At 38.9% G+C, this 203014-nt stretch overlaps 2 protein-coding genes and 2 long non-coding RNA genes across 51 annotated transcripts; 2 read left to right on the top strand and 2 right to left on the bottom strand.

The window, feature by feature from the left end:
- Nucleotides 1–31079: 31079 nt before the first annotated feature.
- On the bottom strand, nt 31080–55180 carry LOC147653801 (uncharacterized). The gene is made up of 2 exons (XR_015285785.1): nt 54770–55180; nt 31080–34692 (listed from the first exon to the last, which is right to left on the bottom strand). It is a non-coding gene; the product is annotated as an uncharacterized LOC147653801 (long non-coding RNA).
- LOC111923313 (uncharacterized) lies at nt 54283–71280 on the top strand. Its single transcript, XR_002861007.2, has 3 exons — nt 54283–55038; nt 55326–55680; nt 68233–71280. It is a non-coding gene; the product is annotated as an uncharacterized LOC111923313 (long non-coding RNA).
- A 4328-nt stretch (nt 71281–75608) lies between these two features.
- Nucleotides 75609–104846, bottom strand: ETNK1 (ethanolamine kinase 1). 2 transcript variants are annotated; one of them, XM_086885447.1, is made up of 9 exons: nt 104437–104846; nt 104020–104258; nt 95461–95720; nt 94601–94741; nt 93765–93907; nt 87343–87426; nt 85512–85672; nt 83484–83557; nt 75609–82398 (listed from the first exon to the last, which is right to left on the bottom strand). In XM_086885447.1, the coding sequence occupies exons 1-9, from the start codon at nt 104453–104455 to the stop codon at nt 82326–82328; spliced, it is 1194 nt and encodes a 397-aa protein (XP_086741573.1). In that variant the 5' UTR covers nt 104456–104846; the 3' UTR covers nt 75609–82325. The 2 variants fall into 2 exon arrangements, with proteins under 2 accessions (XP_086741573.1, XP_086741571.1); XM_086885445.1 differs by having other exon boundaries at nt 104020–104312; nt 104437–104785.
- Nucleotides 104847–122760: 17914 nt separating this feature from the next.
- On the top strand, nt 122761–184506 carry C2CD5 (C2 calcium dependent domain containing 5). Of its 47 annotated transcripts, none has more exons than XM_086885423.1 (30): nt 127345–127472; nt 130782–130868; nt 132200–132371; nt 134362–134457; nt 134962–135117; nt 137314–137512; nt 139011–139135; nt 140107–140258; nt 142995–143189; nt 145501–145586; nt 146509–146541; nt 151013–151121; nt 152869–152934; nt 163199–163313; nt 165031–165219; nt 166868–167059; nt 167757–167943; nt 168922–169086; nt 169403–169543; nt 171204–171267; nt 173103–173164; nt 173622–173720; nt 174141–174230; nt 174461–174548; nt 175589–175675; nt 177264–177314; nt 178326–178427; nt 179247–179437; nt 182240–182386; nt 183070–184506. In XM_086885423.1, exons 7-30 carry the CDS (start codon nt 139041–139043, stop codon nt 183199–183201), a joined length of 2838 nt encoding a protein of 945 aa, XP_086741549.1. In that variant the 5' UTR covers nt 127345–127472; nt 130782–130868; nt 132200–132371; nt 134362–134457; nt 134962–135117; nt 137314–137512; nt 139011–139040; the 3' UTR covers nt 183202–184506. The 47 variants fall into 47 exon arrangements, with proteins under 47 accessions (XP_086741554.1, XP_023774816.2, XP_023774814.2 ...); XM_086885424.1 differs by lacking the exon at nt 127345–127472 and adding an exon at nt 127521–127792; XM_086885428.1 differs by lacking the exons at nt 139011–139135; nt 146509–146541 and adding an exon at nt 178080–178133 and having other exon boundaries at nt 122761–127472.
- The last annotated feature ends 18508 nt before the right edge of the window (nt 184507–203014 follow it).

The following is a 203014-nucleotide window of genomic DNA, read 5'->3' as shown; positions in this document are numbered from 1 at the left end:
CTGTTTAAACACCTAATACTGCATACCCTGAAGTTATCCAGATCATCTTTGTTTCTGCATTCTAAAAATCAAAAAGGAACACAAAATTTTACCTTTGTTTTCTCAAAACAGTTCTGCAGAATCCAGGGCTGAATTCAAAGCTGCAAGTATTTCACGGTTGCCAGCAACCAAACCAATTTGGGAGGCATTGTGCCTTCAAGATGTCCATTGTGCTGAAGTTTATTTACAACATCTCTTTCCCAGCCACCCAGAATAGAAAAAGGTGACAAGCATAGGCTTTTATCAATGAGCATGTTACAAGACAAAACCATGGCTGAATCAAAACCCACACCGGGATTTCATCTGTTTTCTGTCTCCTTAGGTCTGTTAGACTTTGATGTTGTCCAAAATGTTTCTTTTTTATAATATTATCATCTTACTGTTGGTTTAGGAAAAAGGCAACAATTTTTTTAACCTTTTTGAGTCATCTGTAGAAGACCTTTCCCCACTAGGAGCAAGAACACAAGGAGAACAGACAGGTTCTAATCATACCATCACTTTGTTCTAGAATGCAACTTTCCTAGATTTATCTTTTGATAGATTTTTGTTTGTGAAATATGAAATGGTCTACTGCCCTCCAGACAAAGACTATTCCTTTTCATTGGAGCATACCTCCTTTTCAAAGATAATCAAATACTACTGCACCATAGTATAATATGTATATTTTATATATTATATATTTTATATCTCTTATAGATATATAAGATATATTTTATATAATACTTAATAACTTATGCCAATTAAAAATATGTGTTAAGTATGTGGATTGATTTGTGTAATGCCTGAAGTAGTTTTATGCAATTAGAAACATATAAGCATTGTTATGGGTGAAATAGGGGTTGGATTCTAGAAGGAATTCAAGGATTCAGATTGAAAGATTATATGAGAGGTTTAGCAATATGAAAAACAGTGTTTACATGACCTTAAAAAGACTTAGAGAAGATTTCAATTTTGTCATTCCAGTAAAAATTTCTTCCATTATTCTTTGTTACAATCTGCTGAAATGTTATTAGCCTTGGTGAATCAACATCCACACTGAACTGGAATCATTTGCATATAAATCTGCCACCATTACTTCATTTATGTGAGTGCAGTTGGAGCCCTTTTCAAAGTAAGCAACAATTACATTGTCCAATTCCACTGTCAGCTTCTCCTGGACACTTATAGACAGCAGTAAGTTACTGTTCTGTTCCTAAAATATTGACCCTGGTAAGGAAATTGTAGGGACCAAAAGCATCAAGTTGCAATGAAGTGGTCAGTTATGGCTCAATCTTTTCTTTCTAAGTCCAAAACTTGACGTAACTAGCACCTTCACTGTCGCTGGTACTTGTGATGGTGATGATTTCATTTGTGGGCTTGTTGTTTGGCCAGTTTTGGGTTCTGCCATAAAATATCCCTCCTGTCAGTAAATGGATGGAACCAACACCTGCCTGCCACTTGTACTGGCAGTGAAAAACAGAGATATTTACTGGAAAGTGCTGAGTGGGGAAAAAAAAATAATGAAGAAAAAAAAAAGACAAGAAAGAAGTTGTTTAATAGGGAATGTCATGTGTGGGCAAGACAGAAAAAAATGGGGCAAATTGATCAGAGACAAGGAAGAGGACATTTAATCTCTTACACCAGAGAAAGTCCACTGACTTTACTGTGACTTTTGTCCAGATTTCTGTTTTGAAAGAAAACAACAATTGATGGGAGGGGGAGGGGGGAATAAGTGGAAGAAAATACACAGATTTTAGAAAAGAAAGGGAAATCCTGATAGAGTACAAAAAAAGAATCCTAACAACTTGTACAAAACACTGTTTCCCTTTCTCCTGCCCTTCTCCAGCTGTTTCTTCAAACTAACTACATCCAAGCAATTATTTTTAATTCCCCAGCATTCTATAGGCAACAGAATATATATATATATATATAAATAGGCAAATATATTCTATATTTGTATGTCAAAATATTGCAGACATAAAAACAATAACTTTCCATCTTAGGAAGTGAGGAAAACAAAGTCATAGTGCTGCTGTGAGCACATCCTGCTCTGCCCAGGAACAGAAGGAGTGAGCTGACCCTCTGAGAACTTTTGCTGGCAGTTGCATATTTTAAAGGTGTTTGCATCCATAGTATTTTGGTTGCTAGGATTCCTGGTCCAGTTCCCCTCACCTCACCCTGTACTCCATATGAAATGATACTGAAAAGAAGGGAGGAGAAATGGCTTTACAGCTTTGATCTTATTTTCCATTCTCTTCTTTCCTTGTCTAGTTCTCCTAGAATGGCAACAGCCAGGCATACTTCTTTTTCTTCCTGAAATGGTCCCTTTCTGTGCTTTTCCAGTGATATCCATATTTTTTCTTTTATTAGTTTTTCTTTAATTCCTCAATTTCATCTTCCTCCGATTTTTTTCTTTTTGACAATGTATACAACTGTCAAAAATAGTGCTTTTTTTAAAGGACTAAAATATTCATGGACAAATAAAAACATCTTTGAATGAAAAGATAATTACACTTATATAATGTTACATTTCCTGCATTGAATTTGCATACTGTAACAATAGTTTTCAGAATACTTCCAAGAAATAGCAAAGAGAAGAACAGAAATGGTCTATGCCAAGAGCATCCCTAAAGAAAAAAAATCCATTCTTTTTAAATACTAAGAAAACAGTGTTTTACTGCTCAGAGCTCATGATATTCTCCCTCATTAGAGAAATATCTGCAAGTTGTAAACTCTCTGCCCTGGCAGAGGATTCATAAATCACAACAGTTACCTGCTTCTTTTGGATATTGAATCAGCTAATTACACACCGAAGTTTGGGTTGGACATCTGCTACCTGACTTATCTTAGTAACCACCACAGAGAGCTTCTTGGCAAAGGTTTTCATCTTCTCCCCTCACCCATCTCTCAATTGGAAAATTGGAAATTATTTGGATACTATCACTAGGTCTTAAGTAAAAATAGAATACTCTGGCCTAGGGTGCTTGGTCCCTGGTTGACTGATGGGATTTCTGCATGCTTCAGGCCAAAATGAATATTAATGTAGGTAGAAGAAAAGTAAATGAGAGGAAGAAAGAGCAGAGGGGGAAAGGAAAATAAGTGGAGAAATAGTCAATTAAACTTCAAGTGGGCTGAAAAATAAATAACCAGTAGTCCCCAATGGAACATGAATTACCAGGGATGAATCACAACATCTGGCATCCTAGGTGTTACTGTTTATCTAAACTACCAATAACACCCGTGTGAGCAAGTCCTGCCAGTACCACTGCCTGGTATCATCTTGTATGTTAGAGAATGAGTGTAAAAATGTTATACAAGGCTCTGTTAAATACCCTGAAACTCTGGGCCAGAACTCCTTTGCGTGGAGTAAATACACCCACATGTAAGCAATGGGCAGTCACACAGAGATCATAGGAATTTCCACCCACAAAGACAAAGGATGGATTTGCCCCAGTAATAAAGATTTCTGCTGTTTAAACTAATTATACGTACAGACCCAGCAACTTGTGGTACACAGGGTAGGAGCCCAGGCATCCTGACTGTTATCCATGGACCCTGATATAAATCCCAAATAATATTCCCTTCCTGGTTTCTGTTTGAGTGTACCAAGCTTAACTCTCTATTTGTATTCATTGCCTAAATTTAAATCTAATTATAAAAGATACATTTTAAATGTCATTATAGAAAAAGAAGCTAATTCCTCTACATGAGGACCATGCCCAACATATTCTTTACATTAAGAAGGACAAACAAGAGGATCTGACCTGACCAAATCTTTACATTTCTATGATACTGAAAAACATAGAACAATAAAACCTAAATGGATAATTTGTCCTGGCACAAGAATTAGAAGCAAAATAACATTGGTCTCATGTTATAAAAAAGCAAGGCAGAAAACCATATTGGTGGATTGACATAGTCTGCATTTGTGTTTCATTGAAGCTCATGTTCACATTAAAGGGGGACTTAAAATTGTGCTTTTAGCTCCAGAGCTGAAAAATTCCAGCTGAATTTTTCTGTAAGCCCAGTCATTTTCTTATTAAACAGAAAGAAAATCATAAGAGCACATTACAAAGTCCTGGAAAGATTTCATTAATTACCTGGCCACCCACTAGTTCTCAGTAGATACAAAGTATCTGTACCACTAGGAAGTAGACAGGTACACTTTGATAACTTTTAAGCATATTCCTACATATTTTGCAATTTACACTGCAAAACATATTCTAGAACTATTCCTAAGCAAGTAATTGTGAAATACAACACCTATTCTTAAAAACAAAGGGGGGAACAAATCCAAGAGAGTTTGTGTCACTCTGCCACACACTGAAAGTGTCTGAAACCACCAGCTCTGCGCAGCCAGATCTGCTGCTGCAGCTGTGAACAAATCACTGTGTTTCCCACTGCTTCTCTTTTCTACAGAACCTTTCTCTTGGAAATGAGTTTATGCTGGGCATCACTTCTGAGATCAAAGTCTACCCCAACTTTGGGTCTGTATGGCATCACCTAGAGTGTTACACAGCATTGACAGCCTCTGAAACAATTGCGATATACAAGGCAAAGTTCAGTCTAAAAGTCAAATACTGCTCTTTAAATGTCAGCATTTAAAAAGAATTGGGATTGTTCAACCCAGAGAAGACAAAGGTACAGGGTAACCTGATTGGAGCCTTCCAGTGCCTGAAGGGAACCTACAAGAAATATGGAGACACTATTTCAAAGAGTCTGGAGTGACCGGAAAAGAGGGAATGACTTCAAACTGGCAGACAGTATGTTTGGATTAGATACTGGGAAGTAATTCTTCCTTGTGAGGATGGTGAGCACTGGCAGAGATTGTCAAGTGAAGCTGTGGCTGCCTCATCCCTGGAAGTGTTGAAGGCCAGGCTGGATGGGACTCTGAGCATCCTGGTCTGGTGGAAGGTAGCCCTCCCATGACAAGGAGCTAGAACAAGATGATCTTGGAGGTTCCCACCAACCCAAGTCATTCTATGATTGATTTTATAACATGTGCCAGGTGTCCAGAAGACAAATTATTTCACATACTGGATATAATGAAACTAAAGTCCATCTTGTTATTTTTTTCTGTTGAAAGCTTTTACAGTGCAGACATACATTATTGAAACAAAGTTTTGCGGCATGTTGAAAATGTAGGGAACACATTTTAAGAATTTTATGTGATAATGTAAACCACAAGGTTTACTGTACCAATTGTATTATTCATGTATATATTTAATTCAGTACAAAGGAACTGAACCTGAACTCATTTGTAGCTGCCACAGAATTCCCATTTCATCACCAGATTCCCCAGGGTGCTGCAGGAACAAGAGGGTCTTGATGCAGAATTTAGATCCATCCTCCACACAGCACATGGAGTACGTGAAGGACGAGCCAAGAGCAGGCAGTGAAGCAGATTCTTTCTCCATTTACACTATGTTATTGAAGGTAACAGCACTGCACACAGTCACACCTGCCTGAATCTAAAACCAGGCCAATGAACTTAATTTAAGACTCTTTAATTTTGAAACACAGCAACTAAAACCAAGCAAATATAGAGGGGCCAGAGATGGCTTTCAGCTTAGGACACAGACTAGAAGTGGAGCTATTTATCCAAAACCCATTCACTTGATTTGAGCTTCCTCCAGTTCTTGATGAATTTTGCGTTTCCCTAAAGTTGCTATTGTTGAGACTCATGGAACAAACTTCCTAAATTAACCATAGGCATGAACAAAGCACTGTATTTGTCATAAGAGTTTCTTAAATTCTATGAGAAGGTACCTGCATTTAGGTTGAGATTTAAGTTAAAGAACAATCATTTGCTCTCCTTTCACAGTCAGAGTGCATTTGCAGTCTCTCATATGCATATTTTTGCCTTTTTGTTCTCTAACAAAGCCATGGAAATGGTCTGGAAAAGTGCATTTATAGCAAGAAGTGACAACTAGAATTGGATATTTAGAGCTTACTTTATGAAAGGAAGCAAATTTGTTTGTTCCATGACTTGCAACAATAGCAACTTTGGCTAAATGCAAAGAAAGAAAACATGACAAAACAGCATTCCTTCCCAGGAGAAAAGCTGGAAAAAACAATTTCTCTTTTTGCCCTGGATTTTTTTTAAGTACTAATCTTCCCAGATATCTGAGGAATTAAGAAATATGTTTCACATTTATCCTTCATTAACAAAAACATAAAACAGAATATTCATAAGAATTAGTCCTAACCTGGTGTTCATCTTTAACTGTCACCTCAGGAGATGACCACAGTCTTTTTTAATTACAGAGATGAGTGGTTCAGGATTCCAGTCCTGAATCTGGAGGTTGGTTGCATTTTAAACAATTCATAGTAAAGAATTCAAGGCTGCATTAGCAGCTGGGGATGAGAGGGACCAGGAGAGCTCAATAAAGCCTTGGGCAGTGCAAGGGCTGGTTCCTGAACAACACAGTGATCTGAAGAAAGCAATAGCCTCTTTGCAAACACTGGCAGAGATCTCTCCACAATTATTTTTCATCTACAAATGACTATCAAACACTTCAGTCTTCCATAAGATCATGTGAAATCTTCCACAGTGGCTGCTTTAAAATGGCTTGAAGTTTTTTTCAGTGGAAGGAGGTGTGGAGGTGTCTATTTTGTTTCTCACCTAGCTGTACATTTTGAGTCACTCAACCCTAATTCCTGGAATAGAATAAAATGCCTATTCTTCCTCACATATTTCCAGCTATGATGCACCAAGGTCCTTAAGCATTTGACCACCATTGAGCGGGACTGAACAGTGATAAGAGAACAAGAAATGCCAGTGTCAGTCAAAATGGCATCTTACCACAAACCATGGGAGTTTGTATCTATGATTGTGCTGGTTTCGCATTAATTGACATTTGGTGAGGAGGGAAGAAGCCACCAACAGAAATTATTTATCTGAGAGAAGCTGCTAAGAGCTTCCTCTGTGCTTAGCAAAAACCAATAGCTGGCTAGCTCTGAGAACTGACAACCTATCAAACTGTTAAAAAAACAGATCTGCCTCTGTGAGACTCATATTTTAAGGATGGGCAAGCCCAGGAAATCTCTCTCTTTCTTCTGGCTTTGAAGAGGTAACTGTGTGCCAATCAGGCTGGCCTCACTCTGCTGCAGCCCAGGCAGCCTGGCAAGGCCAGGCTGGGCCCCAGCAGTGGCTGGGAGGTGGACAGGAGGCTGCAGAGCCCTGGCTAAGGCTAGAGGCATCCATAATGGAGCAAAGCAGATGTTGAAGTAGCTGTGGTCCCATGAGGAGCATGAACAGAGAGACAGAAAGGAGAGTGATGAAGACCCTTTGCCTCCAGGGAAAGAAGACCTCTGTTTCCAGAGATGAAGATGATCTCAGAGATAGATGAAGAGAACCTTTGCTTTTGAACACCTCATCATTAAAATAATACCCCATGAGTTCATGGCCCATGAACTCAGCTGTGGGAAGGCTGTGAAAGATGGGAGGGACTTCAGGATTGCAGATTTTCTGGGCAGCTGCTATTCATGGAAATTAAAAAGCCACAAGAGAACTGTTTCTTGTGGAGAAGTCTCCATGGCATGGCCAGAGAAACTCCTCTCCCTACAAGAACTGATGAAAGACTATTGTAGAGGTGGTAACTGATTGAAAATCCCAGGTTTTATCTCTATGTTGTCAGTGGGAAAGAAAAGAGGTTGTGGGGAGGGGAGGAAAACTATTCGGAAGGTTTTATTCTGATTATTTTTATTCTTTTAGTTCTGTTAATAAAGTTTTCTTTATAACTTTTAAGTTCTTAGCCTGCTTTGTTCCTCCTCCTAATTCATATCTCGCAGCAGGAAATGAGTAAATAATTCTAGTAGGTGCACTGGTGATTTCTAGCCAGCACTAAACCCATTACATTATTTGGTGCGTTGACCAAGAAACTCAAATTGGCAAACTTAAACCTCTGCACAAAATTGGTGTTTCTAGCTGGCTACAAACTGAAACCTCCACAATGAAGGACACTGTTCCTACAATAGCCATTTCAGTTCGGGGGCCCTGACATCAGAAAGAGGTCCTGGAAGAGGAGAGCCTGGATTATGAGATGATACAAAAAGAAATGTAGTGGGGATACTGGCATTTAATAAACCAGGAGGGGAATATTAAATTATGGACTGATGTCTGAAAAGAGTAAATATGTGAGAGAAATAGCAATAGTTTAGCAACACTAAGCAGTGAAGTAGAAATCATTTTATAAGAATAAACAACAAAAATGTTTAGTCTGAATAGGAGCAAATATTTCTGAATGGCAAGGTACATTAGGCTGTGGAATAGCCTCCCCAGAGACAGCTCAACTGCAAGTAATTTAAAACTAGATGAGACAAAACACTTCAGAATTCTTTGGGGGAACAATCATGACCTGTCATTATCTAATAGGTGTTTTCCATCTCTAACTTTTGTGATTCAACTGACATTAATTTGCATTATGGTATATATCAAACTAAAACACAAGCCCTAGATGTTACCAGACGTCCTAGTGATCAGTTTTCCTGGTACACTTTTTCAGCAAAATGGAAAAAAAATAATAACTTTAGAGACTCGAGTGTCACAATCAGTTTCAGAAATTTTATGTCATGCTAAGAAATATTTTTACAGTAATGCCATTCCGATATGTTATGCTGACAGATAAAATCTGTAGCACCTCCAAAAGTGCCTCTTGTCAGGGTGCAACACTGGGGGCTTGGTTCTTTTCCCCAGAACCAAGACTGACAAGGGAGAGACTTGTTTTCTTGTATTCGGGCTCAGTTGTTTATTCTTTCTTACCTACATTACATATTTACAGAGTACATGGAGCTACATACACCAGGGAAACAAGGTACAAAATGGAGAGAGGAAGAATCTCTCCAAAGCCTTTTATGTGTCCATTTACCCAATAATCAAATGCCACATAACTTATTTTCTTTTGTGACCCAATGGCCTGACACCTGTGTGCTGCAATGCAGATTCTTTCACCCAATCACTCATTATTACCCAAAAACCCTTAGAATAAGAAGATGAAGAAGGAAGAAGAACAAGAAAGAAAAAGAGACAACGCCCCATCCTCCATCTTGTATCTGTCTTGGTTTGGAATACAGGTGTTGGCTAGGGAAGGCAGGAGCCTCCCTTGGAATGAAAATGTAGACCTCCTCCCTCTGAATTATTATAATTTTGAAATCAAGGGGCTCTCAGGCAGAGATCTGGGGATAGGAATAACAGTTCTTTACTAGTGTGTATAACAAGGCACACAAACAACAATAACTACAGCGTTAACAACAAAACAGAACCAGGGACCCCGTGGCAGCTTTCTCAGCTGAGACGGGAAGGGATGGAGGAGAGGCTTTGTTTCACAAACCCCTCGGGCAGCCAGTCCTGTGCTCCTGCAGGGCTCTGAGGAACACTCAGCTGGAACAGCAGGGATGAGCAGAGATCCTGGGCTGGTGGCTGAGGTGGATCAGCAGCTCCATGGCGGTGCCTGGCACTGGCACATCCTGGCAGGACAGGGGGTGAAAGGCCACCAGCAAAGGAAGAAGGAGAAGAAGCAGCAGCAGCATCTCTGGTGAATGTCTGGGTGATGGAGAATTCCCTTCTCCAAGCCACAACAGCTCTGAGAGAGTTTCTCACTCTCCAGCCCAAGCAACCAGTCAGCCCCCAGCTGCCTCCACCCTTCTCCTCCCCTGCCCCCTTCTTCCCTAGGCCCAGCCAAACTCCCTGTGTTTGCCAAGCACCCAATAAGTAACAGCAATCAGGTTTCCCCACAACTAATGGGAAAAAAAATTCCATAGATGAGATAGAACAAAAGGCAGGACACTCAACCCCCAGCAATCTCACATATTGGTATAACTAAAACTCCAAACTCTACCTTTTTCACCCAGTGATTTAATACAATTCTAACTCACACACATTCTCAGTTTCTCTACATAGTTCTAAAAGCTTTCTCCATGGCTTTAAGTTCAACTCAGTGTTCTCTCGGGTGTCAGAGCCTGTCAGCACAGATACGGGAATATTTCCTGTGCCTCTGACTCCAACAGCCTCTCAGCCGAGATGCCGTGTGTGCTCCACAGTGAGTAACTGAATCAAACTGAAAATCTGAGGTAGGAGTGAAAAACTATTTTCCTGAAAGAACTACATCTTGAAGACAGGGAAGAAATATTAAGGTTTTCAAGTGAAACAAGAAAAAAAAAAACAGCTCTGGAAAAGGGCAGTTACATTAAGGATATTTCTTCCATATTCTCACTACTGGTATTTAAATCTCCCTCTCTCCAGCAGACATCTAAAGTTTCATGCTGCACTGAACTCCTATCATGGTTTTAGTAATTTTGCTTGCATTTTTTGCTGTATCTTCTACTACAGCTATAATCCAAGGACTCTTTTTCCTAAGTGTAATCACTTCTTTATATTAATTTATCTCTGCTTTCACAAAAGTCAGAAAAATAATACATTTACAAATAAACCAGCACTAAATACATTCAAAATCCTTATCCTTCACATGAGATTGTTAATGGATGTTTTGAAATATTTAGTATTTAATAGTTCAAAAGCAGTCTGTTCAGGCTAGTTGGTAAAGTTTATTGTAATAATATTAAGTAATAATAGTTCTATAATTTCTAAAATTGGGGATGGCAAATACATCTTGAAAATTCTAGTAAAATGTTGTGACATCCTGTGCAGAGAAAACCATTCCCCATTTTAGAATTGCAGAAACAGAAGAGAATACAAGTAACATGCCAAAGATCACTCTACAAGGAAAAGGAACAAAAAAAGTCATCCATTCAGATTCTCATCCTAGCAAAGTTTGGTGTCCTTATGTCGCTAGAATCCAACCCTAAAGCCATTACTGCGAGTAGGTGGGAGAAGTAGCCAAGCCACAGAGCAACCACAAAGCTCAGGAAGGAGCTCCAGAGCAAAGGTTCCCAAAACTAGAAATGCCCTGTGCTGTCAGCTCACGCAGTGATGGAGGAATATTGAAAAGGAGCAGAGAAGTATTTCTGTTAACAGGTGGGTTGATTTAGCACAGGCTGATTCTTGGTGGTGGGGGAAGCCAGAGGTGGTTTCTGTGACAAGCTGCCAGAAACTTCCACTGTGTCCAGCAGAGGCAGTCACAGTCAGCTTGCTGTGATCCTGAGTCCAGTCCAGCCAGGTGAGCATGGCAAAATAGAAGGACTGAAATGATGGAGTTGCCTGAAATACTTTAATGATGCTAAAATAACAAACTGCAGAGACCACACCTTCTGGGGGCAAGCTCCAACAACCAAGGGGTGTGGTGAACTTAACAATATATAGAGACACCTGAGGGCAGGGGTCCAACTGTGAACGCAGACCAGGGACGTGACCTTATATGTGACAGGTCCCAAACCAACTGAGAGCCAGAACCAGAAACATGGCCTATTATGGAATGATCCCAGTAGCATCCTAATTTCTATCCTTTCAGTATCCTGCCTCCCATGGTCTCAGGTTTATGCCTTCTGTACAAGTCACCTGAGCTAAGCCATTATCCAGCCCAGCTGGTTAAATTCTCATAAGAGCCAATCTCTGATGGCTCCAAAGATAGCCATGCTGCTGGCCCAATTAAAGAAGTTGGTAATGCCTCTGTGATGACATATTTAAGAAGGACATCAAACCTGTGTGTAGTTCTTCCTAGGGGTGGTAAGGCACCAGGGCTGGGACCATGCTAGCACCAGGGGCAGCCATGTGGCCACTGCAGCTGTGTGGCTGCAGCCAGCAGAGTCCACATCTCAGCACAGTCCACAGCAAACTGTGCCTGCTTGGCCATTTTTAACCAGCCATGCTGCGGGCAGAAGGGCAGGGGCGGTGGCAGCAGCTTCTCCTTTTCAGCACCCCACAAGAAGAGAAGTGTTTGAACTGTGGTGGTCAGCAACTGCCCATGCAGTGCAGGTGGGAGTCACTTGGCCAGCAAAAGAAACATAGCAAGCTATTCCCCGATGCAGAACCTGGACAAAATCAACCTTTCAGTGCTGTGAGATCTTGCAGAAATCTTTGAACTGGTGGAATTTGTTGGCAATGGTACTTACAAGCAGCAGCTTTTTCCCTCTTAGTCAGAGAAAGAGGAGAAAGTGAGGACGTGGAGAAAGACAACATGATGACACTGAGATCAGTGAAAGGAAGGCAGGGGTAGGAGGTGCTCCAAACATCAGAGCTGAGATTTTTCTGCAAGGTGTGGTGAGGACTGTGATAGAATGAACTGTCTCCCTGTAATTAATTAAGTCCATGGGGGAATGGAAAAATCCACTCACAGCCCGTGAGAAAAGCTGCACACACCGGAACAGGTGGATGTTAAAAAGAAGCTGCAATACAATGGGAGACCCAAACAGAGAGAGATGGCCTTTGCTTCCAGAGATATAGTGAAAGGGCCCTTGCTTTCAAACAAGAGCAGCTTATCCTTGAAAGACTACACCACATGGACTAATGACCCATGCCACACAGTTTTGGGAAGACTGTCTTGCCCATGGGAGGGACTCATATACAGCAGGTTGGGCAGGACTGCTACTTGTGGAATTAGAACCACATGGAGTAGTTCACAGAGAGCTGTGTCCCATGAGAAGGACCCATGGCATAGCAGAAGAAAGAGATTCCCCTCTCTAAGTGAACTGAAGAAAGGTTTTTCAAGTGAAGAACTGACCAAAACTCCCACACCCTGTCTCCCTGTGCTGTTGGTGAGAAGGAGAGAGGGGGAGAAGGGATGGGGGAGAAAAGGTGTTTTAAAGACATATTTTATTCCTCATTATCCTCTTCTGACTTTGTTAATAATAAATTTACTTTATACCTGTAAGTCTAAGCCTGTTTTGCCCTTAGAGTATTTTTTCCTAATCCTTATTATTCATGAGCCCTTCATTTTTGGTTTTTTCCCCTCCTCTGCTCAGCTATTGTGGAAAAAAAACCTGAATTAATAGTTTTTCGTGGATGCTTGGCATTTGACCAGTGTCAAACCACAACAACAGGGGACTTGTGCCATGAAGTGAAGAAAGTTCACTGTAAAAGTCGAAGGAGCTTTAGGTCAAATAATTTTGTGTGAATGTGCCTGGGGAGTGGTCACCTAAATGGATGGCAATAGCTCCCAGCACTGGGCTACAAAGGTTTTAGAGAGTTCTCTTTCCTTCCTTCCAAATAATAGCATTTCTTAAGCAATAATTTCTGTTTGTGATTTGGGAATATTAACACATTGAGCACTAGAAGTTTGATTTTCGTTGGCTTCAGGGTAGGGTGTGAGATAACATATTAGAAGAAATTTCCTGAAATTCAACCTTGAATTTTGCTAATGTCAGTGCATTCCTGTGAAAAGGTTTATATATATTCTATCTATAAATACATACATATATATATATATACATATATTAGTCTTAATTTTTCAGGAGATGCTTATCATACAGAGATTAAGGAAGCTGCCCAAAACTGATCAGTTGCATCAGATTTAGCCCAATTTTATAAAAGATTTCACAGCAGGTCATTTGGTATCTGTTCTTTCAGACTTTCTGTGTCAACCAGAAGCTGAATGATCTAAGCCCAGTGCCATGGCTGGGAGTGATGGGCAAAACCCACCCAAAAAAAAGATCTCTAGCATGAAGACCAATGTTCTGAGCCACCACCACAAAGGCCAAGATTACAGGAGGATGCAGAGGACACACACTGATTTATGTCATTAGAGAGCAACTTGGATTCAAATAAAAAACAGTGTGCATTCCTCTGTACTGTCACCCAGACTACTCCTCTCAAATGTCCCATCTTCTCCAGGAGACAGGAGTGGTACACTTCTGTGGGCCACTCCACTCTGGATTTTTAAATTTTCATTGCCTAAGTCTATCTCCAATGAAAGTGTGTGATTTGGTCAGGAGTCTCCTACCAAAAACACACTCTCATTTAGCCAAGTAAATTAATTTCATACCTGCTACTGAACCCTACTCAGACACTTTTAATGTTCTATGTCTTTTTCTGACTTGGAGCAGATCTGAACAAACAAAAGAGAAAGACTCATGCCGTTAATAATGAACCACCTGAGCTGCTAAGTTCCCCATCTTGTTGCAAATTTACATCTTTTGGAGACACTGGAGTTATTTAAATAACCTTTGTTGTATGAAGGGCTCTCTCTGAGCCATCCATGCCATACAAGGCACCCCACACTGAAAGTCAACTCCTTGACCTTTTATTCTCAGGCTGGGGAATGAGACATGCCATGCACTCATATGATCTGCCCCTGGGCACCATTCTGGGTAAGTTACTTGGACAGCACCTCTTGCCAGCTGATTCACAAAGTGGAATCTGCATAAGCTCTTGAAAAGAAATGCTCATTAATATTCCTAGCCAGAGGCAAGTGTGTTACAGCTCAGCGAGAGAAAGGGTCAGGGAAAGGGGGAAAAAAAAAAGTTTAAAAAATGGGAAAAGATTTGAAGGCCTCATAGAACAAGTTAATACCCCAAGACAAATGGTGCCTTTGTCAGTGGAAGAACAGACCATTCTGCTCTAGGAAGAACTATGCAAATAGACTGGAAACAAGGAGATATTCTCTATTCTATTTTTATCAATAACCCAAGAGTATCAGAGAGACAAAGACAGCCCTTCCCCAAGGATTCTTGGGCAATTTAATGGAACCAAATAAAAGGACTGGGGCCTTCCACAGAGCATCCTCCTTTAGTCAACAAAGCAAAAGCTCTACATTCAGCTCAAAACTTTCTAGGGGTACATTCCCTTTCCCCAGCGTGCTCTCTTCCGTAATTTGCCATCTCCTATTCCCCTCCCTATGCTCCATCCCTGGAATTATGCTTCTCCTCAGCTATGGAAATTTCCATCTCACTATAGTAAAATGCAGGGATTTTGCTAGTACAGGGAATCAATAAGAAGGTTGCGACAGAACATATGTTTTTATCTGAAAACAGGAATCGCCTGCCATTCTCCTCCCCCACTTCAAGAAGAAGGAAAAAAATAGAAGAGATGTGGTTATGTTATAGTTACTCATTTTCTTTTGATCTAAGTGATATATCACTTTTCCTATTAGGATTTCATTTGCTTTAGCATGAAGAGATCAGCAAGTAAGTTCTGTTTTAATTAGACAGGTACTAAAGAGTTTGATAGTAATTTGAATACTGACAAGCTGGAGTGCTCGCTGGTCCATGAACAGTAAAGACATTATAGTGTTCAACCTGCTTGAAGAGAAAAAACTCCCTTAAATATTTTACAGGCAAGAGAAAAACAGAAAAGAAAGTTATGCCAAATGGAGGGATAAAACACTGGCAATAGGATGCCAATGAGCCACCTATGAGCCACCTGCAAAACTTCTTATCTCCCTATCTGTAGGTTCTGCTCCTAAGCAGGAGGCCTGGTTTAGCCACTTCTACTGCAGGTACAGTATAAATTTGGAACACAGAGCCTAGAAGGCCATTTCTCATAAACAAGATTTTGGAGCATCACTGTAGATGCCAGTGCCCAAGAAGGGTGAGTCATAAATGTGTCATAAAAAGCAGATACATGCACAGAAAATGAGAAGCACACAAATGTGGAACTTTTGCAGGTCGGCCTGCTGCTCCTTCCCACAGAGCAGCCTTTGTGTGCTTCTTTTGGACTGTCCATAGTTATCAGTTCCTCTCGTTCCACACAATTTTCCCAATGCAGCTTTCGTCCAGGAACACATTTATGACAGCAGGTTCCCTCACCAACTCTTTTGTCTCACCCAGCATGTTTGCCAGCTTGCCAATGATTAATTTCTTAAAATGAAAGCTACCTATGAGCCTTTTCTGGATTGCAGGAAATTCATCCCTTCACTCATTTCTCTTCTGTTGCTACTACAGGAGCAACTTCATTTCTCTTCTGCCTTTCTTCAGGTAAATCATCCTTCCAGGAGCAGTGCTGCTGGCCCAGAAAGCAAAGGCTCTGGCTTTTTTGAGTTTTCTCTGTTACTGCTGCTCAATAACTAAAACAAAAAGGAGCACTCTGGTATCCTTACTGAGCCAAAAAACATAAATATATGTATAAATACATATATATACTGACCTGACTTTCATCTACAAGGCAGCTGGTATCTCCAGCTTCTGAACACGTGAACATGAGCCACTGTGTATAGCATTAGCTATGCCAGTCTGCATTGCACCCACTAAAACCTGACCTGGAAGAGACTCTGAATCATTATATATGTTCCTTGCAGTACAAGCTATTATCTTTCCTGTCATTATTTGCAACAGCAGAGATATTCCCATGTGACTCAAGCAATGAGATAGGTAATACTAAAGATGCAATACCAATAAAAAATGAAAGCAAAGCTGCAGTGAAAGTACTAAAGCAATATAAAACATAGTGAGTTAATGAAAGGTCTCCTCAAAAAATGCCTAATAGCCCTGATCCTCCTTTAGTGGGCAGAAATAGAGACGTGATTCTAAGAGCCTGGTGTGATGCCCAGATTCACAAACTCCCCCCTAGCATTTTAAAAGAATGACACAACTGCTATCTTTAGAAGTGAGAGCTGGAATTTCAAAGTTGCCAGAGTCTTTTAATTTCTTTGGGTTATGAATGTTTAACTTGTGCAAATTTCTTTGAAAGTTCCATTAAAATATTCAAAACTGGGACTTGTTTAAAGATATTACATAGCATTTGTGAGAGGCAGAAATGCCTAGTGACTGGAAGAGGATAGCAGAGCAATCACCATTATTCATTTCCATTCAGGACTCTTGCCCAAACTGCTGTGCAACCATAGGTGATACACCATTTCCTCAATTCATACATATATAAAATAAATAACATTATTTCCTCTTCCCTAAGAATTACATTGCAAAGCTTATTTAGCTACTATAGCCATGGTTGTGTGTTTACCATACAATCACTTGGACTTAAGACAATGACTCAGATGGAGACCTGCATCATGTAATACTGCTCTAAACTGCACAGCCAGCGTAATAATGATTTCTGAATAATTAAGAGCATAGTTTACAAAACCTTAATTTTCCTACACTTTGGATTTAGGTAGAAACTAAAAATAAATTATTGTTGCCACAGCTACTTTTCTCTCTCTCTCTCTCTTAGTTCATGACCTTAGTAAAGTCTTCATGTCCCTTTCTTCATTTTTTTTTATTGAAATGCACTTTGCTTTGAAGTTCTTTTTTCTTTGCTATTTAGAACTGATGGCCGGCCAACTAAAACTCCTCTAGCTAACCCCAGCTTTTTGTCCAAAGCACAAATAGGCTGTACTCAATAAAATCAGGAAAAAGAAGTAAAGTTATGAAGAAAAGCAAATGCTGTGCTCAGACTCCACTCAAACACAAGTTATAGAAGGATGTGCTGTTGCTTCTGCTATCATGTCTGCAGATCCATACTGCAAACACATCTCCTAAAAAGCAGCAGGGTTTTGTACTGGTTGCTCAGAGTCTGACAAGCTGGCATGTTTGTAAAGTGAGACAGAAATTTATATCCTGGTTCAGTAATTTGGTGTTGGTCAAATTTAGAAAACTCACAGCAGTTCAGTTCATCAAATGAAGAGACAACAGGGATAGTATGCAGGAAGGCATTACTTACAAACACATGCAAAGACATATTTCAATCCCAGTGAAGGTAGATAAGAATTGACTGTTTCACTGAATTATATGTCAGTCATTTTGACTTACATGTTTCTAATACTAATTTTTCAGCCCCAAGTTCCTATCCTCCTGACTTCCCAAAAAAACCCTTCTTTTTCCAAGTTCCCTGTTCCTGCTTTTTAATTTGCTGGAATTTTTGTTCCATCTCAGTACAATCTACTCTAGGTAAAATCTCATCTTCCCACTTTCTTCCTGTCAGTCACTGTATTTCTGATGTTGCCTTCTGTGTTGATTCTCACTTAGAACTACTTCCCCTTCTCCTGCCCTTTTCATTGTGGAGAAGATGTTGTGATGGAGATCCACAGTTAAAAAATCCTGATCCTTCAGTTCTTAGCATTTTCATGTCCTGCCTACCTCAATTTTTTTTTAGAGTTTACCACTTTGCTACTTTTTCCTTAGCTTTCTCTCCAGGCTCACCTACCCTTGAGGAGCTGAAAGTCTCTTCCAGTCTCTCCCATTTCATTTCTCTGCTAGGACCACTTGTCTTACAGTGACTGGTGTGAAACTGTCAAAGAGCAAAACACAGGTAGATGGACAGTATTGATTACTCATACTTTTTGTTTTACATCACTGATTTCGGGGATATAGAGCCCTCAGTTAGGCTCATCTGCTGTCCAGCACTCTCTCTGGTTTTATTCTCCTGCAAATGTGAGTTTGGAATTGGATGGCAAATATAAACATTCAGACAACACTTGCAATGAAAGCAACTGCAGGAGCTATTCCCACTATTTGCAATCCATCCAAAGATGATAACCCATCTCCATCAGGCTTTCAAAAGTGAGTTGAAATTCAGTGGAGTGTAGATTCTTAAGTGCCTGGATCACTTTTGAAAACAAAATTTTGAACGATTTTTTTTAAATATTACCCTCTTTAGATTTTGGGATCCTCATTTTTCTGTCTTTGCTCATAGTTAAAGCATAAGTCAGACCTGTGATCAGTATTGCAGAGCAAATAATATCAACACTCCTCAACATTATTTTCCACTCTACAATATTTAGATATATAAAAGTCAAACTTCCACACTGAACTTTTAGCTACAGATGTGTCAGACCCAAAGGTTTCTTTATAGAAAAGAAAACATTGCCAGTCCTTGCATATGCATATCTTAAATCAACACTCCCTTGGTTTATCAGCATTACACAATGATGACTGTTGCTTTACCTGGATGAACTAGGACATTCAGCCTCAAGTGAATCAACCTAAATGTTTTCTAAAAATTAACATTCAAAAAAATTAGGCATGACAGAGATCCTTATCCCTGGGAAGATTCCACCTAATGTGGTGGTCCCCAGCCTTTGCCAGGGAACATGCTGGCTTCTCATACTCTTACTGTTATCATTCCTGATGTTTATATTTTCTGTCAGAGACCCAATGATGGAGTTCCCACAACCTCTCCTGCATTGTCCCTCTGCTTTAGTGTAGTTGCATATCATTGTCACATACCCCCCAGTCCTTGCTTTTTTATCGTAGAAGGAAATTAATTTACTTTCCCTTCAGAGGGGTCACATTTCCTGGACCTCTGATCACTATCACCTTTACCCTCTGTATTTTCTCCAGCCAGTCCACATCTTTCTTGAACTCCTCTACACAAAAGCAGATAAAGCCTTAAAGCTGAGGTCTAACAGATGCTAAAGAAAAGCAGAAAAATTTCATGGGTCATGCAGGTTGTACTGCTGTTGATCCTTTCCAAAATGGTATTTGCCTTTTTCACAAGAGCATGACTTTGTTGACTTACATTTGTCTTATGCTCTACCATCTCTCTCAGGTCCTGCTCCACAGATTTCCTATCAAAGTATTTTTCCCCCCAACTTGAACTTCTGGTCATATGAATCTGAGTGTGACACTTATAAGTCTTCCTATCAAATTGCATTTAATTTCTTCTAATCTCTGAATCTATGTTAATGAGGGGTAATTTTTACTCTAATCTAGGTCTTGTATGTGCTCTCACTCTCTCCTAGCACCATGTCACATAGGAATTCAATAAGTGTACTCTCTTTCGTCACCCAAATTGCAACCAAAATACTGAATAGCTCTGAATCCAGGACAGACTCCTGCAGAACACCTTAAATCTACACTTTATTTTGACAGCAAACCCCTGAAAATTCTCTACATTCAGTTTCCTGACTGATTTTGGGCCCCATCTACAATAATTTCAACAATATTAGGTTACTTATCAAAATGTCACAAGACACTGCCAAAAGCCTAAAGTGAAAATATGTCATCTGCTGCTTTTCCTTTATCCACAGGATATGATAGCCTCTCACAAAGGGAAGTTAGATTGGTTTGACAGGATTTTTCTCTTGACAAATCCATTTGGTGGCTACTCATCTTGTTAACTTCTCTGTGCTCTTGTTGGTTACTTCTCCTAGAACTCTTAAAGGGAAGACAACAGGGTCAAAATACCCCAGTTCCTTTTCCTGAGACTTTTGTGTCTCAAAAACAGGCCAGTGACAGTTCTGAGAGTACTTCATGCATCCCAAGAAGCAATTCATCAAGACCACTGACTTTAAAACATTTAGGTATTTTCAGTCATGTTTTAGAAATGAGAGAGACGGTGGGAGTGTTCTTCACTTTGAATTATTGATCATCAAATTACATTTTTTGCATGGAGGAATTTCTGAGTATTTCTAAGTACTTCTGACCCAATGTGTGATCCTGACCCAATGTGATCAGGCTGTAAGCCTTAACCCAAAGGGTGGCAAGTACTCACAGCAGCCATCGTAACTAAGCCTGTTTAATTGACCCTGTTACAGCCCACTTTCTCAGCTCTCTTGTGACTTGAGAGATGATATTTTCCTATTCAATGTCTCTGAAAAACATGTGAGTGGTATTTGTGGTGGTAGGTCATCTCTCTCTTGACTGTGTGAAGACAACAGCCTAGTGTACTTGCACTGAGTTAATATTTTACTGCTTCCAAAGAAAAAAATTAGAAACAAATAAACAAACAACTCCTTTTGTTTGCTGTCCTTCTTTTCAAGTATCAGATAAATCACAAGATGCTTGAAGATAATAATAACAGGGACAATAAATACAGGCTAATGCCAGCAAACCAGTCATATGTCTCTTGCTTTTGCATGGCCTGATCATGTGTTGTCTCCTGCAGCTAGACAAGATGCAGTTTTATAGGTGTTTCAGATCTTCCTTTGACTGGTTATCAAAGCTTTTTTGCCCTAAGATTTGTGACCTTTACCAGGACATACATGCTGGCAGCAGTTACTAACTCTGCTCACATGGGAAAAGCCCAGAGGCATTTTTCTACAGTTGTTTTATTTTCCAGCTCTACTTTAATTTGAAAGATGGTCAATTACTGGATTAATTTTTGTTCTCTTAAATTCAACGACTTCAGCCAAGCAACAAAAGGCTAATCTCTCCCTGGAGTTGTCTCTTCACCCACTACCATTAAGCAAATTTTTGCCAAGTTCTTCAAAACTTGCCTCATTAAAACACGAAGTCATTGTACTGTGATGTTGTCCAGAAATCCTGGTTTGCCACCTGCAAGTGAGATGGGCACTCTCCTTGACTGAGACAGTTCTACTCCTTTCCAGAGACAAGTACATGATCCTGCGTGGGGTGGTCACTGTCCCCCTGCCCCTTCAATCTAATTAATAAAATCATGTAAGATCCTAATAATCCACCAAACCAAAAGTAACAGCTAACCCTGGAAAATCTCAAAAGAAATGCCTACAGATATCAAATGTGATCCTCCACTACTTAATGGCCTGGGCTGTTTTTCTTCCCATACAAAATACTGTTAAGACCGGCTGTACACTGGTTGTGCCTTGAACTGACTTAGTGAAAGTCTCCCTATCAGATTCCTAATTACATCTCCCTGTATCTTCCCAGCTGAGGACACTGACAATAAATATGTCTGCTTTTCTTTCTCTCTTTCAGACATAGGACAAAATTGAAAGGGGTTGCTGCTTGGTAAAATATGCTCAGATGTTGAGAAAAGCAAGTCATTCTGGAATACCAGCACCAGGAAAGCTGGAAGTCAAGCTCCTCAATACTCTAATCCCTAAAGCTTTCTTGGAAATATGATTCTCAATTTTCCATCTTCCCCTGATTTAGATTCTTTCAAATATTTGGATGAAACGCTTATTTTACAGTCAGAAATTACACCCCATTTGCTTTCTGTCTTCTCCTGGATCAGCATAATTTTCCTTTTACTTTAAAAAAGCCAAAGCATTCTCAAGTTGCAGCTCTTGACAGGCAGCAATGCTGCATCTCTCTATCCCTGCATGTGCACACAGCAAGAGCAGCAGCAGCTGCCACTGGTGCCCAGACCTCCTCCCCTCAGACTGACAACCTGTCTTAATGTTGAAAAACAGTTCAAGGTAGCACTTGAGACCAAACATGCCATTTTTCTTGTCAAAATGAAAGCTGTAAATTTTAAGCCTAATGCTTAATGTATCCAGATATTGAACAGAGGGACTTTTATCCTCAGCTTAATGGTCTGTCTAAAATCATCAAAAAAGATTACTTAAAAATTCAAGGTCCTCAGAGGTCCCATAAAAATTGCGTGAAACATTTTTTTCAGAGCTTTTGGGGAGGGTAGGGGATCCTTTCATATTTTTTTCCTTTCCCTTTTCTTTTTTTTTTTCCAGTTGCAAGGGGAAAACATGTACAGAAAGATTTCTATCTCTTTTTTTCCTGAGCTTGAAAGACTAACAGACAAATCTGACTGCATTCGGGGGAAGCAGAGCTTCGGCTGGAGTAAATTATCCCAGCTCCAGTAGTTTGCAAGAAACAAGAACGATTTACACCAGCAGCCAATTACGCCCTGGCTGTTTCTTTCAAAAGCTGCACACTAAAATGAGATCTAATACTTCCAAGTACTCCTCAGAGACTCGGATTCTAGAAATCATGTCTCACTCAACCTGTCTGCTTTGTGGGGTTTGTTTATTTTGCTAATGTCGGTGAGATGTCTAAGGATTTGAAGGTTCTGTTTGTTTATTTTCAGATGTTAAATGGGGAGAATCAGCTGTATTTTCTTACAGGGATTTTAAGAGGGTTTGCACAGTCCTACCCTCAGTTGCAAACCTGAGTGGAGAGGAATTACTGTCAAAGCACTCAGTGCTAGTGCAAACTTCCCCCCTTTCCCCAAAACAGCAAAGTATCTCCTCTTCCCTGGCATTGCAGCACCTTCCAGTGCACAGATGTATCTGCTGTGGGCTAGAAGCAGGATTTTCACGAGGAAAAGCCAAACAACATTTTAACAAAACACTCATCAACTTTCAATTTTAATACACACGAAAACCTCCCGTACACTACAAATGTACATAAATGTATACAGACAAATCTTTTCCCCTCACTGCTGTACCTTTGCAGAACTAAAATCTAAATATCCATGCAACTAAAAGCTTTTTAAGTGTGTCGACATCTGTCCATATCTATAAGTCACACTGTATTCAAACATTTGTGCTTGTCTGTAACTTTCAATAAAAAGCATTAATAAAATTACAAGTGTACACAGATTATAGGCTGCATTTTGAAATGTTAGTAAACACAGTGTTTATATGTCAGATCATAATGTTTCCAGACAAGCTGTTGGTAGGAGCCAGCTTTACAAAAACTTTCTAATTGTTTCTTTATTTTGTTCCCAACTTTTCAGTACACTTTCTTTAAAAAAGGAGTTACATTACTCACATTATGCAGCCCCTTGGACAAAATACATTCAAATTAAAGGTTTATGTACCATATCTGGAAATGAGTAAAGAATAAGTAAAAGCCAGAAAATTCCTTGTTCAGTTATGCTTTTGCAAAAAGCAAAAGTATCAGGCAAAAACTTTGCTTCGTATGATTTTACACATATGAACTGAAATCTTGCCAAGATTTTAGAAAACAGGGATATGTAAATACCAAAGTTTAAGGGTATAATTTCTTTAATCAAGCATAGCAGTTGTGCATACATCCAGCTTCAGTGAACTGACAAAATGCAGTTAGCTCCCTGTGTTCAGCTCCTGTAAAACCACTTTTTTCCCCCCAAAGTTTAAGCTAAATCGATTTATATAATCTGTGGATCTGTCCCTGCCTCTACAAAACGGTGCTGCAAACTTTACCAAGCTTACTTGTAAGATTTCTAGCACCTCCACTTTCTATTTTTGGTTAACAGTATCATATAAGCAACCTGATTTTTGTTTTTAAACCAGTCTTCCAGTCCTTCCATGTCCAAACTCCTTCAACACTTTGCTACCTCTTTAAATTGCTAAAGGGATTTGATCTCACTTCAGATCTAGAAAAAGGGCAAAGGTTTAGAAATGTACTTGTTTGCAGTTTGTTGGTTTGGGTTATTTTCCCTCCCAAAGATAATTACATGTGGTTGTCAGCTTTAGCAAAGGACACTACATGAGAAAAGGTAAATTTTCCACAGCTTTGGCTTTACAGATAGTGCTATCAAAAATATATAAATTTGAGCTTAAAATTAATTACAATGATTATAACCATTTTGTAAGTTTTTCAAAGGAACACAAGAGTTAGTAATTAATTTTTAGAAAGGAAAATTAGCTTGTCTTTACAATAACTGTCTATTTCCAGAGGGTATGAAATATATGTTCATAGTGCCAGATCTCCTATGCTGGGAAATCAAATCGTTTCAGGGGGAGAAAAATGTGCTTCTCAGAATTCCTGTGGCAGACCCAGCCATGTGTTATTCTAGAGGAAGCATCAGGCAAAGTGTCAAATTGCTCCTGTATTACCTGTGCCCACTCCTCTCTGTTCAGTGGAGTATTTAAAAAAAAACAAAAACCTCTAATAAATGCATTCAATAATTGTTTGAATTGCTGCTGTGTGTTCTGTCATAAATGGTTTATGGACAACCATCAATTCATTCTGCTCATCACTCTAACAAGTTCAATGTACTATTCGGAGCAAAGGATGACTATTTATTTAACAGCTTTTGGCAGGAAAATTTGTTGCGTGCCACAACTTTACAAAGAACATTAAAATCAATGACAATTTATAAACCAAAGACTTGGAATTGTGCTTTGGATTCCCATAATTCATCAGAATAAAGCTGTCAGATACCTTTTATTATAAATTAATAGCATGTTGTCTAGCAGCTTGGCAGCAGGAGCCGTTTTGCCAGGTTAGCAGTGACATCTTGTGGTATTTTTACCCATTGCTACTGGTTTCAGCTTTCCTATAAACATTGTGTTATCTCTTCATAGCACAGAAAGTGTGTAAAGGAATGTATCATATTGTCTAGATATCAACATCAATAATATTTTTAATAACAAAAAAAAAGTGATCTTGGCAAGTATGCTATTACTATGTAACCTTGAAATTCTAGAAGAGAAGAAGATAATTTTAAATACTCCTTTTGCTGGTCATGTTAGATATTTATTAGTCTACTGTAACAGTTACTAACAAATTTACTAATTTTCTAATGCATGCTTTTGGTATTTTTATAATTGGCATTTATTTAGTGTAAAGATGGGCTTTCATGTTATATTGGTTTGGGAAATAAATGCTTTAAAGGTCTGAGATCTAGTCTTACTAAACTCGTCCATTTTAAAATATTCTTTTACCTTTTTAGATGCCTCCACAAAAAACACACCTCTTAAATTTCTCCTTTCAGGATCCACTAAAATTATGTGCAGAAGAGTAAAAAGACATTATTGGATACTGCAGGATGGAAGGTCTCTGTTGTTTCCGTATTCTGCAAGGCAGTCGCTCTTGCTTTCACATTAATAAAAATGAAGGAGCAGTCTTTTATAAACTCCTGTTTTTCAATTATTTTTCTCACTATGTCCTGTGACTACACAATGATATATGGAAGTTTTAAAGAAACTGTATCTGTTTCTAGGAGCTTCATTGGTTTAGAGAGGTCCTGAGGATAAAAACAATACGTGAAAAGATAATGTGTATAAGTGTTCTTTCCACTGTATAATGTTGTGGGATATAAAGATGATAATTTCCCAGCCATAAAAGTGAATGGTAACAGATGCATATAGAGAAATAGTCTTTAAATACCCACACATTTATTTTCCTATGTATTCTGATCTTATTATATTCTTAAGAATAAATTCTTAAGAAGAAAATAAATTCTCCACTGAGAAGGAGAATGGTTCGTGCAGCAATTCCTAGACTAACTCAGGCTTCTCCCTAGCAGGCATAGCAAAGCTGGGCACCAGGTCAGGGACACACTGAGGAGTGAGAGCCAGGAGTGGATGTGCCCAAGTGCCCAAGCAGATCTGATGCAAAGTGCCACTTACAACCTGCTGTCAACAGCACCTGTCTCCCATCACGAGTCTCTTCAAAGTTTTCTTTCCTTCTTTTCCCTGGAAGCAACCTCTAGCTGCCAGAGGGGTGTGCTATAAATGGGTTGGGGAGGTTCTCATTCCTATGTGATCCCTGTAATTAAAAAGCATTGGAAAGTCTGGGTGACAGGCAGCTCCTGCCCACTCACAGTACTCCTACTTCTGCCTCTCCAGTTATTTGTGCTGTTCCCAGTTTAGTGGGTATTTAACTACTTAGTCTTAACTCCTCAAAAACGCCTTCCAGAGAGGCAAAAGTTTGATTGCCAGACAATGATGTGTCATTTGATAAGGGAGATGAGCCCCAGGTCAGCCTGGAATTGCATGGTGGAACAGAACAGACATTTCCCTCAACCAGTACCACAGTCATGGGAACATCTTCCCATTCCTCCTGTGAGCTGCTGTTCTTAACCTTCCAGCCCAGTTTTAGAAACACCTGAAGCTTCACTGGTGTGATCAGGTATTGTGCTAGAGGAACTTCTTCCCTTGTTATCAGTCCATAACTAGAAAGTCTGATTCAAAACCACCTAGAGTAAGTAGTAAACATCCTACCTAACTTCAGCCACCTAAAGATAAGCATCTAGTCTGAACCACCTTTCCAACATTCCTCTGTTGTCAATAGGAATGGATAAAGATCTCTAAAAGTAGATTTATCTCACCTTTCTGAGATAAGCCACTGTCTGGAGGAGCTTATCTCTTTCCATTAACTACAGAGAGAATCCAGATGACTCCTTCAACTGGATGTTAGAATGCTGAAATTAAGTAAATCTTACCCATATATAGGGAGTTGTATGAAAAATAAAAGGTAAAAAGAGTGGGGTTTCCACAGGGTCTGAAATCAGTCACTTGACTGCCAATCCCCACATTTACATTTAAATTCCAGCACAACATTTTTACAGCAGGCTTACAGTGACCTCTAAAATTACCAGCATTTTAATAACCAAAAATACACCATCAAAGATTAAAACATAGTACATATTCCAGTACAGAGGCATGTCCCAGTACTCTTAGCAGGAATCTTCACAAGATAAGAGCTTTTAATATTTAAATTTTAAAGAGCTTTGAAATATTGCCTGTTCCTGCAATTTTATCACAGATCTTACACAGGGACGTTCATTGTAAACCCCAGGTCTTTTAGCATTCAACAATACAGAGCTTTTTGGGAGGGAATAGGGGGGCTACTGGAAGAAAGAATAAAAACAATCCCCCTTTCCAATCCACTACAGGATTTTTACAACAGGAAGACCCTAAATCCAGTATGAATACCAATGTTTCAGGTTCAAAGGGCAAGAAAGGAAAACTCCATGCTCTGTATTTATGATTTTTTTTATACAGTATTCAAAAAACAGTCATAGAGGTCCCAGAGATTCCTTATCTGGCAAAGGTATGGATTATAATTTCTGACATGTATTAAAATTTCTAGTGCATCACTCATGCTTATATCAGTCTCAGAGATCATCTGTCTGCTCTAACTTCCAAGATTTGTTTACAGCTGCTTGCAGAGTGCATAAAAGTTCCTATTTATGACAATCCCTCTTTGCAACATTTTCCTGAATTATTTTTGCAATTGGCTCAAAACTTTAGCCTATAGCAGTGATAAGAACTTTTGCTCTCCCTGTTCACCTCGTTGATTCTTCATAATTCATCATGTTTGTCACTTAAGCACCAACATCTAAAATCTGTATTTAGCCTGGTGCCCAAGTCACCAGGTCACTCCCTGGATGTCCGTCAGAACCTCTGCCACTGGTCTGGCAGGGTTGAGGGGGAATCATTTGTGTTCAGGAAGCTTGTGACATTTGCCTGCCTTTGCTGGGTTTTCTGAGTGAAAGTACAGCCTGATATGGGTGTTTTCAGTTTTATGAGAGTCCCAGCCCTAATAATATACAACTAAAATCATAAACAAGGAAAATACAGATTAAAAAGGGATCAAAGAACAATGGCAGCCTGCCACAAAGAGGCCACAACACTGTGTCTTCAGTGTGCACAAAACAAAAAGTCTGACAAGGGCTGTCACATCATATTTTAGCAATTGATTTAGCAGATGTGGTGAAAGACATTCCCTACATGTCCCTGTTTTAGCCACCACAAGGCACAGAGCTCTGTCACACAGCACGTGCCATGCAGGAAACCATCACTGTTGGAGGAGAGAGGACCTCTGCAGTAGTCATCCCTACAAATCAAAGCTCTTCAACAGATTCAAGCGGCCAAATTCAGCAGCAATGAAGGTAAAGTGGAATATGCCAGGCCCCTTTTGAGCTGTTTATAACCTATGACTGATATGCAAATCAAGACCAGGGCCTCTGCAGTGGCAGAACTGAGGACACAGGAGGGAGCTAGAAGAGACAACACTGCAACAGCACCTTCACCATCAGCCTTCCTCTATCCACCTACACACACTCATCTCTTCTGGCCCACCACAATACTGTGGAGGCTTCTCTTCTTTTAAACCACTTTCAGGATCCATGCATCAATACTAACTGGTCACTTGGGCTTGATAGGTCAGCTGTGTTATAAATTTAGGTAACAGTGCAAAGGGAATAACTTGTGATCAGCTGGACCACAGCTGCAGAACCTGTTTTGTATTCATTGCTGTAGCTCATGCTACCTTTGTCTTCATTTTCAGCATAGAATGATCTGGCTGTTTCCAAATCGTAATTTCAGCCTGGGAGTCACACTTATCCTAGAATGTTTTTAATAGCTTATTTTCTCTGGCCTTGTGAATGATGTGTTCAGGCTCACAACACGTCTCTGGCTCACCACAGCTGGCATCTCAGTGAATCACATCAACAAGTCTTACATGGGGTGGACCACATGCTTGGGTTGGTGTGACAAAGCACCCAGACATGACAAGCACACCAGTTTTTGAAAAAACAAGAAAAAGAAAATACCTTGTTATTCTGCAGAGTGCATTGCCATGAGTGTTACAGAGACACAGATGTGAAAACCAGAATGAGCAAGCAAATCTTGTGGTTTCTGCATTATTGCCCACAAGCAAACAAGAAGAAATGTAGTCTGTAATGGGCAGGACTGTCCAGCAATTGTCTCTTTGGGAGTTTCTGCAAATTCCACTGAAATTCCTAAATTCCTGCCCTGACAAGGTACTATCCAGTGATGAATGGACTGCTGCACAGGACCAAGCATGAAGGTTTCTTCATTTCTAAATATACATCTAAAAGCTTAATAAAGTATGTTCCCAACATCTGCTCTCTTCAAAAAATCAACACAGAAATACTGCAGATCTTGGTTCCTTATGAGACTGAGATTTTCTGTATTTCTTGTTCAAGCAGGAGCAGAATTACTATATCACAAAAATAGCTTTATTTTGATAGAGAACAAACTAAAGAGCTTATGAGATATCACATACATACACATTGCAAAGCAATAATTCCCTTAGTGCCTTATTTTTAAAAAGTCTTGTAAGTGGATGTCTCTAATTTTCTGAAAGCAGACTTAAGATACCTGAAAAGAACTGCTTGAAAACAAATGGAGAGTTTGCTACCACCAACAGTAGCTAATGCAAGACTTAGGTGGTGACAAACTCTGGAAAGCAAATCAATTGTTGAAATTCAGGCAAGCTAAGCAGAAAAAAAAAAAAAAAATATGTAAAGCCTGTTCCCTAAAACCTGGTTTACATCCACTTTTGCTTCCAAGTCCCTGTGTACTAAGCAGGTCATAAAAGCATGCTGGGAAGCTGTTTGAATTCCTCTGATGAGGAGTGCCAAAAGCTTTCTCCAAGCTCAGAACTAGAGCTAGTTAGAAAACAGGAAATGTTTTGCATAACATTTGTGCAAGCCAGAGAGCTGAACATTATCCATTATTAAGACAAACATGAAACAAGGGAGTTTTACCTATAAGACAAGCAAATGTTATGTCTGGACACATCTATATCTATCTTTAGAGTCAGCCAAGAAAAAAAAAGCTCACTACTGACTACGCCTATCTTCAGGTAAAATAATTTTTTTAATCTACTCTAGTTCTATCCCTTGATAATGGATATTTTTCCCTGGGTCTCCAAGTAGTCAGAATGCAAAGATTTCTTCTCTATTTTCACCTGAAGAAAGCTGAAATGGCAAAAAGCCAGGGCTTGCAAACCTTCCCCATGGGGCTTTCTTTGCTCATTGCTTCTGAGCAGCAGCTCTGCCATCTTTATGGACTCTCCAGTTCTCCCAACTTCCTAATTTTACATTACAAACATGTTACAAAAGGAATAATGACATAGATAATGCACCAAAAACTTTATTAAACTAAATACAGCATATGGTGCTCATTTTCTGGCAACCAGTCACACTAAGAATAAAGATAAATTCTAGCCCCAAAACTGTCTTGTCAGCAAGCACAATGACAAGGGAATACCGCAAATACCTCGCTGGAAACAACAGCCTCACTTAGTTCACAGCAGCCTTAAAACTATCTTAGAGTTATTCTGCCAAAAACGTGGAAGAAAAGCAGAGCTTAATGCGAAAGCAAAAATGGACCAACTTCAGCAAATAAAGCTAGAAAGTGCCAATCAGAGGGATCCAGACAGATTTTTAGCCTTGTAGTTTAGAATCCTTTTTGCACAACTGACACAAAAGTGTTCTGAGATGCATCCTAAGTCTTTTGAAAATACAGAAAAATAGGTCCAAAATGCCTGCTCCCAAGACTCTCTGTGCAGAGAAATATTAGCTATCCAGTCTTAAAAATGGCTTTTTTTGTTTTGTATTGGAATCCTTTAGCTGAAGTCTGAAAGTGCAGCATGCAAAATAAAAAGTGAGTAGGAAAAAACACTAACAGCTAAAATTAACCACCCAATGGGCTGGGCTTAACTGTACAGGAAAATGTCTAAGTACTGATTATGTAAATAAGTGCTGAGTAAATAAAAAAAACAGGTCTCAAATTCAAATAATCTAGGTTTAAAATTATTTAAAGTGGCACAGAAAGAAAATGCTTTCATCCTCTAACAATGAAGTTCTGTAATAATAGGCATTGGTTTTAAATTTAAGGAAAGTACGTAAGAAGGTAAAACTTTATGAGTGGTGCATGCTGTCTCCACACACTGAAATATTCTTATAAATAAGTAAGTTAATCAGTATTCATTGGACTCTGAGCAGTTCATAAGTCTAAAGCCTTTTGCCAATAGTGAAGTCATGATAAAAACCCTAAAACTGTCTAAGATGCAATAGTCCATCAGCAAGGAAACGGGAAAAAAGACACTAATTCACACATTCAGAACCTGTGTTTGTCCTCTATATATTGTATTGTTTTTCATAAATGTAATTTATTTTTTTTTAATAATCACATTTGAGCACAGAGTGTGCTTTGTGCATAGTTTGTAAAAAGAAGACAGGGATGGCCTTATCTTGTAAAGCAAAATCGGGAAAAAAGGAAGAGCTAGCACATATTTATTACCATATGGGCTGGGGAAATATTAGTTACAAGACATGAATTCAACCCTGTAAACAGAAAAAATAACTGTGACAAGAGGAGCTGAACTGCTTCAGTCATGAACAAAAAAGAAATATTGATTCTGCAAATTAGAATCATAAATTCACGGTGACATTTTACCAAAAGGTAAAATCTTTTATTTAAATAAATATTATGCAAATACTAAAATTCAAAGCGATGGAACAGTTTCAGGTACAAAAATACGTATTTTTTCATTGCCCCTGGATGCCTGACCTGGGACAAGTTCACAGGGTAGGTAGGAGATGACTTAACTGGTAAATGACTTTGGTGTTTTTCTCCTGTTATATTCAAATGTCTACTGCTGCTCTTGGTCACAACAGTAAAGCACAGAAAAATGCAGCTCATCCAAGGTAGAATAAATGAGGAAGAATACCTTCAGCAAAGAAGTTCAAATTTCCAATATTTAGACTTCAATGACTACAAATTGAAAAAAATTGAAGTATTTAGCATTGTATGAGCTATATATTCAGACTGAACTGTGGATATATTTCTGATACATAAGAAAATACTGATAGCAAAAAAATATCGTCTGACAAACACACAGAAAGGAGATAAAAACTAGTCCTAAAAAAAGGTAAAATTCCCATTGACTTCACCAGTCAAGGTTAGGATTATAGTACATTTTGCAGCTCTCTGTTTTAGGAAGATTGAAAAAAAAATACTTGGTCAACCCTACTGTTCTTCCCTGGTCACAATCACCCAACCACTCTCTTCCTCCTCCAATCACACCCTTTTTCTGAGCCAGAATTCCCCTGTCCTTCCCAAACTGCTGCAGGTGACATGCAGGAAACCAGGACACACGATAATCATGGAATGTCTATCTGGGTTTTTCCTTGCAGTAAAACTGCTATAGTGAGAAAGTCAGACTAAGCCAAACAGAGATTCCATATAAAATATTCCTGCATATCATCAGAAAAAACATTTTATTATAACTAAAGAGCAACACAGCACACATAAAATGTGTATACACTAACTAAGGTTAGCTCTCCTAAGCTCTCCTGAGATGTATCTAAAAATACAACTATAGCTTTTCAAGTTATAAAGTGTTTAGATGTAACTGAAGGAGGCAAATGACATTCTGCACTCTTAAAGTGTGGAGAAGATGCTTGATTATCTGCACAACTCTGGCATACTTTTCTTCAGCAATGAAAGGATGAAACTTTCCCTCTTCCTTTTAAGTCTTTTTTTTTTAAATAGCATCTTAAAGATTCTGCATGTCCCTTCCTTCCCCTGCTTTTTAAAAGAACATAAGTATCCTAGGACTGCTGAGTTTAGAACATGTGAATTATAGAGATCTTTACATCTTCACAGCAGCTTTTTTTCAAGCACTGTTCTTAAATCATGAATGATAGAATAACATGAAAAAAAAAACCCTGAGCTCTGGGAAGAAAGTATATTTGATCCTGTAATACATTTCAAGAAAGCACTTAAGAATCCTCTTAATTAATAGGGATTATTCATTTCTGCAAAAGGAATGCCTAAACACTTAGCTGGACTAGTCTGGAATGCTAGAACCCTGTTATCATGACATCTTCCATTCCTGAATGTCCACATCTTGGAGGATATGCTGCTGCAACATTGCATCAGAACACAGAATGGACAGATTTGTTTGATTATTATTATTATAAAAACTGAAATAAAACAGTTTTCCATTTCTCACACACAGAAACACCAGTGTGGGTAGTACCAAGAAATCTATCCAGCCACTGGGCCAAGCAGTGCTTGTGTCCAGATATTAAGTCCATTCCATCGTGATGCCAGGGAAGACAAGGGACACTAAGACCTCCTCATGCCTCCAGGTTTCTTCTTTGGTGGGCAACAAATTGTTACCAGGGCTTGTGCCTTTTTGTAGCATTCTGGAGCTGAAAGCAGTTAGCATCTCCATCCTGCTCCACCTCTGCAGGTCATTAGGATTTCTTCCCAGGTCTTCACCTGCCCAGCCTGTGAGACTGCAGATAGATGTGTGGCTGCTGCTCTGCAAGCCACAACACATGGGCCTGTGGAGCCTTTCCTGGTGTTTGCCTTCTGTAAACATTGCCATCCCAACCTGAGCCTTTCCATTTCCCTGTACTACCTCAAACTTGGGTTTCTGATGCAATGACGAACAAATGCCATCCTCACAACTATTAGATTTTTAGCCAGTTTATTGCACAGCACTGCGAAAAAGGGGAAGGGTAAAGGACAGAGGGGAAAGGGAGGGAGGGAGAATATCCAGACTAACCTCAATATCCAGCTGCAAAACTGAGACAGACCTGAATGGCAATACCTGAAGCATGAAGGGTGGAAGATGCTGTAGCTGGCAGCAAACACCTGCTATTTTGCCACTAGGGTGCTGGAGATATTTTTCCACCCTACTACAGCTACAGCAACAGGGAGCCCACTCTAACCTACATAAACCTCATTTATCTCAATCATATTTTTCTACCTGACAGTTCTGCCTGAGGAATAAGACACTGTTTTTCTTATCAAATCGAAGGAAGGAGCTTATCTCCCATAAGAACACATTGATAAGCTTAAATGTCCTGAATTTGCACAAGAGAAAAATATTCAAAGCATACAAACACAACCAAAAGCAATAGCAAGGGTAGTCTTGTAGCATCAAAGATTTATATCTCACTGTGTTGGACCTCAGCCTCTCTCCTTCCTGTTTTCTTAAGTGCCAAGATTTTAGCTTTAGCACTTCATTTCTAGCTTGTGAGGGAGGATATGTGGAATGGGCTTCTCTCCCCATACAACAAATACAGAAGAAAATAAGGGGTTTTTTTACTGCTTGCTTTTCCTTTGTCCCATAAATGCAGCATGACATATGTTGGCCTGTTATCATCAATAGCCCAAATCCCAGGGGTCTTGGGAGTAACTTGAGGAACATTAGCACTGAGAACAGGTCAGAGGGGCTTCCTGGAGCACAGGTTCGTAGAGAGCCGGCTGTTCTGTGTGAATCTACATTTAGCCTTTTTGCTCGACTTGTGATCTCAAATTCTGGGAGCCAATACATAATAAACCAAAGCAGCTGGAGAAAGCTCTTCCTGGATCATGCCCAAGTGGAGCAGTTGCATGAAGGATTTCAGCAGCTTCCAAGGAAGAAATTCAAAGACATCAAGGCATGTGACAACTCTGGCAAACTGTTACCGTCTCCTTGGTGGAAAATTATGTTGAATATGAACTGTTGGAAAAAGTCTGTCTTTCTCTTACCTACAAAGGAAGTTTGTAGCATCATTGAATAAAGGAAGCCAGATCTTCTGCAGATGCAAATTAAAAGTACTTTCTCTGGAAAACATTTATCTTAATGTTAATTTATAGCAGTTGAAGGCCTGAATAGCCATCTCAGCAATGTTCTTGGGGAGGAAACAGAGATAGGATTTAAAAAGGAACTTTCATCTTCATGGTGTTTTAATAACTAATTTCTTCTGTTGCCTTTTCCAGCCTAGAAACAAAATTCAAAATAATTTTAGTATGCGAAGTAATATAAAAGTGGACCTTTATTGAAGGCTTTCAGGGGCATTGGTAGAAAGATGTCGACAAAAGCTCAGCCATGTGGGGTGAATACAGTTTTTATACGCTTAGCAAATTTGTATAGTAGACGGAAATGCATCAGTTAGGAGGACAAGTAGTGATGGAATTCCCCCCCAATCAAGCCCCTTCTCTGGAGTCTCCCCTTTGATATTAGTTGTACTTTGTCTATGAGAATGTATCTTGAAGAGTTGTTCTCAACCTCAGTAGCCAGGAAGAACAAAGATATCATCGGGGCCTTATATCCCAGGGCTTGGAGTTCTAGAATTTGTTTTATCTTTCTGCTTAGGGAAAGGGCATGGAAAATTACTGGGAAAATCAGCCACTAATTCAATAGGCTACAGAGCTACAAATAAATGTGTGAAGAATACAGAGAACATATTAAAGATAAAAAGGCAAAAACCAAAACAGCATCACTTCTCCCAATATCCCCAAGGCAACCAAACCCCTGGTTGCATTTCCAGTGGTATCTCAGCTTGAAATATAACAAGAAGTTGCTACCAGCCCTGAAAAAATTAAAACATATACATTTTAATTTATACATAAATGTATGTATGAATGTACATGAATTTCATGAATCTCTGTCCTGACTTTATGATGCTTGTATCCCCAGTTGTCTGTTCTGTTTATGTTACATATTAAGTTCTGCACCTTTCAGACTGGCTCTGAGCAAAGATGGGGAAGAAGCAGTGCACAGTTTGTGTTCAGAAAGAGCCCTCACTGTCCCCCATCCTGCTCCTGGACTGTGCTGTCTGCAGCATGGACAGACAGAGGGACAGAGCTCTCCTTTGCTTTTAGTTAGTTTTTAGCTTGCTGAGGCAGAGAAGTTCCCCAGACTGGTTTTTACCCTTTTCCTGGATCTGTTCAAACCTGCTCTGGACTGAAAACCCAGCCAAACCCCGGGAGCTCACGCCTGTGGCCCACCAGGGCCTGGGCCTCAGCACTTTCCAGCACCAGAGGGACTGATAAGAGACTGAGCAAGCTGAGCTACACCCATGGAAAGGACTTTCCTGGATTTGCCATCTCATCAAACAGCAAGAGGTTTTATTGCTTAATATTATTAAAATTTTATGCTTGTAGATATTTTGTTTGTTAAATAAAACAGTTTTTTCCACTTTTCTCCAAGGAAATCTTTTCCTGAACCAGTTGGGGGAGGGGCCACTTGAATTTGCCTTCTGGAGAGACCCCATTCTGAGGTTTTCTCCCAAATTTGCCCTAAACCAGGACACTCCCTATTCATCAGGAAGTGTATTTCCTGGAATACACATCCATCATTTGTCCTCCACTGAAACTACCTGCTCTTTCCTAGAATTCCATCTTCTTTGGCAAAAATCATAAAATCTCAGAATGGCTTGGGTTGGAAGACTTAAAGATCATCCAGTTCCAACCCCCTGCCATGGCCAGGTACACCTTCCACTAGACCAGGTTGCTGAGAGCCCCATCCAGCCTGGCCTTGAACACTTCCAGGGATGGGGCATCCACAACTTCTCTGGGAAACCTGTGCCAGTGCCTCACCAATCTTACAGTAAAGAATTGCATATCTAACCTAAATTTTTCCTTTTTCAGTTTAAAGCCATGACTCCTTGTCCTGTGACTACAGTTTCTGATGAAGGATCCCTCTCTGGCTTCCTTGTTGTCCCTCTTCAGATACTGGAAGGAAGGAGTGACATTTGTTGGGAGAGGACTCTTGACTCCCTCAGTGCAAATAATTTTTCTGTACTGACAGTAAGAAGAAATTTTACCTCTTAATGCAGATTTTATTTCTAGGATATGGATCCAAAAATTGCAGAGAGAGAAAAAAAAGGGATTATTTTCCTCTGCCTGTACTTCAATGACTGCTAATGGTCCATAGCAGCATTCCTTCACAGAGGAGGCTCCTCCTCAGTGCCAGCTCTGCTATGGCCCATGGCCCTGTTTTCCTCTCTCTCCACCCACCAGCACTTCTACCACATGCAAAAAGCACAAATGTGCCTGTTCTGCTCCACCCTCTACAAGTCACTCCCTCTGTTTTGGTTCAAGGTCAAAAGCATTTTCATTTTTTCAGCTTGGTGGGCTTTTCCCTTTGCACCTATTTCTAAGCTAAACCACAACCACTAGAATTGAAATCAGTTTTCTTTGAACCAAGTGCCATGTACCTACAAGACAAAATGTGCTTACAGAAAGCTGTGTGTGGAACAGAAACACCACCAGACTCAGAAATTATGAACAAGCTCTTAAAATGCAAATCCAAAATCCACTTTTGTATTACCTGCAGAGCAAACAAAATATAATTCAAACTTCAATTGGTCATAACCAAAAGAGACAAATGTAGGTTACTATTTTACAATGCTGGTTCAGTTATGCAATAATATTCTACATGTGTCTCAACTCCCAGTGATGCAACTATATAAACCCATTAAAAGGTTATTTATATTAAATAAGCAATCCCATAATTAGGCTTACTTTTCCAATTTCTGTTCATTTAAGAGGATGTTTTAATAACTTGGGGCTAAGATTGTACTTATCTAGCCTACCTGGTCATGTCATCATCCTCAGAAAATAACTATAACCAGCAGTACTAAGTTCTTTTCCTAAAGGTGTTAGCACACTATTTTATGTGTCTTAGGTAGTTCCTGAATAAACTCAAAGTGGCAGTAAGTTATTTGCTATATCTATGCACAATCAGTTTGCTTCACCACCAAGCTTCAGCTTGAGTTTTAAAGAAAACCCAAGGTCACAGACAGAACCTGGCTACTTTGTTGTGGGTTTTTTGGTTTAGTTTTTTTCTTTCCCACATCCAGAGATAATCCTTTTAATAGGAAGTTTTGCAACAGTGTTGCTTGCTTTGACGCCCTAAAGAATTTAAGGGGCTAAAGAGCTCAAATACCTTTACTTTGTGCTTGAAAGTTGTGAAAGGTCCTTTCAGAAAGTGCCACTAATGCAATGAGAACTATATACCAGGTCTTTGCATTTGTGATTTGGGATGGCAGAAGGCCTTCTACTCCCTTTTAAGTAGATTCTACTTTCAAAACATACCAGTCAGGTGGAACGTTGCAATATTTCACCCCAGATTCTACAATGTCAATTCAGAACTTACAAGTGTGAGTAATCAGCAGTGAACTTGCTATTTTTAAGAGGGAGAAAGTAGAAGTGAAGTGTTTCTCCTCTCACAGAAATAATGTGCAGAAGTTCCTAAGAGCTTGGAATATCTTGGAAAAGACTCAGAAGATATTTTTTCCTCCTCTGCTACTGGGAAAAAATAATTTGCAGCTCTATCAGAAGTTGTGAGTCCCAGCAAGTACCTTGAGCACTACAATCTAGGCCTTTGCAGCTGCCTGAATGCATTTAGATCTTCACTCTACAGTCCTAACATTATCAGCGAGACTGCTACAAGAGAGGTTCTTTTACTCTCACAAAAAAGAGGTGACCACGAGGAAGAACAACTCTGTTTTTATTCATTCCCAAGAATTATTCTAAAATCTGACTTTCAGTTTACTCTTATGTGAAACTGGCCTAAAACAAGAGCCAGATCTTTAGCTCAAAATATGTTCATAGACATCTGTACTTACCTTTGATGACTTTATAAAAAGTACCATTTTCATAGAAAAAGAAGGAATACAAGATCACAGACAGTAACCACGTAATTTTAAGTCTCTTCTTCTGGATTACAATTTATGTAATGTATGTCCATGATCTGACAGCACAATTTTTTGTGGCTGTGAAGAACAGTTTATTTGGAAGACAAATTCAATAGAATATGTCTTTTCTTGGAAAATCGTGTGCCATAAGCATTATTTTGTAGTACTTTATCCACGAAAGTAAGAATTTATGGCAATTTAATTCCCTGAGTTAAAGGGGAGAAAAATGTAAATGATGCTGCAAAGGTAACTAGGCTACCAAGAAGCAGATGGCTTTAAATACCTATTTACACTATTGTTTATACTGGGAATTTGAAAGAGACACACAGTTTAGAAACAATACTCATTGTGGGAATACTCTGAACATTTTAATTAAGCTAGGTTTTAAACGGGAATAAAATGAGATTATTGAAAGCTATCCAAACTCAAAGAGAAACTTCAAAATCATGTGTGATTGTACACAAACATTTTGGAATATCAGATGTGTACCAGGATGCACAAATAAGTACATGCCAAGACTCATCCTCATTTTTGTTCCTCTTGTTTCCTGCTGCACCAGTCCTGCCAAGAGGCCAGGCTATGTGAGGCAGCATCACTGCATAGAAGAGACAGGCTCACATTTGTTTCTGGAACTCAGTAGAGTTGTCTGAGGTTAATTTAAACTCTCATGCTGGACTTCAGTATTATGAGCCTGATCCTCTGTAATAAAGAATTAGATGAATAAAAATTCGAAAGAAAAGGTTTAAATAAAGTATATGTGATTGTAAATGATGAAAATATGGAATGAGAAATCCTCCTCCAAGTCGAGGCAGGATTTCTCTTCCAAAGCAACAGATTGCAGCCAAGCACCCAGATAACAATCGCAAGCAGGCACATCAGCCCAGAAAGAATGGGCAGGACACGGGCCATCAAACGAACAAAAGAACGGGCCCGGACGAGATATCGCCGAACCGAGCATCTCCGCCCTGACCACCTGTGCTAGAGAAATGGAGAAACTAGACAAAGGAAGAGGAGCCAGCCGAGATAGCCATCGGCTCCAGGATGGGTGCCACCACTCCACCCTAAAGGCCCGGACCAAAATGATATCAAAAAGACATCCTGGACCTCTTTACATATGAGGAGCCTCTGCCCAACGTCTATTGACTCTATTCTCCAGTGCCAGGAAATCTATTCTTCGAACAATCAAGAACCTCTTAGCAAAGGGTGCCTGCTTGGAATTTGGCCTCGGGACACAAACTTCCTATAAAAACCCAGGCCAAAGGACTCTCAGGCGTGGATTTGGGAGCATCTATACCTTGCGTATAGACCCTGTCCACCCAGCGCTGCGCTGCTTATTTTATTGTGGTTTTTTCTCTTTGTTCGAATTTATTATTGTTTGATAATAAATTTTCTCTTTTATATAACCCGAAATTGCCTTTGCATTTATAACAGATTGGTGCCGTGACTCGGATAGGAGAAATTGCAGGAGAATCTCGCTACCCAGGACGGGTACCCCCGCTGATTTTAGCGGCCTGGTGAGCCGAGAACCTCCGCAGCACATTCCTATATCCGAACCAAATTTAGGCTAAGGAAAAACCACAATAAAAAGGGAGAAAGGATCCAGAGAGCTCGGGAAGGCAAGGAGCCTTCGAGAAAGCCGCGGCTTGGTAGCTCGTAAAAAGTCATCTGTGCACGAAGACACCCTCGCAGGAAAATAGCTGTAAGTATTGTGAGGTTGAGCTGGTGATTGGGCGATTGTGTGAGACGTGATCTGATCACGAAGCGAGTGCGGACTTCAAGGTCGCGGTTCCATCCTCCCGCGAGGGAATTGGCCGGCCAAGAAGGAAGCGATTCGGTGTGAGAAAGGTCTCTCTTTACACGATTGTAAAAACCTGGGACGAAGGAGGTCCTGGGGGACCGATCACAGGAGGCTGAAAGGGGAAGAGGACGTCCTGTCGAGCTCGGGAATTAGTAAACCCTTTCAGTCAGCGGGCCTAGGCAAAGGTCCAAGAGAGAATCGAAGTGCTGAATACAAGAGACTCCAGTACAGCTAACTGCGAGGTGAGTATTAGCAAAGACTTTGATTCATCTGGTAAAGGCGGAACGAACACAACGCAAGAAAGGTGAGATATTTTTCAATATGAGACAAAGAAAAAGTAAGATGCAGAAAAAGGGTAATGAAAAGGGTCCCTCTGAGAGAGAGAAGGGATCACTAGACATCCCACCGGAAAGTCCCTTGGGATGAATGTTAAAATATTGGGAAAATTGCCCTGAGAGAAAAAAAAGAAATCTAAGGCAAAAATGATCTGGTATTGTGCCGAGGTCTGGGGAGGGCAAGAACTGAGAAACCACCTCACTTAGCCTGTGGTGGGCACATTTGAAAGGTGGACGTGTAACGAGTATATTTGCGAAGTATAGAGCAGAGAAAAAGTAAGCTACAAAGGAAGAGCACAGGGAAAAATCCCTCCAATCCGGAGGAGAGATCACCAGACATCCCGCTGGAAAGTCCCTTGAAGTAAATGTTAAAACACTGGGAAGATTGTCCCCTGAAGAAAGAGAAATCGAAAGAAAAATTAATACATTATTGTATAGAAGTTTGGGGAAGACAGGAGTTGAGAAGTCACCTTACTTAGCCAGTGTTAGGCACATCTGAAAAAATAGACCTGTAATAAGTTGTTCTCCTATGTGGAGAACAAGGACCCCTCGGACCTCGAGGAGAAAGAATATGCTAAGCTCTGGTTAAACGCCAGGGTAGAGCTGTTCCCAATGAAACAAAAAGAAAAACGTGAGTCGAAAACTGAATCTTGGGAACCCCTTGACCACTTACCTCCCCCGTACCATGGACTGGCTGGGCCGTCGTCCCCAGATCAAGTGGTGCCTTCAGCACCTTCGGGCCCCCGAGACCAACCCACTGAGATGCATGTGTCTCAAGCGGGAGACTCGGTGCCGGCAGCGATGCCGGCAGCCCTTCCCCTTTCCCCGCCTGCAAACACCGTAACCACAGGAGTCTCTTCAGAGGTTTCTCCGGCACAAGGCTGGGGACAGCTCTATCCGTCCTTGCCGGTCCGGCCGCCACAGCCGAGACCCTCACACTTAACTGAAGGGGTCCCTACCGGTAACCGGGTGGCAGGGGAGTTCCCACAATCAACAAAAGGGAAAACCCCCACAAACCTCAGTTCCCCTCCTGCAAGTAGAACTCGTTTGAAAGCAAAAATGATGGGCGAGGAGGGGGGGGAGAGAGTAGTGAGAATGAGCACCGGTTGTTCCCTCTCAGGGAAGTACCGACAGCCCCGGGAGTGATTGGATTTGTGAATGTTCCCCTTAACTCCGGGGATGTGCGAGCGTTTAAAAAGGAGATGGGGCGATTGTTAGACGATCCTTTGGTGTGGCTGAAAAGCTGGATAACTTTTTAGGAAGTAGTATTTACACATACGATGATCTTATGGCCATCCTGAGATCGCCTGTTTAATCAAGAAGAAAGAGAAATGATTAAACAAGCCGGTATCAGAGACTGGGACCGACGCAGTCCACAGGGGACACCAGGTGACCAGAAATGGCCTAGCGTGAGCCCGAGCTGGAATGCCCAGGGAGGAGGGCAGGCAGAGCATGGTGGATTTAAGAAACATGATTGTTCAGGGAATAAGAGAGGCAGTTCCCCGAGGTCAAAACATTAGTAAAGTGTTCGGGGAATGCCAAGGGAGGGAGAAATCGCCCACGGAATGAGCAGAGAGGTTACGGCGAAGTTTTCAGATCTACTCTGGAACTGACCCGAACTCTCCCGTGGGGGAGGTCTTACTAAAAACACAATTTGTTGCCAAATCCTGAGAAGACATTAGGAGGAAATTAGAAAATATTGACAGGTAACAAGATAAAAGCCTCCAAGAGCTTCTGAGGGAAGCTCAAAAAGTATATATGAGAAGGGAGGATGAAAAACAGAGATTGTAAGCTAAGGTTTTGGTAGCTGCGGTCAAAGAAGTCCAAAAGCAAGAACAAACACAAGGTAAGTTTAAAACACTACCTAGAAAACAGAAAAGCACTCACAAGGCAGCCCCTACCCCACAGAGAGAGCTCCCCAAATGTTACTACTGTAAGAAAGTAAGACACATTCAGCAGGATTGCAGGCAAAGAAAAAAAAAAAAAAAAAAAAATGAAAAGATTTTTCAAGAAGATTAGGGCTGTCAGGGGCTCTTTAATTTGGGGACAAGAACATCCAAGGAGCCCTTGATAAAATTAAAAGTGAGTCCCCAATGGCAGGAAGTAAGCTTTTTAGTGGACACTGGAACAGAGAGGTACTCTGCAGAAATTGCCAGAGGGGTGTGTGACAAGCAAAGAAAAAGTTTTTGTAATTAGAATCAAGGGGGATCCTTTCAAAGTATCTGTAATAGAGATGTAGGAATAGAATCGGAAAATAAAATTTGTTTAAGAAATTTATTGCTTGTAGAAAAAGCAGATTATAATTTATTAAGAAGAGACATGATTGTTGCATTAAGAATTAATATCGTTGTTAAAAACTCTGAATTAGTAGTAAAAATATTCAAACTGACTCCCAAAGACGAAGAAGAAATTAACCCTAGAGTGTGGCACTCAAAAGGAGAAATAGGGAAATTAGATATCAAGCCTATTAAAATAGAAAACGAGGACCCTGAAGACCCTATAAGGATCAAACAATATCCCATCCCGATGGGAGGGAGAAGGAGATTAAAACAAGTAATTGACGACCTCCTTAAAGGGGTACCCTGAAACCCTGTATGTCTCAGCATAACACCCCCATCCTGGCTGTAAGAAAAACAGATAGCAGTTTACGATTAGTTCAAGACCTCAGAGCTGTAAATGTTAGAACCCGAACCAGATTCCTGGTGGTGGCCAGTCCTTACACTTTACTGAACAGGCTCTCACCTAAAGATGTATGGTATAGTGTAATCGATTTAAAAGATGCTTTTGAACTTGCCCTGTAGATGAAAAGAGTAGAAATTTCTTCGCCTTTCAGTGGGAGGACCCGGACACAAACCGAAAGCAACAGCTGAGATGGACGGTCCTCCCACAGGGGTTTGTAGAATCCCCAAATCTGTTCGGACAGGCTCTGGAACAACTACTCACCCAATTCATTCCAGAGGAGGGGACAAAATTGTTACAATATGTAGATGACTTGTTAATTGCCAGAACGACGGAAGAAAAGGTGAAGAAAAGCACGATTTCTTTACTGAATTTCTTGAGACAGAAGGGGTTAAAAGTATCTAAATCCAAATTGCAATTCACAGAGCCCGAAGTAAAATACCTTGGTCATTGGATATCTCAAGGGAAAAAGAAATTAGACCCTGAGAGAGTAGCAGGGATTCTTGCACTCCCTGCCCCAAAAACAAAAAAGACAGATAAGACAATTTTTGAGGCTCCTGGGATATTGCAAACAATGAATTGAAGGATTTAGTGAAAAAGTAAAATTTCTGTATGAAAGGTTAAACACTGATAAGTTGAAATAGACTGAGCAAAATGAATTTAATTTTCAGAAATTAAAGGATGCACTCATAACTGCCCCCGTACTAACTTTACCGGATACCAATAAGAATTTCAATTATTCGTAGATGTGAATAGACAAGCAGCACAAAGAGTTCTGACCCAAGAGTGGGCAGAAAAAAGAAGCCCATAAGGTTTCTCTCAAAATTTTTAGACCCGGTTAGTTGGGGTTGGCCTACTTGTTTGCAAGCAATTGTGACAGTGGATTTATTAGTAAGAAAAAAAAAAAAAAAAAAAAAAAAAAAAAAAAAAAAGGGTAACTTTCGGAGCTCCCTTGATAGTCTACATGATGTAAGAAATATCTTACAACAAAAAGCAGAAAAGTGGTTGACTGATTTGAGGCTTCTGAAATATAAAGCCATCTTAATCAGCTCGCCTGGTTTAGAATTAAGAACCACTACTGTGCAGAATCCTGCGCAGTTCCTGTTTGGAGAACCAACAGAGAAACTATTACACAATTGCATTGAAACTGTGTAATTGCAAACTAAAGTTAGACCAGATTTAGAAAATCAGGAGTTAGAAAGAAGAGAAAAGTAGTTTATAGATGGATCCTCAAAAGTTGTTGAGAGAAAAAGAAAGTCAGGATATGCTATAGTGAATGGCATATCAGGAAGCATTGTGAAATCAGGCCCCCTGAAAGCAAGCTGGTCTGCACAAGCTTGCGAGCTTTATGCTCTCCTGAGAGCCCTCCAGGGGTTAAAAGGAAAGAGGGGGATCATCTATACAAATTCGCGGTATGCTTTTAAAGTAGTACATACTTTTAAGAAAATTTGAGAAAAAGAAGTCTGATAAATACGAAAAGAAAAGAGTTAATCCATAGGGAAATCATTCGACAAATTCTACAGGCTGTCAGAGAACCAAAAGAAATATCAGTTGTCCATGTAAAAGGACACCAAACGGGATGGCAGTTCCACACCCGAGGTAACAACCTGGCAGACAAAAAGGCAAAACGAGCGGCTTTGTTAACCAATCTGCAGAAAAAAGGACTGATTCCCCAAAGCACAACACTGGGATTTGCCATACACCAAATGCAGCCTGGGGATAAAGTCCTGATCAAAGCTTAGAAAGAGCTCCCCCTCAACCCTCACTGGGAAGGACCGTTTCTCGTCCTCCTGACCACAGACACAGCTGTCCGGACTGCAGAAAGGGGCTGGACACACTCACCTCGAGTGAAAAAAAGTAACAGATTACAACTCCTCCGAGTGGAAAGTCACCACACCTCCGAGAGAGCTGAAAATCAAACGCCGGCGTCATCACAAATGACAAGTGACGACCAGATAAGTTGTATTAATCCTGATTGTAATTGTTTTCCATTTATCCACTTCGAGTGTGCTTATTGTAAACAGATTTGGGTAGCCCACTGTTTAAGAGGGTACAAACCTAAAGGATTGTGCACAAAGTGTCTAGAGAAAGAACAGGAGGAGACTAGCCGTTTCTTAACACTTGCCACCCGGGCGGGGTCCTTGGAACTAAACTCTCCTGAGTGGTTCCTATTGTTCCAAAAGGGGTTAAGAGGCCAGTTAGATTCCAAAGCCAAGGCTTTAGAAATCGAGGGCCGAAAAACAATTAAAGTTTAAAGTACTGTGTAGGACAGACCCAACTAAATCGTCTCGGTGAGCTACTTTCAAAAAAAAAAAAAAAAAAGGGCACGCCTTAAGGACTACCAGGGCCCCTGAAGACAGTCCCTGCTGCCGAGAAGATGATAATCCCCGCCGTATGTTCCTATACGGGCGAAGGGCAAGGCAGAGGGATGCAATGGTGGGGAATCCTGATAGTCCTGAACCTAGCCGTGTGCTTGGCCGAGGGAATGAGTCCCGAGGTACCTCCAGGGAGAGAGTCCCTGGAGAAGTGTGAGCAGTGTCAGACTGCCACAGAAACCGGACGAAAGATTGACTGTCCTCCAGAACTGCAAAAGGGGATGTGTTTTTCCAACAGCACTCAGTATAAGATCTGTAAATTAAAGGGGGAGGTCTGATGTTACCACTCAGAGGCAAGTTTTAAAGACGGGCAGTTTCAAACTCCTGAAAGACAAAAGATCAAAACTACCCACTTCAGGTACAAGAGAGAAGTGGGAGGGATTCCTCCGATTTCAATTTATAGTCAATGTAATAAGACCATCTAGATCAGAAGAAAAAGACAATCCACCTTTGTAGCATATTTCAAAATCAATCCTATGTTACAATAAAGCGAACTTGAAAACGTGTACTATAAGTGGAAAAATGTATTAAGAAGATAGAAATTTAAAACATAAAACAAAAGCTTCCTTCAATAATGAACCAATAATTTTAGATTTGTTAAAAAGTGAAGTTAACCGGGTATGTTTACAATTTGACCAAGTATTCTGTTTCTCCAGAGATGAAGACGAGTTAAATCCTAAAAGCAAAATATCAGACTGAGAGAAAAGTGAATGTGGTTAATCTCACACTCATCCCTCTGTAAGATTGAATAAAATAATACGAATTTTTAATGTAGTCAAATTATTAGGTGGGGGACTGTAATAAAGAATTAGATGAATAAAAATTCGAAAGAAAAGGTTTAAATAAAGTATATGTGATTGTAAATGATGAAAATATGGAATGAGAAATCCTCCTCCAAGTCGAGGCAGGATTTCTCTTCCAAAGCAACAGATTGCAGCCAAGCACCCAGATAACAATCGCAAGCAGGCACATCAGCCCAGAAAGAATGGGCAGGACACGGGCCATCAAACGAACAAAAGAACGGGCCCGGACGAGATATCGCCGAACCGAGCATCTCCGCCCTGACCACCTGTGCTAGAGAAATGGAGAAACTAGACAAAGGAAGAGGAGCCAGCCGAGATAGCCATCGGCTCCAGGATGGGTGCCACCACTCCACCCTAAAGGCCCGGACCAAAATGATATCAAAAAGACATCCTGGACCTCTTTACATATGAGGAGCCTCTGCCCAACGTCTATTGACTCTATTCTCCAGTGCCAGGAAATCTATTCTTCGAACAATCAAGAACCTCTTAGCAAAGGGTGCCTGCTTGGAATTTGGCCTCGGGACACAAACTTCCTATAAAAACCCAGGCCAAAGGACTCTCAGGCGTGGATTTGGGAGCATCTATACCTTGCGTATAGACCCTGTCCACCCAGCGCTGCGCTGCTTATTTTATTGTGGTTTTTTCTCTTTGTTCGAATTTATTATTGTTTGATAATAAATTTTCTCTTTTATATAACCCGAAATTGCCTTTGCATTTATAACATCCTCCTTTCCTTGAACATACTTCAGCAGTGCCAGAATCTGAAGCAGCAAAGCACCACCAGCCTTTACCAGGTGAGCACATGCTGGCCTGGCCCAGCCCTAGCATATCTGACCCCTTCAAGGTGTGTGAATCACTAATCAGACACAAAACTAACTCAGCCAGAAGAAAAAGGGGGGTTTTTTTGAGTGTAGCAAGCTCTCATGAGCCTCGGAGACAGCTGGGGGGAGAGGGCAGGACCACACAGCCCTGTGCACCCTGGCCTCCCTGCAGCAAAAGAAAGCAAAGCTGTTGCACATGAAACCAAAGAGTCACACCAAAATTTGCAAAACTGCTCGAACAACAAGGCCCTTTAGGGCTGCCCAGTGGCTTGATTAAAATATGTTTTCCTTCAGATCTTCTGTCCCACTTGCTCTTCACCAAGTGCTTTTAAAGATGCAAACATGAGCACACAGACAACAGCAACCAAGTTGGCAACAGCTAAACCAAACAGCTTGAGACTGCCCAACTTTTGCACATCCTTTAGCATGCTAAACCCCAGGAAAAAGGTGTTCATTTCAAGTACTTTAACTTCTTAAGGTGATTAATTGATGCCAGGCATTATCTACAACTCAAGGCCACAATGAGCATTTTTTTATAATCAAGATCAAACATAAGTAGCATAAACACACTAATAATTTAAGTGAGCAAATTATGTCTGCAAAGAAAATACGCTTAAGGAAGGGCCATTCAACTTCAGTGACTCAGTACAAACAAATCCCTGGGGCAAAGAATAATTACAGTACATTGTCTACAAATGAACAGAATAACCAAGTCAAGACAAAATTCAAATGTCTGGCAGAAGCTCTGAGGCGCTCCTAGGTCAGAACAAGACCATTTTTGCAAGACAGTTTTGCATATGAGATAGAACAAGAGCGGCAGAAGCCCTACCTCTTTGCATTTCCTGGAAAAACTGAAAATATTAATGACTCCACAGAGAAAAAGCCTGAGCCAAGACATATTATTAGAAAGAGAAGTCACCAGGAATTTCCCTGACAGTTTGTGGTATAACAACATGCCTTCCACATATTCTATCCAATATGAAAAAAATCCATCAGTCCTCAGAACATCAGCACCACCAGAAGGGGATGGTAATAGTACTTTGGGACTTCACAAATGTGAATTGAAGAATTTGTCTCTTCAAGCTGCTATATATTCTGGAAGCCATTACGTTAAAATTCAGTCACTCCTGGCTGTTATCTCAGCAGGATAAATCTAAACTCAGTATCCATGAGTTTTTCCCCCCTTACAAATTCTTCAGACACATCTGCATCTCTTCTCTGGGATGGGGTAAAGACCATGGCAATGAGACCACAGCTATTTCCTAAATGTGTACACTGTGAGGGTCTTCTCACAGACACGGCTGTTAAAACAACATGGATTGGACATCATCTGAAAATTCGTCACAAATTAGGAGATTTTAATCTCATATGTAAGCAATTAAGCAAAATTAAAAGGGAAAAATAAGACTAATACATATTTGAAGCTTAGCCTGGTATGTTTTTTCCCTTGCCAATAAAGGGGATTATAGTAACAAGGGGATTGAATTTTTTCCTTTGTCTTGTAAACTTTGAATGATCCAGCTTCCTCATATTGATATGAAGGACTGCACAAGGTGCAAAGCCTCAAATTGAGTCCATTCTACATTGTTAAAAACACGTTATAATTACATGGAAAACTATGGAACTGCAACAGCCTGTGCCAGCTGGAGGCCCATTCCATACGAAAAAATTCTGGCCAAAAGATGAAAGTGCAGAATTTCCACTGCGTACAACAGGACTGGATGCTGTCATTGACAGTCTCTTCTATTTTTTCATCAGTGACCAGTTTCCAAGGCTTATCTTTATCACACTTCCAGATTTCAGGTACAGGTTTACTGTCCCATTTTATTTATAAACATTGGCTTCCTATAGTTTTTTTTAATATTTTATTCCCCCTGCCAAAACCTTTTTTTGGCATACTGACTGCAGCCTTCTGGACTATCCTAATCCCTGAGAAGACTGAGACACAGAACTAACTAAAATTGTCTAGTACAGCCAACACTGGGCTTAAAATAGTTTCCCATGCTTTTAATCTATTTTTACTGGCTAGGGCATGATTTAATCCTTCAGTTATAAGGTTATGTCTTAGATTTTACTTTTAAATGTGTTAGAAACTTTTAAATATCTGTTTTACTACATGTATTTTGTGATGTGTGTTAGATAACTTCACACTAATATAAGATTAGGAGACATGAGTTAGTCTTCAACAAGGAGAAATAGCACATAACTTGTCTTTTCCAGAAGGGTGCCTTATACTGAAAGTCTGATAATCTTCATGTCAGTGAATGGTTATCCCTGGAGGACATCCATGTTTGTAATGCATGGTCACCATGCCTCTCCATTGTGGTTTATTCTTTTATTTTTCCTCACAAACCAGTTGCCCACAGAACCATTTGTATCCACCTTATGCTACTAGAAAAACCAAAATAATTATAGCTATTGAAGTATATATATATATATATATATATATAATTGCTCAAAAGTTTGCTCTGCTTTCTGTTGGCTTTCTGTTGCCCACAGCTATGGCAATGGGTGAGAGTAAAGACTTGCAGGAATATTTCAGTGGCAATGTAATCAATTTTAGGATTATCTGGAGAATAGAGCCATCAAAAGGTATAGACAGTGATAGAAGTTATGCCACTCAAGTCCCATACTCATATTTAAAAGTGCAGGCTCATTCTTTCTTTCTCAATGCCCAGAAACTGTGTTTATTTTTTGTCTTTTGGTTACCAAGCAGTAGCAATTTTGAATAATTTTTTAGAGATTGTAATTGAATTTTAGTGTTTAAAACTTTTCCCCTGGACATTCTTAAAAGCCTTTCAAGGCAAACACAGGATGCAACCCTGGCAATACCTGAGACCAGGATCACATGTTTTAAATGCAGTAACAGGACTGGATATACACAAAGTTATAATGTCTGATACAACATACCCAAAAACAGCACTTGAATCCTGTGACTGGAATATTTCTGGGATGGTGGGAGTGTTTCGTACAGCAGGCCTCACAGAAGAGAATCTGGACATAAATTACAATTATGTAATTACAAAATTACAGAATTTGGAGACCTGCTCAAGGACTTCTTACAATTCTGCAGCAGCAGGCAGGGGAAAATAGGACGTGTCAAATCCGACAGAGAAGCAGCCTGGTCTATCCCACTCCTCCAGTGGCTGTTTGGCCCCTTCCCACAGTCCCCACAAATGCACAGAAATGCAACTTTGCATGCTCCAGACAACAAAAGGGCATTTTCTCTGTGCCACAGACCACCCGAGACCCAAGGGCTGGGGAGCCAAACATCTGCCCATTGCTCCCCACTTCTCTACAGAATTCACCACTGAAATGGTACAAAGGAGGCTCAGTTCCCTTTATTGTGGATTTCAGGATAAGAAATTGTGTTCCAATTGGATATTACATCAGCCCTTTGACTAAGGGGTCTTTGATTAAATTTCTGCTGCAAAGAGGACAAGAGTAAAGTTTGAGTCTGTATCTCATGGCTGGAAAAACAACAAAAATAACAACAACTTTGGTCTTCTGCTCTTGGCTCTGCACATGGCTCACAAAGTCACTAAGCTCAAGTATAAGGTATACTGACATTTTGACCTGTAGCAAGAGACAAGGCCGGTTATTCTGAGCCCTACACACATTTAAATCCTTTTTTTGAGAGAGTTGTCCTTAACCAAATTAGTTTTCAGTTCCTCCTCAAAACTGGTCAGGTAATGCCAGCCTCTATCAGAAGTGCAGGAGTGGCTTAATTAATTTTTTTATAAATTCATTTGAGATGTCAGAAGTACTACTTAAATATCAAAAGCTTAGTATGAGCTTCTTTTAGCCTATTGGAAGTGGGAAAGTAATTTTCTCTAGATTTGAAGAATCCTCTAGAAGTGATCTATGACTGAAATTATGAGATATCAATGATATCTACACAAGTAATTTGCAGGCAAACAATCCTACAGTTTTCATTAAATATTTATTAAATTTTTATTAATTTATAAGTACATACTCATTAAGAAAACTCCTACATTTCTAACATTTGACAAGCACTGCCTCCAGCATAACACTGTAATGGGACCTATGATCAAAGGTATCTGCCTTAAACATATTGGATCCTAATAATAAAGTTAACGATTAGAAACAATACCAGTTATTGAAAAAGACTTTTAAATTAATCACTTGAATATCAAAAAGTCACTTACATGTAGCATATGCATGAGTCAAATATGCCCTTTTTCTGCAGCTACTTCCCATCTACAAAAAAAGCAGGGCTGTTTCTGCCAGAGAAGTTAAGAAACTTTTTGCTTTATCACTGTGTGGACTCTTTTTGACATATTTTTGGAATGAAAATTGCCTCTTACATCAAATTCTTTCCTGTGAAAAAATGTCTTTTTCAAGGTCAAGAGACGGAGGGAGAGGTGTTTGTTCAGTTTTAGGGACACTTGATTTTCTCTTCATGTGTTTTCCATTTTTTTTTTTTGTAATTGAAAGAGAGGGAAGAGGACTTCAAGAAAACTTTTTAAAAACACAATTACATAAAAATGCAGAGTACTTTCTTTAATTATTAAAATGAGAATAATTTAATAATTTTTCAAAAACTGACAAGAGTACTTGCTGTCTTATTTGCAAGTTCCAAAAGTGTCCCAATGGCTACTGGGTTACAGTTTAATCTGTGGGGCAGTTACAGCTAAATATTATTGCAGGAAATACTCAGAAATAGCTACGAGTTTCCATTTGTAGTAATGTTAATTTAACAGATTATGGAAGAGGAAAGCTACTCATAGGCCAACTTCTAAAATACAGCTTATTTCTCTATTTGCTAAAAGCAAATAAAAGCTGATGCTAACATTTTTGTGCTTTGGAAATGTAAAACATTGCATACAACTAATTCCAAGTATAATCTTGACAATATTTGTTATTTGAAAATGGAAGAATAACTTTTATTTTTTCCTGTGTTTCTTTGTGAATCTTCTCTCTTGCTTCAGGTTAGCATCCTGCTTGTTTAAAAAGATAGATTTTAGGTAAGGAAAAAACACCCTACATTTCAACCTTAAAAAAAATATGTATAAAACATGGCCTCATGCAGGAGAACTTCCTTCACAGTAGTCCAGTAATAGGGACACATTTGACATATGTTTTATAAACATACATACAAAGATCCATTTATTTTACTACCTCTAAAAAATCTGATGTTCCCAGACTAATGAATCCATGATCATCCTCCCTAGAAAATTAGGCTCTAATAGTTTTATTAGTGAACTGAATCTGGAACTTTAGTTCCCATACTCTCTCACTTTCCTTGTTCTTAAAGTTCAGAAAAAAAATTATGATTTGTAAAATTAAGAAGTGGTTTAAAGCAACTTTTCAAAAAAACACCACCTCTACACACACACACACACACAAAAAAAAAAAAAAAAAAAGTACTTGCTTCTTCATGGGTTTTAATAAATGCAAAACCAAGTTTCTAGCAACACACATTTTTAAACCATGTAATAATCAATACTGCAATGCTGTCAGAAGTGACTGGCAACTCAGGTGCACTGACTTCAAGGTGCCTACATGGAAGCATCCCCAGGAACTTGTCTTTAATAATGAGGATGTATTTAATCATTTTTCCCCATTGAAAATCTTGGTCCAGACTTCTCTTAAGTGTCAGTGCAATAGAAGTTGTGCCCTGATTTCTGCCTGAGAAAAGATCCCTTTATTCTCCTGTGCAAGCAGGGACTCCATTTCCCTGCTGCTGGAACACACCTTCATCTCCTTCCATCCATAATTAAAGCTGACTTATCTTATGTGGGCCATTCATCTCTTATTTAACAAGAGCAACCTACAAAAATAGCTTAGAGGTTTACAGGAAGGAAGCAGTTAAATGATAAAAATGTGAAATGTTATGCAGCAAGCTGTGTACAATTAACTAGAATTCAAATATACACCTTGTTCCAATCCAAGCCATTTATGAGATAAAAATAGTCTGCTAGAAGAATGTCATGATTAATGAGGTGAGACTCCAGCTAATTACTGTTTCCTCCAGAAGTAATTAGGTTGGCATTGCTAATCAAGATGAATGAACACTCTGACCCGCTTTTTTAAATGTAAAACTATGAGCTGCAGCAGCAATAACATCATTTAGTTCAGGCAATGCAGTCTTCATTAGGCTTGTAGTTTGATTAAATTCTTTTGTTATACCAGGCTTTCCACACATGAACAGATGAATGCTGTGATGTTCAAAGAGTTTGTCACCCTTAATTAAAGACTGAAAAGGCTTGTTCAATTCACGGGGCAGTACACAGGACAGCTCTAAATTGATAGCTTTTAAGTGGGGGATAACTGAGGGAGTCATAGGGTTTCCCATCTGCAAGAGGATCCCTCCTCCTTCCACAGTTTTCTGTCATAGTAGCTGGAAAATTAGTATTAGATATTTTTGTATTGATTCTATTAGGCAACGCTCATTTCATCAGAGCACCTTTTCATACACAACTATACAGCTTTACTTTTACAGAGTGAATCCATTATAAGTTAAGAGAAAGAAAGCTGTAAGAAGTAAATGCAAAATATCAGATAATTTACTGCACTGTGTCTGACTGTGATCCTTTTGCACAACTACCAAGCCCCAGAACAGCCCCATGTCCCACCATCCCAGCAGTTCCTATCATGACTACATAATTTCACTCTGGGAAGGAGGTTGAGAAAGTGACAGCTGAATGATGTAGAGATACAACATGTTATAATGGAGTTAACACATAGCAGTTTCCTTTTTTACCTCTTACCAGCAGATAAAAGACTCAGTTGTAACCAGGATTTATTTCAGCTAAACATTAGGTCTAAATTTTCGCCTAAGAATTTTAATTTAAGGCATAAATGAGGCTGGGTAAGAAAGGGAGCCTCACCCTGCACTAACTTATCGGATGTATTTGCTGTTTGCAAGAAGCACAGCAGGAGAGCAGAGGAGCCTCAGGAGCAAGCAGTGGGGCAGAAGGAGGGAGAGGGGATGGTGGCACAGGAGACCTGGCCTGTTCCATGGCACCACAAGCAGGTTTCCTCCCTTGCCACAGAACAAGTCACTATAAATGTGGCAACACAAAGACCTCTCTGTCACACACATTCCATCGGACACAGGCCCACCCAGCAGTGGGATGAGACCCTGTGCCAAAGCTCCCCAGTCAATCCTTTCTCCATGACATTCCAGCACACAAGAGGGGACACCTGACCTGAGCAACCTCAGAGCTATCGGCACTTTGCTGAGAAGCTCATGTGCCTCAGGTGAAAGGCAAAGCTTCACACCTGAAAACAGCACACACAGGCACAAAGGATTCCATTTTCCTCCCTCAGTGAAGCTTTGCCCAGCCATTGCACACAGCAGACACAGCACCTACCCCAGCATGTAGAAGTTGCTTGCAGCTTCTCACACCTTCACCACAACACTTGGTAGGACCAGGGTAGCCTGCCATTAGCCACACCATAATGGACAGGCAGAAAGCAGCTCCCTGAGAGAGGCCAGGCTTGTGGCTGTCCCCCACACCCTGTTAGTACAGGGCTGCAAAGCCCCTTCTTCCTTTCCAGCTCTGTGATCCAGAACAATTTAACGAAAATCCTTACCTAGACAGTAGGAATAATGCCTCTCTCCCTCCTCTGCCATCTGGTTGATGCTTCTGCTCACTAGATTGCAAAATCCTATTTTTAACCTCTTCTGCCTAATGACACTGCAATGCCAGCCACTGATGGAGGCATGTCTGCCTCTCACTGCTGCTCCTTCCCTTCTCCTGGACTAGGCCGGGCCGGCCTCACACATGGCTACTCCTGAGGCCTCCACGTGTTCCAACAACCACGCCAAGCAGCCATGCACAGGGGCTTTCTGGAGTGTCCAGGTAAAAACCCTGAGAGATAACTTGAGGGATGATGTCTGGGAGACCAGGTTATAACTTAGTTAAAACCTCTCCTTCCTCACTGCTCCCTGCTGAGGCCTCTACCTGCCCTCACCTGCTTCAACTTACACCTCCAGCCCCTCTTACGTGGGTACCTAAAGCTCCCTCAGGAGACGCAGAGCCCTTTTGAGGCTCAGGGACACATAGGCAGAAGGACCAGCTGTCTGGTGTGGGGGAATTTAATTTCTCATCTGTGTTACTTCTTTTTTTCTGTTCTCACTTTGTGGCAGGTTGTCTACCCCTCCACTCCCCGCTTCACCCCACTGCACATAGTTGGAGCATAAAGAGATAACCCAGGCTGAAAGGGTGCCAAAAAGGTGCCAGAAAGGCTCAGGCCTCAGCTAAGAATCAACATCTCAGTCTGGAGAGCAGATGTGGGAGGAGATAAAAGAAATATTCTTGACTGAGAGACACTATTTTACAGACTATAAAAGACACACAAGTTATCACAGAGGCAGAAGCCTCTTACACACACACCCTGAAGTGTTGGAGACTTCTCCCTGGAGCCTGGATGCAGATTCTGCGATTACTTCCCTGGGGATCGAGGGAAAGGATCTCGATGTGTGTCCCACCAACAACTGGATGGTAAGATACATTGAATCCTAAATTATGTTATTTCTTCACTGGCTGTAACATTAATAGCTACCTTTAACCTTGTGCTATATATATCTTCTTGTAGTCTCTTTTTTGTCCTTACTCCTGTGTAGTATTTGTTTGTTTTAAGTCTTATGTCTGTTAGTTTTATGTCTATTAACTAAGTAATTCATTCTATAATAGACCAAGTCAATTATTATTAAAGAACTTGTGAATGAGAGTAGGTTTTGAGGTGCTTGCCACCTCAATAAAGCTACTGCCTGCTGCCAGAGGCCTGGACAAAGGGCAGGGACTTATCTAAAAACCCCCACTTCCATTTGTAACTCTCTTCTGGAAAGCTGTGGAGGTTTTTTAGAGTCAAAGGTTCCTTGAGTTGGAGCCAAGATGGTGTCACTGCCATTAAACATCTTTGGCTCATTTTTGTTTCACTTACTGAATCAACTTGCTGGTTACAGATTCCTGCAATGACAAACTCGCTAGGAAACCAGGAAAGGAGAAACATCCACTGCTCCTAAGAGCTCCATTTCCCACCCCTGCAGTGCCCCATCATGGTTGTAGACAGGATGTTGCATGGGCACACTCCGTCTTATATCTGCCTCCTTTCAAGTGCCTGAACAAGTACACAGTGTAAAAATTACTTAAAAATGCAAAACCAGTAAAAGACACTCCCTGTGGCTGCACACCTTGTTTCTCAGACAGGAATGCTCACAAATCACAGAATCACTTAGGTTGGAAAGACCTCTTAGGTCATTGACCAGCATTTAATCCAGCACCACCCTTATTCACAACTGCACCACAATCCTATATGCCACATCCAAATGTCTTTTGAAAACTTCTCTGGGCAGCTGGTTTCAATGATTTACCAAAATTTCAGTGTAGAAATTCTTCCTAATGTCCAGTCTAAAACTCCCCTGGTGCAATTTGAGGCCATTACCTCTCATCCTATCGCTTTTTACTTGGCAGAAGAGACTGATTTCCCACCTTCCCCCCCTGCCCCCCCTTCTTTTTATAGCCTCCTTTCAAGGAGTTGTAGAGAGCCATAAGGGCCCCCTCTGAGGCTCCTTTTCTCCAGAGTAAGCACCCCCAGCTACCTCAAATTCTCCTCATTAAACTTGTGCTCCAGATCTGTCCCCAGCTCTGTTGCCCTTCTCTGGATACACTCCAACACTTCAATGTCTTCCTTGCAGTGAGGGACCCAAAACTAAAGACAGGACTTGAGGTGCAGATGCTTTAGTTTCCTCACAACCCAGGGAGAGGTGTGAAAGGACAGACTTTAGGTACTGTGCTCTGACCTGTGCTGACCTCACTAAGCAAGGCTAAGTATTTCTTTCTTAATGCAGTGTGTTCCTGGGTTATCAATTAACTGTGTAGGCCCTAAAAGTGAAGCATGTCACTTCACAATTTCATGGAACTGCAACATGCTACTGAAGGAACTCTCATGATTTATTCATGAAATTTTATCAACCTGCCCAAGCTGTAGGTGTTCATTCACTTTTATTGACACATCCTCTCAATTGCTGTTTTGAGAGCATTGGTTAAGTGACTCAAATTAAAACAGGTGACCCCACAGAAACAAGCAATTTCTGAATTCCCTTTCCCTGGTCACAGCTGTGCCACAAAGCTGTTTCCCTATCTCTACATTATTTCCATGCATTCTTGCTGGATGTATTCCAGTGTTCTCCAAAAGACCCTATTGCACAGAGCATGGTTGTTATTGAGCACAATCATTTCCACCTCCCAACCTGCTGCTTCCACAGTGCAGGCATTGTATCAGTGTTTTTGCTTAGACTCCTTCAGATGCATCACTCTGGGCTTCTTCTTTCCCCGAGAAACAGTCTAGTATACAGGGACTGTTGGATATATTTTGGCTCTTCTCTTCCCTATATGCCAACTAAATATTGTCACAGTGAGGTATGATTTTTCCCTCAAAGGTCTGCCAGGAAACAAACCTGGATAGACAGAGGATGTTGAGAATGAACTCTCATTTTATATGAGAGCTGATTGGTTGCATCTTTTTTTGGTTTTAAGTAAATTTTTATTAGTAGAACTACAAACATCTTTTCTACCGAAGACTGATCTTTACCCTAGCAGCATAAGCAAAATTATTCTTAGCTCCCCTTTTTTTTCTGATAAGACCCAAGGGTAACTTAAGAAATACTGAGAGAATTAAAATCTTGGATGGCTAAATGAAAAGCTAAAGTGAAAAACCGCAAATGAAGTAAGAAGAATTAATGAGCCCATGAGGTCACTGCTGGTGTTCAGCTCATGTCAGGAGGCAGGGGACTTGCAGTCATGCACATGGCAGCTATCACCCGCCATGGAGAAAGGAGGGTGGAGTCCACATCCCATCAATGAGCTCATCTGCACTTTCCATATTTTTGGAGCACAACTGCTGCTGTTTTAGCAGGAATTGAGCTCAGCCCTGCCAGCCAAGGGGTGTAGGGGGTCAGGAATTTCCAGACTGCTCCTCAGTCTAGTCCACCACCCCAGCTGATGTTGTTTACAAGTCCCTGTACCCTCTCTGCTTAAAGAGAAATCTAGATCCACCTACTCTCTGCACTTTCTGACATGATGTATCACAGAGCTGATCTTGGCCAGCCTGGGAATCTGTCCCACAAACACAGTTGCATGCACCGGTGAAAACTGGTTGTCATATTAGGTGTCTGTGGGTGCCAAAACCACAGGGCAAATTAAAAAAGTTAGTCATGTTTCTCAGGGCCAAAGTATATTAACCTGAAATGGAGAAATACTTACACAGTATTCAGGGAGGCTCCCAGTTCTCTTCCCTACTACCAGCCAAAGCATCAGATACAGTGTTTAATATGCATTGTGCATTGCACTCAGTCTGGTTTGGACAGCAGAGATCTCAGGGACCTCTTTTTCCCACCTGCATAAGCAGCTGGAAGAGCTTGTCCCCATGCAGAGATGAGGAAGACCAGCTTTTTAACATACAGCAGAGCTGGGTATACAAAAGTGGGTACATGGAACAACACCTCTTCCCATGTAGGTTTTTGGGGGGTGGGTTGGGTTTTTCGTTGGTTTTTTTTTTTTGCTCCCTCCAGCAGTTTTCCAGCCATGCTTCAGAACTTTTCAGGTCTGTAAAAAGAACAGCAAGGATCTGAACAAAATTGTTCTTGTGCTTTTTTAGAGCCCCTTGCTTATTGTGCTGCTACAGCGATGGGTGAAAGAACGTGGGCACAAAACTGGGTTTGTCTGCTGCAGGTTTCCTTCAGCTAATTCAGGTTTTGCAAGTCATGATGTGAGTTTTTCACCCTGAAAGAGTAAAATTGAAAAAGTCACTGATGATTTGTTCTTTGGCTCTATATTGGTGCCAATGCATCATTTAGCGCTACAGCAACCATCAATACCCATTCAGCCACTATCACACAGCTTTTCCCTTACATTCACTGTGTCATTTAGAAAGTGATAAAAATCCCAGCTTAGAGCAGTATATTCTTTTGTGGTCCCCTAGTTCCAGCAACCTTTTAAGGTATTGGACAAAATTAGCAACAAATTACTTTATGAATACCAAGTCCTTTTGTTGCAGTGTTCTTAAGGTTTATACTGTCAGATTTGAATTAAATATAACAAAAATTAAGCTGCTCTGCGCGGCTGCTTGCTTAGACAGTGAGGTAATTATATATAATAAGGAGATCTGTTTAGCAATCACTCCTAGTCATGGCAACCTCATACCATTCTTGTGCTTAACTTGAAGACAGATTGTTACATTGTTTTGGAATGTGGGAAACCAGCAATAGAAGTGGCACACCATAAACTTAATACATAGAGTAGGATTTTTGACATTGCCAGCTGCAGTAAATTAATTGTTACCAATTAATTTTTTTCAGGGAGTATGGTTTTGCACATGGGCTAAAAAGCTAAGATGCTCAGTAACTTGTACACTGTTCCTTCAGAAAAAATACCATTATGTCTAATTTTTTGTTCATCAAAAAAAAAAAACAACAACTCTATGGGCACTGTTTTTTGTTTGTTTTGAAAGGAGATCACAGCATGAAATAGTCATTGTCCTATCTGTATTCCCAATGAGATGTGATGGCAGTAGTAACAAACATCCTGGAAGAGACATCTTCACCAGTGAGTCCTGCCCCAGCATTTCCCCAGTGCCTTCCTTTGAACCGTTGTGCCATGAGCTAAGATAACAGCAGTGTATGCTACTGTGAATTTACAGTGCCAGTGATTTTTTTATTTGGGCATACTAACAGAAATTGAGAGTTCAGACAGTATTTCACACATGACACAAGGACTTTTGCTCCCTCTTGCCCAAGCAGCCCTGAGGGCACACACCCTGTTTACTCTGAGGGATGGAAAGGGGAATTTTATAAATAATGCATTTTTTTCCTGTGTTGGTTAAGTGTCTTGTCCAGGGTTAGATAAACAGCTCTATTTTGGGACTCTCCTTCACAAGTGCGTGGCATTTTAAACTCAGAAAAGCAGCTGGAAAAGAAAATGTCACATTTAGTTCTGTTCAAGACTGAGTTTTGAATCTTGGCTAAGCTTAACCAGCCAATCAAGGAATGTAAGTCAGCTTGCTGATTTGCGCCTTCGAAAAGGAAACAGCTCCAGCCTAGCCACATACAAAATAAACAGCCATGCTTTTCTAAGGGGACAATACACAAAGCTGTGAAAGTCTTCTCAGCAGAGCAGGAGGAGAGCTGGGAGGGAGGCAGCACCGGGAAGAACTCATTTGGCACTGAGGGGTTTTATGAAATATTTGAGACACATTTCAAAATTGAGAGTGAAAACAGAGCAGAAACCTCTCATAGAGCAGCAGCAGCCAAGTCGAGCTCCCAAACATCTCAAGTGCAGCTTCCACGCTGGGACTGTGACACAAGCCAGCAGCACAACTATTTGGCATAGGCAGCATCTCGGAAATCCAAAGGTCCATCTGTGGGAGAAAGTTATTGGGTGAGGAGGTGATGAGGTAGCCAGGAAAAGCACATGAACACCAAGAAAAGCAAAGAACTGCACTATGGAATCACTAATTCAGGAAAGAGTTCAGTGTCACTGTGCATAGTGCCATTGGAACATCGAGCCCATGCTTCAAGAAGGCTGAAAAGACAAATAAGAGAACCATGGGGGAAGGAAAGCAGAGAGAACAGAGAGGAGAATCACTGTGCTTGTGTCTACTTGGCCCTGTTGCTACCCTCGAAAATGATGCAGCTTTGTGGGGGACAGTGAGCCAGCCCATGGTACACCCAAAGAGAGCTTCTAGGAGCCACCTGTCCCCAGCAGGTTTCCTGTTTCATGTTAATTTTATGTTTTTCCTTGGTTATCTCCTTGGAACCCCCCTGACCTACAGGGCATGGAAAGTCCGCTTCTCTGTAAGCCCCTTGGCATTCACTCGTAGATTTCTTGGGACAAAGAGATGGATTAAAAGCCTCCAGGAGAGCAGATACAAAGCTCCATCTCTCTTTCTCCTGCATTGCTCCAAAGAGCTGATTTTCACCCAAACAGCCTTGTTAAAGGCTAAAGCTAAAATCACAATGGCAGCTCGGGAGAGGTGAGGGACCTCTGCATCCCACTGACCCCCCAGCCGTGATACAGCATATATCGAAATAATACAGCAAGAGTTGTATCACAGTTCATAGCAACATCTGTGTGGGCAGCCTGGGACTCTCCAGCCTGAGAAGAGGGAACTTGATCTTCCATGTGCTGGTGTCTGCAGCAAAGTGCACAAGGGGGAGATTTGTGGCTCCTTCTCAGTATCTAAGACCTAAGGACATGAAATGAATTATCTTGCAACAGAACTGGAATAAACTTTTCCATGTGGCACATAAATAAGCTGAAATACAGATAATTCTGGAAGCCAAAAGTATAGTATGGTTGAAAATGTAATTTGACAAATTCATGGAGGAAAATCTATCGTGGCTTGTGGAACACAAAGCCACAAGTCTCCAGCTCAGAAGATCCCTGAGTAACAGGGAGGAAAAAGCTTTATTACACATTAGATCCCTTCCTGCACTCCTTTTTTAATTTTCATAGGAAGCAGAAAATATTGTCTGGTCTGACACACTAATGCTATCCCAGTGTTCCCAAATTAGCTGCCCAGCCTGCTGTCACTGGAGTGTCCTAAGACCCAGCTGTATGGCTGGCTGTACCCTGCAGGATCTACTGGGAAAACTTCCTGTCTCCTATCTTCAACTACTCTCCCCCTGTGTAGGGTATGCCCTGTGCCTTTTGGATCTCAGATATACAAAGATATACTCCATGAGGAAGTATGCATTATATAGGTTATATTATAGAGTGGAATAAAATATTCGTTTGAAAAGCTTGATCAGGGTCACATCCTAAATTAAGTAGAAAGGAAGATTCCTGTCCAAATCTTGCAGACGGCTGGGGGTGGCAGCCAGTCTGCCTCAGGCTTTAGTCCTATTTTCTCCTAGAGCACACTGAACTCATCATCTCATTGAACAAGCTTTAGCAGTGAGCAACTGTGAATAAGCTAAATCCAGAGAAGTCTGCATGGAGAGGAGACAAAAATGCAGTGTTCTTTTCCAGAGAGCAGAGCTATCCATGAAAAAAGTAGAAGTAATCCAGTCATTCTCAAAAACAAACAAGGAAAAATAAAACCCTCCTCTTCTCTTTTATCATAATGATCTTTATATAATCACCTTTGGACACAAAGCTGGCATGGAAAATTCCAGTCCAAATGGTGAAGGTTTGAGAAACTTAGAGACATGAAACAAGGAAGCTATAGATGAAACCAGATTTTCAACTACCTCAGGCAGATGCAATCAGTCTTCTCATTGAAGGGTGTGAAATCCATTTACTGATAAGATACAGTGCACCCAAGATGAAAATCCCCTGTTCTTGTGCACAGGACCCAGAGTATGCAAGTGCAGCCTGTCTGATAAAAACTGCTGTGCCCACCCTGCTCTCCATCACATTTCACAATTGCAGCATCTTACATATAGGTGTAACCAACATTTCAGAGGGATTGAGCTGAAAATGTCCTCTGAGCAACTTTTCACAAGGGCAGGTAGTGATAGGACATGGGGAATAGTTTTAAACAAAAAAGAGGAGAGATTTGGGTTAGATATTAGGAAGAAATTCTTTACTCAGAGTGTAAGGAGGCACTGAAAGACTTTACCCAGAGAACTCGTGGATGCCTCATCCCTGAAAGTGTTCAAGGACAGGCTGGATCAGGCTCTGAGCAACCTGGCCTAATGGAAGGTGTCCCTGCCCATGGCAGGGGGTTGGAATGAGAGGACCTTAAAGGTCATTTCCAACCCAAACCATTATGTTATTATGTCATTCTGTGATTTGTAACTCCTCTCTTCTGTGTCCATCTGAAAATATCAGTTCTGCTCTTATACTGCCCAAAGACCTTAGGGAGCACCTGGCAGACTTTCTATTTAGAATTAATTCTAGATTACTGCTTCACACAAATTTTGCTCTTCTTGGACAGATTCAACAGGCTTAAAGGAAGCAGGAGCACTGTTTCTAAAAATAGAACTGATAGATAACTGTGGTCTCCACAGGCTGCCTGTTGGGTCTGCTCTGATGTAGTAATGAATAGAGTGGTGTTGTAAAAGCCTTGCTGTAGAACAGCATTCTCCTGATAAGCTTCTCCTGAACAAAAGAAGAAAATTACATCTACCTGGCCATGTTACATTGAGGATAAAGCACAAGCTGATGTTCATATGTTCATATTCATAAAAGATGTTCATATGTTTAATGAACATTAAACATACGATGTTCCTGGTGTTGATGTGGTCTTCCTACTTGCACTTCTCTTACATTTCTTCAGTATCTCTTGTTACATGACTGGCTTGTTTTGTTTAGGTTGAATGTTTTCCTAACTCTCTTTCACTCTTTGCTTTCTTTAAATTTGTTAGGTATTGCTCCGGGACACAAAGTAAGCAGGAAATCTTGTGAGACATCTTTTTTTCAACTTCAGTAAAATGTAGTTTGAAAAGCAGAGCTTGTGTCCTCTTTAGGCAGAGAAGCCAGAGAAATGGAACTGTGCATTTATAACCTGCACAGCTTGTCACTAAGCTCATGTATTCTGCTACCAGCACTGAATATGCTATCTTAAACACAAAAATTCAGGCCTCTGTGTCAAAATCTGTAGGCACCTGAATCAAAATCGAATCACTTTTCCTGTTCTATCAGTGTTCTTTACTGACTGAGTGCCATAAGCAAAGCATCTTCCTTATTGCACCACTGGTATTAAAGATCCTTCAAGAAAAACCTAGGTTCTCCATTAAAGATGCATTTATTGAATTTGCATACATTTATTTGGGGGATATAAATAAAGTTTAGTAAAACTCTCTTCCTGAAGCAAAAGAGCATCTAGGTCAGTCATTGCTACTGTTGCTCTGCAGTGTTAATGAGAGAAAATGTAATAATTTTTTGTCATTTGGAATATGACTCAGAATAAGAGACAGACAATCTACTGATTAGGAAAGGGGGGGGGTTGTTAATTTAATTAAGGAGTCACTTAATGAATTAAAATGGTAGATCTAAGTATCTAAGCCTGCAAAAATTTCAGGAACACTGTAAGCTTTTGTATTTCAAAAGCAGATTGGGTTAAGATTATTTATCCTTAAGAGGTGACATCTCAGCTTTGCAGATGGGGAGAGGACTTTGAGTTCTAGAGAGATTAGTCACTGCCAGTAACATCACCATGATACAATAAAGAAAGTATATTTTTGGGTATAATGTTAACTGCTACATGGGAGAGCAGTTTCATAGCTGAGGTAAAGGTTTGTTACTTTTAATGAAAAATGTTAACAGGGTAGGCAATCAATTTTTTTTCTTAAATATTCTTTTGTCCAGTATTTCAGACCATAAAGGTTTGGATATGTACAAGCTGAAACACGGAAGCTGAAACTGCATGTGCTATTTTTTAGCCAAATATTTCATCAGGCTGGATACCTAGTGGCTATTATTAAAGAGTTTTAAAGTTTAACTGTACTTTGGAAATAAAATTTCTCTTTTTAAAGAAAAAAACAAACCAAACACTTGCTAAAGAAAATATTTTTTTGTTGAGAAAACCAAAACAGTAACATATTTAAGTCTCGGTGCATGACCCAGAATTAAAAAACAGATATTTTCCCTAGGAATATCCATTTCATCAAATTTTCCACTTTTATAAGCTGTTGTTTTTCTACACACAAGGTAGCACAGAAGTTTCATGACCAGTTTTCTGTTACCTTTACTATAATTTCTTACTTTATATATTATGCTCACCTTTGAGCTGGGTTACACAGCTGCTGGCTGCCCCTACCCCGTCAGGTTTATGCACCTGTTGTTGCTGGGAATCAGAATAGTTTGTGCTGGAAAGGGCCTTAAAGATCATCTTGTTCCAACCCTCTGCCATGGGCAGGGACACCTTCCACTAGCCCAGGTTGCTCAGAGCTCCATCCAACCTGGCCTTGGACATTTCCAGGGATGGGGCAGCCAGAGCTTCCTGGGCACCCTGTGCCAGCGCCTCACCAGTATCACAGGGAAGAATTTCTTCCTAATATCCTATCCAAACCTACCCTCTCTCAGTTAGAGTCCATTCCCTCCTACCCTGTCACTCCAGGCTCTTGTAAATAGTTTATCTCCATCTTTCTTGTCTGCTCCTCTCAGGTACTGGAAGGCCACAATGAGGTCACTCCAAAGCCTTCCTTTCTCCAGGCTGAACAATCCCAATTCTCCCAGCCTTTCATCACAGTAAAGCTTCTCCATCCCTCTGATCTCCTTGGTGTCCCTCTGTTGGGCTGTAAAAAACGAGGGATGGGACTACCAATGCTATTCAAATGATTTATTGCTCAAATACATCAGATAAAGCCTAAGTCTGAAGGCATGAGAATTAGAGGAGTAACAAGTGGGCCATAGCTCAAAGGTGGTCATGAGTTTCTTTGTTACACAGCAATATATAACATTTTGGTCCAATAGACAATTGACACGGGGTTTATTTTTACTTTCTCACCTATCATCATTGCTAAGTTGCGCCGCATTGCGTTTTTCAGCCAATAGACTGCTAGCTCACGTACACACATATGCTTCTAGTGTAACCTCTAGATTCCTAGCTCACTCTATGAAATCACACTATTACCCTTTAAAACCCTCCACCATCTTACTCAATACAGTTTCTTACTTACTTAAGGCATATTCTTACTTGAAATTATAGGGACAAAAGTTTATTATTTCTCTACTTAATACCTGTGTACCTTTATCATTACATTAATCCAAGCTCCTTCCAAGGCTGTAAGTCAAACCCTTCATTATCTGTGGAAGTTTCTATTTTTCCATTTCATCCCTTCTCTGGACTCACCCCAGCAGTTTCACATCCCTCCTGTGCTGGGATCCCTGGGCTGGAGGTAGCTCTGTAGTGGTCTCAGCAGAGTGGGGCAGAATCCTCCCCTCCCCTGCTGCCCACATTGGGGGCTCAGCCCAGCACAGGGGGGTTCTGGGTCCCACTGCACGTGGCCTAGGCATTGACATCTCTCATCCTACTTCTCCCAGGGCTGCTCCATCTGCTCATTCTCCAGCCTGATTAATAACAAAAAGGCTTCACTTGGAGCTTATTTATATCTTACTAGTTTTAAAGCAGGCTGTCTTCCACCAGAGCTTGATATAAGCAAGCATTTCCTTCACACATTTATTAGCAAGCAGATGCCTTCAGCTCCTCTGCAAGAGTAAAATCTTCAGTCAACTCCTAACTCCATTTGGTCATTTAAAATGCCACTTGCTCCAGAGAGGCAGGTTCTAGATTGCCTCTCATCCCCTCACTGTGCTTTTCCAAAGCAACAGGGTCTTATGCGGAAGGAAAGCTATTCCATGAGGGGCTTAATCTGATTTTTTCCAGCCATCCCTTGCAGTGTTGTGTAGCTGTAGAAGGGGTGACTGGTGATTCTCGGGCACCAGCTACGGCTGTTTCATATTGGGATGTCTCAGTCATATGAAGACTCAACAATGGGATTATTTCTTTGTCATGGGCAGAAGCTCAGCCAGGCTGCAGCAGGGACAGGAGGAGGGGAGTGGAAGAAAAAAGACAGGGGAACAGAGAAGCTGAAATTAAGAACCTATATGATAGCCAGAAACTGCAGTAAAAGACAGGATTGTGCCTAGCAATATGGTTTTTAATTGGCTGATAAGAATCCAATGTGTTGTTTGGGTAAGGATACTGTGCCTTATAAGCAGAGCCAGTCGTGAGAGGGGAGAACAGAGCAAATCTCCAGTTTTTGCTTCTGCTCATCTCTTCTGCTCAGACTCCCAAGCGGCAATGCTGGTCTCCACCTTCTGCACTGGGCTTGAATTGTCAGGTTTTGGAGCTTCAGCTGGTCTGAACCTGTCACTCTTCAGGGATTTTTGGTGACTGAAGACAAGATGAAGACCAGGCCCTTCATTATAAAAATAACTATACTCTGTTAGCAATAAGAGGAGGGAAGACATCCAAAGAGGAGGGAGGGCTTAGAGTGGATGTCAAGTGAGCCAGGCTCCCTAACATCATCTAGAGCCTTGACACAGATCCCCATTGTGTCAGAATGTCTTTTAATTTTTAATCCTTCTTGGAGTGGGCTTTGGAAAATCACCATCTTTTTGTGCCTCTCTTTACCCACATATGAACTGCAAAATGATAAACACTATTTAACTTCCAGGTCAAGGGAAGCCTGCAGTGTCTGTCTTAATTTGAGTCTTTCACTTGTTCCTTTGTCACACACACAGAGATTAAGAGAGCAGAGTTACTTTGAGGTGTCAGTGGCACCCCAGTATTTCTATGTCCTGCATGTGATGGGTGTGCAGTGGAGCAGCCACAGCTATACCTGGGAATATGGACTCAGAATCAACTTGGTCCTGGCTATTGCTGTTTACTGTGCCAACAGAGGCTTTTACAAAATAATCCTATTTTACAAAAAATAGTAGTTACCAGGAATGTTGTCACCTTCACAATTTGTGAATTGTCACAATTAGTATCTCCTTTCCCTCCCATGAGACTTCCATTAAAAATGAGATCACTCTTCCTGACCTGAGCAACTGAGGTGAATCTCAGCAGGAATTTTTACCAGGGATGCCTTTTGCTCACAATGTCACTACCCATGTCCTACTCAGAAATCACAGTCTACTGTTGAAGCCTGTAAAAATGAAATATGTTTAAACTCCTTGGAACATTTCTACCAGTTTTATTCAGATCAGGTCTATTTTTTAATGCCTAAAGTGGAGATACGCCATGGATGATCTGACAGAGGGACAGAAGGGGAACGTGACACACAATTTTATCATGGTCCTTGTCACACCAGAACCTTCCCAGGAGCCAAAGGCTGTACCTGTGCTCACATAAACTTACCTGATGATCAGGTACATTGCAGATTTCTTCTTTAGAGATAAGTCTCAAATTAATTATTCACAAAGGGAAATACTGGAGCTTTATCTTTGGATTCATGTATGACTTCTTTTCCATCTATTTTTCTTGGGTCCTCCATCTTTCATCTCTTTACTGTTATTCCCTACATCTTCAAGCCTATTTTGAACTCCATTCCTCAGCTATCCAATTTATTATCTCTTTTGTCTTTTCCTCTTCCACTCCAGCCATGGACAACTTGAAAAAATCATTCTTGGACAAGTGATTCTCTTTTTGCCCAGCTACCCATCAGAGGATACATGACTTTGGCACACTGCAGTGTTTCATATTTTGATGGCCAGGGAGCAGCACAGCAGCCATCACCAACACTTACAGCCCAACCCAGCCAGAGTCTGCTGCCCAAAAGCCCAGCCTTGGTCTCATTTTGGATCCTAGCCTCCTGCCACAGCCTTCCAGATTAGTGGGTCCCATGACCATGCCATAAGCTGGGTCAAGAGATGCTCTGGCTGAAAATGAAGGGCTCTCAAAATTTGACTTTTGGGGGTCAGCCTGCTCCTGCCCAGGACTGCACCAAGACTGGGAGTCTCTAAATAACCTCTGGCTGGCAGGCTCCCGTTGATGGCAAGTGGAAAGTAGCACAGCTAGAGACTTTGCCGTGCATTGTTCATGTGTTTGCCAGGAAATTTGGGAGAGAACTCCAGAGTTTTACTGCTGTGTTTCATTGGAATGGCCCCAGTTTTGCAACACCTGGTGTGTAGAAGGCTGTGCAGTGTCTGTAATGTGCTTACATTACATTAATTAATACATACATTATAATTAATGTGCTTACATTACTTTAATACATACACTGTATTAAGGAATACAGCTTCAACCTCTTAAACCATGACCCTTCAAGATGAAGAACTGTAAGAACATAACTTGAATTGTTAAAACTTAAAAAATAAAAACAACCAAAACTTAAAAATATATATTACTCCAATCATAAAGTGACAAAATGAGCTCACTTTAGTAGCTGGAGCACTGCTATTTTTGTAACTAAACCGCTGTTACTGCTTATCATTTACAGAGTGGGTATTGAATAGATCAAGAATGCAAACTTACCTTGTGGAAAAGTCAGGGTTGTGGAGAGGAGCTGAAAAGGTTTCCAATTCAGAGAAAAATCTTGTGACTTCAAAAATCAGTAATGGATTAAAATTTGCTTTCAATTTAATTTAGAACAGTGAACATATTTCCAACAATTCATTTGGATAATGTTTATCCATCTCATTTGAGCTTCTCTTATGTTAAATATGATGTGTTAGCTGGTGTATTTAATATGAAACATGTTAAAGATACTTTAATATAGAAAGGAAATTAAATGAAAACATGATAAAGTCAAAACAGTTTTATTTTATATAAAAAAAAAAGTTTTGATCTTATTAAAATAAATCAAGAAAGTAAAAATGAAATGTTTTGACTTTTCCTTGTTAAAAATACATGTCAATATTGACACGTTCCTGCAAAACATTTGGATTTCAACAAACAGAATTCTTTTTTATAGAAGAATTGTTTCACTGAGCTCTAATTAAAAACTGGCTAACTCACAAATCCCAAAAAATATTGTCAGTGGTTAACTATTACTGAGTCAACTATTTGATGGAAGGGATTAGCTAATGGGACAGTGATATTTAATATTCTGATCTGTGATCCTGAAATAAATATAAAAACATTTCTGAAAAATTTCTAGACACTAAGGGGTTTAGCAGAGTGACCAGGGACATCACAGTGTGGTGGAGATCACTTTGGGAGATCTGTGACTCAAATAGCAGCTGTTTCAAGTCAGGAAAATCCAGACATTGACCCCACAAACAACTCTGCCTTGTCAAGATAGCACCAAGGGGTTTTAATGGGTAAATAACTGAGCAGTGAATGAAAGCAGAGGGGAAACAAGCAAGGTACTGAGAGGAGACCAATGGAGGAATGTGATGTCCTGCTCCGATATCAATAACAAAAACTGTGAAAGTGGAAAAATACACCGAGGAAAGGACAAGTCAAGTTAGTGCCCTTTGTTATGATGATAAAAAGTTACTGGGTTTTTTTTTTAAGGACAGAGTTTGAAAAAAGAGTTCAAAGCAGACAAGTTCAGAGGAAAAATGAAGCAACTTCTTTTACTGATGAGTCTGACCGATCACAAAACATGGTAATTATCAACAGGGTGAGCTTATAATTTCAGGATGTCTTTAAATCAAAACTTAACTGAAGGCACAAGTTATTTTGGTTCAGCCCAAGAGAAGAAGGGGGAAAACTGTCTAACCTGAATTACAGAAAATAACAGAGTAAGTGTTTTTAAAATATCCATTATATTTATAATCTATGGGAGTCTACACATCAATTGTTTGCACATTGTGAGAAATCTGAAGATAGCCAAGATTTTTCAACTGAATCAAATTATGCCAAAAATCAGGAATTTATTATCAACACTGTCAACAGCTGTTGAAAGTCAATGTTTGAATTAAAAACACTGTCCTGGTCGTGGTTTCACAAAACTATTTCTAATTCAAAACTTTGGTCCTAAATCTAATGAGACTGAGCTTTTAACCTTTGTTCTAGGAATAGAAAAAGAGAGCAGATCTGGAATCTCTGCCCTGGTGGCAGGGGAACACACAGATGCAAGACAGATACCCGCTTTCCTTCCCAATTCAAAGCTTCCCTGGGGCCTCCTCCATTGCCCAAAACCTCAGGATATTTTCAGCAAGAAGAACATTTCTGTAGAAACATTTTGCTCTCAGCAAGCACCATTTCATCAGGAAAGAAATTAAGAGCTTGATCAATATAATATCAGTGTTTAATTCCTGCTCATGCTACAAAACTAATTATGCGGAACTAGGTTTGCAATTTATATTTCTATTACGTTCTTCTCTACATGTAAAATGGGAATCTGATCTTCTTCTACCTTTATATCCATTGTAAGGTCCTTGGGCAGAAGACACCTGTGTGTGTATAATTACACACAAAGTAAGAAACATATAAGTTCATTTGTAACAAAGATGGTGCTTGTCCTTCTACTGCTCTATTTTAAAAAAAATACAGCCAACAGTTAGGAAGTGCAAGTCAGAGGTTTTATCTGTTATCCATGACTAGAATATTATATATTTAGAAGAAGTATTGAATTATTTGAAGAAATTAATTTATTGTATGCCATGTGTTTCTTTGCAGGACAATAAGACAGTGGAATAAAATTTTGTTTTAAACATGGAAGGGTTTGCTTTGTTACAATAAATGATCTTTGGAAGAAGCACAGAGATCTGTGTGTCTTTTTTCCCCATTGCTAGGGGTTAGGACTGATATTTTCACTAGAACATTGTCAACAACTAAGTCAAATAACATAGTGGTAGAAAATTTTTTATCATCTTTTGGTATTTTCAGCCTATATATATACATAGGTTTACATTGTATTTATTTTTTTGTGTTATAGTTGTTGTACCAAATTGTATCTCCCATGATTTTCTGGAAGACAAATTGATTATTTGCAGCAAACCTCTTGCCTTAATCTTGCCCTCTATTCAGTATCTCCTCCCCCCCATCTTGGGTGCTTCCTTTTATTTCATGTCCATGTTTTTAAACCCTCAACTGCCTTCCATGTCAGTGCACCTTTTCATTAATTTCTTTTTTCCATTACCTGTCCCATAATTCTTTCCTTGTCTTTCTCCTCCACTGTACTAGCTCTTATTCCCATCAGGGAAGCACATCATTCTTTCTGATCCTTGCAAATGAAGATCCCATATTTCAATATATGAATATCCTTTAGATACTATTATTATTGTTATTATCTGTGATACATTAAGAAATTACTTGGCACCCAGTGCTCTAGTTTAGTTGACAAGGTGGTGTTTGGTCAAAGTTTGAACTCAGTGACCTTGGAGGTCTTTTCCAACCTCAGATTCTGTCCATGATTTTACTCCTCCCCCTATACAACACTACCTCAGACAACTCCTCTGTTTTAACCATAAACATTAGTATTCACACAGGTCAAGATCAGGGTAAAACATTTTCTTGGTATAGTGCATAAGATACAAAAAAAGAGCTTTTCCTTGTTTCCTTGTGCAGAATTATTAGACAAAATTTCATTAGTTTTCTTTGGCTTAATCTGTTTCTGAAATCTTGCTTCTAGTCAGCAGCTGCAGTGGGAGACTGCACCTTTTGGGTCAGACTTAGAATCACATAACAATTAAGGTGGGAAAAGACATCCAAGATCATGGAGTCCAGCTTTCGACTGAGCATCACCTTCTCAACTAAACCGTGCCATGTAGAGTCATTTCTTGAGCACTTCCATGGATGATGACTCCACCACTTCCCTTGGCAGCCCATTCTGCTGCTTGACAGCCCTTTTGGTGAAGAATTTCCTCTTGATTTCCGGCCTGAATCTGTCCTGGTGCAGCTTGAGGCCATTTGCTCTGGTCCTGCCGCTGGCTGACTGGGAGGAGTAGGGAATCATTGTGTGTCTGTAGGACACACCAAGAAAAAGCTTTTGTTTCTGTATAGCTCTACCAGTCTGGCACCCTCATGACAGCTTAACTTGCAGAGGTGGGTGAATTAAGTTAGCTCTGTTTTATGCAGAAGAAGCATGAAGGAGCTGCAAGACAGTTTGGTGCAGACAAAACACTGCCCCTTGCTTGTTACTGGAATTGTTAAATCTAGGTAAGTATGCTGGGACAGCCAGGAACCCACTGCTTCTTCTGTAGCTTTTAAATACAACCTGTTGCACAATCCAGAAGAGTAAAGACCAGCCAGTAGACCTCTAGGAATCATTTTTCCAAACTTATTTTCAAGTTTTACCTTCAAAGATTCACTGAATTTTGTAACAAAACAAGGGAGCCCAATTAATCCATGTGCAGAGCCACTGGGGCTTAGAGCAAATTCAGAGTTCTCACATTGTCACCACAGCCCAGAGAAAAGTGGAGCAGCAGCTGCTCACAAGCTGAAGCTTCAGCCCAACTTTCAGAGAGTATCTTAAGTACTTAAAAGGTCAAATAATTATTATTTTTTTGTGTCTCACTCTCTCCACAGTCTTATCTTGTTACTTCACTGATAAAACCTGGGGAGGACATGCTGCTGTTTTTATAGTGTAACAGGACTGGCAAAGCCCCAGTTTAGAAAAGTGTAGGTTGTAGCATGCATGACTAATGATTAATGATGCTCATTAAAAAATGAAGTTCTGAGGAAATTCATTAATGCTTGGCTTGAGTCTTGCTAACAGTTATGCAACATTAAGAGCAAGGCAATTACAGATCTTGGCTGCAACTCATTGAGAGATAAAAGAATACCCTTTTTCCTGTTTAACTCAATGTATGACATGCTGCACTACAGAAAAGATCTGTCTTCAAAAAAGCTTCTCCAACAATGAGGCACAGCCTGCAGCTCCATTGCCACCTGCGGGTAGGTGCTGGAGTCTGTCATCCTGCTTTATTTCCCAGAGCACAGGGAAAAAGAAGGTATCCACAGAAAAGGAGGATGAAAAGTAAAAGCCATGCTTCTAACTTGCCCTGGGGATGTGCTGAGGCCTGAGCAGCAGGCCTCAGCCAGACTTGGTTTACAAGATGAATCCTGGGTAGTGTGTGACTAACACTACCAGTATTATTTAGCTAAAAATAGATTAAAAGACGCTTATGCTAGCTCTGTATAACCTTGTGTAATTATCTGCAAGTCATGTATCATTTTAAAAAACTTTCTCACCGGGCATGAATAGGCCTATTTGTAGGTTATTTTAGGGGGAAACCCTCCCAGCCAAGGCATGGGTTCTGGCCAAACCCTGGTCCTGGCTGGTCGGGAAGTGTGCCATCAGACTGTGCTAAAAATATACTCAAGCCACTTTGACTTGCTGATTTGGGCCTATAAAAGCTGGACCCACTTTTGAGGTGAATTTGGAGACCTCACCTGTGGATGGAAGCACTGTGTAGGATTTTCCCAGTTGCTGGGAAGTGTTCTCTAAGTCCTCACTGTGAAATGGGGCTCCCCAGTGACTGCGGACTCTGGGTGATGGTGACGTATTTAGGCAATTGGTGATGCATCTTTCTCAGTCACTATCCTCTCTCTTGTACAGTAATGCTTAGGTGTCTTTCCTCTCCTACTTTTGCTTGTTGCTAAAGCCAAGTGTGTAGATTTATTGGATGTACCATTTTACTTTTGTGCTGACTTAATATTCCCAGTAAAATAAGACCATTCTTTCCACTGGTATCTGTATCCTTTAAATTGACCCAGCAATTGGCAGAATACCTGGTCAGACAGAAAATAGTTTTACCTTTGGCCTCTCAGGCAAGTACTATCTCTTCAATAATTTTATATACTGATCCTTCCACACTCCTAAAGATCCAGATGAGTAACTTCATTCTAAACAGCACAGCAAGAGACCAGGATGATGGTAACCAGCTAATTGGTTGCAGGGAATATTAACAAGGAATGGGAAGGAAACATATAGATATAATTATTGTTACCTATAACAATATGTATACATGTTAAATATATAACCCTAGAATCCTATATATATATATACACTAAATAACACCAATCAGCTTTGTATTGCTGCTAAGGTTAAATCACTCAGGAAGACTCCTGGGAGCACACACTTTATATATATGCTAAACATTGGAGTCCAGTACACATGCCATTGTTTTCCCTTCTACTTTGTGTCTGTGTTTTGTTCTTTATCTAAAGAGGAATTAATGATTTATTCAGGACCCTATTTTCTGGGGCGGCCTCAAAAAACCTCTTCATTACTTCCCATGGACAACTTCCATCTCGGTCTGAAATTTCTGGCCAAGCTGTGAAGGATTTTTACATAGAGAAGAGATTTCAGGTTACCTTGGATTAATTAATCAGCACAGATCTCCTTTCCACTGCAACTACAAGAGTGAACAATGATTAGTGGATCTTCGAGGATTTGAGCAGTGGACGGCAGAGAAACACCATCTCTCGGCTCTAAGCAGCAATTCAGTAGGGATAGAAACCCAGTCATAGTCTGAGAGTTCTCTATTAAATTGAAATCATAGAATAGTTTGAAGGAATTCTAAAAGTTCATCCAATTCCAGCTCCCTGCCATAGGCAGGGGCACCTTCTACTATCCCAGGTTGCTCAGAGCTCAATCCAATCTGGCCTTGAACACATTCTAGCTGATCCACAAGCAAGTGCCACTGGCACTGGATGCAGGGCTTATTTTCAGCATCATGGATCAGCCTATAAAATGGTCCCCCAGAGTTAAAATAGCACTTATGAGGCTGTTTTAAACTAAACTAAACTTCAGTGCAGCCCTATCTTTGCATGCTTTCCAATGGCAGCAATCGCTCCTGACAGCCGTGTGCCATCTAATTCTTGTCTCCTACATTAAATTTCAGCAGATAATGACCAAGCCTATCTAATATGCAAAATGGTTAAACTCTAATATGCAAAAAGTTAACTCTGTGCAAGCCAAATTCTGGCTGAAAATATTTATTTTTAGCTGCATTGTCAATTCCATAGAGAGGTATGCATTTGGACATAAGCCAAAACCTTTGAGGAGCTCTTGACTATTCTGTATCATAAGTTTTCAAACCTGGGGAAAGCAAAATCATCACAATATATACTAACAGCACCATTAGAAACCAACTTTATTGTTGCAGTTTGAAATTATTTACACAATATAAATCTCTTTGAAAGGTACATTACTTCATTTAATCAGTGGTAGAAGGCCTTAGAATAGTTCCAATCACATTTAGCTCAAAAGAAATACAATTCACTCCAATGAATAAATGATGCACCTAAATACCACAACATACAAGAGGCATAGGGACTCTTTTGGGGAATGATGGTGCTAGAAGATGACAAAGGCTCTTTTATAAATTGAACTTAGTTTACTCACAGGTGGACTTGTGTTTGAAAAAACACTGAAAAAATCCGCAGTAACAAAGAAAATTACACAAAATGGAATATATTCCTAATATGCTGTGGCCCTGTGTCTGCAAGTGTTCAAAAGGTTTTAGTGAAGAGGCTTAGAACCAAAACTTGAAGTCACACCTTAGAAAGATTGGATACATTCTCCGTGCTGAGACTATTCAAAGCACTTGAGTACGAAACAGCAGCAGCAACTACTACAATGTGATACAAAATGGCAAATGGAAACTTGCTACAAAAAAAAAATAACTTTCACACACTGAAGACTGGACACTTATTTTCTGGTAACACTTAAGAATTACTACTACCAAAAATTTAGAAACATATACTTCTTCTCCAGATCATGCTATATTTTATCAGTTTTATACGGTATTTTTCATGTTTCTCTTCCAAGGTCTCCTTCATCTCACATTTTGCACAGGTGTCTACATGGGAAAAAAACCCAAATCCACTTAATAGAGGAAAAACACAGTTGCAATGCCACAGAAATAGGCTGATGCAGGACCTGAAATTATTTCAGCATTTAGTGACAAAGTCTGCTTGCTAGACTTCAAGTAACTTATTTTCCTTTCTCTTGTATTTCCATGAAGTTTCCCTCTGTGTCCTCTCTCTATAAACATCAAATCAAAGATATTTGGGAAGTCCATGAACTAAATTCTACACCACAGGGAAACTGATAACAGCTTGACAACTTTAGAAGGCTGCAGAACCAGTATGAAACATTGAACCAAAAATTTAGTCATCTGGTGAAGCCTGGCCACCAGTTTTCTGACATTTCCCAATAGTAATAAAACCCTTTATGAAAGAATTTGGTCCAGAGCACTATCCACACTATTAAATACACAGAAAGACCCAAAACACAATGTATTGCAAAGTAATCAGCTACAAAAAAATCCTTTAATAAATGATTTTTTGAACAGTCTCTTCCCTCTCTCTGCAGGTTGACTGGTTTCCTAATTACACAATCTCTACAGGTCAAACCAACTGTAAAAGTCACTTTAAAAGAAAAAACTTTAAAAAAAATAAAAAAAATAAAACTTTTCCAGTGTCTCAGCACTTCACTTGGATGGAGCAGCTCCTTACTACCAGCCTGTGCAAACCTTTTACACATTTTCCTTCCCACTGAAGGTCTCTAAGCCTCAAAGTCTGGTTTAATCCAACACATTCCATCTGGAAAGATGTGATATCTCACTGTTGAGAGTCCCTTTCCTAAAGATCCTGTGTTTGGCTAACAAAACATCTACCTTGCACAAGCTCAGAGGTCTTTCTATCTTTCACAGCTATTGAAAATAATCAGTTTGCCACTCACAGTCATAAAGAGGAAGGGAAAACTGTCAGCAAGACTGCTTCACATCAGCCTTGCATTTCCCTTAGGGTCTGAAAAAATGCTTTCTGCTCCACTACGAGTACAACCTGCTTGGTGTGGAAGATGACAGTAGAGAGTTGCCAAGTGCAGCAGTTTAGCTATCTTAGAACAGAGCAAATAACAACAAACATGAAAACAAGGAACACACAACCACCTAGAACAGACACATGAAACATGGTCAACCTGCTCTGCTAACTACAAGGACTGCCCCAGCCGAGAGATTATAGTGTCACTGCGGTTTAGACCAATGTTTTATTTAATCAAAAAGTTAACCAGTTTTAAGATTTCTTTTGGTATGAGCAACAAAAGAATATTTGTAAGCTTCTGTTACCTACCAAAGGCTTTAAAAAAAAATCTGAACTTCATTCTGAAACAAACTTTACCCTTTATAATTTGCTTTTGTCCTTAAACCATGAAAGTAAACAAGCATATTCAATACCTTGCTATAGCAAAAAACTTGAGCTCCCAAGTGAGTGATTTCCTTTCACTTACATTTACCAAGCCCATCCCTCCTCTTGACTAGTACTTCTTGGATAAACTTACTTCCCAGGACCTTTGTAATCTCAAGTGTCACCACAGGTAAGGCTGAGAGGTTGTACAAACTGCATCAAGATCAACTTGTCAGATGGAGAAAGAAGATTTGCAAACCAGAATTTTCCAGCCGAGGTATTAAACACACCAGTGAGAAGAATAAACCAACAGCTTGAAAGACACAATGGAGTTCATGACAGACAATGAAAGGCAACAGTGATGAAATACAGCCAGGGGAAAAAACTAACCTTCGTCTGTGTTTGAAGGGTTAAAAGCCTCTTCAGAAAGGGACTTCTTACACAAAAAAAAAAATCTGTTGAGAAGACATGTACTGACAAAGCAGAACGTGATTTTAGTCCAGAAGGAAATAGTGATAAGCCAAGCATGGAAAGGAAGATTTTAGATTCATGTTTACGCTAAAAGAAGTAGGGTTGTGGGCACAAGGAGGAGGGAGAGGGAATCACACACAGGGAAAAAATGTCCACTATAAGTTTTAAATACTCTGAGTACCAATAGTTCTAATGTTGAAGTAAATTAACTGGCAGAACTGTATGAGTGATTTGGGCACTCAATATAAGCACTTAAAAGTTAGCAACTAATCCTATTAGAAGGCTATATCCACCAAAAACATTTGAGGGACTCCTATCACAGCTACCTCAATCAGTGCCCCTATGGCAACACACTCTTCAGGAGTGCTTCAACCCAACACCCTTAGTTTAGAAGTCAACAGCATTCAAGAATGTATAGGAAATGTTTTTGGAAGTTTAAATAAAGTTTTAACTTTTTTTCCCTATCCCACTGGTAACTGCATATACCTCTGACACATGGTTTGCCCTATTATTAGAACAGATTTTCTCTTAATGTAAGTACTGTATAAATCTCTTTATTCCCAGAATCATTCCCAAGAGCAAGATTTCAAAAAAGCTAATGGGGAAAAAAGACACTGGGTGTCCAAGGCTATAAACAGATAACATGAAAGTATTATGCTCCGTTATAAATCAATTTAACAAAAGAAGTCCTCACACAGAGTTAGATTTCTTCTTTACATCGAGATTTCTACAAAATAGGAGAGAATACAATGCAATAACACATAAACGCAAGATAGAGTACAATTCACATTAATTTACAAATGGTTATTTACACTGTTGTATATACATGTACAGTCAGACCTGGTTAATGCAAATTTTATATGTCCTTTTAAAAAGTAAATCAGCAAATGTCAATGAAGGCATTTAAAATTATGTGAAAGGAGACTAGTGACCATTCAAAAATCTTTAGTGCTTGGATGACCTAAGAAATTAGGCCTGGATTAGCCAGATCTGACTGCAGAAATGAGAAGGAAAAAAAATCACACTATTCTGCTTTACAAAAGCAACCAGGCCACTACAGTCTATTGACTTGATGCTATTTCTGCAAGAAAGCCCAGATTAATAATCCTCTTTATATTTACAATATAGCTTTAACTACAGCAAGAATTATTAATTTTGGCATTCATGCCCTTAACTTAACAAAGGCAACAGAGTATCTTCTTGGCAAGTCACAGTCAAAACTACTACAGGATGTTTCTAGAGCCCAGTCATTTTTTTTGTCCTACTTCAAATATCTTCATGTTGCTATTACAGAGACCGAGATAAATTAAATGAAACAAGTACATGTTCTCTAGTACCTAACTTACATTCAGAATGTCCTGTATTCACAGTTTCAAGCTACCTTATCATCTGCAATGCAAATTACTACTTCCAACTTAATGCATCTGTAGATATTCCTCAGGAAATGAGGATATCCGAGTGCTACTGGCTCAAACAGATGTGGAACAAGGCTCAAGGTAACTGGCATTTCATTTTGCTGTTTTACAGTATTTCCTCAGAGCTGATCACAAATGGATTTAACCTGCACTTCTCCTGAGAGAAAGCTGATGCAGAGCAGTGTTGAAGTGTCTGAAGCGAATTCCAACGTGCAAACTTAAAGCCTTGACCAGTACTGCAAAGTCAACCACTGTAACCTGTGACAGTCCTTGTGCTCCTTCAAAGTGGCTCAGGAAAAGCTTGGACTATTTGCTACCTGCTTCAAAGTGCTTTTACAGGATTCACTCCACAAGGATGAGATTGAGCTGCACTCAGGAAAAACTTTGGTTCTGCGGAAGCAAACTTCCATTCCTGCAGTTATTGCTACTTGAGCTATACAAACAAAAATACTACTGACAAAAATTACAGTAACTCCAAACCTAAGTAGTACTGGTACCTGAAAGGGGAATGTGTTTTGCCAGCCATTGGGAAACTTAGGATCTGTCAAGTGTTGGATTTCCCAAGACCAAATGAACTTCACAGCCTTCTTTCAAAATATTCCATAAATACAAAGCAACACTATCAGAAATAAAGCCACTGCTTGGAAGAAAATAGTAACAGAGTTCAAAAACCTTTAGCAATCTTAGTTCCAAGGACATCTTGCTGAACTTAAAGGAAATACAAGACAGCATTCATCAAATGTCAATAAAGTCCATAGGGAGAAAGTACAGAAGATTAAGGTCTTCAGTGCCTTCATGAGCTCTAGCAACATCCTTGATAACTGCTACAAAGTAAATTATAAATGTCTATTTTACCTATTTGTTTCCAATCAAAGAGTTTGTCCAGTATTGTAGCCTCCAGATAATGAAAATGGTTACCTCATTTCAAGTTAGAAAAAAATTCCCAGTTCTCCCATTTGTATAAAGATTTTTAAGGTTTTGACTGAATAAAAAAAAAAAAAATGGAAACATTCAGAGATTAATACAAACAAGAGGAAAAACAAACCCTTAACTGTGCTTTTGTAAAACAACAGAATACCATTGGAAATGGTCTTTATTGGTGAAGATTTTTCATTCACATGAATTTTCTTTGTCTTGAATCACTCCAAGCTTTTGAAAAGCACATATGTATGTACGTGTATATGTACTATACACACATACCCACACTGCCATGTGCCATAAAGCAATTTTGAATAAATATCTTTGCTGGAGTCTGTACAACAGACTCCCCACCCAAGTTTGTGTTTGCATGTGTTCATGCACATGCACAGACTTTGTACATGTGGGCACTTATGTGACCAAAGTGCAAAGTTTTTCAGAGTATCATGAGAGTCAAGTCCATGCCTGCCTAGCCCCAAACTGCAATTGCTGGGCTTGAGTTTTCTGCTATGGGTTCCTTCCCACCTCCTGTCCCCCAATCCCACCCTCCCTTTCAGAGTTAAAGCCTCTTTTCCACACAAACTTATGAATTGTTCCATTAGGTAAACATTTTCTTTTCAGTTAATATTTTGTAATCCAGACCATTCTTGGTATAATACCCTTAAGAAACAAAGCGTGTGTGATGATCAAAACCTCACTGCTCAAGTCATACACTTTTCCTTACTGTCCTTCAAATTGGAGGCTTTGGAAAACAATTTGCTGACATGAAAAAAAAAAAAAAGGACCACCAGACATACCAGAATCTGCACAACTACAGGACCAGGCATTTAAGACTTAAGAGTCCAAGGTTAGAAGATGACAAAGCAGAAAGTTGTCATCCATACAGGAACTGTAAACCTGTGTCTTGCTCCCCAGTGCAACAGGATCTCTGCTCTCCTATCTCCAGTCCAACAGTCCATTCTGCCACTGGAGCACAACAGATACAGACACCAGAATAGTGTTCAAATCTAGAATCAAGTTTCAAAAAGGAAGAGAGGTTTGGAATAGTGGTCTTTTGATTTTAAGAGTGCACTTAATAAACAAGCAGCTTTCCAATGGAAGTTAAAGATGGAAGGTTGTCCATCTAACACCAGTGAATGGTACAATATCCTCAGAGAATCTTGTGGTCACAGAGCTTGAACATTTCTACAGCTCAATAAGCAAAAAAAAAAAAAAAACCAAAACCAAAATGTTGTTTATAATTTCAACAAGATGCTTAATTCTTGTGGAAAAGAAAAGTACCACCATATGGAAAGCTACCTTTAAAAAAAAAAAAAGGGAGGGGGGAAATAAAGATCATCCTAACCCTTCTCCCTAGCTATACCACACTAGAGATCTTACAAGTCTATTGTCACTCCTTTTGCTCGTAGGCCTCTAAAAGAAGAATTCTCTGACATGTCTTCTTTAGCATAAGCTAAGCAACTTCAATAAAATAAGTTGTTAAATGAATCCTTTGGAACAACTTCACTGTCTGCACCCAACTTTAACAAAAACTGATGAAAGCAGCAACAGAATCATGTTAAACATATAATAAATAATTCATATACAACATATGTTAAATTACAAAGAAGGATTAAATTGCCATTTCTACAACTTTTTATAGATTTAGCAAGTTTCTAATCTGTTTTATATCAACAGCAGTACGTATGTTCTTCATAATAAATTTAACATTGAAGGACTGTCTAGAGGCATTATTTATAAAGCAAGAACCACCAAGTGAGCATTACAGCACTTCAACAAATGTTTAGCTTTTTTCCAGTATCTGTTCTCAGAAAAGATTCAGGGGTTGTCTATCCACTTGGTAAGAGTCCTCCTCTTCATTACTCAGGAAGAGTTAACGACATGACCTCCAGTTTCATTTTGAAATACTGGTTAAACCGAACAATTGCATACCTGGTCAAAGGGAGAGAGACATTCCAGGTTAGGAACAGCTAACTCTTCACATGACAACAGCCATGCTAAAGTAGGACTAGTCAAAATTACACTGACCCCAGCACCCTGTTCCCAAAATTGACTCTTAGCAGCTGCCAAGGGAAGAAATTAAGAACAGAGCAATGATATTACAGTATTTCTTCTCCACCATCTCCCAGTCCCAGTTTGCAAAAGAGATGCTGCTCCAGGATTTTCAGAGATAGTGGTTTAGTGTTTAGTTGTTCTTTATGGACTACAGTGCCACAGAAATTTGATCTTGATAATAAAAGCAAATGTGCCAAAGCTGACAAGTTTTTGGGGCTTATCTCTGGTGTTTTCACTCCATCTTGTGGTGACTGCCAGGTACTGCGGCCTGAGATAATTAGGAATCCACATCGGTCTTATTCACAAAACTGACATAATTAAGCTCAGTAAACTGGATTAGTCAGTACAAAAAATTCTGAACTGGGATCTTTTGCCAGGTAAAATGATGAATTCTATCACCTTGCTCAATATTCTCCAGTGGAAAAATTAATTCCTCTGCTTGTTGCCATGAAAGACCATTTTAAAAAGCCAAAGACACAGGTAAATACCCAAAACAGAACTTAACATTCATTGGTGGTACAAAGATTGTTTAAAACAAGAATAGCAACTTCCAGGATCAACACTCCATGCAATAAGTGATCCAGCTCTTTTGTACTATATCTTTGATTCTTACTGTTAGGAACACAGGTCTTGCATCTGACAGCACACCTCACCTTGGCTTTTACACCTTTGTCACCCCAGCAAGAAACACTTAATACGCAGAAACATTATGTTCTTTGCCTTGTAAACCATGCATTTTAACCCAGGGACACATAATTTATAGAACTTTCAGCAACAAAAACACAGACAGCTTTTACTGCCTTGTTTTTCCTTAAAAATGTTGAATTTTATTTTATGATCACAGAGGTCAGGTGTGTTGCTCAGATCTCAGTTTCTGATAGCTGGGGCGTTGGACTAAATGGCCCCACAAACCCCTTTCCACCCTCTAGTATTGCATGAGTGTACATAGCAAGCAGACTTACCCTAGAAAATCAAAATCAATGGTGGAATATTTGGCTTGAATTAAAGCCCACAGTCCCCAAAAGAAGTGTGAAGCCTGAAAGAAAAAAATTCAGCAGCAAAAAATTAACCTTATCTTAAACCTAACACAAACCTATTCTCACAAACACAAAACTTGAGCTCTAAGAGAACACCCAAAACCCAGTCTTCTTGTACTTACTTGATCTCTCTTTACCAAAGAGATTTATAAGCAGTATTATAGAATAAATTACAAGCAGATGAAAAAATCCATTGGAGTCTAACTCCCCATCTGTCATTTTCAAGAGAAACAATATTGCATTTATAAACTTTGTCACTTACTAAGTAGATTGTTGTATGACTATGTACACCATGCTAAAAAAATGCACAGAAATGTAACTACCACCTCTAGTGCTGCTAATTAAATTTGCATTACTCCATATATATTGAACTCAAGTGCAAACAGGAAATGCCTTCTGAATTTTTGATTTCACCCTTAGACCTCTATAATTACACTCACTTTCACTCCTGAGTTGGACAAAGAGATATGTAATGCTTTAGGAAAACCTCTAATTCATCAGCATTTACACAAATTTCTCATCTGTTCCAGACTTATTTCCATTAGGAGTCCAGAGAAGTAGTCTGGAGGCCTCTGTTCACTTTCAGATTGAAAGTATGAATTATATTAATGATAGGACTGTTAATATATTTCAAATTGAACATATAATGGACATAAGCTTGACACTGTCTTTGTGGAAGACATTTCTGGACACCCAGGTTATGAATGACAGACTTTGAACTTCAGCAAATGATTGCTCATATAAATCAATTAAATGGCTTCCTGAAGCTTGCATGTAACACTTGACCAGGAATTTAGTAGACATCCATGGACATACCTGAAAACACCTCAAAACAGCAACTAATCTGTGTCCATGTGATTCTTGTGCCTCTAGTTCAGATAACTCTGCCAGAGAGTTGCAGTTCATCATTTTACATCAACGTCCATTAACTTCACGTCGTTTTCCCTTGAGGTTCCCACATGAACTGACACAAGAGTCCCACGGTGTTTGTGCACCATGGGGAGTGTATGGGCAAGTCCTGACCTGCTCCCTAAACACAACTCTATCTTCTCAGACATTACTATGACCATTGTTTAAAACTGACAAAACAGTGCTTTATATTTTCAAACAGACCAGCAGCCTGCCTAATTGCAGCTCTACCTTCCCTAAATGAATGGGACAGCTGATTTTAACAGTAACAACTAACATTTTAAAAGCACAGCAGCACACAGGCCGTTGTTTTTAAAGCTTGTTTAGTAATCATCTTCCTATTAACTATACCCCCTCACTGCAAATAGTAGCTTTTGCCAGAAAACTGAGGGTATTACAGTAACAGAGGCGTGCTTGAATTAGTAGGAAAGAGGACTAAAAAAGTCAAAGTGGCTACCTTATTCCTCCTACAAATAGGTGGGAATGTTATTCTTGAGAAGAAAAAAAATACAAGCACTTGAGCTGTAACATTTCCTGTCACATTATCTGGGCAAAACTAGATCAGAAAGAGACTCGAGTGACCTATTTATCTGCTATAGAAAAAAAAAATCAAAATATTCTAGTTTAACAAAATGCTATAGGTCTTATTTTTAAAAAGGCTTTTAAAGTTTGTAAGCCTTCATGAAGCACTATCTTGTTCTTCTGTCTCCTTACCATTACAAGCAAAAGTTCAGCTAAGATCCACCATAAGTTGTGGCCAAATTAAACTTGCCAGACCAACAAACAGCCAACAGAAATCCTCACTCAAAGCTCATCTCCTCGTTTTCTGAATGTGCAGTGCCTCCTTCACTAGGAATATTCTACAGGCAATATTTAATATGCAACAGGGAAGCAAGTTTCCATGGAACATCCAAGTTTTATTTCTTATGGAAGTTTTCTTTACATGCCACGACAAAATCAAGAAAATAGCAACTACATTTGTTCGAAGAGTACCAGGTTTCTCTGCATCATTTAAAATATTTTAATCAAGTGTTCGTTACTCACCAGTGCAAACTGATTGACTTGGACATACAGAACTTCAACTTCTTTTTCACTGACTTCTGTGCCAAATCCTTTATATTCTTTGTAGGCCTCAAGGTAAGATCTCAGCCATTGCTCCTGCAATTTTCTGTTGGGATAAAGGCTGTAGTCTACCTCATTTACTCCTAGGAAAAAGAAAAGAATACTGTTAGAACCTTAAGTTGCACAAAAAGGCCATTAGAAACCCTTTAGTACTACCATTAGTAGTCCATTACTGTACCCCTTCTCAACCCAATACACAGATTGATGTGGACAAATAACTACATTGTTACTTTGACCTGACCTTATAAATTACATGTCGCCAAGAATTTCCCACATGCAAACCAGTGTGTTCCACATTACAAATTTATGTTTTCAGCCAGGTAGAACCTGCCTGTATGTTGGGATTCAACACCTTGGGCTTCAAGAAAAAGCTTTTAAAAAAAGTATTTGCTTTATGAAACAAAAAACCTCACAAATAGATCAAATATTACATATTTTGTAGGAAAAAAGCCTTGTATGCCACAATATCCCAAACCAATTCCAGATGTATATCCAGTTATCACTAAGTTTTTTGAAGAAAAACTTAAGATGAGTCTGCCTCTCTCCTGCATAGGGCATTGGCAGAATTAGGAGCCCATAATCCATTTTTATCCTATTTTTCTTCCTATATTGGAGGTGCTTAGTCACAGGCTACAGGGAGTCTGCTAGGATCCCCAAACCCAGATCACAGTTCACTTCCATTATCACTCCCAGTGAATTTGGGAATTCTCATTAATTCTTATATTATGAACATTGCAATCTCCTAGCACCTAAATGTGTTTGTGTGTTAGATCCACATAATTTTAGATTTAAAAATAATTCTCATTTTTACTGGATAGACAGAGAATAAAACTGAAACACAACTGTTGTTCATAAGCGAAAAAATGTATTTCTGCATGTATTCCTCTTACTGACGTAGATTTCAGAAGTATAAGATGAAAAATCAAGGTTTCAAATACAATTTTGTAAAATAATTTAGCTTGCTTTCCAAATGTTTAAATTACCAATTATAGAACTCAAATTACCAAATACACACCTGATTTTTTAATTTTTTTTTTAAGTTATCTAAACCTAACATTGTTTGTGAAACAACTGGTAGATTAAGGCTCTTCATTCCACCAGTGTGCTTTCCATCTGCTCTAATCATTATGTAGGTTTTCCCTGCTGGCCCATGCTCTGAAATATTACAGCATACACTTGAGGTTATTTCTCCCTTATGGAGTAAGTGAAATGGGCATTCACTGTAAAAAAATTGAACTAGTTAATAAATTCTTATAAAAACACCTTATACCTAAAATCCCACATTTTTCTTATGACATAGTCTTAGCCTTTACTTCTCATTTCAGGAAGGCCAAGTACTTAGTGCACACATTCAAAACCACCAGAAACCACATAATCCTGCCATTTGGCACTGTGGAATCACACAGAATACTGTCACTACATACACCTCTAGTGTGATACCCACAGTATTTCACTACAGCGGGCTGTCTCTGCTTCTGTGACACTTCACAGAAGGACAGGGTGAAAGCTGTGTGTTCTGAACTTGTCTAATTCTATCAGAACTTAGGACATGATGTTTCCATTTCTGGGTTAGAAGACCTGTAAAGGAAGGGCATAACTGGCCTGTAAAATATCAACACATTCTGGTAGCATGAGCTGACAGCTCTAAGTATGTAACTAGATATACAAACAAAAAAAGAGAACACACAAGAATGAGTTTGTTGGAGTTTCTAGTAAAACCAGACAACTTTTACCTCAGAAACCCAAATCTTACCTGCAAATTCATTGAAGTGATTTCCAATGTCATAAGCCAAGTAGTTGTACCCAGAGTACTCATAGTCTATGAACTGCACATCACCTGTGTGAGAGACAACAGCAGCAACATTAGAGTCCAGATCAAATCAAGTCACAGCCCTAATACTTTGGTGTCCTTTGAAGATTTCTGGGGAAAACAAACCACAAACCCACCTTGTACCCAGCTGTGTGCACTCAGACATTTCAGGGGAAGGCTGTGACTTCTAGGATATGTCATATTTAAGGGTAAATATTAATTCAGGAAATCTCTTAAATTTAGAGCTTCCAATTCTCTCTGCTTCAAGTCCGAGTAGGAGAATATCAATTTTAATTTCTACCACATGAGGGCCTCCCTTGCTCTCAAAATGAGAAGTACACTAGCATATTCTTGATTTAAATCTTATGTAGAAATAGCAGATCAATTTCTCCCTGATTTAAAAACTAACAGTCCTGTTTATTCTCACACAAATGTGCAGCCACAGTGGACTAACACATTGCAACATGCTGATACTTCCTTTAAGTATCTTACAAAGTAAGATTATTCATAATTGTTGCTTTTTGAAGCTGGATTCAACTAGTCTCAAGAAACCATCAGACAATCATAGTGCCCACAAAGCTATCAAACTACGTAGCATTGTGTCAACAATGGCTGATAAAGCAGCAAAACACAGCCCAAAATGTTTCCAAATTACATTTACCTGCAGTGAAGCTGGGGAAAATGCATTGAAGCTGCTCAAGAATGTCTACAGCACATAAGAGTCAAAATCTAAACTAGATATATTAGGTAAAATCAAAGCTCTTGTATTTTAAGGGAAACCAGCAAAATTACTAAAAAATCAGAAAATGAAGCAATGGGTTAACATATGTTTTTCACCATTGCACTCTTCTCCCTCACAGAATGACTGTGTTGGAAGAGACCTCCCAAGATCATCGAGACCAACCCAGCCCTAACACCTCAGCTACTCCATGGCACCAAGTGCCACACTCAATCTTTTTTTAAACACATCCAGGGATGGTTTATATCCTAACACTCTTTTTTTATTACTATCTGCATTATTTAATTAACAAAAAACGTTCATTCTGTTATAATGAGAAAAAAATTTTAATTTGACTCAAAACCCTAAGCTAAAAAGAAAATCAAGAACAATATTAAAATTAAGTACATTATGTATGCATTTCCTAGACTAAGGATTTTAAGTGCCTGCTGCACTGCCTCCTTAAGATTTAGGGATATTGCACATCTCAAATAAAATAGTTTCACCAATGTCCTGACCAAGTTCGCACAGAAACTTTTTAGAATTGTTCTTTTCTATGCAATTCATCTTTGCCATTCTTGAACTACTAACACAATTATGCTTTCCAGATGGACAAATCTTTGTCTAAGCACTTAAAACAGGAACTCTACAACACAAATATAATTCACATAGTCACAAATCCTCCACGTTTGAGTTCACCCTTACTTTCACTGAAAGAGAGGCTTGTTTATCAAGGTTATGATGTTAAATCTTCTAACAAAGCAACAGCCCTACAAAGTGGCAAGCTCCTTCCAGGAAATTCTGCTGGCAGTGGAAAAATTGAAGTTCCCTAGAGCAGCAAATCTTACAGCAGCTGCAGGCAAGATACTATTGTCACAATTGAACTTCTGCTGCTGTGTGACTGGCATATTCACAGGCTAGCTCTTCCCCCTAGTTCTCCTGCGCTGCTTTTCAAAACAGACACCTCTAAAGTTACAAGCCAGCTAAAATCCCAAGCCTGTCCAACATTCTGCTGAACAACTGACCTCCTGAACCCCTTCTGCCCCCCAGAATATGTAATATTGCTTGTACTAAGAGAAGTTTTTCTTTCTTCCTCACATAAAATCCAAACACACCAAGTCTGCTCATAAAATATGTACATAAATACTTTAAATTTTTCATGTGCAGATTTCACCTAGAACATCCCTATGTGACACCACAAATTTTTAATTACAGCTAACATTTAAAAAACTTACTTCCAGATATAAAGAATATTACATACAAGCCAATTGAAGCTAACAAAAAGATATGCTGGGGCTGTTACTAGGAGCTCCTCACAAAGCAGGAACAAGGGCATACCCAGCCATTGGCTAGCAGATGGAGAAAATTTGGCAAACTCCCATTTGATAAGACAAAAGTTCAAAGCAAAAAAGCTTTGCATTTATGCTGATCCTTTTCAGACTCATACTACTGTGAAACTCAACCTATAAAGTTAATTTTTGCACAAAGGCCCAAAATAAAGATGCACAGTTCTTCCTGTGGAACAGAAAGAAAGCAACAACTTTGAAGTTTTCCGCTTCAAAAATGTGCAACATACCTGTACTTAAATGCACACATGCACACATCTACCCTGCTTTAGAAAAAGCAGAAGTTTGTAGTTATTGTTTGAATAATCATTTTACTAGAAGTTACTTTTAAGACTTACTGCAGTTCATATGAGAAAGCCACTTCTAAAAGCTATGGCTTACATTACTGGTTTAGCAGGTAACTGTTGATTCAAGGTTTCTAAAAGCTATCCACAAATTGTACAATCCATCAATATCCCTGAGAGCAGGCAGCCCAACAAGAGACACTGGTCTAAGTACATCTGTGCTTTATTGAAATGAAAAAATTTAAAAACAAGCTCTGCCATCTCTCTGGAGAAGCTACTGCTATTGACAGGAATAGACACGTCCAGAGTGTGGAATATTTCAAGTTGAAACATTTCTTTTTACCGGGCATTTCCTAGGACAGACAATACGCAACATACCCCACAAAACCACAGAAAGATACAGGATGGAATTCATTGTGTTCCATACCCCAGAAATCCACTTTTAAATAGATCAAGTGGTAATCAACAAAGCATCTGTGAGATCTCCTCAGGGTTCTGACAGGTAGGAGGGTGAAGACACCTCTCTATCTAGCTGCTTTTTCTTTTTAATGGTTTAATAGGGAAAACACTTCCCGTGTCCAAGTCTTGGCTGTAGTTACCACACCTGAATTATGCATCCTGAGTTCTGTCCCATCCTGCTCATCAGGTGAGCCACTGAGCCCCTAGAAAACAGCTTCAAAGATAGGGATCTGTGCTAGGAAGATACTTGAAAATTCACAAACAGGTCACCCACCCAAAGGATAATTTTAGCTGTAAATACACAAAAGAGCTCTGCAAAACAAAACAGGCTTTCAGATCAAAACCACAAGCCTTAAAAATACCTCAGTCTTCAGAAGCACTGAGCACCCACAGACTCCTACCAAAGATCACAGAAAACACTGAGCAGTCCGAGGGAGTAAACAGAACCAAAGTATCCATCTACCTACACACAACTCCCTGCCAACTGATTTTCATATATGCAAAAAGTGCACACATAGAAGCAGAAAAAAAATGCTGATATTTGATCATGTTGAATAGCAAGTTTTTGAATTTGAAAACTCTTAAAATACCAGTTATTTTTTGAAATTCCCAGGTCACACTAAAACACAAAGCAAAACAAAAAAAACACCAAACCAACAAACCCAAACAAATTTAGGAGCATCAGAACACAAGGTTTATAAATAAGCAGTACCAAGCTTCAAGCATATTTTGAGTATTCTTGATGTCAAAGCTGCAATAAAAAGCAATGTGAAGTGCTGAACTATATCCTTCAAAGGGTAGATGACAGCGATAATTGTAAGTTATGTAAAGTAACACTTGCAGATTTTCATATCCTGAGTGACTGAGAATGGACATTAACAAAACAGCAAGAGGCAGAGTTCTCTCAGCCACAGCAGGAACAAATTCAAATCAGATGAGTGAAACTCCATTAAATGAAGTTAACACTCAACACACTCTTCCAGGCTCATAAATAAGGACCGGAGACTGATTTTTCTTAAAAGCAGTATGTGGCATGACTGTGATTTTTCTTTCAAGTCTGAAAACTTAATGTGAATTTAATGCAGAGGACAAGTCTAAGGCAAAGCTCAGGAACAAGCCATAATTATTCATACTGCATTGGACACAAGTCCTAATACATCCTGAGAGTCTGTAGCTCAAACACACAGCCACACATACCCCCTTGACTAGTAAATGTGCAAATTAAGCATCCAGAAACAAAATTATAAATACAGTATCACTAAAACAAATAAATTAGGTTGTCTTTGTACCAACTTCTGAAAAGCCACACAACACTACCAGTTCTGCACAAATTTCACTGAGGAATAAAGAAAAAATAAGGTAGTTAATCTAGAAAATCAATTCTCTCTTGTTTTCACTTTAGGGCCACCAAGGTCTTTTGGATACACAGAAGCTTTTCTAGATGGAAGAGTGAATTCAGTCAAGAGTATTGCATTCACCAAAGCTGTTAACTACCTTCAGACAATTTGATGCCATTCCTAGTGATTCTCATCTTTAAAAATATTATATTTTGTGCTCTTACAAAATCATTTTTTTATACCAAGAAAAGCTTTTGCTCTGCTAAACACAGTTCCAGTTATACATGCTTCTTTACAGTTAAAGCTGAGCATCCTATTTATGCTCTGTAAAAAGTGTGCTATAAAAAACAGCTTTCAAATGACAATCATCCCTTCTACAGATGGCATGGAGGTTTGGTTACTATGAAAATGATCCCTGCTGTATCCAGATTGCACAAATTTTACAACACACTACATGTACAGTACTCAAACTCAAGTTTAATAATATGTTTACTTCATATTTCCAAGTGTTTCCCCCAGCTGCTTACAGCTTTAGTAAGCCTAAGTACTTTACACACCTCCCTCCTCCCCACCCAGTCTCCACTCACACACTTGTAGGATTGCTCACAAGTGATGCACTACTGGCATTGCTTTTTCCTCCACTCTGTTTACAAAAAGAAAAGCACACAGCATTTGTTTTTCAATTAGGAGCTTCAAGCCTATTGATCATAACAGTGAAACTTTTAAAGGAATTCCTCAGATTTTTTTTTTTCTTTTTGTTGCATTGTTCTACTTTGAAAAGTGACTACAAAAATTACTTTTACCTCAGTGGGTCTGCTCTAGAATGCTAAAACTCAAGGTAATTTCAGCACTAATAAAAACACATGGTAATGAGATTTATTTTTGGTACTACAGAATCACAACTCCAAGTGTATAAGACTACAAATCCAGTCTTACGTATACTTTTCATGCTTTCTCCTCTTCCTCTTTTTGAGCAGAACTACAGTCCATCATTGAAAATAAGTAAAACCACTCAAGCTTGGTGGTTTTCACAGAATTTAAAATTTATGTTAACAGCATTGTTAGGGTGCATATACACATATAGGCATATATAACTAAAAGTACCAGCAATTCTCAATACTACTTCGAAGCAGTATTACTCAGAGGGAAACTTGCACACAAATCACCAAGAGAGTTTATTTCCTCAGTTCACATGGTGATGCAGAAATGATGCAGAATTCACATATGATGCAGAAACGTGTTAGCACATACAGCCAATTTTCATATTAGAACCAGCACCAGCTTGGTTTTGTTTTTCTTTAGCAGTTAAGTCACATAACTTACATACCAACAATCTTTCTCAACTGACACAAAAATATGCAGTAGAAGGAATGAGTCATCCTTATTTCAAAATAAAACCTTGTAATCTGTTTAGTCACACTTAGCTGAGCTCAGGTATTTGAAATGGAAAATTGTGTATTTTTACTGCACAATGGCCATTTTAGTGTCAAAAGTTTGCCTTGTTTGTTTTAATACCTGATTGATTCACTCAGTAACCAAACCCTGAACCACTAAAATCAATAAGCTGTGGGTTCATATGGAAGCTTTCACAGATCTTAATAACACGAACTATGAGTTAAATGTATGGTAATAGAAACAAAAAACTGATTAATTTTTACCAAGATGTGTGCTGCCTACAACTGTTTAAACAAAGCATGCATTAACAAAAGAAATCTTTTAAGATGTCTGTGTGGCTCATGCAGAAAACAAATTGAGCTACTGAATGTAGCAGTTAATATCATTAAGATACTTCACTATGAAAGGGTATTCCCCACAACTACAAACCAGAACAAAACATTACAGGAGACAATTTTCATGTTATTTTCTACACTTGCATGATTTTCTTTTCTTCCTAAAAGCTTTATAAACCAGAATAGAATTTATATTCAGTTATATACTTTGAAGCCTAGGCATACAGGCAAGCTGGGGATTAACAAATTCATGAGTTCATTAAAGGAAAGCAAGGAACACCGATTTTCTTCCTCTATACTGTAGCATTCAGATGAGAATTAGCTAATTAAGCAACTTAGTATTTGCACAGGTATAACTACCATTAAATGTTTAAAGGGTCTTAAAAGCTCAAACTGAGTTCACCTCCACAAGTGAGTAGAACACCACCACTGATGCAGCACATGCAATTACAGCACAGATAAAGCCACTCACTGCTTAGTTCAACACCTACCTCTTTTCTTGTTGTAAATAATATTCTTACACAACAGGTCATTGTGACAGAGCACCACTGGCGATCCTAAATTTGACAGTCTTTCCTTCATCCAGGCCATCTCCTCCTGAAGAACTTGAGGACTTGGAATGTCACTTAAGAATCTTTTCAGGTACAAGGAAACAGAGTTAACATTTAGTACTCTGTGTTCCATATCAAGCATTTGTAATGAAGTATTTTTCTCTACATTCTTCCTAAAAATAGCTAAACAGACCCTCTCCCAAATCAGGGCATTCTTTCCCAAGGCACAACAGCAGTCAAATTATGACATTTTTCTCTGTCCTCCCTGGAGGACAACTTTCTGAAGATTATCTGTGCTGTAAACACAACAGTAGTCCAAAAATCAGGAGCAGAACATGAATACACTCCCACACATTTTAAAGGTGCAAAGATTAAAAGAATTATCGCATGAATTTCATTCACTTTTTGTTCACATTACTTCCTCCAAGATTACACAACACTATTATGTACTATATGTATCTATAACTGAGCAAATTAACACTAATTTTTAGTCTAGCCACAGTATGCACTTAAATAGCCATTTTTCCCTCTGCATTTTCAGTTATCATGTTTTCTCAGTTTTCTGAAGAATTTGATGTTGTAGAAGAAAAACAACTTTGCTAGAGCATTCTTTAATTACAATGCAGCAAGAGGGGCATCCACTATTTCAAAGTCACATGAGTATTTTTAAGCTGGAATCTGCTTTCTGAGCCATACAAAGTCTGATGATATTGTAAAAACACCAACTCCAGCAGAAGGAATGTGAAGTCTGGAAAAGAACATGATGAAATACCCACCTTTTATTTACTTCCTCATCTGCAAATTCTGTGGGTATGAGAGAGAAGTATTTCCCCATTTTCAGCCACAAATTAGATTTAGGGATCCATCCATTGTGTGCATGAATAGTATGGATTTTAGCAAGCTGTCTAGCAATGAGCCTAAAAAAATAAAATTAAATTCATGTTATATTTAACTGAAAAATTCAAAAAACACAGCTCAGGAATTCAAAGAGGGTTTAAACAAGAGAAGCACAGCCACAGGTAGCACATTTCAAGACTCAAAAGTTCAATAGGATCATTACCTGTGGGAAGGGAAGGGGGAAGGATTGAAGCTCAGTTACAGCACACAAACTTCACCTGCATTTACAATCTACTCTTACTTGTTTTTTGAAGTACTGATTTAAATTAGCTGCTATTTTTAGGCAAATACATTTCAGCACACACATGAAAAACTGAAATCTTAAGCCTGCAGTGAACAGAAAGTGCTGATAACAGTTTAAAAAATCATTTCTCAATGGAGAAATGGTATCTATTCACAAAAGCAAGATCTTGGAAACAGCTGGAAGTACTTTAACCAAGTCCAGCCCCTACAACTCCACCATATTTGATGGCCTCTGTAATTGTGATGTGCAAGTGCTAAATACAATAAATAGAAATGAACAGACTTTTAATGAGCACAGTCTTCTGTGGAAGCACCAAGGATCATTTGTGCAGTACTGAAATACTGTAACTAAGACAGTGTGAACATCAGCTAAGTGCAGGCTTATAGAAATAGATATTTTCTGCTCAACTTCAACTCAAAGCCCTTCAGGCCAGGCAGAGCTTCATAAACACACAATGAAATGATGAGATTTAAAAGGAAATTTTTAAAAGCTTACCTGAAAATATCTGGATTGCACACATGCTCTGGATCCAGGGCTTCTCCCTGCATGAACTCATAGCACAGGCCATTGTTAAAGGTACAGTAGAGCTGAGGTGCACAGCCATGGGCCTGCAACACACGGAAACTCTTCACCTCCTCATCCCGATCCACCAGGAGCTCGGTCTTGTTCCCATAGATCCGAACTAGAACAACATCATCTGTTATGTCACCTACGTAGCAGCCAATTAATTTATTGGTGATACCATCAGTGAACAGCTGAAAAGCAAAAATAAGGCAATAAGCAACTCAACTCTACATCTTCCAAAAGTAGGAAGAGAATGCCAAGTTATCCTTTAGTTCCCAAAACATAAATGTTTACTAGATTGAGCATGAAGAAACCTTTAAGACAGAGAAATATCACAGAGAAAATACTTGAATATGAATGTGAGGTAGTTTTCATATTTACACATTTATTCCCATATATACATTTATTCACATATATACACATATTTATTCACATCTCTTCTTCCGCTCTTTGCCCCCAAAACCCTAATTCTTAATTCAAAAAGAATAAACCCTCCCACAAACATCCTCACAGTAAAACTAGCAAGCAGACAAAAGTAGCCTTAAGTTGGATAACAAACATTTTTTAATTCTTATTAGCAATGAGGTCAGAAAAGCAGCTGAAAAAGACAAGAAACTTATTTATCAGGATCAGAATACTAAGTGTTCAATGGCAACAGTGTGATTTCCTTATTTACTCGTGTCCAGTCATGCACCCTCTGAGGTATGACTGCTGCCTGCACCCCTAAGTCAAGCCCAGAACAAAAGTACTGACAAATGCAGTGATCTGTTGTGTGTCAGACATTATTCTGAGCCATAATAGTTAATGAAAAAGTGCTTTTGCTAAAAACACATGCCAACAACAGGAAACATATCTACAGGAATCACAATTCTTTAGAACCTTGGACAGTTTGGGTGGAGTTTTATGGGTTTTGGGGTGGGAGGGGTTTTTTTTAGTTTTGTTTGTTTTATAGACCAGTAAAACACAATTCAGAAAGTTTGACTGCTACTTCCCCTCCCCCTTCAAGATAAAGCCTTTATTTTGAAAAGTAATATCACTCAAACACAAGTGACAGATTATTTCCAAACCTCAAGGGTTTAGAAAAATTGACTATTAGGAGCAATTTTTTTTAATTACTAAAGAAAAAATAATTCTGAAGTCGGGTCAAGTCTCCCTGTTTAGGAAAAGATGAGACTTTTACAGTAGATGTGTTTTAGCTCATATGCCTTGCTTTCTCCAACTAATTTGATGTGGCCAACAGCTTCATCAACAAATGCAGAAAAGAAGTGGGAAAGTTCCAGTTGTCATCACAAATTAGAAGAAATAGCTCAAGCTCCTGAGGAAAGGTGCAGAAGATACAAAGGTATTCTATTTTCTTCAACAGTTACAAACACTCAGTCTTGAAGCAGGTATAGCAAATTATATCACTTTCATCTAAACAGGATAACCACAAATTCAAACAAAGCTGCTTATAAGGAAGCTGCTCTTTGTCTGACTCAAAATTAAGACTTTATCATTTATGGGCACATATTATTAGCTATTACTTGAATAACTCAAGATGAATAATGAAGAATCTTGAACAGTCTTCATAGTAACTGTAACAATGTTAAGCACTGCAACTAAGAAAACAGCTCCATAGATACTGGGCTTGAGCAGTGTTTCATGTATTTGAACAGGCAATACTTAAATGCATTTCAAAATGCTTGTAAATCACAAATTACATCCTGATACTATAAATGTATCCATTCATAGCCTTCCCAGTCATAAGTGTATGGTCACAGAACAGGTCACAAACACTTAAAGATAGAAAATCAACATACAAGTACTGATTCTTATACCTTTCAACATAAACCCAGAATTAATTTGTTAAAAAAGCATGAAGAGCACTTTGCAGAAGCGATTCATGTTGAGCTGTTCAAATTAAAAAGCATCTTGTCTGCTATACTTAGATAAAAACTTCCAAAATGTAGTTCAAAGGAAAAAAATATGTACTATGAAAAAGACACAGCTCTAAGGTCATCAGAAATAGTGATGCTAAAAAAAAAATAACAGTTAATAATGCTGATGCAAAGAAGCAGCAAGAATTTGAGTTGTTATGCTGTTGAAGAGAAACTGCTGGGCACATTATACCTTCTGTCACAGGTCTAATATCCCCTTAAAACCAGTTTCATTAGCACTAACAAAAAGAAATCTGGAACAAGGAAATTGGACTCCCTCAACTGTTAATTTAGGAACTCTACTTATTAGTATCTATTTGTAGCATGCTGCTACAAATAATTATTTACACACGGGAGCATTTTAGCTCCTGCTTCTTAAAAAGGCAGAAGGGTTCACTTACTTTTCTAATAACATTATTCAAAGTAGACAATTTCCATATTCCATCAAAAGAAAACATCTAGTGTTTACTGCCAACAGTAAAATAACATAATAGTCACTTCATTCTTTTATTCAGAATGCCTTTACTCTAGCATTTAAAGAATCAGCTTTGAAGGCCTTGCACAAAACATAACCTGAAATGAAGCAGAGCAAAACATCCCACTGTTCCAAGAGTTCAAAAGAATGAGAAGAATGAGAACAAAATTGCAATCACACGTAACAAGAACGAACAGACATAAATAAAAACGTCATGGGGCAAAGTAGAAAGTACTTATGACTCAGAAGGGCTGATTTTTCCCTGCTAGACTGAGTTATTACATCCATAGGCAGAGAATGCAGGAAACAGTAGTGCCATAAAAACAGAACAGTGATGTGACGTTGCAGCGTAAACAAGCAGGAATTCCCCAGATTCTGCTGCTAAACCCAGACTGACTTTAAGATCTCCAGAAAGGAACAGACATCAATAACATGCTTCTTTAGTGCACAAAACTTCAACTTTATATTGTAAATCTAAGTTGATCTTCTCTTCTGGAAAAGTCTAGCCTACACAGACATATCCACAGGTGCACAGATTAAGAACTTAATTTCTTGAAACAAGGTTAGTTGTTTCTCTCTCTGTAGCTATTGCAGCTCTCTTTCTGTAGCTATTCATAAAAGAAGGACAAAGTACAACTACTGGGAAATGCCTTGGGTAAATTCTCACATGATCAGCAGGGCTCACAAGAAACCTCATTCAAAGGTCTCCAGGCTCTGGAGCCATATCCTCTAGTTCTTTACACTCAGCAGGTGAAAGTCACTGTCTGCATGATTCAGGTGCTCAGACGACCAGGAGCAGGATCATTTGATAATAAAAACACCAAGACAAGCAGGAAACAAGCAAGTTTGCAGTACTATTCTCTGCTAAGTTTGGCCACAGGCTGAGCTAGCAGTTTCTGCTGAGCTCTTGGGGGGCTCTGCATGACAGCAGCATGGAGAAAGAAATGTTTTCTCCAACATAGACTGAGCTAGTATCACTTTCACATGGATTTTTTTTGGGCTCCCAAACCATAAACACTTCAGCTTCATGGCGTGTGTGGGTTTTGTTTTGAACATTTTTGGGTTGAGGGCTGGTTTTGATTGAAATGTGTGACAATATGTGAAATTTTTTGGTGTTTTTGTTTTGTTGGGTTTTTGTTTGGTCTTCAATGATTTTTTGTTTTGGGTTTTTTTTTTAATGCCAAGGGGGGGGAAAAAAAAAGTTGCTTATTTTTCACCTTGTTTCTGAAGAATAGTCTTCTACCTGAAAAGAGTTAACATCAGGTAGCTAGTTAACACTTTGAAAGTGATTAAATGGCTTTACAAATTTTGTGATACTCATTAAAACAGCGAGAGACATAATAATAATAGAAAAGGAGCATAAAACTTTATTCTGAATCAAATAATTAATTTGCTGTTCCTCCCCCTGGAAGATTTTGACAGGAAATGCCTGCAGGCTGGGGAGGGAGGGGCAGAGGGACAGGAACTAAACTGTCTTGGATTATTCCTTTCCAAGGTTACAAGCCTATAGCATAGGTTATATGCCTTTACATGGATTCCTTCAAGGTGTACCTAAACAAATACTGATTCTCTGTAAATTAGAACCCCAGTCATGAATAAACACATCTCTGTCATGCACAGCTGAATTACATCAGGCACATATGGCGTATCAGCCACAAAAAATGCCACTACAGTTTCTACCCCACACAGACACCACAAAACCCTCTAGAAACAGCAGACTGAGATCTTCAAGCTTCATCAGAAGCTTTAAGAGACTGGAGAAACCAACCCAGCCTCCAAGGACATCCAATACTGCTGGCATTTCCCACTTACTGTGACATTGCATCCAAGGCACACCTCAAATTACAGTTTTTCCACAGAACATCGGTAATTCAGCCCATGCTGCAATTCTAACTTTTCTTATTCTTTTCCTCACTCATCACTTCTCCATTTGGAGCACTTCTCTGTGGATTCAGTCCTTCCTCTTTATGTGGCAACTGCTTTCCCAACTGCTTAAGTGGGTGATGTGCCAAAACCAGCTGAGCAATAAACATCTCACTTGAAAAATGTAACAGCACTGAGATACAAAAAGTTAGTTTGCTTTGTTTCCCAGAAACTAACATTTTCAATTATTTCAATGCTTTTAAACCCACACTCAGTCTGTTTAAATAAACTAAAAAATATTCCAACAAGTTCAGAACTCTGAACCGAATTAAAGTTTGTTATAAAAAGCAAATAAGCAAATAAATTAGAGCAGCGGCCAGAAAATACTGCCTGAAGAAAAGCTACTGAGTGCAAATCGGGATGAAAAATGAAAGAAACAAGGACAGAAGCTAATCTGGTAAACAGAAAATTAAATAGGTGGTCATTTCACTGGTGAAAGTACAATTTTTATAAGCCTGAGTCCATCCTGTTCACGTTCCATAGCTGCAGGAACAAATCTTTGCAAACTATGAAGTGCTGCACTAGTAAAATCCTGCAAAGTGTTGATAAGTGAGAAGACACGTAAATCTCAGGGAAAAATCACAGAAAACCACCACAGTACCAGAAAACAAGCAAGGCCAAATTATTTCAGAGAATTAAAAAAGCCTATTAATCCAGCTTATCTGGAGATGATAGTTGCTTGCAATATTTACAGGGGGGGTTATGGGGTGTCTTTACAAAAAATTCAATCCCCTTTGTAAAACCCATTCTTTCCACCTCTCCAGGTTTCATCTGGGACAGGAGCACTCTTAGCCAGCCTAACATTTTCATTATTTTAGATCTTTGAGTGATTCTTCAGCCAATTTTTTCCCATATATATCATTCTGGTCTACCCAAATAATGGTATAAATTAACACTATTAGTATTAAGCCTTTTCACCAATAAAAACAGGCAGTCTTTATTCTCAACATTAAATATTACTTCTGAATGGTAAGAAGTACTAATGGCTTTTCCTGCACTATATCACACTGCAGAGAAGAAATTGTGTATTATCCTACTGAATCCTTCTTTGCCACCAGACTTACAAGAGCTAGACAGTCACGGGATAAAAGAATCCTGAATCAGCACTACTCAAGTGGTAACTAATTTTCCCATACTGTAAGCAAACACTGATCTTCCTTGAATAGCCACAAAAAGAGAAAAAATAAGATGGGCAACAAAATCCAATCTCTGAGTGTATTTTTACATTAGGAAAGGTAATACAACCACCTTAAAAGAGTAAAAACTATTAAATATTTATATTTCATTAATAACTGTGCAGAATATAAGAACTGGAATGCCCACCGTCAAAATTCAGGCTGCTTACAAAACTCAGAAGCCCTGTTCTGAGTTAGAAGAACACCTTTTTAAATTAAATTTTAAAAACCTGTTTCTCCTGTTCACAACAGCCAATTTCTCAATTTAGCAAGCAGTGAGTTTTTCAGCAGAAGTTTGGAAGAAAGACCTCTAGAGACTCCTTCCAACCAGAACTACCCAACATTGCTGTTAAGCAACTACTGCAAAAAGCAGAGAAAGCAAACATCAAAAGTTCAGAAGTTAGAAAATTAAGCACCCAATTCTATACAGTTCCTAGGACATTTTCAGTTGACAACTGCACAATGTACATGAAGATGAGCATTTAGACAGAAAGATTCTGTTTCTCCCTAGCAATGTAGAATAACTTGAACATTTGTACTGCCCTGTAGGGACAAAATTCACATACAACTTGATATAAAGGAGATATATTACAGTATAGCTGCTTCCATTTCAAAAAGTAATGGGCAATTCTTCTGATGTTATAGCCTTTCTGATAAATAACATAATAAAAGAATAACTTAAGCACTGAAGATTTTAATGATTTTCATCTTCTGTCCTACATTTGTGTTTTATGCTATGGTGTAAAAAAAATTAAATTATAAAATATATTCCTGATTTTAGGTACTTATAAATCTTAGGAAAAGTGAGGATTAAGCATTAACATATACTAACTAACTACAGTTTCAAAATTGTTCAGCTGACTAAACAAATTAACACACAACAGTGAATTTTTACAAGAGAAGTTAATTAACTTTCAAATCAAACCCTGGACTCTTCAGCTTCTTACTAATTGTTCTGCCCCAAGAGTTACTAAGAGCAAAGGTAGCAAATGGCAGAGTTCACCAGAGGAAGCAGTAGTTCATCAAACCTAACACTGTTCTTTGTCCACTTTGCTGTTTCAGATTAGTCAGGCATATTTTCCACGCAATACAGGAGGAGTCCCATCCTCATCTCCCTCCTAAACAGAAGGTCTAAAGGAGGACTCCAAGGTATCCTCCTGTTCACTCCTTCATCCTCACAGAAAGAGCCACCTTTCATTTCAACACCTTTCTCTATCTGATGCACGTACATCATCTATCTGTAATTGGTTGTATTGCCATCACTGCTGCTGGAATCTGTTTCAAACCACAGGCATTCCTGCTTGTTACACACTCACAGCAGCTTAAACACGAGCTAAAGAGTTAAAAATAAAAGGCCATTAAGGGCCTTTTGAATAGAATGTTCTTCCACTTTTCAAAATGAAAATACCAAGCTGAAAAGTTGTGCTCTTAAAATAAATAAGTTAAAACTAAACTCAATACATTTTTAGACAGAAACCTCTAACCACAGACAGTAATCTCCACTTCTGTGTGACTAGTCAAGAGTCCCTGTTCAACACCAATGGTACTGGTGTTTTTTATTCTGTTGTTTCTTGTGAAGTGAGTGGCAGAAGGAAGAATTTTTTTTTTTTCTTGAACCTACTACAACTTTACCCAAAGGATAAAGTCTTCCTTCCTTAACAGGATAATGTTTTGGTTTCACTTTTCAACAATCCCGAATGAAAGAAAGAAAAATATTCTGCTGAGAACTGCATTGATCAAAGAACCAAAAAATTAAAACCATGTATAACTTTAATGTAACTCTGCAACGAGCAGGCAGCTGGATTATGCCTATGGATCCCTTCCAACTCAAGATATTCTATGAACTTTAACAGCCTCATTTAGCATTACATTTTGTAAAGCTGTTTTCATTGCACCTCAAGATGTTGGGACTGTGCATAACTTATGGCCGCTGCCTCAAACAGGTTATTTAGAAAAACCTCATTAGCTTTATTTTCATGCTAACTGGACTGGCATGTGTCAAGTTTCATTTTTCTTTCAAAACATCAGAAAATTTCAGTCAAATTATGTGCCATTACCTCAATGTGCTCAGCTTTCCTATACAAATTAGTTCAGCAGCCCTCTGAAGAGGAATTTAATTGAAATAAGACACCGCCATGCAATAACAACTGCTGAATAACGCAGCTGAGCGTCCAATAAAATCCTCAACTAACCACAGGCTGAAGCGCTATTTTAGCCGCGCAAGTTGGCTGAAGAGTTTTCAAGTGCAGGGGGCCATGTTAAGCATATTCTAGAAGCACGAAGGCAGCCAATCCTCCGGCAGATGACTCGTCATGAGTACGAATGACTGCTCACCTAGAGAACACCGGAGAGCAGCGGTGCTTCTGCCAGGAGCGGCGAGCAAGGGCGTCAGCGGGGCTGGGGCGCTCCGACACCGCCAGCCCAAACCCCAGCCCGCCTGCGAATACCAGACACGTATTTATTACATCTTTTTATTACGGGGAGCACCCGACAAGGGCTCCACCGCCCGTGGGAGCTCCTCCGGTGGCCTGAACCCCGCTTCACCAACACTCCCACCCAGCAGAGACAGAGGTGACCCTCAGGAGCACCTCGCCTTCCTCCCCTCGCCTTCCTCCCCTCGCCCCCGGCTCCAGAGCTTCTCCCTGCCGCTATAGCGAGCAGCCGAGCTCCAGCGGGGAGGGTACGGGAGGAGGAGGAGGCCGAAAGCAGGCGGTGGGGAGGAGGAGGAGCGCCGGGAAGGAAGGAGGGAAGGCGGGAGCCGGGGATGCTGCCACACCGCCCCGCCCCGCCGCCGGGCCGCCTGGCAAATGGGGCTCCGCGCAGGGGGCTGCGGCGGAGAGCGGGGGATGGAAGGAGGGAGGGAGGGGGAGGAAACAAGGCGGCAGCTCCCCCGCACAATGGCCGCCCGCCCTCCCCCCTTCCTTGCCTTGCTTTTCCCCCCGCTCCCCGCGCCCCGGCTGCCGCATCCCCCGCGCCAAGCGGGGCGCGGACCCCGCCGTACCTGCAGCGTCACCTCCTCGGGTCTCCAGTGCGGGCGCAGCCGGCGCAGGAGCTGCAGGGCGCCCTGGCGATACCCGAGCCCCTCCCGCTCGCTGACGGTGATGTCCAGTTTGGGCACCTCCGGCGAGCCAGGCGGGACGTGGATGTAGTTGGACATGACAGCAGGCAGGACGCGGCGCGGCACGGGGAGACGAGGGCAGGCGGCTCCCACCAGTGCTTCCTTCGCGGCGGAGCCGGGAACTGACGGGGAAATTTCCACTTCGGCTGCCGATAAAGCGGCTCCACCTCCCCCGGCTGCAACGCGGAGCAGCCTGGGAGAGCGGGCGGAGCCGGGCCCAGCCCAGCCCGGCCCAGCCCAGCCCGACCAGACCCGGCCCGGCCCGGCCCTGTCCCCCGGCTCCCCGCCCGCTCTCCTCACCTGCCCGTCCCTCCAGCATCCGCCTTTCCCCGTTTGGTGCCCCGCTGTCCCCTCGGCATCCCCCTGCTCCCCTCGGCCGTGGCCAGGGAGGGGATTTACCGAATGTGTAAAAAGGGGAAGGTGCGGGAGAGCGGCCGTAAAGGAGCGCGGGCCCGGCAGCTGCCCCTCTCTAGCGGGCGATCCTCATCGCTCTTGGAGTTATCTGCTGCGGCTGATTTTTTTTATCTTTAATTTGCGTCCCGGCTTTCGGAACCCCTCACCGCGTTACCCTTTTTTTTTCCGTGTCTCTGCAGGGCGCGCACCTGCTCAGCCCCTTGACCCGCTCCTTCTACAGAGCAGTGACATCCTTTCATTTTTTTCCCCCCTCACTTATTTTGTGAGGGGAAATCTTGTTGCCTTGAAGTTATTTTCTGTGGGGAAAAAAAAAAAAAAAAAAAAAAAAAAAAGAAAAAGAGAGAGAGCTCAGATTACACCACAGTTCATACCAACCAGGAGAAAATAATCCCTTTTTTTTTTTTTGGAAATGCCTTTCACATTCTCTGATCTTCCCACATAGGAAACACTGAACAGGAAGTTCTTTAAAAACAACTGAATTGAGTTAGACGAAGACAAGAACTATGTAAACAGAGTAATGGTCGGGCTCTCCCCTGAAGAGCTGTTACTCTAAAATATCCCTGAATCAGGGGATCTTTAATCTTTGCATTCTTTTCCATCTAAACTTAGATTCAGGTGAGTTATTTAAAATCTTCGGAGCCAGAAATTTGTCCATGAGAACTCAATAAATAAGTTTTCCTTCAGCTGCACTTTAAATTAAAATTTAATGACCAAGGGTTAATGTTACTAGTGTAGCTATGTTATTCTATATTAATAGGATTTTTCTATCAAGCATTAAAGGGAGTGTATGAATCAAATTTCAAATGCCATAAAATTTCACCCATTTTTTCCATTAGCCCACTCCACTTCTTCTTCTTTGAAAGTACAGATATTTTGAAATTTAAATGCTTTGAAAAATAGATTTCTTTTAACATATTTACCTTATACACTGTTTAGCCCTATAAGTCAATATTACCATAGAGGCATGATACCACTCTTCCAGATCAAGCATGTGACTCATAGTGGCCTCTGCTTCTGCTGAGGCAGTTTGGTAGATGATAAACGAAGATTTATTTATAGATTAAGGCCAAAGTGATATATTGTTGAAATAAAATACCAAAGGTTGAAGGTTCTAGCTTCCAACTGTTAATTTTAACAAGAACTAGTCTAAACAGAGATTCAATCTTGCTAATGATGAGAGTAATAAAGACATCTACCAGAAGGTTTCAGTTATTAACTCTGAGAAGCCTTGTGAATTTGCCCAAGTCTGATTAGATTTCCATAAGTTGTTTGTGAGTGTATTTTTAATATAGACGGGGAAAGTTGGAGCAATTATGGTGCTTAGATTGTTTGGGAATGATGAGATCTGAACTTTTGTATACTAAATATTTACAAAGTGTGTGAAAGAACCTTGAACACTTAGGCAGTAGCACTCTCATCTTTCTGATCATGGTATAAAGACACATCCTTTTGCCTTGTCCTCATGGTGCATTGAGAATTCTTAATTCCTGGGTTTTTATTTTTTAAAAAAATTACTATTTTTCTGTCACATATAGGTAAAACCTGACAAAAGCCAGATGTTGTAGTAGAGATGGACAATGACACCTGTTTCTTCTTCCATCATAGCCCCATCTTTATTGCACACAGCTTATATTTATATGGTTATCAGAAGGCACCGTGTTTAATCCCAGCTGGTTAGGAACTCAGTTCACTGGGTGGTAATGGTGAGTGTACATGTCAATCAAAACTTTCCTATCCAACAATGTTTACATACTTTTCCCACTGATTCTCATGGAACAGATCCCTTGTTACTACAGATGCACTTGTTTTTCTCCCCAAGAATAGTTTGTTATGTTAACAAACTTTTCATTCTCAAGATGTTTTTGCATGGGAACTAGTCAGGCCAGCTGCTAGTTATACTCAGCCAAAGTAACAAGGCCTGAAACATGATTTTACAAGGCCTTTCTTTTGTAAGGTTTTACCCATATATGACATTTTTCTTAATTCCTGTTATTTTAATCAATAAAAGTTACAGTTAGCTACTCACCTGGTTTCCTTCCCTTTTTACCTTTTGTTTACCACAAATATTTGCTGTGTCCAAATCAAACCCCCAAAAATGCTTGATACATTTGCAGGTACACCACACCAAACTAAACTCATTCCAAGGCTGGAATGACAGATGTTCACAACAAGGAACTGAAGAAAACAGGATGTTTTGCTTCTCTCCCAGGCCTGTGCTCTACCAGGCAGCCTGTCTGATCTGCTTACCCTTCTTGTTCTGCCATTCTCTTTTCCTTTTGTGCTAATCAGAATCCAGGCTGCGCCATTTAATTTATTCCTACACTTTTCACCTTGCCTTTATGTCAGTGCTGGATGCTTTATAAATGCTTAAAAAAAAAAAAAAAAGGCATAAAGAGAAACATCAGGATCAGAACCAGTTTTAACTTCCCAGGTGCAGTTCACCTGGCTGCTTTCCAAAGCCAGTAATTCAGTAATTGCTTCAGAAGGACTCCTTGCATAAATGTGACTAGAAATAGGATCCCTTGTAGCTGTAATTAATTTTAATAATTGTTTCAAAATGCTTTATATTGTCCTAATCTCACAAATAAAAAAACTGAGTCATCAGAAGTTTTAAATCATCATTAGACCAGACAGTGGGCTTGGACATAATTTTCTGACTTCCAGTTCTATCCTTTGATCAAAGGATTTCTTCAGTGCATTCAAGCATATCATTTCTGTTTGCTGTTCCACATGTGTTATTTGTGTCAAGATGAATCACATCTCTGTACACATGGAATAAAACTGTAAGTCAGCTCTTATAGATTTATTTATTATATTAATTTTTTAAGTGCCTGGTGGCCTAGCATCCATCCATCCAGCAGCATCCAACAACACCTTAGCAACAACTCTTAACACATAAAGTTGATCATTCTGTCATGTTTATTGTATTCTGTAAACAGATTTTGTTTTAATCTCAGGGAAGATGAGCTTGAAATAGTTTATTTTATAAAAATCTTGACAGTTTAGAAATTTCTTGAAGTTGGATACTACTTGGTATGTTGTTGAAATGGTAAAAAGTCCTCTCTTGTGCAAGTTGCTTGACACAATAATAGACTATAGCTTTCTCAAGTATATTTTGGAAAGCTATATGAGACAGAGTAAAAAGCCTCCAGGCTCACTTCAGTTTTACAGCTTGGTTTTCTAATAGGCCCCCAATTACTGACACTCATTTAACACATTCCACATGATAACCTGGTTCCTGACTCTCTAAGTCCTTTTTCCAACATGGGGGTGGTGTGGTGCATAATGTAACTCGGCAGCAGATGTGATTACAGATGAGGTTTCCAGCTCCTTCAGCTGTTCAGGGTTTCACATGGCAATCTCAGAAGTTTCTGGAGGAAGTCTAAGCATCTGTGCAAATGGGCTTGGTTACCTCCAAGGCCTCTCCAGATGAAGGCCCAGGAAGGAGCCTTTCCTCTGTGCTGTCCCTGGCTCTGAGTCCATGAACTATAAGTGAACAGTTACCCAGTTATGCTTCCTGCTGGAAACCTCAGCAAACTAAATAAACCCCTTAACAAGGCCTGTTAGTTAAACTCAGCACCAGGAAGAGACCTGATCAAACTTGCCTAAGTCAGTAGGACCTAAGACATGCCTACACTTAAACAGGTGCTAAATCAAAACGAGCAGCTTAGAAAGGAATTCTGCAGTTTCTCCATTTTCTCCATGCTGTAGGTTTGTTTAAGACTATTTATAAAACAATATAGCCATTGAGTTAAAAGAAAGAAGAAAAAAATCTTCATATTAGTTACACTATTCAAAAAATACCTGTACAAAAATAGGGATTAAACAAAGCAACACAAAATCATAATTAAGGCAAATACCTGTCCTTTTAATAGACAAAGCTGTATTTAAAGAGTAGTTACAAGATGACTGATCCTTGACTGAACTTGAACTCTACGTGTGTCCAATGATTTACCATATCATGGTGTTTTTCTCAAGGTCAACAAGTACACAAAAAGAGTCTACTTCAGCAGATCTAAAATCTCTTGCATGGAAGAATAAATTCACCTGCAATAATATGGGAGGAGGAGTTGAATGGCACTTGTACTTTCTAGAAATTTCTAGCAAATTATGCTTTTCTAATATTTTATTGACTAATCGAATATCCTCCTACAAGGGAAAGCTATAAACAACAATTTAAAACACAGTTTGTGAAAAGGACAATATCAAATATGCATTTAAATGTCATGCAAGCTGTAAAAGAAGCCTAGAATACTTTTATCTCTTTCTAAGGTACTATCAGAATGTCATTACGCATTCTCTAGTGAAATCTCTAATCAATTTTACAGTATAAAGAGGGGCAGAGAGGAGATGGCTGAACTAAATTAAAACAATTAAAAATTGTGTAGGGAATTATCTTGAGGGATTGAGATCATGCTTGTCACATATAAATGAATGCCACTTTACATTCAGCCTGAATCAATGAGAAAGAAGAGAGGTAGATGGAGAGCTGGCTGAATGGCAGGTCTCAGAGGGCTGTGGTTAGAGCCTAGCTGGAAGCCTGTAGCTGTGGTGTCCCCAAGGGTCAGTCTTGTTCATCAGTGACCTGGGTGACCATCAGCACATTTGTCAGTGATATAAAGCTGGGAGGAGTGGCTGATCCACGTGACAGGTGAGCTGCCTTTCAGAAAAACCTGGACAAGTGGGCACAGAGGAATGCAGCAAAGTTCCACAGGGGCAAATACCATCCCTGAACCTGGGGAAGAAGAGCCCCAGCACCAGCACAGCCTAGGGATGATGGAAAGCAGCTCTGCAGAGAAGGACCAAGGAATCCTGGTGGACAAAAGGCTGTCCATGAGCCAGGACTGTGTCCCTGTGGCCAAGACCCCAGTGGCATCCTGGGGTGCATTGAGAAGAGCATTGCCAGGAGGTCAAGGGGGCTTTTATCTCCTTTACTCAGCACTGATAAGGCCACCTCTGGAGTGCTGTGAACAGTTCTGGGCTCCCCAGGATAAGAAAGGCTAGAAAATGCTTTAGACAGTCCAATGGAGGGCTATGGAGGTTTTTGGGGGTCTGGAGCTATAAAAAAATGCTGGGAGAGCTGGGTCTGTTTAGCCTGGAGAAGAGATGACTCAGAGGAGAACTTACCAATGCTGTTTAAGGGCACTTGTCAAAAAGTGCTGGTGCTATGTGACAAGAAAAGGGGCAATGGGCACAAACACAGGAAGATCCATCTGAATAGAAGGGTAACATGGAAGGTAACAGAGCACTGGACAGGCTGCCCAGAGAAGCCATGGGGTGTCCTTATCTGGAGATATTCAAAACTCACCTGGACTTGATCCTGTACAACCTGCTCCAGGTGAGTAGAAAGGTTGGACCTGAGGATCTCCAGAGGTGCCTTCCAACCCGAACCACTTTGTGATTCTGTGAAAGGCAAAGAAGGGTGTCAAAGAGAGGAGATGAGAGACAGAAGAGAAAGAGCAGGAAATTGTTGCAATTCTGTGTTAATGAGAAAAGAAATTGCTAAACTGGTTTATGTGTCTTCCTCACAAAAACACCATTCCCAGCAACTTTCTTGGTAGTTTCAAGAAGCCAAGGACTAAAAAAACCCAGAAATTATACAAAAGTTGCACTGCATTCTTGTGCTTATGGCCAGTTCCTTTATATTAAATTAACAGATGACCAGGAGAACTCTGGGGATACACACACACACACACACACACACACACACACACACACACACATATATATATATATATATCTCACATCCTTTTCATAATCATTCCAGCTTGTGTGCTGAGGCCCATGTTTCTAGTAGACTCCAAGCTGGATGCTCTTTTGGTGCCCCTGCCTGCACCTTTTCTCTAGGTCTTACTTCCAACCTTGTTCATACCCCATTTCCTACAGAATTAAGGTTAATGTGACCAAATTTTGTGTCTGCTCTCCATTAATAATTTAAGAAGCAGCAACTTTAGAATTTCACTAGGGCATTAACTACCAAAGATAGTTTTAAATCCTACAATTGGGAATTACTGAACAGGTGGAGCCTACAATCTGTAGGTCATCATCTCAGGCTACTTTTGAAAGCCCTACAGATTATTATTATTGTTTTCAGGATTATTTCATTATTCACCTTAGAGATTATATTTACTCCTGAGGCATTGATTCTCAGGGGGGTGGCAGAAGAAGTATCGTGGGCACAAGAGAAGAACAGCTCAGAACAGCCTGATATTTAATCATAGGCTGTAAATATCTTCTACACACTTGTCTGTTTGCAACTGTTGCTAAGCATAGAAAATTACTATATTAGTCAGCTTCATTTATATTTTTCTTAAGGGAGATCCTGAAACATTAGTTAAATTACATTTCAGGTTTAAGGATAATAAAGCTATGTATTCCTCTTGGAAAAGTAAAACAATGTTATGATAGAAAATAAATAAAATATAATAAAATTATAGCAATTATACCAAAGGAAAAGGGCCAAACTTTGCCCAAATCTCTATCTTCCCTTCCATAAGGCTTTAGAGTTCAAAGCCACAGGAAGCACAGAGGACTGCAGGGGAGAATTCCTCCCTGGCTCCTGCAGCTTGGACAATTAGCATTAAGCAATCAAGAGGGTAAACAAGGAGAAAGGTATCAAGAGTTGATACAAGAACATGGTTTCTTACTAGGAGTTCCCAGTGGTAGTGTAATTCAGAGTTTAAGTTTTATCAAAACATCTTGAAAGAGATGTTCCACTGCAGTGTAAGCAAACACATAATCCTTACTGGCTTTCCTAGATTCTGGTTCTTTCTCCTCTTCCCTTAAAACATTTTGGATTGTGTATCAGATCCAGCTCCGCAGTCTTTGTACTTGAAGATGTGACACTTACAGCTAGTAAGGTTTTTTTTGGAATCCACCAAGCTTTTAACATGTGAAAAGCAAAGAATATTCATTCTGGCTTTCCCCCCACCAGCCCTCCCTCCGCCCTCCCCCACCCCAAAGCACCAGAGGTGTGGAGCCATGCCTCTGATTCCTTCTCACTCGCTGGAATTTTGCATTTCTATGTCAGCTGGGAGTCCCTGCCCTCAGTCCTTGAAGGCTGAGGTCCACTCAGAGTACTGAGAAAATCTTGAGCTGTAATTACAGCTGCATTTTTTTTTTTCTTTATGATCCGAGTATCTATTGCTTCAATGTTATTCTGATAGTTACATTTTTATCTAGATTTTAAGCTCCTAAGTGAGGAGATTTTTTGTTTAGAAGATACTTTTGCCTGGTATTTGTTACAATTGGCTGTGTTTCCAGTATGTCAGTCGCTTAGTCAGCTGTTCCTGCAACTGAGACTTGTTTTTCTTCTTTTTATCCCTTTCATGCAGTGGAAAAAGTTTCCTGCTGCTCTCCCTACTGATATTTGATATCCTGTCTCCAGTTGATGTACATATTTAACTTTTAAAGAACAGCATGTCAGCTAGCTCTGCTAATTAAGACTCCTCCTGGTTTTGTATTATTTGGTTTTCTTTTGTTGTTTTGTTTGTTTGGTTTTCACTGTAAGATTATTTTGGAGGTATTACTTCTCAGAGGAATGACGTTTCCTAATCCAGCTCCCTCTTCTTAACAATAATTTTGAAAATCACTTGTTCATGCTTTGTAGCAATGCATTTATTTAATCTTTAGCACTAAAGGAATGCTTGGAGGGAGCAAAGCAGCCAGTCAGCAGCTTTTCTGAATGCCTGCTACAAGTCATTATAATGCAAAAAAGTAGGGAACTTGAGAGATTGGTTTTTTGTTTCTCTAGAAGTGTTTTACATTCTAAAAGCATTCCTGATAATTATCTTTTCACCTCCTTTTTTTTTTTTTTTTTTTTTTTTTTTAGGACATAATCTTTTTGGCCCCACCAGCAACTACTTACAGTGAAAAGCAACAGTGGGGAGCCATTAATATGTAGTTATTGATCATGTTATCAAAATGTATTAAGAGAAAGGCTAAAAGCTGTCCACTGATCTTTTTATGATGACTAAATGACAAAAATGCTTCCAAACCATCCAGTGAACACTGAACTCCCTGCTCACCTTTACAAGTATTTGTTTCCCTCTGTCTTTGCTAACAGGAAGTTCCAAGTGGTAAAAACCCCCTAGTGCACAAAAGCAGGAATACTGAAGGAATATTAGAAGGGTAGACTGATACTGTCATCTCATGGATTAATTGCCCAGATTTATGTATTTATATAAAAACCTGCAATTCTGTTTGTAGATCCTCAGTGGTGGACAAGTGGAATTCGTGAAACAGCAGCTCTGAGACAAACACTTCTAGTTCAATAAATCATTGTCTTCCTTTGCTTTGCTATGTTACATAAAGTCATTGGCTCAAGGTCAATTTCTGTGTGGTTCTTAAAGTGTCCCCAAACCAAATCTGACATAGCCTTAATCAGATCCTTTCTTACAAGCATCACCACAGTGTGATGAAGGAAATAGAATAAACCCAGGTATCTGAACTTTCAGAATCTACTTTTAGAAAAAAAAAAACCCTTTGAAATTCCCTTGATGAATTTAAGGTCACAGCTTATTGGTAGTTCACTTTCTTCCAGTCAGGGATTTACATTTTCTCCACCAAGAAGGAAAAACTTTTCTACCACAAAAGTTGATGCCAAAACCTAAACCTCTGGTGAAAACTATTTTCACTGTAATAACATTTCCCTTGCTTACTGTTTCATAAAGCAAACTCCTTAATTGTTTCCAGAAAAAAATCTGGATTTCTGCTCCTCTCTGGTGTATTTTAATTTGCCCTTTTCATCTTTGTGGTGTTTTTCAGCATTCTTTCCTCAGTGAGCTGTTCAAATTTGATCCTCATAATTCACTAGATGTTTTCATAGAGAAAAAAAAAAAAAAGTGAGGCTTCTTTTGGATGGAAAAGATCACAAATAAGAGGTTTTACTTCATCAAAAGGGCCTTGTAAAATCTGAATTTTGTATGGGAAGGATCACAGAGTAGAACATAAATACAAGAACAAAGCAGATTTTTAATGCAGTTGCTGAAACCATAATCAAGATCATAAAAAGGTTAGAAAATGAAATGTAGTTAGTACAGAGTTTGGGGGCTTGGAACTGTATTGGGAAACACAGCCTTAATTGGGTGGGGGGGGAATGATAGAAAAGCTGCATGATAGAGAACCTTAGGCTTGAAGTTCAGGAAGCAGCTGAGATAGGCACAGAAGCAGCCATGGAGAAGCTCTTCTCATGTCTGTGACCCTCTTTTACAAAACCCCAAGGGTAATTCCAGTTTTACATGAGGAAAACGTGTTCCATGTGAACACAAGGTGAGTGAAAGCAGTGCAGGTGCTTAAAAAATAAGGTAAGCTGTTTCCATAGGTATAGTCTATGGAAACATTTTCCAAAAATTAATCATTACTTCTATGACCCTTATCAGCAAAACAGAATTCATGCAATGAAATTTATGTCCAATGAATTTAGAATAAATTAAAGAAAGGCGTTTTTAGCTGAGATAGGCATATAGAAAATAGTGCTTTGGACAGTTTAGGTAATTTTTGTGTCAGAATAATTTTAGAGCTGATAGTAATACATGCAGTTATTACACATCCCAAGTTAAGGATAATTCAGATAAGGTGATTAAATCTCATTCTTATATAATATAAATTAAATTGTCAAAAATCAGGATGGAATATTTCTTCCAAACTTTTTAATTGCATACTGTACTTTTAGGGAATATTAAAGTATGCTCACCTGGTTTTGGAATCCTCTGCTTCTTGCATACGGATGGTAATAGAAGAGTGGATCACTGATATCCAGCATTAGACTGTTTTTGGTGTCTATGGTGGAAAGCCACCAGGTCTGCAAACACACCTCTGCAGAAATTTGCAGTGAGAACCATATATTGCACTGTGTATATATTCAAAAGGATGCTAAAATATTCATTTAGCCATCTTTAGTGTGTTTTAAATTTCTCAGTTTGGTGTTCTGTAAGAATTAGAACCTTTTCCTACACTGAGTATTCAGAACAAGTGCTGCTGCACATTGGTGTGGAGATCTGAGGGAAACCTGTCACCAAGCCTTTCTACTGCTTTAATGAGCTCCCCAGCCCTTCAGGGGCTGCTGTGGAAATCCAGGTCCCCAGAGGGATAATTCTCAGTGTTTTTTTCGTGCTCAAGCCCAGCTGTGCATCCACTGGTACTGCATGTGTAGAACACACACAGATTAGGTTTTAGTTTCTGTACCTTTGTTTTTATAATTGAACTGTGAATGGGCATTGTTCTGTTTTTATAAACTTGTCTGTTTCACTAATATGATACACTTGTCAAAAAGGCAGAAGGATACACTTGTCAAAAGGCAAAAGGGCAGAATCCCAGGACATATTAGAAAAGGTAGTCACAGCAGGAACTACCTGCAAATCCAGAGGTACACGGGATAAAGAAGTAAGGGGGACTGCAGTACAAACACATTTGAGACCTCATCTGAAACATCATGTCCAGGTCTCATGAATCCAAAAACAAATCAGAAAAACAAAAGAAGTATGGATAAAGGATAATAGCATAATAAAGAAAATGAAGACTCCCCTCCTCTTGTAAGAGAAGCTTGTAGCTTGCTAGTTTTACCTAGTACCAGGAGAGCTGTGTGTGGACAGAACCCTTCACCACAAGTTTCTGCACAGATGTATCCTGAAGGCATATATTTAGGCTATAAAACCGTGTACAAAAAATAAATCAGGCGTAAACTGATACTGGAGTTCTAGCTGGAAATTTCTAATTGTGCATGGAGGTCCTAAAACAGACTTCAAATATGAGCAGTGGGGACAAGAAATGTATCAATTAAAAAGCAACTACAACAGAACCACCACAAAAACACACACACAAAAACTCAAAACCAAACCAATAAACAAAACCCCAACCAAGCATCAAGCATAATTAAATTGCAAGAATCCTAAGCATTCTGTCCTCTTCAAGACTGAATCAAAAATAGCAGGCTTCTTTATGCTGGGTAGTGTGATATCTGTAAGGAATACCAGACATTCCCAGGAATGCTAGAGCTATACTTTAAATTCAGCATTCCAATATTTTCAGCTACAATTTGGAATGAGGAGGGTTATGCAGAGAAGCATAACCCAGTGCACAGCCAGCCCACCCCCACTTAAGAGTTTTGATACCTCTGTGCATCTGACCATATGGTTATAATATTACTCTTTTTCCAGATTACTTTTTAGCTGCACCAATTTCAACTACCTGACTTTGTTAATCACAATTTAGATACTGCCAGTTAACAAAGCTGTGAGTGAGGATTGCATTTTACTACATAACAAAGTCATTTTCAGTGGATGTGTGAAAAAAAGTCTACCACCATGAACAGAAAATGAAACCGACACATATCTGGTTTATGAGGTGAAGGTTCCCTTTCTTCTGGGAGCCATTCAGTATCACAGAGAGATTTGAAATACAACTTCTCTAACAGCCTGCTCTGATAACACAGCCTCAGTTAGAGCTGGGAAAACTCAGAGCTGCAAAACCTGCATCTGAAACACTGAGCTGTTACTTCTCTGCTGCAAGCAGATGACAAAAAGCGTCCATGGAAACCATTTTTATGCTTATCTGACAATCTCTGAGCAAAAAAGCCTTGGAAGATGTGAATTACAAAAGACAGGCAAATATCTAAAATGGCAGGAGTAGTCATCATCCTTTCCACGCTTTTCTACTGGTTCCTTACCTTGGTAGCATCAATGCCAAAGATATTATACCTCTTAGTTCTCTCCCATGCTCTCCTGTGTGTAAGGCACCACACTAAGGATTCCTGGCTCAGAGGAATATCAGAGCCCAAGACTGTTAAATAGATTGTGTGTGTGCATGTCAAACACTTCATAACGTGTCCATGGGAATCCCTACTTACAAATAATAAGCAAGACACTTCTAGCAGAGTTTCCCCTAGGCCTTCATTCAGCTCCTGGACTATGAGTAGTCTGACCACACCAACTACCAACCCCATGACAGTGGCTACACACAAATTCAAATCTATCTGTGGTACAACTCATCTATTGGGATAATTCACATGTTGTCTCAGAGACATCTAAAAACCAAAACCAAGTCCTACATGCGTGTGCTTATTAAGCAAGATTGTACATGGCAGATATTCAAGATAAACATTTCAAGTGTTATCTGAGACAGTTTGTGCTTTTTTAAACTTGAAGATCAGTGATATCAAGCTCTTTCCCCACACCTGCAAACAAAAACGAGGTTAAAATAATATTAGGTCTGTTTTAATTTCAAAACAATCCTCCAAAATTAAGTATAGGCTGATGAAGTGATTCATCTATTGATTTGAAGCACTGAAACTTAACATAGTGCTCTGAGATAATCTCTGGCATAAATGGAAAATCTCTGGAAAAAAAAGCCATAGATAAAATAGGAAACTCCATGTAATAGCAGATAATTCTTCGGATTTAGAATTAACCTTCACACAGATCACAGCTATGCTTTGTAACAAATTCTTGGAATGGTTGTCCTTTGCAAACTGATTACATGTATTTTTTTCACTGGAGGGTTCAGCACTCACAGCAATAAGATCAGGAAGCCCAGTAGGTTTTCATACTACTGACAAGCCATCTGTGAAATATCTCAAAGACTTAATTATGACAAAATTATGACACAAATTTATTGAACATGTTCAAAAATGAGGATGGATGTACTGGAATATTTTTATTTCTCCTTGCCTTTTTCAAACTGCTAAAATTAGCAAAGGATGGCCTATTCTTAGTCCTTATATTAATAACAACAAGATAGTGGAGATCTTTCTTACTCCAATAGCCTAAATTGTACAGCAGTCATATATTTGCTTACATGAAAACTCTCAGCTACTGTACAGAGGGATTTTTTTGTTACTTCTTAAAATACAGCAGTGGGTCTCCTTATTCTGGTTTAATATAAGTTTATCTTTGATTTTTGTAGAATTTTCCCAGCTGCTAGGTGCTTTGGTGCTAGGAAGATGCAAAGTAATTTTGCAGAATTCTGTCTAATTAAGCAATTCATTTAGCAAGTATTTCTCGAGTCAGGCTGTTCATAATAATCTTGGCTAAGAAAATCAAAGCAGCATCTCCCTCAGCTGCTATCAAGAAATAATTCCAAGGTGATGATCATAATTCTTCCATACATAAAAGCAGAGAAAGGCAGCACAGGCCTGATGAATGAGAATTTTTGTGCTTTGAAGGCAGACTGAAGACACTGCCCTTGCATTTCAAAGCCCCATAAATTTCTCTTAACAGGGTCAAATGCAGCATTGAAGACAGCTCTGCCTGGAACAAATTAAGACAGTACTCAAAGAACAAGCACTGATGATAGGTTTAACCAGCTTTTACTGGACAGGAGTTTTTAATTGAGAATTAAAATGGTAAGCAGTGTGAGTTTATTTAAATGGCTAATAATCAAGAAAGTGAACTGGATTAATTCCCATTGCATAATAAAGAATGATCAGTACCAAGACCATTTATCTTCTTTCTTCTGTACATAATTCAGTTATATGAATCCACAGCGATATTTAAATTGAGGGTTTTTAAAAGGTTTGTGGGGTTATCCTACAGTCCTTAAACTTTTCTGTTTTGTCTGTGAATGGATATTTCCTTCTGATCTCAGGTGGGAATGCATTCAGGATTAAAGATAGGTCTAAAATAATTATTTGCTTTGTTGGAATTATTCTTCTTGTTCCATTAACCCATCAGCCATGGATAAGAAGGCTCAGAATTCAGATCCTGAGCTTCTTCAGTCTCCTTTGGCTTGGCACAACACAAACCCCTCTGTATCACATTTTAGCAATAAATAGGTACCACTGTGCAGACACAAGCTTGAATTCCACTTTTGTAAGAAGCTGGATGTGAGGCATTACATGCTTCTAAGACCAAAACTCAGCAGTTTGCTTTGTTAATGAGTTTATTTTTTTTATATATTTAATACTTTTACATTTAATAACTCACAACACCATGTCCATTTCAAACGGAACACATAAAGCAAAAGCATCATATGGTTATTAAGAACTGCACTCATTCTATCTTTTAGAGTATAAAGATTTATTGTTTTGATTATAATCCAATTTAATGTCTTTAATGCACCAGAAAATAACCTGCATATCTTGTGAAGTGTCTTGAAGACTATTCCAAAGATAGTTTATGTAGTTTCTACAGTTAAAATAATCTCCTTGGCAGCATAAACTGACCTGTGGAGCAGCACTTATGTATTCTTGCTCCCTGTGCCATAGTTGTTGATGAGACAGGAACAAGCATTAAATACTTCAGAATTGCAGCATCATCACCTTTGATCGTGACAGCAATTTCAATATATAAATATATACATTCTTTAATATGTTTGGTGTGGTTTGGTGTGGGACCTGAATAAATGATCTATTTATTACATTTAGGCAGGAAAAAGGAAAATACCAACATAACATAACACAACACAAGGTAACATAAAATAACATAACTAGCAAATACAACAGTTTCAATAATTGTGGAAGTGTAATATATTTACTGACAAAATATCTCATTTGTCTCAACTCAAAAGAAAAAAAGGCAGAAATTCTGAAAGTGTCATTGAAGAAGTATTTTTTTTAATGCTATAAATACTGCAGCTGACAACTATGTTTAATTGAATTATTTACTAAGTATTGACTAATTAACTTGGATATTGTACATGGGAAGGACTCTGAGAGGCTACTATTATTATTCTACTGCTTGTAATTCAATATCTTTGCTAGAGCATGTGCACATGGATTCTGGTTCAGTCTCTGTGAGCTGATATCCCAATTATGCCATTGCCACTCATAAAAAGCATCAAGTCATGCAATCTTATTTCCCTCACAGAACTGTGAGAAAGATAAAAGATATCAAATTACTGGCTGAGAACGTCGCACCAGATCCAGTTGTTTGATTCCCCCTGTAGGGGGTTGCATCCATTCCTGTGTTAGTGAATATTTATTTTATCCAACTTCTTTCAAGTCAAGATGGAAATCAAGACCGTCAGACAGCAATAGTATAATGAAACAGAATTATAATTATTATTATTTCAATTCCTCTCTATTTTTACAAACAGTTGTGATATGGACCAAACCCCAAACTGATGAAGTTCACAGAAGATTGACATCAGTAGGCTGTTGGAAAGGTGTCACTGTCCTGGTTTAGGGTAAATTTGGGAGAAAACCTCAGAATGGGGCTTTTCTAGAAAGCAAATTCAAGCGGTTGTTCTTCTAACTGGTTTGGGAAAAGATTTGCTTGGAGAAAAGTGGAAAAAATGTTTATTTAACAAGAAAAGGATCTACAAGCATAAAAATTTAATAATATTAAACAATAAAACCTCTTGTTGTTTGAAGAGATGGCAAATCCAGAAAAGTCCTTTCCATGGGTGTAGCTCAGCTCACTCAGTCTCTTATCGGTCCCTCTGGTGCTGGAAAGTGCTGAGGCCCAGGCCCTGGTGGGCCACAGGCGTGAGCTCCCGGGGTTTGGCTGGGTTTTCAGCCCAGAGCAGGTTTGAACAGATCCAAGAAAAAGGAAAAAAAAACAGTCTGGGGAACTTCTCTGCCTCAGCGAGCTAAAAACTAACTAAAAGCAAAGGAGAGCTCTGTCCCTCTGTCTGTCCATGCTGCAGACAGCACAGTCCAGGAGCAGGATGGGGGACAGTGAGGGCTCTTTTTGAACACAAACTGTGCACTGCTGCTGCTTCTTCCCCCCTTTCGCTCTCAGAGCCAGTCTGAAAGGTGCAGAACATAATATGTAACATAAACAAAGGTGATTGAGGATACAAACATCATAAAGTCACCCCAGGACAGTCCCATTCAGAAGAATACAAAGTGTTGAGATTTCATTTCCAAAGGACATAATTTAATTTGATATACAGGAAACAAGTGTACATAAAAAAAACCCAAAAAAACCCAGAAATACAATTTTAGGACTATAAAATTATGTTTTATTTTTACCCTCTTTAGTATAAGCCTTGAGAATAATTCTTGGCTTCTCTTTTCCTTAAAGGACAACGAGGTTTTATTCAATTCACTAGATCTTCATGGGAATATTACTTTGAATATTATTGCAATTAGTGTTCACTGGATAAGTTTTTTTCATAAATATTATGGGATAATTAAAAGACACATAGATGTGGAATTAGGTAATTCAGTGGTAGAATTGGCAGTGTTAGGGTAATGGTAATTGAGAGTTAAAATGAAGTACATATTTCAAGTTTGAATTGGTCCTGCTCAGGCTTCCATCCTTCCCTTATCACACTGTTATATTAGAGGTTCTTATGGTAGCAGGATTTTGTTCCAGTAGATAGTAACAGATAGTAATATTGCTCTAATCTTGTGTTTAAACAGTGTAACTACAGTGAGCTCCTCCAGTGTAAATCAGAAGCCACATTAATGAAGCCTTGTTCGTAATAAACCTCATCTCTTCATTTCAGGGAGACATTTTCACCTTCCTGATTTTATTGAGAAAGGATTTCACTCCATCTTTTAATCTAATGAAAGGAATTAAGGTTGCAATGTCAATCAGATACTTACAGGTAGTTATAAACAGAAGTGACTGGGATTTTGCCCTTATCCCAGGATTTACCCACCCAAATCCTTGCAGTGGACACACAGCACAGCACAGCACATGTAGAGCAGAAAGAAGGTTGGTTTTTTTTCTGGGGTGCAGAGGTTCTTTTCTAAGGATCCATGACTCTGGATACAGAACTCCTATGAGCATTATTAAAAACATTTTTGGATTGGAGTCCATCAAATTTAAGCTGGATTGTTTTGAAACGCGTGGTTAGTTTTACAGAGAAATATAGGGATTTTTCCAGAAACCAAAATCTGACACTGCAATTTCCTGTGTTGATGATAGCTGAAAGATTCCTGTTTCAAAGAATGCTTATGACAGTAACTGCAGTAGAAACAGAGCCAGTATCTTCTGCGGACCAAAGAGAAAAAGCATTTTTTTCTTTGTTTTTACAAACTAAAACCCTTCCAAAAATTTTTTTCATTCACGTCTGTTTAAATTAACTCAGGGCAATATAATCCAAAAGCACTTTTCCCTGTGGATAAGAGACAACCCACTACATCCCAGGTCCTGCTGTAACCTGAGGAAAACCTAAACCACCACCTTCTAATTTGTATCTTCAAGGGTGGTAAACCAATACAATTGAAACCTACCCTGATGTGATGGGTCAGCAGACTGAAGTTACAAGGAAAACCTTATCTTTGAAGTATCAATTTCCAAACTAAGAGTTCAACATGCATCTCTATCTTACTTAAAACTGAAAAATAAGGGACACATGGATCATTACATTTAAGTGGCAAAATCACCCAGAAAAACTCCTATTTTTCTGACACTGTTCCACACAAGATGGCGTTATAATTAGCAATATTCTTTGCTGTTTAGTTGAGTTACAGTGCCATTTAATACAAAACAATACCTGCTCAAGTAAGATAATGCTGTTCTTTAAGCATACAGTAGTGGAAACAGGACTTCTATTGGCATGACTTACTAAAACATCACTTCAAAGCAGAAGGGAAAAAGCTCAGCAAGGAACAATCTAGATACTGAAATGCAAAGCCAGATATCACCTCTTTTTTTCCTTATTATGAAAACAAACCCTGTAGTATTTTCTGTGGAGTTCTGGCATGCCTATTACTGAGCATGTACATACAAAAGTTTTAGTTTCCAGTATATCCATTATATTTGCCTAAAACCAATGGAAATTCAATGCTATTTTGTAAGCCTCAAGTAGTTTATAAATTCTAGGGGTCTGAGTATACTTTCAGCTGAGTCCCTGCTACTTTCCACAAGTCCCTTCTGGCCCTAGAAAACAGGAATGGTATTGGCAGGAAATGTGGGAAGTAACATGATAAATTATGGAAAGACAGGTCTCATTCTGCCAGTATAGAAAATCCTCAGCCCCAAGGTAGGTCTAATACACCAAGCAGGTTTCTTAATGCATTAAATCATATCTAATTCATCTTTCCAAGTACCTAAAAAGCAGATTGGAACTGGCTCTCTAAAATAGGTGTTTTCTGATTTCTGATTTGTAGTCCTTTGACTATTAGAATCTTCTGTTCAAAAGCTGGATCCTCAGAAATCTTTCAAGAAAGAAATATGCATTGCATTCATCCCTTTATTTCATAATCCCAGAGAATGGGAGATGTTCACTAGGCAACATTTGTGAAGCTAGTTGGCAAAAGCAGCCAAAAACCAGAAGATTTGTCAGAAATAAAGAATACATGACAAAGTTTACTTTATATTGTTTTTACTTGTTTGAAGTCCAAAATTTATTTTACATTCCCCCAATCTTGGCTTCTAAAACCGTGCACCAGAAATGAAAAAATGCCAAACAATGCTGTATCTAACACGGACAACAGGGAATGTTTGGGGGTTTTTGTAGTCCCATCTGCTGGTAGTTTTTTACTGTAACAGGGAAGTTAAGAATGCTCGTGTTCACAAGTAGTGTAGTGGATCGATGGCCCCATTTTTAGGGTGAAGTAGTGCTCATTACCACCATCCACACCATACACAGTTCTAGTGGGTTATTTAATCCCGGCTTAATTTGCTGCCACGGCCCAAATGCCCTAAAACACCTCCTAAAACACAGTGTATTTGTTGTACCGCTACCTTACACTTTTCAGTTCATATGCTGTATAGCCACCTGATTATGTGAACTAAAATAACATTTAAGCAGGTGAGATCAGGAGATTCCACTCAGAAAGTTCATTTGTCAAAATTAAACCCTTAACAGCACGTTTTCTGCTTCTGATTTCCTTCCTGGGTCTTTGCTCTTCACAGTGTCCCGATGTCGGGGTTTAGGATTTTTCCTTTTGTTTCCTTTTCTCATGGAATTTTGTCCAACCTGTCGCTACGCTAAGAAACCATAACAATCGATATTTAAGAGAGACAAAAGAAGTTGCCACGGGAAGGGTGCGGCGGGCTGCTAACTCAGCTGGGGGTTTCTCTTGGAGGAGCAGCGATGCCGCTAGATTTGGGCTGGGGAAAAGAGGTTGGGTGCAGGTCTCAGCTCTCTTCCTCCCTCGCCATTCCTGGGGGAAACAGGCTGAGGTCTCTGTGGGGAGATTCCGCCACCACTGCTGGGTTCCGTGTCCTGCTGCCTTCTTCTACCGTGAGTGAGTGAAGCTTTTCTTGCGGGAGCGGCCGGTGCACTGGAACCTTATTAACACCCTGCCTCACTAAAAAAGGACCTTTTCACCATCTGCTCGGGTACCTCAGGGAAAACCCCGGGACCCCTTCCCCTTCCAGGGGAACCTTCATGGTGTTGGGGAACTGGGCCGCCACTGCCCAGACCCCCACCGTTCCTTTGCCACGTCTCCGGTTTTTTGCTACACTGTAACCACGCACCCCCAGCCTGTCGGGACACCCCGCGGCTCCTGCCGCAGCTGCCGAGATTCTGTCACCTCTTGCTGCCGGGGGTGAGCCGCTGCGAGGTTGGTGCCGCATCCCTTTCCCGCTGCTCAGCCGTTCCGCCATTGCCACAGGCGGGTGGTGCACAGCGCCCCCTGGAGCCGCCAGGGGAGCACAGCGCCCGGGCCCGCCAGCGCCCCTGCCGGCTGCGGCCGGAACTGCGCCAAGGGGCTAAGAGCCTGCTTAAGGGGCTAAGAGCCTGCTTAAGGGGCTTTCTCTTCCTGCTTCTTGTTGTTTCTTTGCCTCCTTACACATGCGCACACTAGGAAAAAACTGTTAATCCTTTTCTCATATCTTTTCTTGAAAGCCCCTTAATTTTAAAGTTATAATAATTCAGGGGGAAGAGGGTCATATTTTCCATTCCAAGGGAGGTTCCCGTTTTTCTTGGCAGACACCTGTCTTTCAAACCAAGATAATTGTGTTAGGAGTTATCTCAGAATCACAGAATCATTTAGGCTGAAAAAGACCCCCAAGACTGAGTCAAACCTTTGACCCATCACCTCCTTGTTAACTAGAGTACCGAGTGCCACACTATGAATGCTAAATATGAGCAAAAGCAGGGAGCACAGTGCCTGTGGAAAAGCAGGCCACATGACTTTGTCAGTCTTGCCTGAGAAAGTGGCCTGGGAAATCATAAAGAGGAATTAAAACAATCCTCAGAGATAGAAAACAACCTTGCAAGTGCTGTTTGTCAGTTCCTTGTTTTCTTGCAAGAGAAGGTCAAGGGCTGGTGAACCCCACTGACCAATGATGGTGATGTGTTAGTTTACTAACCAATAAGAGTTTTACCTTTCTGTACTTTCATGTATCGGTCTATAAAAGAAGATCTAAGGTAATAAACCTTGCTCTCATGTTCAACTCACAAGAGAGTCTGCGTCGTGCTTCTTGCCGTTCCCAATAGTGTGACACCACATTCAGTCATTCCTTGAACACCTCCAGGGATGAGGACTCCGTCACTCCGGACAGCCCATTCCAGTGCTTGACAACACTTTCCATGAAGAAATTCTTGATGCCCAACCTGAACCTTCCTGGGCATAGTTTGAGGCCATTTCCTCTTGTCCTGTTCCTGGCTTCCTGGGAGCAGAACCTGACCCCCACCTTGCTGCATCCTCCTGCCAGGGAATTGTGGAGAGTGACAAGGTACCCCCTGACCCTCCTTTTCTCCAGGTTAAACACCCCTCAGGTGGTCCTCATTGGACTTGTGCTCCAGACCCTTCCCAACCTGTTTCCTTCTCTGAAAACACTCCAGCCCCTCAACATCTTGTTCTGAGGGGCCCAAAACTGAATGCCAGGTTTATGGTGAGGCCTCACCATTACCAGGCACAGGGGGACAATCACTGCTCTGGCCCAGCTGGCCACACTATTCCTGATCCAGATCAGGAATCAGATCATTGGCCTTTTGCCCACATGGGCACAGCTGGCTCATGTTCAGCTGTTGTCAACGAGCACCTCCAGGTTCCTTCCTGTTGTCTCATTACAGTATTCCATTTAAACATGCATGCATGAGTTAAAAACAAGCATTCAACCTGTTTATAATTTATATGATTAATATTAGCAAAAGTATGGATTCTTCCAAGGGTAACTTCCAAGCAAGCCCAAGAGGCAAAGCGCTGTGTTGATGGGACTAACTGCAGGTTAGGACAGCCAGCCAAATGTCCTCTATACCTTAATTCCCTACACCACACACTGCTGCATTTCAGTCATATGGTTTGTTTGGAGTATCACATTCCAGCCCATAATATTATTTAGTCTTTTTGTAAGATTAGAAAGAAGGGAAAATAATCCCAGCAGATCTACTATTTGGCTTAACACCTGGCGAGTACTTAACCAAAACACAAGGGTTCTTTTATTTTCCTGCTTCTGACCACACCAGCAGCTCAGCCCACATCCCACAGGATCTCATACAATCCGGTTCCATAACCCCACATGTAGGACCACACCTAATCCAACTCCTGGCCCTGCTCCTTTGCTTTTTGCCAAGCTCCCACAGTGCTATTGCCTAAACAAAGACCTTTTTCAGGCATCAGAAAGTTACAACCTGGCTGCAAGAACCATATCAAATCCTATTTCTGATAACTAAATTCCATTTAATCTATCCATAATCCTTCAAATACTGTAAATATTTGTCTTTCGACTAAGAAAACAAAGCCAAACCCACGGGGAGGAGGTGTTGGATTTAAACCCTTTACAGGACACTCCCCTCGAGTGTCTGGGGATGCACGCGTGCTCCAGGCTCCCTGGTATTCATCGGAGCAACTCCCTCCTTGGGGAGGCAGAGCATCCTGAGGGTGCACCAACTCTTTCCCAGGGAAGGCACAGAATCCGGAGGCTACTCCAGCGGACACAAGCCGGGATGCGGGATACGATCCCGGCCCGTCCCACCAGCCAGGGCCGCAACTCCCAGGCATCGATGACTCGGCGCTCAGGCTGCGCTGGCAGCGCCCCATCGAGGAACCCATCGAGGAGTAGGAGCTCGACTTGTACCAGCAGCGTTCCGAGGCCGTGGGCGCCATCTTGCAGCCTGGCAGGGGCGCTACCGGGGAGCTTTAGTGAGGTCAGGTTTGGGGTCCGGACCTGAGGACGGACAGCCCCAAATACCAGCACAGGTTGGGGATGGTCTGCTGGAGAGCAGTTCTGCGGGGAAGGACCTGGGAGTCCTGGTGGATGACGAGCTGATCATGAGATGGCAATGTGTCCTGGCAGCCAGGAGGAGCAGCGGTATCCTGGGGCGCATCGGGAACTGTGGCCAGCAGGTCAAGGGAGGTGATCCTGCCCCTCTACTCAGCCCCAGTGAGGCCAAATCTAGAGTGCTGTGTCTAGTTCCGAGCTCCTCAGGGCAATAAAAACCAAGGAGATACTGGAGAGAGTCTTGCAGAGGGGAACAAAGATGATGAGAGGTCTGGAGCATCGCTGATGAGAAAGGACTGTGAGAGCTGGGCCTGTTTATTCTGGAGAAGACTGAGAGGGCATCTCATTAATAGATATAAATATCTCAAATCGGTGCCAAGAGGATGGTGCCAGACTTTTCAGTGGTGCCCACTTTCAGGACAAGGAGCAATGGCCATGAAGTAAAACACAAGGAGTTTAACATCAACATGAGGAAGGACTTCTTTACACTGAAGGTGGCAGAGCCCTGGAACAGCTGCCCAGGGAGCGCACGGAGTCTCCCTCTCTGGAGAAAGTCCAAACCCCCCTGAACACGTTCCTATGTCACCTGCTCTGGATGACTCTGTCTTGGCAGGATAATTGGACTGGGTGATCTCCAGAGATCACTTCCAACCCAAACAATTCCCTCCTCCTGCAACTCCTTTCCCGCTCCCCGCGGGCCGAGGGCGGGGCGGCCGCCAGAGCCCCGCGCATGCGCCGCCGCCGCGCCCGCCGCTCCATGGCACAGGCGCGGTTGCGCTGTCCCTGCAGCCCGCGAGAGGAGGAGGAGGGGAGGGGAGGAAGAAGATGCCGGGCAAGCTGAAGGTCAAGATCGTGGCGGGGCGCCATTTGCCGGTGATGGACCGCGCCAGCGACCTAACCGACGCCTTCGTGGAGGTTGGTGGCGGGGGGAACGGGATGGGCGCGCCGGGCCCGCGCGGCGGAGTCACCTGCCGGGCCCGTCCGGCGTCTCGCTGCTCCCGGGAACCGGCGGCAGGGCGAGGGGACAGCGCCCTGAGCTGCACCGGGCAGGATTAGGTGGGACATCAGCAGAAACTGTTTCACAGAATGGGGGATCAGACACTGGAACGCCAGGGGGGCGGTGGAGTCGCCGTCCCTGGAGGTGTTTAAGACTGGACGTGGCGCTCAGCCATAACAACCATGATGTGGTTGTTATGGTGGTGGTCGGTCGTAGCTTGGACTCAGTGATCTCAGAGGTAATTTTTAACCTAATTGATTCGGTAATTAGGCAGACGTAAAGAGAATAGTGAAGTAATAAAATCATCTTTAAATCAGTTATATTGCTGAATATATGAGTGGTTGTACAGGCTTTACTTTTAAGGTTAATGTTCATCATTCCTTTTAAAACATTTAAAGTACTAAAGTATTTTCAAAGGGGGCTTTTAGTCAACAAATAGTAAATATTATTTGCGTGTTTAAATCGCTTTACTGCACCCCGACTATCCAACTTTAATCTTCTTTGTAGTCATGTAGTTAACAAGCAATATGTTCTTTCTCAAGAAGGGATTGTAAAATAAATTGCAGTGCAAAATCAGTGGAATTATTTAAGGTTGGATGGGGCTTTGAGTAAAGTAATCCAATGGGTGACATCCCTGCCCATGGCAGAGGGGTTTGAATGAGATGGACTTTAAGGGCCCATCCAATCCAAGCCTTTTTATCATTTCTGTTACATGATCCTTACGTTTTTTTGATTCGTTTTTTCCAGTATGGATGATTTAGGACATTTCAGAAACACTCCACAGATTCAGGAATCATACTCTTAGAAAAATCAGAGCTATTAAAAAATAATGTGCTATGAAAATGTCTGTCTTGTACCACAGATAGTGATTGAGGTGTATCACAAGTGAGTGGTTAAGGCTGGCACAATACTAGAATTAAGGTGAGAAGACAAAATGCCTTTCCAGACCTGTGCACACTAAAAAATACGATAATATTAATATAAAAATAAATTTGGGCTGTGTAAGTCCTGATTTCATTTGGTGCTTAAAAATTTGGTGGACATTAAACTCCAAGGGCAGTGCTTAATGGGAGAGAAGCTGGTAGTAAAGTGAAGATGCTTTTCAGTGGAGCTGAAATAGTACATCATTCTATTTTATTACCCGAAACTTAGCATTTCACTGTTTTGTCAGCTGTTTCACTGGTCAGGTTTTAATTTTCAAAAGCTTCTCTTGTAGGCTGCCTGTTAATCCAGTTTAAGATTACAACAAACTCTGATGCTTGCTACTAGGAGACAGGGAAAACAGGACTAGGAAATACAGTCCACTGGGTTTCATTTGGCCTGGTTTTGCTGTATTAGGAGGAACAGCTCTCCTCTTCTGTGGTTTACTTGTTCCCAACGCTACTGTCAGTGTAGCAAAATAGATTTTTGAAATTCCTATAGTAAAATACTAGTGTAGCAAAAAAGGAAAATAAAAATTTTCATCAAGATCAGTTTTCTTAGCTGGGTTAACATGCCAGTTCCATGAGTGTCTTGGCGCAAATAAGGGTATAGAAATACACAGATGGGGATTTTGCTTTTAGGATTGTTGCTTAGGATCAGTATGAAGTAACTTCCCTTTCCATGTGCGTAGTAGGCAGTACAGCAGGTGAGATTTATTTCAAAATAAATCAAGCTTGAAACTTTTGTTTTATTTTTCGCTGTGAGATTGCTGAAAAATTTTACAATATGTTTTTTCTTAAATAAAAATGAAAAGCAGATGTTGAGGTTCTACTTGTTTACTAACCTTAAATTTCCTTGTTAAATGTTGCAATATAAACTTAGAACTAGGAAAGAAAATGAGAAGAGACTTAAGAGCTCTTACTTGGCTCAGGTTATGCTAAACTTGGGCTTCACTAGCATGAGCACAACGATCCTTGTCCCAGTTCAGAATATTTTGTTACAATTTATTCCATAAATGTGCTTTTAACTTTGCACGGTGGACAACAGTGTGGTGTTTTATTATCTCTGCAAGCTTCCATGAACTAGCTGGAGTACTGGGGAAATTCAGTTACAACTGCCTGGGGCTCTAAGGGAGCTGATTTACTCCCAAGATAACGTGTTAGAATAAGTTGGGAGGAGCTCAGAGCTGTTGCATGCTGGCAACTTCTGGAGTCAGAACTGGTATTTAATTGGTAGCTCCCTTACAGCCAATGCTAACATCATTCTATTGTACTTAAGCAGGTGCAAAATCTCTTCAGAGTTGGGATATGCACCTGTGCAAAATAATCACTATATTATTGAAATGTACAAAGTGGTCACTTAATACTGTCTTGAGCAAAAGTGTTAAAATAATTACTACACAGTTTTCCAGGCCTAAATTTAGTTTCTAAAATGCGTTTAGACTTTTAAAAGATAAAGGCTATCAAAATCTGCACACATCTATTTCCAGCATTTCTTTTCTATCAGCCTACTTATTATTTTCCTTAAGAATCTTGAATAAATTTTAAAACGTAGCTTTGAGTATTTATGAGTACTTGGTATGAGGTCGAGTGCTCATTTTTTTGAGGGACAGCATTCAGAGGACTGCAAGTGTTTGCAAATGGTTTGGAATGAAAGCTGCAATGAAATAAAGACTCTTACATGGTGCTGTGTGGCTTCCTAATGTATGGAGCATCACAGAATTTCAGTTTCACTTTAAAAAAGCAAACAAAAAACCCCCACAAAACCCAAATGGGCATCAGATAGATGCCTGTGGAGACCATATGGGTACTGCTGAACTGGGTTATTTTGTGGTTGAAGGTGCAGTAAGCAATAAAAGTATGGAAAATATTTAATTTTTAGTAGTCATCTCTCTATCTCAAATCTAGTTTGTTTTCATATTTATTTCATCAATTGTCTGTGAAGCTGACTCAGAAATTCTGGACACAACATAAGCTACCAACATTTAGAATATCTTTCCTTATAGAAGGCAAAGAGAGTGTGCAAAGTGACTTTGAATAGCCAGTATAAGTGATATTTTTGCCTCTCAAATAATTGAGAAGGAAAATAAACAATTTTAGTTGTGTGATAGGATGAGAGAGAAATTGATTGGAAATATCATTGATACATGGATACTAATATATGGAAATTGATTTTAAAAGCCACTCAATGAAAAGAAAATTATTTGTTGAAATATGTATTTGAAATTATTTGCATATGTCAATTAAATGAGTTTCAAATTTTTTTATTAATATATGTAATTGATAATTGAATGTTTGTATTTTTAGGTGAAATTTGGAAATACAACATTTAAGACAGACGTATATCCCAAATCACTTAATCCTCAGTGGAATTCTGAGTGGTTCAAATTTGAAGTAAGTATTTTTTAAGAGTTTGCCTGTAACTATATAGACACTCTGGTTTAGCTGCCCTTAATTAAATAATTGCATTTCAAGCAGAAAATGAATTTTGAGCACTGAAGTGTATTTGTGGTTAAATGCACAAAGCCTTTTCAGCAAACCCACCTTCAGTCAGACCTTGTTTGCTAAGGGCGTCTCATTGGCTTTTTAGGAGTGTTTGTGAAGATAAAAGCTTGCCAGGTTGAGTCCAACTTAAATGTTGTTCTATTAGAAAAGAGAATACTGCAGTGAAGGTAGGGGAAATGTAGCAGGGGTTAGGCTTTTTCAGTACATTTATCCATAAAAGTGTGTATCAATAAATACATGTATATGAAAGTACAGGTATTCTTGTGGGTTTTTTTAATTTTGAGCAAGGGATGTTAATTGATGTTTGAAGTCCTACATTTGGTTGCAAAGATAATGCACTTGTCAAAGGAGAAAATGGAAAATTCCTATGTGAAGATTACAAAATGGAGAGCTTGGACAACAATTATTGGACACTTTCTCTTCCCGTTTCCTTATGTAATAATGAGGGCACTCAGCATTTTCCTGTAATTGCTTGTTGCTTTCCAGGATCTAATTTGTTGCCTGATATTATGTCCTGAACAAGTGTTTACATGCTTCTTTTCTCTTACTACATTTCTTTACTACTTAAAAAATGAGGATTATGTTTAGATTAAATTAATTATTGAAACACTTGAACGTGTAGTTCTGGTTCATTTACCATGCTCTAAGGCAATATCACAATTCTGCAAACTCTTGAGTCATCCCATTGCAGTTAGCAAACTTAATTCTTCGTTTGTGATATTGAACACAAAAAGTTGTGAAATGTGTGTCTTAGTCCTGAAACAAAATAGTTGTTATCTGTAGATGGATTATTGCATTTGTTTAGGAAAGTTGATATGTAGAACTATTGAATTTTTACTGAAGGCTGTGTTAAATATCTTCTTTTAAGCCATTGACCAGATGAGAACACCATAATCTTAACATCAGAGTGTAATAGTCCTCTGAGGTATTCTGTCTTAAACTAACTTCCTTCCTGCTTTGTGGAATTTTAAAATTAATAATCACTGTAATCTTGCTTTTCGGTTCTTCTCCCAGTGATAGCTCTGTTTCCAGGATCTCAGCAGTCTCTGAAGGATAAAATCAAATTGAGTGAATGTGTTGTTTAGCTTCAGGAAACTGAAATAACTGATTTATCTGTGTCAGGTCACTGTTCATAACTAACTCTCTTCTGCATTCGTTTTCCAGCAGTGTTTCCCTGCACATGTAAATATTCAGATTCCATGTTAATATTTGTTTTCCAGGTAGATGATGAAGAGCTCCAAGACGAGCCTCTCCAGATCACAGTTCTTGATCATGATACATACAGTGCCAATGATGCAATTGGCAAAGTGTACATAGATATTGATCCTCTGCTCTATAGTGAAGCAGCCACAGTTATTTCAGGATGGTTTCCAATTTATGATACCATTCATGGTAAGATTTGCTAATTTAAAACAGTCTTGTTTGAAATGTAATCTGCTTCTTATAATCTTGTAAACTGTCTTCAGAAATTTGTAATAACTTTAGCTTTAGAGTTGGAAAACTACATTCCTGGCTTTTTGTTCTCTTATTTTCTGACATGAGAAAATTTCTGGCATAGGAGTAAAGGCCAGTGCTTGGCAGAACGCCTTCCATAGGACATGTGACAAGTGGAAAAAAAATCTTCACTACTTACTGCAAATTTCAGATTAAAAAAAAAAGACTCGGACATATTTGTCCAATTACCACGTGTTTGTTAAACAAATGTAATTTTGCTGGAGTTAGTTGAAGTGTGCCTTCCTGGGATTTGGGATGAACTTCAATTGGGATGAAGGGACAGGATGTGAGATATCTTCAACAGGATGAAATTCCTTTTCAATGCAGTAAGTGCTCTCAGTGCTAGGTGGATTTCATCAGAAAAGAAAGTCTTGAAGGTATGAGAAAATAATTATATTTTTGCTTTTGATTTTAATGAAACAGCTTTTGTCTCAGAGAGCCAGTATCAACTTAGAGCAACTGACTTGCTGCTTGAATACCTTAGAGCAGACAATCTCTATGGCTGCCATCATCCCCCTTGTTCATTATTCAGGGTGAATTAAATGACCTAACAGTGTTAAAAGCTAATTATAAATCAGTGTTATAATTATTGCTAGTGTTCACCTGATGCTCATTATAACTGATGCAAAGTATTTTTTGCATTTAAACCTGTTATAGCAAACAAAATATTGAGAAATATTGCGTATGTTTTATTAATTGCCTTTTTATCCCTATGCACATACTCCTATCACTTTTTTTTCTGAAACTAAATTATGCAGACTCTTGATTCAGGTTGTGTACAACTGGTAGATTAGAGAGCATTAGATTTCTCTATAATTTCCAGATATGTTGGTATTTCACAGCTTTTTCTATTTAAGTAAAATTTGATTTCTTGTATTTTCATGCTCATAGCACTAGATTCCAATTGTCTTGACCCTTGGCAAACATTAATTGATGCTTCCTTAAAAAATAATAAATACAATGTTCAGAAGTTTGTATTATTTTTTTTTTCTTTCATCTCAACCTGATTTTTTGTGAAAATACGTTATTTGAAATGCCTGAGGCATTTTCTGTTATAATAACTGAAGGCTTCTTTCTGTTGGCATTTTGGAAGGGAGATGTGGCTAATTTTATTGCAGTAATATCAAAATTGAGCAACAAATCCAATGCTGCCATTTCATTGTCATATACTGATGTGATAAAGGCTTCTGAAGATGCTAGAGATCAGACTCATCAAGAAGTTTAGTCCTCAATATGTCAGAACCTATAATATGTGAAATGATTTTGTTGCTGGGTGGAGAAAAAGAAGAAAAAGCTCAGAATAGGAAAGTATAGAAATCAAAAAGGAATAGTTATGTGTTAGAAAATATTCCATTTCTAGTAAGGTTTAATCATAGTTGAAAATTAAGCTTTGTCTAAAAGGTCTGTAATATTTTTTTATATATTTCTTGTCACAGTTAAAGTATTTTGCAAGCACTTCCTGTGCCACTTTGTGGTTCTAGAAAGAACGATAAATCTTTCTACTTGGATTGAACTTCAGAGAGGGGCTTTACTGCAATTTTGAAATCGTTTCAGGGAGGAAATTCAGCAGAGAGAGCACCCTGCAGCAGAGGCCACTGCAGCATCAAGAGGCTGATGGCTTCTCTTTCCTCAGTCACATCTTTCTTATAAAGTTCTGTTTAGTGCAAATAGGCATTTGAGGAGTCATTGCTTCAGCCTCAAAGGCTTGGCAGAACTAGAAACTTCCCCTGAGATAGTGTCTCTGCAGCAGAACTGAGAGGCAAGGATATGGCTTCTTGCTCCTCTGGCATTAATTGCTGATAATAGGAAATAATTTCTAGGTCTACTTTTGTATTGATACAGTTACATTGTTAAAATTTCTGGTATTTCATGTTTTTTTTATCGATAGGTATACGTGGGGAGATCAACGTGGTGGTGAAAGTAGATCTCTTCAATGATTTAAACAGATTTAGGCAGTCATCCTGTGGAGTCAAATTTTTTTGCAGTAAGTAGAGGAAAAACGTTTACTTGAGCAAAAAACTTTTTCCCTCCTTACCTTTCTTTGCCTCTTCTGTTGGTCTCTCTTCTCTTACCAACTCATTGCATAAAGCTAGTGGAGATAACATTGACACAAATTGCTTTTCATTTTTGATACATTTTTACTGTTCATGTTTCAGAGCAATGTAAATAACTGATGGGATTTATAATGTCCATAAGCTGCATAGTGTATAAGTGCCTGTGCATACACATGTGGTGTTATTTTGGGTCCATATCCTTTTAAAGAGGCACAAAATGAAAAGGTTTCATAGTGGTACGTGGTGTAACTGGTGTGCTGGACAGTTATCAGGGTTCCATGATCTCATGGGCAAAACTTCCTGGGTATGTCCACATTTTCACTGAAAATTGTCTGAAAACTTTCTGAAATCATTTTTCTATGTAATTTTACGGTTTTCTTGCTATCCTTGTATCCTAGACCTCTTACATCTTTTATGTATATATTTTTTAACAGCTACATCTATTCCTAAGTGTTACAGAGCAGTAATTATTCACGGATTTGTGGAGGAGCTTGTAGTTAATGAGGACCCAGAGTACCAGTGGATAGACAGGATCCGTACTCCCAGGGCATCGAATGAGGCTCGACAAAGACTCATTTCACTTATGTCAGGTATTACACATGTGGGCTGTAGTGGTTATTGCTACTTCTGAAAATGTTCAGGATTTAAATAAGTTCTTTAATACGTTGCTTAAGATTGCATATGAGTTTTGTTGTTAATTATGTTGATTTTTTTCAGTTCACAGTGTCTTCTGTTTCTGAGGATTATGTATTACTGACTGATGGACAGTGTCACTGATTTTTTTTTTTTTTTCCACTTCTTGGTGAGGCCATGCTGCTGTCTAATTTTTTGGTTGCTTTTAAGCAAGGTCAAAGAAACCTGTGAAACCTTTTTGAAGATGTTCTTAACCTACATAAGGAGTAGCACTAGAATTTTGACTCAAATAATTAAAGTAATGAACTTCGCCCTCTTTGATCTTTTTGAAGTATGTGAACAAATACACACAATTCCAGATACAATGTGCATAAATAATTATGTTCCTCATCCTGTTTCTTTGAAGTCAGGCTTGGTTCATTGTTTCTCAAGCATCTCCTGTGAGGAAGGAATTGGAGAATTGGGATTATTCAGCCTAGAGAAGAGAAGGCTTTGGAGTGACCTTGGTGGCCTTCCAGTGCCTGCAGTGCCTGAAAGAAGCTACAAGAAAGATGGAGAGGGACTAATTGCAAGGGCCTAGAGTGATAGGACAAGGGGAATGACTTAAAACTGACAGAGAGTATATTTAGATTGAATATTGGGAAGAAGTTCTTCCCTGTGAGGGTGGTGAGGCCCTGGCATAAGTTGCCCAGAAAAGCTGTGGTTGCCCTATCCCTAGAGGAATTCAAGGCCAGGTTGGATGGGGCTTTGAGCAACCTGGTCTAGTGGAAGGTGTCCTTGAGATCTTCAGTAAGTGAAGCAACATAAAAGACTGGAGATGTACATTCATTGGGGAAGGCCAGCACGCTGTGAGGGAAAAATTGAAAGAATCTGTTGTCATAACTAACATGAAGATTTTTTTAATGTAGTCCTCATATTAGTTTACAGAATACACATTTGCTTATTTCTCGCTGTGCATAAATAGTGCAGACAGAAAAAGTATTCTGCTGGATTTTATTCATGGCATGATAGGAGGATAAAAACCCAAAAGAACTCACAGCAATATGCTTTCATCTCATGTAATAAAATGTGTGATATTGCAATACTGTTACAGGTGGTCACACATAAAGAATCTTGAAGAAATCTGTAACTTCTGAGAGTGAGCCAGGCTGTTTCAAAGATCCTTGTCATTATGTGTTAAGTTAAAAAGAAGCTTTCATACTCTATTTCAACCTTAGAGTTTTTTCAAGACTGGTACAGGCATGGTGTCAATTAAGAGGTTTGCAGTAGTAACCAGTGCTGGTAATTTTAGAGTCAAACTTCAAGAAAGCAGTAGAAATGAGAGCTGGGAGATGGACTTAGATGATCCTTGTGGGTCCCTTCCAACTCGGGAAACTGTGATTCTGGGACCATCTCATTCTTCTTGATTTCTCAGCAGCATTAGGACTGTTAGGCCATCCTTGTGACAGTGAGGATTTTTCAGTTTGTTAACAGAGGATTTTGGAAATCTTTCATGTTCTTAAGAGAAGTGATAGTGTTTTCCACCTTAGTTATTACCAAAGCAATTCAGCTACATAGAACAATTAATTTTTTTATGATGCCCTCCTAAAAAAAGCATCGATGGCAGACCAGTTCTTACAGTCACAGTCTTTCAGTCCTTGTGTGCAGTTAATAGAAATGGTAGTGTTTGGTTTGCAGTACAGGGGCAAAAAGTAGGAATGAAGTTGAAATTGGTAAATGAAGAAATTATAGATGCCTGTTCATATAGATTTCAAAGACGTTGCATTGTTTTGAACTATACAAAGTATTTAGAAACTTAGGAGTTCCAGAACACATCTTGACTTCTCTTTCTCTCTGAATAAGTAGAAAAAAGGAAAAAGAAAGCCTACTGAAAATAAAGACTAGTGGGAAAAAAAACCCTCTGAAATGACATGTTGTTTTGACAATCAGAATGGATTTGGAGAAAAAAGCAAAAAGCTGTGTACATCATTGGTCAACATCACACAATGTTATAGGAGACAGAAGTTGTGACTGGCTCCCTGGCCTAGCTTTGTAGGATTGTATTTATTACCTGTTCCTCTGGCTTGGTTGGCACTCCAAAACCAGAGGTTAAAGACCACAAAAGAGAATAGAAGTTCACAGCAACTATGAGCTCTTTCCCTTTTGTTTTGTAGGTGAATTGCAAAGGAAGATTGGCTTGAAGGTGCTTGAAATGAGAGGAAATGCTGTTGTTGGTTATTTGCAGTGTTTTGATTTGGAGGGAGAGTCTGGACTTGTAGTGAGAGCCATAGGAACAGCCTGCACGTTGGATAAATTAAGTAACACATCAGCATTTTTACCTGCATGTAACTCCCCATCCAAAGAAATGAAGGAGTAAGTATGAATTAGTAGCTTGTAGGGAAACAAGTTTCACCTCTATTCTTTTCATACTCATTCAGTTTTCCATAACTGGTGTGATTTCTTTTTTTCCCCAGAATTTGTTTTTCTTTTGTAGTTTTGTCTGCAACCCAGTTTTATATTCCACAATTCTGAAATGTTTTAGGTTGGATGACTTGTTATTTCAGTAGAAGCTGGAGTGGTAATTCTTACTTAAGCTGACTTTCCTTGTATTTATGTAGCACTAGTACTACATACCCTTGGTTTGTGATCCACCAGTTCAACTATAATTAGTTCTGCTTTGATGCTGTGTTTGTGCAATGAACATTTTTGTGAGGACCTCCTGTGCAGGAGGTCCTTTTGTGCTTTGATCAGATAGCTTTGGTTCACATTTAAATTTTTATGAGCATATAAGAGAAGATTAACTCTGAATTATGATGGTTCTGTCAATGATTTAGACAATGACCCCAAAGAGGTCTCATCTTTTATTGTGTGCTTTGCTTTTTACTGTGGTAAAACAAGTAGGACCATGGCAAAACAGGTAGACAGTGAACTTGCAAAGAAATCTTTTTAGATTGAGAAGCAGAATTTTGTGATTTTTGTCATATGTACTGCAGCACCAAACAGTTTTAATGCAATATTTTTATATGCATACAAATTAATAGAGATATACTTTTAGTCTTCTTCCAACTGTTGCTACTCTTTTGTGTGGATAAATTAGTTATTTGTTGTTTGGTAGAGAAATCCAGGAAGGAAAAAACTGCACCAAGAAGTGTATTACATATCCTGTATTTCTAGATGTGTTAATTGAAGTAGCCATTTTCATTAACTTGGAATTGTTGTTTCACTGCAATAGAGATGAGGCAATTTTGTTGTGTGGGCATCAATTGCTCTGCAGAATTTTGCAAAATATGAACTGACTTTTAAAAATTACTTGTGCCTATTTCATGGCATAGCTTGTTTGACTTCTCTGGATTTTAAAAAATTGCCTTTAAAAGAATTTCTGGATACAGTGCAGCATAGAACAAACAGCATGGTATTTGCAAACAAAAAAGGTAGACCTGGTAAATATCAACATAAAAAGCACCCCTAAATAAACCCGTGGCTTTCACCCTGAAGCAAAATGTGGAAATTCCACCTCCCAAATTATCCGTGTTCAACTTGGTGATGGATATTGTCTCAGTTAAAAAAATGAGGATGTGTCTCTAAGGCAACAAAATCAACTAATTTGATTCTTCTTATTCTTGACTTTACTAACTTGACGGCCTTTTGCCAAGAATCAATTACGCAGTCACAAGCAAGTGCTTAAGCTGTTCCTTTCCCTCCTTTTATTTCATCTGGACTCTTGCATGCTAGGAATTGAAATTCTTAGAGTCTGCTTAGAGTAAGAGATCTCCTCTAGCTAAACTTCCCTAAAATCATTGATAACATAACTTTGCAACCTGTTTGTATATATTGTTTTCTTTTCTTCCGCCTTGGCTGCAAACTCTCTCAGGTCTCCGCTGGTTCATCCGCCAAGCCATGGATGCCGCTCGACTCACAACAGCCCAATTCACACTGCTACTGGCTCACGACTTACTCAGAACTTCTCTGTGTCTGTTCCCACTCTCATCTACACTGGTACGAGACTGCTCACACTCCAAAGTTGGGGAGAGGCAGCCCACAGGCACAGTGGTCCCAAATAGCAGGCAGGCAGGCAGTGTAGGCAGGTGCCACCCATCTTTCTTCCCTCATTTCCTCATGGACACACCTTCTATTGTCAGGGAAGAAGCACCCGGGGTGCAGCAGCTCAAACAAACACAGAATAGTTCCTTGGAGATGCCGCGGAGTCTCTTCCACAAAGCCACGCTCTTCACTTTAACATACTCTTGCTTCCTGTGAAATTAAGTAAAAAAAAATAAGGTGATATAACTGAGAAACATTGATTTGAGCTCATAATTGCTTTCAAACATAATTCAGATACAGTAGGTTTTAAAATGGTTCTAGGAAGGGTCTGTGCCATTTGTGGAAGAGATGGTTTTAGAGAGCAGGTAAGTCAAGCTGTGCATAAGTAAACTGTTTGTCAATAGAGTTGTTCCCATAAAGATTCTCCTCTTTGCTCTGTTTTTAGCTGTGGCATGCTGCTGATGCTATAGGATAAGGAAACATATCTTTTTTTTTTTTACCTTAAAATGCATATGTGTGTATACATAAGTGTATAAATATGTATAAACACAACTATAATTTGAAATCATTTTTTCTTTATTAAACTAACTCAAAGCATTGTGTATTTGACCAGATTTTTAAGCCATAAACTTTTCAATTTTTTTTTATTTTGCATATATATATCTATATATATATATATAATTTTTTTGTGACATCTCATGCCTTTCATTTGGCTTAATTGTTTCATTGTAGATGACGAGCATCTCTCTGTAGGATGCTGAGAGGGTAAAACAGCATTTCTTTGCCTCTGGCCTCATTCCCAGCCTCGCACCTAAGGAATAGCTGCTGGCCCTGCCCCAGTCCCATCCTGGTGTTTGGATCATGCTGCTGTCAGCCAGGTCCTTTGGCACAGGATTACTGAATATGTTTCCACCTTCTTCTGGCAGGATTCCTTTCAATGAAGATCCCAATCCCAATACATATTCATCAGGACCCTCCACCCCTCTGAAAAACCAAACCTATTCCTTTTCACCTTCCAAGTCCTACAGTCGACAGTCCTCTTCTTCTGACACAGATTTGAGTTTGACACCCAAAACTGGTAAGGCACTTCCACCCACTTTTTGTTTAAGTTGTGTTTCTCTTTTTGTATTTTCATTCAATCCCTTTTTGCATTTTGGCATTTAAGTTATCAAAATGATGTGAAAATTGGAGACCTCACACAGCACACCTCAAGCTCAAAAGGGTTTCTTCAAAATTTCAAACCTGCCTGTATTTCCACTGTTCTGGATAACATGAAAATTACTTTTGTACTGCAACTGTATTCAAATCAAAATAAAACATCTCAGAGCATTAAGGGAGTCCTAAGTAACTGCCTTTTTCTTATTTCCTCCATTTCATATCACAGATCATAGGAGTGTATTTCTCACCACAATATATTAAAGATGGTGTTACTAAAACTATGTAGCCTTCAAGCCTACTGTGTTGTGCCCTAAGTTTACTGCATACATTTATCTAATTTTGAATTCCCTTTTGCAAATTCAAGACTAGAAATATGGCAACCCCTGTCTTTTTATTCTCTTGATATATGGAAATAGCTTTACATACACTGTATACACTTTCAAAGTAACTTAAATTACATTAGAAGTAATCCAGCCATCTTCAAAAAGCATTTTTCTTTCTCCATTGCTTGTTCATCAACTTGTTTTTTCCTCCCTCCTTATTTTTTAATCTGTGGTTAGAATCATGTCAGTAATAATGTCAGCACAACTCAAAGAATTATTGTATGTTAATTTTTCATTATATGACTAATGCTGTGAATTTTGCTACCACAGGGCAAAGTATTTTGTAGAATTGTTTATCAAAGTTTGGTTAGTTTTTACGTGATGTTTTAAATTGTGGCATTTGAAGCTCAAAACATTCTTGGCTCCATCTAGTTAAACAATTTTTAAGCGTATTAAAGTAGTTGATTCAGCTTTACTTAATAGCATCCCTTTCAAGAATTTTTCCTAGCAGTTTAATTGAATATTGCATTCAAATGGAGTTGTATTAAATATTTCATGCAGTTTATTCCCTAGATGACAATAATATTTTTATATATATTTTATATTTTAATATGTTAAAAATATTCCCAATTAGGAAGCTGGCTTTCTTAGTCCTGTCTTCTCTGTCCCATTATTAAAACAAACAAACAAACAAAAAAAAAGCACACTTTATTTTTTTGTCCTTTTTAAAGGATGTTTGTCCTGTGGGTAACCTATGGTGGTCACTCATTTAAAGGGCCTACAAATATTATTTAGGAGCATTCCAAATTCATGTGTTTGGTGTACTTAATATTTGAAAACCTGTTTCTTTTGATCAGATTTTCCATGGTAGAGATCATTTCATGTAAAGGGTTTAAATGTAACATAGATGGCCATCTTTATAGGTGTAAGTGTTGTGAATTTAGGCATGTGGCAACTTATATGTGTTAAGGTTTTAAAGCAGCAGCCTAATGTATTTCCTGGCAGTATTAGGTAGGTGGATAAACCCTGTTGTCTTCAGTCAGTTGCTTCAGAATTGAAACAGATGATGTAATTGGTGCCTCTTATTTGTAGGAATTTTTCAAGTATGTAAAGATATTTTTTAGCTATCTTTCTACTATTAAAGCAAACTGTGGGCATAGTTTTGCTTATTAGCATTGTCTTTTTGGCAGCTTTTAACTCTGCTCCTGAAACTTGTCCAAAGAGGATTTGCTAAGTTAGATTTAAGAATTCATTATGTTGTTCTGAACAATTACTGTGTATGTTTAGACCTCTATTTTCATTTCCCAAGGCTGTTACCAAGTTCAGATATCTCAGTGTGTAAGTTAGTGATCTCAGTAGTTAAAGAAATGCAGACTTCTTATGTGACACATCAAACATTATCAAATTGGAGATGCCTATTACTCAGATTGGCTGATGTGAAAAAAAAAAAGTATTTTCTGCTACTTCTGCAGTATGTTATATTATTCTCTATTTGTCAGCCAGGTAGTTAGTGTGCTGATATGTCTGAGGTGGAGATTAACCTGGAGAAACAGTGCAGATACTAAAATTTCCCAGAATTAGTAACAAAACACTGGAGAGGCTGAAATTTGGATCTGCTTAAGCATCTAATTTTCAATAGCTTTAAATCTGGAGAATATTACCTTGATGTCTTCTGTGAAATACAATTGTGCTTGTGTTATGCCTTCTGATCTATAAATACATTTGCTGAGTCTGGGTTTGAAGTTAGGATTCTGGGAGTAGGGATATATTTTGTGCCACTGCAAATGAACAGAATCAGGCTGACAAAAAGCATGATGTTTTTTAATCATATAATACATTCTGATTTGCCATAGCATATGTTTGGAGGAAATGGAGAAGGTGGGAACTCCTTTTCTTGGTGGGAACTTAAAATTCTACAAGATTTGTTACTCTAGAAAATCATAAAACAGATCTATGACCTGTTTGGAAAATAACCTTTTCTACTGAGACAATGAAAGTAATCAGATGAAGTGTGTGCAAAGATTCTGTTGTTTGGGTTTTACTCCATATTATTTGCTATCAAATTTTGTTTGACATATAAAATGTTAAATTACCATGTCTCTAAAAAATTAATTCCAAAATTACGTTAATCAAGTCATGATTTTCAAAAACATGCTTCTCATGCATGTTGTAGAGCTGTATTGTCATTCCATTTCTTTGTATGTCAAGAAATAATTTGCAGTAAGTGTTGATTCATTTAGAGAAAACAAAAATGCTTCATTTTGATTTCTTTTGTCCGTTTCTTTAGTCATCTTCTGAATCTACATCTTTGTCTCTATTACTTTCCTCCACAGCACCTTCCCCACAGGGACCTAGGATTTTCCTGTTTCCCAGCTCCCCTACACTCTCTTGTGATTCCCCACATCTTAAAAAGTCCTGTCTCCTCCTCTCGGGGTCTAGCATTAAACCTCTACACTCTAGCCATGTCAGCCCAGTTGTTCTGAGGAAAAGTGTTTCTTTCACTGAAGAGCTGCTTCTGGCTGCTTCTGGTAGGATCTATCTATTATGGCCTTTTAAACAACCTTTTAAGGAAATGTTGTTGTTTGATTAACACACAGATAGATGCTTCTGTAACCCTGGTTTGCTCAGTTAGCCTCTGAAAACTGCTGGCTACATGACTACTCATTTCATCTCTCACCTCTGCCCCAGAAGCTTGAAACACCTTCAGAACTTCTTAGAGGATTTGAAACAATGTCATTTATGCTACAGAATTTCTTCTTTACCCTTGAAAAATATCCTTTCATAATTGGACTGAAATAATTTACTGTATTTGTAATCCCACACATTCTCTTCACTTTTCCTGCATTTTGCATGGAGCAGATGCACATTGCACATGCTCTTGAATTCATTCATAATTTGCTGAAATAATGGTTATCAGATGCTACCAACTCTGCTTTTTAATTTAAATTTCTAAACAAAGCCCATGGTTTTTATTTTTACTGCCCACTTTTTCATTTCACTGACATGGATTATTTTCATAAATTTCAATTAAATAGTTGATGTTATTGTGCTTTTTTTGTAGAAACTCTTTTGGTTAGTTTGAGTTTTTTGAGTTTGTTTCATGTGTAGTACTTATGCTATGTTTGTCTGTATTTAATCTTGTATAGTCCCTGACTATAAAAGTGATGTTTAGAATCAATGCTAAATAGCAAAAGCAATTTAATCTTGTTTAATGGGACTATACAGATACTAATATTTTTGTTTCCTTATCCAAGAACAGCTAAAAATACTTGTTGAAAATTGTAGTGGTTTTATATCTAATTACATGGTAATGGTAGCTTAGTAACTCTTGAAAATGAATGAATGAATTTAGGAATGAATTTACATTTCTAGATCTCCTGGTCTACGGTTAAAACCAATAACTGCACTTTGATGTATATTTACAGTCTTGTTCATCTTTATCAGATGCTTGATCAGAAGAAAAAGGAAAGTAGCAAAGAATTACTATGTTGAATTAGTTACAAATTCTGGAAAAGAAAATCTTGGCTTCATTTCTAACTGTTTGCACTGTGGTGTTTGTACTTCATCTTGCTCCTGACACCTTTTTGTTCTGTATGCCCTGCTTTTCTCTACTACTTGGGGGGCTTCTTTTTTTCTTTGTCATGTTAGCCCTGGTGGCTTTAGATGTAAGGAATAGCAATGATAATGTGCTTTTAGGCATGACATATCAAGAAAATCTGATTCACTAGCATTGTGTTTACTTTAGGAAAAACACAATCTTGGTATGTGTTTACTTCAGTGGTTTTTAACCACAGAGCCCATCATTTACTGTCAGACACATAAACTGCATCTCAACACGCTCTATTAAGGGGACATGTCCTTGACAGCAAATAATTCAACAGCAAAGGTATTAGTGAATCTGATAAACTTCTTTGCACAAAATCTTCTGTGGTTAGGGGGTGAGGCTGGAGGTAAAAATACGAAAGAAGGAAAGAGAGAATTATCACATTACACAAAATTGGAGTTTATCTCATGTTCATTTACAGTTAATCTGCAGTTTATGTGTGTGCAAATGCAATAATCAAATTAGTGTAGTTTTAAATGTTGAGCAGTACTAGCCCTTAGCTTATTTTAATAAATCAGATTAATATTTTTTGTCATTTAAAATAATTTGTAATTTTTTTCAGAGTTTATATTTCAAATCAAAGGATATGCATTGCCTTTGTATTTTCTTCTTGTTCCTAATCATGCATTATGTAACTGCTGCTGTAATTATGTGTAAAGTCTCCTACTAGTAGTTAGGAAGGTGGTTTAGTTACCTGAAACTCTGAAAACCAGATTTTTATTTCTTCTGTTAAATAAAAATATGTAATAATATTAGTGAGAGATACACAACTATAGTGTCATCTGACAGAGAGACTTTCTGGTAAGGGCAGATAATCTGGTTATGTAAAAACTTTGTGAAAAGTAGATCTATATTTAAATCATAGGCAAAAAGTCATAACAGGAAAATAAAAGTTATATATCATAGGAAAGAATTTTAAAGCTGTATCTTTACATTTTTATATTTTAAAGTTGATTTTAATTCAGATTGACAGCAGGAAAAAATCTTAGACTGGGGGGTTTGTCCAAATACTATGAAATCACAGCTAGTGAATTCACTATGTGAAGAGAAAAACCTAGAACAACCCTCAAATCAAAATTTCAATGCTTTTTTTTTTTCTTTAATCTTAAAAGTTAAAATTATGGGGAAAATTTGGTTGTTTTCAATGACTAATTTTTATCTATTTTGAAATCACCCTTTGATTACAAATTATAATATATGTTTCTTTGGATGTCATTTGTACTGATACTCTTCAGGAATGGGCAGTGGGAGTGCTGGAAAAGAAGGGGGGCCATTTAAAACTCTTTTAAGACAACAGACTCAGTCAGCTCTGGAACAAAGGGTAAGGCATTTTATACTTCCATTTCTGGTCTACTGAAGTGAGAATTTATCTTGTAGTAAGTTAAATGTTTGCTGTTACTTTCTGTTTGAAAATGTGTAATTTTAGGTCTGAACTTACTACAAGTGTTGACTGTTTCATAGTCCTTTTATACACAAACTATTTAAATATTAATATATTACTAAAGCATTAGGAAAAGTGGAGCAATTAACTGTGCACAGAACTAAAGTAATTCTGATGGTATTAAGACGTTGTAGGAGAAATTACTGTTGTGTGGTCTCTGTAAGGTACTGATGCATGTTAAGTTTAATATTTGAGTAAACACATGATGATAAAGTTTTTACAGAAGCCACATTCAGAAACATTGGCAAAGCTTTAAACAAAAGCTTTAAAAGCTTTTATCTAAAATACCATTTGGAATTGGGAAGTTTCAGTTTTTGGGAATTGAATTCATACCTTGTACCCCATTTCATGGAGTAGAGGGTAGCATTTAATTGGGAATTTGAACCTGAACTGCTTGCCAAGCAGTAAAAGACATTTATAAATTTAAACTTCTCCTCTATAGGACTAAAAATACCATCTTTCATTATACTGAATAGACTATATGATGAAAATAGTATTTTTAATTAATTGTTTACACTTGGAATGAGTTGCAAATAAATAAGATTGCAAATCTTTTTTATAAATTATATACTGTTTTGATCAAAATGTTGATAATGAGGTGTCTTGAAGGAAGAAATGTGAGTATATTCCTACCCAGAAATAAATTTAATTGCAATTTCTGACTACCTAAACTAGTCACATAAGAGCATCTATTTTAGTCACAGGAACAAATTCACTTGCATCTGTGAAATATAAGTGCCCATCTGCTATTTTGAGTAAGTGGATGATTCTCTTTTCATTTCTTGTGTTATCCATGGCTAAGGGAGGATCGCCCCGTAGGTTCTGTAGAAGGCGGGTATGTTGAAAAACACTGTGTGACTCTTTCTAGCCCTTTCTTCTTGTATTGGGGATTTCAAAAGCATTATCTGAAATATATATATATATTTTTGGTGAGGCTTTGCAAATTCCTTTGTAAATTCCTTTGCAAATTCCTTTGTAATTTTGTTCATGCAGAAATTTTTTTATTTGTTGTTTTAAGAGCATTTTTTAGATGGGTGTATTTTGCATGTTGATATATTTCAGTTAAAATTTTAGTTTAGGTATGAATACAAAACCATGGCTTTTTGCTTTTAATTTTTTAATTTGGCTGAAGGAATGCTTTAAAACAAGCCTTTTTTCTGTTTAGCTTTGATTTTGCTAGCATTTCAGACATTCCATGGCTGATCTTTTTATTTCCTTAGGAAGCTTTTTAAAGACAATAAAAATGTAAATTAAGAGTTCTTAATGTATTTTTAGAGCTTGAATTATTTGCACATTATTTTGATACGGTCTGTGTATTGTCTAGTAGAAAAAAAATTCTGTAAAATTGGATGGAGACATGTTGAGTCTGATATTGATGACGATTATGATGTAGCAGCAAAGCATGTGGACAGTTAATCTATAAAAAATATGTTCTTTCTGTCTTCTAAAAATTTAATATTGGATGTATTTTTGTTCTGGTGTTACCTTTAAGTTGAGTTAACTGGAATGAATAACATCTGTAAGTTATTTTGTCTGTTTTAATATTACACACATAAACAGTGCACTCATCTGGATTACTTAGGATAGCAAGTATTTGGGAAAACCAAGAATAAATTCACTATATATAATACAGTTTCACATGTATTAGCTATATCTTAAAATCCCAGAATACTCTGAGTTTAAGGAACCTTAATGATCATCTTATTCCAACCACCCTGCCATAGGCAGGGACACATTTCACGAGAGCAGGTTGCTCAAATAGTTCTTTTGCATCTTAGATTATTCAGGTACATGGTAATGCTAAGGTACCTTAGAATAATTTCATTTAGTTGCATGTCTCAACAGCTTTTTTTAACTAAATACGGTTTTGGTGTATAACTTAAATATCCCTAACTACAAATTGAGCAGAATTTGTTAGAAGGGAATATTCCTTAATTTCTTCCCTGAAAATAAATCTGTAGGAAGTATAGCTGTGGAAAACTCATCTACGTGTTACATTGTACATTAATAACTGTTAGCAATTCCCCGGACATATGTAGATAGCAGGAGTAACTGTAGCACAGCTTTCTGTATATTTTTAACTAAAAAAATACGTGCTGTATTTCTATCAGTAGGAAAATTTGAGGTATCTTACTCCTAAAAAATTAGCCTGTGTTTTTGTAGAAATGGCCAAAAGCTGCTCTCAATGGTATTTCAAGTCTCTCACTTCCACTAGGACAAATTCTGTTTTCTTCCTGTTTTTGCATTCTGCAAGTGGTCAAGAGCTCTTTGCTGCTGCCTTTTCAAAATGGGGATCTGTTGCCCTGAAGGGCATTGCAGGAAATCTGTTGTGTTAGAGTGCAGTTCTCTGGGAGATTTGTTTTGCTGAAATCCTCACTTAAGCATCTTTTCTTTCCAGTGACTTCTTATCCACCCATCCTCTCAGTTCAGATCAAGAAAAGCTGTAAGGTTGTTTGGCTACCTCATGACATATCACAGTAAATATGCTTAGAATAAAAATAATTAACCAGGAAATGAGCAATATCTTAATGTGGACCAGTTTCTTGCTCTGGTTTAGCCCCAAATGCTCTGTGAGCACACCTGAGCATTACCTGAGGGAGTGGTTCAATGATGGGAATGAGAGAGGCTGGAAAGGAATCAGAGAACTGCTTCAGCTGGCACTTACAGGAATGGGATGTGTGTAGCCTTGTTCCATGTCCTTCTTCATTATTTTGTGTCTTTGAATGAAATGCACTTAAAAAAGACTACTAGCAGTACATGTATGTGTATACACATTTTTAAACATTATATTATTTGTGGATTTGACTGTAACCTTATCAGATTCCCCCAAACACCAACTATAAAATCTCAGTGCAGTTGTATTAAAGGGACAGTTCTTTCATGGTCTATGCAATCAATGACTGTGAAGTGGAATAGTGAATTGGTAGAGGTAAAATGATTAACCATCTTCACTTGTAGCTTGGAAATCATCCTGGTTTGTCATGTACTGAAATATTTTGTGGTTGTACCAACTTGATGTAAAGGAGTCCTTTGCAAATTACAGTAATAGAGGGGATTAATAATAGAGGTGATTTATAATATGGGAACTGCATCTGGTTTTCCCTGAAATAACTGTAGATTTATAATTTTGAACTATTACAGTTGACAACGTGTAATTGAGGGCTGGAAGTTGTATTTGAGTAATAATAAAATTTAAAAAAACTCTAAATTAGATAACAAAAAGAAAAAATAGTCCTCATATAAAGTGATGGAGTTCCATCAGTGTCAGAATGAATGACAGATTGTTAATAGAATTGTGTCAGAATGGTTCAGTGAGTCTGTTATGCAGATTTGTCTGTGGCTCTAGTTAACTGACAGAACACCTTATTTTATAATGTATCATAATACAGGTTTGGCAGTATTGATGTATTATATATATTATAATCATATATAATATATAATTATGTTATATATAATCATACATTATTATATTTATTATAAGATATTCTTATTTGAGGTTTTGTTTCTGGTGTAGGGAATCAGGCAAACTGGAAGTCTGAACATGTTAAAATTACTGGTAGTACACAGCCTTATGGAAAGGAACAGAAAATAGAAAAACTTCTGAATTTCCATCTAGATTAAAAAACATTGGATTTGCTTAAGCTTTAGAGCCCAGAGTATTATTTACTTTGTTCACTCTATACTGCTTCAGCACAGTGTAAATGTGAGTGTGTGTATATATATAAAATGTGAATGTAGTATAGGCTTAATGGAATTTCATATAGGTGGCACATTCAGAAAACTTCTTTATTGATGTCTGCAATCCTGGGAAAGTGAGTATTTTGACTGTTCTGATAACTTGCAAAGCACTTTGCAATCTGTTAGGACCTTCTGGGGGAATCTTTACTGTGTACCTCTCTAGAATCCACTGCTGCTCCTGAAGACCCATCAGTCAAACAGGTTTGCAGAATCCTGGGGTGAAATCTTCCTACTTTTTAATTGCATTAAGGCAAAACTGGAGGATTTGGGTTTTGGGATTGTTTTTCTTCTGGTTATTGATACTATGGTTGCTGATTTCAAAGTTTGACTCTTAATTTTGAAAGTAAAAGCCAAATGAAAATCTAGAAAACTTGAAGTTTGTAGGACATTTTAAAAGATTTAGGAGTTCCTATAACAAGGGTTGTAAGAATCCTGAAGTATTAATTTTTAAACCTACATTGGGCTTTAGTTTAAGATGACTTTTCATGCCATGTATTGCTGGAAGAACCTGATCCTCACTGAATCTGCAGCATGTGTGCTGTTCAGGTAGAAGCTCAGTTGAATTGTGCTGTTTCCAAGTATGTGAGAAAGGAATCTATCCTGTACTTTCTCTCATATAAAAATATGGTGTTTATTTGTTCCATTTAATCAGTTACAATTATACAAAACATGATTGCATGATTTCTCTTTTTTTTTTGCTTTCTGCATTTAGAATTGCTGAACATGAATTATTGCCTTTCCCCCATAAGTGTGTTATTATGTATATATTAGACATACTGCAGAACATCTCTGGAGAAACTAAAATCTGGTTTTGGGCTCAACTTCTTTGAATATTACTTTTATTTCATCATATGTGTCTTGAAAAATTGCCATTATTACTTACTTTGCCTTTTTTATGAATTAAAAGCTGGAGTAGTTACTGAAACTTAACTCTTAATTTTACTTACAAACTGGAAATGAATTACCTTAGTTAAAGAACTTACAGTTGTGTTTCAAGACCTATGCTTTATTTTAAAAGATGGATGTTTACTTGTCATATTTTATATAGAGCTTACGAGCAGAGCAGTCCTTTGATATTTTTTCGGTATGTTTTCCTTCATTAAGTCACTCCTTATTCTTACAAGACTACAGTTTGTTTCACCCTGTGCTTCAGAATCAAACTGCAGTCTGTTGTAACAAGAACACCTAAAAATGGAGAAAAACATTTGTTTTTTAATCAGCTAATGAAAGAATAATTCCGGTATTTAGCAGCCATGGTAAAAGTGGATCAGTAGGGGTTTTGTTAACCTCTAAATATGGAAAGATTTGATTATTTATCACTGTTGTGCTGAGAAAAAAACTCTGTGGGGGAAAAGTATTCTTTCACTGTGTAAAACCTCTGCTTTTCTGATACAATGGGTCCATGAGGACACGTGGTTCTGAAGTGCTCAGTGAGCCTGAAGGACACGTCTGGCCCAGTGTAACTGCTTTGCTTGTATTTCAGGGAGGTGATCAATTCATTGCATGTTAACAGGCACTCAGCAATGGTTGGTAAGCAGTCATTTAATGTTTGTTTTTAATCATAACAGGAATTCCCATTTTTTACCTTGACGACCTTCCCACCAGGCTTTCTAGTCCATGTTGGGGGTGTTGTCAGTGCTCGCTCAGTGAAGCTCCTGGATCGCATCCACAATCCTGGTATGTCATCATGGAATGACTTCTTTGCACAAAGCCTGTCATCTAACTTTTATAACATATCAGTGCTTGAATAGATGCAGATCTAGTCTAACAATGTATGTCAAAAGCAATGAATTTCAGATAATCATTTAAGCTTGAAAAATAAGTTATGCAAAGGTTATGTTTTTAGTGAGAAACATTTCACCTAATTAAAGTAGTAATAAAAAATATTTTGAATCAGTAACTTTTACACTGAAAACTACCTTTGAATTATTGAAGGGTTAATTAATTTTTTTTACCACTTTTTGTGATTAAAACTTGATGCAAGTATTCCATTCAAACAAAAATGAGATTAAATGCTTGGTCTTAACTCTAAATGTTTTCCCATTTTCAGCTCCTTGAAATCCTTAAGGACTAATGGCTACAGTTTAGCTCACAGCATGGTTTTTAACTTTACAGCTTTGTTTCTGTTCTTAAAAACTTTACTGAACAATACTTCAAGACTTTTATATATTTTCCTTGGAACCCCTGTATGAGAACATGTGTATTTTGCATGTCCTAGTTCTAATGTTAGAACTGAGTGACTCTGAAGATTTGGTTGGTTTAGTCACTGAGACCAGATGAGGAATGCTTTGCAAAAAGTTGGAGTTGACAGTTCTCTTAAAAATGCAGAGGAGAGTAAAAATAGCACCTGTAGTGGTTTTGCATGCACTAGTCAGGAGTAATAAAAGGAAATTTATGCAAATACATCCTTAAAAACAAGTACAAAAAACTTATCTGTTCATTTTCTTCCTATGGCCCAAGGCAAGCAATTCTCCAGGCAGGTAGATCAAATTGTTGCTGATCTAAAGATTCAGTAAACTAGGAACATAAAATTAAATCTAAGACTTAATTTGAATTAGATCTTCCTACTTTAAGCGATTTTTTTCAAGTATGTTAGTACACAGTGTTAATCTTCTGTCTTCCTATTCTAAGATGTATTTACACAATGAAGAGAATATTGAAAGAAATGCCAAAGTATAATTAATATGTGAATCTTTGCTACAAAGTTATTTTAGGATTCTGTATTTTCAACAGATTTTTGATACAGCTTTCTTATATGCAAAATTTACTGTGTGATAATGTAAGACAGAATAGAAAAAAAAACAATTTTTCTCTGAAGTTTTAAAAACTCATTTCTTGCATTATTTACTCCATTTTTACCAGCTGACTGGAAGCAATATAAGACATAAGGCAAGATAGAGATACATGTTTTCACAGCTGCAGTGTTTCTGTGAGACTTGCAGATTGCTCCTGACAAGTGAATGTAAAATGCATGATCCTTGGAACTCGTATTGCAAAATAGTGGGGACAAAAGGGGGAACAAGGCACATGGCTGTGGGAGGGAAGGTGGAGAAGTAGAAAAAAATTCTGATATAGTTATGATTGTGAAGCATTTGAGTCAAATAAGTCTGTAAAATATTAAAGAAAGCAAATAAACTGGTAAATTAATAAATCAGGAAAACATGGAAGAGGAGAGAACATTTGAAGGTGGATTAAGAACTTGCCAATAAGACAAAATTGCCATATACTGTCCACTTTGGTCACCTAGTGCTAGATTGCTATAGCATGCTCCTTTTTCCCTTTCTATTCCAGCCTCTTATTAACTCTGCTGTCTGTGTCTTTCCAGTTCCTGTGGAGTGGTGTTGTCAATTGTGTTCTTGTTGGTAGTTTTTTTTCACTATTCTGCTTCTATAACTGATCTACTAATTTGCTGTTTTGAACTCAGCCTTTGTCGGAATAATGGGTAACACAAGATCATACAAACTGCTAGACTGGAATAGTTTCAATTCAGGTATTTTATTAGTCATTCAGTACTACATATGCTGACAGAAATTATGGCAGCTCAGTGAAGTTATTAGAAATGCTCTAGGATATTTAGGTTAATGCTTCAAATTTAAATCTATTTAATCATCAAATGCCTAAATGTCATGCTTTCATGTTGTTAAAGACTTTCTTTAAAAATAAAACCCATTGTTTTAGTATAAAATAGTATTGCTAAGAATAATTTAATACCAATCTGGAAAGCTGAATGTTCAGACATTTATTTAGTAGTCACTTTCAGCTCAGCATCCATGAAGGAAGTAATTTAGGGGAAGAGAATGGATTCTTCCTTACACAGTTGGGATCATGTTAGGTGTGATTTTTTTTTTTTTTTGTTTGATTTGGGGTTTTTTTATGTAAGGTATTTGTTGGGGTGTTTTTTTGGCCTATTGGTTTGATTTTTTGGGGACTGTTAGTTTTGTTTTGCATGGGCTTGCACTTTATTCAACAAAGGCTTTCCTCCTGTTAATTTCAGGAAATGGATGAATGTGTTTGTTCTTAATAGTAACTCTAAAATAACAGATGTATTATAGATACTAATAGATATAAAAATTGTCTAAGAAAAATAGAGAACTATCTGTTTAAAGAGAAAGGATAGTATGTAGCCCAGGATTTGTTGGTTCATAAATCTTGTATTGTAAAAAGCAGCCAGTTTCAGGACTTAAAACAATTATTCGAACTTCTTAATCACATAATTACCTAGCTTGAAAAAAAGCTCCAATATTCTTATTTTGTATGCAGTTTTAGTAATCAAACTAACTTTCTTTTACAGCTGTAGGAGTAGATGAGTTGGTGCAGTCTAGATAAAATAAAGACCTCTCTCTCTCACATTTTCTCTCTGGAAAGATAACATGCTTAACATGGAAGAGAGGCAGGCATAACTTCTCTACATGTAACACCCAAGCCAGTAGACCATGTCAAACTTCGATATTTTTAAAGCTGGTGCAATAAAAAGGTACAAAGCTGACCTCTGAAGGCTTGTTTCCCCCAGAAGCCTTCCTTCTTGATAATTCCCTGTTGCCATGCAAGCATCTGTATGATGCTCTAAGAGTCAGTTTAAATGTACAGTCATTAAAAATCAGACATTTTTCATTTTTCAGATTGTTCAAAAGTAGGGAGAGCCTGAAACTCATTTTTATTGTTCCTTGTTAAAATAAGCATCCTTTAATATTATGATTATGAACTTTTCTGATTTTGTTCGTTTTCTTTGCTTGTTCTAAAATGATAATCTTTTAAAATTAACTTCCACTAAAAAAGAATATTAGAAAATTCTCAGGTCTGTGACTGGTATGGCATAGTCTGATCCAAGGTGTTAAAAATGTGTAGAAATTTTTGTATATTGTGTACAACCTTGAAAAGTTGGAATTCATTGTTACTTCTTCCAGATTGTTTAGTAGGATGTTTTTATTGAAAGAATTTTATTAGAATAACGGAGTAAATGAGTTTATGTACAGACACTAAAAATGCCTTGAACTAGGCTAGAAAGTGATTCACAATGTAAGATTAGGAAGCTAAGTGGCAGTCAGGAATTCAGTTCTTGACAGAATATCCAAAACTGTTGCCTAAATTTTTTAGAGATTACAGGAAAATGAATGTGCATATATATGTATATAAAACATTTTACCCAGAGGTGCTTGTTACCTAAAATATTGGTTGGAATAGAGAGGTCTAAACCACACAGTAATTGTAAAGTTAATACCTCTCTGGGAACTGGCTGTGTTTCTGTAGCCTTGGTGTGTCAGTAGGTCTGTAGGAAGAGCTGGTTAATCCTACTGGTTTGGGACTGAGCAGGGTTACCTTCATATTCCTGAAGTGTGGGGGCTTTGCAGTGCTAGATGTGCTGCTGGACAGAGAATGTAATCACAACCATAAGTAGGCTGAAATTATTTTCCTTTTGAAAAATGTTCAGTCTTCATTTCAGCTTGCTTAGTAACCTATGTAGTGCAGAGAGATATTTATTTTCTTTTTTTTTTCTTAGCAATTCAGTTATGTGTAAGGTAAAACAGGAGCATCCAGTGGTAGGGAAACATCAAAGATTTGAAGGTGCTTGAAAATCAAAGATGGGAGTAAAAACTGACTATTTCATGAATGGAAAAGATGCTGCTTGAATATCTGGGAATTGCATATTGTTTGATGAAGAATTGATTAAATGTTTGTAAAATACAAAAAGGTGGATATGAAGATGAGTTTGCAAAATAAAAGTAGGGCGTTGAGCAAAAATTCATAGTAAAGAGGCCCATAATATAGTGGAAGATACCGTCTGGTGCACTCTCTGAGAAAGAATGAACTGTAAATGTAAAATCATGCAAGGAATCTTCAATCCAGAAGACTGGATCTTTGTTAAAAGTTTGGCACTGAGGTTAAGCACAGAGCAGAAAGATAGGCAGTGCAAGAACTTGTACAACAGAGACTGCTTTTCCATATGGCTGTTTCATAACACCAAAATACTGTTTCTCATATAATTGAATTTTAAACTCCTCGTTCAGGAAGCTACTCCAGCAGTGCATCTTCAGCTCCAGTAGTCAGAAATATGGAAAAATAAGATTGTTAAAAACTTCATAAACATCTCTTGAGCTCCTTGTGCAATATCCAGTCTTGCTGTTGGAGTGTGAAATTCTCCAGTGTTAGTTTTGGATATGAGGAAATGCAAGAGGAAAACTTGGCTGTTTTGTTTCTGTAACTGAATGTTTTTCTTCCACAGAAATACAAACAGAGAAAGTGCAAATTTCATTTCAAGCTGCCTTATGGGGTGTGTGTCCCATTTGTAGGAACACAGTAGGAAATGTCAGAATGTTCCTGTTGGTGTCTGATGTGGTTATCCTTCAAAACAGGTAGTAAAAAAACCCCAAACATTTTAAGGTTGACCTCTTGCCTTTTCTTGGAGGATTTACAGGTTGACTTGTTGTCCATCAGTGTGTGTTGAATGAAAATGGGAGGTTAAGGCAGTTGTCAGAAGCTTTTTCTGAGAAGAGTGAGGGGTGTGATGTTCTCCAGTAATAATTTACTCCAGTTTTCTGCAGCCTTTCCAAAGGAGTGAATGTTCCTAAGTCATTTCTATGGTTAATGTAAATGGTGTTTGAATATTATTTCTGGAAGCAGATACACCCTTATGTTAATGAAAAAAAATTATTTGGGACTGTGCTTACTTTTTTTTTTTTATTTGTCTTTCTGGTTTTTTTTTTTTTGAGAGAGAGAGTTAGTTCTAAGTAGATATTTATGTAACTGAAAAAAGGGTGTTTGCTGTCACTGAGCACAGAATATTATTCACATGTTCTGTCAGAGATTCATAAATAAACTTGGCATTTAAAATCTTTGTTTAGAACTTTTTGCCTACCTAAATAATGCTATGTAATCTGTTCATACTGTTTGAAAACCTCTCCCTAAGTTCTGGCTAATGGTGTCAAAGCCAATATCAACTTTTCCTTGCACAAGTGCTCCAAAACAGCCATTGCTTATTGCACAACTACATTTCATTTTTGAATTCATAGTACACAAGAGAAAGAACCTTGGTCTTGAAAAAATTTTTGCACATAACTCATCCTAATTTCAAAATATGGGGCTTGACTAAAACTACTTTCTTCATAAAATTTCCTTCATGGATTGCTTTGAGTTTTTTTAGCCTTCTGATACTTGCTTCTGTGGTTGCAAACATACAGTTGTAGAACTATTTGCCTGGCTCAAAATTTATCATTGTTAGAAGAAAACCAGAACGATTCTGGTTGAATCAACACCTTCCTAACTGCTACATAATTACAGCTAAACATGGCCTTATAAAATGTCTATAGAAGTTTTGTAGGAAAATACACAGACAGAGAACACAAGTTCTAACTGACTGTAACAGCATTATTGGAATAACTGATAGATGTCAATATGAGACACAAGAATTTTTCTTTTTAAGTCTCCTTGGATCCAGAAGTTAAAAGAGGCTTCTCTGCCTAGTTTGTCTTAAAATAAACATTTGTGAGTGTATAGAAATACTGGTTGCTGAACTTCTGCATTCCTGAGGAGTGTAATCAAGGAATAGGAAACCGAGAGACACTGCCATTTCATACCAAATAATGTCATCCCTTTCCTGCAGCAATAAAATAGATGAAATGTGCTTTAGAAAGCCCTGTCTTGTTACAGTGTAGTGTCCCCAGCCTTGGGTAACAGCCACTTTGTTGTAGTCATTTGAGGCTTTTCTTTGAAAATTGCTCATTTTTTTAAAATAGGTTGTATTTATTGTACTAAGGTGACAAAGCAACAGAGACACAGAATAAGTAGTTTCTTTATTACCAGCTGAGTCACCATTCTAAGATGAATTAGTGTTTGAAACAAAGGCACATATTTATGCATGGAACTAATTTTCCAGGGGCAAATTTATTTCCTATATTTAATGTTTTCTAACTTCTGGGCAGTATTTTTGAGCTTTTATAATTCTAAGTATTATATCTAAGTATTACAAATTTAAACATTCATTTTTAAATATTTTAAAGTGTTGTTTAATTTTTAATATATTTTTATTTTTTTTCTTCAAATGCCTTATATGTTGACATTATATTCTTCACTTTGTTTTAGTTGTATCACATGCTGGATTCTTTTATCTCTACACTAAATTATTACTGCTGCTTTGATATTATTGCAAGATATTTCTTTTTTTTAGACAACACTTTTTTCAGCTTGTAGACTTCCTATCAGACTTTAATATACAATTAAAAGAAAAGGTTGTAGCCACTGTTGTGGCTGTATTAAGCCATAAGGGGAACAACCCTTCTGCTCCTCTGTCTTGGAGTATATTTTGGGATTAAAGCTAACACTCCTCAAACAGTGAGTTGACAGTGAAAGGAATGATGTGTGGACTTTTCTATATGGTTTCTCTTGGAGTCTTGATGATCATGTAGTGATTTGGCCTGATTCACACAGTAGAAACTGCCCTGCACATGAAAGTGTTTGTGTTTAATCAGCCAGACAATATCTTATCCTGTAAAAGCAGTTTTAATCTGAAGTGTTCTTAAAATTGTCTTCTTAGTAATTGAAGAATTCCTTCAACTTTCAAGTCTTGTTTTACTTGTTCAGCAGTTTGGGCTTAAGATGTGAGATGTGTGCTGCTCTCTGACTTCATCTGGCATAAAAGCACTGGTAATCAATAATATTTTTGCAGGCTGGATATTTTATTTGGAGTTTAACTTTGTAAGAGTAAGTGTGCTTGTTCTCTTTGGGTGTGGTTGCACTGTTTCCTGCTAGTTTAGTGTATCCTAGTTTTCCTTTGATATATCCTTACAATCTTCGTCCTTCACTTTCTGTAATAAAGTTTTCATTCGTATATTTTTTAGTCTTAAAGATGAATATAGGGAGTAGTATTTTTAAACAAGGATGGAGTGACTTGGAAACTTTTTTGAAAGTTTTAGGTTAGTTTGCTATAGGTTTAGTTATTTGCTACCCAAATTTTGTGTTAATCTTTACAGACCAGAGGATTTGTGTTTCTCTACAGTTATTTAGTTGTTAAATATTTTAGGAAATTGATAATGTCAATGTTTATGGGATAACCAGAAAGGATTAAATAAAACTTCAAGGTCCAGGGAAGGTTCTTATAAACTTAAAGATGTCTGTTAAAAAAATGCAACCAGCCAAACCTACAGAAAAATACCCCACTTCTTTCTGTATAAGCTGTTACCGGTTTTTCATTAAGAAGATACAAAAATAAGGGAATATTGAATGTGTGGATAATGGCTTGGCCTAATGAAAGGTTCAAAGATTGAATCTGAAAGAATATTATTGGCCTCCATTGCCATTTTTGAAACAGAACAATGAGTCATTTATACATCATGAAAATTTTCCTCAGATGATTGTCCTCCTGTCAGAGTATTGTGTTATACGTGTAAATATTTACATGTAAAATTGGTTGAAATGAATCAGACAATTCCTGCTTTGGAATTGCTTCCTCAGGATGTCTAAGGATTCAGCTTTACGGCTACAGCAGCTCTTGTGTCATCAAGAGGCCATTCTTCTTGATCTGTCTTCAGTTTTAAAAAATCTATAGGGACTAGCAAAATGCAGCTTCTGGCTAAATCTTGAATGAACCTGTACAAGTGACCCTCCAGCAAATAACTTTGGAAAGGTGTTGCTTCTTAAGAATCAGAAGGTGATAGTGTCCAGGTGAAAGATTTATGCAGGATATTTTCCCATGGATAGTACAGCTCAACCATGTATTTTAGAGGAGCTGGGTGACTTTGTGGTGGATAGAGCTAACTCGAAGAACATTCCAGGTACAGAAGTGCTGCTTGTGTCTTATAAAACTGCTGAATAAAATCAGTTTGGAAAGTTTCAGTTGGAGGAGGTTTGAGTTGGCACAAGTTCTCAGCTATAGAAATAGTGTGCTTTGCTTCCAGTTGGCTATAAATATCCTGCCAATTTGGAAACATTAATAAAGTAAGTTTAATATTCAGCCTTTGATTTCCCACAAAGGAGGCATAATTAGCAGTGGAATCTCCTGCAAACTTTTCTGCTTAAAGTTGTAGAGAAACCTTGGTCCAAACTACTCGGTACATTTGCTAGAAAAGCTTGTGACTGAGTGCTCTGTATGCTTGCCTTTTTGCTTCCACCTAGAATCCAGGGCCATTACTTTCTGTAACCATTTCAGTGAGCTGCCATAGTTTTCAGTCTGTACTGTCACCTGATCCAAGCATGCGCCAAAATACCCACCGTTTCTGGCTCCTGTCTGCTGAATCTGCTTCGCAAACCCTTAGTTCTTAAGCTTTTGCCTTAGCAAAAAAACCAACAGGCACTCTCATGGAGTGTGCTGGACACATGCCATCCTGCTTCCCTAACTCCTCTAATTGTTTATGTAAATCCTTAGCTTTACTAAACTTGTAAATGCTACGACAGCATCCCCATGTGAAATTGTGTGGCTCATGTGTCAAGAAAGGCTGCTTGTGAAAATATTTGTCAGAAGGATATGAATGCTACACATTGCACTGCATTTAGTGTTTTGTATCAACTTATTATTGCAATGTCATGGTGTTTGATTTTAATTGTAGACAATTATTTTGTGTTTTAATATGCAAAGGTAAGTTCATGTAAACTGTGAATGTACGGTATTTATATATAGACATAATAATTGTTATTTTTTGGCCTCTTTCTGGAACAAAAAATAGTCAAATATCTTAAGCAGAGGTCCCAGTCTTCTTTACAAACAGTTGTTTATGCATGACTCTTATGCAGTAAGAAATGATTGGATTCTTTTAAAGATATTGGGCCTGGTCCTGTTAACGCTGAAGAAAATGGCTGGAAAACACTTCTTAATTCTAATAAGAATGAAAACGATCCATACATTTCTGTAGTTAATAGTTTTGCTAGTGGGGATATTGAACAGATTCTTAGAATTAAGGGTTAAATGTTGTTTTAGGAAGACATAGTGTTGAGCAGCTTCACAACAGTATGTGTTTGCCATAATGGTAACCAGTTCTTGTAGATGTTAGGTAAGAAAATTGTTAAGTCTTTTAATAACTTCAATAACTTAAACTATAAATTTTTGTGGAGGAAAGCTAAATGTTTGCATAGAATTTGGGACCCGTCACTATTTCTATCTTTCATGTTCACTTTAAGGATCCCTGTTTTCTTTCAACATTTCATTCCATTTCAGTTTTCACTCTGGCTACATTCCTTTTCAATGTCATTCTTGTCTTTATCAATCTTACTTTTATTTCACAGCACTTTCTGTATTCATCCTCAGTCACTTCACCTGTTTCTATCTCTCGACCTGTCATCATGACTTCACATTTTCTTGCATAGGAATGTCACTGGTGATAAGTAGAAGCAGTTTTTGCCACATGGAACCAAAAGGTGTAAAAAGTTACAGTTTGGAAAAATTGGCACTTTTTGTCTAGAAAAAAGGGCATTTCTTCTTTGCAGGTGTTTTCTGTGAAGTACAAGAATTTGAGTGTCTGTTTAGTCAAAGTTTATAACCAGCTGCCTGTGATCCAGTCTCATTGAGCAGGTGATTTTCTGCATGGTCAGAGAACCACTTGCATTGCTACTTAGACTTTTCATCTATAAGGAGAAACACACTGCTTATCAAAACAATCTCTGGCTCATGACTGGAGGGGGAAAGAGGAATTACTCCCAAGATCCTTATCCATTTAACCAAAAAGAGAGAACTTTCACAGAATGTACTTGTGGTCTCACATCTTCCATGCACTCTGAATTTATGTCAGATGTTATAGCCTGGCCTTACAATCCATTTCCAAAGATTCTCCCTCAATTCAAGTGCCCTTACTGCTGTTGCCTGATGGCAGCAGAAGCAGCCTCTGTCCAGAGGTGTACATGCAAAGAGAAGACATTTCCCACTTTTTGTACCACAAATGGTTCTGAGAGCTGTGAAGCTGGGCAGCTCCAACCTTGTGTTGTGATGGATTATTTCTGTAGGAATCTCAGTTTCCAAAGCTGAAAAGAGCAGGTGCTCCAGAAATCTGAATGAGGATTGCTGAGTATCATCTTAAGCATTTATTTTCCTAGGCACTGAGAGGATTTAAACAGTGTTTTCACACTGAGAGTTAAGTGCAGCACCTCAAGATTCTGCCAGTAATGCACTGAAACCCGCTAAAATAAAGTTGGATATCAGAGAACATGATTGATACAGTTCATAGGAATCCCTTGTTTTGTGTCATAACATGTATATTTTTGTTGATTGCAGAGAAGATTCTTAAGAACTCTCACTGTAAGGTTTTTTTCTGTTCAGTGTTTATTTCTTAAAGCAAAGGTTGAATAAACTTCGGTCTGAGCATCCAGGCTGCTGCTGGTCAGCATAATGCTGTGAGTTACACAAGCATTGCCAAATAAAGTTAGGTATAATTGAATATACAAACCTCTATGTTCTTCATTTTTAGTTAGAAAATGATCATTAGTTTAGAAAAATTAAAGCCTAGTTCTAAATGCAAAGTTGAGGTAAAGTCATGAATGAATACATCTTACTTTACAATATTTTTGTTTCAGTAACTTTTAAATTATGTGTATATTTGCATCTTGCATTTTTGTTTGTCATGTTGTCAGAGAACCAAGTGTATGATAATGTGTTTATCATACACTGTTAATAAATATTCTTGGTAGTACAAAATTGGTTCCAAATAATGGTTTTGACCTTGATACTTAAATTATGATTCAGCAAGGAGAACTCGGTGGCCAGAAGTTTGTATCTGGGCAAAGTTCAGTTAATTTCAGGGAGATTACGTAAGAATATCTCTACTCAGAACCCTTGGTAATATGATTGATTGTTACCGGTTTTCCCTTTTGTATCAACAATTAACACAGTTGCCAACTACATTCATTGAAACAGGTAAGTTTTGAGAGAAGAAACAGCTGACAAATTCTAGTTGTAAATTTAGTATTTGTTGGCTCCATGTTTAAAAAGCTTGCAAGACAGAGCTTTAGTTATGGGAACTAATTGCTGAGCAGGATTGCATGAACTTATTCTAGCAGCACACATATTTTGTATTTTTGTATCTTGTCGTTTTCAAGAAAAGCAGGCAGGATATATTTAACATTTAACCTTGGGAACAATAAAGGTAATTCAGATCCATTCATGGGCATGGAGGGAAGGTGCAGTTTCCAGGATACTGAAGCAAAAAAGCACTGACAGCGTACATCCTATACTTCTTTGTGTTGTAAATGTAGAAGTAGTTTCAAATCCCTATGGCTTCTCACAGTTAGAAATGCTACAGAACTGTTTGATTAGTGATACAGTTTTGAACAAATATTTTGAAATCTGGATAACAGAGAGAACTGCTTCCAGTAGGAAAAACTTGAGGTTATTTCAAAGATATCAAGTGTACAGCAAAGTAAAATATTAGTTTACTACTACAAATACCGTTTCATTACTGTTAGTTTTTCAACATTACAGAGTATCTGTGATGCTTTGTTGCAAGTTAAACACTGCTCCTGTGTTATTGGAAACCGAGAGTGTGGTTTGGAACTAAAAATGGGGAGAGATTGGAACAGTATCTACAGTATTTTAGTGTTGTGTGTCATATGGACAACAAGAATGCAGTAGTTTGTGAGAATCTGCTTACATAGAGGAGAAACAAGATAATTAGTGAAAAAGTCCCATTAGTGATTCCTTGAAGTGTGATAAATAGGAAGGAAATAAAGTGTCCATATTCAAAACACTTGAATATGAAAGCCTCAACTTCTCAGATTAATTGCATGAAGCTTTGTGTTGGCATAGTACAGAATAGTGAACTGATTTATACTTTGTCTTTCAGATGAACCAGAGACACGAGATGCCTGGTGGGCAGAAATCAGACAAGAAATAAAATCCCATGCCAAGGCATTGGGTTGTCATGCTGTAGTGGGCTACAGTGAATCAACCAGCATTTGGTAAATCATGATGATGATTTGATTTTCAAAATGCCACAGAAAACGTATTTCATCACCAGTGGATTAAAAATTAACTATTCCAGTACAGTCATTGGTACTGTCTGTTCTGTAACTACTTTATAGAATTTTAGTGAGATTATGAAATTCCAGTATTAGGTGTTTTTTATATATGTTTAGATCTGGGTTTTAAGTTTTTTCTAATGAATGTTACAATTTTTTCTTTTAAACTAAAGTCTACAATTTACTTTGTAGCAACAATATTAATTTATGCAGGACGTTTTCTAAACCTAATCTACTTAAATAATTAAGACTGTTCCTAAAAGTATATGTATTGAAGTTTCATTATTGGATAACAACTGGCAGACCAGAACTTAAATGGAAAACTTCACATTTCAGGCCCAGAAAAAGCTCGCCCTGGAGCCAGGTGTGTCTGATAATACTAAACTGAAAATTGCTCTAGTTCAATACTTTGAATAACATTTGGGAAGTAATGAGCAAATTCAATCATCTGAATTTATTTTCTTTCAGGTTGATTTTATGTAAACATTTTAAGGTAAAAGCACTAGATTTGCTTTTTTAAGGAGAGAAGTTGGGAAACTTTTGGTTTATCATATTTACCTAAATTACTCCATCACTGAGGGATGAACACACCAAAAGGAAGCATTTATTCCTTTGCTTGTCAGTCTTCTTGTAAAAAGCATGAATAGTTTGTATTATTTTTTCTGCCTTAACTATGGGGAAAGAATGTACTGAGCATAGACAGTCAATCAGTTATTGGGTTATTTGATGCTTGCATTTCTCTAAAGGAATTTAATGTGGTAGTGTTTGATTATTGATAAAATATTTATTAGAATTCCCATACTTATTGCCAGTTCAGCTTTATTCCATGCTTAAAGCACAAGCCCGTGTGTTTAAGTACTGGTCTGCCAGACACGTTATGAATGAAAAATTTTGGAAAGAGAAACAACAAATAAAAAAAAGACATGTGTACCAGTCTAGAAAATGTGGGAAAGATTTTCTCTATTTTTTTTCAATATAGTATTTTATATTGAATACTAGAGGTGTGTTTCTTATTTAACAGCTTGAGAATTATTAAAAGCTCTGTGGTCATTTTCTGAGAGCTTTTAATTCTGCTAAATCCTAAGTATGGTTGGTTACTTTACATGCAAATTGTACCATTACTGTAGTTCTTCCTAATAAAATTTTTACTAGTTTGCCACTTTTTATTGTTCAAGAAGCACCCTTATCAGTGTTGGGTTTTAACTTCATTTTGAAAATTGAATCTTAATAAGATGCTGAGGCTCTCAACTTCCATTTTACTTCGGTAAAAAAATATGGCTTGTTTTTTGTTGGGTTTTTTTTTTTTTTTAATATTTGCTTGGTTTGCTGTATTTCTTTGCATTGTTAACCATAGAACTGAAAACCATACTTAAACCTGGTTAGCCTTTCTGTTCTTACATTATTTGTAACATGAGACAAAACTCTTAAGTCTTTCTGTTCAATCCTTCTTCATCTTGTACTTGTGCAGTGGTTATGGTTTAAATACCAGAAGAGGATTGTTTTTGAGTTTTAATGGATAAAATTGCACAAGTGCACAAAATTAGTGGTGATTTTGAACTTCATTGAGACTTGTACTAGCCATTTTATCTGATAATTTTATATAAAAGCACCACTAAGTAGTAGGAATTCACTCTGTTGTTATTCTTTTCTCTTATAGTGAAGAGGTCTGTATTTTGTCTGCATCTGGCACAGCAGCTGTACTGAACCCTAGGTTCCTTCAGGATGGCACCATGGAAGGCTGTTTGGAACAAAGGTTGTCATGGCAGCCTGGCTTCTTTTCCATAGGGTCAGAGAAGGGAGAGGTTGATTTTTTTCCTCAGAGCCAAGATAGTTCTTCTCTATTAGGGTAGGTTACAGTGTTACAGTGCAGGATGCGGGACCAACCACTTTACTGCTTTTCACTAACAACAACCACCACAGGAGTAATGGAGCTCTGCACCAAATTAGATACTCTGTTTTTATTTCTAACAGTCTCAATAAGGTAACACGTTTGACTACTAACACAGATCGTAACTCAGTTTTTTCCTTCGCTGCTCCTCAGGTCTCTTTTCTCAATTTTTTATCACACAATAAAAAAATGTCAGATGTTTGATAACTTACATAGGCCAAAAGTGGCTGTGTCTGTAATATGTGTATATATGTTCCATTAAATACTCTTTATATGTGGGAGATAAAATAGCTTGGTTATAGAACAGATATGATGCCAGATTTTTCCAAAGTAGGTATGTGCTTATTGAAGTTGATGAACAAAGTCATGAAACTGAAGGCCAAACATGAAGTTTCCCTTTGTTTCTGCTCTTGTGAATAAAATTTGAAGAATGAGTATTGCCACAAAGTTATTTTTGGAGAATATAAAGATTAGTTAATACATATTGGTAATTTATTATGTATTCATCAAGATGGTAATCAAATATTTTAAGGGGTTATTATAGTTATAAGCAAGGGTATTTATTACACTTTAACACTTGCATTGCTTTTTCTATAATAAACCAATCAACATAGTATTATTTCTTATTCTTTTACTTTAGCAGAAGACTGTTGTCTTCTGGGTTAGATAGCGTTTTAAAAACTGTAGCCACCAGTAAAATAATTCTTTTTGTAGTCACTATATGATGGAGAGAAAGAAATATCATGTTCATAATATAGAGAAAATAGCACTTTTATCAAAATATGTATTTTGGTGCTACTAAGAGTGTTGGCATAGAGATGCCAGAGGGAGGTAAAACAGGTAAACAGACAAAGCTCATGCTCAACACAAAATATATTTGCCATAGTGTTTTGGTAACTAATGTTCCAAATCTGTCAGCCTAATGACCCCTTCAAAATCACTGAGAAGAATTGTTTATGTGAAACAGAATAAAGTTGCAGTGATGCAGTTGGCCTGTGCTTTCCCTGTTCATATTTTTATAGTGGTCATTCCTGGGTATTGCTCATGGGGAAGAGAGACTATGTGTTCTAAGCAAATAATGAGTTTTAACTGATAACTTATCTTAGGAAATAATCTTGCTCTTCTTCTCACAATGTTAATATATGTTGTGCTGCTTCTCAGAAGGGCGATTGGTTTGTTGTTTGTCTTCCACTCTTATGGGGTTTTGGACACAATGAATGTAAAAGAGATTTTTTTGTTTGGTACAGCGAATTCTTTGTTCAACTATTGTATCCTGGATTATATTTAGAAGTTACACTGCTTAAAGCCAGTTCAGTAATGTTACAGCTTTATATGAATTGTTGGTCACAAATGTCCTTTTTCTCAATCCCTGCATAAGAAATTTCAATGCAAGTTTTATTGATAGCATTTGGGCAAGTAGTGTGCAACCTTTTCTTCTTCTAATTTGTATATTGTAATACTTGTCACATTGGTATAATGGAGCAGAGTTTAGCTGCAGTGTATGGTTTAAGTAGGTCTCTGTAGATTTTTATACACATGTGCACTTTCTGATCATGGTTAACAAGATGCAGATGTTTTAAGTATTCTCTCCATAATGTATTTTTAGGATTGAAGAAGCTTCACCACCAGGTTGTGGATTTTGCCATATCCCATATGATGAATTGAACATGCCATTTCCTGCTCACCTCACTTACTGTTACAACTGTAGGAAGCAAAAAGTTCCTGATGTCCTTTTTACCACAATTGACCTTCCTGTAGAGGCAATAGTTGTTGGAAAGGGATGTCTTATTCAAGCCAGGTATCTGCCAAAATACTTCCTTAGTCTAGTAAAGTTTTGTAGATCTTTGAAAGAATTCCTGTTGCTAAAATCTGATGTGTCATCAAACCTTATATTATAAAACATACAATTAGCATGTGTTTTTGAATAAAATTTCTCTCTGGAAATATCATTGCACTGGTGTGGGCTTTGAATTTCAGCTTGTTGGACAAAACCCAAAGAGGGGCAGATGACTAATGTATAGTCAGAGGTGGGATTGCTATGCTCTTTGTTTTATTCTTTTCAGATAAATATGGTTAATGCTTTAGCTGCGAGGGCACTTGGGTTTGGTTTGGTTTTGGGGTTTTTTCCTTCCGTCCAATGTGTGTCTTGGATAACTGTATTCATAGGAATTTTGAAAGTTCTAGCGTTAAAAATTACAGTAGTAATTTTGTGTACTTGTGCCTGAAATGTTTGAGGCTTGCAGCAAGAGAAATAGATGTTTGCATTGAGGTTCTTACTAGAAGAAAAGCTGAAAATAAAAGTTTTCAGATGACACTGTCTTAAGGAGTTCTTGTGAAGAACTGGCATTTTATTTTACTGTTGCAGCAATCTAGAAGAATTGAAAAGAAGCTGTATTAGGTTACACAATGAGGAAAAAAAATTGAAGATGCTCTGTGATCCCTTTCACATCTTCACAAATCCGTTAAAGCTCTGTTGTGCTGATTTGTGTTGCCAGATTGTGCCGTCTGAAGAAGAAAGCTCAGGCTGAAGCAAATGCAACCTCTATCAGTAACCTCTTGCCATTCATGGAGTATGAAGTGCACACACAACTGATGAACAAACTGAAGCTGAGAGGAATGAATGCCCTCTTTGGGCTGAGAATTCAGATCACGGTGGGGGAAAATATGCTGATGGGCTTGGCAGTAAGTACAGTTGGAATCCTGGGATTCTTTTGCTTTCTTACAGTATTTTTTCAGGAAGGCATGCAAGTGTTGTGGGATTCAGAGTGACCAGACTATTAAAACATCATTTTAAGAGCAAGGTATCTTAATTATTGTAAAATCAGGACAGACTTGTCTTTCATAACCAGCAGAAGAAGATTCAAGTCTCTTGAAAATGGTAGAAGACAAAATGATTAGTAAGTGGATGAATGTAAAAGAAACTTTAAACAGTTTAATGGCACAAATTGTAGAAAAATTATGGTATTCCTGTCAAAGAGATCCCTGTTCTTCAAATTGAATTGCAATTCCATGAGAAATAAGGTCAGTTAAGTCTGTCAGTAAATCTTTTGGTTATTTGGCAACAAGGGGAAGGTCTGTTTCCTCTTCTTTGATGGAACTGAAAAAATAAATTATAGATTTGAGAAAGTCAAGAAATGTTCATTAACAATATTTTCTAACCCCATTCTTCCATGCTAGGTTAGAATAGTGAAATACTCTGCTTCTTCCGGCATCAGAGGGTGCTTGGGTAATTCTGGTTGACATCTTCTTTTGTCTTTCATTATTTGTTTCCTGTAAATAGAAAAAGGGTTATCACAACCTCACGGATTCTGTAAATGGTTTGTCCAAATTTTAGTTCTAAAACTGTAAGAAACTATTTACTTATGCAAAACATACCGCAGCAGAGCCTTTAATTTTTAGTTTGTTTGGAATTTTTAGGCAAGTTTAAGGGTTCCACCATGAAAAATTAAAAGGAGGGAATTTTTTTAAAAGAATAATTAAGATTTTTTATAAGTGAACAGAAGAGAGAGATATGTTTAGCTATTTATTGCAACAGATACTGCTGTAATTTTGCTGTAATGCTACAGTGTAGTTTTAGCATAAGCATTATGGAAAGCTTTATATGAAAATATTAGGAATTCATGCTTATATACTTGTCTTTTTCTTCGTGATTTTTAAAAGTCTGCAACAGGTGTGTATTTAGCAGCTTTGCCAACACCTGGAGGTATTCAGATTGCTGGGAAGACTCCAAATGATGGCACCTATGAGCAGCACATATCCCATATGCAAAAGAAAATAAATGATACAATAGCAAAAAACAAGGAACTTTATGAGATTAATCCTCCAGTAAGTAAAGCTTTAATTGAAAATAAAATATTCTGATTCAAATATTACACTAGATACATATTTTTTTCTTACTGAGTCATTCAAAATGTAAATTTATTTATGAATAGAGATACAGACTTTTTTCACTGTATTTTGGAGAGCTGCTGGAATTTTCAGATCTCTTTAGCCACATACACAAATCAGTTTGGTATTATTTAGATATATTTCTCAGTAGTATAATGTTCAGAATTATATGATTCTTAGAATTGTTAACATATTGTGTAGAGTTGAATTATTTTTAAGCTGGGCAGAACATCTGTTCTTACATTCCTTTTAGGAGTTACCTGAAGAAAGTATTGGGTCTCCCATTCCAGAGCCAAGACAGCGTTCCAGGCTATTGAGATCTCAGTCAGAAAGCTCTGATGAAGTTACAGAGCTTGACCTCTCACATGGGAAGAAAGATGCTTTTGTCTTGGAGGTGACAAACATTTTCACTACTTATGTTCATACTTTTCTTCTCCTGAAATATATATTTTGGAAAAAAAAAATCTTCCTGGTCTCCAAGAACAGTTCCTAAATTGTGTACTTTTTCCCTTTTGTATCAGTAGAAGTACTAGATTTTGCTTTGTCTCTCTATTTTTTACTCTGTTTGCTTAAAGCACAGCTCTGTCTACAGACTACCTGAAGAAACATTGCCCTGCTGTTCATGGATATGTAGCCATCTCTAGAATAATAATTAAGAGCTGTTAAGAAATGTCCTTCTGTTTGCTTCAAGCAGCAGATCAGACTAATCAAAAACTTAAATTCTATTTTTATAAACACAGAGATTCTGGGTTGTCAAACTTTCTATTTAGCAAATAAGATTGTATTTTCTTCCTGTTTCAAAGCTCTTACCTTTGTAGTTGAACATTCAGAGTTATTAGTTTCCAGAATTCAAAGCATTCAAAAGACTGATTGTGCCAAGAGAGCACATAAAAGGAGCTTCTCTGAATTTCAGCTGTTGCTTTTCACAATTTAAGAATTCACAGCTTCTGACAATACCTTCCAGTTCTTTCTACAGCTGCAACTAGAAAGAACAACAGCTACAGATAAATAAAGGACATAGATTTCTTTTACCTCTCTGTCCTCTAAAATTCAAGGATGTGATTGAACATTGTCCATTTTGAAGTCTTTAATACTCCAGCAAGTGTCAAAGGAGTTTTGATTATCCTGTAGATACAGGTAGTACAAATACCTATCACTGACTAAAAAACACTTCAAAATACAGCCTCTAATTGCAGCCTAAGGTACATTTAAGGCTTTTTTAATCTTCACAAATCACCATCTTCAGAGAAAATAATCTGGAAGAAAGGGTGTAGATAGGAAGAACGAGGGAGCACTGTAACAGCAGTTTGTTTGAAAACAGGTATGAAAGGAGAGTGAAAAAATAACAGGTTGGGAGAGTTTGGAATAATAGATTGGTTGGTGCTTTTACAAAAAAGGTTGAATACCTTTGTAAAAAATTGAGGATTTTGTAAGGCATTTATAGAAAAAAATACTTTCTGTCTGTGCAATCATTTATTACTGTTTTACTTGAGAAACTGGATATTTGGTTGATGATTAATTGAATATTAGAAACAATATTCCAGAAGATTTAGTTAAACTGCTGACTAAGCTTTCAAGAGTAAAATTATTGGTCACTGCAGCTATGTAAGAAAAAGTAGTAAAAACTTCCTTGTGATGAGGATATGCTTAAAGAGGCTGAGAAGGCAGTTATGAGAGGTAAAGATATCTGGGTTGGTTTTGTTTCATTTTTGGGTTGTTTCTCGAAGAAAAGATAAAGACACCCTTTTGCATGGAGAGTGAGAAGGAGACACATTACTTGACAAAACACTTCAATACTGGAGTTAAATTATAAACCATTTCTAAAACACTTGATAAGAAAATGTTGGGACTTAGAGGTAAATTTGGATTTCTTGCAGCTCAGTAAGATAGGATGGATCTAAGACAGCAGAAGTATTTATAGAAGGTAGCAGGGCTCTCAGTCCAGTCTAAAATAAGAGTGTTAAAGGTTGAATGGAATAGAGGTTATTTTATTTCTTTCTGAAACTTTTTACTGGCACAGCAACATGATTTTCTCAATTATTCCCTTTTTGCAGATTGATGACACAGATGCAATGGAAGATGTACATTCTTTACTAACAGATGTTCCACCACCTTCTGGTATAGTTACAACCATATTTTTGTAATTTATATTGTAGGCTGCAAAAGGACAAAATATGACTAGTTTTATTTAAAATTTTTTTAGAAGTTCCAAGAGAAATGACAATATTACTGTTTCTGAAGATTTTTAGACTGAATTACCGATTTGTAGGTTCCAGGTTAATGAAAGTAGAATAGAGAACTAATTATTGCCTGGTATCAGCTGTCTTTATGCTATTTATTATTGTATAGATATGTCATAACTTCCCCAGCAGAACTGTTGGATTTAGATTAGAGGCAAATATAGTTGTCCATTTTATAGAAACTGCTCTGGATATTTGATTTGTCCTTGTTCTTCCTCTTGTCATAGTGAATTTCCCTGTGTTTATTCTGAGAAAGTCTTAGTTTCCTTCCTAATAACTGATATCAGTGTTAATAATTTTGACTCGAGTCAAGCCCAGAACTATCTTTGTAGTTATCCATTCCTATCATCAAATCTTTTATTCCTCACTGATTATCCAGTTCTGCTGCAGTTGAATTTATTGCCCTAAATTAAGGCCATCAGCAATCATCTTACTTTATCCTCTTCTGCATGTAAGTTATTAATGTGTTTGAAGCACAAAATCCAAAATTACAGATGTCTTCACTATGAAAATTAAGTATTTTCGTCTCTCTTTTCCTAGTCTTATATTTACATTTCATTTGGTGATGCTTCATTCTTAGTTTGTTAAAAGAGACCTTGGTGAAGGAACTTTCTAAATGCTTCCTGATGTCCAAAGTAGATGGTATAAGTCAGGTGCTTCTTTCTGTGTTCTTGTTGAGAGCCTGTGAGCAGTGAGTGTTCCTTAGGAAATTGATTTCAGCCCATCTGCAGTCTTGTTTTTCCATCTGTTGCTTTCTTGCATGATCTCCCTTTTCTGGAAAAGTTGCTATGGATCAGTAATAGAGGTACCTGTACTAAGGAAATTAGTAGGACCAGCCACATTAGCACCTTAGTACTTGAAATTTAAAGAATGTTCTTCTCTGGTGGTGGAGTAAGTTAAGAGTTCAGTGTTGATTAGCTGTTTGATCTTTTGTCTATTCTGTGGTTTATAAGAATCTTTTTCATTTGCCTTTTTGTTCAATATCTCCTTCAGACACTTGTTCAAGACAAATAAACAAGGGACTGGTTTTCTGCTGTTGTGGAAAGCTCTACTACACTGCTGTAAAAAGAAAAGCATGTTTTCTGCTCTCATGTTACTATTTCTGCATATTCTTTCTAAATCTTATTTGATTTTCCAGCAGAATATCAGCTTTTGATGTTCTCAAAGACAGTCTATTAATATTTATACCCTCTGCAAGCTGCTACACTATTTCTTTTCTAGCTCATTTTGTGTTTTTGTATAGGCCCTACCAGATTGGCCTAATTTCTGCTTATTTAACTGTGTATTCAGGCTTTCAGAATCACTGATTTGCTGTTAATAACTTATTTTACTCTGCCATTTAGTCATTATACTTCTGTTTTTAATTTGCATTCAGTCACTGTGGTAGTTCCTATACAGCCTTCTGTGCTCTCTGTTAAAGGTTGGCTTTTTAGCTTTTCATATCACACCTTTTTAAAGAAATTCCTCATTTGTGCATTGTTTATCTAATAGAAATAGGTGGAACAGTTGTGGATTTGGGGTGTTTGCCCCTCCTACAACAATTCTGTGGGGTTTTTTTTTTTTTGAATGTTGATCTCATTTCTGGTGTATTATTCAATATTCAAAACCACATGAGGGAAAATACTTGGAAAACCTTGTCACATGTTTCCTTTATGAGTATTTTTATATTGCAGTGTATAAAATAGACTTTTTTCCCAAATATTTTCTTCACAGGTTTTTACAGTTGCAACACAGAAATTATGCCTGGTATAAACAACTGGACACCAGAAATTCAAGTAAGATTATTCAAAATTGAAACTTCTTGCTAAATTGTATTGAAATGTGCTGATGTAATTTAAATACAAACTTTGAAAGATAAGTTCAAAGGACATCCTTATGACAGAAATAACAGTAGTAATTTGGTAAGAGCAGTAAGGTATGAGAACCTTTTTTTTTGTTGGTTTTTTAATGCTGTTATGTAGCAAATAACCTAGTACAGAAATACAAAAGAAATTACAGTAAATACGAGCTTCAAGGTTTTGTTTTGGCTTTTTGAAAGGTTTGGCTAGGTTTGAAGCCCCTCAAAGTAAACAGATTACTGACTGTTGCTTAGCTAACATAATTTGTTTTTTAGTTAATATATATGCTAACATATTTTACATTGTTTTACTTCTTTGTAAATTTGAATTTAAGACACTAGATAAAATATATTGGCATATGTTGACAAAAAAACCACATTTGTTTCTAATTCAGATGTTCACAGCAGTCAGAGTGTCCAGATTAAGCAACATTAACCCAACAAATCAAACACTCAATAAGAACTTTAATGATCTCTGTGAGAATCTGTTGAAGGTAAGGATCTTGTTTCAAATACTTTCTTAAGTGTTCAAATGGAAACCAAGTAAAATTCAGCTATACTGAAAATAACATGTGCCTCATAATTTTGAAAATAGACTGCAAAGTGTCTGTAATTAGTTTGTGAGTTTCTGTAAAGATAGGTTCAGCCTTTTTTAGTATATTAGGGATTTCCAAACCTTTGGAATCTGAAGGAGTCCTTTGACTAGCAGTATACTCTAGAAATAGAAAGACAGCTCCACGGTAGATTGCATTCTGTCCTGACTTTTCACACATGTAATTCTTAAAAAAAAAAATTATTATCATTAGATGACTTCTACTATTACAAAAGTTTTGATCCTTAATTTCTCTGAAATAAACCACACTTTTTTCTTTTTTTTTTCTGAGTAACATAAAATAATATCCTGTCTTCAACAGAGTTTGTATTTTAAACTCCGGTCTATGGTTCCCTGCTGTCTTTGCCATGTAAACTTCACAGTTGCTCTGCCAGAGGATGAATTAGTTCAGGTAAGTGAATTGCTGTTTTTAACTTCCAGCACATAGGCATGGCCCCAGTTAATATTTGCTGCTCAGGGTAAACTAGGATAGGATTTGATTTACTGCTATACCTGGTGAATTCTTAGAAATTTTTTCCCCCTATTATGTTTCTATGCAAAGAACTGCTTATTTGCAAAATTATTTTTCAGATAGCACAAGAGATCAACTTACCTTATATGCCAACTATTTCTGATTTGCAGATTGCAGTCACAGCTGTTGCCATTACATATGACAAGCACCAAGCACTACAAGCCAACAAACCACCTACAGAAAAATCACAGCAAAGAGGTAACTATTGTGAGGCATCTTTCCTTTTTTATCCCCAGTGCTTAATGAGTCTGGATTTTAATTTCAGACCGCAGACTATTCTGATTTGAAAGGGACCCAAAAAGATCATCAAGTTCAAATCTACATATTTTTCAGGGAGGTACTCTCAACACATAGAAGTGTTTTAGAGTTCATGTACTTGACCTCCAGAAGGATGACTTACTTATCAGTTGGCCAATAAGTACTAGGTACTTATTTTACATAATCAACAAATTTATAGTACTTTCTTTTTCTTTTTATGATACTACTTTGATTATTTTTCTCTAAAAGGTTGGTTTAACAGATGATGACATTTCTGTTGTATTTTGGAACATGTGGTGTAAATCATCAGAAACACTTGTTCTTATAAGTAGAAATTTTGTCCATACTTTAAGAAGGCGGAAAGTAAATTATTCATAATACTTTTAAAAAACCCTAACCTTATGAAAATCCTTAAGCAGGTCAGTAATAGTTTTGGAACTCAGTGAAGCAATGAAGGGAATGGAAGAGACTACTGTGTTCTGCATATGTCACCTTGCTAATGAAGTACCATCTTAAGCTAGAAATGTATATGTGCTGTCTGGAAGTGAGAATTCAGAGAGAACTCTGAGGATAGTCAGTTCTTCAGAATTGAATTAGATAGTAGAACACAGCCATGTGTTTCTAAAACATAAGTTATATCTGACTTCTTCAGTAATAACAGTTTTCTTTCCTGTGAAATGATTGCTGATTTTATTATAATAGCTGACTTGGATCCAACTGCAGAATCAAAACAAAAATGCATGAACGGATTTCATTTTTTTCCTAAATATTTCAAATCCTTTTCAGTGGAACAAAAGTTCTGTTCAATGTTGCAGCTGGATTTGTTGTCACACACCTGATTCTGCAGAATTGCATTACTTTATGCACATGCTGAAAATACCTGTTCAAGTCAGACCTGACTAAATTGACTCTGCTTGTAATTACTGGCAAACCTTATTTTGGGGGTTAATTATCAGTTGGCCATGTTTTCTTTGTTGAAGCATCTACAGACAATGAAGAACAGCTACAATTTCCCTTGGAACTTTGCTCTGATCCCCTTTCTTCTCAATCATTCTCTCCATCTAAAGGTCAGTTAAGGGGAAGAATGTTAAAGTGTTGTTTTTTATGGATTTTGAATTCTGCTTTTTCATAGTTGTAGAGGCTTTAAAATATTCGTACTTTTACAGGCTTTAAATGTGATTTGCTGCCTAAGCATAATGGGTATATTTACTCCTGTTGTCAGTTTTTTTGAGAGTTGCAGAAGATGGCTTGGCTGATCATTCTGTCTGTATTTCCTGTCTTTGCATTTAGAATATTCAAGGTGCTGCAAACCACTGGGTGTTGGGTGTCATTTGACATAATTGTCACACACTGTAAATGGCCCATATAAAGTACCTCCATGTTTTCTCAGCCTCACATAATTAATTTCATTGTTTTCATGATGTGAAGTACTTTATCTACCAAATACTGGTTGCATGCAAATTTCCTTTAAGTAAAAGGAGCCTAAACTTGTATAGTAAATAATCTGTACAGTGCAGCATATTGTAGCTGCTGTATTTTACCTGAGATAGAACTGCATTCCAAGAATGGCTGTCACAGTTCTTCTATGACAGCATTAAAAATTCAGTTCATTGAAGTCAGCTGTCTTTAATTCCTTCTCCCTTGTTGGATTATCTACCAAAATGGTTACTGAGATGAAGTTAAATATCTTGGAATTAGTGTAAATGTTTGAACTCCCTTTTTTGCCATTACATCAATTGTGTGAAGAAGGGTGTCTACCACACTTACTTGTATTTTCAGAGGCCAGAAAAAGATTCTTAATGATTTTTATTTTTTTTTAATGCTTAACTTTTATTTTGCTACTTTTTTTATTTTCAAAAAGAGAAGCTATCCAGAAATTTCTGCTGATGTCTCTGTACTCATTACTGGACTGTGCTCCCTTGTGTGCTGGGCAATGACAAGTGGAGGGCAGCCTGTTCCTGTCTACCCCTTTTCCTGATGTTCTCCACATTCCATATCATGCTGTAGACAGAGCAGTTCAGCCAGAAAATTATTCCATCTGTCATTTCTTCACAATTTTATTGTACTTAGATACACTTAACAGGTTATTTAATATATTTTTACTTTCCTGTAGGATGGTTGTTTTAACAATATTTAAAAATTATACAGTAATATATTTAATAAATATATTAAAATTGCAAGGTAGATTTAGTAAAGTGAATTATTTATACTAACTCTGTTATCAAAGTACTCAGTATACTATATAGAGGGTGGAGCCTTTTCGTACTTGACTCTGAAATCTTTTATAAGGGTCAGAGAATTGTGGAGTAATTTGGGTTGGAAGGGACCTTAAAGATCATCTCATTCCAGCCCTCTGCTCTGGGCAGGGACACCTTCCACTAGATCAGGGTACTCTGAGCCCATCTAACCTGGCCTTGAAGACTTCCAGAGATGGGGCAGCCACAACTTCCCTGGGCAGTCTCCATCCTCACAGGGAAGAATTCCTTCCTAATATCTAATCTAAACATACTGTCAGTCTGAAGCCATTCCCCCTTGTCCTGTCACTCCAAGCCCTTGTAAATAGTCACTCCCATCTTTCTTGGAAGCTGTTGTCTACCTGTACTTCCTGACTCTGCTTAACAGATTATCTGAACGGAATTAATTTTGTTTTATTAGAAGTCCTGGAGGGTGCAAGTTCCCACACAGGTATTCCTGCTGCTCAGAGAGGTGAGTTTCCTTAACTTAGCCATCTGCCAGAACAGAATGAGCATTCTTGGGATATTGGTATACTCTTTTTGGATGTGCCTTAATCCAGGAAGTGTTTACTACTTAACTGAGAATGCATGCTCTGGTGTGGCTTAATGATACCCTAATATTTTGATATGATTTTTCATTATAAAAGTTAGGTTTGTTAATAATTACAGCCTTTCTGTCAGGTACATTGATATAACTTTTTATCTGACAGAAAATGAGTCCTTGGGAAGAGAGCTGTTTTGCCTGTGTTAGTTTGAAGTTAGCATGTGTTCCTCCCGTTTCTTCAGGATAATGAAGAAACGGTGTTTGCAACCCTCTCTTTTTTTTTAAAGATGTGCAAACACCCCTGCAACTAATACCAAAAGTCATAGCAGAAACAACTCTTATTTCTTATTGTAATCATAATGGGAGGGGTGTTGGAGGGAGGATGTTGGGGCAAGGAAGACTGTTCTGATGTTATTTTTGTTTAAAACAGAGGTGTTGTTTCAGTTTGTGACTCTTACCCTCATCACCAAAGCTTTTTTTTTTCCTGTCTGTAGGTTAGTTATTGATAAAGACAGTTGAGAAGTTTAAATCCTGATCAGCAGCTGTTTGTAAGGAAAAAAAAAGCAATGAAAATGAAAATTAAAAAAGGCTTAAATAAAGTTTAAAAAGCCATTACTTACAACCTTAATTGAGATTTAAAAAAAAACTAATCTAGCATAAGTCCTTAATTACTGTATTTGCATGTTTTTTCAGTGCTGAAGTCCCACTCAGGCAGTTGGTTCAGAGCTGGGACATCACCAGAAATCGGTACTTTGGTTTGGACAAGTCCAGACCTATCCTGTAACTTTTCCTTTTAAACAGACCTGCAAACGGATGGTTGTTCTCTCTCAGACACAAATCATTGCTTCCTCAAAAAGGAGCATTGAGATGAGCAAGAGACATCATCCATATATTTTTTTTCTGTTTTTTTTTCTTTTGTTTTTTTGTCTGTGTTTCCAGCAACGGCAGTTGATTACAGTTCCTTTGCAGACAGATGCAACAGCTGGATAGAGCTCATTAAACTGAAAGCTCAGACCATAAGGCGCGGATCAATTAAGACAAGTAGGCGGCTGTTTCTACCACGTTCTGATAATCTGAGACATATCTCTGATTTCCCAGTGGTGACTTAGTGGAGTGCCCTGCCCAGCAGTAGCATTGCAGATCACGTGTAGAATGAATTCCTGAATGTGAAAACTGCTGACATTGTTCTGTAACCTCACGTAGGGATGATGAACCAGTAGCATAAAAAGCAAAAGAAAGTCTTGATATAATTAGTTCTCCATACATGTGTACGCCTACTAATTGTATAACATCCACTGCATGGATGTAGGTGTATGTATGATCTTGGAAAATTGGGGGTGAGAGAAAGAGGAAGCAATCACCAAGGGGACAGTCAAGGCAGTGGTCACTAAATTAGCAAGTGGTGAGTTGGTTTTCAGTAGTTCTTTGGCCGCAGGTCTGACTATCTTGCTTAAATTACCAGAGATTAATACCTGTTTTAATGGAAAATGCTGCACTGGGGAAACACAACAACTTTCACACTTCCTATAATTTGTTCTTCCAGCAGAATACATGTTTCAAAATGTTGGCACTTTTTTCTTTACCTTCACATTATAACTGATGGTTGTATGTGCAGCTGCTCGCCTCAATGTTTTCCTTTTGCAGGAATGCCACTCTTTCAAATAAAAGCCATTTCAGCTTCTTGTCTCCTTTTGCATGCTTTGCATGATGATTTCCTTTCTCACGTATATGGCTGAGCATCACAGGCAGCTGAATGTTGTCACCAAGCTATTTGGAAAACCATAACGAAGAGTTTTTATGTTTTGAGGAACAGTGATGGATCTTGATAGTTATTTTCTCCTATTTTTGTCCATTTTTCAGCTACTTCCCTTGAAAAAGCAAGTCCATTGGCTGAGGGGTACTTACGGCACCGTTCTGTCCCATCATGCACCAATTCCACTGTCTCAGTTGTTAAGATGACACCTCTTTCCTTTCTCCCTGGGGCGAAAATAACCAAATATCTTGGCATAATCAACATGTTTTTTATACGAGAAACCACTTCTTTGCGTGAGGTGAGCTGTGTGGCAGGGATTCATTTTGTGTCAGGGAATAATTTTTTGTTAATTGTAAAAACCAGAGGTTTGAGTTGGGGTGTGGCACAGGCAGGGAGTAGAATTTGTGTCATTTGTGGGAAGGTGCTGAGTGCAGAGCCAGTTCCATTGTACTGCTCTAGTCGTGGTGTACACAAAGCTGTTTTGTGTTTGGCACTGCTAGGAAGGGGTTAGTTAACAATTACCATTTCTATTGAATTAGACAGAACACTAAAACAGTGAGTTCTTAAACAGAAATATATGGAAAAAATGTCTTTGACCAACAGTGGTAGAAGTTGGGATCATTTGAACCCAAATTAAATGCTGAAGAAAAAAATAAGTCATCTATTCTTCCCTGGTTTAGCAAGCTCAGTGATGAACTTTCACAGTCTATTTGGATTGTAAAATTATTTGGTTAATATAACATCACCCATATCATGAATTATGCTAATTTTTAACATTACATTCTGTGCATTCTCTGTAACAAAGTTTTGTGTGATGAGCATCAAAAATTAAACCATAAGTCCATGACCACACAAGGAGCTTAGAGGTGATGTTCAAACCCTGATCTCCAGCCTGCATTGGGAAAACAAATAATCCTCTGAGCATGTGTCTAACCACTACAGCATGTCAAAATGCAAGCCATGTTCCTTACAATTTTCCTGTCCTTTTAGGAAGTAGCTGTATCTTTGCTTTTGGCCACAGAAATAGTGTACATCTTGCCTGGTTTGTCTGAAGAGTTTGCTGTTTTCTCCTAATTACACATTGCTAAAATTACAGGGTAGATGTTAATAAAAATGATCAGGCTTCCTCAAAATGGGCTGTGAGCTCTCTAGAGAAACTTGGATCAGACAAACATTTTGTTTGGATCTTGCAAGTTAGTTTTAACTTTCCCTTTTAACTTGAGAAATCCATGTGTGAAAAGGACAGTGTTTTCAAAAGTATGTCAGCAGGGAAGTGGTTACAAAACATTCCTGTACTAAGTGCAGATTCTGTAGGTACAAATTCTCAATAGCTGATAAGCTTTGGTATCTGTGATAGCAGATACCAACAAGGATAGGTCACTCAAGTGTTTGATTCAGTTCCTTCATGAAGCTGGAATGTTGCACAGTCCCTGGGATGCTGTGCTCTTTCCAGCACCTGGGGGAGCTAATTTAATTTCAGCTACCCAGGCTGAGTCACAAACTACTCTTACTATAGGATTGCCTTGAGTTATGATGGAGTCAGAACAGAGCAGTCATTATCTCCAACTCCAGCAATGTGGTTCAGGTCCTACAAGAAAGTAATGGCCAGCATGTTTGTTTATATTGCTTTATGTTTTGCTTGTGGTAGTGCTGAAGTATATACCAGAATAAAAAATTAATTTCAAGTCAGATTAACCCATTGTTCTTAGGCTTTGCTGTTTACAGCGGGGTGTTTACAATAGTTTGGTTACCTGTTGTCACCCAATGTGTTAGTTTTATTATACATATTTTTTTCCCCATCAGTTGCTGTACCTTTAAAAGACTTGGACAAAGTCAAAATTCCATGAGAATTATGAACTTGTATTGCATTTTGATTTCTTGCTGCAGTTGACTTCATTATGGCTTTATGCTGGATTTGATAAAATTATACCTGTCCCTTTTGTTTGTAAATTTTCGTCCAAGATATGTTTTTTTAATACCTTTATGAGTCTGTTCAGGGAACATACTTTTGGGAATGAGCAAAGCCCTTAGAAATTCAACTTAGCTCAGTCTCTTCATCTACCTGCCTCTTCCATTTTTTCCAGTGGCACACTCACACATACACACACACAGAGAGTCATGTGGGAAGTCTAGTGGTCTCGCCTTTCACTTGAATTTTGAAATTTTATATGTATTTTGAACCAACAGTTAGCTCTGTTTTGATCAGTTTCATTTCTCAGCATTTTCTGTGGATTTTTATTTCTTTGATTTGTTGCCTGTTTTGTGTGCAATAGATTTTTCCCCACAATGTAGTTGTTCATATTCTTTTATAAGGACTTTTTAGGAAAATCCATACTTGGTTGCTTTCCTTCTCCTTTGACATCTGTTTAAATTCTTCAGTTTTGCACCAAAGTAAAAATGCTCCATCAAGTCAAAAAAATTTATGAAATGAGATGGCTAGGAGTTCCTTTGTGCTTCAAGGGGGAAAGTAAAAAAAATTAATAGCTTGAATAGTTCAGGTCTCTTCTGTACTCTTTGCTTACTTTTTATTTTGAGGGATCATTTGTTTAGTGAATGTCGAGAGCTAATGACAGTCATTAACATACATGAAGTTGCAGTGATCAAAGGTAATGGTCACTCCTTACTCGGAATTTCCAAGAATTTTATACAACCTTAGAACGGTTTGGATTGGAAGGGACCTTAAAGACCCTCTTGTTCCACCTCCTGCCATGGGCAGGGACACCTTCCACCATCCCAGGCTGCTCCAAGCCCCATCCAGCCTGGCCTTTGACGCTCCAGGGATACAGGGGCAGCCACAGTTCAGGGCAACCTGTGCCAGGGCCTCACTACTGTCACAGGGAACAATTTCTTCCCAATATCCAATCTATACCTGTTAGTCTGAAGCTATTCCATCTTGTCCTGTCACTCCAGGCCCCTGTAAATGGTCTCTCTCTGATTTATAACTGTGACCCATTACACAGTGAATGGTTTTTAAGTTCTCCACGCTTAAATGGAGATTAGGATTCAGTAAATTATTCAGATGATAAATATGTAAGAGAAGTACTCAGCATCTCATAGCTAGACGTAATATAATTTGTAATGTGTATTTTTTCCATTCTAGGAGGGTGGTGTCAGTGGTTTCCTCCATGCTTTTATTGCTGAAGTGTTTGCCATGGTGAGAGCTCATGTAGCAGCTCTGGGAGGGAATGCTGTTGTGTCATACATAATGAAGCAGTGTGTTTTCATGGAGAACCCCAACAAAAATCAGGTACATTAGTATGTGAAATAACAGGTGCTCTTGTGGTTAGTATGATACAGATATGCATTTTATGTCTTTAAAAACCACCAGTGCTGTAGAACCAAACCTGCACAACATTTCTTGATATCTTGGGATAATGTTTGAAGAATCCAAGAGTGTTACTGTATTAACACAAAGTTATGAGGATGCTTCATAAATACCCAGATGGATAAAAGAACCAAGCTTGCTAAAATGAAGTAAATTGCAGGAAACAGTTGCACAGTAGTGCAGAACTTACTTGGTATTTATGATATTGCAATGTAGGATTTCCATCCTAACTCCATGTAGAAATACCTGGAGTTGCTGATGTAAAATGCTACATTTTGTACATGAAAAGACCTTAATTTGTAAAGACAATAACAGAATATTCAATAAATTAAATATGTTCGAAACAGTAATGAAAGCTAGTACAGATATCCAGATATTTCATCTGTGGTGGTCTTCCAAGAATCCATCTGCATGTTTGGTAGCACATAAGTGAGCAGATAGAAAAGAAAATATAGCACAGGTTGCCTCACTAATAAATTCTAATAATTTGTCCTTCTCCCAGTCTCTGTTGATTTTTCTGTGTAGTTACATTTAGCAGATATAAGTAAACAAAAAATATATTATTGTTTAATGTTTGGTAACTGTGTATTGTCTTTTTTTTCCAGGCTCAGTGTTTGATAAATGTCAGTGGTGATGCTGTCATCTTTGTCCGTGAATCTGAGCTAGAAATGCTGCCAGTGCAGCCTTCTACAGCTGCTCCTCAGCCTGCAAGTTCTGCAGGAGATGTTACAACATGAAGGCAGAACAAGTGAAGTAGTCTCTGCAAAATGTAAAGATTATTTAAAATGTGGGACTGTTCAGGTTTGCATCTTCAAAGTCAGTATTTCTCCGTGACATTCACAGCCAAAATCAAAGACAATCACTCTTTTTTTGTTGTCATATAACTTACATAAGTCAGAGCAGTGCTCTGGTTCTTCTATTGCTGTTCCTGGCCTCTGTGAAACCAGGCAGCAGGTGAAGCACTGATAGCAGAACATGGATTACAATAGCAGGCATCACATGGAACTGTGGAAGGAAGGAAAAATGCTGTTGCTTTTTTGATCTGTTCAGTGGGACCATCATAAGTTGTCATTCAGAACCATTTCTGAGTTTGAGTGTTGTCTGGGCTGATACTCAGCTTGGGTCAGGGTGGGAGGGAGGTGCCTGTGCTGGAAACTTTTGAGGAAGACAGGAGAGATTTGTGTGCAGGCCAAGAAAACATAGGCTGGACTCTGAAATTCCTTTCCACCATAGAGTGTGAAGAGGAAAAAGCAGTACCAAAAAGTTAGAGTTTGAATTTCTGCACATTAAAAGTATTTTTTTCTTGTTTTGTTGTTGTTTTTATATTTGGGGGTGGTTTTTGTTTTTTTAATTGTTTTTTAAAAGCTGACAGACCACAAGGCTGTGATCCTGAGCATCTCTGTGGTGGGACAAAAAAAAAAAAACCCAGAACACAACAAAAAGTTCCAGGGTGTGTCTGGTGCTATTATAAGATGTTCACTTCAGTATTCACAAAGCAGGTCTTTTTGTTATTTAAGACTTTGTGAAAGAATTGTCCTGAGGTTCATTTTCTTAAGGCAGGATCTGTTTCAAGGACAACATAAACAGTCCCTCAAAACTCAGTTGTGCAGAGGTTATTCTGCAGCCTCCTTTCTGTTTAAATGCCTGGCTAACTGGAGATTGATGTGTGTGTGAGACACTGGTTCCTGCAGGTTGCTTTTGTGTTTGGGGTTTTGTTTGGGATTTTTTTGTTCTTTTCCAGTGCTGTAGCTGGGAAATAAGGGTACTGCAAAGACAGGAAATTTGTCATTTCCAGTAAAAATCTGAAAGGTGATACTCTATTGTAAAAAAGAAACAACCAAAAGAACACCAACTTTGATCTGAAGATGCATTCTTGCTTAATTCTGACAATATTGTACATGGAACTTGAACAAAGTTGTAAACTTGAATGTAAATATTCTGTTTAGTGTTGAAATTAAGCAATGGCATGATTATTTGTTAAAATTATTTCATTGTAAATGAGCATGAAAAATCATTCTTGCACAATAAATCTCTTTATAAAATCCACTGTCTTAATATATGTGCATTAAGTAAATGTGTAAGATGGGTGTAGTAAGGATGTCCCACCCCCATTCTCCTCAGAGGAATATTTTTTGTATAGCGTGTTACAATTTCATCTGTATCCTGGGCTGAAAATTGTATCCCAGGCTGCATCCAAAGCCCCATGGGCAGCAGGGACAATCCTGCCCCACTCTGGTGAGACCTGGCCTGCAGAGCTGCTTCCAGCACAGGAAGGACGTGGAGCTGTTGGAGTGAGTCCAGAGGAGGCACCTCTGCTGTGAGGAAAGGGAGAATTAGGATTGTTCAGCCTGGAGAAGAGGAGGCTGTGGGGTGACATCATGGTGGCCTTCCAGTGCCTGAAGAGAGCCTAGAAAAGAAGGATGGAGGGAAACTATTTACAAGGGCCTGGAGTGATAGGACAAGGGGAAATGGCTTCAAACTGACAAGAGAGTAACTTTGGATTGGATATTAAGAAGAAATTACTCCCTGTGAGGGTAATGAGGCCCTGGCAGCTGTTGCCCAGGGAAATTGTAGCTGCCCCATCCCTGGAACATGAGGTTGGATGGGGCTCAAGCAACCTGGTCTAGTGGAAGGTGTCCACTCCCAGCATGCACCCAACAGCCCCTGAACACCCTCCTCAACACCTCCTCTCTCCTCCCAAAAGATAAACTTTTGGAGGCTGTTCCAATGCAAACCATTCTGTGATCCTGTAATTCTAATATTTTGGGAGTTAATTATCCTTTATATTGTGTGAATTTGGCCCTTACCAGAACCCATAACTAACACAGTTAATCATCTTACTAAATTCTGTAGCTGTTGTAACCAAAGCTGCCATGAATTAATTTGCCTGTAAATAGTTGCAGCTCTTTATTACTTGCAAGGCAAATCCTGTTACCCTTTGAAGCTAATGGCAGAATGTGAATAACTTCAAAAGGTCTTGGATCTGGCACAAAAAGTTGTTTCCAGCAGAAGTATTCAGCATGAAATATCTGAAGTAGCACACTGAAGTAGCTGATTTTGATTATTTTTTCCTTTTGAGGGGTGGTAGTTGCTTCTATTGAAGCATTAATGCCATCTTTTCATTTCTAGTGGTTTAAATGTCACAGCTTCCTCCAGTGTGTTTCTTTAGACATAGATAAGCCTTCTTATCTAGAAATTTTAATTCTTCTCCAATTATTATTCCAGAAGTGACAGACACTGTTTGTACTGTTACTTAAATTGCGATTTAACTTTTCTTAATTGGTCCAGCTGAATAAATATAACTTGTATTAGTATTAGAAAGGTATAAATTTCATTGATCGAGTTTCAGTGATTGTAATTTTTTTTGCCTCCTGTATTAAGAAATGCATTACTGTGTTGCAACTGGAGAACAAGGAGGAGGCTCTGCAGATGTTGCTGGTGCTGCTTGCTGGTTCTTTCCACACCTTGCTCTAACCACCTCTATTTTAGGAGCTACCTGGTTTTTGCTAAGCTCAGAAGTGGGCAAGAATAAACTTGAAGGGAATTGTTGGTTTCATGTTGTAGTCCAACGAGTTCTGTGCTTTAGGAATGAATCTTCCCAAATAATCATTTACTCAACTAAAAGCTTGTTTTCACAGCTGGTTGGAAAGTCCTCTGTTGGGTTTTTCTATGTTAACCTTTGAGTTTGTAAATCCTGATGTGCACATGTGAAAGGTGCAAAGTGAGAGCACATTTCCCCTAGTGAATGGTGTGGGTTTGATTGTTCCCTGCTTCCCCAAGTGGCATCAAATTTTTTTTCTTGATGTTCAGTTTGAATCAAAATTTCCTTGGAAATGAATCCTGAGGGTCTGGTTCACTTTTGTCAGACTGGAAGGCTGCCCTGCACCTCAAGACTTGCTGGGAGGTGGAGCCATGAAAAGAGGAGCAGGATGCATGCAGGGAATTACAAACAGTTGCAAAGAGTGAGGCATCACTGGCTGTGAGGTTTTTGGAGAGTTCTCAGTTCCTTTTAGGTGTTCATATCAGGATGGATGGAAGTTCTGAAAACTGATCTGAGTAACAATTTATTTTATTTTTTATTAATGCAAGGAACAGCTGTGCTGCTGTGGCATCTGCAGGTTCAGAGGTTTCCAGTAGCAGGAGAGGACTCTCAGGGACTTCCCAGGGCTCTCTTCCATGCACAATCTGGCTTTCTTCCCAGGTTTTTGAGAAAGTCAGGTGCATAAACCCTGCATGGTAAGAGAGCAAGCCAGGCTCCTGCTCCTGCTTGTACAAACAACCCCACCAGCTAACACTTCCCATGAGTGACACCTCCAGTGTTCCACAGAATGGGTTAGTGGCATTTCTCCACTTTACAGCTGCATTAACTGAGATAGACAGGGGACAATCAGTGTGCCAGGGATGTTTTGAGGGCTGGGGAAGAAGCTAGTCTTGCTCCAGGCATCACCTCGACAACATCCTTCTGAGTAGTGTGACAAATGACAATCAGCCAAACACAGATCTGAGTGGTGCTGGGTCTGCTGTCACGAACACATCTGAAAAACAGTCTGCACCAATACAGCTGGTAATACAGAAATGATTTACTACTAATAATAATCTACTTGCATCAGTCAATGGGAAAATTGCTGAGCGAAATGTGGAGTCTGGTTTTTTTTGTTTAATTTTTGGAAACAGGAAAAATAATGAATTTGCACATTTTTTAGCATAAACATGCACACTCTCATAAAATGACATACATTTATTTTTATTGCAAAAACATTTCCATTCATGTGTACAGATATTTCTCCTTAAATTGTAGGAAGAGGAGCTGGAGTGATTCCAGTTTTGGCTTCCTTTTCCTAAAATCAGATGTTTGTAACACTTCAATCAAGGTGAAGCTTTGCCTGGAAACCTTGTGATTATTTGAAATGTCAGTGTGATTACAACCTTGTGGGCCGAATACTAACCCCTAAAGAGCTCTTAAATTTTGAGGGAGTGCAACAGAGAGCCTGGGAAGCTTTGCAGAGATGACTTTATCTCCTGGCATGCACTGTAAAAGCCAAGGAGCAGGTGAAAGCACTTTGAGGCAGAAACCCTTCTTCTTCCTGCCTTCCCATTCTGCCCAATCTATCCATGTCTGTCCTCTTCCTACCAGGCACCTTCCTTTCCCGGGATTAGCCCTGGGCTGCACTTCCTCCTGTCTCTGGAGAGTTTGGTTAACCACAATTAGTCAACAACACATGCATTTACCTTCTGCTTTTGCTCAGCACAAGGGAGAGGAATTTGTCACATTTCCATTGGGAAATAGTGGATTCTGTTCCCACCTCTTGTGGGATAGCAGAGTTCTCTTCATTGCCGAGCTGTAATTCAATTCCCAAGATTTTACTGAAATTGGTGATCTATTTATACTTGGGCCTCAGCTCAAGTGCAGTTCTCAGACCAGGTGTTGTTTGCATGAGGGGGAATGGCTGAGAGGAGCTAAAATGAAGAGTTTCTTATTATTAAATTGTCTTTCCTGTGTCCACCAGTGCCCAGCTCCTGCCCTCGTGCTGTGAACTGCTAACCTCAGCACCAATGCACTCTATCACTTGGAGCTCTGTGTGCAGAGTGATCAGAGCATGCTGCTCCAGAGGGATCCCTTTTTTGTGTCAGAAACCTACATTTATGTGTGTCAGCTGTGCAACCCACTTGTGGGGTCTGGGAAGAGAGTGAAATCCTGCAATAATTGTCTGTGTCACAGTTTTGTGTGGCAATGTCAGAGCACTGTTAGTTGAAGGTGGAATGCTCTTGTGTGTCTGGTACCATGTTTGACTGGCTCTACAGCTATTAGCAGAGCACACCTGAGAGCCAGCAAACAGGTCAGAAGAGTTTGTTGTCTCCACACTATTCCTCTGCAGAAGATAAAGAAGGTAAAGGCAGGAGATGGGGTAGATGAAAGAAGATGATATGGGCAGGAGGAACAAGAGAAGAGCACAACATGGAACTGAGTGTCTACCAACAAAAAATGACAGGAAGGAAAATTGGTAACTGGAGACACAGATGCGTGATGGTTCCCCAACCAAAATAAGCAACACTTGGAAGTAAAGCAGCAGTCCCAAGCTCCTTCTCACTCCTAGGACTTCATCAATTTACATGGATTTGGTTTTCTCCTGAGAATATCTGTCTTCCCAAATGATCTGATTTCTGGCCTGATCTGCTCCTCCTAACCCATGTTCTTGTGACTTCCTGGCAGGAAATAACAAACTTAAATATGTGGGAAGACACAGTGTTTGGGTTTAAAAGACAGGTGTCTTGCCAAGGAAAGTGGGAACCTTCCTTGGATGGAAAATGTGACCCCCTTCTCTCCTAATTATTATAATTTTGAAATTATGGGGCTTTTAGGCAGACATATAAGAATTAATAACAGTTCTTTACATATATATATTTATATATAAAACAAGACGAAAAACAACAATGGCAGCAACAACACCAAAACCACGAACCCAGTGCCAGCCCTCTCTCGGCCGCAGGCACTTTCCCCTTGGGTGCAGTTCCAGGCACGGCCGGCAGGGGCGCTGGTGGCTCCCGGCCGGGCAGGGCGGGTGCGATGATTCCCCCGCGGCTGCAGGGGGCGCTGTGGTGCGAGCTCAGCCGCCTTTCTGCACGCGGTAATGGCGGGCGGGATGGAAAAGGCGCTGCCTTTGCAAACCCACGGGGGCAGCCGGTCCCGGTGCCCCTCTGCATGGCGAGATGGGCTGTAGCAGCAACCTCGGAGCCACAGCTGGAACGGCAGCGATGACCGCACCCAGGATAGCAAACAAAGCGTAGCAAAACCCCCGGAGCGGTGGCAGGAGCAGTGGGCATCAAGGTGGACACGGGGTATCAGGTTAAAGTGTAGCAGAAAATCTGAATCAGTGGCAGGAAACAGCAGGGCTGGGCACTGGTGGCTGCGCTCTCGCAAGCAGCCGGGAGGTGGGGGAATGGGTAGGGCTCTGGGCTTCCCTCAAGGCATCCAAGCAGATGGTGAGGGTCCTTCCCAGGGAGGTCAGATGTTGGAGAAGTCTCAGTTCAGTGGCTGCTCCTGCAAGCAGAGGCTCATCCTTGGTAAGGAGAAGCAGTGAAGAGCAGAACTGTACAGTGGCAGTGAATCCTCTGGGCAGCAGCAGTCCGGCACCAAAACCATGAAACTGCCTCCAGTCTGGTCCCAAGAGTGAGAGAGGGCTGAGGCCAAGCCCTGACTCCCAGCCAAGCCTCACAGTATCTCTGCAGTTCCCAGGAGAAAACCCCTCCAGATACCAAACCCTGAGAAACTACAGCCAGGCACCCCTCCCTCCTCCCCATCCTGGGCACAACTTTCATCTCTTAAGTGCCCTCATTCCAATCTCTTAGGCAACAAATGGAGGAAAATTTCCCCGAAGGAAAGAAAAAAAAAAAAAAAAAAGGAAAAAATCCTAACCTTCAACACATGGACATTGGTTTTTACGGTTACCTGTCCTACAAATAAACTGTCATTATTTTAATAATGTAATTAGAATAGCATCAAATCCAATGGCATTGTTTACTTCCTTGGAAGAAAGGTTTATTATGATGTGTCTGAACTCATCATAGACTTTAGACTTTAAAAAAATCCAAGCAGGCCCTTCTGAAATAAAAGGGGTTTGTACTACAGCAATTAAATCACCATCCAAATTAAATGGGAATGTGAATATAGCCTGGACAGCAATTTGCTCAGATCCCAGCACAAGCAATAACTTAAACTGATCAATTTAATCTGATATTCTGCAACAAAACAACTACATTGTAATTTAATGAACAACAAAGTCCTTAGTTTCTGCAGTTCAAAAGGTATATGGGATAAGCAGCTGATCTCTCAATTACCCTGGATGTACTTTAGAGACAATTTGACAGGAAATGATGAGAGACTTCTCTAAGCAGTTGCCCAAGCCATTAGGAAGTCTGACATGGGAGGCTGGGAGTGATTAATGACTTCAGTGGGTTAAGCATAGATTTGTTTGATAACAAATGGCTGCTCTGGGGAAGATGCAATTTCTTTGTGGCTCATTCTAGCACAGAGTTGCACAGCCAACTGGTTTCAAACACCTTCTGCAAAGTGAGTAAGTGCTTGGTCCTCCCATTGTCTTGCCTGTTGGAGTTACCTTGCCTTGTACTACGAAATTCCTTTAAGCTTAAAACTTGCTAGCAAGAGGAAAAGTACATACATAGCCAAAAAGTATTTTACATATATAATATTCATCATAATACTTGTGATATTAGTGTAAGTGTGACCTCTTTGCTTCCTTTGAAGCCCTCAGTGAGTTTTTTGGACAGAATTTAGGAGCATGGTTCAAGCCCAGTCAATGAAACATCAACATAGAAACAATAGCACAATGTAGACCTTCTGAGGAAATATGAGATGCCTTCCTGTGGCGGTGGAACACAAAAATGTTAAAGTTTAGGTAAAAAGGATATTGCAACTGAGCAAATACAAAAGGAAGTGTGTGGGTTTAGTGCCTTGTTTGGTTAGAAGTTTGTTCAAGATGAACAGTGTCAAATCTTCTGTAAGAGCTTTAAGGAAATCAGAGTAACTTTATGAGAAAGTTAAAAGATGATGCTTAAAAAGGAAAAGAGTTTGTGTGTTGTTCTTCCTTTGTGGAGTACTTGTCCATGGAATAACACAGGAAGCAGTTTTTTCCAGTGTCTGCCCAGGTTTCATCTGGTAAAGAGTTATCACTGGGATGGGCCCTGAGCGAGTGGCTCTGTGGTGCTCAGCTGCTGGCTGGGGTTAAACCACAACATTGTCTTATGATGCTACTGGAGAAGAAAAAAAAAATACACTCCAATGACAGCAATATCACAGATATTTTTGGCTGGCTAGACACAGATTTAATTCATGTTATTTGTTTGAATGGTATAATTATGATATTAATTTTCATCATGTTTCCTAAATACAAATGCAAGTGCAGAAAAAGAAAACTGAATTGGCAGCCAATGAAATGCAGTTACTGCACAGGAAATATCCCAGACTAAAGTAATTTGCAGATTGTGAGAATAGGTGGGAGTGAAACAGCAAGAGAAAAGAAAAATATGGTATATGGAGATGACAAAAAATCAAATCACATACAAATTTTACTTCTATGTGTTTTACCAGCTATGCTTACTTTTCCCATAAGAAAATATTGTATTATATTAGCCTTGACTACCTTAATGACAGGAAATTGAAATATTTTTTGACTGTTCTCTGGCATCATGTCCAAAAAAATTCTTCAGTTGGTAAAATGAAGGGACTGAAGGCATCTGAAGCCTCAGAACAGTCAGAATTAGTGAAAAAGATGCAGTCAGGCAAAGAATGGAAATGTTATATATGTCTGGAATGAAGAGGGGAAGCACCCATGTGCTGATACAACTTCGGAGTAGTGGCATCTGAGCTTTTTAAATCTTCAAACATCTAGAACACACTGGAAAATCATGGTTTGTGGGATTAGGGAAACTTCTGAAAATTAACTCTTAGTCTTAGATGGATGAGGCAGTAAAATATTCACAAAATGTATTATTTTCTTCCTTAGTTTTCCAATTTATCAAGGGAGGGGATTCTGCCCCTCTGCTCCCCTGTGCTGACACCCCCCCTGCAGAGCTGCATCCAGCCCTGGAGTCCCAGCACAGGAAGGACATGGTGCTGCTGGACCAAGTGCAGAGGAGGGACACCAAGGTGATCAGAGGGATGGAAGAGCTCTGCTGTGAGAACTGGGATTGCTCAGCCTGGAGAAGAGGCAGCTTTGGGATGACCCAATTGTGGCCTTCCAGTACCTGAAGGGAACCTACAGGAAGAGAGGGACTATTCTCAAGGGCCTGGAGGGACAGGACAAGGGGGAATGGATTCAAACTGACAGAGAGTAAGTTTAGATTGGATATTGTGAAGAAATTCTTCATTGTGAGGGTGGCGAGGCCCTGGCACAGGTTACCCAGAGAAGCTGTGGATGTCCCATCCCTGGAAATGTTCAGGGCCAGGTTGGATGGAGCTTGGAGCAATTAGGATAGTGGAAGGTGTCCCTGCCCATGGCAGGGGTGGTAGAACCAGGTAATGTTAAAGGTCTCTTCCAGCCCAAGCCATTCTTCGATTCTATCAAATATATTTGTGCTATTTCTGGATGTATATAATCATGAACATAAATGTGCAGTGCAAACATATTTGTGCTGTGGGAATTCCTACCTAAACATGCAAACATGTGCATCTGATTTCATTGAGTTTTAACTGTTGAAAAATTTTAGTTAATGCTTGGATATTCCAGCAAAAAGCCAGAGGCACAACTGTGTGCCTTGCAGAGAAACAAGGACAAAACCTGCTGCTCCTGAAAACCAGGTTACAAAATTGAAGACAATTGAAGATTGGAAATCAAATTCTGATCTGACAGAGGTAACACAGAAACCAATAAAACAGCAGGTAATCATGTTATTTTTGAAATATTTAAATTTATGCTTGCGTTAATTCCTATCCTATGTTAAGTGAAATGGTTAGGACACTGCTGTAGGGTGCTCAAGTGCTCCTAAGTTAACAATCAGGGGAAAGAAAATCTTAACAGACACAATGAAAATCAACTTAAACTCTAAAAGTACCTTATTTTTTTCCACATTGTGACAAATGTTTCAGTTCCCTGTTAAATTAGATAATGCACTTTGTAGAAGTTGGTCGAAAAGATCCTTTATTTACTAGAAGGGATGATGGATAGTTAGCTCAGACATGTCTTGCTGAATTTCTCTAGGTTTAATATGATCTTCCTATGGTTTTATAGCAGTATTTTAGAGCTACTGGATCATTTAATTTGTGAGTATATAATCCCTCTGGAAATCTGACACCTGAGGGCATTTCATGTTGAATAATCACAAAATGAATCACTGGCATTAGGCATGAGATTATTTTGAACTCATCACCCAAAAATGTGGAGACATGGTTTTCACATACACTGACTGAAAACCCAAGGGAATCTGCTCCTGCAATCTGTGTCATGCAGGACAAAAAACAGGTTTTGAATTAATCTAAATGACACCCAAGGCAGAACAGCAAAGGCTATAGCTAAATCCTAGGGCTGAACTTTTGCCTGATTATAGCTCTTATCTATGCTCCAAACCTAGCAATCACAAATCCTCTGACCCAGTGACAGAACACCCTTTGTTACATCAGTTCTGTGCTGATGAAAAGCATCACTTGCAGTTTTAGCCAGCTGTCCTTCCACATTCATTTCCTCTTCAGCCTCCATTAGCAAACTTATCCTTGTTAAACTACAAACAGATGCCAACAAATCTCCCAAATTTCCATCTGAGGAGTTATCTGCTTATTCAACATTTACAGCTTGGAAAATCTGTGGAAAGAAAAGAAATGCAAGTTGTTTGAGAGATGTTTGATGCTTGTAATTATTGTAACTGCAAAACATGGCACATTATTTGTTCCAGTAATAGGTCTCAGCAGCAACAGAGTGTTTTCCTTCTTCCAGGTCTCAGCTGTGGGAAGTATTTTGACAGCTCAATCCACAGTGTAGAACTACATGTAGGCAGAGCTGTGTTTTCTTTTTGCTGCTGAAGAGAGACTTTCAAGTTTGCCACAAATCCTGGCCATGTGAGCACGTTACCTCCTTACACCCTCCCTTGCTTCCAAGGGAGGGAAGCTGATATCCACATTGTGTAGGATAGTATCACCCTCTGGAAATGCTTTCTCTGCTCCTGGTGGGACACCACAATGTCAATTATAACTTCCTGTCACAAAGCTGTGACAGCTGGGACTGTAAGATAAAGTTGGCTCTGAACCTGGAGCCTGTGAGCCTCCCTCACACCCTCCCATTGCTCAGGCCCCTTTGGATGCAGACACTGAGCTTGCCTTAGGCTTTTCCAGGGGCACATCCCACCCATTTCTGGCACCTAGCTGCTATAAATCATGACCCCTGGAATGGGGAGAGCACCCTAGCAGCCCATCATGTTGCAAAAACACTTCCCTGACAGACTTTTCCCCTCTTGTTTGGGACAAGAAAGTAGGTGATGATGTAGGCTGACATCCCACACACCCAACCATCACTGCAGGATGTGTGAGACCTCCTGTTTACACTCATGATCTAGAAACAGAAGCCAAATCTAAACGCAGTTCAAACCCAGAAGAAGTTGAAGGCAAGCATCTGGAGAATCTGGGGTCAGCTTAGAGAAATCCACCCTCCACCTTGCAGATCATGGGCTCTCTGTTCACTTGGAGTGACAGGCTCCTTCTCTTTTATACTCTGCAGAGTCCAGGCAACTTCAGTTTGACTTCACAGATAAGATTTTCATTTCCATTTCCCTCTCTGAAGACAGCTCTAGAAAGAGATGTCTTTCCTTTTTTCTCAATTTTTGATTACAGTGACTAAAGTAATAGCTTTTACCACAATTTAGAGCTTCCTCATGTCCTGACATGAAGGACCTTGGTAGTTTCATGTAATTTGGTTAAAACCCTACATTTCAAAGCTATTTCAAAGCACTGCATGTCATTTCACTATGCATTTTTTCCCCAGTATTTTTCAGGAATATCATGTCTGTTTGAATCTTCAAGTCTGCAAAAGTCATCATACTATGCAAGTAAGGACTTTATTTTAATAATTGGTTTTTGAATGGCACTCAATAATATGTTATCTCAATTCAGACTGTATATTTTACACAGCAACCTATATTTTGACCCTTCCAGTTCAGCAGAAATCATATTAACGATGGTAGAATTACACCTGCTACCAGGTGACTGATAATTTGTGCATCAAAGATTTTGTTCTTTGCTCCATTTGTGACACACTAGCAATTTTCTGTTACATGCTCAAAAAATTATTCTTTGTGCAACAATGTAAAAATAAAATAAACTTATGATGTCATATTTCCCACAAAGTGAATAGGCAGGTTGAAAAGTGTGTCGAGTCTCCAAATAAAAGGGCTTTGTTGATATTTATCTTCCCAACTAGTTTATGCTATCTATTAGACTCTCTCCCACCAGCTGAATGAATGATTTGTGAAACTTCCCTTCCAACATGACAGGCATCACAGTGTGTCTTTTGTAAGACAAAGACATCCATCTCCTGGGTCCCTTCTCAACAGAAGAAAACTTTTATTTCCCTGCCTTTCAAATGGTTTATAGGACTAATCTCCAAACAGAGTGAAAGCACAGCACCTCAAATCTTTTCAAAGGGATTCACATTTGAATAAGTAACTTGAGAAAAATAAGAATGATGAAGCTCCAGAACTGTGAAGTCCATGGTGAGATCACATTATTTGACAATTGTGAAGGAGCTGTTGTGGTCTGGGATGCAAAGTATGGCTGAAGTTCAGCAGAGGAATGTGCAGGTAGGTCCTGCATTTCTTGAGTTGTTAGTCATGGTGTTGATGTCTTCTTTATGCTATCACTGAAAATCCCTGTGGGATGTTTCCTTGTTTTTCCTGGGAAATCACAGTCAGTCACAGGATACTTCCCTCTTCCTTCACTAGCAATTTGTATTGTCACCCAGCATGAAAAATAATACTCCAGCTCTTTTCAGTTTCATCTCTGGCCTTTGGGGACAATTTCTGTGCTGAGCCTTGCATTTATTTTAATTATATTTGTGAAGAGACAGAAGTAAATTTTCACTCCTTTTTGCCTATTAAACAAACTTTAAATTTTCTGCCTGGGTCCCAATGAAGTGTTGCTGCTTAAATTTGGAGGCCATAAAAAAAAAAAATCATGATAATATTGAAGCACTTCACTAATAGTAGCTGTTGGTGCAGTTTGAATCACAGCTGAATTTCTTTAGAGTATGTGTCCCACAGCACTGCACTGGGCTTGAAGAAGTCTCTGTTACAAATCTACCTCAGTCATCAGTTAAATATTTTCAAGTCTCTGTCTCTGTTTTCTTTGTTAAATGGTGTTAAGGGTAATTTTTTTTTTCCCAGAAAAAAAACTCAGAAGTGATTTTGAATCACTTCTGAGGCCTACTTAAAAATGCAAGGAGGTTCTTGTTCTGGTTCCAGTATACCAATGTTACTGTATGCATATTGCTGCTGCACACAAATCTATGTCAATCAATACATTTGGAAAGACTATTATGAGGCCAATATGAAAATTTTGCCTTTGATGTATGGGTTAATGGAAAATCTGGCTAATGTAAACCTGACAATCAACCAGAGCTCTGCACAGAACTCAGCACTCTTCACTGGTTCTGTGCCTGAAGTCTCCATCTGGCCAGGCTGTTTCATTTCCCATCACTGAAGCCTTGGCTTTTTGCTCAATTTTAAGTTAGATTTCCATTTTCACTGTGGATGCTGGAACTGGTTTTGCCCACGATCCTGCACCCTTCAGAGCAGTAGCTTATGCTCAGGGTCTGAGTGTTTGCCAGAGGGGGCCACCAACAGCCAGAATGTTTTAAGGTTTCTTTTTAGACACTTGTCTGCCCCGGCTTTGGGGGTTTCAGCCACCCTTGGTAGAAGTTGTCTTTAAACAGACTTCTGCATCCTCTTTTTTTGCTTCATCCTTTTCTCTATCACCTTTTCCAGGATGGACAGTTGAACAAATCACATCATCATGTTAATTCTCAGCAGTGGAGAAGTCTCCTGATGCCTCACACAAATTCAAGTTTCTCCCTAGTCAGAACTAAGGATCATTTGTGATAAGAAGAAAAGATACAGCAACAACATTAACAAGCTTTTTCTTCTGTTCTGCTTTTCTTCAATCTACTTTCTCCTGGCCTAGAGGGATTACTTATTGTGAGACCAAATTTATTATGTCCTCCTCTATATCAGACACAACCTTCTAATGAACAGGATTCTTAGCCAACACTAAATTATGAATGATAGTTTCCTGACAGCAACTGCTCAAATTTAAACTTCAGCATGTCAGACATGAGGTCAGAATCTGTTTGAGTCCCCAGGGAAAAGGAACTGCGCTTACAAGGGAAGAGCCTGTTTGCTTCAGTGATGTGCTTGTAGTCTCTGTGCATGTGGGTTTGCATGTTCTATTCTGTCTTTTATATGCATTTTATTTCCTTCATAAATTGTGCATTATACAATAGGAGCTTCCAGCCATAATATCTCTGTCATGTCAGTTCTAATACATAAAGTCATAGAGTAGTTTGGGTTGGAAAAGCCTAAAAGATCATCCAGTTCCAACCCCCTGCCATGGGCAGGGACACCTTCCACTAGACCAGGCTGCTGAGAGCCCCATCCAACCTGGCCTTGCAGTTCCAGGGATGGGGCATCCACAACTTCTCTGGGAAACCTGCGCCAGGGCTTCACCACCCTCTTAGAAGAAAATTTCTTCCATAAATCTAACTTTATTTCCCCCCTCTTTCAGACTGAACCCATTCCTTCTTTTCCCATCACTACAGTTCCTAATGAAGGGACCCTCTTCAGCTTCCTTTTAGGCCTGCTAAGATATAGGAAGGCTGCCATGAGGTTCTTCATGCAACCTTCTCTAAGCTGAGCAGAACTTCATTGTTACCAATCCAGCAAGTCCCTTACCCTTCTGAGTAGCTGTTTTTGTGAACAAACCCATTAACTTCAGCACAGCTTGCTCCTGTTAACTGTGAGGACAAATTCACAGAGCTGCACAGGTAGGAATTTCACCCAGAATTTCAGTGTACTTGCTTATCTTCACCTTACTGGTGCTCCTGCCCATCTGTCCTGCCCATCCACGTCTCACATGAGCCTTTTTACATGCATTAAAACACGCTGAAGAGGCATCTTGGAACCAGTGCTGTACAACAGAAGTCTAGAGTTTATGGCTTCCCTAGAGATATTGTAATAATGTACAGCAGTGATGGCTGAATCTTTGTTTGAAAAGACAGGTGTCTGCTAAGAAAGGTAGAAAATTCCCTTGAAATGAAAAAAAAAAAAAAGTAAACCACCTTGCCCCTCTGAATTATTGTAATCTTGAAATCAAGGTGTTCTCAGGCAAAGATATGGGAATAGGAATAACAGCTCTTTACTAAAGAAATTAAAATAAAAATACAAAAAAAACCCCAAAAATCAAACCTAAAAAACAATGCACTAACAAAGTCAGAATACAACCTGACACCCTGTTGGTCAGGGTGCTGGTAACAGTCTGGTGGTTGCAGTCCTGCTGGAGTGACAGATGTGGTTCTGTTAAGGCAATGATCCCTAGAAGGGTGTCAGTTTCCTCTGAAAGTCCAGTGATGGTGTAGAAGGGTCTGGTGTCTCCTCTGGGAATCCAATGGAGAAATCCTCTGCCTGTGGTGTTCCAAGTCTCAGATTATATCCAGGTAGGAATGCTTGGCTCCTCCCCCTGGGTGGAGCATCTCCCAATGGGATGATGTCATTTTATCAGTCATGCAGTGAGACTCAATGGCCCATTAACAGAAGATATCCCCCAGTTATGAGGGATGAGTCATGAAATAAACAAAGAACACTGCCCTAGATGGTAATAGAATGCATGTTTTTGGTTACATCTTGCATTGCAACCTAAGACAGGTTGCCAAAAATTGCTTGTGTTCCTCCATTTTATGAGAAAACCTTCTTTTCATTCAAAACCAAAAAGCAAAGTGCCTGTGGCTAATGCCTTGATACATTCCTTGTCACTTACTGCTGCATGTTTTCACTCATTCTCGTTCCACCTTTTTACCAGCCAACAAAACAACTGTTTGCATTAAAAAATGTTTTGAAAGTCTATTCAACACTGCTTACAAAAGAGGTTCTCCATTTTAGAGAATGAGCTTTGTCTTTCATCAGTAAATAATTTTCCCCCATTTTATGCTTCTTTCTTATGCATTCTAACTCCTCTCTGCAGCTGGAAGGATGACTGTAGGTGTTGTCACAGTAATGATGTGAATATTACAGCATGACAGCTGAAGGGAAAAACAAGTGGCAAAACTGGTAATATTTCTTCAGAGGAGAACTGGTACAAGCCAGGTAAAAAATGATTAGCTTTTGGACACCATGACTTTGCAGGAATTAATTTGACACTGTAGTTACAATTCTCTCCTTTAATAGGATTATATAAAACTGTCTGTCAAATTAGGGGCTTAAAATGCTTTATCAGTGAGAATATACATTTGTGGGTGGTTTCGACAGAGCTGTAGAGTAAATTCTGATAGGGGGAGGCATTCTGGGAATTTGCCAACGGGGCAACTGTGCATCCATTCACACAGTTTACAGTGTTTGTGGTGCTCTTACAGCAGGTGATTCAGATGCCAGTTTTTAGATCTGTGTGAACAGAAGGAATTCAGAGAAATCAGCCTGTTCATAGGTGACACCTGAGTCATGAATTTTAAAAGAATTAAGAATTTTAGAAAATTTAAAGCTTCCAGCTAAAGATAGACTTTGCTGGAACTGATTAGAGTTAATGATTAGGATAGAAGCAGGATTTGAGATAATGAATCCCAGGTTTAGATAACAAATTACTTGTCATTGCATGTTTGTTTAGCTCTGCTTATAATGAGAAATGGAGGAACTGATAAATAAGCCCAGGAAGAACACAGACCTCATAGCTAGAAACTTATTTAAAAGTCACAAAGGGAGGAAACTGGAGTTCCCCCAAGTGTCATTTGTAATGTCAACCATTGTAAAAGTAGAAAGGTCAGAGTGAGGAAGAGTGGTTTTCCTTCATCTTTTACGACCACTCCTCACTAAAAATGATCACCCCCCCCAATTCAGGGAACTGACCATGCAGGTGTAATGGCCTTTTAAACTCATTACCATGTATTTTAATAGGAAGCAGGGAATGGGAGGTGTCAGTGCTATGAATATATATTAGTATTTTGGGTACTCAAGACTTTTGTAAATAAATAGACATTGGAATCTTTTGAGAGTTTGCAGTGCATCTTAGGGGACTACCCCATGCAATTGCCCGGTGCCAATTAAACTTTCTAACTTGAAACTGTTAGAGAGTCTTTTATCTGTCAATGGACTGATATTGATACTAGATTAATATCAATATTTGGTAAATCATTTGGTGAGCCAGCCAAGGAGATCTGCTGTTTGTAGCCAAGGGGCCATCGGGGTCGTGGACCCCTCCAGGGTGGTCCCCCAGAAATTTCCTGGGGAGAGGGCTCCGCTGCCCCTGATTGACCACCTGGGGATAGACCAGGACCTGCCGAAACTACAGACAAAAAGGCATGTTTAAAATTGAAAACACGGGCCCCTGAAGGAGCTGTAAGGTGCCCTGGGGCCGGCAGCTGCGGGTTTTGTTTGCCGTCCGGCTGCGCAGTGTCAGCTGCGGATGCTGTTCGTGGTTTAGCAGCATCCCAAGCTGCAGAGGAAGTTTAATCAGTGCACACTTGGGATGTGTCTGTTTGATGGTGGACAGATATGTTTTTGTGTGCTTAGGCTGAATTAGCCACGCATTGTGTGTATTTTGGTTTGCAAGCCCTTGAGCTGTGTGTTGGTGGTGCCCCATGTGCACCTTGGGTTGCGTGTTTTTGGAGCATGTTGGCGGTGCCACATGCCACACACAAAACACAACGAGCGTGTTTTGATTTGTGTATGTTTAGGCTGTGGGGGAGAATTTTAAAGTACGTTTTTGGGCCGGAGGAGGAATTTGCACTGTTCCCCAGATATAGCCCGTCAGATTCCCGGCGCGACTTTGGAAAACCCTTGACTGGGTGCTTGTTTTGAATCGCAGGGGGCCCGCAGCTTTTTTCTTTTGTGTGGTTCTAAAATCTCTAGCGTTTGGTGCAAAGGGAGGTCGACCTGGCAGCCTGTGGCTGCAGGAAGGGAGCAAGAGAGCCCGCCGGGGGCTGACCATGCCCGGGATCCGATCCGCCGTGCTGGGATGTGCCGCAGGTATTGTCCACAAGCTCCTCCACACAATGCCAGACCGGGCAGTGCCATCGTGCAGCTTGGGTTAAACACTTCTGCTTTGTTATTTAGTGTGAGTGTCCCGAGTGTGGAAGTGTGAATTTGAGACGTGCTGTTAGCGCGGAGTGTGTGTGCTAGTTCAGATTCCGCATTTCCACCGCGGGTGACCGTGGGTGGCTGGAGAAGGACAAAGTGTCTGGGTGAAGAGACCTTCCCTTAACATCTGGGGTGCTTGGCACATTGCGGGGACCCCTTTTCGATTTGAACAAAAAAAAAAAAAAAAAGAAAAAGGCGGCTTCCCCTCCTAGTGGTGTGGTGAGCATGTCTAAGGGAACACTCCCATCTTGTGTCAAAAGCTGTGATTGCACAGGCCTCCTTGGTTTAACTTCAGAAAATCTGGGGACCAATGGGGTGAAATTTAGACTTTGTTAGATGAGGCATGGAGAATCTTTAGCAATCGGGAAGAAGGATATAAACAGGGGATGAGAAGATTGGTAGCCGTGGTAAGGGAGGAAGAAAAGGGAAAATGTGGGCAAGGCCCACTAAAACACTAAAACAAGGACCACCCCAAGTGGGAAAAGACCAATGTGCCCTCTGTAAGAAATTTGGATACTGGCAAAAATAGTGCCCAGACTGGAAATGGGGTGATGAACAGAGAAGAGGTTATTGGAAAGGGGAAGGGGTGGTTGCTCGTGTAAAGGGCTGAGGAGGACCAGAGGGCCCTACCTCGGGGGACCCTCTGGTTATAATTAAACTAGGGAACAGAGAGAAAAAGAATTTTTAATAGACACAGGAGTGACTTATCCAGTGTTGAATAAGGCCTTGATATTGTAACAAATGATTATGTTATGGTAACAGGGGCAACTGATCAATGTGAAAGAGCATACTTTTGTAAACCACTGAAATATAAGTTGGGGAAACAGTGGGGAACTCATCGATTTTTGTACATGCCTAATGCTCCATGTGCACTTTTGGGCAGGGATCTGCTGGAGCACTTGGAAGCAAAAATAATATTTTAAAATGAGGAAATTAGTTTGGAAGTGAAAGACCAACAATATGTGGAATTGTTAAGCTTAATGCTAATAACTAAAGAAATAGAAGCTGAAAATGAAGAGGAAAATAACAATAAAAAAATGGATCAGGTATTCCCTGGAGTGTGGGTTTCTAACACAGCAGGGAGAGCACAGAATGCACTGCCCATGCAAATCAGACTCAAAGAGGGAAAACAACCAGTCAGGGTTAAACAATAACCTTTGAAAAGAGAAGATAGAGAAGGGATTGGCCCAATTATGGAAAACTTTTTGCATATAGGACTATCAAAAGAATGCCAATCTGATTTTAATACTCCTATTCTGCCCGTAAAGAAGCCCGATGGGTCATGCAGGTACAAGATTTAAGGGGTGTTAATAAAATAACTGAGGACTTGTACGCAGTTGTTACCAACCCCTACACCTTGTTAACTCATTTAACACCTGAGCTAACCTGGTCTACCATCTTAGATTTAAAGAACACTTTCTTTTGCCTTCCTCTCCATGAGGCCAGCCAGAAAATTTTTGCATTTACATGGGAAAGTCCCAAAACTGGGCTCAAACTCAGCTCACCTGGTATGTCCATCCGCAAGGCTACAAGAACTCGTCCACGATATTTGGGGAAAAGCTTGAGTCCTGGGAACCCCCACCAGGTTTTTTTTTGTCCAATGGACAAAAGAATCAACATGAGCCTTTGACCAGCTAAGAAGGCCCTCATGTCAGCTCCAGCCCTGGGACTCCCAGATGTGAGTAAATAATTTTTTGGTTTTCTCATACAAAACAA

This window comes from Cyanistes caeruleus, chromosome 4 (genome assembly GCF_971803275.1).
Source record: "Cyanistes caeruleus chromosome 4, bCyaCae1.hap1.1, whole genome shotgun sequence".
NCBI lineage: Eukaryota > Metazoa > Chordata > Aves > Passeriformes > Paridae > Cyanistes > Cyanistes caeruleus.
The sequence above is the reverse complement of the archived record's forward strand: the minus strand, read 5'-3'. Positions and strand labels throughout refer to the sequence as shown.

What these genes read in the sequence shown, in the direction of transcription:
- ETNK1 (XM_086885445.1), bottom strand. An exon ending in TGCAATCCAGATATTTTCAG is followed by an intron (nt 94,742 to 95,460) that starts GTAAGCTTTTAA and finishes TTATTTTTTTAG; the next exon opens with GCTCATTGCTAGACAGCTTG. An exon ending in GATGAGGAAGTAAATAAAAG is followed by an intron (nt 93,908 to 94,600) that starts GTGGGTATTTCA and finishes GTACCTGAAAAG; the next exon opens with ATTCTTAAGTGACATTCCAA.
- C2CD5 (XM_086885428.1), top strand. Translation starts at nt 127,383, where the DNA reads ATGCCGGGCAAGCTGAAGGTCAAGATCGTGGCGGGGCGCCATTTGCCG. An exon ending in GGATCGCATCCACAATCCTG is followed by an intron (nt 151,122 to 152,868) that starts GTATGTCATCAT and finishes TTTTGAACTCAG; the next exon opens with CCTTTGTCGGAATAATGGGT. An exon ending in GCGCGGATCAATTAAGACAA is followed by an intron (nt 178,428 to 179,246) that starts GTAGGCGGCTGT and finishes TCCATTTTTCAG; the next exon opens with CTACTTCCCTTGAAAAAGCA.